Source organism: Hesperophylax consimilis, chromosome 23, assembly GCF_061612785.1.
Source record: "Hesperophylax consimilis isolate HC1 chromosome 23, BYU_Hcon_1.0, whole genome shotgun sequence".
In the NCBI taxonomy this organism is placed as follows: Eukaryota; Metazoa; Arthropoda; class Insecta; order Trichoptera; family Limnephilidae; genus Hesperophylax; species Hesperophylax consimilis.
In genome coordinates, this window is record NC_142858.1 from 10,668,379 (window position 1) to 10,956,736 (window position 288,358).

The 288,358-nt window shown below is 34.3% G+C and overlaps 5 protein-coding genes and 1 long non-coding RNA gene across 9 annotated transcripts; 3 read left to right on the forward strand and 3 right to left on the reverse strand.

Annotated features, from left to right (window-relative positions):
- Positions 1-10,063: 10,063 nt before the first annotated feature.
- Positions 10,064-55,730, forward strand: LOC149412316 (uncharacterized). 3 transcript variants are annotated; one of them, XM_089646048.1, is made up of 10 exons: positions 10,064-10,318; positions 37,781-38,878; positions 39,040-39,222; positions 41,621-42,285; positions 44,549-44,661; positions 48,992-49,086; positions 50,069-50,230; positions 51,615-51,798; positions 52,623-52,775; positions 54,398-55,729. In XM_089646048.1, the coding sequence occupies exons 1-10, from the start codon at positions 10,299-10,301 to the stop codon at positions 54,614-54,616; spliced, it is 2,892 nt and encodes a 963-aa protein (XP_089502174.1). In that variant the 5' UTR covers positions 10,064-10,298; the 3' UTR covers positions 54,617-55,729. The 3 variants fall into 3 exon arrangements, with proteins under 3 accessions (XP_089502174.1, XP_089502175.1, XP_089502176.1); XM_089646049.1 differs by having other exon boundaries at positions 39,070-39,222; XM_089646050.1 differs by lacking the exon at positions 39,040-39,222 and having other exon boundaries at positions 54,398-55,730.
- Positions 55,731-55,866: 136 nt separating this feature from the next.
- On the reverse strand, positions 55,867-61,597 carry LOC149412317 (DNA (cytosine-5)-methyltransferase PliMCI-like). Its single transcript, XM_089646051.1, has 4 exons — positions 59,871-61,597; positions 59,623-59,785; positions 59,303-59,484; positions 55,867-56,016 (listed from the first exon to the last, which is right to left on the reverse strand). Exons 1-4 carry the CDS (start codon positions 61,383-61,385, stop codon positions 55,933-55,935), a joined length of 1,944 nt encoding a protein of 647 aa, XP_089502177.1. The 5' UTR covers positions 61,386-61,597; the 3' UTR covers positions 55,867-55,932.
- Positions 61,598-84,732: 23,135 nt separating this feature from the next.
- On the reverse strand, positions 84,733-107,237 carry Oseg1 (intraflagellar transport protein Oseg1). Its single transcript, XM_089645745.1, has 20 exons — positions 106,886-107,237; positions 106,009-106,239; positions 104,983-105,199; positions 104,134-104,284; positions 99,458-99,612; positions 98,427-98,624; positions 97,746-98,012; positions 97,140-97,304; positions 96,336-96,574; positions 95,860-96,013; positions 93,436-93,591; positions 91,949-92,106; positions 91,590-91,864; positions 91,051-91,207; positions 90,769-90,963; positions 90,459-90,567; positions 89,062-89,221; positions 87,206-87,393; positions 85,855-86,013; positions 84,733-85,053 (listed from the first exon to the last, which is right to left on the reverse strand). Exons 1-20 carry the CDS (start codon positions 106,945-106,947, stop codon positions 84,898-84,900), a joined length of 3,552 nt encoding a protein of 1,183 aa, XP_089501871.1. The 5' UTR covers positions 106,948-107,237; the 3' UTR covers positions 84,733-84,897.
- A 1,990-nt stretch (positions 107,238-109,227) lies between these two features.
- LOC149412319 (galactose mutarotase-like) lies at positions 109,228-113,725 on the forward strand. The gene is made up of 6 exons (XM_089645701.1): positions 109,228-109,899; positions 109,982-110,069; positions 111,296-111,443; positions 111,871-111,976; positions 112,739-112,852; positions 113,470-113,725. The coding sequence occupies exons 1-6, from the start codon at positions 109,228-109,230 to the stop codon at positions 113,560-113,562; spliced, it is 1,221 nt and encodes a 406-aa protein (XP_089501827.1). The 3' UTR covers positions 113,563-113,725.
- Positions 113,726-121,144: 7,419 nt separating this feature from the next.
- On the reverse strand, positions 121,145-218,469 carry LOC149412320 (neural proliferation differentiation and control protein 1). 2 transcript variants are annotated; one of them, XM_089645810.1, is made up of 7 exons: positions 218,188-218,469; positions 150,500-150,874; positions 147,712-147,925; positions 128,952-129,152; positions 125,530-125,691; positions 124,811-124,916; positions 121,145-123,818 (listed from the first exon to the last, which is right to left on the reverse strand). In XM_089645810.1, exons 1-7 carry the CDS (start codon positions 218,270-218,272, stop codon positions 123,738-123,740), a joined length of 1,224 nt encoding a protein of 407 aa, XP_089501936.1. In that variant the 5' UTR covers positions 218,273-218,469; the 3' UTR covers positions 121,145-123,737. The 2 variants fall into 2 exon arrangements, with proteins under 2 accessions (XP_089501936.1, XP_089501935.1); XM_089645809.1 differs by having other exon boundaries at positions 128,946-129,152; positions 218,188-218,468.
- Positions 218,470-226,084: 7,615 nt separating this feature from the next.
- On the forward strand, positions 226,085-228,629 carry LOC149412321 (uncharacterized). Its single transcript, XR_016304573.1, has 4 exons — positions 226,085-226,752; positions 227,252-227,413; positions 227,645-227,743; positions 228,407-228,629. It is a non-coding gene; the product is annotated as an uncharacterized LOC149412321 (long non-coding RNA).
- The last annotated feature ends 59,729 nt before the right edge of the window (positions 228,630-288,358 follow it).

Consider the following 288,358-nt stretch of genomic DNA (forward strand, 5'->3'; position numbering starts at 1 on the left):
CCCGAGGATCTTAACCACACGAATACACACGGTAATCACGACCTTTGAATAATAGAAAATTGAACCCGAGATCTCTGAATTCGTAACCGAGGATCTTAACCACACGAATACACAAGGTAATCACGACCTTTGAATAATAGAAAATTGAACCCGAGATCTCTGAATTCGTAACCGAGGGTCTTAACCACACGAATACACACGGTAATCACGACCTTTGAATAATAGAAAATTGAACCCGAGATCTCTGAATTCGTAACCGAGGATCTTAACCACACGAATACACACGGTAATCACGACCTTTGAATAATAGAAAATTGAACCCGAGATCTCTGAATTCGTAACCGAGGATCTTAACCACACGAATACACAAGGTAATCACGACCTTTGAATAATAGAAAATTGAACCCGAGATCTCTGAATTCGTAACCGAGGATCTTAACCACACGAATACACACGGTAATCACGACCTTTGAATAATAGAAAATTGAACCCGAGATCTCTGAATTCGTAACCGAGGATCTTAACCACACGAATACACACGGTAATCACGACCTTTGAATAATAGAAAATTGAACCCGAGATCTCTAAATTCGTACCCGAGGATCTTAACCACACGAATACACACGGTAATCACAACCTTTGAATAATAGAAAATTCATATGCGTTTATGAGAAACAATAATTTATTGTTAAAAAATAAATAATAAATTATCGAAGAAAGCAAATACTTTGTGGCTTATATTATACAAATGAATAAAAAAACTTTGTTTTAAACCACTTTATTTAAGTTAAATAGGTTGACCGTTTTCGGTCACACTCAACCTTATTGAGGACAATGTAAATATAAACTGGAGTTTATAAAAATTATTAACATTTTTTTATTGTATAAACGGCATAAAAAACTGAGATGACAGTTTTCTCACTAATTGCCTACACAAAAGGAATGTGTTTTATATACACTTAATTCTTTAAAAATTTATGTTTCGAATCAAAATGTAGCTTTAAGTTTTTTCTTAACATTTTCATATTTGGTATTATTTTTTTTTTAAATTAACTTTTATTTCAAATACAAACTTTTCAAAGATAATTTTCTCCATTTTCTAAAATGGTATTTCTTTTTCGATAGCAAAAAATGTCGTTGGGACTTGTTAGTAAAAATATTTTAAAACCTGAAGGGTTAAGAATAAAATACGTCCGACTCACATAAAAAAAACAGTGCCAGTTGAAAAAAAGAACGTAGGATTTTTGAGACGGATGACTAACTTTTGACCTCAGTGGTAACCTCCACAGATTAGATTCTTTTTTGGGTGACCCAAAAAATTAAAACTCTGAAAATTATTTTAACCATTAAAACTTACTATAACAGAAAAAATATACTTGTATTCAAGTTAAAATGTCATTATTCATTAAAAAAATGGACTACAGTTCCTCATTAACTGCCAGTTCAGGCAAGAGATAAAAATGTGTTAATAATGTAAAATTTTAACTCAAGGACGCTTAAATTAAAAAATAGACAGACAGGTACCACAAATGAAAATGTGCCTATGTTCATTGGTACCATAAAAATAGTAGTTGCAATTTTGTTATCTTTTACATTTTTTTGTTACGTTACAATTTCTCACGCTTTGTATAACAATAATTAGTTTAGACTTATCTGATCTGATTCTATTCAATATTTATTACAAAAAGACAATCGACAGTGAAAATAATAAAATCGTATTGCGCAAGAGAATTTTTTTAAATTTTATGGCATCACAGGAAAGCAATAAATTATAACATAAAATAAATTAAATTAAATTAATAAAGAATTTTGAATAGAAAATTTAATTTTAGAAAAAAAAAAGTTTACGAGTTAATACGGTCGTACCCGTGTTTTTTTACGACAAACTATGACCTGATAAATCTTATTTCACGCTCATACCGCGTATCTTCCGGGAATGTCATTATACTCATTATCAATCTATTTTTACAATCAAATAACACTATCATTACCACCATGATTTCCTTGATGGAGTTCCCTCTGATGATATCTGTGTATTCTTATTATTTGTCTGTTTTTATTTTAAAATATGGAATGTATTGCATTACACAACACTCGCATACGTTCTGGAATAAACTTTTTTTTATATTTTCCAACTTTATGTCCGGGTTAAATCTTCCCCATAGGAAAAACTAAACCCTTCCACACACTTTTCCACAAATGATCATCTAGTCCAGGGGTCTCCAAACTACGGCCCGCGGGCCATGTCCGGCCCGCCAGTGTCATCCATCCGGCCCGCGACATCTTATGACCATTTTCATCAATCAGGCCCGCGACAACTAATGGCTAAGACCTTACTCAGAAGGGACGAATTCACCGCGAATTTTTTCGTGCGAATATATATGCTCATTGGCGAGGTACTGGGCACCAATACATTGCGTCCACAAGTATCGCGCGAAAAATACGGGCGCAAATCGTGTGAAGATCGCCAGACTTACGTCCAGTTTACGCGGGAACTGCAGAGCGAGTACACGTATCAAGGGAAATGGAGCGGCAAAATTGTGACAAGGAATGGTTCCAAAGGCGCGTTTAACGCTCCTTCTGGATGCAATATACGCGCGAAACGATACGTGGCAAAATCGCCCCCTGGTCATATTGTTTTAATTGTGATTGTGATAAGGTGGATAAAAAACTCAGAATGATACAATCTAAGATGGATATAGGGTACTACCCCCCCCCCCGTGGACGAAAATATGGGTGTCTAGAAATTAAAACAGTTTTGGCCCTCCGAATTCACTGGAGTAGTCAATGTGGCCCTCCGGCTGAAAAGTTTGGAGACCCCTGATCTAGTCAATCCACATTATGCAAGTACATTTATATAAGCAAAATAAATACAAAACAATACAAGAACAAAACGTCAAATCACCAGAGATCAAATTCAAAAATAATTCACCGACTCCAGATATTTTCATATCACAGGGTTCGGCTCGGTAGAACTCCTAACACGGCATATAAATCCTACTAATCCCTCAAAATAAATATTTAAAAAAAATTATAATATTATTATTTACAATGTTTTTGTAAAAAAATAATTAATACGGATGTATAAGAAAAGATGTGTTTAAATATCTCTAAATGTTTTAATATTGTAAAAGTTAAAATATATAAAAAAATATATTAATTTCATTTTTATAAATAAAATAACGTAGCGTAATATAACATACACGTTAAGTGTTTATACGATTTCAATTATTATATTTAACTAGGTATAATCAAGCTACACACAACCAAATACGATGCACTACAATATCGTTTAAATAATTCTGACTGAGCTCCCGCGCCATTGCAGCGCATTGATTGTGTTTGTCCGAGGTTGCGTCCATAGTTTCATCGTTCTTCTGGCGCTTCCTTTCTTCGTGTATCATTAGTCACGAGTGGAAAAATGAACAATGAATAGTGTTCGCAATCCGATTTTTTTTTCGTTTGTTTACCTAAGCAGCGAAAACCTCAGATGTAGAGAGCTGTAGAGAAATAAAATTAATTATTTTTAATTAAATCAAAAATAAAATTAAAATACAATTTGCAGTGTAAGCATATAATTTTATTATTTTAAATTTTTGACGTTAAATAACCCTGCTTTGTATGATTAATAATTATCGCAAACCCAATAAATACAACACTAGACTTCGTACTCAGTTTAATGCAGTTGCTTCTCGCACTAATTTTATGCACAATTCTTATTCACAGAGATTGTTCAGTGCGGGTGATGAAACTTGCGCCATCAACAATAAAAGGAAGATAAATACTTGGGAATAATAATCGATGACCAACTACGCTGGGAAAGCCATATAAAAGAAACAACAAAAAGACTTCGTAAACTCTCCCACATATTCTGCTCTCTTAGATCCATCTTAGACCTAACGACTCTAAAAAGCGTATATTTTGCCCTTTTTCAATCCATAGCAGCATATGGTATTCTGGGATGGGGTGGCTGTGCAGAATCCGTCACTAATCCAATAATTACAGTACAAAAACTAGTTCTCAGAATTATATTTAAATGTCATCCTACCTATCCCTCCAAAATACTATTTACTAAAATTAGGGTCTTAGATATTCACCAGCTATTCATTAAGACAAGCTTATGCTACATACGAAAAAATGACTTGCTAGTGGCTCCTCAACACCAAGTAAACACCCGCTTTTCATCAAATCTGGAATGCGTGGTCCCAAAAACTAGAACCACATTCGCTCAAAGACAATTCTGGTTCATCGCCCCTAAAATATACAACGCGTTGGACAGGGACATAAAATCAACTAATACTATATCCCTTTTTATTATACGTGTCCAAAACTGGATATTTGAAAGGGGACGAGCCTTTTTTAAAGAATACATGAGTTCCTAACTTTTAAACCATTATAATAAAATTAACCATGTATCTGTATATTTATGTATATATGTGAATACACATTACGTTTGTGTGTGTTCATATATAGATATGTATGAATGTATTTATATATGCATGTATGTATGTCTGTGTATGTATGTATGTATATGTGTATATAAATAGATGGACTTAAATAATCAAATTAAATTTACACAGTTTTTAATGTTTGTAATGTTTAACATAAAGCCAACATTTGAGCTCTTAAATCCACTTCCATGATGAACTACTTAGCATTTAAAAAATAACCATAACAATTTGCAAGCGTTTGAATGGTGATTTTTTCAGAAGAGCGGTGCTCTAAAAAATGAATTTTAAGAGAGCACGCTCGGAGGGTGAAAGAACGGAAAGTACAATGCAATACTAACAACATAAGAGAAAAAAACTCCAAAAAAACTCACGTCAGCATCTCACCAACATATCATAACTAACACTAACTAACTCTCTTTTCACAGAGAGTTTAGTGAAAAGGTCTTATGATAAATCTTAGGATTTAACTCAAAAATTTTATAGATTCGTTTTTTGAGGATTGCGGGTTCCTTCTCCACTTTAGTTATGAAACGATTTTGATTACAACGCGTCGTCCCTGCAGATTTTATGAATTTTTAAGACTCTATACATTGACCACACACAGAAGGCCAAGATGAAAATGATTTCTCTCAGGGTCTATGTCATCTTTGGGGTTGCTGTGTGGATGGTATTTTTAAGTAAAGGAAGAAGAGGAAGTTCTAGGAAGGAAAAAGGTAAGAGGGGTGGCTAAAAATCTAGGGATCAGAATGTACAAGGGTGACGGACGAATGATCTATCCCTCCCACTGAGAGACCAACTCGCCTCAGCCGAATCGGTACGCCACGCAGCTGGTGGGCAGACGCTTCCTGAACACACCTCAACCGACAAACCCGGGCACCCCAGATAAATCACCAAAAGTATCGCATTTTAATAAAGTGACTCGTGGCAGAGATGTTGGTTATCCAATAAATGGGTGAAAACCGCCTTCCAAATTCGACATCGAGAATTAAATATAAATCGTTCGTCCTTACATTCGGAATGTACGAGGCATATCCAGAAAGTAAGTGTACTGAGGCTCTCACGACCGAATGAATTTTAATTTCGATATGTTGGCTACACTTACGTGTAGCCTGACTCTTCCCCTCCGCAACGAGACCTGTTCAAGGTCAGTACGTTGAGAAGTGTCAACGAGACAACACGTTTCGTGAAAAATGTCAATCCAATCTCCCGCCAAATGCGAAATACGCGGCGTCATCCGTTATCTCGTTTGGAAGGAAAAACCTCCGTTTGAGGTTTATAATGAGGTTAAAACTGCATATGGTGATAAAACTATGAATTGTACGAGTGTGTACAAGTGGTATCGCGAGTTTAAAAACGGTTCTCACGTCTTCACCCTCCACCAAAAAGTTCAAAACCACAATTTCAGCCAAGAAAATCGTGGCATCCGTGTTTTGGGACTGTCAAGGCATAATTTTGATTGAATATCTGCCTCAAGTGGAGACCATCAACTCTGCAAGATACTGTGAGACCCTAAAAAAATTGCGGAAGGTGATTCATAACAAGAGGAGAGGCATGCTGACAAAGGGAGTCAGCCTGCTGCACGACAATGCCAGACCACACACGGCCAACGCCACGAAGGAACTGCTTGCTTCGTTTAAATGGGATATCCTGAACCACCCCGCGCATTCCCTTAACCTAGCACCTTCAAATTATTATCTCTTTACCTCCCTGAAGCTGTACATGGGTGGAAAAAGGTTTTTAACCGACGAGGAGGTAAAGGAGGAGGTGGAAAAGTGGACGAAGGTGTTGGCGGGAAACTACTTCGAGGAAGGCATCAAAAAGTTGATCCCCCGCTTCACCACCTGCATTGAGAGGAATGGCGACTATGTCGAAAAATAGCTTATATATGTACTACGGTAACCATGTAATTTTTTTGTTTCAATAAAAAGATTTGTAACCTACAAAAATTCAGTACACTTACTTTCTGGATACGCCTCGTACTTACTTGTTTAACTTTCTCAGATTGACATAAGTTACCATCTCATCAAAATCATAATTTTCATAGAAACTGTAACTTTTGGAGAGTCTTGACCACCTCTTCGAAAAGCTGCCATTCATGACAGTCACCTACTGTCTCCCTAAAGTATTTTATGCCTGAGGTTAAGAAGAACGGCTGCGCGGCCTTTTTCATTTAAAACTTAATTTTGGATTTGAGGCCAAAATACCCTACGAAACTTAATAATACTTTTTAAAAGTAATATTTACAAATTTTCGTTTGAAATCATAAAAAAATATTTTTTGTTGTGTTTGAAATCATTAATAATTTCTTTAATGACCAATATTTTAAAGTTAATGATACGAATAAATGAAAGAGCTCAAATCCGTGCTAGATATTAGCTCTACCTTTTTAATTTTTTTTTTATTTAATCATTGAAGATGAAGATAATAATATTAAATCTAAACAAAACATGCAACAGAACACAAGACACAGAAAATAAAAAGGCAATGGTCAGAAATGAGAATAGAACATTATTTTTTTTTCTGTGTCTCGTTCTGTTTCGTTAATTGGTATTATCTTCTTCTTCAATGATTACTATTACACTGATAACTTAAAAAATGTTTGTAAAAAAAGCATTAAGCCTCACGGGAGGCTTGGCAGATTTGAAACATCGAAATTGATTTTTATTCAAGGAAGAGAAAATGTAAATAAACAAGTCTTTATAATTTTCATACTAAAACAATTATTTTATTATTATTAAAAAATATGCAAAGAAATATATCACAAATTTAAAATATACACATGTATTCAATGCGGTTGAGTTATAGCATCAGGTGTATCGTAAACGAATCTTTTTTTTCAATATTTTTTTCAATTTTTCAATACTCAAGAAAATATTGATGATTTTAGTGAAAATATTGATATTGAAGAAAGTCTTACTGCACACCTCTTATGACCCCCTGGTTTCGCTTAACGCAAGCATCTTAAACTAGTCAAAAAATACGTAAGTATGTTAATACAACTGTGTTACACACTGTGTATTTTTATTGGTTTAATTTTGTTCCATGATGTTGCTTGTGTTAAGCGAAACCGGTGGGTGATAAATTAAATAGAAAATGGTGTTTATATCCAAAGTTATAATTTTTTTATTTCACAAATCCATTTTGTTGTTCAGTTGATCAATTTAATAAAATATTGATTTTAATTTTATCAATGTGTGTAATATAATATTGTCAATTTATGGTATTGCACTATTTTTTGTTGAATAAAATGTATTGTGTTTATTTTTCAAAGAAATGGTTAATCGTGGACTTCAATTTTAGAAGCGTTACATCTCATCTATATGCCTATAAACTCTAGATATAGATTTCACACACATTTTGGTGCATTTAATTAATTTGCATAAGTAGTAGGTATGGACAACTAACGATTAGATAGGTATGCAGATATGACGTGGGTCATTTAATTATTTATTAGCATTCCGTCCTTGGGTTTTGCACGTGATTCACTGATTGTTATTTCTGGTTTGAGTTGTTAAGGTATTGAAAAACTCGAACTAGGAGCTGAGTGTGTGTGTGAGTTTCAAATTACACGGTGAAGACACGTCGAGCAACGAAACTGTTCTGAATTACTGTTACATGGAATGCAACAGTAATTCAGTTATTTAGAATCATGAATAAACAGTCCCTAAATAAGAGTAAACGTATACTAATAAACGACAAATTACTGTTTAGTTAAATCAGTGAATCGGTAATAATAATACTGAAGCCATTTTTGCTAAACATCTCCCTTTTACAAACTCTTTCTAAATAACTTTATACATTATAACCATTTTAGATTTTGATTTAGATTTCACTAAGCGGAATGTTTATATATACTTATCATATATAAATTCATATTTATTTGCAATGGCGCAAGTTTTAAAAAGGTTCTGACTTATAAACTATGTCACAAATTAGCTAAAAATATCTGAAAACCTCCTACTATCCTATTCTCCTATTGCAAAACTAGCCTAACTGAATTTTAGGCACTCTACAGAAAAGCACTTTTTAATTACGTTTAAGGTGAAAATGAATTATTCTTCAGCAATGATTATGCAATGAATATGTTGAAAAAGAAATATCAAAAAGCTATGGACGGATTATTACATTTCTTCAAATTTCAAAGTTAATTTGCAAGTTTTGTGAACGTTCTATTCAAGTTCTGTGAAACAACTGGCGTATAGTGATATAAAAAACAGAACTTGAATAGGGCTTTCACAGAACTTGATGAATTGTTCAAATTATACGAAACAACCCGTCCTTTGTGTTTTACAAAATATTTAATGAAATTAGAATAATTTTACCTTATAATAATTGAGATTAGAACTAACCTATTTGAGTTCAGCTCATTATGCACAACAGTTAGGATAATTTTGCACTACAATAGTTGAAATCAGAAGTTTATATTATCGAACTATAAATATCGAATACCGAACGAGAAATGGGCTGTTAGACTTAATAAGTACCTATCGTAGGAAAATAAATTACCAATATTATATTTTTATTTAACATGTCTGTAAACCGAACATAATATCTGTGATATCTAGTTATTTCAGAGCCCAAACAATGAGTTCTACATTTTATTATGATTTCAGATTGGAAAAAAATTTCTATTTGAAAACCCTTTTCGAAAAAATCTTCCTGAATCGAAACGTCAACGGAACGGAATTGATTTTGCTCTCAAACTTCCTCTATCTTATCTTTGGCCTAGTATTTGAATTCCCCGTTTGCATTTGCCATCGTCCAAATAGCTTAGGATGAATTAATTATTGTAAGATGTTAATAAAATAAGCCGAAAGCCTTTTACCAACCTAATAAATATTCTAACAGTTCCAATAACATTGGTAACACAAAACCTCAATAAGATTATTAAATTGATTTTCCTTAAAACAATTATAAGAAAATTCCTTCAGTGAAGTCTCAACGCTAGAATCATTCAAGAGTACCAACGAAATTGATTTTTTTATTGGGACAACTTTCTGCTATTGAAGAAATCACCATATTTATCTCGACGAGCTACCAATTTTATAATATCCACATAGGAATTTATGAAAAAAACATTCGCTCATACAATTTTATGTACATTACAGGTGATTCAATTTTAAACACACATTTATTATTAATGAAATCTGAATGACGAGCCTGCACATTACCGATACAAGAGAAACATTCGCGATGTCTAATTTATCCGACTTACCCAGCGACGGACATTTGGCAAGCAGCCGCCACTTTGTTTCAAATGTCGAAAACAATGAACAGTTGGAAAATGGTTAGTAAATTTGTATTGTATATAGTCGGGGAGATTGGGGATCCACAAAACACGACGCAATAAAGGTAATAATAATAATATATTTTGAAATAATTGTTGGTAATTAGATGATGTGTGTGGATGAAACAGATTAGAAGTGGAGCCAAGTAGAAGTGAGCAGGGGACCGATGCTCGCGCCCGGGCAGCGGGGAGCTGGCCGGGCCGGGCCGGGCCGGGCCGGGCGAACCACCGCGCCCGCTGGGGGCTGGCAGGCCGAGGCTCGCGCGCTGGAAGGGGCCGGCGCTATATAAAGTGTGGCGGAGAGTGGCCGCCGAGCTACAGTTGCTTTGCTGGGACTCTAGTGTAACTCGCGCAATTCACTGGCCGGCTAACCCCGCATGGTTCTCTCTCTTGCAGTTTCAACACACCGCGGTCTTACTATCTACATTATATGTGCACAAGTACTACTTACTTTAATTTATGTGAGCCAGTGAAGGACATCAAAACAAAAATACACGTCAATTGACTATTAACATATTGGTGATTTTTAAAAGTAAAAGATCAAGGACTCTGCGGACATCATGCTTCTCAGGATAGTGCTGTAAGTTACATATTCATATTTAATTACTAACAAAACATTTTGCTGCTAACTCTATTTTTTTAACTTGCGTAGGTTGTTCAATTTTATGCATATAGTAAAATCACTTTGCGAGTCCATAATACGACACGAAGCCGGTTTACCTTTCAGTCAGCCACGGCTCTAAAGATGTGTTATAAGCTATTCCTCAATATCAAACGAGAGTAATGTTAAAGGTCAGTAGCGAAATAACTTTCGCTTTTTTAAATAGTCCCCATAGCTCCATGGCCGTGCCGCGGTAGTGCAGCACCTTGCTGCGCTCTAATCTCTAATGACGGAGTTCAACTCCGTTTGCATTAGTTATCCAGATATTATTTATGACCTCAATCAATTGTCCTTCTCAACGACAAACTTCCTGAAAAGAAACAACATAACTTGTAATCGTAAATCATTTAGATGAATTTAAAAAGCGACCAACTCGTTTCGGTACTTCTTGTAATGCACGTCACCACCTTGATTTATCTTTCTCATTTTCTTAGAACAAGCGACTTACAAAAACTCCTGGTATACTGAAGCGTGCCTAAAATGATAACCCGCCTGCACTTGGGAACTTTTCCTTCCCAACTTGGTACAGAAAGGAATTTAATTCCTGTTCATTCATTGATGACTTCATCTTTGTCAAATCATGATTGCCCTTTGTACAACTTGCGCAAATTTACAAATAAGCACAATGATAAACTCTCGACGTGATTAGACTACGTATGTACTTAATTGCCGTTTTGAGCCAAAATGCATTGCGAAATTTTTTCACCTTTGAACCGACTGCAGCAAAAGCTACCAGACACACATAAACCTGCTCTACGACATTAGCAGCATGTCTCTTTTACATGATATTAATCATTTCAAATAATATTTGTCGGGTATTACATTAAATAATTACTCCATTGAAGTGTAAGTCCATGATTTTTTGAGATAAAAAATATTTTATTTCTTATTTGGTGCACCTTTGTTAACAAAATCATTAATTTATTATCTGTTGTGTTAAATTTATTATTACGAAGAAAAAGTTTTTTACCTTGTCCGCGCGTTGTTGTCTCTAAGACTAAAGTGTTTGCCGATATGAAAAGAAGTGTGATATCACACAGTAATAAAAAATCTCTCTTCGAGAATGTAGAAATAATTAAATATAGTTATATATAATATCGCGAACACTGTTTAAAGTTTATTTCCAGTACCTTTAATAATTTTTTGAAACTGATATCGTATCAAGGTCATTTAACCGTGGTCAAGTTACGAGTAACTTAACTAAAACAGATAAGATTTATTTTCTATTGGAAAAAAATAGTACAGATTATGTGAAAATCGTCATATTAGCGTTATCGTCATAAAACTGCTGTAAATCAATGTTTCTATCAACCATGTAATGGCGACGGCATGCCCTTGGTAACACACCTTCCTATGTAATCAAAATTGACCATTTGTGATTTCAAAGGTACACATACATTTGGTTATATTATAATACATATCATGGTTTTTAATAGTTATGTGTTATTTAGTCAAGAATAATGCCTTGTCTTGCATGTTCATTAAAATATTTAACTTTTTTAAAGGCTTCACGTTATGCGTTGTACACAGAAAACGAGAATAATAATAATAGTTTATTCCAAAATGTATGCAGGTGTAATGCAATGCAATACATTTCATATTTTGATATAATAAAAAAAGAAATCAGACAAATAATAATAAAAATAAATTAGACAAAATAACAATACACAGTTAGGCACATAAAATAAAAACTGAAGAAGTGAAAAATGTATGCAAGCAGCCGTTTATGGAGGATATTTTACCATTTATCTCTCGTCTCCAGAGAGCCATCAGGAGGAACTTCATTCAGACAACCATGGCAGTGATGATTGTATTATTTGATTAGCGTAGTCTGCGCCATAAGCTTCCCATGTGGTGACGGAGAAATGCTCTGAAAGACTTCACCCGTCCCTCCAGGAACGTTTCCGTAACGCTGTACTATTTCGGTAAGCGAAATAGTTGGTGATAAGCATTTTTGTAAGCAACTTTTAACTTATGCCATTGGGATGCACTGTAATCTAACATGAATAAAACAAACCAACTTCGGCTGCAATTTCTAACTTCAACAAAGTTTCTGTCAACCGTATTTCCAATTAAAACTTCATTTGAAACTACAACGATTCTCAACATACAACATTTATTCGATTCGATCTCAACAATTATCAACTTCAACTAAATGTTAAACGTCACCTTTTTTACTTTTTGCTTTCATTAAATTATTTCAATGAAATACAAATTAAGGCTTTGCAAACCACAATAGTAAAGGAAAGCAAGTTGGTATTTTAATAATATTGAAATCATTTTAATACAGTACAGTGACATTTAAATTCCAGCCTATGAATTTGTTTGTTCATTATCAAGCAATATCAGGAGCGGATTTCAAAAAAATAATATTTGGTTCGAAATCACGGTACTTTCGGTGAAGAAAGTTTTTTAGGGAAAAGTTTTTTGGTTTCATTTGAGGTAAGTAGGTAGAAGGTATTTTTAATGTATATTGTGGTAAATAAACACTGGTATTTTATCTAACAATATTTACGGAGTGTCGTAAATTTATCAGTTTAGAAAAGAGCTGCAATACACATTTTGTTTCTTCATCATTCGTTCGTCGGAGTCGTTCGTTCGATACTTTCATATGATATCTTGGATTTAAAAGTTAATTAACTTTTAAAAGTGTCATCTTCATCAAGATATCTACATACGTTACATAATGTGTCACATATACTAGTTACATACTGTATATATAGAAAGACACAGTAATATGTGTATTGTAAAAACATTATTGTACTACGGATGGTCCCGTGCGACAGGCTTTAACAAATAACGACCTTCACTTCTTTCACATATATGCATCTCCGCAAGTGTTAATGTGGAAAATAGCGCTGGCGCTGACCACGTAAGTCGCGCAGAGCAGGTCTCACAGAGACCTCGCCACGGTAGACTGTAGACTGTACCTACCCCGCCCTAGGGCCACCGACTGCAATGCAAATGCTGCCCGGCCTCTGTGTGTTCACGTATTATTACTTTCCGTGTCTTAAATCCCCCACTGACATTGATAGACTTGTGTACATATTGTAAATTCGATAGTAGATAGGCGTGGACTGGTTCTCTGAGCGAAATACGATATCTGCCATGAGCCACTGAGAAAATGAAACCCACGACTACAGCCAATACCTCCTACATCACAAGGCCGGGACACTCATTCAAAACAGCCTCCTAACTTGTATGAGATTTTGCGAAAAATTTCGTTTTAATTTTTTCTTCAATTTTTTCGTTAAATAAAAAAAATGGGGCCTATACAAGTTAAGAGGCTGATTTGATTCACTGTCCCGGCCTTGTGATCTAGGAGGTTTTAGTACAGCTTGAGACTGTCATACTGGAACTATGGCATCACTGAATCGGGATATTAAAATTGTCAAAAATCAACTATAAAAAAAATAAAATTCGAGTAATTAAGCAGTTAAAAAATTAGAACCGGTACATATGTTTTCTGTTAGAATGATGATATAAAAATGCAATTTCTATAATCCTGCCGCAGAAAGCTAATTTTTTGCATTCTTTCTGTTATAATCGCCGTTTATGAGTGTTTAATATAATTGGATACGACGGTATGTCTATTGCCATATTTTTACATTTTAACGTTCTAATTCCATCAAATATTTCTTTATTATACATTTTATTACCCGCTCTAACGCCAGCTTTTAATAATCATTGAATAAATCAGCGGGTTTATAAAAGTTGTCACTTCGTTTTAAATAATAAGCCGCGTATAGTGGCACTTTGTCACTCTCTTTCGCCGTCGCGGATTATAATTCCCATGGCACACAGTGCGACTTGCGGCTAGTGCTATGTGAGTCTACTTCTAGCGCATCGTTAAACAGCATTCTCATTTCATTTACTGCGAGACTCACAATTGTTGAATTGAAAAACACCAAAACTATCATAAAATAAATCATTTTATTGGGTTTCCAACACTTCCATTCCAAAAAACGTACCTCGTTGTTATGTTGAAAGGTTCCTAGTTTTGACATGACATCTTTTCAATTCACTTCCTTTTTCTCGGGAGCTTTTCCTAGCCGAGGTAAACTATGTATTCGTCAGCACGGTAATGCAATAAATAAAATCTCTAAAGAAGTTCGCATTTTCATATAACATCAGTTTTCCCACACAAAAAGTTGTAAAAAGGAAAAGGGGTCTTTTATGCCTACTTCCACCAACAACATTTAATGAGCATGCACCTTTGAAAAGGAAAATGATTTGAAGCACTCGTTTCTAAACCTGTTAGGTTTCGGCCAATTGTAAATAAATGAATTCTTCACTTCGACAGAACAATTAAAAATTATTTTTTCGTGTTCTGTCGAAGTGACCTTACACTTGATCTCCTCAAACACCTCATTATTTGTGTATCTAGAAAAGCAGTCTGATATTGTTTATCGTGCATATTATAAATTACGTGATTGTACGAACATTTTTCGTCATACCTCAAATGTCAAATTTTAGTAATTTTTGGAGCCAAGGTAAAAATTTCATTCGTATATTCAGTCATTAATTGACGTTTCGTGCCGTGTTGGTACGCGTTGACCTTTATAACCGGTCATTGTGCATCATTCACTTGTACCATTATTTTGTATTGGGAAACAGTATATCCCTCTCCTGCAGGGTGTGCCGCCACATTACTGCTGTTTCCTCGATTAGACAAAACTAAAATATTTTCGGAAAGTACTCTTTCGAAAACATAAACGACATGTCGTGATTGAAAATAAAATTTTACTTAACTTCTCAAGCATCGTTATTTGTAAGTACTTGGAATAATACTTTTTAGGAAAATATTAAAAATTAAATATTAACTAAAAATTAAATATTAACTTTTTCCTTTAAAAAAGAATTACAACTTTTCTACCCGCAACTTTATTTGGTCTGTAGTATGTACATCATTAATACAAATTATTACACAAACAGCAATTAAAAGTATTACGCAATCAATAGTAATTAGGTAATAACTGGATAATTTGTGTATCATGTATGTTAAGCGTTTGAAGGCTATTATTTCGACGAAGTATTAAAAAATAACGGTTAATGATTTAATATGAACCATCTTGATGGTCTGACTCTAACAAAAAAGTTTAAAATTAGATTGTGTTCAATTTGTGATATGCAAATAAGTAACCAGAGATAAGTAGGCCTCGGTTGAAACGAATTATTGGTGTTTAGCACTTATGTTGTTCATTATCTAATGGCTTCATTCATCCATTCTGCAATAAATATGGTATTATGTAACTTTGTAAACCGCGAAAATAGCTGGGTCTATCAACAACTAGGGCAATAGGCTATCCGATTATTTATTTACAGCAGTTTATTAGAAAATTCCGCTTTGCGTACGTAACGGTGGACTTTCTATTTCATTTCACGATTGCCGGCATAATTCTTTACAAATTCCGTTATTATTTATTGATTCCTAGAGTGATATGCGTGCTGGATAACCTTTGCAAGCAATAAACTTGGCATTTGGTTATTTTGGATTTGGGCATATTCCAAACACTTCCAAGGACAGTCATTATTTAACTCATAATGGCATGAAGCAAAATTTTAAAAAACTTGTTTGTAAATATTTAAAAATAATAAGCATTGCCAAAAAACGATTATCGCACAATTTGTAAAAGAATGCCAAACGATGAGATAAATAATCAGGGAAACGAAAATCCATGGAATTTATACGCGTTTATTGTTTTCACTATTGAAATTATAATATAATGGAATTGCCTATCAATTTATTCTAAATTTCCTCGCACTGGTTGTCATGGAGACACAATATCTTGCATTTAGATGCCAACCTCATGACACGGATATTATGTAAAACTATAAAATATTATGTATTCATTAAAGTTGTCCTTACAAAAATTAATAAATATTTGAACTTGCTGCATAGTTTTTTTGGCTCAACAATGATTTTTTAAATGTTTATTTTATCGCCAGATTTTTGTAATCGGCCAGCACTTGTAATACTTATTTCATAATTCCGCCTTTTGAAATAACACCGTTTTATTTCAATATTTGCATATTTGGACGGGAAGTGTAAGAGATAAAAGGTTAACGTGGCAGACGAAGTAATTGCACAAGAGAGAAAGAGACCCTCGCTTTATATCCTTGTTTCATATTATCACGAATGGAAATGTTACATTCCCACAACAGGCCTGTCTCGGAATACTGTGATCGCCGCTCGTACCGTTTAGCTATCAAGAAGGCTGAATATCTCGTGCACCCACCTCTTTAAACTGCAACTAATATCAAACTTCACTGATTCACCTCTTGCGAAATGTCGGTTCCTACAAACTTAGTATTTATTAAAAATTAAGGGCAAGGTAAACCGCAATTCGATGATAGATAATTTTATTTATATACGTACACAATATCTGATCGATAGACATATTATATTACAAACCTTGAGCATTTGTGCAATTGTACTGTGTTTTATTGGAAAATAAATACCAAAGAGCAATTCTTTTTGATGGGAGATTGCATTTTCTCATCATTATGGACCGGATAATTCAGGATTTACGGGAGTTTAGAATTTGGACTATTTTAAGAGCAAAAATAATGAAGGATTGAGGAAGAGCGATTTGATCACAGTATAGTAGTGTACGTGGGTAACAGACACAATAGTGTGATAACATTTCGCTGTACAGAGATTTTCTTCATAGATTCATTAACGCCAACTTACATGCCATTATGAATTAATAAATTGATGGTTTAAAGCTATTGGATGTCCACTTTTAGACAATTAAAATATTAATCTTTGTGTACACTCATATATTCATACTTATTGCAAGTTTAATACTGAAGCTTAATATTCCAGACACACACAACATTGAGTTGAGGTTTTCTCAAAACTTAATATTCTGAACATATAATAAGTGAATAAGTGTGCTTTAAACATCGAAATACTCCTTTTCTACTACGCCATACGTTTTTTACCTTCATTTTTTGGGTTTACCCGAAGCATTATGTAGTTATGCAATTCGTGGGCATTGTAATATTTTTTCTTAAGGATTGAAGGACAAAGGATTCAAGTAACGCTATAAGTTTTCAAGTGAATCGGCTCGTAGTCAAGTACAGAAGTACGTACAGAACATATCAAATATCTGGCTTAAATATCACGTGTAGGCCATAACCAGATCAAGGTTGAGCGGTGCATTTTTACGCACAACAAAATGTTGTAGAAGGTTGTCTCTCAATTTGCGGAAGGTATGAAAAATGTACCCAATTTAATCAATTTTTTATTTGTAGTTTCACTGTTCGAGCTTAATTACCGGTACAATAGACATCGCAGCCAGGGTTCACACGGACACGATGCTCACACAGATGCATTGCTTGCGTACTGTATGTTTCAAAAATTTTAATCAACTTCGGAATATAAAATGGCAATGCAATAAAAAAAATCATTTAAATACCGATTCAATAAAAATACTTAAAAATTACAAATAATAAACACTTTTAGAATATTAAAATACGAACATTTTATACAATTCTTGTCCCTTTTTCGGTAAAAAACTATGCTCTGAAAAGATATTTCTTCAGCAGCTTTATTAACAAGTTACATAATCATTCTTTGAAACTCTCTAACTTCTATGTCTTTCTTTGTGTATTTTTGAAATAACTATGTTTCTATTAACTCATTATTGAACTCCCTTTTAAATTCGCATTCTTTTATAAAAGTAATTTATTTTAGTAAATATGTTTTCTTTACAGAAATGAGTTTTATTTAACTCACTGGGAATAATGTATTATAAATATAATTGTTATTATTTTGTAATATATTATCAATAAAATAAATTAGTTGAAAAATTTAGTAGAATTAAGTCGTAAGCACGGCAAAGGAATCAGTGAAGTTTCGCCGCAATTGAATCTCTGTCAAAAGTGTGCACCGATACACAATCTTTAATGTGTGTTATTTGAGCCAACTATAATTTGTCTCATAGGTGAGACGAGAGTAGAATAAGATAAAATAATATTTTGTATTTTCGTAAAATCTGAGAAATTCCGAGCAAGTGAAATAGTGGCTTATTTCCATCTAACTGAGTAACCTTGAGAAATATTCCATTAGTATGAATAAACAGCCTTTCGATTTTTATTACAAAAACTTCACGGAATTCACCAACGGAACCTTCACAATATTATAACTCGCGTTCGATATTATGAAGTCGTCTAACTGTAAAAACTTGTGCTGAATAAATTTATTAATTGTTTAGGAACTCAAAACATTTCTCGTGATAATAATTATTGGATGTCACCCACTGATCTTACAAACTTTCGTGGGTTTTATTTTAATTTATAAATCCCCGGCCAAGGACAACGGCTATTTTTACGTACGACTGGATATTTACGTAATACTCACATTTTGCTGTCTTTGCTATTGAAATGTCTAGAAAAATATTTCCTTAAATGTAAAAATTATAAAGCTTAGGTTTCTTATTTGGTATGGCGACCTCAGGACATAATAATTCGGGACCACTAGAACTAGTGTTTTTTTAACGGTAAATTCTCCAAATTTTAACAGTAAAGGTAAATGCGATGGAATTTTTTAATTCTCTGTTTGATGTCACCAGATATACTAGTGGGACCCCGCAACACTTCGCTATGGCTAATGTATTTCTCGGGCGTCTGTGACTTCTTCCACCATTCACTACTGTATACCACAGTGTTACTGTAAAAATACCACATTAAATCAACTTTATTTCGACTCCGAATCTCATTCCGGTGCAGATATATTGCGTTAAGTATTCCTCGGGCGTCCCCGCTTTCTTATACCATTCAAACCATTTTCTAAACACTCCTGACATTAATAAGAACAATTTTTGAAATTTTCAGAGATTTAGGACTACTATTTTTCTAGTTTTGCGAGCTCAAATCCCGCTTATGCGGGATGAATTTTTATATATTAATAGATTAAGAAGAAATTGTCTAAATGATTGTGAAAATCTTATCAAAATCCGTTGCGTAGTTAAGAAGAACTAAGCGCACAAACAGACAGACGTGGATAGCAACTTTGTTTCATCCTATTTAGAGATGTTGAAAAATGAAAATATGCAGTTTAAGCGAGATTTTAATGATTATATCACTACAGAAAAATAAGCGAAATAAGTGGAAAAAACAATTGTTAAGTTTGCCTCTTATATGAAGTATATCAAATACAAACTCTAGCGCAATTAAAAGGTACTATCCAACATGGCCACCATATTAACAGGATTGACCGGATATGGAACACACAAACAAATTTAAAGACAGATGAATTGCAAAGCGGTCGAATTAAAACAAAACTTCTCAGTGCTCTGCCGAGAAATAGGTGTAGATTAGATCAATCGCTTTCTCTAAAATGTGTTTGGAGCTCGCTTAAGTGTAATATGTTGGTGTGTAGAATTAGTGCTGTGAAACCTTGACCAATGTTTGATTATCGTTGCAATTTATAATGATGTTTGACAATAGAGAAAAAAACACGCGAATAATTGGTATTTAAATCAATTGTGTGTATATGCAGTTTTTCACCGATCACTTTCTCTGCGAACGGGGAAATGTATTCCGCTTATAAAGTTATTGTGCTACTCGAGGCGGTGACGTAACACGAGGTGAAAATAAGAAAATATATTCAAAATCTCTCTTCGCGAGTCGCCGCCGGGACGCGGTGCACGTGACCTTGAGCCATCACGTGATCGGTGAGAGTGAAGATATGCACGAGTGAGAGGAGGAGGTTTGGGGGGAGGGGGCAGCAGCTGGGCTGGGCAAAGCGCCACATGGAGCCGGAGTGGCTTCCACCAACCGACCTTCCCCGCGGAGGATTGCATACTCCTCCTGCAATGCTTCCTCTTATTCAACGTTTGGTAGATTTCCATATCTCAATGCTCTGCCTGTTATACTGGTATTTTAGCTGTAGGTGCTTCGCATGAACTGCAAGGCGCCCATCAGACACACTACAATAACTTATAACTAAAGAAATGGCAATTTCATTCCGGTGTCGAGTTTGAGAGCCACTTCTGGTCTATTGCCACTGGATACCTGAATAATCCACTGAATTTATGCAAGTACGTGAAATGCGGGTGCTTCCCCTGTATTACTCTGTTCTTCCGGTATTTTTATGAAAGGTGTTTCAAAAGATATATACAGGGTTTTCCAATAAGAGGTGTTATTTTGAATAGCCCGCTATTTTGGTAGATGTTACTTTTGAGCCGTCATTTTTAGACATTTGACAATTAGAAACTACTCCATTAATAAAAATGGAACAACACACGCTTCAACAAAACATTGAAATTATTAAAATTCACTTGAGTGAATCAAATGAGAATCATCTTGAGTGATGAGGCCCATTTCCACCTCGGTGGCTTCGTCAACAAGCAAAATTGTTGCATCTGGGGCTCGGAAAACCCAATAGTTATTGTTGAAAAGCCTCTCTATCTTCAACGTGTGATTGTTTGGTGTGGTTCATGGTCCGGCGGAGTCATTGGACCTTACTTTTTAGAAAATGAGGCTGGAGCAACAGTTACGGTGAATGAATTGCGCTAAAGAGAGATGATTAATGATTTTTATGGCCAGAATTGGATGGTATTGATCTGGACAATGTTTACTTTCAACAAGACGGCGTTACGTGCCACATAAGCAACGAAACCATTGATCTTTTACGATTGAATATCAAAATAACACCTCTTATTGGAAAACCCTGTATATACTAATAATAGTTTATAGCTCATCTCCCCTGTTTCTATTATCTGTAGTTTACGCCAGCACACACTACATCACCTGCTTTCGGTTTTCGGCGTTCCTCACCACTTACCTGTCCAAACTCATTGCAATTCCGCTGGGTTAACATCGGCCCGCCCGCTGGCCTCACGCCAGGAGCTGTGTGCGGTAGTACACGCAGTTTTTTTTCATGCCTTCTCATTACTAAATCAGCCACGGTGTGTTGTTAACGATGTTTATCCAACCATTTCCAAAATGAAAAGGATCACTAATGATCGTAAACGGGACAAAAAACATTCAAAACTCGATTTTTGTCAGTAAAATGCAAATGTATTGTTCTTATACGACCGGTGAATTGGCATCGCGTCGTGAGTTAAATTTCTCTGCTGGCAAGTCTTTTATGAAAACGCAAGCTACATTTTTCACTTACTGTGATGGTACCAGGAGATTTTCAAATATTATCAAGTTATTCGTAACCCGGGAATGTTTGCCTTTCTTAAATAATGTTCAAATAATTGAAAACTTCCTATTTTTGGCGTGATTTAAAGACATTCCATTTGAGTCGTCTCTATTTTCCTTTTACAGTTATCTTCTTGAGATGTTATTATTATCCATTAACCTCTAATTCAATGATTTTCTGGAAATTTATTAATACCAATTATAAAGTGTTTTTTTAATGGACTCCAATGTTGTAGAGAGCAATAAGGAGTTTCAGTTTAATTAAATGTATTATTTATACTGTGCAAAATCAATAAATAGTTATTAAAAATGATTTAATAACCAAAATACCTCAATTCTTTGGATGGGTTCTGACGTCATCGGAGACTAGCGACAACATATTTTCAACTTGAGGATTTAAAAAAAAAATCGCAAGTTGCGCCACAATACGAAGTATGTCAAAAAAATACAAATAAATAGTAGTATATCTGTGTGTAAGGATAGAATGGCCAACCTTATGATTCCAGAGATAGCCTCATTTTTAATGTCAGTGCCATACAATTTTTTTCTTAAAAAAATTATAAATCCTTCATTTGTACCCCAATTGTTTCGTACGAAATTTTATAGCATAGTAATGATCACCAGAATCCATTTCTAGCAAAAAAAACACCCTTGAAAATTCAAGTCTCTATGTCTATGAAAGGCGATTTTCAGCCCACTGTGCGACAGAGAGAATGTGCAAACTTATTTGGACAATTTGAAGTCGTTGGAATACTTATAATGCTATTGGCTATCCCGTCACTTGATCATTTACTGGGATCATTTAATTTTAATTATCAGAAGTGAGTAATCTGTCTGCGTCTACGTTTCTAAATAGTTTTACGCATCCAAATAGACTTATTGTGACATCAACAACAACTGTAGTTTGACATTTGCGACGTGCTGCTTGGGGACCAACACGGCTGCCTTCTCCACATAGGTACCCGCAACTCCGCAGTCAGTTTATCTAAAGGTGATCACGATCACTGTATTAGGCATTCCTCACGCACATACAAGACATGAAAACGCGTCAAGTATAAATGCCAGATCATGCGTCAACTACATAATGAGTGAAGCATCTTTGTTTTGCAAACTCTACAAAAGTAACGGTAGAACACCTGCTTCTTAATAAAACCTTCGATTTCTGTAAATCCCTTCCGATGTGTGGGGTTATATTTAACTCGCCTATTATGGAAAAAAATAAGGCGATGAAATTATTATTATAATGTATTCCGAGACAGTACGTTCAAAAGCTATTCAACACATCATATTCAAGTTTAACAAACTTGTAAAGTGGCACTTAACACACAGCTCTAATACTTGATAAATACAACCGTTGAATATTACTGTCAAATTATAATACAATAAACGAAGGAATGCTTTCCAGGAAAGCTGGCCATTGTGTTTTTATTATAATTATTCCAGTTATCAATAAATGTTAATGTTGGGGGTCATTATATGGATAAATCTGTTCAGTTCGTTAACTTACAACTTTGCGCAACGTGGAGTAGGTACCGTTATCATGATGTCAATCTCATCTTGCCGACTTGCGTATTTCCATTCTACAAAGTTATTGATCACTTCAAAACCAAGGACCACTCGTTCCTTTCATAAAGGGTTCCCTTTAGACCATCTGATAGATTTAAAAAAATATATATCTTCTGATTTATTCAACGGAAGGTCTTCTCAAGATTTTATAATATTATGCATTTAGGGAGTAGTAGGCAATCGTGAGTTTTTAATATTATTTTGGATACAGATTAGTGCTTAAGTTTCCCAAACACGAATAATTTCTAAAACACCTCGTTTATTTGTAAATATACTGCACACTGCCCAGATTAAATATATCAGTAGGGCAATTACACGGTCTCAAACGATGTTTCATTATATTATACGAATCCTACCTGTAATTAATATAATAAACGGATAGTTAAATGTTTATTTATTGGCGTTCTTATCCAACTCGAGCAACCATTTAAAAACAAATTAATAAACATATTCTGGTATCGATTGCCACGAAAAAGAAATCTCTCAAAGTGGACTAACAGCAATAATAAAATAATCTTACTTTTAATTATTTTTTGAGACTCAATGCACTGGTCCAGGGATTCCCAAACTTTGACTTATGAAACGGCCAATCATTTTTTAACAAAATAATTTTTTCCCATCCAATGTTAACACTGTGACAAGAATTTAGTTGTAGCAAATTATAATGTTTACTGTTTTTTTAATAATTTATTCTTTTTTGTAGTACGCATCCGCAAAAAATAAAAATAAATAACTTTATGGTGTTTTTACTAACTCCTCCTCTATTATTTGACTTTATTTTGAAATTATTTTGAATAGGTACGATTAACTGATATTTTTAGATTTTCAGTGCAATTTTCTACTGCATGTCTCTTTAACGAATTCAATGTACCACCAACTCGTAAATGCATTTGAGATTTGTATAAATTTCAAGGCAAATAAGTTAAAACCCACCCATCCATCGTTTGGGCACCTCTGCACTAACCACTAACGGGATAGGTGGCAGTATCTATGACGATCGTTCAAAAAACAATTTTGAGCGAGCGGACTTTCTATCCGGAATATAATCTCGAGTGTGCAACCCGAGTGTGAGTGTGTAGTGGTGTTGGATTATCTGTACAGATTATTTAGATACTCACTTGACGGGAAACACAGCTGTTCGGATGTCGGTTCTCACATCTCGTTCGCCTTCCCGGGAATTCTTGGACGGATGGAGAAATGGGGGAAACGCGATGGCCCACACAAGTTAGCGCAGTATTTTGTTGGTAAACATTATTTTTTAGAACCTTGACAGAAACGGTGGAGCAATGGATAACATTCCGTACTGTCGGTGGCAAACTACTCCAGATAATCTAATCAGAATCGTAACATTAGGTTAATCGAAATGAGTAAATTGACATATTCCATACAAGTTGGTGTGAAACAAAGAATGTATTCAACGCAGTATTCGGGCCAATTTTATTCTGGTAAATATATGTGAGAGTAAATTGATATTAACAGAATTTCTTTAACTATAAAAGTCGGTAACGTTTTATGGCGATATAAAAACGGATTTCTGATGTTTGACCTTACATATCCATATGTGCACATTTGCGTACACTGCCTCCAGGTAGGCACTATGTATGTGCATTACGTAGGTAAATCGGTAGGTACTTATTGAGATATTATGATAGCAAACATTACGAAATGGGTTATGTGGTAATCGTGAACATTATGACTTTATCACAATAATAATAATTATTATGTACATTAACTGCCATAATCGAAGATGTTGTGAAAAATTTACAAACTTTACAAGTTGAGGTATTATTTGTGCTGCTGAGAAACACGAATAACGTTATAACATGCGCAGAGGTAACTCCCATTTTCACTTTTGATCAATTTCCCCATTGACGATTAGAAATACAATAGAGGAAGTTATTAATTAAAGAATTAATAGAGTAATATTACTTACAATTTTCTTTAATTAATACCTTGAAGTCATATTCTTATATTAATATCTTCCCACATAAATGTTTTGGTTAGTATTTCTTATTATAATTTATTCGCAAACTATTGGATTTCACATTTTCATAGTTGTTGTAGTTAGTTACTGAGAATTTGATTATCGGCACTTACTGCTTACTGCCTACTACTTAACAGTACAGGTTAGTAGAAGTAAGCAGTTTGACCAGCGACAAGCAATCATAAGTCTGAAATTAACAATGGATATCAAACCAGAAAACTCTTGTTTTCTATACGCCAAACATCAACTTGTTACTTAAACATCAGACAACTTTTTAATTTGGTGATAATTTATCTCCCATACAAAAGAATGTCTAGGTCAAACCAGAAAATACTTTCAAATCATACACGTATAGGTATGAAAATGAAAGCGGCTCGGTCGTGTAGATGTGTTAACAAGATGACGAAAAGTTGCTTGCCTACACCTGTGCACAGCGCGCGGCCGCGGCCAGTCGAGGCAGCTCAACTTGGAATGCTTTCGTCCGACGCGTCGGGAGTGCTGGACGCGGATGTGCCGCAAAGGTTAAGTTAGGTTGGGAAAGACGAACCGCTACTAAGTATACCTACGCAAAACCACTAGATAATGATTAGGAATGTCTCAGATAGATATTACCAAGACAAAGAATTACTATTCAAAGGAGTTTAAACATCTAGCGAAGGAAACCGTACGCGGATATGCCGCTGAGGTTACGATGGGAAGCAATATAAGTAAGTACAAGAACTTGATCGTTTCCCCGAATGAAGGGATAAAAGTTGCGCCACCAGGATAGAAAATAAATTTACAGAGATGCAGGTACATTTTACATCGGGAATGACAACCCACACATAGAAACCAACATATATTCCCGTTAGATTATTTCCCAGAATTAAGGAACAAATAGTGTTCACTCATTTAAAAGATTAACAACTCTACCAAGGTGTTTTATGTTTGAAATAAAAGAGAATGAAAGAAACAGTTCACCATAAATTTCGTGTTTCAATTCCTGATCGCAAACGACTCCGATCGTGAAAGTGACGATCATGCCCGTACGATATTCAAGTACGTCTACGAAAAGCCACTTAAACTCGAGGGCATTATTCTCGTCTAGCCAGTTTGTTGTTATATCTGCATTGTGGCCGTAAATGGGTCAGCTTCCTAATATTTGAAACATGCTTTGCGTGTTTCGATAGGAATGCCGAAGGAATGTTTTTTGATGCAGTTGTTGGGTTTGTGTTTCAATGCAACTTGTAATGAAATGCGCGTTGAGCAAGACGTTGAGCGCTATGGACTGTACTACGCTATACGTACTAGGGGCTACGGGCTATGGGCACCGCCGAAAAACACTATTCTCACGCCGCGCCGCGATGACGGCTTCAATTCTCAGCACTTTATTACTGAATTAAATTAGCTCTTTCTTCGACTTAACGTATGGTTATTTTTAAGAATTACAATACGGCGTTACTCCAATAACAACGAGATTGCAAGATTGTTGCGACATGCATTGTATTGTTGTAAAAAAGGCGTGGGCCAAATTTTTGTACGTAATTGACAATGGTTACGATATTTACTTGGAGTTAAAATGCTTGATTAGGTACAGCCAGTTATGACATTATCATATTTCAGCCGATATGACTCGTGATCTCAATACATTTTGTAATCATTCTTAAATTTCGAAATAGGTGCTTACCTGCCATCTTTCGGAATTTTCAAAACCATTTTTGATGGGGTTTCTCATTACTTTCATTAGTGCACTAAGCCTTGTATAAAATTGTCAAAACAATGCCCAAGAACAAACAATTCTTGTAACTTCAAATTACAATTTTCACGCCGAACTTCAAGCGACGGATTAGAGATTAGACGGATGGATGTCACGCCACGCGTGTAAAGCAGCTGTGATGATATCCGTTGCTTCAATCAATGCCCATTGTTGTGGTTCAATAAGTATTTTGTTCATTGACTGCCTTTCGAGAAAAGAAAGAGCGACTCAAATCAAAATGTCACGGAAATTGTTATTTTAGGATCTATTAAAATAAATTAAAATCTTCTTAATCGCAAGGTGAATAGTTTTCATTTGGCATTAGGACATTAGGCACTTGTTACGTAAATGGCTTGCCTTGCTAAACTGTTATGCTGGTAACATCGACTCAATATAATTACAAAAAAATGTTATAAGCTATGCATGCCGAATCTGAAGTGTTGGTTACATGCTTTGGCGCGTTTGTTTTGGCTGGTGTACTTACACTTGATGCAGGCCTACCATGACATGGCTACAAATGCTCAAAATTACCTATTTGAGAGATATTAAGGTCGGGTTGTTTAACAAAATTTGAATAATGCATCAAATTTCAAAGTTGTTTCACAAAAACAGAACTTTGAAATTTGATGGTTTGTACATTTTTTGTGAAACAACTCGTCCAAAGAGTAATTACAGTTTTAAATTAAGAATAACTCGTGAATTCAAAGCAATACATCATTGAAGAAGAAGATAATAGTAACAAATCTGAACGAAAGATGAAAATAAAACAAAACACAGAAAAAATAAAAAGATAACAAAAGAAGTAACTGGGAATCGAACCCAGGATCCCTTGCCTCCCCGGGACAGGCGTCTTAAACCACTCGACCATTGGGACCTGTCAAAGCAATACGTTTATTATAAATTCTCTTTACCACATTTGTTAGAAATCACATACACACTCATAGAATTATAAATCTACAGTAAAAAATACACAGATAAAAGCGAGAGGGCACAACATAAATTTCAGAAATTTTTAAATACATATAAATTAGTTATACTCTCCGGAAAGATTGAACATGATAATAATTTTTAAAAAATAAAATTTAAATAAAAAATAATCTAATAGAGGAATATTGTCAAGAAGTATATTATTTCCTGAAGAACTCTTTCTTATCGACTTTTACTCGTCCAAACAGATACTTCAAAGCCTTGGCAACAAATTATATTATACTTTGGTTATTTTAAAAACGGTATTAGATATTGAAGTACAAAGTTGAAATTATTAATGATCTCTGACTATAAACCTATCATTTTACTAGTATTTACTAGTGTATTCCTACGTCATTAAAAAAAAAAAATATTTTACATTGTTCTTTTAATTCAGTTGACAACACCGCAGCCATGTATGTATTCATACAGGAACTTAGGCACATATATTATAATTACCTACTTACATAATAATTACGTATACCTTATTATTTCTTATTGAAAACAGATATTCTCATATGTATACATATATATTTATGATTTCATGTACCATGAAATTTTACGTAAAAGTTTCAAAAGGTGTATAAATAAATATGAATAATTTTTATTTTTATCTCTCCATGCGATTTAAAACTTGTCATATAGACAAGTAAATATAGGTCAAAATGATTTTGTACAGAGATACCAAACTGATACGAGAGAAAGTATTTTATTAAACGCAATAAAAATTATTTGTTTCTATCAGCGGTTAGATCCCTGTCATAATAAGGTCACGTCAAGTATATTGATAAAAGTAGTATAATTACTTTATAGAAAAACTTTTTTCAAATACTAGCGGTTTGTAATAAGTAGGTACGTTATAACTAGCACCGTTTTTCAATGATTTACATACGCGTATAATATTTTCACGTTACAGCAATAGACAAATGTTTCCTCGTAAAAATATAAGTATTCATAAAAACGTTTACATTATTCCCGGTATAATATATGTAAAGCGTCATATGGAAGGTTATTAAAAATGCATAATGTAGTACAATACTTCCTGTTTTTTTTTATATATCAAAACAAAAATATATAATTCATGCATTGCTTTTAATGGTGTAAATATGCATATTGATGGTAATATGCTTACCAGTGGCGTGCTTTGCTCTCTGACTAGGTTAGGATAAGGATTTATCAATAATGTCGATAACTTGTCATCGTTCCTGTCGCTAACGTACAAACAACAGTTCACAACGAATAAATTAAGAACACTTAGTCTTTGTGAACTGTTGTTTATTCGTTGGCGATCTGCAGTCAAGCTCTAGAACGATGAAAAGTTACCGACATTATAGACTGAACTTTTATCGATCGACCATGCTAGATACGCAGGAGTAAATTGTGTAAATACATTTTTATAAATAGTTTGTTACCTATATAAATAACTTCGATGCTTTCAGGTGTAACAGCCATACGTTTGCAAAGAAAAAAACTTTGTTGTTTCAGGTTACGCACAGTTTTTTAGCCTTTATGGAATGCAAGCCAACGTACAGGTAAACTAATGTGTAAATCTTCTAGTATAGTATAAACTATGCTTTAGTTAACGTAGTTCAATATCGTGCGATTGACATTGAAATGAACGCCGCCAGTAGTATGTGGTTATAAATTCTAATTAACTCTGTTTTAAACTACTGTTTTACTTTTTTTGTATGCAATTTGTAAAAAATGTATTCAAATCAGCCACTGTAAATAATTTGACCTCGCAGAGAACGTGTCTCCGTGCTGTGCATCTTTCTCCGCCGCTGGTCACCTTGTGCTTGTAGGAGCTCAAATTATTCAGTACTTATTAGTGGGCATTACGCGTACGCTTTGGAACGAGCGGTCCGCGCGCCGTCGCTTCAGGCTGCCTGAAAAATCCCACAATAGGAAACGCTGTAGCGGCGCGCGGAACGCTCGTTCCGAAGCGTACGTGTAGGAGAGTCTATTCACGTCTTGTGGCGCTGTATCACAATGCCACATTTCACAATCACTCCAGTTAATTGAATTATGTTACGCCGGACTTTGTCAAATATTGTCAACTTTATACTCAATTAAACTAATCAATCGCGTTAATGGATCACATCATAATGACATGGGATTATTCCTTAGATTGGTCTTAACGAATGCCATTAATTTTATTGTTTTGTTTAAATTCGAACTGAAAAGAAAAGAATAATGGAATGTCACACTCCTTTGTTATTGACACACCCTTTTAGCATCGTTCAAAATAATATACAATATACCTATAACTTCTAATATTTGCTCATCTCCTTTTACGACCCTAGATGTGACCTAACTAAAGTATTTGACATTTACGCGATCGTGCCAGCCTGAGACATCTCTAACTCCTGGTAGTTCATCTATGTATTTATGTGTCACTATGAAATATACATAGAAGATATTATATCGTATGTATAAAACTAGTCAAATAAATTTAATTTAATTTGAGAATTAACTTTTCAAAGTAATAAACAACCCATTTTGCACATTTTATAAAGATAAGTGATATTTCGTGGAATACCTAGCTTACCATCAAGGATTATGGTACTTACTTAAATCGGAATTAAAGTTTCGAATCAGTTCTTAGTTTCAAGATAGATTTTCCTTATCTTTTTACGTTGGTAGGTAGGTAGTCACTACTAACATACTTTATCGTCATAAATGGTATCGAAGTACTCACCAATCATTTAATTTGTTCGTTATTTTAGGTTTGAATGCTGCTACGAGAATAATAATACGTTTTATACAGTTTTGGTAGAAGATAATGTACATAATATCTTTTTTCAAATCAGTCCATTATTATTAATACCCATTTCAATGCATCGATACCACTTGTCTATTTTACCGTTGTCTAAAAAAATATATTAGTTTCTCAGTAAAAGAACCATTTTACAATGAATCCATTAAAACGTGGCTCAAGAATATTAATCGTAGCAGAATAATGAATATAAGTACATCGTGTGTATTTCAATATAAACCACTTACCTTTTCCTAGTGCGGCGGTCGACGCAGACTTACGAAGGTGAACGGTGTTACCAATCCGTACCGTACCGCGGCATAATACCGACCGGGCCTAATACCGTTCGGTTCTTGGGAAATGTCTCAGTCAATGAGGTGTGGTCGGCTTTGCTTGCTCAGGATCGACGGCTGGTCTTGACTTTTCTGTTTGCCTTGATTTATTTCCTATCTCTAGAAAAAAAAGGTGCGTCACAGATTATTATTTATCGAGCTTAATGCATGGAGCGGAAAAGTTTGGTATTTTATTTGAATTGTTGTTTGACAATCGGTAATTATTGGGAAAATGTGTGTTTTTTTAGAGGTTCCTTAAAAATCATGACAGCATTCCTTCACGTAGTATACTATAAGGTGCCACATACAAAAAGCAGAATTTTTATTTTTATATTTTATTTATTTAGAAAAAAAATATATTCACAAGAGATAAATATATATTACATTTCATATCAGACATCACTTTTTTTGTTTACCCAATTTGTAGAGAAATATTCCCGGGTCAAACTGGGGAGCTAGTCTATGTGCTTATATATATATATATATATATATATATATAGATAATAATATGTATAGTTACAAAAATGGAAAAAGAAAATTTTAAAAAATACTGTAAAATACTACAAAATATTGTACAATAAGAAAATTACATTTAATTATAGAAACAGAATATCAACAAAAATCAACGAAAAATCAACAAAAATATAAGCAACAATATAAGCAACAGGAATATATATTTATTGTTACTTTTAATTCTTACAAGGTTTCAGTTGTATGTAAGCAAGCTTCAACAGGGCTGTGTACACTGAAATTTATTTATTTTAATACATACGGCATAACATATGCCATTCCAGATAAGTATAGTGCAAAAAAACTAAAGAAGTAAAAGTACAAAAGTATTAAATAATTTTCTATCTTCAACAGACAATCATTATCGTAGGGCTCTCTGCAACTTTGGAGTCTTTAGACTAGGATTAGGTAAATTGTCAACTTCAGATTTGATCGGTTACGATCACACTTATTGCCATTAGCTGTTAAGTGGAAGCTTATAATATTAACAATGATTTAATTTTGCGGTGTTAAAACGAAGTTATTAATATTATTTATTAAATGTATACGTAAAATTCAATCGTCTACAAATACAATATATTAGAACAGTAATAAATGATATTATAATACTTTTCACGAAGATCCTTTAACTGTGTAACGGTTATTACTAATATTTATAACGGTTTTAATGCATTTCAAATAAGTGTGTACCAAGTATAATATCAGAGGGAATGGTGTTCCACTTAGTGGCATATTCTCAAGTGTCAGCACAGAATTGTTCACACGCCGAGCTATTTCATCCTTGGCTATTTTAATTGTAACTTTACACAACAATTTATTATTTTACGCTCATGCAATTCAATGAACTCGTTATCCCCGCAGTTACTTAAATAACTGCCGTGATCTTCAAGGCTTCGGCATGAATAAAATGCAAATAGTATACACAATTTTATTGTGCATTGTGCGACCAAAGAACTCACAGATTTTATCGTATACATTTTTTTTCTTTTGTTTTTTGGAAACTCGTGAATAGTGGCAGAAAAATACGGATGTAGTTTGCATAAGTAAATATATTATAGCTATGCAGTGGTTCACATGGATTTACATATTATAATCGTATGTTATAATGAACCCTTCTATCACACTTCCTTTCCTTTTTCGTTTTCCTCTACTCTTAAAGTGGCCAAGTTACTGATATTATCCAAAAATAATCTTCTACTATGCATTTTGAATCTTTGAAAAAACCTCTATATTTTCATAAATAATTTTTGGTCTATTATGCCTGCTTCTATAGCCAATGTGACGGTGTCCATCATCAGATGTGCGGATTGTGGTGAAGTGTGTGTTTATTACGTAGAAGCGATACCCGTGTTGCGCGCGTTAATCCTCTAAGGGCCGTGATTTCTTTATAATAATGAAATAGATTAATATGGTTTTCGGCGTTTTGTTTTGATGTATCCGTCAAGTACTAACAAATACTATTACCTTAAATAAATGTATTATTTAATGTCAGATTTAATGGATCGACGCTTTTACGACGAAATATATTATGAGATTAATCAGCCGAACAGATTTCCTTGTTTAATGATTGCAGAATTAACTTCCTCTACGCCACCTTTATAAACACGAACACATCTTGTCGAGTTTTCTTGTTTATCGCTCGAACTTCTTTAACATTCGCTCGAATGAAATATATCTAAATGTGATATAAAATAAGCTCCTTTCATTTTGAGAGAACCAAATAAGTGGTTCAGCATCAATAATAAACTGCATGTTTAAGAGAGGTGCTTTCAGAGCGCAAAATAATAATTATAGTATATAGTAGTTGGAATTTTTTAAAGAAAATTTGAAAAAAAAATTGGTCGCTAGGGGGTTAATACCAGCTAATTTATGCATTTTAAATTGCGTCGAAGCGTAGACCCGGTTTTGAAAGTTTTTTTAACCCTATAGTTAAAAGAAACATTGAAAAAAGTTTAAATGTAAAATCGTTTTAATAAAAATTAAAAAGTTTCCCGCCTGTAATATCTTACTTGAACCCAATCGAACAGTGGCATAATTCACATTATGAAATGACTAGTGACCTTCCTCTTCTTACATGCAACAGTTTATGTGATTTTATAGGCATTGCTGAAATTTCATCACGAGTACTGAGATCCATCGCTTCATTGTTGCCATCGGGCTATTCGGGTAAATCTTTAGAAATATAAAATGTTGTAACATTTTACTTTCTGTGGCCTCGAATAAGTTTGCGGATGTTTTTTTGCGGCCAAACATTGAACAAACCTTTATTTGGCGGAGAATACTCGGGTCGTTCAACCAAAGAGCAAAAAGTCTCTGATTTTCACTGTTATTGTCGCTTCGAGAAAATCTGTCACGATTACCCTCGACGCAAAATGCATTATTTAGATTTAAGATGGTTTATCGTTTCCGATTTGCCTGGCAGTGGAATAAATCTAATATTAAGTGTAACTGGCATTAAAGGCTAACACTGCTAACAGCCCACCATGGAGTTCAATGTCCTATGCAGCTGAGAGCTTCTTTGTAGCCTTTCTTGTTGTTACGTGCATAGTTTTTTGTCGTTTAGGAGAAAGAGGGAGGGACAAAGGAGCTGTCATTTTGATATCTTTACCAATTCTGATATGAAATTGAAGTGAATAGTCGGACATGGAACTGTTAAGATAACACGAGAATAAACTGAGCGTCGTTGAAATGAGGATAGATTCGAGATATTAGCGTTACACACAGCACACTTACAGAAAGGTCGCTAAGATGGTTTGGACATCTCCAGTCTAGAGGGATGAACGGAGATAGGAAGGTTATGAGAATATATGAATGAGGGCGTAAACGCAATAAAATAAGCAGTCAATTGTATAAAACATCCTTTGAAGACTCGACACAGTCGAGCAATGATACAAGGAGTGTGTTGTGTGACGAGGCAGAATGGTGAAGCTTTCCACTCTACCAGCCAACATAGTTATGAACTAGTTTCCTAGTTAGTAAATTAATTCACCTCTGCTAGACCTATAAACTATTGCCGGCCTAAAGCTGAGGTTAGAAAACACGGAGCCGTTTTAATGCTTGTTCTATTTAGTAATCTTAAAAAGTGGGGAAATTTAGGTAATATTTCATTTGGAGTAATCTATCATTTTTCTTTTGTTTTAAAACCGCAATCGAAGGCTTTATTTGTAACCAAGTACCTAACCTGACTTAACTATGTACTTTGATGTCGTATTTTGAGAAAATATTTCCAGACAGCAATTTCTTTGTGTAATAAATATTTGAGGCAATAAACAAGCCTCGCCCAATTATTACAATTACTTAATAACCGTCATTTCATTACCCTCGGTCGAATCTGCTCATAAAGTAATCCTCATATTTAAAATTAACGTAACAAAATTAAAAAAACATTTTTTATTAAAAAAAACATTGTAAGTTTATTTATTTTAAATTATTGTGTCACATAGTATCTGCTTAATATGGACAAAAATATATTTATTTGGTAACAGTTTTAGTATTTCACTAAAATAAATAGTTGTTTAAATGAAGTTATCTTCCGTACAATGTTAAATACATGCATCAAGTTAATGTCAAAGGTCTGAATGATTATATGAGACGAGTTATTAATATGTACAAATGGAGATATAGTAAATAACTTTTGAATGTATCCACAATTACATACACATATATGTTATTCTTTCGTTCATAATTAAACTTCGTACGGTAAAATACCTACCGGCTTTGAGTGAATTCAGAGCACGTAACAATTGTTGACATCTTAGAAAATGTGATCAAATGTATACGTTTGTTTTTTAATGTGAAATACCCCCAAGAATTTTAAGTTGAAATTTCTTTCATGACTCACCTACATGGCACGAAATGTACCCCCAACGAGTAATACGAAAGCTGCGTGATGTCTGCTAACACTGCATAATTATGTTCTCGTAGTCTTCTTCGAGAGAATTAAACTAAGGATGTTTAAACAAATTGATTTCCTATGGTGTCCACTCAAATTCAAAGTCGGCTTTCAAAGACAATCTTCACCCTGCAGACTGCGTCCTGGAATGCAAGTTAGAGTAATTTCATTTCTTTTTAAAGTCACCCAAGTTTCAAAGTCATGACGTATGGCATCTTCCTCTACCTTGTCTCCCATCAAAGGAGCTGAAGGTATTTTCTGTCATGATTTGGCGACGATATTGAGGCTACCTAATTTTTGTATTTAGTGCAATTTCGCAATATTTAGACGAAGAGCTTCAAAATCAGACATAATTTTACTGTATAATTAATTACTTGTACATTTTGAAAAACAATAATTCCAATAACATTTAAAATTAATAATATTCATACTAGTTCATTAATAAATTAAATACATTAATTATATCAGTTGCTACGTAGACTCGTGTTAAAAAATTAGCTATTCAAATCTTGAAGTCATTGAGGTTTCACTGAAAAATGTCTATCTCAGAAGAAAGGTGGTTTAATAGCCTAGTTGTTCGCCCAGAGGCTTAATCATTTGTAGGTTGTTCCTGCCTCTTGGAAAAATAAAATGCCTGTACTGCCTAACTCCGGTGAAGTTATCGGGGAGATGACACGCAATACTTTCAGAACATCAGAATTGCAAATTGCACCATTGCAATTGTTCTCCTAACATCGAGACCAGTCATTCCTAAAGTGGTATATATCGACCTCACATGTTTGTTCGATGTTACCAGTAGGTAGGAACCTACATTATTTTACCTACCAATTAATAATAACTAGGAAATTGATACATGTGTATATCGTATCCGTATGTATTCCTCGGAATTCCGATACTCATACGAAACAATTTGCTTTAGATTAGTATATTCATTTTTGAAGATATTTTTTCACTGCACTTTATATACGGAAAATAGCTGTCGGAATGCGGTATTATTTCAAGTTACAAACTACTTCATATTTATCCATGGAAAAATATGAAGTAGTATCAAAAAACAACGAATTCTTATTGGAATTTACAGATCTAGGTTGGTTCAATCTAAATACTATGTTGAATACCACGTACGGGTGATTTACACCGTACGTTAAACAAAACATATTATATTATTATCAGTATCTGTAATACGTTTCCATCACGGTCAAGAAGAATTTTTATTTTCTATTTCAAAATAAGTTGCCCGTGGCCTTTCAATTACTTTTCCGCCGGCCTTGGGTTCTGCCAAATAACTACTGCCTGTATTACATTATGGCCAATTACATTTTGGTCAAATTAATGTTTGTTTTAATAGATTTACTTAAACGTAGTGTGTTCTGTTGAACTTCCGGGTGTCTGCGAAATTCAATAATTAGCTTATCTATAATTATAATTATATTAGCTACCTAATTAAAATTATTGATTTAAATTAATAATATTTTAATCAAAAATTATAAACATGTTTCAGAACCAATGGTTTCTTCATCATGATACATACCAAAAATTAAGACGTGTAAAAATAGATTTTAAAAATAATAAATTATTTACCTTCTCCCCCCGCTTATTGTTATAATTTTGTCTTTGCTTATTGGTCTATTCTTATACGTCTTCATTTTCACTTTGTATCCTGATGAAGGAACCATTGGTTCTGAAACGTGTAAGTAGATAATTTCAATTAAAATAGTGGTTAATTTTTTTAAAATTATTTTCATTTAATTGGAAGAAGCGCCTAATTTTAAATAATATATTTGTTTCATTCAAATAATAAGACGTTAAAGTGTCCATTTCCAAAACGCTTTGATCTCTGTGTCTTTGGTCGCGAAGGTTATGTGATCACACATGTGAGAAAGGACAAGGAAATGCATTTATTCCGAATATGAGCAGGTATATTGTATATAACACAATCTAATCAACTTTTCAGTGTTTCTGAATGCTATGCGTTACCAGTAGTTAGATACTGCTCTGTTTCGTTCGATAACATATTACGTCATTTGAGCCCTAGATATCCAAGTTCTACTAACCTATGATGGCCATATACGATAGTCTGCGTGTCTTCCAAAATTAATATTTATACCGAATAAGGAGTTTTTGTATTATGATCTACTTTATATATGTATTATATTTCAGAAATGGATGATATTTATTTATACTATTTACAATAAATTCTTAATATTTGCTTGTTGTCCAGGAAGGCATCTATTTACAGGCAGTTATTTACCTATCACCATTCTGAAAAGAAAGTTTTAGTCAAACAGTTTATTACGTTTTTATTAAAAATTATTTCGATTTCATAAATAATACTTACCATGTCACCTATACCTATACATGCTTATTTTATTTGTGTATCTGTGAATTATCAGATTGCTTGTAATCTTACAAGATATAGTCTTTTGTTGACGAAAAAATCGGCACAATAATGATTTATAATTGTGTGTATTTTGGTTGCAGGTTCTCTGGAGTGTGTTTGTTGGCGGCTTGCAGGGCCGAGGTAGAACTGATCACCGAGCCCAGAAGTGGCGAAGAGTACGTCTTATTATCAGGCAGACAACCTCACCCAGTGAGACAAGCTAATCCCGTGGAGAGCAGGCAACTCAAATTTGAGACTGCTCACAAAATCCCTGAAAAACTTCCCACTCATTATGTCAGCCGGGATATCGAAGAAAGGACAGACAAATACAGCAAACTCAAGTCCAAACCAGAATACAGCCCTGTGATTGATGCTATGAAGTCTGGGCTCTCATTCTCCAGTTCTAATGTGAAAAGAGAAAGCGGTGAAGGTATTATTGAAATCGAGGAAGACAAGAGGGCTATCAAGAAGGAATTAAAAAAGAAAGCGTCCTCCCTGCCTTTGAAACCAACAGAAATTGAAATAGACCTCCCGCTTTCCAAAATTGAAAACATCAAAATTTCTGAACTATCATCAAACTCGGAAGTGAATGCCCAGATGGACGTAGAATTGGAGCCTATGTCACAATCGGGTAAACTCGTTGAGAAGCTCGAAGTTACCAGTCAGAAACCAGTGTTCACCACTGGAGCTCCATCTACCCCGAGAACGTTCGATGTTCTGCCAGTCAACCTTGGCTCCGACTCAGCTGACTCCATCAACACCGGCCTGCTGGCTGTGTCGGCTGACTCCAATCTTCCACTGGATGTAGCAGGCTCCGAAGCAACCAACTCCAAGATTAAGATCAAGAAGGGACCAAACGGAAAAGACTACGAATACGAATACGTTTACTATTATTCTGATGATGACCAAGAAGATCCCGAGATGGCAAAGGCAGAGGCAAAGTCATCCGAAGTCACCACTAAAGTATCAAACTCTCATGATGGACCTCAAAAAGACGGTGAAAACCAAATCACCTCGTCGAGCAACCGCAATAAAAATCGCTACAACTCAATTGAGCGAGGCTCAGCCACAACCACGACAACAACAACCGCTGCTCCAGAAAACAACGAAGTTCTTCCAGGATCTACCCGCTCTCGTTATCGCGGAAGGAACTTGGCTCCTACCACTACCCTCAACGAGAACGACTCCGGAGATGAAAGGTAACGCTCAACCTATTTACTACTAACTTGATAATCTTTTAATAAATCACATTATGATAAAGCTTTATTTGGATGAACATTAGTAAACATGGTGCCTGTTCGACGAATGGGGCACGTTTCTAGGACGGAGGTATTCACGCCGTATTAACGTAATCTTTCAGACTTCCTGCTAATACACGATTCCCTCCTAGATCCAGAAGTAACACCACTCCAAGCGTGCACGATAAGATTGACGGTGAAATCGCTGATAAGCCCTCGAGACACAAGTCTAGGGGACACTCTTCCGATAACCATGCGGAAGAAAGTATCGGCCAGACCAAAAACAGACCGAGGGCGAATGTCAGGTACCTATCTCATTGACAATTCAAGGAATACAAACAAACCTATCCTACAACTTACCCTAACTCGACTGAGACCTGAGACCTTCCTACACCGCACATTGCACATCCTTACTAACAATACCTAACTCTACAGTATAGAATATTCGCCTATATTAAATATATAATAGGGTAGGTAATGCAATTAGTATTTTATTTTAAAAATTGATGCTGAAACATTGGTATCTTCAAACATCCCGTCGTTTGGAGACAAAATGTCATAATAGCTGACATTTCACTCGCGTATTTCCCCATCATATTACGCTCTTTGACCTCTTAACTCAGTGGAATTTATTTGCATAACTTAATAATATCATCTGGACGAGATGTATTAAATGTGATAAGTACATTTTTTAATATTATTTCTTGGATATTACTAATTTATAAATATTTAATACATGTAAAAATTTAAGTGCAGGTTATATTTGCAAAAATAAAAGAATTGCAAATTACAGGCAGCGAGGAAAGATTCTTTCAATCGTTTCTTCTTTAAATCTTTCCTCACTGACGCAATATATTATAGAAATATATCAGAAGAGATTTGGCTCGGGAGCAATATGATCCTTCCCACAGAGAGAACCATTAGCAGGTTGGTCTTACAGGCAGGAAGATAAAATAATCTATGATGAAACTTTCTAAGATAGTCATCAGGAACAAAGAGAAATAGATGAGTTTTAGATATTATAGACTCGCAGAAGTCTGAATAAGTTGTTGACGGCGTATCCCTCTCTTCTGCAAGAATTGAAGTCCGAGCATACCCAGAAAAAAGTTTGTAACCGCACAGGGAGTGGGGTCACAAACTTTGTAGAGAAATCTCAGAAACTTTTTCTGAACCATAACATTTCTCTAACAGTAGGGATCACCCCACCTCACGAGGATTCCAGATAGCCGAGCCGCTCTTTTAGTCTACTGCGGTCCAAGGAGAGGTATAAAATTCTCCGAGAATCCCGACAAAGATCTTACGGTTCAGAGAACAAACACGAACCCTTTTTAAAGCTGACTGGCACATCCCTTCGATATGAACACGAATGTCAGCTTCATTTCTTACGCAATTGAAAGATCCTTTAAATTTGAAACTCGTTTGAGATTATGTACCTGTGGTAAATGAGACAAAATGCTCTGGTGAAAGTCAGGAAAAATATTTTTTATATTGTAGAAATAATTTGAGTTCGTCAGTGAAAAGGAGTAAGCAAGAAATCGGATGACTTCAGAAATTTTATTAATGAAAACAGAAAATAGAAGAGGTCCCGGGAATGACCCTTGGAGAACTCCAGAAAAGAAACTAATCGAATTTAAAGATTCCGTGTGTGAAAAATTGTTTAAAACCTTAGCACATGAAGGGAGAACCCCATTTGGGCGTGTTTTGTGAGAAAGGTATTTTCGTGATTCACGGTATGAAAAGTCTACTTAGTATCCACTGAATAAGGATCTAGCAACATAGCCAGTGAATAGCAGCAGATTGATTTCCGTGGATCTTCCTCTTCCGAAACCATTTTATTCGCTTCTATTGGGGCATAATGAATTAATAATATATATTTTTTAAATATTTCAACAGGAGCTGAAAGTATGACAACTGGTCTATAATTTTATGTTGACTTTTTGAAGGCGCTCTTAAAAATAGGACATATTTAGGAAACTTTCTATCATTCTGGGAAAGTGGAAATAGGTGCTATAAGTTACGTTAAAAGTAAAATATAGTAGTGTTAACGAATTCGGCGCACCCTTTCAAGTCTGGGCCGATTGAGTGTGTATTATTCATGTTACGTATAACGTCAGATTATAATCATAAATACACGTAAATCGACGTTTAAAGCTTCTCTGGTATTAAATGTGGCTTTCCTGTTCAGCGGGATAACCACATAAAAATAAAATCATCCAAAAGTTGCGCAAAAATCGATTTATATTTATTTCTCTCAAGAACAGGTAAAACGTAAATATACACGAAAGTATGTGGTTCCTACTTGGAAATTCTTTCGAAAATTAGGTCATCTTGACGTGTCACGCAGAGGTGTGCAGGTGATGCTTTATATTAACGTGCATGGCTTTGAAGGGTTCAGATTGTACATTGTATTGAACTGTCGGAAGTTATTAGTTTGAAACATTTTTGACAGAAAATACCTATTCCTCTCTCAACCCAGTTAATTCCTACTATTTCCATATAATTAAAGCTACATAATTATATAGCAAATATTTTTTTCCAAAGATAACTAACATTAACAAAATTTATGTTCCTTTAGCAATCCTAATTATGGATATTCGGTGTCGAGTTTTTCAAATATTTTTTTTATTTTTTGTAAACATATATGTTATTTCGTTGTTTTCGTTATTTTTTTCAAAAATATTAAATCCACTTTTATACTTCCAGGAGACCAAGCTTAGAGTTAGTTGACTCTGCGAGCTTCAACACTCATGCTAGCGACGTTCCAGTCTCCCAATACAAAGAAATTAGATCTAAAGTCAACAGCGTAGAAGACAGTGAGAAGTCCGCGAAGCCAACCGAGGCTGCAAGCTCGAGGATAAGGAACGAGCAAGCCGCAGAGGAGCAAAATATCGCTGAGGAGAGGCAAGCGCCTGAGAAGGGAAAGAGCATTTCCTCCGGTAGCAAGGCACAGAATCTGGCCGATGAGGCCGCCTCAGAAGCCGTCACCGTCAACCTAGACAGGGAGACCACCGAGTTCACCACCATGGCCGCCATGGATAAGGTGGCACTGGAGCTGTACGCCATTCTCGCTGGGGAGAATCTGAAGAACGAGATCACCACCGCTTCGGAGGATGAAGAGTCCAGCACGGAGAGCGACGACGTGAGCACCACCGAGCTGCTGACCACCACAGAGGACGTCACCACCACGACCACCACTACCACGGAGGCCACCACCACCACGACCACCACGACAACCACCACACCCGCACCCACGATCTCCACCAAGGCCCCTCGTTACAAGGTCCGCGGGGGCGCCAAGTCCCGCCTCGGCGCCAGCACTGCCGCCCCCACTACTGAGGCTCCCGCAGCCTCCGGAACTAAGCCCAGAGGTGAGCCTCACTACAAACACCACCTGCTATGTCTTGCAATCAATACAATCATACTAATCATTCCTCCAATCCCAACCCAATATTTGTGTTGCGTTATAAATAAATTATAATTCATTACTAACCCCAATATGCGTTTCTTCAAGAGAGTATAATCTTGTATTGCAGTATTCTTATATTTTGCATTGTCTTGTGTTTCGCTGCAGATATTTGCGTAATGCTAATTAATTTTGTTAATTTTAGGTAATAATTATTGTTTCAACCGTTTTATTGTGTGCATCTTTTACACGGATGGTATCTCGCTCAGAAGTTTAGTAATGGTTATTAAATGAAACAGCATGTTTCTTGTGCGACAACATGATACAATTCGTGATATAAAGTAATTGTAGCACATAAAGCTATGTAAAAGTGAAGAACCATTCAAGCGAGCGACTCGGAGGCGCCTCGGAATTTCACAATTTTTGTTCATTCTCGACTCTCGTGACACTAAGCATACATAATTGTATAATTTACGATCGAGATGAATCAACAACAGATTATGACGCAATCACTTGCACTTTTGGAACGTTTCGCTGCATTATTCTGAGATTGAAGATACCTGTCTTTCTACCACCGATTATGTGAACTCCTCGCACGTTATACAATACGTACCAATCCTATATGATCTACACTTAGAAAAACCACTACAGCAAAAATCAAATTCACAAAACATATTACCTATGTATTATATATGTAAACCTGCCAACCAGTTTAGTTCTGACTTGCCGGATTGATAAACCGGTAAGCCTGGGTACATTCTCTAGTGTGCAAAAAACTTCATAATCTCGAATTATTCAGCCTTCCCTCAGAAAACGATGAAATTATTGTATCTTCATTATCAATTTCACTTCACATTTTTAGTGTTGATTGTAAAAACTGTCCGAATATAAGATACACTTTACACATGCCAACAAGCTTTTAGCTGTGTGTATTGAAGACATCACGGCCCGCGGATAATTGTGAAATTTCACTTTCTGAATGTTAAATAATAACGGTCCACACTCTGCTATGACGTTTGGTGGCTGCATAATAATCCTCTTATGATGAAGTTGAAAATAATATAATATGTTTACACGTGAGATCTTTAGTTTTTCATATCTTCACAAGCAACGCGGAGATGATTAACATTTCTGGGGTCACGTGTAAAAGGTGTTATATTTAGGGAGGATAGAACGGACACTGGTATAAATTGGCATGAATAGGCATAAATTGGCATAGCTGAAACGTCGGTCCGCCCTGTACAGTGTTCACTGAGGCACCTCGAAGAACTTAAAAACGCGGACCCAAAAACTCTGCATTTAGTATTTGATCCATACTTATTTTTTCTGGTGATATTATTAAAACTGTTGCGGGGACGTGGTTGGGGCCAGTATTATTCCACTTTAAGCCCAGAAGTAAAAGAAAGTCGTTTTTATTTGATTTACTGGCAATTGAGCAAAACAAGTTGCTAAATATGTTGCAAGACATTCGATAAGGATGCGCCTAGATACCGAAAGGTCAGCCCTGCTCTAACCACGTGTAGAAATAACGCTTATTATCGATGGGGCATCGCTCCGCGGTACCGCGAGCCAAGAGCCGAGAGGCTTTAGCCTTTTGTCCCGGTGCAGAAGGAGCAGCCTACGACGAGGCTGAACTGGCTGAATGGCGGTTCTCCCAAAGGTTAGGTCCCGGTTTGATCAACGAATATCTGGGCGAGGAGCACTTTCACAACATTGCATTGCTTTCACCGTAGAAAGCATCCGCCGCCGTTGCCTGTGCGCGAGAAGCACACATCTCGAGTGCGGTGATCGCATAAGACGTCGCCAAGAATAAATTTGATGACGTAAAAACACATTACGTTTTCATTAAAATAAGTTTTATTTTTCCAATTATCATTTGATATTTGTGAAAATGTAACGCTTTAAAGCGAATAATATATGCATGCATGACAATATAATGTGCGATTTCGTAACTATGTTGGTAATTTGGTAATTAGCAATTGCAAATTTGTGTACTAATTTGCTACGTGGGCTCCTAGTTTGCGAAATTGATTCCCAATTTAGAAATGCGACTGTGGGACTAAAGATTTATTTCACAATTATTGTTATTTTTCATTCGATACCCACGCCTTCGGGAATCTGTGTATTTCCTACGGCAGGGTTGGGCGTAAAGCGTGAAGCGATGCTAGATCTAAGGTGTCTGCGTGTATTGTTTTGATTATTGATTAATAATGAGTATGTGGTATCAGGACGCTTTGGAAGACCTTCGTTCGGAAGAGGCAAAACATCCAGCACCACCAGCGGCCCAGCTGATGAGGAGAAGATCACCAAAGAAGAAGCAGCCCCGGTACAAAGTTCCAAGGTAAATATTACTTCACTTTAAAATAATATAACCAATCTATACAGTCGGCCAAAAGATGAACTGAAATCATATGTTTCCACTAAGTACTTGTAAGCACAATATCCACATTAGAGAAGCCCCAATTGCATAATATATATGTTTAAAAATCATTCTGCACTATGTGATTATGTGATAGCGACGATTGTATTGACGATGTGTTAAAAGGTCAAAATACTTTAATGATGACTTGGGTAATATAATACATTAACATGTACAAATACATAATAATAACGATTTTAATCGGCCGATTCTGATGAAATATTTGAAAAGAGGATAGATACACTTTTAATATAATCATAACATTTATAATATTGTGAGAAGTTTTCACAAATGGCCCATTCAACGAGGAATCGTGTTAAATGGGCCGTTGCTACGCAAACGCAATAAGCTGAATAATTCAAAAATCTATCCAACTGAAAGCACAATTATTGTGCATGCAGTTGGTTAGATTTTTTGTGTTGTTTAAAAAAGTTCGACGAGTGGGTCATGGGTACAAAGTGCAGAGGCCATGTTGCGAAAAATGCAAATTTAATTAAATGTAATATTCCATTTCATTAGCACAATATTATTCATTAAGTTATGCAGCACATTGAAAGGCAGTTTTATCATAGTCCAACCGCCATTCTAATAAAGTCTATTGATTGGCTATATTAGTTATTAGAGTTGAATTGCAAGATGTCACACTTTTTTAATCACGTCTTCAATTAATTAACATGACTTACAATCAGCAGGGGTAAATGCGACCTATGGGGCAATTATAGCTTATCGAGCTTTTTCTTTCAATCTTTAAAATAAGTAAATAAAATTGTTACATCTTCTGTTGTATGAAAGATAGAACTTTTTACCATTATTTTAAGGATAATGAAGTACCTTGATTGACATAATTCCCCATAGGACGCATTTACCCCAACTTACCTGATTTTTAATTTTTTGTTTTTTATACGAGTTACTCTTTTTTAATGGTACCTATTTCAAATCAGGGAATGAGAGTTCCAACTCCCAACTGATCCCAACTATTTTATTGCTAACAGAAGCTAATGGGAGGGGATGGAGATGGGTGGATGAAGGTTGAGAAGTACCTGGCTATTCAAGCAACCAACGCCAACCGTTCACGATGATGTAATAACAGAATTTGTATATACCTAATCTTTACAAAACTTGAAAAGTAACTTTGAAATTTGATGAATTGTTCAAATTTTATGAAACAACTGGCCCTTAGTTTCTTGCGATTTTTTAATAATGAAATTATTTGTATTTCTGCAATATTTGAGAACCGCAGAATAAGAATGGCGCACATAATTTATTACGTAGAATAAAAACATATATTATTATATTGAACTTTCATAAACCAGTTTTATAATGCAGATGGGTAATGGACGCAATGGAATTCATTTACTCGTATATGGAATTGTTTGTTAGAAATTCACGGCGATGGTGGATAATTGGAGAGAATAAACTCCGCAACATAATATATAATTAGTGTTGACAACAAACCTACACCTATCAATCCTTCACTCAGCAGAAGATAAGTCCGGTCTGGTGTGTATTTTGTAAACACATTTTTAGTTTACCAAAGTGGATATCGATTTCGGTTCAAGAACAAATACTATACGCCGTGTTTCAGTGAGGAATTGTGAAACTTCAGGAGGTGATTATTTGACATATTTCAGAAAAATCCCGAAGAGAGTTTTACAAATCGAGCTATTAATTCCCCTTTCGATTACTTGAAAAGGGTATTTTCAGTATTTTATTATTATGTTGACAGATACATTTTCTACAACGATTTAAAATGTGTCGTTTTCGATTTGCCGCCAAAACGACATGTACGTTTTTATTTGTGAATTCAGCGGCGGCTTTGATATTTGATGTCGTGCGGGCGACGTAAATGAGAGCCGACTAACTAGACATTTGCGTTTTCTATGTCACAATGACGTTGTAGCCAGTTTGAACCGTTCCGGAATGATCGATTTTTAAATCAATAAGTATGAATGAAATTACACATTTTAAGTACAATGATGAATCATAAAAATAAACTTCGCCAAATTTTTAACAGTATTCATTGTTTGTGAAAATAACTTATTGTGTTCGTTGCTAATGTGCAACGAGCCTATTCATTCGGCTAGGTGTGTGCGTATCCAAAGAGTAGTTAAATTACGGTTGGTCAAACAGCCATCTCATTTAGAACAAAACTTGTATTGTATCATAAGAAAACCATCGATATTTCCAACCACGGAACTGTTTGACTCGTTTAGGGTTCTTAGCTTAAACAAAATTTTTAAAAAGAATGCAATGTTACAAATTCATAAAGACCATTTCAATTCAACAATTTCTACAAAAATAAGTAACCGATCTAGATCACGTGGTAACTTAGAAATTCCTAAATGTAATACTAGTGCTGGTCAACACCATTATAATTATCAAGGTATAAAATTGTTTAATGCCCTTCCGGATAAAATTAAAATTGAAAAAAATTACAAAACTTTCAAATCACAAATCAAACAACTTTTAGATAAACCCAACGGTAATCACAAGTTTTAATTTCATTGGATACATTTTTCAAATAATTGTTTATATGAACTCATTTGTAATTTTAATTAATTAAATTTTCCTAAATTCACGTTATGAATTTAGGAAAATTGATTAATGATTAATAAAAAAATATATATATAAACAAAATTTAATATTTAAAAAAAATTATATTAAATTATAAAAAAAAATTAATTATAAGTTATATTATCCGCTTCCTAATATGTGCTAATATGCGTTTATTGTTGTTGCATTTTATTAAGTACCCATTTCATACAAGATTGCCAGCTCGGTCTTTGAACAATTTACTACCAGTACTGTACCTACCTACTATTATTTCGTACCTAATAAGCACATTTTTATTTTTATATCTTATTTTTTCTTAAGTTTATTAACTATTATATTATTTAAGTTATATTTTTTATTTTTTAGTTTGTAATTAAATTTCTTATTTTCTTAATTATATAGTGTTATCAAATTTATCATCTAGTTTTATAGCTATTTGTTAATTTTTAGCTACATCAACAAGTGAAATTTTACAACCTATAAACCATAATGACTCACAACACTCCCCAACTCAAACACGAGAAATAATTTCTCAATTGAGTTGGGCAATTTTTTGTTAAAAATTTCTAATTTTTTCGCCATCAGCCTCGAAATATCTACATTTGTAAATTATTGTTATGTGTTTATATATTCAATAAAAATAAAAAAATCATTGAAGCTGATAATTGCAATTATTTTATTGCAAAGAAAAAAGTTATAACAACTCTCCCCTGAAATATGTTTTGGAGTAAGAACTTTTACTCTTATTTTTTACCAGCCAGTGATGTCATATATTATATAAAAGTCAGATAGCCGCCTATTGTTTATGTTTTTATTTATGACAGAAGCACGAAAATGAAGAAAAAATACTTTAATAATATTAGGTGAATATGTGAAACCTGCTAGAATGATAAAAAATTTATTAACAATGTCATTGGTTGTGTACATATGTACACATAAATGTAACCTTTTACAAGAATTAAAAATGTTCCAATCGCAAATGTATTATCATGTCTAAAGTGAATGATATCTGACATTTTGAGTCATCAAGAGTCTGAATAATGAACGAATATGCATATTAATGTGAATGAAGCAAGGAAAGTGTGCTAAGACAGTTGTATGGCGGTCCATCCTCTATGCCTACCCCTCAAGAGAAACCGCATGATGGTTAGTTAATTATTTTGAGTTACATTTAAATAACATGGTAATACTGTGTATTTTGTTAACTGTGCCTAAAATAAAAGCAATGGTTTTATTCTAAAAAAAGGCTTTCAAAATACTAACCGAAAACCATTGATGGTATCTCTATGCCGAAAACGTTGTTATCTTACATACATAGATGTGTATAATTAGGTGAAACACTGAGCGATAAAAATGGTTCCACTGTCTTATTGTATTATTTTTCTAATCCACCCTATTAGTTGACCTACGACCATCGACCGCGGTTGACGTGCTGTGTATTGCATAGCTGCAAAATGCAATTTTATTGCAATAATGGAACGCACTTCGAAGGGAATTCTTTATAACTTAGCCTCTAATTATTGTAACACCTCTATGTTATCTTATGATATAATTTATTTGGGAAAACTATTGATCTATAATCTTTATTAAAAAACAGTAAACACATAAGAAATGATACAATTTATATTATGCAGTGCATTGATAGTGACAAGTCAAGTGACAGTTTCCCTTTAAATAATATGTTTGCCTCTGTTTGCAGCCATCTGCGTCCCGCAACAGGTTTAGCGGTCGCACCCGCCCCCCATCCACCACCTCAGCCCCATCTGATGAAGCTGCCTCCACCACTGAATCTAGGTAAGAATCTCATCATTTTTGACACCAACAATTGTATCTATAACTTTATATCAAGCTACCTACAAATTTGCTAGACTAGATTAGATTCCTGGATTTCGTCTCTTTGGTTGGACACGGTTCTAAATTCACTTTACCTTGTTCTAAGACATCAGGTGTCAAAGTATCTAAAGACGATTTCTCAAAGTATTTTAGTTGTAAAGAAAATTATTTAAATAGGATGTATACTTAGGACGGGTTGTTTCGGAGAATTTGAACAATTCATCAAATTTAAAAGTTCATTTTCAAGCTCTGTGAAATATTTTTTCAAGTTCTGTTTTTATTTCAGTTTTGTCAAGCAACTAGCCTATAATGATATAATAACAGAACTTGAATAGGACTTTCACAGAACCCGGAAATGAACGTTGAAATTTGATGAATTGTTCAAATTCTCCGAAACAACCCGTCCTTACCATTTAAGAACATTCCTAAATGTGTAATAATTCATTGCATAAGGTTCTAACCACATTTCCCCATTGTCATTCCAAGATAGGGACACATTTCATTCAAATATTTTCCTGTAAAATACTTTACACAAGATTGAGCTTCAAAGTCAGAAATTCTATCCAACAAATGAAGAATTGCACTGCGCTTCGTAACAAGGACCAACTGCCAGATACAAACAAAATGGATATTGCAAAAAGGTCAAAATGAAGTTAGAACTTTGTAAAATAAATGGATTAAAATATTTATTAATTAATGACGTGTGGAAACAGTTGATATCTTGGTAATGATGGACCAGTAACAACCGGTTAGTGACTGAGTTGACAATGCATTGGGTTCTCACCCAAGCGTCGTGGGTTCGATTCCTCTATGGGCTAAATCAGGCTATTCTCAACTCGGGAATATTTAAGTTTCTTTTCAAGAACATGATAAATATTATGTATAATAATTAGTGAATATTTAATGTTTGAGATTTAACAATAATTATTGGTTTCCTTTCCAGAGTGCGCCCAAGACCTACCCTGAGCAAGCTGAGAGGACGCCGTCCCCTACCCGGAGCAGCCAGCACCACGGCTGCCCCCGCCGGAGACAAAGAATCTGACTCTGCCCCTGAAGCCGCTGCCTCCGCTGAACCTTCCTCCACCACTGTGCGATCTCTCTTAGGGTAAGGATATATTATTATGGCTTATTTGCGTAAATGTATCCTTGTTGTCTTTTGATTCAAGAATTCAATTCAGATTTAGGTCACAAAACACAAAACTAAAAGGGAGTGAGGACATGCGGAACTGAAAGATCTAACAATAACTGTTGTATTAATTATTGCATGAGATTAAAAAATTCTTGTAAATTGTTTTATTCATAGATAAAATGGTTAGATTAACCAAAGTTATGTTTGACGCAGGTTTTCAATAGTGCATAAATATGTTATTGACTTGGCATTTATGTATTGGATCTGGTAAATTTTTGTCAAACCTTTGTAAATAATTGTTTGTTTATGAACAAGATTGTAAGGTGTTGGTTTTGCGATCAGTTTGTGCAACTTCTGTGTTTGGATTGAATTACTATTTTCAATTTGTTTATGACTAAGCACATATTCTACATGGCGAATTTAGTCCTGATGTGTTGGAAAGCGAATTAGCTGATTCTAAAATTGATTTGCGCAAATTTATATTGTACTGCAAATAAAGGCATGTTGTGTTAAGTTTTGAAAATACAACAGGATAAGGAGCAACAACATTTTCTCCGACTCTTTCAACAGCTAAACTCTTTGGATTGGATTATATTTACGCAAAGCTTTAGGCAAAGTGTTATTTTCCCGTTACGTTTATTTCAACTCAATCAGCATGGGACTTCTAATATGTATTACTGATGTCTACTTGTGTAAGAAAAAAACTATTACAATAATTGCTTAGGACGGGTTGTTCTGGAAATTTAAACAATTCATCAAATTTCAACGTTCATTTTTGAGTTCTGTGAAAGTCCTATTCAAGTTCTATATCATTATAGGCTAGTTGCTTGACAGAACTGAAATAAAAACAGAACTTGAAAAGATCTTTCACAAAACTTGAAAATGATCGTTGAAATTTGACGAATTGTTCAAATTCTCCGAAACAACCCGTCCTTAGTCTTTTCCCCTCTTGCGTCTTTATATCTCCGTGATGTAATATGATATAAATAAGTTAAAGAATTTTTTAAAAAGGAATTTACTTTTGAAATACCATTCTACATGAAAATAGTGGATAATTTCTGGTTCAAATTTAAGATGTGATGCCGCTCGCTTGACTTCCAACAAATTCAATATCTATGATATCCTAGCGTGTTTCTATTTCAATTTGTAGACATGAGGTGGTCAGCGAAGAGTAGCGTAAACCCAAAGAAATTGATCCGAAATGACAAGTTTTTCCATCATCATGCACACAGCCTTTTCCTTGAAATTATTCATTCATCAAGACCGATGTTTCAGTTGTGGAAAGTTCATTATCTTTAATTTTTTGCTAAGATAAGTTTATTTCTTCAACACAATTATGTTAAACTTGTCCTCTTTGCAGTCGTGGCCGTCTGATTGGTGGAGCCCGTCCCCGTCCAGGGGCACGCCTAGCCATCGGAGGACGTATCGGAGCATCTGCAGCCAGCAGCAGCACCACGGAAGCGGCCAGCGCCCCTGCTGATGCCGCCCCAGAGGCCCCCGAACCCGCGTCCAGCGCAGAACAAGGGGATGTCACCACTCAACAGGTGAATACTACCTACCTTTCATTTTAAGATACTGGAAATCTTTATAGACAGAAGTAAAGTCAGATGTAATTAAAGATTATCACGGTCAATAGAGATGTTGTTTGACTTGCTGTGGTGAGCTACGGCATAAAAAAGGTTGATGAGGTTTAATACAAATAAACAATCCTTTCTCTTAACTCTATACGTCTACCAAGATGATGGACATTGCAAAGCTATCTGAAATGTTGGTTCGTAAAGGTAAAGTTTATGTAAAATAAAGACCAAAGTATGCAAACTGAGCAATGAAAATGCCTGAAATATGCAACTTTATTTTTAAGCAAAATGATAAATCACTAATACCTCTAACGAAGTCGAATTGCTTGCGCTAATTTAAATCATCTCCTTTTCTTAAGTCCTGGCAGAATTAATAAAACTTGAGCATGCATCTCTCAGCTTGTCCCACGGGAACTTTGTTGTAATGCGCCAAGAGACCAGAGAAAATCTCTATTCTGGATTACCAAATAACTTAAGTAAAGCTGCACAGTACATCTAGAGCCAGGCGCATTCTTTAGTTTGCCAAGCTCTACATACAAGGATCCCAAATGTCACCATTATCCTTTGGAGGGCTGGTAGGCCAACTTATGATAGACCAGATTTCCTTGACAGTACCTAGGTTTCTGTTTAAAAAAAATCAACTAGGTTTTCATAGGATATTCGGCTACGTCTCATGGCTTTCAGGTATTTGAGCATTCTTCTCGTCAAGAGATTTGCACTATTGGTGAATTGCAGTTTCTTCACCCTCTTCACGAGATTGATTATGTTATAAAAACATATTGTTTTCATAGCCTGGAGAAAGTACGGCAGCCAACAACCCACTGACAAGGCTGAGGGGACGTCCTCGTCTCCAGGTGGCGGCCGCCAAGCCCAAGGCCACTCCCGCCCCTGCAGTCCGTCGGCCCAGCCCTCTGCTCGCTCGCAGACGTCAGCTGCAACCTGAGGTGAGCCACAACCCTTCTTCACAAACCTATCCTTTATACGAAATTATATATACATGTATGTATTATATATATCATCAACGGCAATCCATCACAGCATATCTAACATCACCGCGTAAGTCATCCTGCAAAGTCATTTGACGGCGGTAATAAACATATGTCTGTTGGATTAATAGAGCATTTAATAATTAAGAGAATAGTCTTACATTGAAAATAGAATCACTGCGCATCTCAATGGTCTTTCGTTTAGGTAAAATCATCACCAGTTTTTTGTCTCTCTCTGAAAAGTGGCTAAATATGATTTACGCGGTGATGGATTGCCGTCGACGATATATAAGATACCTTGAGTCCTCTGACTGTCATAACAGTCAGTTTACCAAGATCAAATATTCTCCTTCTGAAGAGGGAATAGTTGTCTATTTGTGAAAAACTGGTTGCCTATGATAATCCTTTACTTCGATTGTTTTCTCCTACGACCTGGACAAATTAAATAGTTGTGTTAATCAAAATGTATACATAACTTTCATTTAATTTTAAATTAAATTATATCACCTTTTTTTAATTAAAAAAATATTAGCTAATTTTGTATGAGCAAAAGAATCATGAAGCGTAGTAAATTTTCGTAGTGGGTATATATGATTGCGTGATTAATTGTCGAGTTATTTGCTGCATTAGTGTTGTTGGCTTCTACATGAAAAACTGTTGTGTGCCTGTTACACCTCATTGGAACTTTTAAACCAATGACGGAAAGCAATTCGGGACTATATATTATACTATTTAGCAAATTATGTAGAAACAATAGATCTGACAATGTACGTCTTTTTTGTAAAGTTAACATTTTATTTATATTTTTGTTGTAATTGTGGATTCGCGCACCCCAGTGGACTTCTGACTAATGAACAAAATGATATTTTTCGAGTCTTGGCACTTTTCTTATTCTAAGTAGGAAACCAAGCATCTTGTAGGATTTTAATGTAATTTGTTCAATGTGCTTATAAAATATGAATTTGCTGTCTAAGTAAACACCCAGATACACATAGATGTAGATTTGTGAATGGCAGCAGAAGTCGGGGATGCCCGAGGAAGACATGGCACGATCAAGTGGATCAGATACTTAAGTCGGGCCATGTCAAGAGTCAGAATAATAGAGGAGTATGTATGAATGTGAATGAGGCAAGGAGTGTGTGTCAAGACTGAGTTGTTTGGCGGTCCATCCTCTCTGCCTACCCCTGCGGTTAGTTAGTTTAGATTGTAATGGTTGTTTGTTCAATTTGTATGAATAGAAGATTTTATTTTTATTTCTAGTGATCGAGTGACACTTAAATATGGACAATAAGTTGTGACTGCTATGTGGCAGAGAAATCAGTCTTTATCCCTTTGCTACTGGCAACAAATTTCCGAATTGGTATGGGCCATACTAGTAAAGCTCTTAGTTATAATCCCGTATGGTTTGGCGACTCACTGCTTGAAACACGTACGCGTGAAGGTACCCTACAGAAACACCGGTTCCGTTCCCAAAAGCATATTTATTTTCTGTCCGGACTTTTTCAATAACAAACTCACGCTCGTATAAAGCTGGTTGTAAAGGGTTAAATTTAACTAGATTTTGTGATTTTTAATTCCAGGCCGAAGTATCCTCCACCGAGAGCCAGCCTCTGACTGAAGCATCCGATGCTGCGGACACAGAAGCGACCGAAGGTGGAAACGGCTCCAACTCCTCAGAGGAAAACCAAGAGACTGTTGTTGCCAGCGAGGAAACCGCCACCGAGGCTCCAAGAGGACTGTCCTCGCTCCTGGCCGGTAGAAGACGACTGACCGCCAGACGGCCCGGAACCATTTTGTAAATGAGGAATATTTCAACTATTCTCATTCTATAAATGAATATTATCTCAACTGTTCTCATTCTATCAACGAAGACAGTATTAACTGTTAGCTTCCTCTCTGGACACTAATAACACTTTTTATCTTGATAATTTTATTTTTACAAAATATAGTCATGCATGAAAGGTTACCACGTCTTGAAATTTCCTTACGATGTTTATGTGCATCAATCAGATATTTTTTTTTTCAATGTTGTTTGCGATTATCAATTGTGAACAGAAGTTATATCTTATGATTAGATAACTAATTCTCCACATTGATTTGTACCTAATTTTTCCTATCTCCACTTTATGTAAATTATACTTTGTCCATTGATGACATTTTCCATATTGATTTAATAAGATACCATTTATCTGTAGTTAGGCGTGTAGTGTTTTCAGAATTGGAATTCAACAAATTATCTTATGTCTAGGTTTATGTGGTTTTTTTATACACTATAATTTTTTTTTATTTAGAAAAAGAATATTAAGCAAACTTTTTTATTCAATTAAAAAACCAGACTTCTTTCTGAGTAAAATTTTTAATATAGTTATCCTAGTATACCTACATACATAATATTATTACTTCTCTTTCTCAATCCAATATAATATTATTGTATTGGTAAATTGACAACAACTATTATAATTATTTAAGTAAAGTAAGCGTACAAGTTACTGTCACAATTTAAACATGACGTTTCAATAAATTAAAAGGTGAAAATAACACTTTCTTTCTACATAACTTTACATATTGTGACTTATTTATTTGAACTAACAGTTTGTATGACTACACAAACATAAATCTAAATGAACACCTGTGTATGAGAGCTATAGAAATGTGCCAATAAACAAAAATATGTGGTTTAAAATAAACCCTAATTATAAATCGAAATACTTTGTGGATAGGAAAGTTTTTAAGACCCTCGTACTAGGTGTATGATGTTCTCTATAAAATTATTTTTGTGAAATACTCTGGGTATGTAATAATTACTATTTGAGGCAAACATGTTTGTCTTTGTCCCAATTATTGATTTGTAAATACATATTTATCAATAATTTAGTTTAAATAAATAAAACAAAAAATTATTAAACATGATTTATTTTAATCCCTTGTTAACACATACACATAGTAACTCCTCAATCTGAACCTTTCTCTGCGATAGTCGTAATCAGACTTTCTACGATTCCGCCATGTTGATATCTGTGATTTGTTAAATTTCAAGAACATTGAGTAAAAAGGACTGTGCTAAGTGAATAAGCACTCTCTCTCTTTCTCTGCAGCAGCAGCTCTCCTAGCATTGCTATGTCGGTGTGGCCCTCAAGTATGACTTATTTATTTCTTTCCCAATTGCAGCAGCTAGCGGAGGGGGCACAGCGTTTCCAACCTGTAAATAATTATTTATGTCTTTAATAATCTCAAATTCACTTTATGGCGTCTTTTTAATTTAATGAAAGTAAAATATTTTGTGTACACCACTATTTAATCAAAATAATCGTCATGTTTCGAAACCAATGGTTTCTTCGTCAGTATATATCATACATATACGTTAACAGCCTTACTAAGAAACGTAGAGAAAATTTTATTCAATTGATAAACGACCTTGTCGTAAAACCTTACTAATTGAAACTGACGTGAAATAGTTCATGGAAAGATAAATACATTGCTTATCTAGTTTATCTGTTGTATAAACTTGAAATAAAAATAACTTCTCATTGAATTCCGGAATTTTTCCAAGGTGTTGTAAGAACAATTCATGAAATTTCAAAGCTAATTTTCAAGTTCTGTTATTATATCATTATTGGTCAGTTATTTCAAAATCATATTTGAAAATCAATTTTGAATTTTGATGAATTGTTCAAATTCTGTGAAATCACCCGTCCTAAATGTTCTATAAATTTCTTTATTTTGAAGGTGTCGTAAGCACAATTACCATTTTAGAAACTAGATAAAATTACTATTAAGGTAATAAAATACTTAATAGATGAATATAACAATTATTATCATTAATTCTATTTATGCAAGCTTTAATAAGAAATAATTAGCACATTTCGGCCGGGTATTTTTTGCTCTGGCGTTATGCTGAGTCCGAGCGGAAATAAAAGTCCCATGCGAATTTCTTTAATTTGTTTTAAATCGCTGCTATATCTTCGAAAATAATTAAAATATTTTAATAAAAATTTCTACATAGTATCTCAGCGTACCCAAGCTATAAAAGTACTAAACGAATATCGAATATTATTTGAAATGCAACTCAATTATATGTTTATTACGGTCCGCCTATCGGTATTTGCTCACACCTGCTTTCTTTAAATACGCCCGACATCTCTCGCTTGCTTGCACATAGGAGTTGAGTGGGTGCAGAATGGAGAAAGAGATTCGAATCAGGTTTCACGGTCATAAAAAACCTAATTCCAGGAATTGAATTATTTCACTAATAAATAATATATGTACTATCCTTTTGTTGAAATACTGATGTAAACGAAAGGCACGAAAATAAATTTTAAAAAAGACTTGCATTACGATTTGATAATTATGTACATATAGTTGGGACTTTTACAAAGTGATTGGTTTGTAATATTCATTTAAAAACATTGAATAATTCCATCTTTTCTGCCATTGAAATGAGGCCGGTGAACAAGCTAAAAATACCCTTCCTGTCTAAGGACAGTTGTTGCTTAAGAGCAACAATCGACCGAACGGGTAGAAATACCTTTCCCTACCGAAGTGTGTTAATATATTACAGGGTATTTATTATTTATTGTAATTAAATATTTATTATTAATTCAATTTAATTCCCACAATAAAACTAACATGTTAAAATTTTTTGGCATCCTGAAAAATGACTTCAAGAGTTTTTGATGTTTGAATTTATTGCATCCGTAAACTGCACACGCAGAACTTACTAATTTAAAATTTTATAAAATAACTCTTAAGTAATTAAATTTTATAATTTAGTAAGATAATTAAATTTTGGGACATTTTTATATTTTTGACAATATTGATCAAAATATAAATTAGGAACCGCAAAACAACGCCATTGAAAGGAATGTTAACGTCAATACGCTACAATAGCACCTCTAGCAACCTGAATTGTTGATATTGCAAATATTTTGCTGGAGTAGTCCTAACTTATTATTAATATTATAGGGTACTTGCTGACCCGGCAAACGTTGTTCTGCAATATAAATTATTTAGTGAATATTTCGATTGTTAAATAAAAAATAACTAATGTATTGTATGTGGGGATGGGATCTATGGCAGAAAGATGAATGGAGCACTGAAGACGATGACCGCCGATAAAAACAAAAAAACACCAACCGTTCATTTTCTCAATTCAATGTGTTTCATTAATGTAACGGACAGATTCATTGTTCGATCTTTTAAAAATTAAATGAAAAGTGAAAAAAATCAATATATTTTTTATCCTTAAGTTGGAAAATGAAATAAAGAAAATCAATATTGATTTCGAAGAACAATTGAGTATACAATATTTTTTGTCAGTCCGTCGTTAGCTGAAACAAATAAGCTCGATGGTTTACCCACGCGAGAACATGCCAATTATAATTGTCCATGTGAAAAACATGGTGTGCCAATATTTATTAAAAAAAAAAAAAAATTGATTTCGTTCAGCTCGTGCCTCTTGAGATTGAGATTTACGCAATTGCGACATGCTCACACGCACATTCTCGGTATCTTGGTGGATTTGAATGTCTGTTCTTTTTGCTCTACTATTTCGGAGGTTTGTTGCTTTATTCGTTCGACGGCCCAAATGGGCCCCCTTGCGTCTTGCTAGCATTGTTCACTGTAATACACGCACACAAATAGATAAATAATAAATCGTACAAAATTATGCACGCACTACATTGTGATACATAACAAATGCCAAATGAAATGTCAAACTGTCGCGACGCTTCTCGTGAATGACTTGCGCATGTGTGAATGAATATTCAATGAGGCGAACGCAGTGCCATCTGTTATTCAACAACGTAAATAATTTCGTTCTCTTTGAAATATGAACGACGGTTAAATGTTTTCATACATAAATACTGAAATCTCGATTAAAAAATGGTAGGGTGGGGTAGGAGGGTGAAAATTTGAGTTTATAGATATTTTTTGGTACCAAATAATAAAAAAATATTTTTTGTAAAAAAAAACAGAAAAAAAATTCCGGATAGGGACACCCTATTCACCTAACGGTATGAAATATACTTTAAAACCTATTCTCATACCAAACAATTATACATAAAAAAATTCATAAAAATCGGTTGAGTCGTTTCGGAGGAGTGCGACCACAAACACTGTGACATGAGATTTTTTTATTTATATAGATAGATTTGGTAACAGGCACGACAGCAGGTCAGTCTACTCCAAACCTAATAACTTAAGATTTATACCATAGAGGGCAATAGTAGTCACCTTTTAAGCCTAATTGCATTTATCATTGTTGGTTATTTTGATTAAATAGTGGTATACAATGTATTTTATTTTCATTAAATTATTTATGTTTATTATTTCTAATTTCAAATTCTGATTATCTGTGTGCAAGCATTACCTAAAATATATTTTAAAATATGAAATCCAGTCAAATTAGATGTAAATTAGTGATGGAAAGGTAAAATGAAAGGTAGGCTAAACAAAATTGGAGTTGGGAACACGGGAATAGATTGTACCTGCGAGTATTTATTCTGAAGACTTCCAGCAAATCGGAATCGGTCTGGAAAACCTTGACTTCTCGCACACTCCCGTACGGACACCACTCGATTCTGACTGGGATGTAGCACTCTCCCTTGAGTTCCAGAGGGTTCAGGATCTGAAATAGTAGTGCTGAAAACACCATTCCAATCCAAACGACCTGTAAATTAAATGACATAATATTACTTACTTTTCTGTTTTTGGTTGCATTATGTTTACATTACTTTTGTAAATCCAATTGCAGTTAAATGCAAGTTGTTAGCTGACTGATTGAATAAGTCAGTGGAGGTTTGTTTACCATAGGTTCCTGCCCAGTGGTTGTGGCGGTCGGCGGTGTGTACACTTCCCCACTGAATAAGAGTCTTCTTCTGTCTGAAAGTTGCGTCACACGGCCTACCCTCAGCGCACGGACACACACCTCTCTTAAGTCCGCTTGCTAATGTATGTGTGTATTTAAGTTTCTGGAATTAAATCAGTTTGGTATCATTGTAGAGATTACTTTGGTTTTTTATCAAGTACTTAATAAGGGGAATTTAGTATACTTACGGGAATATGCGTGCCATCTGGCAGAGTTATCTCCACATTTGGTAAATTTCTCCAGTCAGATCCACCAATTTGGGGGATTCTAATAATTCTCTCAAATACCAGCGGGGGCATCGTCTTACAATCGTGATCGTACAAGTATTTCACATTGTTTCTTATCTTTCTTTGAAAATCAGTATACTTATGAATTTGTTTTGAAGGAGGGATATCAAAAACATGAGGTGGGCTGAACCGATCATTTCTAATAAAAGGCAAGTCACTCAACGCGTCGTATATTGTGGTGTTTCTTCTAGGAGCTGAATTGTCCCATTCTCTGTGACTAAATCTGACGTTTCCTAAGGTGATGGATAGCGAAGTGGAGTTGAAGACGTGAGTAGGTTTCGGAAAGTCGGGGAGGTCCAATCCAGGAGTTGCCGCCAAAATAAACAGGCGTCGCCGAGTTTGTGGTACTCCGAAATTCCCAGCTTGCAGAATTCCAAATCGACATTGATAGCCCATCTGAAGGAGAGCAAACAAGGTCAGTTTCAAAACCATACCACCTTCATAAGTGGCAAAATTTCTGACATTTTCTAATAGAAAATATTTGGGGCGATAATAGTCACAAAAAGAGAGTGCAGTTGCCACTTGAGAGCTCTTGAACACGGAGAATGATCTCTTGGTGAACCTGTTTAAGGCAGAGAATCCTTGGCAGGGAGGACCAGCACACAGAAGCTCCACCTCTCCTGGCTCTGGTAGAGTGCCTCCTCCATCACCATCTTCCTGGCCGTTAAGAAGCTTGTGCAGTATACTATTACAGTCCTCTTGGAAAACGGAACACTTTCTGTTGTTCAGTTGGAACGCATGGGCTGCTGAGGACACATTCTCTATAGCCCAATTGCAGACAGCAACTTTAGATTGGTGTAGCCCTTCAGAGAGGCCACCACACCCAGAAAAAATATCCATGCTCTTCATCGGTTCTACTACCCTGGTGATTTTGCCTTTGCACTTGTAGCCCTTTGATCCTTCTTCTTCTGCACTGGAGGTGGGATTCTCCAAACCAATTAGCTTGGCATAAGAAGGCATTGATACAAATTCTTTTTCATTTCTGTGAATAAAATAAAATCTGTCCATATTTTGAGATGACCACTCATCTAATGTGATATTTTTTGGAATATTGTGTAAATAGTATAACTCGCATGGCCTAACTATGCACATAATACTAATTTCTTGTTTTTCACACGACCAGTATAGCAAATTAGTATCGAAACTTTGTACCTGAATATTGATACTTTTAATATTTTCTGGCCTGTATAATTTTGTTACCGTTACGTTGATATCATATGGACTTACAAAATGGTCACACGGATCTCCTGTGAAATTAATGTTTTCAATATACCCAACACAATATGGAAGTTGACTGTGTTCACTTGGGCCTTCTATGTCATATTTCTTGCGATATAACTCTGTGCAATCAATATCTGTATCTTCTAATCTAGCTTCCTTACAACTTTTTTGTTGCGATTCAAAAAAATTGAACATTTTAAAAGTGTCAGGCTTTAAAAACACAGCCAAACCTTTCTTATATACAATTCCATTACGTTTGAATTGTGCATCGCCATCCTTGTTGATAAATCTGGGCAAAGAATTATTGTAAATCTTTAATCTGTATTCGCAAGAAGGACATTGCCTCAGGCTTAAGAAATTATTCTTGGATAATAAATATTCTGGAATGTCTTCAAATGTGGCTTCATCCGTACAATACATCTTACTGTAAAACAAGGTATCTTCATTGTTATCATTATTTGCCCGGAAGATTGTTTTTCTTTTTACATTGATAACTCCGACAATAAGTGTTGCACGCACACTCAGAAAACAAGATCTCGTAAGAAAGAGTTCATTGGGATTTCCAATGTCTCCCAAGATTGTATCACAGGATCTATAAAATGTTTGAGCGTGGAAGTAGAATGTTCGTACATCATTGTTACACCAAATACTCTGAACTTTTAGAACCTCTGGATATTTACTGTCTTCTCCTCGAGTTAAAACAAAATCTCCGATTTTTACATCAATTTTCCCAATTAACATATCTGAATAGTAAGTCCGTTTGCCCACTGTTGTCAAAGCAAGCGACACTGAAATGACACGAGCTTTCTTGGATTCAGAAATCTCTGCAACAAGGTTCTTAATAATGTTGAGACAGGTTTTGTGAATGCAATCCTTTGTTTTTCTTATTTTTTCTTTAATTTGGTAGCACAATATACATTTTCCACACTCAGGTAAAATGCAATTTCTGCAAAACCCACATTGAAACATTTTCTTATTTCTTGAATCTTTAGAGACCTGTTTGTGAAAAATCTTTTGAAACGTATTCTGAATAGTTGGTGTGGTAACAACTTTTTGTGAATTTTTCGAATATGTAACAGCGGGGGAAATATTTTTCTTCATTTTGTTATTTGAAAGAGATTTCGATTTTGGATCAACTTTGATACTTTTTTCCGGGAAAACTTCCTGTTTTTGTACATTTTCGTAATTTCTTAGTGTTCGTTTCCTCTGAAAAAAAAATGACAGAATCAATTTTAAGTATTTTGCAATCGGTTATATTTTTGTAGAGTAATATGTGCAACCCATCATTCAACTTCACCTCGCTTCGAAAGCCTAGATATAAGTGCAAGTTCCCTACAATATAAAACTTGTTGTAATTTGTTAATTTTATCGGCCAATAGCATGCCAGGAAGGTATCGCAATACGAGATATATAGATGAACTTAACAACCCAACTAAATGTAAACTCGTTGTTTAAGCTTCTAAAAACATAAGCGAAACCAGCGAAAATCGTTCATGTTGTGACCAAAGGGTTGTTGCAATTTAAGTTATGAAAGAAATGTAAGTAATAAATCACTATTATTTATGTAGCTGATTAAATAATTGTTAATGATAACGTATGCGAGAACCCCTGCCGAAAATTCGTCTTGAAAAATGATTTTCACAACGCTCATGGAACTTGCTGGAAAACGAATTTGCTCCATGTAAAAAGAATTGCTTCATCCGATCTTTCGACTGTCAGATAATGCTATTTCTTTTAGATAAATATTTTCTTGAACTAATATGTTTGGTTTAGGTGTTAATTGGTTCACACACACATAATACTTGGTCGATGGTGCAATCTCAACACTTTTCCGACTACCGAATCTTGGTAACCTATATAACTATTAGGTTCGGAGCCTCTGTGAACCAGCAAAACTGGCACCGTTTGAGTGAGCTCTTTTAAATATGTAGTTGAAAGCCAGAATACTGATGGAGCAGGTTAAATAAAATGTATAATATTATTATTAATAATATCCACTGGACCTTATTGGCCTCATTTTGGCCAATTTGCATACGCCCATGAGCTCATGGGCGATTTGACATTCCATGAACCAAAATAATTGGAATATTTTTTCTTACAAATCATTGATCATGCGTTAACATATTGTTAGAATTAAAATTTATAGCAGTGCCAGACAACATACAGAAAGCATAATATTTAATTAACAACTAAAAAGAAGCTCGAGGACAACCCTCGTAAAATAATCGAAAAGTTAGATGCCACCATGGATGTTTTCTTAAAACACACACGAAACATCGTAATGCAGTACTCCGCTATCAGAGAATTGAAAGATAATCTGACAGACACGGAGGTTCTCATACATGTTGATTTTAGCGAGAACTATTGGTTGAAATACCATGAAGAAATTCAGTCCTTTCATTTTGGTGGCAGCCGAGGACAAGTCTCTCTTCATACAGGAGTACTTTACTATGTAGACAGCCAGACGGGTCTTCCTTCAACCAAATCATTTTGCACAATGAGTCGGTGCCTCAATCATGATGCTTCAGCTATATGGGCACATCTAGTACCTGTTCTGAATATGGCGCAGGATTTGGTTCCATCGCTTGCAACGATTCACTTCTTATCTGATTCGCCATCTAGTCAATATAGGAACCGCTACATTTTCTATATGATAACGAAGTTAATAGATCAAGTTCCTAATATCGAGAGGGTCACATGGAACTACCAAGAGGCGGGACATGGTAAGGGGGCCCCAGATGGCATCGGAGCGGTTGTGAAGAGATCTGCAGACAACTACGTGAAATTTGGCGGAGACATCGGTTCCTTTGAAGAGTTTGCTGAAGTTGTCCGTCAAAATGTTCAAAACGTTGAATTGACTGTCATTGCAGAAGACGAAATATATCGGAATAAATTTCCAGAAAAACTTCCCGGATTTAAAGGAACAATCAAAGTACATCAGGTGATTTGGTCTCCGTCGTTGCCATACAGTGTTGTTTTAAGAAGCCTCAGCTGTTTCAGTTGCCAACACAGCAATCTGTTATGTAAGCACAGCAAACATCTGGGAGTACTGAATGTAGAAAATGACGAAGCCTGTATAGATGTCACAGTTGACATGAATATTGAAAACTTAAGCCTACAAATTGACTCGCCTACTATTTTCAATAATATTGATGACAATATGCTATTGAGCGAATTCGACGGCTCCATGTTTTTGGACGATACTATTGCTTCAACGCCAGAGCCTGCTAAAACTATAGAAAAGAAATGTAAAGTGAAAATACTCTCAAACGTCCCGTTCGACTATCAGCATTATTCCCTTTATAAAAATAGTACGCAAGAATTCAATCCTTTCGATCAATGTGAGTTCGAGAAGTTCATCCGATCCCTAAGAGTAGAATATCCTGATTTCGATGAATCAAAACAGCAGTCCCCCAAAACTGTGGAACTCCCACACATGGACATTGACGAGGAAACCAACAAAGAGGATAAGGAGGCGCCATTCAAATACTACTTAGATGACTGGATAATGGTTCAATATAAAATAACTAACACGACACATCATTTCATTGGGAAAATTATTGGAAAACATGAGTACACACTGGAGTACAAAGTAATTTTTATTAGAAATAGTTTTCCAGCAAAAACTTTCACAAGAATGATCTCAAGTTCCTTAAATATTATGTTCCTATTTAGATGTAAGACCTTTATCTTGTACAATGCAGTCGAAGATTTTATACCTGACTCAAGTGTCAAGTGGTGTTGGGATTTACGGGACCTTTTCAACCGAGGATGTCTGCATGGAGGACAGATAAGCCATATTTTGTTTAAAGTTTTTGTCTTTGTTTTTATTTTCTGTTTTTGTTTATGTATTTTGTTACAGATGACACTCATAAACTTCACTTTGACTTTGGTTCAAGATTTTGCTTATGATAGCCTGCGATAAGCGAGCCCTAAGGGTCTGAGACAGAGGTGTGAAATCGTCGGATCACGACAATAGAAAGAATGTATTGGAGCCAGGAAGGAGTCTGAAAGGGTCGAGAGGATGCACTAGGTGGCATGAAAGGCTGGGAGGTGACTGGAGAGACTAAGGTAAACTAGGATGAGGTGATTTTGCACAGCGGTGCTGCCAAGGTCTGTTATCTATGTGAGGATATTGTGTCGGCGCTCTTTATTGGCAGCAGACACATGTCAGCGCTATATTAGCGGCGGACACATGCCTGAACGGATGACGAGCCTCGTGCTGGCACAGTTGGTGGACGGGGTAGTCTCTCTCCCTGCAGCAGCTGGTACAGTTCCTTCGCTACCTAGGACTCTTGCAGCAGAGTCTCCATCTTCTGTCTTCGTCGAGCGTCACAGCGGTGCTGCCAAGGTTTGTTGTCTATGTGAGGATGTTGTGTCAGCGTTCTTTATTGGCAGCAGACACATGTCAGCGCTATATTGGCGGCAGACACATGCCTGAACGGATGACGAACCTCGTGCTGGCACAGTTGGTCTAAATAACAAATGTAGATCCTAGGAAATAAATTGTACAGCGCCCTTGAGGTGATTTTTCACAAAAACGGCGCTATACAAATTATCCAATTATTATTATTATTATTATTATTATTGCTCCAAGTAGGTACCACAAGCACAAAGGCAATTTTAAAGTAAATAATAAGCAGAATTAATGCTTTATAAATTTAATTAAAAATATGTGTCAATATCTGTATCAAAATTAATATATAGTACTACTGTAGAGTACTAACGCCATCTAGATATGATAATGTAAAACCTTTAGTGTTTGAATAAACATCGTCAGTTGCGAACAGCAAAACGTGTTTCAACAATATGCGATGAACGATCAATTGTAGGTGCATTCAATGGCTCTCTAGCACTATAAGCACTTTATGTCTACATATTAAAATTTGGAGATATATATTTTTGAAAGAGGTAGGGAAATTACCAAACCATGCACTTAAAAATTCGCTAGCGCTCAAGGCTGAAATTGATTAAATATATATATTTTTTTTTTTTTAGGTTATTCAACAGTGATTTATATCAAAGCAAATACAATTACATTTAACATGGTTGATACTATCACTAATTACAGACAAACACAACATTGATGCCCTATTGGATAATATGCTTCACAGTATATTACAACAAGAACACTGTAAGTAAAGAATAATGTACATGAATGCACCTACATGCATACATGTATACACACATACATACACCCTTGTTTGTCCAATCCCGATTTCGAGGACTTCAACTGGCTACCCGAATTCGAGGTCCTGTTATATTATATAAAGTAGACATGTATTCTACACTTATACGTATACTCAAGTTAATCGTGATCATTGCTGTCTATTCGGTTTCATCATACACCCGGTAAGCACTTAGAAAACGGTCCTCAAAAAACCGGAATACACAGCCGGTAACTGAGGACTTCCCATATCCGAGGCCTGTCCACGTATTCAGGATTACACATACGTAAAATACACGGATCTCGGAAGGTCCTCGATTTAGTGGTCTATAGTTTTTTGAGGTCTTGGGTCCTCGAAATAGTGTGGAACGAATTTCTCAAACGTATCTTGGAAGCGTCGCAGCTCGTCCTAACGTTCGCTCGTTCGGTGAACAGGCAACAAAAGTATACGCCTCATCGTATTGCTAAATATTTTATTTAAAATATAAATTTGCAGAAAACTTAAAAAAAGGTTCAAAATAAAATTGAATTGCCTATCTAAATATATGAATTTGGTAAGAGATCATTACGGCTGACACCCGACAGGCAATGCACCCCTCCACCCGCGCGCCCGGTGGCGTATTTCCTTTTCCGTGTTCAATAGGAGGCAGTACCTACTGCCTCGAAACCCGCACGGGTTTGTAACGCCATTCTCCTTCCAAACCCGTGTTCAATACGAGGCACGCGTCCTCCTACTGAATACGGGTTTGTAACGCCATTTCTTTTTCCAAATCCGTGTTCAATACGAGGCATGCGTTGTCCAATCGTTTAAAATTACTATGCGCATTAATTGAGCACTACGGATCCATGTTTGTTTCGAGACTTTTTTTGTATGTGTAAATTGTTATGTATTAAGGATGGGCAATAAAACGCATAATCTAGGAACCTTTTTTATTAGGTATTTATTATTTATTAACGCCCTAGTGGGCTTTTGTAATTGTAAGAAAACAAGACAAATGAATGCAATAAATTTTGTGTAAATTATTAAAATATTAATACGATGATTTGATATATAATACTGCTTTTAGCCTGAAATATTCAAGCCCAGTGGCAAAGAATTACTAATATCTTGGAAAGGAATTCAAATGCTCAACATACAAAAATTCTCACCAAGTTTGGATGTGATTTGTCAAAGCTTAATTTGAATAAACTATCATTTATGCCGGCGTGGTCTAGTGGTATACGCTTTTGACTACAGATCCGAAGGTCGCGGGTTCGAACCCGGCGTGCGCAAATAAATTTTATTTGATTAATTTGTGTTATTTCACAATTAATTAATTTAAATAATATATAGTATATTTGCGGCACGTTCCAGAGTGGAAGATACTCTCAGTATCGCCCTGGTGTAAGACCACCATTCAGAATTGAAACGTTGCTTGAAATGGCTTTAGCCGTGTTTGGTGACCAGATCTGAATAGCCAGGTACTTCCCCACCTTCCTTTTCCCCATCTCCCTCCCCTCCCCAATACCCTCAGCCTCACAACATACTCCAATTGGGGATACCATAGTCTCACTGGCTCCAGACGGGAGCAGTTGGGACTCTTGTGCGGATTACTATAAAAAAAATATATATTATTTATTATTATTATTACACGCCCTAATGGGCTTTTACACACCACAAAGTTTAATAGTAGAGTATCACAGTTATTATAGATTCTACAAAATTAAAACAATAAAGGAAACATAATACAACGAAAAAAGAAAAAAATATTAAATGTTACAACAAAAGCATATAATAAAATAAGATACATTAGTAAAAATGATAAGAAGTCTCACATAAATAGATATTCAAAATAAAAATAAAAATATATATATTGCGGAAATTATAGATGTCTATTTGTGTCTCGATCTATAAAAGAATTGAAATAAACAATATTTATATTGATTATTTTTAAGATGAAATATATCTCCCAGATCAGAGTATTTATTTCCGAGACTGTGAAGTCTTGGAATTGGGGAATTTTGATAAGACAGTGTCCTTGTGTTGTAAAAATAAAAGGGTAGTAAATTTCGGCAAGATCTTTTGGGTATGTGGATGCTGATTAATTGGAGTAACTCAGGACAGTCAATTTTGTAATGAAGTATTTTATGTAGTACTATTAAATCTGTGTTTATTCTTCTTTCAGAAAGTTTTAATAAGGACAATTTATCTAGTAAGTAGTTATAATCAATGTTTTCTACAGGAATATGCAATTTATAGTTTATATACTTCAAGAACTTATGTTGAATCTTTTCAATATTATCGGAATGAATATTGTAAAAGGGAGACCATAATGTAGAGTTATACTCTAGTTGGCATCTAACAAGGGTTTTGTACAACATGATAAATGTGCCTAAATTATTGAAGTCTTTTGAAATTCTCAAAACAAATCCAAGAGTCTTAAGAGCCTTATTGATAATGTTATTAATATGATACACAAAAGTTAGTTTGCTATCGAACAATATACCTAGGTCAATAATTTCACTGACGCAATTTAAGTTTTTATCATTTAATGTATATTGAAAAAATATTGGATTATTTTTTCTGTAAAAATTAATGAACTGACATTTCTTTATGTTCAATGCAAGTTTGTTGATAGAGCACCATTCAGAAAGATTTCTCAAATTAGTTTGTAATATAATGCAATCATTTATGTTTTTAATCTCTTTATAAAGTTTCAAATCATCAGCAAAAAGTAATACTTTTATGTTAGTAAATATATCAACAATGTCATTTATTAATATAATAAACAAAATGGGCCCTAAATGAGAGCCTTGTGGCACTCCACTTGTGGCTATAAATGTGTATGAATTTGTGCCATTTATTTTCACACTAAGACTTCTATTGGACAAATAACTAATAAACCAATTTAATAAACTACCATAAACTCCAAGTGTGGCTAATTTATTAATTAATATTTTGTGACACACCTTATCAAAGGCCTTGCTAAAATCAGTGTATATTGAGTCAACCTGGCATCTGTTTGCTAAAGAATTGGATATGAAGTTTTCGTATATTAGTAAATTAGTTAAAGTAGATTTATTTGAACAAAAGCCATGTTGGTAGGAAGTTATAATTTTTTGTATGTTGGAAGTTATCTTAGAGAGTACAATTTTTTCAAAAAGTTTGGGTATCGCTGATTGGATACATATCGGTCTATAATTTGTAATGTCTGTTTTGTCCCCTTTTTTAAAAATAGGGGTAAGAAAACTGTGTTTCCATGTATCAGGGAAACAACCTGTTTCTAGAGACTGATTAAAAATTAGGAAAAGAGGAACAGTTAGGCCGTTTAAACATTCCTTAATTAACACCGGTGGAATATTATCAGGTCCAGCATTTTTTCTAACATCTAACAAATTTACATGCTTTTTGATATCATTAATTTCTATGCGTATTTCAGATATATCCAGACTAAGATTTGATGAGAATTGGGGAATTTCGTTGCTAGGTATATCCTCTTCATATACAGACTTAAAATAATCGGCGAATAAGTTTACAATGTTTTCATCATTACAACCAATTTTCCCATTGAAGTTCATACAAGGAGGAATACCCAAGTTATTATTTTTTTGAGAATTAGTGTAATTCCAAAAATGTTTTATGTTTACACGAATGTCATTTTCAATTTTATCAATATAATTTTTATAGCACAATTTTGAGATTTTACAACACTCCTTTCTTAACAATTGAAATTTATTGTAATCACTTGACATTCTGGATCGCTTGTAATTTATATGAGCAATTTTCTTTTTATATGTTAATGTGATCAATTCGGGGCTAAACCAGTTTGGAAAATGAGAAATTTTATTATGTCGAATGGGCACAAAATTTGCAATGGCATCATTAAGAATAGAATAAAATGTATTGACATTATTGTTAATATCTGTGTTTTCCAGAAAAGACCAGTCTGTTGAATTTAAGAAATCAGAAATTTTAGGAAAATTTGCTTTATAAAAATTATAATATATAAAAATTATAAAAATATATATATATATATATTGTGGAAAAAAAATAGCCGGCAAAGATCTCGAAAAATTAATGTACAACCTATATCGATCGCTCGCCGCAAAGAAAGGGTCTATCATGCGGCTACAGGAAGGATTCAATCAGGACGACCAGCCAAGTCTTAATTGATCAAGATAAAACGTATTCACAAAATTGCATTAAATATTGATGATAATGAACCTCCTGCCAAAAAATATTGATTTAAAAAAAAAAATATTATTATGTTTTTATTTGTAGGTACCTAGTTATGTAGATTACCTCACATAACGTATACATCTTTGGATGTAGTTTTATTTCTATCCTTGGTTTTTAATAGGTACAACACGTCATATTTTATTTTTTTTAATCTCTATTATAATGTTATATACCTGACGAGTAAATAAAATTATTATTTATTCTGTTTTATTGGTTTATAACGCAGAAATTGTGAGCACACACTTACTTTTTTATGTTATAATTTATTCAAAATTATGATTTTCCAAAATTATGATTTTTAATCCAAAATTATTATTACAACTGATAGCCTTAATTTAACAATACCTGATTAAACATTTCAAACAAATATAATTTTAAAGTTCATAATAATCTCAATACTCAATTATAAACATGCGAATGTATGAATAGATATACTTGATGTTAATAATTTTGATCTATTCTACTTAAAAACAAGTCACCTTTTTTACACATTTTTAATCTCATGTCTCATAGAAATCGTTGTATCTCCCTTACTTTCATGGTTCATGGTTAGGATATGATCTTAACGGTGTTAAAAAGAGAAAAAATCACGCTTTATAAAAAAATCTAAAAATTTAACGCAAAATAATTATGTACTTTGAGCATTTTATATTGATTATTTTTTTATATTGCACGACAAAAACTGAGATGACAATATCGTTTATAATACATTAGTCTATCACAATATGAATGCGTTTTTTTTCATTATCAGTAATTTTAGTTACAAAAATCGTAAGATGAGTCATTTTTAAAACTTCCTTATGCTGGCATGCAAAATACTTATATTTTAAAAATTAAATATTTATTTTGAATTATAAAATTTGAAAGGACATTTCATAACCTTTCCAAAACGGTTATTAGTTTTCGGATATATTTAGAAATATTCTATTATTGGGATTTTATTACAAAACGGCAATATTTTAAACCTCTCACAAAATACTGTCGAGGCCCAAGGAATTACATAAAATATTCTATATTATTATAACATTCTTTACCTTATGAGTACTTCATATTTTTTCTTTTTTTAATAATTGTATCCTGTATTTAAATACTAGATTTTCCATACATACATACTTTGTTTTATATTATGTCTTATATTAATCAATCAAAATAACAAAAGTACATAGTTCTTTTTTATTTTCTTTCAACATTATCTCAGTGTACTTCTAATAACAACTGTATCATTTCAGCGATAATATTTCTAAGTACTCACATTCTTATTTTGTCCTTAATACTTAAAATAATTTTGCCCTTCTGTGTACCACTGCATACTTATAATACAATGTATCACTTATCACTATCACTGATGAAGGATGTTGTAGAGTTTGGTTGCCAGATATATGTGGTTTCTTTGGCCAAAACTTGTCTTGAATTTTGGAACATCTCGTATATCCTTTTTGAGGCTCTTGTGTCATGTATCCGAGTTTCATTGGGAGATTTTCTGTGTTTAAAATGATGTATAAGAATATTCTTGGCATATATTTGTTTTAAATCATTATTATATTGGTTCAATAATTTTAATTATAAACGACTTTGTTGTCTTAATTTTTTTGTCAGACTACCTAAAAAACCATAAATTTTTTTTTAACGATTATGTTTTATTTGATGATAATGTTACTCTGCGTTTGGTAATTTTTTCCGACTCTTCAAGATCCGCATTAATAAAACCCTTCCTACAGCTCCTCCTTAACCCGCTTGATAGCCCTTAGCGCCCTTGAGATGATTTTTCACAAAAACGGCGCTCTACAAATTATCTAATTATTATAATTATTATTATTATTATTATGATAACATCACCCATCCAGGTGGCGATATCCTTCCCTTTTCCTTAATTCAGACAGAGGCGTTTTTGTGAGGTGTAGGTAATAGGGTCATAGAGCGGATTAACGAAGAATGGAGTGAAAGAAGAATATATGACGCGGATTAATCAAATACTTGATCAGGTGTCCTAATTACTTATTAAATATTACAATACCGTACATCGAATTAAACAGTATTACAGAACATAGTTCACAATACGAAATAAACGCAATATTGAATTTTGTTTCAACAGTCAAAAACTGAATTCCTTGTCGGCACAATCTTAATAGTGCAATACTTATTATATACACATGCACGTAGGAATTTCGAACGACGGGTCCTCGGTTTAGGGCGTAGGTGAGATTTCTTGACACTCGAGCTTGCAGCGCCTCCTGGTGTTCACATTCCGGCAATCGGCACCTTTTAACACGAAACCGAGGACTTTGAGAGAGTCCTCGGTTTAGGGTCAGTGTGTGATTTCCAGCATTAGCGGCGCCGCCCTGGTGGTCACACATCCGTACTAATGAAACACTAGCCAAATTAAACACAATATTTTTCGCCACGAAAATGAGGACTCTCTCCGATCGGCCCAAAATTTCGACAGTTGACCAATCAGAACGCATAGATTATAGGTACATATTCAGTTTTTCGCATTTTGAATCCGAGGACGTCCTCGGATTCGTGTGAGTCCTCGGATTCTGGGTCTAAAGGCCTGTGAAGGTCCTCGAATAAAGGTGCATACAAACTCATACACACATACATATACACACTCACATATGCATTACATTCATACATAGACTTACATATACATTTTACGACAGTAACAGTATTAGTTTTTAGAACAAAACGATAGGGATCTTTGAGTCTTGTTAACATTTGATTTGAAGGTGGCCAATGATTACATTGTCAAATCAATGGAATGACTGTTATATGTCTCGTTAAAATTACGGCATATTCTCGGTAAAGTTGAGTCATACCCCAGATTAGTTTGATATATATACATAAGCTCCAGTGGATTACTTACATTCGATATTTGCTCAGTCTTCCTTTTCTTCTTTGCCACTGGGTCTGTAGAAACTTGACCACGTTTGACTGAAAAATATCAAATATTGTATTGTATTGTAAGTTGTAAAATTTCAAAGTACAATGTAGTTTAGGGGAGCATTTTTATGTTATTTATTTCTAAGTAGTTTAATTAGTAGAAAATCTACTGTTTCAGTCATAATTATTATTTGTATTATTATTTATTATTACACGCCCTAATGGGCTTTTACACACTACAAAGTTTAATAGTAGAGTATCACAGTTATTATAAATTCTACAAAATTAAAACAATAAAGGAAACATAATACAACGAAAGAAGAAAAAATATTAAATGTTACAACAAAAGCATATAATAAAATAAGATACATTAGTAAAAATGATAAGAAGTCTCACATAAATAGATATTCAAAATAAAAATAAAAATATATATATTGCGGAAATTATAGATGTCTATTTGTGTCTCGATCTATAAAAGAATTGAAATAAACAATATTTATATTGATTATTTTTAAGATGAAATATATCTCCCAGATCAGAGTATTTATTTCCGAGACTGTGAAGTCTTGGAATTGGGGAATTTTGATAAGACAGTGTCCTGGTGTTGTAAAAATAAAAGGGTAGTAAATTTCAGCAAGATCTTTTGGGTATGTGGATGCTGATTAATTGGAGTAACTCAGGACAGTCAATTTTGTAATGAAGTATTTTAAATAATATTATTAATCTGTGTTTATTCTTCTTTCTGAAAGTTTCAATATGGACAATTTATCTAGTAAGTAGTTATAATCAATGTTTTCTACAGGAATATGCAATTTATAGTTTATATACTTCAGGAACTTATGTTGAATCTTTTCAATGTTATCGGAAAGTATTGATAAGTCGGGGCTTTGTCAAAAAGGTGAGATTTATAAGAAATAAAAGCATTGGGTAAATATTCATCTAAACGCCGCACTTTTAATAGTCCCGGATTATCAATTCGTTTCAACTTAATTACTAGTTGAAAAATCTATTTAGTCGAGAGATATGGTAAAAGATGCGTTAAAATTCCATTTTTATTCAACCAAAGTTCAAAATTTCTCCTATAAAACAATTGAGTTAATATACGCTTAATAGAAATGTAACCTCTTAATTCACCTTAATTACTATAAACGGAAACTGACAGCACTTGGGAAATTATTAATTTTTATTTATGTGTAATGAAAATTCTGGATAAAATAAATAACGTTAATTAAAAAAAATATGTAATTTAATATTCCGGAAAAATAGTGCCTACCTAAAAACATTTTTTTTAAACTTCCGATTTTGTTGTCCGGGTTAAATCTTCCCCAAAGGAAAAACTTAACCCTTCCACACACTTTTCCACAAATGATCATCTAGTCCAGGGGTCTCCAAACATTTCAGCCGGAGGGCCACATTGACTACTCCAGTGAGTTCAGAGGGCCAAAACCGTTTTAATTTCTAGACACCCATATTTTCTGTCCTAGGGAGGGGGGGGGGGGGGGGGGTAGACAATAGAATTTTCAGGGATGAAAATATAGCTTTAGATAACGTAGCTTTGAAGATAATTTTTGATATTCGTTTCTCAGAACTTGTTATCATTGCGAATCAAATAAGATTTTTCAAAAAAATCCTCTCGATATATTCGCGCGATGCTTGTGGACGCAATGTATTGGTGCCAAGTACCTCGCCAACGAGCATATTTATTTATTCCCACGAAAAAATTCGCGGAGTTTCGCCCCTTCTGAGCAAGGTCTTAGCCATTAGCTGTCGCGGGTCCTTGATGACACTGGTCATAAGATGTCGCGGGCCGGATGGAAGACACTGGCGGGCCGGATACGGCCCGCGGGCCGTAGTTTGGAGACCCCTGATCTAGTCAATCAACACTATGTAAGTGCATTATATAAGCAAAATAAATACAAAACAATACAAGAACAACACATCAACTCACCAGAGATCAAATGGGAAAATAATTCACCGACTCCAGATATTTTCATATCAGAGGGGGGTTCGGCTCGGTAGAACTTCTAACAGGGCCTATAAATCCTACTGATCCCTCAACATAAATATTTAAAAAATCTTTTGTTATCCTACATGTATTCAAAATGACCGACTTTTGCATCTTTATATATAAATTTTTTGATAGATCTAATACGCCTAAATTTTTAATGAGAGAGTTAGGTATAATGCCAGTAGCCGAAATAACGAATGGTAATATTTTTATAGTCTGAGAATGCCAAATTCTTTTTATTTCATTTCCTAAATCTGTGTATTTTCTTATTTTTTTAACAGATTTTTGAATATTACAGGAATTTGGAATAAAGTAGAAATTAAAATTAAATTAAATTTAAGTATTATTATTATTATTTGATTTAACCTATCCTAACCTGACCTAACATAACCTAACCTAACATAACATAACATAACATAACATAACATAACATAACATAACATAACATAACATAACATAACATAACATAACATAACCTAACGTAACCTTACCTTTTTTTAAATATTTTATTTTCATAATTTTTATAAAACATGAAACTTAACCTAACTTAACATAACATAAAATAAAATAACATAACATGACTGAACCTTTTTTTAAATAATTTATTTTCATAATTTTTGTAAAACATGAAACTTAACCTAACCTAACCTAACCTAACATAACATAACATAAAATAAAATAACATAACATAACTTAACCTTTTTTTAAATAAGTTATTCTCATAATGTTTGTAAAACATGAAACTTAACCTAACCTCACATAACATAACATAACATAAAATAAAATAACATAACATAACTTAACCTTTTTTTAAATAATTTATTTTCATAATTTTTGTAAAACATGCCTATTTATTTTATTTTCAGAGTTCGGCCAAAATAGTACCTACCTAATTTGCATAGAGTAAATGGTAACTCTAGCTACTCGTGTGGTATCAGGAATACCAACATAAGAATATGTCATCAACTGAAAATATTTTGGCTGTCATCCTGAATATGTCCTGAATTTTCATTACACTTAAATAAAAATGAAAATGCTATAATTAAAATTTTCCCAAATGCAGTATTATAGTCTTAAGGTAAATCGGTTTTAAAATCCTATTAAGCGTGGCCAGCGATCCCGACCAACAATTCTTTTGCCGGCCGTAATCGCTGCACTTTTAATAGAATTATGGATATACTAATTACTACAAAAAAAACATATTTACGTCGGGATGTATGGCGAAATATGCAACCAAATTTCATTTATAAATACATCTATTTAAATTTCACTTTTCTTTTCGTGAATGAATGAATGCATTAATACAAATCTTGAGAGTGGAAATTAACCATCTTCCCGCTATCCGATTGCGCTGAAACTCTACAGATAGACTCGTTGTCGATGACAATGCATGATAGATGAGTTGAAAACTAGTTAGTGTTGGTTCTATTTAGTTTTGATAAATTCAAATAAAGCTCACCTGCATCATTTTTACTATGAAAACTTCATCAAACACATTTTCCGATGGTGGACCAGAAACTACAAATTAGTATTCATAGAAACACCATTATTATATTATTATTAATGTTATTGTATGGAACTCACCCCTTAATCTAGGCGACATCTTGAGAATTAAATCACAAGTTGTAATGTAGGTATATTGCTTTTAACAAAGAAATATTTTTTACAAAAGTATGTTGAATTGTTATGTTTATGTGAAGAACCACAGTGATATTATGAGGGTAAAGTTTGTTTTCCTAAAACTTAATCAATAATAACAGAAGAAAATAATTCAAAGCGTTATTGCTGGTCCTACTGACCCGACATAAATAAACTATCTATCACTGACCCGATCTTTGTAACAACTGGTAACAACTAACAATAATAATAATCGAAGGAGAAAATTCACTGAATCTACGGACCTACTTTTCATGAAGTCGTCAAACTGTGGAGCAAAAAGTATTTAGAGTTCTTAAAGACTTTTATAAGCTGTTTGGAAAGTAACCACCGTTTGGCCATAAATAACGCAAAATCATGTGTTTTTAGTTTGAAAATTTGACCGCTTCCAAATATTATAGAAGCTTTAGTTAAATACTGCAAGTAGAACATATCTTGGCCTTAGCCTTGAAGTCTTTTTATAAACCCTGAAAAAAAAGGTTTAATATCTTGTAAAAACTGCTTTAAAAGTTTTCAAAATCTTCTACACTTACGAACCCCTTTTCTAATATTGTTTTATTGTAAATGTGAAAATTTAAGTTGTTTAGAAAATAATTAAAAAAAACATTTAGGTAGGGACATATTTGTGCATGAACTTCACAAAATAAAATAAAACATGCTTTTTGACGATGTTTTCTTGCTTAAATTAAAACAGGCGGCTAAACGGGAATTTCAACCGTATCGCCATATACAAGGACTGCGTGATTTCGCCTGATTCCGAATGTTCCATGCCGCGGTGCATCCCTCAAGAGGAATATGAAAGACAAAATTATTTTTGTTCTTACCCTTTTCATAATAATATTCAAGCAACTCTTATCATGCAGATTGTTTGTGTCGTCTGCGCGAGGCAAGGGATTGTAAAATAATAGAGTAGCCGTGAACTACCAACCTGTAAAAGGTAGGAAGCGCCCGGCAGGTTCTCCTTGCATTGTTCCTGCCGTACGCATGCTAAAACCCTTTTTAACTGGTGGACGCATACTATCGGAGTTTTTTGTCAACAGCAGTCGTTAAAGCTCTGGCTTTCAACAGCCCATAATTCCCCAACTTTAGGGATTACTGATTAATATAATTACACAGTTTTTTTTAAAGCTGTATTTTTTTATTTTTTGGATATATACTTATGGGCATAATCATTGAAAATAACAAGAGCATTATTAACGCATAATATAAATAATGTATAATAACAGACTTCAAGCACCAGGGTCCAATTCGAGGAAATGGATTTTGTTTTTAAACAGTTATATATTTGAAAACAATACAAATGTTTATGGAGATTTTTCAATTGCACTCAATTTAACAAAATATTATGTGAAAATTAAACCTACTTTTGTAATGCGACTCCATAAACTGTCTAAGTTAAAGTCAGTTATTTGCCATTTAGCGATGTTTTATTTTACTAAGAATTTTTAAATTTTTTTCATATTTGAATAAATAATGATTTGTTTGTTTTGAAATGACGAAAAAAATCTGCATCTCCGGTGCGACAAGTAGAAGGATGTGTTACCCGTTCTACGGGTTTATATACAATTTCGAACAAATAATCTTCCACACAAAAGAACAAAAGACAAGAAGTTGAAGAATTGGTTCACATTATAATGTATCTTTCTTTTGAGTTAGAATTTTTAACCTCACTAGGGCAAGCCTTTGTTGAGGTTAAGAATTTTACAAAATAAAAAAAGCAAAGATTAACAATATTGTTACATTAACGTTTCTACGAATCGTTATTAATCTGATTCCAGCCAAATTCATTACAGTATAATTAATACATTAATATTTAATTACAAAAAATATAATAAACTATTATTTTAAAAAGAAGAGACGAAAGAAAGAGAAAAAATTACATTATAAAAAGGAAAGGATGAAAAAATATACACATACAAAATATTATGCTACAAATTAAAAGGACACAGGCGAAAGAATATGTTGGAAATCCTCGGATTGCATAAATAATTTAATATTATTTTTAAATGTACACAGGGAATTAGACGACTTAATGTAATCTGGAAGGCTATTAAATAGGAGTAAAGCCTGGTACAAATAATGTCTTTGCCCAAAGGAGGAATTAGGGTGTAATTGCCATAAAGTTCAAACCAGAGCCAATTCTTGTAATAAGAATTTGCTGCGTTCTTTTCGCAGAACTAATATTGTTAAAACATCTGCAAAGCGTTTGTGTGATAAACAGTTGTTTTAAATTCATGATATTACATTATTTATAAAGTAACTGTAGGATATAATTTTTTTTCTTGTACATAACTTTGAGAATCAGTTTTTGGACAATATTAAGTGGTTCTATTATAGTCTTCAGGCATGAACCCCAGCACACTATATTATACGAAAGTAGACACTGAATTATAGCAAAATAAAATGTTTTCTAATTTTTCCTTTACTAGTACATGTCTGAGATCTTTAAAAATATAGATAAGTCTCCTAATTTTATTTACCAACATTTCGACATGATCATTCCACCTCAAAAAATTTGCAATTTTTACCCCCAGGTATTTGACGCTGTCTACACTTTCCAAGGGGTTACACGTTTTGTTACACGTTTGCACAATTGTGAATAATCAAATTATGAGACGTAGATGGCTGACTTTTATAAGAAATACCAAATGTGAGTTTTTTTTTGTATTTAAAGTTAGAATATTATTACTCAGATAATTATTAACTACTATTAAACCTTTTTTGTTTTAAAACCACGATATTTATTAATTTAAGAACCGACCGGTTTCGCTTTACTTAAGCATCACTATAAGCATCACTATTATATTTGTATCATGTTGTCTCCCTCTATATTTTGTTATATATATACACACATTATGTACTTCTTGTTTAGTATTAATTTGTACCCTGATGATGCTTAAGTAAAGCGAAACCGGTCGGTTCTTAAATTAATAAATATCGTGGTTTTAAAACAAAAAAGTATTTTATTTTATTAAATATGTCAAACCACAAAGTGATTGCTTTCTACAATAATATACTATTAAACCTGTTTCACATTTTTTTAAAGTTTCACTCCTATATTTTACCCTTAAAAATATTAAGGCAGTGTCATCTGCAAAACTAATAATGTAACCTGGAATTTTTAGACTGCCTAAATCGTTTATATAAATCAGAAATAAGATTTGCCCGAGCACACTACCTTGTGGGACTCCAAATAATATTGATTTATATTTATTTATACTTGCTGTGTTCCATCACTAAGGTAAGATCTATACCAACCCATCGCTCTATTATTAATTCCCAAAGATTATAATTTCTTAAGAAGCAACTCGTGGGAAACCGTATCAAATTCCTTTGATAAGTCCAACAATATCGCTATAGCTTTGTTGCCATAGTCCAGTGCGTTTATAACTTTGGTCAATACCTTTAATACAGTATCACTCGTAACCCTATTCTCACTGAAACCGAATTGGTTGTCGGAGAGTATTTTGTATGTTTTTAAGAATGATACTAAGACTTATCTTGACTTAGCCAGTCTTCCTATTATTTTTGAGAGAGTATTGAGCAAAGATATCGGTCGGCAATTATTAAAATTTTCATGATCTCCACCTTTGAAAAGAAGTATAATCTTGGCATTTTTACAGTGAGAAGGAAATATGTCATTCTTAAACCTAAGATTAACAATATGAGTTATAGGTTAGTTATAATTTGAAATTGGAGGATCGCTATTATAACGAGTGCTTTAATTTAATTGGCGACTAGTGAAAAATAGTGGAAAGCTGTAGTTTAAAGAGGCACGAAATAAAATATTTGCATCTACGCCTTTTTTTTTAAAGCCAAACGGTGACTTCTTTAAGAAATACCATTCGTATTTAAAATAGTACCTAATGCATTTTATAATACATCAATGGCGTTTATCGTTGATTTGTGTTCAAATTCACATTATCATTTGTAGAACTTGTAAGTTCCTGTAGCAGGTTGCCGAAAATCCGCTCTTAATAATAATGTTTTTATTCCTAAAATTTCGCTGACCAACAATATGTGTGATGTTTGTTTATTTAGATTTAATTGTTTTGAAAGAGTTTTGGATGATAACCGTAATTGGGTTTATCGCTACCCATACCCATCCCATACCGCGCGGGCAAATGGTGAAAATGTATGAAACGGAATAAATTATTATTTTTTAAAGTAACACTCTAAACAAGAGATTTTTAGTGGGCGGGTACTAAAAATGAATTTTATTTAATCAAAATTTTTATTTTACTTCCATCAGTTTTAAGGGGCCGACAGCAAAAACATTTAATACCTGCGGAAAGGCTTTCCCCGTAATACCTCTGTACTCTAGTTTCCGTGTAGGTATCCAAATCCACCCAGCGATGTATAATGTCTAGAACCAGACTTATGTTATATGTGGATCTTTCTAACTAGGGCCAGTAATTCCATGAGATCCCCAATACTAGGGAACATTGTTTGACGACTGGTGTAAGGGAGGATAAGAAATGTGGTAAAAGTCTAGCACAGTTACAAACTTTATTTTTTCATTGGTGCATGTATTTACCAACATTGTGATAAAACCACAGTACTTATAGCACAATAAAGTGGCCGGGTGCTTTATTCTTATATTTTCCGTCATCACAGTTGAAGGATCACTGCCCTCGACTGCACGTGCACATCGCAGTTCTTGCCATCCGACGGGGATTAGTAATAATAATTATTGAGTATTATTATTCATTGTTTACTGAAATAATGAACTCGGTTTAATTATGCTCCGCACATGTCGTCACCGCACCGGCAAGTCACCCGAAAATTTGAGCTTGTTATTTTTATAGGAAGCTAGTACCTACTGCCCAGAATCTTCAGGAAAACAAATGCTTGACTTTGATTCCTATGCGAAACTTATGGAATACTTAAATACTGCATCCATTTGGGAATTGGAAATGGGTACCGCCGCCCCGACACCTCTGCCATAGGTCATTCCCAAGTGGTTCGCCACGTTCGGGAACTTGGCAGGAGTGTCCGGGTTCATGGAATGAAGTTTTTTGTAAAGATGCTAATATGTCTTAAAGTGAATATAAAAATAACTTGCAAGTCGGCGAGGTAATAACATACTTTATTTTATGGGATTTATCCATTGACTAAAAGTATAATACATCAATGGTTTTGAACATTAAAAAATGCTCCTAGAATGCTAAAATATCATATTCAAAAATAATATGCCAATACCAACGTTTTTTCTTATTTTACAACAAGGGTTGTCCTAGAAGTACCCGACCTAACGAAGAAAACGCAAAAAATTGGGAAAAACTATCTGCACCTCTTCATTGTTGGCAAATCTTCTACCACCAAGCCATTTTTTCAATCTGGCAAAAGGGTGCGTTAGGAAGCAATTCGAACTTTAACTTATTGATTGAACTTTTTCGCAAAATGCGGCTGTTTTTTCTTGATTTCATCACTTAAACGGTGCAATAAGTTCGCATAATACTCGCCGTTGATTTTTTATTCTTTTTGAAGATAATCAATAAAAATTATCCCAAAAATCTGAGGCATGACCTTGCCAGCAGATGAAGCTGTCTTCGCTTTGTTTGGAGCCGATTCTCCTCTTTCAGTCCATTGTTTTGACTCTTCTTTCGACTCAGGTGAGAAGTAATGGACCCATGTTTCATCCATAGTTATGAATCGACGCAAAAACTCAGCTTTATTGCAGCAAAACGTCGCCAAACAGTCAATTAAAACATCCTCAAGACACTGTTTGTGTTCTATTGTGAGCAAACGCGGCACGCACAGCTTTCTCAAGTTCAAATTTCACTATACGATGTAGAGCACTTTTTGAAATGTCTACCTTCCATGTCTGCTAGCTTGCGCACTTTCAGTCGAAGATCATCCAATACCATTTTGTGGATTTTCTTCAATATTTTTGGTGCGGTCACCTCATTTAGTTGACTACTGCGATGTTCGTCTTGGCAGCCCCTACGGCCTTGTAACTCTGCCACCCAATATTTTATTGTTGTAAATGAAGGAGCAGACTCCCCTAAAGTAGAATCTAGCTCAGCTTTGATATTGGTTGGACTGAGAACTTTCATATGAAAGTATTAAATTATCATTGTATCATATAAGTATCAGTGTATCATATTAGTTTAAATGAATCACAACTGATGAAATCAAAAACACAATTTATTCTCTAAAATCAAATGTATCTTCGCAGGACTTAATCACAATGAATGCTATAAAATATATCTGTACTTATCGTACCTCTATCATACCTAGTCAATCTGTCTATAACTGATCCCCACAGCTCTCAAAAAAGCTATTGTTATACCTACATTTAAACAAGGATGTACAAATGATATAAACAACTATCTACCAATATATATATATTTTTTTAAATGATAAACTATGATATGATATGATATTTCACCATCAAATGTACATATAATCTGTCTCGACGCCATCTAGTGGGAAATTTAGCACTAACAAACCCTTTCCTACAAAAATAAAGTTGGTTGTTTACAGGTGGAAAAAATATAATAAGCAGTAATTGTTGATACTAGTACATGTTGAATTATTTGGCGGGTTGGAAATAAGCCGACGTGGCTCAGTGGTCCTGAGCGTCTGACTGGACATCACGATCGGAGGCATTTATTTTTACTCAGTAGATATGCAGGCGACTAATTATTGCTTATAATAATTTATTATCTACCAATAAGCCTACTCAATACATTTTCAAAAATATTGGAGAGAATACTAAAAAAACAACTCTTATCCTACTTAGAAGATGATAAAATATTATCGAAAATACAGTATGGTTTTAGGGAGAACTTAAGTACTGATGACGCCATAGAAACTATTACAGATATGATCACAAAAAGTTTAAACAGTGGAGAAAAACATTGGCATAGACTTCATAGACTTACATAAGGCTTTTGATCTAATAGATCACAAAATCCTTTTGTAAAACCTTTGAAAAATTGGTATGTCAAATACAACTATAAACTTACTAAAAAGTTACATGATGGAGGGTACACAGAGCGTCCAAATTAATAAGAAAAAAAGCAATCCTAATCTAACCTTCTAATCAATCATGGAATACCGCAAGGAAGTGTACTGTGTACGTGTTATTTCTAATCAAATAATCAATGATATCTGTAACCTAGGAACGAGGTGCAAAATTATTAGTTTTGCTGACTATACAGTAATTTTATTTAAAGAAAGAGATTGAATAAGTACCTACAAAGCATGGACTCTGTCTCTAGTACCCGTAAGTCAATTTGACAGATGAGAAAACAAAAATCTGCAATACAGTATACTGGGCTACAAGCTAAATAATCATTAATTGACATCTGACGTATACAATACTAATAATACTGCATGCTTCACGCTTCAACTTTTCCCTTTACCTTGCAGCACTCGGTTTATGTCGATTCCTTTCCGACGAGTGGGACGACAGCCTTACTCATTCAATTAGTAAGCAAGAGCATAGTGAGAATAGATACAGAAAATAAATTAACGATATTTCTCGATAAGAATATATAATATTTATTTTCTTTACAAACACTAACATATAAACTTTTTAGAAATATCAATAGATGAAAATAATTTTATGTCCACATTGTTTTCAAGTCAAATATATAGGTCTTAATGATTTTCATTTCACAATTGATTTAAATCATTACATGTTAATTATTACAATTATGGAATGCTTAAAATTAATATTTTGTGTATATATTTCGTATAAGTACTGTTTAAAAACCATCACTTTTAATAATTGTATCACTTGAATTCGTGACGAAGTAGTGTCGCCTTATAAAGATAAGGATTGTTCGGCAGATCTCGGCGTGCGTTTTGGAGACAGAATAAGATCGTTGTTGTTCAGTCCCCCCTCTGATATGGCCGAGCGACAAAAGGCACAGAATCCTTTGGTTATGTGCTGCATTTCCATGTCGTCGATGTAAAAGAGCTAAAAACAAAAAGATATTAGAAAACGCAACATTTTGATGTTCAAGCACACCGATTGTATTGATTTTGGTTTGAAAAGATGGAAAGCTAAAGAATATTATCTCGGCTTACACTCCATGATTTATTCAAAATATAAATAATCATATCATCATACTCTTCTACTATTTGGACTAATGAGATGACCAGACATTAGTATTTGATTCACTCCATCGTGCAATGTCCCGACTTCTTCTTCTATTCACTTGTGCAACATACGTTACATTTATTTAGATTAATTTTGAAGGACACTTATTTAGCTTTATGAAAATGTGTAATAAAACCATAAAATGATGGAGAAATAAATAGAGATTCTGCCACGGTAAGAAAAAACACAGTGTCTTCCTTGAGAGTCGGAACCGACTGTCTAGGAAAACACTGAATTTTTGAAAAAAATTTGCATCAATATTATTATGAGTAAATATTTTAACCTGAGCAGTATACGGCCCTCCTCACCGTATAGCTACACCAGCGCTGCAGCAGCGTATTAGGGAATATTTATAAGTAAGACGGATTATCTGGTAAGATGGTTCCTTGATATTTTATCAAAATGAAAATTCAATACACCTTTAAAAAGTAATATAGAGTCATTAAAAGTGATAACAAAAATTAGGTTAAATAGGTTACATATGTAACTATTAAACCTAGTTTTTGTTTGTTTCATCACTTTCCACCACTTTTTGTAGGTGTGTTGAATTGTCATTTCGATGATATACCCGGTCACCATTGTACAGTATTCTCTGTTGTAAATTTTTTAATAGAATACCTTGTAACAATGGGAGCAGGCCTGCACTTGAAGGTCTGGCATCACATTCCTGTAGAGCATGGCAGGGAGCGGCGAGGGTGGCTGTACAACTACTATGCTGGCGGGAGACATGGCTTGCAGCTCTTCACGACTGCACACTACCAGACCACCTACGTCCTCCTGGAAGCGTGACAATAACAGAATCATTTTTAATATTCGGATAAATTTAATGCAGTACAATGTTATGGAATAACTATCTTTACTAACCGGCTTCGCTCGGGATTTTAATACGATAAGTTTGCATTAGATTATTACGCCCATTTCAGAAATTTATCATTTTGTTGGATAGTTGAAAAATATTTAACCCTTCACCTTCCCATACTGTGAAAAAAAATTCTGCATGCTTCAGTGCTGTACACTCAGTGTACATAAGTTTCGTGATATTAAGTCTTATAAACATGAGTTAACAGTTATTATTTATAGTAATCATTGCACGTAACAATATTGGAAATACAAATGTATGTGAATATGCATATAAAATATTGTATATACATATTTACTGAAAAGGAAGAAAAACATCAGTCACGCATAATACAAATAATATGTACACCAGTGTTAGCTGACCGCCTGCAACTGAGCGATGCGTTTCGTGATACAGTCAGATACAGTGAGCAGAAACTCCACACCCCTGTTGTCCACTACTGCACCACTCTGCCAGAAAGAAATGCGTGCACACGTAGGTATATTGGCAAACTTTTGGCTGATTTCTAGACAAAACATTTATTTTTTTACACAAAAGAAATAATTTCCCTCGGAGCTTATTTCATCTTTGAGGATGCTGTGTAGCGAGTCTTTTTAAGGAAAGGAAGGAGAGAGGAAGTTCTGGAAAGGAAAAAGGTATGAGGGGTGGCTAGGAATCTGGTAGGTCAAATGGTTTCTCTCAACCGGTCTCTCCGCCGGTTATATTTACAAAGTATTTTAATAATTATTAGAGACCATATAAATTCAGTTGGCTGCATGGGAAAGGAAAGGTTAACAAATAGTATAGGGTCTTACCTTATTTTTTGATAGTTCATTGTACATTTCAAATCTTTAAAACTGAAAATGACAAATGTGCTAAAAATAGTAGACATAGAATTTCCTGGCTGATAAAGCTTCATCAATTTTATGAGGCCAAAGTTTTTTATGACCGACACTGCAAGACAGTCTGAAATGTTTGTTCAAGAAGGAGGAACAAATTTCTGATATTTCCTATGTAATTTCTGATTTAACCTTTATTAATGCTTAATTATGATTTTATTCTTGGTCGTAAGGAAAATTATTGTTTATATCATACTACTTACATCCCAAGAATTTATATAATTATTCAAACCTCATATGCTTTTTTTGCAAAAGAATCTTCCATGTCGACCATAGAGTTGACTTGAAAAACATCTGCATTTCCTTTCATGTCATCTGTTTCATATGCCAATAGGGATGAAGAATTGGATTCAATCAACTGCAACGCTTCGTCTATCGATATTCCATCTTCCGGCTTGAAGGCGACAAGGGGTAGGGATTCTACAAACAAATATTACATTTTTTAGGCATGCAAAGACACAAGGACGTTTCCGGACTTGACCCTGCTTCCCTCTTCATATTTCATGGCATTGTTCAGTATTTTAGGACGGGTTGTTTCGAAGAATTTGAACAATTCATCAAATTACAAAGTTCATTTACAAGTTCCGTGAAAGATTTTTTTTAGTTCTGTTTTTATTTCAGTTCTGTCACGCAACTAGCATATAATGATATAATAACAGAACTTGAATATGACTTTCAAAGAACCCGAAAATGAACGCTGAAATTTGATGAATTGTTCAAATTCTCCGAAACAACCCGTCCTTAGTGTTGTTGTGCTAGAGGGATGCTTATTCCCAAGCAATTATTTGTTTATTATTTTGTTTAATAATTAAAACAGGAATTATTTACTATTTTCAACAATATTTTCATTGCAAGATCATATATATATTTTTTTATTTGTTTTGATTTCCATGTTATTCTTTGTTGCAATCATAAATATACAATTATTTCAAATATTGCAAACATGTTTGCATACTTTTTCTATGGTTAGATACATCAACTTTATAAGTAATTCTACTTGTGTTATTCTTCCTTTCTTCTACTAGAATTTTTACCGTCATCCGCAAAAACATTCACAAGGTGTTGTGAGCAGAGGCGGCTCTAAGGATCCAGTCGTGGTAGGTCATTTGAAAAAAATGTGTGCCCATATATTATTATCTATATCAATTTGTTATAATATTTCCATTGAAATAAATACACAATCCATGTACCTACTTACGGCAAATTATTTTTAAGATGTTTAGTTTTAATGTAGTTGTGCACAACATTAAAGTAAATAAAATAAGAGTTTGATTCTATTTGACAATGATCTTTTACTTTTTTTTGTTTTGTTTCATTCTACAGCTTCATTCTAAATCGATAATAACATAAATAATTATTCCAAACGTTTCTCGAACTATCCAATTGAAAAACAACCATCGTTCCACACACTACAAGCGTGTAAATGAAAAACCGACATTTGTTTATGTCACCATCTCTGTAAAACATATAATATTCATCGTGTTGTCACCCCCACGGTCATGACCTAAACGTCCCTAAGTTTTCTTCGGTACCTAATTTTTACTTCGACGAAAAATATAGTGCCATCTCGTTTATTCTATGGCGCGCATAGGGACAGAAGATGCCAAAGAGGACATTCTTTAAATTGACCCGGCCAATCGTGTGGACTTGTGAATGAAAGCTTCTATTAGAGACAACAGATGTCACTGGTAGTCACTCGCCGCCGCCGCTGTTTCGCGTTACATTTTAAATAAAATAAGAATTAGACCAGTTGTTTTGATGCACATAATTGATTATTATTGTTGTCTTATAATTTTGGGGGGTCAAACACCAATTGACCTAAGGGAAGAACCGCCACTGGTTGTGAGGCACAAACTCAGGTTGCTGAATGATATGGATGCCACCACCGCATTGATGTATGTTCAAAGAGAATGTAAGAAGAATTTATCAAATAAAAATTAAGAAATGAATTTTAGAATAATTTACAGCCTGGTACCTAGGACACAAACTTGATTTTCAGTCAGAGTTCCAATCTCACTTGCTACTTAGATAATTCATTTTTAAACCATTACAATCGTTAAAGCTATGTTTAAAAAAGAAAATAAATACCGAAGGTGAGGTGTGAATGGAAGGCAGCATGCTGGCAGTGCTGACATCTGGTGGCGAGCAGTGGCAGTCGGTGTGAGCAGCGGTAGCAGAGTGGGGCGAGCGAACCCCCATCAGAGTAGGGACCAGCCCAGGACACTAGTGTTAGCACCTCTACACTCTCCTGGGGAACATAGATAATTATTTACAGACAATTACATATTGACAATTTATTTGAGTCCTCAATTACACTTTGAATTTATCTCGAGATATTATGGGGATATGCACTTGTATGTGCATCTGAGTATATGTCTACCATAAACTTTCGGTCTATATGCTAATGGAAGTCGTGCCATCTATAATCTAATACAGTACTCTGATACGATATCCTCACTATGTTCTTTTTGACATTCTGTGTTAAAAATTAGTTCACGGCCGCCTTCGCAAATGGCGTTGCTCGCAAATGTAACTCTAGCTTCCGTCTACTAACTGTCGAAATCGAGAGAAATCTACACTACAAATAAATACCTTAATTATAACAGGATGTTAGTACAATTTGTCAACTTTATGGAAGAGGGAATAAACTGTTCAATCATAATCTTATTTTCGCAAAAAAAGTTAGTTACATACTTTTAGAATTAAGGTAATGACATGCCTCATTGTACTTCCTCCTTCTTTAGTCAACTTTAATTCTAATAGCATATTTTATTAAGAATAGTTTCAATCGTATTGAATAGTGTTTTCATTCTCCTGTAAGTTAGTCTAAGTTTCTCCCAAGTTGACAAATTTCTCTGAGTACTGTTAGAATTAAGGTAATGACATTTAGATATTTTAAAATTTTCAAATTAATTAATAATATAATTCGCAAAATATCATTTATACATATATACCTTTTGTGTTCTAATGACAATTGGTAAAAGGGCGAATCCCTATAAATGGTCACCAACACTTAAATTGGGCACCAAACCAAAAGCCGCCCACAGGTCCTAGCAGTAAAATTCTTGCTGAGCTAGTTTATAATTATTATATGTACAACAACCTGGGTTGAATCGAACACAGTACTTACACAGATGCATTAGTTGCATACAGCACATTCCAAATTTGTTATTCGACTTCCAAAAACGAAAATTCCACTGAGAATGGAAAATATGTAGGCAATTGTTTCAATAATAAAAAGACAACTTAGGAAAACTTTTTGTATATTATATTTTAGAATGTACTCATTCATAGTCTTTTTCTCGCTAAAACAATACACAATAGCCAAGCATAAACTAGACAAAGAGTGTTTCACAGTGATATTTGGCAAAGAACATCAAGTATCGGAAGTAAATACATGTGCACCAATAGACAATTCAAGTTTGTGATGTTTGGGTCAACTCTACCTGCGTGACCTATACCTAAATAACTTCAAATAGACTCACTTGGAACCTTGGCAAAACTTTTAACACTTGTATTTTATCCAGCATTTGTCGAGCAAGCTTATTAGCTCCAAGACTCCGACCTTGCTTGGCGAGACATAAGTATATGCAGCTATTATTGAGTTAAGGCTAATAATTGAATAATAAGGTTGAGCAATAGAGTATTAGTAAGTTGCGTGCATAAATTTGCAGATACGTACAGAGATTATAAACTTAAAAAAATATATGTAAATTTTATATACAAGTTAAAAACTAAATATGACAATATTAACATCAAATTATTAATGTTTTCTCCAAAATTGTAAAAGGATACAATAATGATATTCCTTTCGGAGTGTCTGTTCCCATTTCCACAAGAGAGAGTGCGATTTTTGCTGCATTGAATAGAGTTTCGGGCTGACAAAGCGAAAAATGTTCATAAACAGATTGGTGGACACAGTCAAAAGCATGATAAATCATGGCTAGACGATCATTCTCATGGTAGTTATTCAGGGCAGCTTTAAACAATCTGAAATCAACAAATTACAAGCAGACTGTTAAAGTATTCATTAGAAATTGAATACATGTAAACAATGGTACATTTTAATACACACACCTCTCATCTTCCGCCGCATTCGCAATTTCCAAGCACTGAGATGCGAGGAGCCAATACAAATAACCAGCATCGCTAAATCGCTCTTCCACAATCGCATTAGCTATTAGAATTTTCAACACTCGTTCAGATGATTCAGTTTCACCACCCAAATAAAATGCTGAAAGTTACAAGGAAAGCATAAAATTAGGTGAATATTTAAAAATTGAAAAGATACAATTTAAGTTTTCACGGTCAATAGTATTGGGTTTTTTGACTTTTAGCGTATTGAATCGGGTTAAATTCCTCCAGCCAAGACATGAACAGCGTTTCTGAGTACCTCATCGGGACAGATCCCCATGTGCGTCTGCCCTGAAGAAGAAGGAAGCTACATACGAATCAATATCCTAAAAGTCAAACAAGTTAACAGAAAGTATAATTTGTTTGTCAAGTAATAGCACAATAGGCCTATGGCCTAAGTGCTCACGGGAACTACATGTAAACCGTATCCGCTCTATAAATATAAAGCAAAAATATATATAGACAATTGTTACCATGCTGACCTTTTTGGGCTTCAATAAAGCGGTTTTCCTTGGCCATCAGTTGGGCGTACGGTATGTACACATGTTTCCTGAATTCAGGCGAAGTTTGTACCAGCTGGAAGGCCCGATCCCAGTTGCCCGACTCTACTGCCATCAGAATAACAGAGTTTTGGTCTCCAAGTCGTTGGTATATTTCTGCAGCCGCCTCAAGTTCACCCAAATTCCTCAAGGCCTCCGTGATGTGTCGTAAGGACTCAGCCGCCCCCTTGTCTGTACTGCGACCTGTCTCAATCAACCTGTAAAAACAAGATGCACATTTATGTAACTACAAACATTTTATTAATTGTGAGTTAATGGTAATATTAAGAACATCGTCATACATATCAACCCATCCATGCTGCGCCATTATCTCAGTAGCCTTCTGAACATCACCGGCGGCCAGGAACATTTCGGCAGCCACTCTCGGTTCATTGATATGGGAAGCCCATTCGGCTTTCTTCCTGACCAAAGCAATACTGTCTCCGGTACCTACAAACTCCTGAAAGTGCACATAGTTCATTAAATAATATCATTTAGTATTCCTCCATACCGTGATATACATGGAAGTAAGAAGCAATGGAATGGCAATCTGTATGGAAAGTGTAGTAAGCAGCTTAAATCATACTTGGGGTCAAAGTCCGAATGATTGAAAAACTTGTACAGACGTCTTTCACCCGCAATTCATCTTCAATTCATTTTTTCCAATTGTGAAATGTCATATATAAATCTCATATTAATTATATACAAGTTTTAAAAAAAAATTAACCTTCTTTCACCTATTTTATCTCTAAATGCTTGGTGAGACTCCATCTTTATCAGTTTTGTAAGTATGATTGTAATTAAGTATCATTTTTGTAAATAAAGTATAGATTCGTTTATATATTTTATTAATATTATTATTTTTATTATAACTATTATAATATTATTTTATAGTTTATATCATAAAATATTATTTAATTTTTTATAACCTACCACTTTTTATGTAAATGCTCTTCCCATAATCACAAGCCATTAACTCAAACTATGGAGAGTAAAATCATATTTAAAAAACAAAGAAATATACATTAACCAGGATAATTATTGTATTATTTTAACAAAATACAATTAAGATACCACTACATATCTTTATGGTTACTAATGAGCGACTTCTCGTATGTCTCGTATATTAAGCCACTTTAACATATTAAAGGTGTGTTTTTAAAAAAAATTAAAATAAGTTAAGTTTATGAATATTTTTAAGAATGAACTTCTGAGCCTGTATAATAAATATTATTTAAATGTATTTGTCAAGAAAAAATTACAATGCAGCCAAAATTCATCTAATACAAATCCCCGAAATCGGCCCGATACCCACTTACTCCATTACCATGACAATAGGTAGTTGAGGGCGGAGCTATCAGTTAAATTAAAAATATGGATCATTTTCTAGAATGGAATATGAATTCTATGGTGACTGGGTATTTCATAAAAATGACAGTTCAACACACCTACAAAAAGTGATATAAAGTCATGAAAAGTGAAACATAATCTAGTTTAAATAGGTTACATAGGTAATTATTTAACCTAGTTTTTGTTTCATCACTTTTAATGACTCACTTTTTAAAGGTATGTTTAATTGTCATTTTGATGAAATATCATGGAACCGAATTCTATTACCGTTCTATAACTTCTTACTTCCACAGTGATACCGGATTATTGTAATCTGCTCTTTGGAAACAGCATTGAGATTTTCAAAGAAAAAAAATAAAAACCATTCTTAGTTTCAAAGTAATGTAGCTTTCATTTAAATTAACATTAGGTTTCAAGGAGTAAAATATACAATATTGACCTGGGCCTTGCTGAAGCTGCGGAGATCCGTGTACAGAGTGAGGGCTTGCCCATGCTGGGATTGGGAGACATATATCCGGGCAGCTTGTTCGTATCTTCCACGGAATGCACATATTTCAGCCAGGGCAAGTGACTCATTACCTAAACTCAACGTTTCCTGAAAATATAAATGATTTGTTAAAGTCAGTGCATTTCAATGATTTTAAAGAATTTTCAATCTTAAAAATAATGTTATAGCAATTATCATTTGCTCCCAGTAAATACAAATAAAAAATATTCATTTAGTCAAAATCTAATTTATCCTCATCCTATAAGAACTAAAATTAGCCCCAATTGATGGAATAGCAGTGTTCGTAAACAGTTAGAACTAACCACCAGTCCAATTTTAAAGTTGTTCCCTTTCTCCCTATCTAACCCCCAACCTTCCCTTACCCCTCTAGCTACCTGTCTCTGACGTCCCCCACCCCTTTTCTAAAATGCTATCTCTTTCATTTTTGTGTTTACATCATAAGATTTCTCTGTACTATATATTTAGTTTATATATTCATTGTCCTGAAAAAGGTTGGGAACAACCGAAACCGGTCGACATATATAATAAAATAAAGTGGTTTAAAACACAAAAAAGTTTTTCATTTTGTATAATGTCAAGCCACAAAGTGTTTGCTTTCTTCGATAATTTAAATTACATATCTTACAAATTGGTTTGTCCCGAACGAAAGTCAATCATCCTATTGCAACTTTAAATTGAATAACAAAGATAGTACAAAATGTACTTGTGTAATCAATTGTGCAAAGTGCAATATCCATAAGAATGAAAACTATTAGGTACATTAATAATACCTATTTATTTATTTGTAAGAAACAAGCAGCTTATTTAATAGGGAGAAGCATTGTATAAGCTCGCTATATATATATAGCGAGCTTATACAATGCTTCTCCCTGATAGCCGATGCTAAATTTTAGCCGTGCACCAGCTGATTTTATTTTCGTAATAACTTATTTTTTTGGATAATTATGTTTTTGTAAATTGTACTGTCTTACAGAGGCGGCTCTAGGGATTCAGTCGTGGTAGGTCATTTGAAAAAAATGTGTGACTAATCTTTATTTGATATTGTGAAAAATGCCCATATATTATTAACTATATCAATTTGTTATAGAGTTTTAGAGTCGCGGACTCTAAATAAATATTATGTTAATATAATAAATTGGAAATAAATACACAATCCATGTACTTACGGCAAATTATTTTTAAGATATTAAGTTTTAATGTAGTTGTCCACAACATTAAAATAAATAAAATCAGTGTTTGATTCTATTTGACAATGATTTTTTACGTTTTTTGTTTTGTTTCATTCTAAATCGATAACAACATAAATAATTATTCTAATCCTTTCCCGAACTATGCAATTGAAAAACAACCATTGTTCCACACACTACAAGCGTGTAAAATGAAAAAACGACATTTGTTTATGTCACCATCTCTGTAAAACATATAATATTCACCGTGTTGTCTCCCCCACGGTCATGACCTAAGCGTCCCTAAACTTTCTTCGGAAGCTAATTTTTACTTCGACGAAAAATATAGTGCCATCTCGTTTATTCTATGGCGCGCGTAGGGACAGAAGATGCCAAATTGGACATTCTTTAAATTGACCCAGCGAATCGTGTGGACTTGTGAATGAAAGCTTCTATTAGAGACAACAGATGTCACTGCTAGTCACTCGCCGCCGCCGCTGTTTCGCGTTACATTTTAAATGTTTTGATGCACATAATTGATTATTATATTTATTATTGTTGTCTTATAATTTTGGGGGGTCAAACACCAATTGACCTAAGGGAAGAACCGCCACTGCTGTCTTACCAGAAAATGTGCTTAGATATTAATTAAAAAAAACAGTACATAATCTACGGTTTTGTTGTAAAAAATAAATCAAACTTAAAAAAATATTTTTAAAACATATATTTTGTCAAAACTAACAATTTCCACTTTCCTTTTTAATAGTACGATGACATACCTGAACTACTAAAAGTAAATGTCAGTATGTATTGCTTCTTAATATTATTACAATAACTAAAAATATTCAAAACTCGTTTCTGCAAATTTGCTTACTTTGAATTTTGTGATTATTACAGCGAACGAGATATTTTGTAATTTCCCCAGAATTATATTGAGAGAAATGATTTTTTTATTTATTTATTATACAAACATTGACATAATTAGAATTTTAAAAATAACAAAAAAAGTAGTCACGCTATGCTGCGACAAGGCAGCTTGTCTGCAGGTTCTACCATTTTTAACATAGAAAATATTTTCTATATACATTACTTTTTGTTCCTGGGGACCTGAAAGAGTTGAATTGAAAAAAGGCGATTTCTACTGTCAGAAATTTGAAGATTTTAAGTGGAATAAAAGCATTTTATAAACCTTTAGGGAATCGATGAGTTGAAGGTACAGGATATTCTCACTTCTCTGAAAAGCCTTTTTAGCCACGTCTAAAGAAAGTTTTTCAAGAGCAGCAAATCCTAATTGTTCCCATTCTGACATTGTGATGCCTAAGCAAGCAATTTCATAAGCCTCTCTAAAACAAGATAAAAAACACATTAAAAATTAATATCACAAGGAAAGTGAAGTCCAATACAGCGGAACAACCATTCTTAAAAATGTTCAGGAGGGACAAAAACTAAGTCAATATTGAAAATGGTTCATTCGCAATATTGACTTTAACAAAGTACAAGCAAGTCTATTAGTCAGTTTCAAAATTTGAATGCAGCTTGGGCTATTCAACTGAAAGCGCCAACAACAAGTACATATTTTAAAATTATTGTTGAACTTACACATACAATATAACTTTAGATGCTTGGTAGGTAAATGACATACATAATTTGTAGAAAGAGACTCACTTAAAGAGATTGTTTCGTATGTATTGATGAATGGAATGGGACAGTGGAATGCAGATAGCTTGCATGGCATTAGATTGAAGACAAAACACTCTTCCTGTGTGGAAGCCGACTACGGAGCCTGCCTGGGATTGCAGGAACTCGGGGAACTCACTGGCTTTAATGGACAAAGTGCCGCCACCAGAGAGCGACAGCAGATTTTCGCATGAAATGTGGTACGACACCGATGACACATTTTCCACCTGAAAAGTAATAGCACACCATTTATTTAAATTTTTTTGTCCAAAATAGTTTTTTTTGACAAAAAAGCTTCTTATACTAAGGTACTAAACTCTACAACAAAATCCCACTCTCATTAAAAAATCACAATATATTATAACATTTAAAACACAAATAAAAAGCTGGATACAAAACACAGGGAGATTAGATATAGAAAACCTACTGACACCAAATAAACCCTCAAACAGAAACCACTCATCCGCACAAAAAAAAAAACACTACACAATATGTTTAAAATTCTTTCAGTAACTTTATATTATTCACATAATAAATCAAATTTCAGGTTGTAAATGAATTATCAGCACAGAATAGCCCAGTGAGGATATCATTATCTCCACTTGTAAAAAAAAAGGAAGATTAATGCATTAAAAAAATTTTGGAGCCGGGCATTTAAAGACATTAAACTGCTAATATTAACCCCCTAGAAAATGATTGAAATTCATACCACAAAATCGACATGATGTAACTAAATATACGTCACTAAAATCAATGGTAATAAATAATAAGTATTTTTTTATTATTACTCACCGAAAATATGTGATGGCCGGTTGAAATGTCATAAACTCCGCAAACTGAATTTTCATCCACGATAGCGATCAATAATTTAGTTGCACTCAGATCAAAGCATCTGACTGCACTGGTTATACTTATGAAGAGTTCCGCAGATGGGATATCTACGAAAACTTTCCAAATCTAAAAGAAAAAATAAATCAATTCATTATTGTTTTATTGATATTCTGCAACAGTTGATGATAACATGAGAAGGTATTTTGCGGGACCGTGGTTTACGAAATAACTCAAATTCATTCTTCCAAATCATTATGGAATGGTGAGGTGAGTTTTGTAACAACTGGCTTATTAGTTACTAGGCAACATGTTAGTCCAGGATTGAGAATGTACCATGGAAAAGAGTGAAATAAGGGTAGTTAACCCCAAAATCATTACAAAAGAGATGCCAACTGTGTAGACTCATGTGGGGGTAACGGTAACAGTGAGTAAGTAAAGGCAGCAAATGGCATTAAAACACTTCGAGAGGTGATAATAATGCGGCACCAAGACACCATCTAGCTCAGAAAGAGAGGTGTAAAAAAATTAATAATAAACATAATAACCAATAAAAAAAATAATAATAACCTGTCCATTAGATAAACCCAGCAATAGGACCTCTTTTTTAGCAATGAATGCCACTTTGACGTATCGAATGGAGGCAGGGACCCGCCAGCTGGTGGGGCTGTTATAGCCAATCATCTGCAGCTTGGTGTCCTGGCACATTAGCAGGGCACTGCTAGTGACCACCAGTAGGGAGCACTCCGCCTTAAGGGGAATCTTTTCCTTGACCTTGTAAAGCATCCCTTCATTTGATCGTTGTTCGTATATTACAATCCTCTCTGGTAACTGGACCTGATTGTTTTTAACAAAAAACATTAAAAGTTTATAAGTAAAGCTGAGAGCTTCGCCGAGTTTCATCACTATTTGTTTGAAATAAAATCACTGTTTTCTTATTGTAGATAAATTTGAAGCAAACAATAAAGCGCCTTTTCTTATTATCTGACAGAAAAATATGGTTGTAGTTAAAGCTCCGTAGTTTATGATGGAACTCGTTTTAGGAACTGATGCGCTGGGGGGAATGGTTCATGGATTTGACTAATCGGCAAAAGATTTCGGCTTTCCAATTCCAAGGAAAACTGTTTAAGTAAATATCATAATTAATTAGAAACCAATTCAAGGATGAATCAATATGAAGAATTATTAATAACAGTGGGTTTCATGGCACCATGCATTAACTACTAGATAGAAAATAAATAAAATGAATACCGCAAGTCTATTCTTGTGAATTGCAATCTTCTGCACCCGGTCATGACACTTAATTCTAACTTTGGCATCTGAAGTTAGGTCCTGAATTATGACATCCGTCATATTTTCTCTATATGCATATTTCTCTCGATAGAGGCCATGAACTGTATTGTAAACAATGGCATAGCAACACAAATTACCATCTTGACTTCCGAGGGACTGAAAAAAATACAGTTTTAAGAACAAAACAATCAAAGCCTTTAAGAATGGTGGATCAGGAATGGTAAAGAAAAACTTTTTAAAGTTCGATCGCAATCAATGATGAGTATGACTAGAGATGGCAAAATTTAGCATTAATTTTCAGATTTTTTAGCATTAACGATTGGAAATTTAGCATTTTAAGGCATAATTTAGCGTTTTGTAGCAAAATAGAAAAAAATGTATTTCCTGAATGTTTTTAGCGCATATTTTAAGTATTTTTGGTAAAATATATGTTTAACCTTCATTTGCAAATATTTCCATGTGAAAGATTATAAATAATTAATTTTAATATTAAATTAATAAGGAAGGAAACTCTAAGTACGGGTCAAACAAAAACACAACAAATGCAGATTGCGATTAACATCAATAGGCGTAATTTATTTCGCACAATTTGTGTAATGTCAAAAAGCAATTTTAGCCTACAGTACAAAAATATTAAATATTCACACATAAAATAGTAATAAAATTATAAAAAATTGTAATGTAAATATCGTTTTTTGGAAATTCTCACATATTATTTTAATACCCGGTATTTTCGGGAAATTCGCACCTATTTCGATAAATAGAATAATTTAGCTGAAATACGGCCAAAATCACGTTTTTCGCGTTAATTCGCGAAATAGAAATCACTGGAAACACTTTCAAATGCCTTGAAACGCAAAGAAAACTTATAAATTCCCTATTTTCGAAACATAAATATTTTTTCGCGTTTTTAGTTAAAACGAAATTTTGCCATCTCTAGGTATGACAAAAATAAAAGTAAGTACTTAATTTAAAAAAAAAATACTTACAATAGAATGATTGGTAGGGTTTCCTTGAATGGACCAAATCCATTTGCTTTGTTCGTTGTAGACAGGCACGCCCTCTGAAGTTAAAATGACCCAGCCACCAGTCCCGGCAACTAAAATATTGTCCCCCAAAGCGCTTATGGTGGTTGGTAGCAAACCTGAAATTACAATAATTTTATGTAATTTTACAATAACATCTGGAGTTTACAGAGCAATATAGGTTCCATGTATTTCATCAAAATGAAAATTCAACACACCCTTAAAAAGTAATATAGAGTCATTTAACGGCCCTCGCTATTAAATGTTTCTAGCTCGAATTCGAATATCGAACTCGCTGCACCAGCAGCTGGCAGGTGCGTTCCATTCAACATCAACACGCACAGAGCAAAACAATTTATTATTAATTAAAGATATTGTGATTATGAAAATTATGTTAAAATATATTTTAGAATGTAATGCAATATAACGATAGCTTGATTCATGGAGGAGGTTCTCAGTAACAACATTTAATATAACTTTTTATTTGGAACTTTTTTGATACATACATAGATGAGATGTATTACTATGTGTAACAGTGTACCCATACAAAGGGACATATAGTAATACATAAAGAGTGACAAAAAGCTTGGCCTTTGTTCCAGCCTGGTTTCGCAGTGCAGCCGGGCACTGTTAATACTAAATTGTCTAGTTTGATTTGAGGTCACGGATTCAAAACAAATTTAATTTAATTTATATGAGTATATCATATTTTAAAATCATTTTTTATATACGTACATATAATGAATCTGTACCTCGTTCCAAAGTGGAAGATACGTTCAGTATCACCCTGGTGAGAGACCATAATTCAGAATTGAAAGTTGCTTGAGAACGGTGTAGATATGTTTAGTGACTAGATCTGAATACTGAATAGCCAGGAACTTTCCAACCCCCTCTTCCCTGTCTCTAAATATGTGGACTACATACATTAGAAATATAAATAAAATTTCTTTTGAAGACACTTCAATGAAATAAAATGTTATTGATTTCTTCTTAACAATTCCTTCTTACATGTTTTGGTTTTAGCTGAAACCAATTTTACTTTACTTCTTTTCGGTATTATGCACTTTTCTAAATACTCAGGGTTTCTAATAGGCATGCAGCGATTATGTCGAGGATCAATTAATTCGGGTAGCATGCAAAAATTGTAAAAGCGTTTCAGCTGTTTAACCATATTAGTCTGCCAAAATTCGTCATCCCGTAAAATTTTTCGATTTTTATTCCGAGTTCAATCCATACAACAAACATACAAATATCTTTTTTGTTCCATGAAATTGGCCCTGAACCTGGTAAAACCAGTCGTGAGATGTATTTACTAGCATTCCTCCATTTTTATTAAGTTTCCAAAAGGTAATTTTTTTAATTATACTGCTTCATATATGAGCATGCTGCGAAAGGATATTTAATTTTAATCACGGTATCTTCAGAAGAAATTCCATCTGGGGTCGCACCCATATACGGATACTCTTCATCTATGAAAAGACCACACTTTTCTATGGTAATGCTTTTTAGTCCTGCAAGCTCCTTCAGGACATTGTATTCATGTTTTTGTCCGTGTCGAATTGAAGGAATATTTGACTAATGGAGCGCAACTGATATTTTGCCGCCGTTTGCACACTTTTCCAAACCACGATGCCGTAATCATATTGCGGCGCATCTCGATCCACTTTCCACTAGATGCTTGAAGTACTGTCGCCCTTTTAATTGCTTGCCTATCTTTGGCTATGGTAAAAAACCTTTTAAAAAAATCATCTTTGATTCTAATTTCTTTATGAGTTTTCCGGGACTATTACCAGTTGCAAATTTATGCAAAGAATAGTGTGGACGATTGGTGTTGAACGCCACTACTGCTGCAGCGCACCTTCCATTGTAGGACCGTTTTAGAAAATAGTTGATACTCTTTCCGCCAACAAATTTAGCCACATCATTATAATAACACTCCACATTTTTGATGTCTACATCATGTATTAAACTTCGAGCATTAGATGCCAAAAGTCGAACGTGCTGCATGATTCTGGACATTTTCAAGCTCGAAGTCATATTGGGTACGTAATTAGTGTCGCCAGTATCCCGTTTGCAAAAATATGCCCGTTCCTTGCATAGTGAGTGGTCTCCAAATACATGTTTTGGACCATTCAATATATCCAAATAAAACTGTTTTATTTTTCCTCTTGACTACAATTCATAGCCTTCCGGTACGTTATTGCACAACGTACAGCCGTTCTCAGGCGTAAAATACGGCTTGACACAATCTTCCTCAGTGCTAAGGGATATTTTGTATCTTCTGACAGTGATCTAAGTTTTTTGCAATAATTTCGAAGTAAGTGATTTCGGCATTCGATCTTTTCGACTGAAACATTTTTAAACGATGTGTTTCTTTTATTTTATTGTAAGTGCTGGAATATTTTATATACTTTTATATTTTAAAAACATCAAATTGTTTATTACTTTATTTATTAGAAACCCGAAAAAAAGTTAACAATAAATTAATTCTTAATAATATCAAATTGTTTATTACCTAGAAACCCGAAAAAATGTTAAAAATATATTAATTCTTAATAATATCAAATTGTTTATTACCTAGAAACCCAAAAAAATGTTAACAATAAATTATTCTTAATAATACTATTTGACACTACACAGCTTCGACGGAAACGCACAGATGAAACATAAAAAAGGCGACACACTATTATAGTCCCTACGCGCAACGCATAGAGTGGAATATTGTTGAAACGTCACATGGAAGTGTAATAATTACGCGGAATTTCGAACTTTGAAAAAAGATTGAAACGACGGACCGTAGGAAGCGTGCATTCACGGCCACCTCATAGAGCCGAATGAGTAGGAGCATAAATGAACCACTCACTAGATTAATATCTTCGGGTTTTTAGTACTGAGCCCACGGGTCCTAATGTTTGCCATAGATAAAAGTCTGTAACTGAAAAATATACGTCACTACTACACATACTCACCATCGACTAGGATAGAAACTATAAAAAAGGCGTAACCATAGACAATATAATTCTCATTCGGAGCCAACCCATTGGCTAGCCTAAAATCGGCCAATGACAGCGGCCTATAAACATGCATGAAGCTCGTGACAGCGGCCTATAAACATGCATGAAGTTCGTACTGGAATGTGGAAAATATACGTCACAAGTCACCCATAGAGATTACCGTGTCTTTTTTTTCTGACCCACTTTTTTCTCGGAGTTATACCCCCCTGAGTAGGAGAATTCTTCGATGTTCATTATATAGTATTTAACGAAAATAAATTGTTAGTAAAAACATATATCTCGACAGAAAAATGTATTTATGATAGCCTAGCGTGGCTACATTATCGATATTTTGACGATTAATAACTTAGATTGTCGTTTGAATCTGACAATTCATGATTCTCCATACAACGATTGAGATCGCTAGTAAGGAAGGCCCTTAAAGTGATGAAACACATGGGCATATTTTGGACATTTTTTGGTGAGCAATTTTATTCATCAACTGATGTAATAAATGTACTGTTATTATTTGTAAATTTTGTAAAATGTAATCGGATTTTTCTGTTGTTCACAATAAACATATAAATAAAAAAATTGTTCCGTGAAGTCGGCAGAGTATATTTCCTTTAGTTGCAGTTTTTGGGGTTGAATTTTTAAAAATATTATGTACATGTTTACCTTCACCTAACTATACCTAAAACAAAAACAAAAAATAATGCTAACTACTACCTACATCAAACAAAAATAATAATGTACAAACACGATCAATTTAATTACTAGACACAAACACAAAACTAAATTCATCTAAACAATAATTTTACTCCGTAGGTACTGCAGCGTACATCACAAAACGAAACAAATCTTTGTTATTAAAGCTAATTGTAAATGATTGGTCCTACTTTGGAAGTGTTGGTTGTTTGAGGCGTGCCTCAAACTAAACAATGCGCTATCACATCAGCTTTTGGTTCCATGTGATTTCCCCACCCCTTTCCTCCCATGTAAAATCAGCGACTCTCGGAGGCGGGCCCTATCTCCGTCGCACTAGCGTATCATTGTACTGACGTTGTGTAGTAGCTGGGCGAGCGGAATTCCATGTGTGGCCGGCCACGTCACACTGGTTTGACGAGTTACATAAAGACAACCAGTCCTCGTGAAATGCAAAAATATTATTGGGTAATATTTAAATTAAAGTAACTTTAAGGCTAAAGTTATATTATATTTTGGATGTTTCGATACAGCGCCCTTGAGGTGATTTCTCACGAAAACGGCACTATATAAATTAGCCAAATATTAAATATTATTACTTGTATCTTTTTCCCCTTTTGTCCTCTACTTTTGTAGAGAGGCACAGCCTCCCCTGCCTCATTGCACGAACTGCCACTGAATCTTTTAGATTACTTTATGTTTAGTTAATGAACATGCATAAAAGAGAGAAATATAAAAAAAAAATTCAGTGTTCAGTGTTCAAATTATCACTAAATAATGTATTACTCAAAGGGTTTTAAAATACATACTACATATTGTTAAAAGAGAAGAGATTAAAATAGTCTAGTTCTGTAAAAATATTCTCCATATAACATAATACAATAAATGAATATGCTATATACCTGTAAGAAAGTGAATACAAGTAACAATCTTCAGGCTTACCAAGAGGTCGCTCTCTCATCACTTGTTGCCCAGAGGCATTGTAAAAGGACAGAGTCTCACTCCAGTCTCCGACCAGAAGGTAATTATCCATCCAGTACACAGCCCAGACGGGATTCCCAATTCTGCTGATGCGAACCTTTTCCTCGCCCAACTAAAAAATTTAAGATTTAAACATGTAACTCATATTATCCTGCTGATTTAATGATCAGTATACTGATAGCGGCCGTCAGTATTTGTATGCCATTCCACGATATCAGTATATTGATGTCAGTATTGTCAGTAATGATGCGAGAATCCCGCACAAGATGCTTTTAATGTAATGGATCTGAAAACAAAAGCCTGTGATGCTATCACTTTGGCACTGGGTGGGTAAACGATAGGTGATGGACTGGCTTGTCAAAAAGGATAAATGCTCACATTTTAATTTAATTGATGTACATAATTTTGCTGACTGATCCACACGACTATAAAAATTATTTTAGGATGACCAATGAGAATTTCAACAAATTGTTAGATATAAAAACAAATTGTTATGCAGCCATGAGAGCTTCTATCACGCCAAGAGAAAAAATAGCTGTAGCTCTAAGTTTTTAAGCGACCGGCGAATTTTCGGTGACTCTGTCTCTAGCAGTAATAAGCCAAGCAATATTGGACACAGTCCGATTTATCTTAAGCGTATTTTTGTAGTCTTTGTGAGTTGTTTTCCACAACATATCATGTGTTTCATACGCCTCTATAAATGTCGCTAGGACGTTTTACTTAAGCGACGGAGTTGTAACATCAATGCCTTGTCATATTTCTATGTTCAATATAGTTGTAACGCATAAATTGTAATACATAATTACAAACCTTGTTTCGTATTGACACAAATCCAGTTGAAGTACCAATCGCCAAGAGTTGTCCATCTGGAGACCAACAGCATGAAGATATTCGCCCTGAGAAACCCAATTTGTGCTTCTGAACTGCCTTCACATCAGATGACCAAAAAGCAAAGTCAGATATGGAGCAAGAGGCGAGCTGATCCGTCACTGGATTGTATGCTAAACACTGTATCGGATCATTATGGCTGTAAACAAATAAAAGGATCTTTTAAAGCAATGCACTACGTAGTAATGCAAAATCATGTGTTTTTGGTTTGAAAATTTGGTCGCCTGGAAATGTTTCAGATGCTTTAATTAAATACTGCGAGTAGAATACACCTTGGCCTTTGAAATAATCGAGTATTTTTTAGATAAAGGTATAAAAATAATGTATAAGGCCTATGAAAACTGTTTTAAAGTTCAAAATCTTCTTCTTACGAACCCATTTTCGGTTATCATTTTATTGTATAATGTGGCAAATTAAGTTATTTATAAAATGATCAGAAAAAAATTAAATATTTATGCCTGAACATCCACAAAATAAAATAAAAGGCACTTTTTGGCCATGTTTTTTTCTTGCATAAATCAAAACAGGCGGATGGTGTTAAGCGGGAATTTAAACCTTATCGCCATCTATGTAAGGGGTGTTATTGATAACGGCTCGATTTAAAATATTACACGAAGTAGTGCATCGCCTTAATAATAATTGTAAAAAAAAACATTAAAAAATAAATAGTTGTTGCAAGTAGCATGGATGACCATTGAATTTCCAATGCCACCAGATAGAGTCCTATCTTGGGAAAGATAAGTAGAGGTTACTCACAGATGAAAGTAAAGAGCCAGCATCAAATGAGTGAGAGGAGCCAAGAATTGGCAAAACTGGAGACATTTAAGGGAGGCCTATATCTAAAAGTGGACTCCTGAAAGCTTACGAAGATAAGAAGTATCTACAGTTGTCCAAAGCAAAAAGTTGGCTTCAGTTACTCAAAATAAATAGATAGCATTATGTACTTACGAGTACTTTAAAATGCCTTCCAGCTCAGAGTTCCAGATGATGACTGTCTTATCTTGACCCCCAGAAGCGAACTTCTTGCCATCTTTGGAATAAGCCACGGAGTAGATCTTATCCTTGTGCCCCCGCAAAAGTTTTATCAGGATGCCATCGTTTGGGTTGTAGACCATTATGTTTTCATCTGCCGCTACTATCAACTGACTTCCATCTGGACTGTAGCACGTGCTATGTAGGCTATTAACATACAAATATATAAAAAATCTATATGCATTAACCAGTGGAATGCAAAATAGCGCATCCACATTATTCCATTGAACGCCAACGCGTCCTTTCTCATGGAATTGCGAGTTTTAATATATTATGGTACTCAATAAAACGTTATTCGACTGGCAAATGAATAAAAAAAAACTGTTCTTCAGTGTCTTTTCGCAAGGATATCACAGTTGAAAATGTATACATGTGCACCAACACACACTAAAAAATACAAAAAACATATGTTGTTAAAGTTAGGGAATAGGTTATTTTAATTTTCTCAGAAAAATAAACTGATAAACTTGTCAAATTCCGCTGCATGCAAACTGCTCTTTAAAAAAATAACAATTGATTTGAAAATATCTTATGGAGACAACTATTTATGTTGGGGGTTTCAGTATACTATATACACAAAATATGTTTTAATTATTTATGTATATATCCTAACCTTCCAACTTAACTTTGAGAAAAAATGGAACTTTAATGCATCTTTTAGAATTCACCAAGAAAACCTGTTGGAAAAAATGACAAAAAAAAAATGTACAAAATATAGTGATAAAAAATAGGATAATGAGAAAATAGGAAACAAAGAGAAAAAAATACATTGAAAAAATATTTTAAGACTTACGAAGAATATTCATCACTCACTGCTTCTTGAATTTTTAGCATCCAATTCCGTATTACGCGCATACTTAACAATTTATTATATATTAGTAATCGATTGTAATGTGAAGTAATCGATTAATTTATTTGGGTATTTATTTGGATTGGTTGTGACAGGGATGGTTGATTTAACAGTGACATTAAGGGTACCAACTACTTGTACATAATTAGGCCGGCGGGTAATAAAATCATATTCGCTCTTAAATATCTTTCAACAATAACTTAAACATTTGCAAACACGGCAAACTTTTACATGTTTTCTGTTACAAATTGAACAATATCAAAATCGCTTGTTTTGACAACTTGTTGTGATGCAGTCGCCATGGAAACGAGAAAACATGGGTTTTTGATTGGACACGAAAAATGCACAATTGTATCTTTTGTAGGCGGTTAACTGAGAAGTAAAGACAGCCATTAACAAGTGAAGTTTAAAAAATGACAAGTGGGGCAAGCTAACAGCCTTCTTCTGTAAAATATTTATTAAATACTTCTCATAAGAATGAATCATCATGATTTTTATTTGTACATACCTTTGGCAGTAAAAGCATATTAATGCTATAATTACCAAATTTTTAATTAATTAAGGTAAAAGGTGTTTTTAAAACCTATGCATAATTTTCTTTCGAATACTTACGACACCCTAAGATACATTTCAGAGAATCATCATTACTTTCACAACCTTAACCTAAAAAAGTGTGCCAACAAATATTTTTATCAGGGCCAGCCATTAACCACTCTCGGGCCGACCCCTTGTCAAAACTAGCAGACGCTTTACTAAAATGATCACTGTAATCCAGAGGTTCCCAAAGTGGTCTGTATGGACCCCCAGGGGTCGATATTGACTTGCTGGGAGTTTATGTCAGCGAGAAAAAAATTTGGTGGTCCACGAGATTCAAATGGGGGTACCTCTAGGCAACAGCCGAAGTGTCCAGTAGATTCTACGACGGCCTAGGTACCGTAGCACCTCAGCCCTTGGTACTGTGTACTAAGTAGTACCCGTCACCATTCGACTCGAGTAGTGGCGTACCACTACAGTACTAACATATTTTGGAAAAATTGATTGATTCCAAAAGTCGACTGTCAGTTACTCTTGGGAAATATTAACATGGACCTAAAAAGCTCTGGACAGAGCATTAGTATGATTTTGTACGAATGGCATTGAAGCCAAATCTAGGGTGAGCGGGAATTGCCTGGCAGCCATCTTTTATGACAATTTTTTTAAACAATTTGTATGCAAAGTGGTACATAAAGAAACATAATTTTATTTTTGTGTTGTTAATGCAGTTATAACGGCCTGCGAATTTATAAATATTTGATTGGGATATATCATTAAAAAAATTAAGCTGTTTTTGAATTTTTTTATACATCTTCTCCCTCTCCAATCAATCAAATTATTCTCGACGTTGCTTTTTAGGTCCATGCCAAACCTCGCAGAGTGATACCAGTACTAAAAAACATAATTTCATAAGGAATAGGTACTATTCTTCCTCGAAGGTGGCCAACCTGTCAACTGTCATCTGTCATAACAAATAATTTTTATTTTGTTATAATTTACTTGATATTAATAATATTAATGTCAACACCTTAATTACTATAAAAACAAACTATTTGCATTTGGGAAAATGGAAAATACTGCATTCTATTTTTCAATTACGTAAAATGAAAATTGGCTTTCGTTGGATTACCATGTATGAATTTACCAACTGGATGAATTTTAAATTTGGTAGTTTTTCAATATATCAACTACTGGAACAATGCGAATACAATGAAGGAAGAAATAAAAATACAAACGAATGAAGGCCTCAGCACGGGCAAGCCACCCAGTGAGGCCTACATTACGAATGAAGGCCTCAGCACGGGCAAGCCACCCAGTGTGGCCTACATTACTGGAAAACTTGAATTGTAAAAAATATTGTACCTAATAAAAATAAAAAATAAAAATATGAAAAAGTCTGGAGCAAAAATCAGAGCTATAAAACAGTAGGTATCAGTTTAAATTTTCCGTTGATACTGGTAACAAATAACCTATAAATTAATAGTGGATGGAATATGGTAGTACTAACTCATTGAGTAAGGAATGATAGTTATTTTCTTTAGTCATTGTACTAACTGCACTCAAGTTTAAAAGATGCAAAGATTTTTTAGACTGGTGTATTGCTATGACAACACCATTCATTTATTATTTAAAATGTCATAATTTTTTTAATCACCATAAAATGTAAAAATATTAAAATTCCCGTAAAAATAAATATATCATAAATTCAAGCATAGGTATATAATTATTTATAAAAGTCAGACAAATTTAAAATGAGTGAAAATATTGATTTGGGAGATGAAAGTGGGGAAGAAGGTGAAGAATCAGTGTCTGAAGTTGTGGAAGTTATCACCCCCCCGCCTCCACCAGACGATGTGCAGCTGATAGAAGATTCTTTTAGTTTTAGTCATGCTTCTCTAACCGAGATAATCCCCACTAAGAGATTCACCTGGATTACCAAAAATAAAATGACCTTGCAATTGATCACGTATGGAGCCACCATCACTTGCGTACAAGTCCCAGATAGGCACGGGGACGTTGTTGATGTCGTGTTAGGATTCGAGAAGATTGACCATTACGTTAATAACGCCAAACATTACTTTGGCTCAACGATTGGCCGTGTGGTAAATGTTATTCAAGACAGTTGCTATTCAGTCGAAAGTGAAATTATCAAGCTGAGTCAGAATAGTGGATCTGGCCACCATAGTAATGGTGGTAATCATGGGTTCGATAAAGTTATTTGGGATTGGAGTGTCGATGGCAAGAAGGTGACCCTTAGTTATTTATCTCCCGATGGAGAAGAGGGTTACCCGGGAAGTTTGTTGACTCAGATAACTTATGAGGTCACAGCAGACAACACTGTTAAAATTAAAATTCGATCCACTACAACGAAACCGACTCCAGTTAACATTTCAAATAGCATATATTTCAATCTGGCAGGTCATGTAAGTTTTAATGCATGCACAACATGGAATTTCTCTTTTGGTTTGATTCTGACTTGTAATGTACTGTTTTCTTTTCTTAAAGCATGCTGGCCCAAGCGCCATGTACAACCACATTTTTACTATCAACGCAGACAAGTATACCCCGGTAACTGATGAAAACATAACAACAGGTAGAAACCATGTACTTTGAAACAACTATTTTTTTCCTAGATTGTTTTTTTGACATTCCTAAGCCATTAGACTAGACTTTGGAGAAAAAATGCAATTACATAATAAAAATAATCTTGTCTCAAACTATCTCTGATCTCTCTCAATCCATCTCTTTGAATTTGGAACTTTTTTTTCTTCGTAGTTTACCTACATAGATATGTATAAAAAATATACTTCTAATAGAATTGCGAATACCACACATTAGTTTCTATTCCTCAATAATTTCGGAGCCTGTAGAACTATGGCATCCCCAACTGAAGTAAGTGACAAGAGCAGAGGGAGTGGAAAATTAATTACAACACTTACAAAGACACGGAATAGCGTTGCAGATGAATTCTTTTCCATGGTATCTATGGTATCATGGAATAATTTAGTATTCTTTAAAACGGAAACCCTTAAAACATATCAGCTTAACCGGTTAGTAGCCGAGTAGACAAATGCGTCGGCTTCCCACTCAGGCGTTGTGAGTTCTGACCACTGCTAACTAAGTTCTTCATCATTACTCAAGCCACATTGGAGTTAATGTTAAAAAATAAAATAAAAATCGGATCCTAGCCGGGGCCCCTAGCCCAAAATTGGAGGAGCCCTAGGCCATAGCCTCTGAGACCTAGGCGAAGGTCAACTATGACTGAGACAATGCATTGCGTTACATTCAAATTAAAAGATTTTTTGATTTTGGCGCCAGTTGTAAATGCCTTTTTCCTAGTTAATTTATTTTGTTTTATCACCAATTTGTCTAGGGAGGGTGGCTGCCCCCCCTGCCCCCCCTCTGCCGGTGCCCATGTATATATATATACAATGGGACATTGGACATAGGACTATACTAAATTGTTTAAAAGTAATATTTAGTACCAATACATCTCATCTATATAAATAAAAATGTAAATGTTCTTTTGTTCAAAATCTTAGTTCTCTGAAAATTCTTCTCCGATTGCTTTGAAATTATGACACAATGTTGTATTCGAATATAGATGTGACCTGTGATATTTTATATAGATGTGACCTGTGTTATTTTATATAGATGTGACCTGTGACAGGTAAAAACAAGCTTTTTTTAAAAAACAGTGTCATCTGTTGGACGTAAAAGCAACTTGTGTTATTGTTTCTCTACCTGCACAAACAGACTGAGCCACAGCAAAGTGTGGAGGGGTACAACTAGTGTATTTATAAAAATGGTGGCCCACAGGTGAAATAATGCCAGTTGGAGGAACCTTGTACGACTTCAGAATACCGAAGCTGCTCTCAGACGTCCTGGCTAAGATTCCTGGGAATGCATATGATTCCAATTTTTGCATCACCAAGGGCTCTGAACAAGGACTCACTTTCACATCACGGTAATAACTATTTAATATGCAGTTATCAAAATAACATTACATTATTTAGCCATTTACACTAGTAGTTGTTAATAGTAAAATATTAACCCTATCCAGGAGTCCCATGGTTTTCTTCGGGACCCATGTCAGCTTTGGGGAAGGTGTGTAGGGCTCTTGCGCACTAGGCGATAGTTGCCGGCTACGATCTCCAGATGCTTACGCACTTGGTCGTCAAGACCAGCGGTTTGCCGCTGGCCAAAAAAATCCGGCGACCAGTCATCCTCGGTGACCAATGATAAACTCTTAATCGAATGGAAACTACACAATACGGGCGACCACGAAGGTGACCACTGTGTGACCGCACATTTGCAACAATGAGTTTTGATAACGAAGTTATACCTAAATATAAATTTATTATACTATGCAGTTGTTTCTTAATGATTCATAGAGTTCTTCACCCTAAGTCTGGAAGGGTGTTAGAAGTATACAGTGACCAACCCGGTTTGCAGTTCAACACGGCTAATCTTCTACCAGATTCTGATTGTATTCGTGAGGTAACTATTAACATCATATTTCGTTTTAGAAGAGTTTTATTTTTTATAATATATATATTTATAATATTATATAAACGACTAATGTAAACAAATAACATAAATAATGGATACAAACTTAACTTCTTAGTAAAACAATAATTTATTTATTTTGACGGAAAGTACAACAGCATATAATACAATAACATATAATACAGGCAGAAAGATAAAATAATCTATGCTGTCTTCAAATTAATCAGGAATGTAGATATTATGAATTCCAAAATATCAGAGGTACAATTCTGAGGTCTTTTGCAGTCTTCCGCTGAACTCGGAATCGTACTTTTGAGGTAGTGGGGAGGGGAAGGAGATGGGAAGAGGAAGGAGGGGAAATGCCTGGCTATTCAGATCTGGTCACCAAACACGGCCAAAGCCATTTCAAGCAACGTTTCATTTCTGAATGTTCGTCTTACACCAGGGCGATACTGAGAGTTTCTTCCACTCTGGAACATGCTGGATATATACTACTTTTTTTTTTTTAAATGAATAAATTGTGAAATAACACAAATTAATCAAATAAAATTTACTTGCGCATGCTTGGATTTGAATCCGCAACCTCTGGCTTGCTAGTCGAGAACCTTACCCCTCGGCCAATGAGGCCGTCAATTAAACGTTGTTTGTCTTATTATATTATTGAAATCATCTTAGCATTGTGGTGAAAACTGTTGTTATGTTCTAAACTTAATGATGAAAATATAACTGATTTAATAATTATACCATTCTTAGGGAGTTGGTCAAACAGAGATTTCACCAGCAATAAAGGGAAAGAATGGGGCCAGATACAAACGGCATGGTGGATTCTGTCTGCAATCACAAGCTTTTCCAAATGCTATGAATGAAGTGAGTAAAAACTTTTAAGTAATAACTTCTCCAGAATATTTATAATTTCCCAGAATTTTGACTTTACATATTCCGCATTTTAGAATTTTCCTGGATATTGAGCTTTTTCTTTTAAAATTTTTTTCTCTCCCCTAGATCTAGGGAAATTTCTCAGTTTCATGGAACTGGTTCCCTTGCTGTCACTGGAACCGTAGACATTATTTCTCCCGAGGAACCTGTTATTTTTGGAACCGGTTCTTTGTGGAGTATTTATTTAAATAATGAAAATATTACAAAATTCCCAACATTCAATTTTTCTCAGAATAACCATAGTCAGTTTTCTTTTTGAAGAATCTGTTCCAAAAGTGAGTGGATAAAGAACCGGTTACTAGATCCACAGTTAGAAACCTATTTCGGGTACCAACCATCTCTAGTTTCAGGACTACGTCACGAGCCCAATGCATTTTTTTTCTTGAAAAGTGCTGTACGGTGAACCTTGTATATCCTAGAAACCTTGAACCGGACAATTTGCAGAAGATTCATTTAAAACATAAATTTTTACAAATCGATAATTGGAATTGACATCAATTTAAGTACTGTAAAATATGTTAATTTTTATTTTTCTTTTTAAATTTCAGAAACGATTCCCTGATATTTTATTGAATCCATCTCAAGAATATTGTCATAACATTGTCATGAAATTTGGATTATTTTTGGGAAAATACTGCTAGCCGAAGAGATGAAAGCAAGGCGAATTGACCGACACAGAGGCTGAAATCACATTGGGTCAACATATTATTGTAAGCATTATTCTGAAAATGATCTTTTTATTTTGTATTTTGTTAACAAGATGCAGGACAAATTATCTTTAAAAAATGAAAACAAACCAAACATAAGGACTAACTTGTAAAAATTGTATTTATTCATAAATAAATTAATCATTATATATCTTTATTTACATATATTTTTTTAAAATTTACTTAATTATGTTTTAGTCTCTTATATAAATAGTTTAAATAATAAAACTTTTATAAAGAAATAAATATTATTTAAAAAAAAAACGCTTTATTATCTCGTTTTAATCACTTTCTTTAAATGAACTATATACATTCATCTTCATATCAATATTTTCATTCTAGTAGATGACTGAATAAAGGAATGAAAGGAATATGACACAAAATGAAATTGGTAGAATTTGGGGATGCCCAAGTAAGACATGGCAACAATCAAGTGAATCAAATAATAGTTTCGGGCCATGACAAGACTAGAATAATACGAGTGTGAACTAGTGCTGCAACGAAATTTTATTTATTAATTTTTAAAAAACATTACATATTACAGTGATCTTTGGCTGTCCAACTAGGACATTAACCTGTTTTAGGACAGTCAGAAATAGGCAGATTTAATAAATGCGATTCTTGTTTTGTCTAGTGTATTGACTTTTACTTTATAAATAATTTGAAAACTTTTCTTGGTTGATACAAGAAGTTGCTAACTATATATTTTAAATAATATAAACGTAGAGAATAGACTAAAAGAATATTCAAAAATGATAATTCAAAAATAGCAATATAGTAAAAAATTATTGACATGTGAGTTTATCAAATTGAAATTTTACTTTTTATTTAGATGAAATTAATAAGCTAGAGAATCAAAAATAGATAAAAGAAAGAAAGGAGATTGAAAGAAAATAGAGAATAAAAATAAGCAAAAAAAACTAAAAATAGGTAATTAAAAAATATGCAAAAAAGAAAAAAAGTATATGTATATATAAATATTAAAAAAATAGAAACATGTAAGCTTTTCAACCATTCCGTGAAATCTTACTTATGATTTGGTGAAATTAATGCGCCAGAGAATCAAAAATATATAAAAAAGAAAAGAAATTGAAAGGAAGTGTAGAAAAGATAGAAGATTAAAAAATAAATTAATATTAAAAACATGTCTGCTTTTTCTCCATTCTTGAAATTTTGTTTTGATTTTGTTGAATTAATGCTCTAGAGAATCAATATATATAAAAAAAAAATTAAAAGAGAGTTGAGAAACTAAATAACTAGTCATTGAAAATAATAACTTTATTCCTTCAACTTCCAACTCTATTGAAAAAAAAATGCATCACCAGTTACAATATAATACCTACATGCGAATATTATTCATATTCAATACAGTAAATACATAATCATTTCTGTATTGAAACCAACTGGCTATGGTTCCATGATAACTCCTCAAAATGACAATTCAACACATCTTGGTTGATAGAAAGGTGATATAAAGTCATTAAAATTAATGAAACAAAAACTGGGTGAAATAGGTTACATATGTAACCTATTTAACCTAGTTTTTGTTTTATCACTTTTCATAACTTTATAACACTTTTTATAGGTGCGTTGAATTGTCATTTTAATGAGTTATCCGGTCACCATATAAAGTAGTTGTTCTAGAACTTTTGCACAAAACAGAGCAGATGCAGTGGCGGTACGTGCAATGAGGCAGGGGAGGTTGTGCCCTAAAAAAGTAGAGGGGATAAGGGGAATAAATGCTTCCATACATCCACACAATATAATATCACTCAAATAATAACTAAACAAATGTATGTATTTTATACCTAAGCCTTAAAGTTACTTAAATTTAAACATTACCCATTAATATTTTCGTATTTCACTAGCACTGGTTGTCTTTATGCAACTCATCATTCCAGTGTGACGTGGCCGGCCACAAGTGGATCTCCGTCCGCTCAGCTACTACACAATGCAGTAAAATAATGCACTAGTGATCCAGAAATAGGGTCCGCCTCCGAGAGCCATTGATTTCATGTAGGGGAACTCACATGGAAGGTTCTATCCAAGTTCTGTTATTATTTCGGTTTTGTGAAGCAACTGGCCAATAATGATGTAATAATAGAACATGAATAAAAACTTTACAGAACTTGAAAAACAACTTTGAAATTTGATGAATTGTTCAAACTCTGTGAAACAACCCGTCCTAAACAAAATAAGTAGATGTATGTATGTATTCAATTAAAGTAACTAAAATATTAAAAAACAAGTAAAGTGACCAACTGCGCAATGTAATAATAGAAACAACAGGCCAAATCCGAAAGATATTACTTGATAAACAAAGGGTCAATATTGGTTTTGTCCGAGCGCACATAGAAGATTGCAATCCCTTAATGCAATGTTACCACTGCCTTGGTTTCGGACATACATCACTAAAATGCCTGAACAAAATGAATAAGCCTAGATGCATACACTGTGCAAAAAACCACAAATTTAGTGAATGCGAAAAAACCAAAGATATAGTCAAATGCTACAACTGCGACAAAAACAACAATTTATTCGGAACAAAAAACAATACTGAACACAGTGCGAATAGCGAAAATGTACTTACCAAAAACGAATGGTTATCATAGCTCAACAGAGAATCGATTATGAATAAGTGATGGATGATTTTCTAGGCGAGGAAATTGACAAATTAACAGATGTTTCACAGCACATTTGCGAAGATTCACAACATTGTAGAGATCTGCTAAAAAAAGTCCCAAGTGCTTTCATTGTTCTGCATCAAAACATCCGAAGTTTAAAAAAAAACCTAGATGAGTTTGTAGTAACACTAAACCTTCTTGAAACATTACCGGACCTCATTGTTTTAACAGAAGCGCACTTAAATATAAATAACGCTGACACACTGTACAGTATTCCAAATTACACATACTTTTCGTCAACTACCTATATTAATAAAACCAGTGGTATAGCAGTGTTCATTCTAAATAAATATAACAATGTCACTGTCACAGAAATTAAAATGCAATTAGCAAACTGTTTACAACTGAGTGTAAAAGTGAACGACATTATGTACCATATTATTGCCATCTACCGGACGCACGGATCGAATCCCACAAATTTCATTATAGAAATCGAAAAATTATTACCGAGTCAAAAAACTACCTTTAATATTATTGTTGGTGACATTAACATTAATATCGGACACTGGGTACAAAACAAAACGAAAGATGATTATATAAATGTAATGACTTCGCTAAACTATAAATCATATATAAATAATGCAACACGAAATATCAGCGGACAAATCCATTCCTGTATCGATCACATATGGTGCAACTCAAATAACACTGAAAAAAACATGTCCATATTATGGAAAACCAGAATAACTGACCACTACACCTGTATATTCGTTAACAACATAGACAAAAAAAGTACCAACCCCAACAAAACTGACAAAAAAAAACAAGAAAAAAATATTTAAATATGAAAACTTTAGAAACAAACCTTAAAATGGAAACCTGGACATCAATAATTGAATCGGAAAATCCAAATACTTGTGCAGAGAATTTCGAAACTGTTTTCCTAAATCACATAAACCTTTCTACACAAATACTTATTTCTAAAACAAAATCTAAACGCTGATTAATAAAACCATGGATAACCCATGGATTAGTGATTTCAATCAGAAATTAGGAAAAATACTATCAACAGTCTAAAAAATTCCCTAACGACGAAAAAATGGCTACTTTCTTCAAGAAATATAGAAAAAAACTTACGCTTTTAATTAGACTGACTAAAGAAAAGTATTTTCGTGATAAATTAAAAAATGCTGGTCAAGACAGCAAAGAGTTCTGGAAAATTATCAAAACAATAACCAACAAAAGCACAAAACAAAAATTTCCAAAAGAAGTTACTCATCAAGGAATCAATACTGACACAGAAAAAAACCCAAAACTTTGTGGTGATATCTTTAACGATTATTTTGTTAATGTCGGCGCTAATCTTGCTAGTAATATTATCCTAGACAAAAAACAAACTCAACAACCAGAGCTAAACCCAACTTTTGAAGAAGGTTTCCACACATTTGCTTCAGTAACTGATAAAGAAGTTGAAAACGCTATAATAAGTCTACGAGGATCAGCGAGCCCTGGCTACGACAACATAACTGTAAAAACATTAAAAACTGTACGTGAGATAATCAGCAAACCAATTGCTCATATAATAAATGTTAGTCTGAAGAAGGGCATATATTCCCGAACAACTATAAGAAGACTATTGTGACCCCTGTTTTTAAAACTGGTGACGAAAAAAACACTTCTAACTACCGTCCCATAGCACTCACATCAAATATAGCAAAAATCTATGAAAAAATTGTTAAAAAACAACTCAACAACTACATAAAAGATAAGAAGATAATGAGCCCAAACCAGTTCGGATTTAGGGACAATCTCAGCACACAGGATGCGATTGCTAAATTGACATCAACAATAATGCAAAAATTAGATAATGGAGAAAAGTGTCTTGGAATCTTCATTGATCTCCGCAAAGCATTTGATAGCATATCATACTCAAAACTCACTGAGAAACTAAAACAAATTGGATTGGACGGAATAGTACTATCATGGTTCCAAAGTTACCTAAAAGAGAGATTCCAATATGTCAAAATCAATAATACCCTTAGTGAACCCAAAACCTCATCTTTTGGCATACCGCAAGGAACTGTCATCGGTCCAATCCTTTTTATTATATATGTAAATCAAATTTTCACTCTTCCCATTGTTGGAGATATCATATCTTACCCATACGACACTGTAGTTATCACAAAAGGAAAATCATGGGAGGAAACAATGAGGATAGCCAATATCAATATAAACATAGTCAAAACATGGTTCGACCTAAATTGTCTCTCACTAAATACGGAGAAAACATATTTCATCCCATTCTCTTTGCAGGAAAAAAAATTTGATAACAATATTACCATTAAAATCCATTCATCACAATGTGAAAATAAAAAATAATGCGGGAATGTAAATTGTTTACCAATAACATGCAAAAATAGTATAAAGTATCTGGGTATCATAGTAGATAGACACTTAAAATGGAACGAACAAGTCCAAAATACGGCAACCAGAGTAAGAAAACTTATTTACTCATTAGATTGAGAAACATCCTTTCATATAATATGATTAAAATTATATATTTTTCTCTTGCCCAATCCATATTACAATATGGTATAATCGGTTGGGGAGGGACTTTCAAAACTAAACTTTCACCTGTAGAAAAGGTTCAGAGGTTAATTTTGAAAGTCATCCTAAGAAAACAATCGATATTTCCAACCACGGAGCTGTTTGACTCGTTTAGGGTTCTTAGCTTAAACAAAATTTTTAAAGAATTCATTCGAAAGAATGCACTATTACAAATTCATAAAGACCATTTCAATTCAACAATTTCTACAAAAATAAGTAACCGATCTAGATCACGTGGTAACTTAGAAATTCCTAAATGTAAAACTAGTGCTGGTCAACACCATTATACTTATCATGGTATAAAATTGTTTAATGCCCTTCCGGATAAAATTAAAACTGAAAAAAATTACAAAACTTTCAAATCACAAATCAAACAACTTTTAGATAAACCCAACGGTAATCACAAGTTTTAATTTCATTGGATACATTTTTCAAATAATTGTTTATATGAACTCATTTGTAATTTTTTTTTATTGATTAAATTTTATTAAATTCACGTTATGAATTTAGGAAAATTGATTAATGATTAATAAAAAAAAAAAAATATATAAATAAACAAAATTTAATATTTAAAAAAAAAATACATATCCTCTAAAGTTATATTATCCGCTTCCTAATATGTGCTAATATGCGTTTATTGTTGTTGCATTTTATTAAGTACCCATTTCATACAAGATTGCCAGCTCGGTCTTTGAACAATTTACTACCAGTACTGTACCTACCTACTATTATTTCGTACCTAATAAGTACATTTTTATTTTTATATCTTATTTTTTCTAAGTTTAATAACTATTATATTATTTAAGTTATATTTTTTTATTTTTTAGTTTGTAATTAAATTTCTTATTTTCTTAATTATATAGTGTTATCAAATTTATCATCTAGTTTTATAGCTATTTGTTAATTTTTAGCTACATCAACTAGTGAAATTTTACAACATATAAACCATAATGTCTCACAACACTCCCCAACTCAAACACGAGAAATAATTTCTCAATTGAGTTGGGCAATTTTTTGTTAAAAATTTCTAATTTTTTCGCAATCAGCCTCGAAATATCTACATTTGTAAATTATTGTAATGTGTTTGTATATTCAATAAAAAATAAAAAAAATGGTTTTTTCTCGGAATTTGAATAATTCATCGAATTTAAAAGTTAATTTTCAAGTTCTGTAAAGGTTCTATTCAAGTTTTATTTGTTATTTCAGTTGTGGGAGACAACTGGCCAAAAACGCTGAAATAACAGAACAAGAAATTTGTTGAATTGTTCAAATTTTGTTAAACAACCCATCCTTACAGTTTTACGGTCAGTGAATAAAAGTTTAAATCACTTACCTGAGTCACCGATAAGCTATGGGTCATCTTTGGGTATTTATTTAGAAAGAGCGGTTTGAGTTTTTGAATAGTAAAAGTATGAATTAAATGAATTCCTCTATTTTATTTTTATGTTTTATAAATATTGATTTCATAGTTATAATTATTTTCAAACTTTTTCTTCTTTTCAAAGCCCACCAAAATGATCGAAGTCTGGCGAGGTACGAGCAACGTCATTAATACCTCGTTTTATCAATTCAGTACGTTCAATCCCACTCGGGTCGGTACGAAATCAATAAATCTCAAATTAAATATTTTATTATAAAAACATTAATTCTTTTGAAATAATTTGTATACTGCAATGGGGGTCTCTGTGCGAGTCTATGCAGCCTAACTTTGCACAAAGTTGTCCTTATTCATAATGAACGCGGTCGACCGACCCGTGAGGTAGCGGTGTAAGTTCTGCCAGAACCTGCCAACTAATTACAGGACATTTAAATCTCTGACGATTTATTAATTATATATATTAACTGATATATTCAGAATCAGTGATAGTTGATCTATATGAATAAATAATTTTTGAACCATAATATTTTTCACTCAAGTTCCTTCTTCCGCAGACCAAAAATCGTTGAGTAGATGTGCCAAAATACTTGTTTTTTAACCGTTTTTAGACTTTTTAGTTTTGAATTCTTTCACATAAACCTACTGGTGAAACCTACCGTGTGTAGGCAAAACCCAATTTCTGCCAGGCCGCTTAACTACTGGACAAACCAATCAACTGTCGCTTTTATTATTTCTAGTAAATACATTTCTATCTCTACAATACGAAGCGGAATGCTAGGTTCAAGTACTGTAAGAAAACTGACAAATTTTATTGATTACATTACTAAATGAAAAAGAATGCTTTTAAAAGGTTAACATTTAGTGCGGGGAGTATGGGAATGAGTAAAACACATAGTTACTACTTTCACTACTTTAATAACATGTTATATTTTTACTACAGCGTATTAAGTACCTACTTTACAGTTATAATGAAATATCCTCTTGCCTCTAGCACAAAGATACGGCAAAAGCACGAGTGCGATAAGTTGGTTTTGGAGGTCAAAAGGATTACTGAATTATTATTATTATATTTATCATGAGACAAGAGAAAAATTGAATTCCACAAGAATAGTATTACATTACTTATTATGTATGATATAATATATATTCCACCAACAACGGTGAAATTAGGAACTACATTATTTTGAAAGAAACTGTTTCTCTTTTAGTGGATATTAAATAAACAGTAGTTCCTTATTTCAGCGCACATAAACTTTCAGTGGCCGGAGTATAAATTATTGTACATCTAAGTTTGACATAATTATAAATATATGAGAAAATATTATTTTTAAATAATCCTTGCTTCTTTGGTCGTTTAACCACTTATATCTCACCACAATCTTAGGCAAACCCCATTATCGATACCGTATGCAAATGCAGTTTCATAATATTCCCTGCATTTGGAACATAAATATATATATTTAGGAATCTACGCTTACGCAAAATTAGTCAATTTCATGTTAACCAAAATATCTCAGCACATTGGAGAATTTATTGATGTCTGAACCAAAGGTGTTTTCACTACGACCCAATTCATTTTGGTGATCTATTCAATATAATAAATATATAAAAATATTTTCTCATTTTATATAAATTTATCTAACTACTCCATTTTTGATCTTTGGTTACCCTCTTAAAATACATTGTTACAAATTATGTAAGAAATTAGTATAGGTTACCGTATACTTAAAGTGGTTTTGGACAAAAAAGCCAAATAGAGAGAAGGGTAATAGGTACATTAATATTTTATTAAAAATAGATACTTTAGGTGATTCCCAGTGATGATTACTGAATGTTGTGCGTTCTGTTGTATGACATATTTAGATGTCTTTATTTTTCTTCACACAGGAAATGAAATATTTTTTCCAATATGGATAAGGACTCTGCGATTTTAATGACTTATGGTCTTAAATGTTGGGAGAAGTAGATAATATTTTGGGAAATACAAAATCAGGGCAGTGGTTTGAATTTGGAATGAAGGAAATAAAATATGTATATATATCATTTTTGCAGTATAATTTGTACAAATTGAAATATGTACATACATTTTAGATGCGCATTCCTTAAGAGTAGTCAATTGGTTGTGTAATTAGTTTTCTTAGTTATAAATACCATACCATTCATACATTTGACTTAGTTTGAAACAATTTGAGTTTCTTCCATAATATTAAGTAGACGGTAGTTTTACTATGCTAAATCATTTCATCGACTAATGGAAAGAAGTGATTCCGCCGAGACATTGCAAATAGTATGGTTAAATATTTAATTTCTTAATTAAAGACATCTAAAGCATCGCTGAAGTGAATTTACTTATAATCTATTGTGTTCAACACTTTTAAAATATGACTAAATGTAAGATTATAATGTGTAATCCTAATTCGCTTGCATCGGAAAACTTAACTTAAAATAAATTAATATAATAAAATATATAAAGAAACTTAATAGTTATAATGTCTGATCGGGCGTGATTCTACATTATATTAACTTTGCAATGTTTTTTACTAGTTAAAAGCAATGGCGGCTCGTGACTTTTGAGTGCGATAGAAATGAAAAATTCGACATTATTGATGTTGTTTAGTCCAAAACGATTTTTTTTTTCTCGAAAATTCGATTTTTTGAATGAAGATTTTAAGGAAATTTCAGTTTGGCTGTGCGCCGCACGGATTTCCTGAAGATCGTCATACAATAAAACAGAATTTTCGAAAAAAGACGTTTTCGTCTACAGTGACATCAATAATACCATTTTTTGTAATATTAGCACTCTAGTACCCCAAAAGTTACGAGTCGCCACTGGTTAAAAGTAAGGTTTAATTCTGCTGTGACATTTATCGGATTTAGCTTTCTTCATTATGTATTTACCTTATATTTTTACAAAGTCTTAATTTACAGACTTTATGTTTAATTGAGTGACAAATATATAATTGTCATATAATTGCCTGGCCCCGGCCCAAAGCCTCTCTGTCTACAGTGTGACTTGACGACGCAGTCATCACTCCGAATAGGCTCGACCCATCACCAGCAGGTCTCCACTCCTCACGCTTTTCCCTTTCTGATTTGTTTTATATGCTACTTAATTAACAGGTTGATAAATAGCATAGATAATTTATGTAACGGAAATAATTCTTCAGATACTATAACGCTAACATGCTGTTTCTTATAATATATGTCTTACGTTCTTGAAGTTATGCAATCATTATTAATTTTACAATTTCATTATAGGAATTCATCATGTTTTTATTACAAAGTATCATAATTTCTTCAACGAACAATAGCTTTATAAACAAAACACAAACAAAAAAAGAAAAGGAATGTTTCAATGCATAGTTATGTTCATTTTCGTGGTATCTTGTTCTGTGGTGCTGACAAATTGACAGCTAAATGCTCGAAGTTGTAGCCATGTCGTCACCATTTCGGTGTTTTTGGGTGGAGTAAAGAAATTTACTGTTGAGCGGACGATTTCTTTACTTGTCGACTTTAGCGGCCGGAGTTGCCGGGGTGGGCTCATCTAGGAAAAGCGGATTCTTCACCTCCAGCTCACCAGTCTGAAAATTAACATAACTCTGTCATGGATGCTGTATTTGAAGTCCAATTACAGAATAAAAAGGTACCTGAAGTGTAGGCAAGCTAGTTCACATATTTAGTTACTGGAACACTAATATATGGATTTAGCTGGATAGTGTTGGTAGAGAGAAATACGGAATTTGGTGACTCCCGTAATATATTTATTAAACATGTTGTGTAATTTGAAGTTTTTATTTTATGTATTCAATAATGTTATTCAATTTACAAAAAAAGTTTATTTATAAACAAGTTCTTCTGTATATTATTACTGAATCATTAAAGAAAATATTAACAACTCACAAACGAAAAATGTGAAACAGAAATATGAGAAAAAGATTTGGTTGTATCTAAGAATCGAAATTAGGACCTCAACCTTGCCGAGGCTTTGCTATAACCACTAAACTAATCCAAACCTATTCTCTTCGATCATATTTAACCGTATCATACTTCGACTAAGAACTACCAATATTACATTTATTTTCTTAATGCATATTGCTGGGCTGCTCTCTTTATAAGTGATTGTAAGATTCTACTCGAATTTATTAAAAATAAAAATTGATATATTTATCCAAGAAACTATATAGATTGCAATCAATTTTGGGTGAAGTAATTAGTTTTTAAAAAAAAACTCTTTTTTTTTTATATGTTTAATAATAACGTCCACAAAAGAAAACTAGAAAATAAAATTGAGTTTTAAAAAGTAAACTAGCTGTCAACAAAAATAAATTGTATAATGCTGTACAAACAAATGAATTTTTAAAAAATACACATTTTTTGTGTGTCTTATAATAACTTAAATATCTATTGTGGAAAAAAATATTACAAACTAACAAAGATATACATATTATGTACATACAGGATTGACTTATCTTCCAGAGTACCATCCGGTGACACCCAATCTTTCTTATTTATAATGGAAGAATAAGTAGAAGTTAACAGAAGTTTTATTATAAAAAGTTATTCTTATACTTACGGTAGCAAACCCAGGACATTCGTAGACAGTGTAGTCTCCTTCTTCATTCTCATCTTCCGATTCTGCATCAGAAACGGATCCATTACGTTCGGTTACTCCAGTTCGGCTACAATACACAAATAAACCATTTAGTCTGGTCAAATGTAATTATTATTTGAGAACAATACAAAATATAAGTGACAACAACAAAAAATATGTAAACAAATATGTATCCAACAAGTATGACGACATTAAAGCACCAATTAAATTGAGATCATTATTGGATTGCAGTGGTCTACGTCACAGGCTTTCCTTGAGCTACAGCTATGAACGAGTGCACTTGTCTCTTCAGAAACATTTTTGTAGAGCTCCAGTATCTCAGCAATTGGAAGAATTGGCATTATTACCAATATATATGTATATATTTGGCTACCACCAATTGGTAGGCATTTTTATAGTTTATGCAATGCGGCATAGTCGACTCACAGGCTGTAAAGATTATTATTATTATTCTTTTAGAACATTATTACATCCTGAGAAGCATTTCGTCACAGCACACTTCGGTAATGGCGACTTTGGATAAAGTGGTTGACAACCTGGTGGGTAGGACACTCGACTAGCAGTAGGATAAATCAGGTTCGATATTCACAGCGAGAAACAGACTAACTCCCTTAATAACCCAAGTTTTGCTTGGTGAATAGGAAAAAATATCTTAATATTAAAATGGTCATGTGCATTACTTTTCCATGGCGATTATCTGCTGTTTCTGATGCTGGTAGTGATAAAGCTGGGCAGAGTGAGCGAGGCGCCGGTCTCCGGATGGACTTCCTTGAGGGTTGGGTCCCGTCACTCCATAGGCAGGATACTCTGCATCAGCTGCGGCCTTCATTTTTTTCTGCATGCTGCCGTGTTCAAACATATGATTAGTCTAGAAATTCAAAAAAAAAAAACACGAGCTGGATTCACCACCAGATGGGTGCAGTCCATAAGGGCTGAAAAGCTGTGCCCACCCTAAGAAAAACAAAACACGAGCTGGGTTCACCACAAGATCGGAGCAGTCCATAAGGGCTGAAAAGCTGTGCCCACACTAGGAAAAACAAAACACTAGATGGGTTTACCACCAGAGGTGTGCAGTCCATAAGGGCTGAAAAGCTGTGCCCACACTAGGAAAAACAAAACACTAGATGGGTTTACCACCAGAGGTGTGCAGTCCATAAGGGCTGAAAAGCTGTGCCCACACTAGGAAAAACAAAACACTAGATGGGTTTACCACCAGAGGGGTGCAGTCCATAAGGGCTGAAAAGCTGTGCCCACACTAGGAAAAACAAAACACTAGATGGGTTTACCACCAGAGGTGTGCAGTCCATAAGGGCTGAAAAGCTGTGCCCACACTAGGAAAAACAAAACACTAGATGGGTTTACCACCAGAGGGGTGCAGTCCATAAGGGCTGAAAAGCTGTGCCCACACTAGGAAAAACAAAACACTAGATGGGTTTACCACCACAGGTGTGCAGTCCATAAGGGCTGAAAAGCTGTGCCCACACTAGGAAAAATAAAACACGAGCTGGGTTCACCACAAGATCGGAGCAGTCCATAAGGGCTGAAAAGCTGTGCCCACACTAGGAAAAACAAAACACTAGATGGGTTTACCACCAGAGGTGTGCAGTCCATAAGGGCTGAAAAGCTGTGCCCACACTAGGAAAAACGAATATTTTTAACAAATTAATAATGAGGAGCCAAATAATATTCTTCGGTGAATTTGGTAAAATAATCAATGCACAATATTCGGTGACCGGATAAATCATCAAAATGATAATTCATCACATCTTTAAAAAGTTATATAAAGTCATGGAAAGTGATGAAACAAAAACTTTATTAACTGGGTTAAGTAGGTTAGGTTAGGTTAAGTTGAAAAAAAAATTTTTTTCATCGTTTTTAATGACTTTATATCACTTTTTAAAAGTGTGTTGAATAGTCACTGTGTGAGTTAGCATGGAACCACAATAGTCATACCCAAAGTTGAAAACTACACAGAGTCTGCATTTGGTCATAGAGCAATGAAAGCTAGTGTTCACCACACATAAACATTAATTTAGAGTGGGTTTTCCTATTGAACTCTTAGGAGGGCTCGCCTTGGCTCTAGAGGGGTAAATTTAATGATATAAAAAGACTCCTTGTAGACACGTGGTGTGAGGGGGAACCCAGAAGAAACCGAACTCATGTTGCGAAAATCATCCACCTCAAAAACGACGAGCACACAAAACAACAGTCACCAAAAAAATCACATCAGCCGAAAGGACGACTTCTCCAGCGAAGTGTTGTCATATTGACTGGGAAAAGGTAGTTGTACACAGTTCTACCGAATTCCCCGCAACATCTAAATACTGCAGCACTAAAGAAGCTGATAAATATGTTGCATTATTAAAAATTATTTAATCCATTTTAAATCGAGATTAATGAAGCTAGGATTGTGTTCCAAGCCAGAGTTTTTCGGGTTTCAACATTACCGTCGTTGATTTAGTATAATCAAAAGCCCCTACCTCTAGATCAGACATACTCAACCTGCGGCCCGCGGGCCGCATGCGGCCCGCCATGCTATTTTGTGCGGCCCTCAATACATTTAATATCAGGAACATGTTTTACAAAATCTGGCATTCTATATCACGTTAATTTGGGATTAATTGCGACTTTGACGTACAGACATTGAAACCGAAGAGGATAGTCGTTGTCGTGTCAACATCAGATCTGGTATAAGAGTGTTGCTACTGAATACGCTACATCTATCTCCAAAAAACAAAGATATGACAGACAAAATAAATATGCGCGCAAATAATTTCGCACGTGGCAACACATACATTTTTGACAGCTCCAAAGTTAAATGCGTCACATTCACAGTATTGCCAAGAAAACGGGGGTGGTGGGTTTCATGATATTTTTTGTCATACCAGTATCAGTGTTGCCAGCGAAAAAATCTAAAAATCGAAAAAATCTAAAATTGAAATGGAATTCCGTAGCTACCCCCCCCCCATGGATATCGAAAAATTGTTGTGGGGAATTACATACGATGTTTTTGGCTGGGTGGATTTTTTTTTCAGAGAAGTTCTGTAACAACCCTCCCCATGGATTTCAAATATTTTGTGGGGAGCACTCATTTTGAATTCTTTTTGTGGGGAATTATGTTTTACAGAAATTCTCTAACTACCCCCCCCCCTCCCATGGATTTCGAATAATAGAAGGGGGAATCAAGCTCACGTAGAATATTTGTGGGGAATATGTTGGCAGAATTACTGCAACTGAAATTCGGCTACATTAGGCTACTTAATGTTTGCGACATTAGGCCAAGATCCATAGGCAACACTGACCAGTATAGTGTTGCGGCCCGCGTAGCTTTACAAACATATGAATGTGGCCCGCAGAAGAAAAAGGTTAAGTATCATTGCTCTAGATCAAGGCTGCCCAACCCCAGGCCCGCGGGCCATAATGTGGCCCGCGAACGAATTATAAGTGGCCCGCGTGAACCATTTTCAAAAAACCCGCCAATCCGCCAATTTGAAAAAGTGTCGCGGGCCTGCTGTAAAACAAACAATGCCGCTTGCGCGCGGTCACCAGTGTTGCCAACGAAGGCGATTTATCGCTATTTGGTCTACTCAGACCGAGAATCAGCGACGAAAAAATCTAACCTGTTGAACTTACTTTTTAAACAAAAATACACCGGTTTTGATATAGCATCTTTTGCGTCCGAAATGGAATCTTGTAGCCATCCCCCCCCCATGGAATTCGAGAAAAATTGTTGTGGGGAATCACATATGATGTTTTTGGGTGCGCGGAATTTTTTCTCAGCGAAGTTCCGTAACAACCCCCCCCCCCCATGGATTTCAAATATTTGGTGGGGAGCACTCATTTTGATTTTTTTTTGTGAGGAATAGAAATTCTCTAACAACCCCCCCCCCCCCATGGAAATAGGAACCGTCAGGTATTCAGTGGCCCGCCAGTGATTCAAAATCGTCAATTTGGCCCAACTGTTAAAAAGGTTGGGCAGCCTTGCTCTAGATGAATGATAATACAGCAATAGGAATACGCAAATAAAGAGTTGTGCTTTACGCGGTTAGTTAGTTAATTTAATCTCAGTAGTCAGTATTCACTTCGTAGAACTTACGTGTACCAGCCAAAAGCGAAGGCGGCGACGGTGACAGTGGCGGCGGCCATGATGCCGGCGATCATGGCGTAGATATAGATGCTCATGGCCTGGTCCAGCGCGGGGTTGCGGTGGATGGATTGCTGCAGAACGAGCTGGTGCCGCGGGGACGTCGGACCCAGGGACGTGGGGATGTCGCGCTCGGACGTGACCTTGAACGGCGCATTCCTGGAATCCATCCATTTGACCAATCAAATATATTTATACAATAAATTATTAAATATGTAGGCATTAGTTAATTAATTAATTTATATTAAAAAAAAAAACAAAGATAAACTTGTCGAAATTCTGCCACACGCAAAGACCCTTTAAAAAAACAACACTTGATTTAAACTTAAATATCTAATGGAGACAACTATTTAAGTAGGGGATTTAAGTAAACAGCACAAAATAGGTTTTAAGGGTTTGGTTTGGGTTATTTTAATAATTTATGGGTATTTTCTAACCTTTCTTCTAGAAATTAAGTTGAAACTAAGTGCAATTTATATATTTTTGCGTACTAAGAGTGCATCAGAATTCGACAAGTTTAATAAAAAAAAACTGCTAGAAATATTTTATCTGCTTTCGAAACTATTAGTTATAGTTTAGTAAATATTATATAGTCCACTGCCCACTTCAAATATTATATCTATAATGGAGCTATTCCCAAGGTACATAAAAATCTATGGATACCTTAATGGTACGCATATATTTGCGAACCGAGCCACAAATTACGGGAAAGGAACGAGCGGCGTTTCGCGCAATTTGCAGTTGCTTCGTTCCTTTCCCGTACAGAACTAGAGACTTTCTTCAAACCATTGCGAATTAGAATCAACCCCTCCAAAAGCGCTGCCTGTGTTTTCTCACGTAGACGCGCTAAACCAACATCCATTTATTCGTTGAAAACATCCCTTGGCAAAAAAGCATTAAATATCTCCGAATAACCCTTGACCTGACTAAATTGTAAAAAGCATATCGAAGAAATCCTAAATGCAGCCAGCAGAACTCTAATAGCCCTTGTGATGAAAGGCTTCAATCAACAGTGAAAACAGATAAACCATATAGAGACATGTACATTTTTTTTTTCAAAAGAAAGTCAAACATTCCCAGGATACGACTAACCTGACAATATTTGAAAATCTCCTACTACCACCACAGTAAGCTGAAAATGTTGCTTGTGTTGTGATGGAGGACTTAGCCAGCCGAGGAATAGAACACACTACGCCTGTGTGGGACCCAAACGCGATGTCAACTCGGCCACCGACCGGTCAAATTATATTAATATAATTTTCTTAATGTTTTGTTTCCATATATAATTTTTTTGTGAATCTTCTAGGTTTAAAGTGAAACAGCTTTTTGATTTGTTTTGTGTTACCTGTAGTTCATTTAGGTATATATGTTTCATATGCATTTCCCCAGATTTCAATCAGGTAGTTTAAATGTGAATTTACGAGCCTATAATATAGACCTTTTTAATTTTATTTAGTAACAAATATGATATCCGGCTAAATACGCTAATTAAGAGGGTGATTTTATCTTTAATATCTTGAATATGCTGTTTAAAACTTAGGTGTTTCTCAATGTTACTTCCGCTGTCAACATTGTTCAATATATCGCTCAAAGAAAAGAGCACACATCAACCCATTCATAAATCTGGAATAAGTGTAAAGCAGATAACTATAGACTTATTTCTAAGGTTTTCATTATTCAGATGTTCGAAAATATAGCCTAGGACTAATTATTCCCTGTATTATAGAATTCGGTTAAAGAATTCTTTGCAGGTCACTCTGATGCTACAAATCTCTAATCGTCGTCATTAATCATTCAACGTATTCTTACGACGAAATCGAGAAACATTTTCGAACCACGAAGCTACTCAACAGGAGGCTGGTCGATAATTAGATGATCCTGTAGAAAATTATTAACTTAAAATTTGACTGCCCGGAATAGGTTAATAAAATAAATTTCCACGCACCGCTTCGATATAGCGGACAGAAAACCCTTTTCCATATTGACAAATGCAACACCAACTCCAATCAAAATGAATTTATGAATAGGATCTAGAACTGTTGTAAATAAATGCAGACATATTCACTGTTACACATTAGTTACTATCGTTACAGAAGTTCATTGCATCACATTCATGATGATTAAATTGATTGTACCTTATGTATTTTATCAGTTATTTTCAATTCACATGTGCGGCAACATCCCCCAATCGTCTCCTCCCTACCCCCCCCCACAACCACAAAACCCGTTTCCCACTCTATCCGGCAGAGTTATAAACACATAATATATTGTTGTAAACAGTTAAATTATATAATTTAATATTTCTGCTTTTTAAATTTTAGTTCACATTTATAATGTAGTTTCATATTATTAAATCAACCTATCTGGGAACACTTATAATTGGACTATTTTTCATCCTCTTCTGTATATTATATTAATATTAAGACTCTTCATGTTCCTTAAATAAATAAAATAAATAAAAACCTTTCCACAGCCGAGCTGTTGAAATCAAGAACGATTCATAGGAACGACCCGTTCTCATGTGACAAATGTCAAATGCCAACGTTAATGGGCCATTTTTTCGTTATAAAAATCATTTTCAAACAGAGAACGCATTTTTTTAAACATCTGAGCGGTGCATTGCTGACGACTGCTGTTCTACTAAAAACCCGCGAAAACTCTTATGGTATTTATAATGTACGTACATAAGTAAATAGTCCAAATTTACGAGTAAATTACTTTATTGTCTAATCTCGTACAATTATGGCAAATATAGTGCAACTTTATGCTTTAACAATAAAGCTACAAAACCCAATCTACAGAAAAGCGCACCGCTTCAACGTTTTGTAGATCGTGGTAACAACTCAGACCTAGAAAAGTTTGGCTGCAAAAAGTAGCGAATTGGTCTTCTGATTGCGGCGCTGGGGGCGGTGGGTTCAACGGGTGGCGTTGAGTTGACACATTTAACCAAAACCACCTCTACCCAGGCCAGGAACCTTAATCAAATCGGCCTCTTATTATAAAAATATCCTATGTGTTATAAGCTATTCTACCTTTTTAAATTTTTAAATGTTTCAATTAAGTTTTCACAATGTGAAAACCGCACAATAGCCCTACATTATAAAGGAGGACCTTATAGAAATTATTTATTAATTTTATTTTAGTAATTTGTACATTTAAGGTTACAAATTACTAATTAATTGTTACATGCATATATGGTATATTTTCTCCTGCTTGATGTGGCTCTACACAACCTCTTGAACCTTCCAATTGGTGCAGACTTTAAGTTTTCTGGCAGCGCATTATAGTATTTCTTCCAATGACTTCATCCCTTTATGCTATTATACTATTCTGAGTACGAGTATTCGCCTTGTCCTTTTTTGGTAGTCTGATTTCATTGCACGTCCTTGTTTTATGTTTGTGTATGTCCTTGTCGTATACAATTTTATTTGAGAAATATTTGGGTAACAGGTTGTTTACGATTTCATGTACAAATATCATCATGTTCAAGTTCAGTACCTGTGTCACCGTTAGCCAATTTAATTCTTTTAATATTTTATTTACTCTGAATATCTATTTCGTCTATGTATTGTTCTCATTGCCCTATTTTAGAGAATTTATTTTGTTCTCGATCGTTACACAGGAAAAGGATGGTCGAGCAGTAGTTTTTCCGGAAAGTTTTTGGCGAATTCTTCCCAAAATAGATATATATTTTTTCCAATTTTCTTTTGGGTATTTTATATCGTATACATTTTCAATAAATACACCATCAATTTTAATTTTGCTTTCACTGGATGTCTTCTTAAATCCAATTACTTTTATTTGTATTTAATTTATTTTTAGCTATCTTGATACATTACCTAGTGCATTATTTAAAATTTGTATTAGTTCTTCAAAGTTATCTCCAATTATATATACGAGTGTATGTGTATCATCGGCAAATAGTCGTACTTTGCATTTTGAAAATATTTTCACCATGTCATTATTATAGAGTATGAACAATAGAGGTCCAATGACTGATCCTGTGGTACTCCTAATTTATTTTCCACTGGTTTTGAAAATGTATTATTAATTTTTGTTACCTGCATTCGGTCTTTCAAATACTCTCTTATTAATTTAATGGCTACAGTTGAGAAACCAATTTCTTTAAGCTTTCTTATCAATATTTCTCGATCTATAGTTTCGAATGCCCTTTGAAAATACAAGAATATTGTAAGATAAATTTATTACTATTCATTCCTTCTTTCCATTCTTCAACGATTACATTTAACGCTGTTTCACAAGAATTATTAGATCTGAATCCCGATTGCTCTTGGTATAAAATATTTCTCAATTTGGTAGGCGGGAATGGGTACCGCCGCCCAGGGAACCATTTATTGGATGACCAACACCTCTGCCACAGGTCACCCCAAGTAGTTCGCTACGTTTGGTGACTTAGCAGGGGTGCCCGGGTTCATGGGTTAAGGTTTGCCCAAGTCTTGGTGGCGGGTGCGTCGGCCCACCTTCTGCGTGGCGGGCCGGTTGGGAGATGCTGGTTGAGGGAGACCCTTTACAACCGGTTACCGCTGTCCGGGCCGCTCGATAGTACAGGGGCCCGATTCTCAGGCTCACGACTAAGGGTGGGCTGCCCCATCAGCGAGTGAAAAAACCCTGCCACTGCTGTTGTGCCGGTTCGTGACCGGAGGGGACCCAGCAGCAGCGTTTGGGGCGCATTGGATGCCCTCTCCAGCCGGACTCTCCCAGCCTATCGCCTAGCACCGCAGAAGGTGGGCTGGAACCAAACGCTCATCACTCCTGGACAGCCTGAACCCCAGATTCCTACCCACCCCTCATACCTTTCCATTCCAGACCTTCCTTTCACCTCATACCCTTAAAAAAATTAAAATTATGAATATACATAAAAACAAACTTAACATCATTAGAGCGGCGAGTAGCAGGCGTCCCCGGTGCGGGCCAAAACTGTTGGTAAATTTTGCCAAAATTTGCGGTCTGCACACTAATTTAAATTCTGTTCATCACCATCTTTTGTCCCAACGTCCCAACCTTCTTTTCCTATCCGAAACTCAGATAGCCGAGCCGCCAGACTCCTCCTATCTGGACTGCCCGGGCTTTACCCTTGCAAGCAAGTTCCGACTCAAAGGAGGAGTCTGCCTCTATAGTCGAGCTGACGTCAACTGTGTACGACTATTGAGTCTGGAAAACTCCAGATTCGACGTAATATGGGTGCGTGTCAATCTTGCCAATACGGCAAGATTCTACGCATGTCTATACCGCTCACCGAACCATAGCGAATCAGACACTTCCGAGCTCTTCAAACATTTGAGAGATACTATTGATGATCTCTTGCCCCGCTACCCTTCGGCCGAGTTTATTGTTCTGGGGGACTTCAATGTTCATAACGAACCATGGTTGAAGTTCTCAGGCCCAACGGACTCGGCTGGCCGACAGGCGGAATCCTTTGCCATTTGCTACGGATTAGAGCAACTGGTTCAGGAGCCTACAAGGGTTCCTGATGTCCAGACTCGTGACGACATCAATCCCCGTTAGCCTCAGACCAACCAATGAGAGGCTGAGGAGAAAAGTGTGGCACTATAGGTCAGCAGATTGGTTCGGTATGCGGGCCCATTTCAACGCCTTTCCGTGGTCAGCTGTTTGTTTTCGGACTTCGGACCCTTCAATATGTGCCCAGGAGATTGGTGAAGTCATCAAATCGGCGATGGATGGCTTCATACAATCGACTACTAAAGAAACTGATGTGGGCTCAAAGCCGTGGTTCAGTCGACAATGCTCCGAAGCAGTTCGACGAAAAAACGCGGCTCACCGAGCCTACAACACATCTCGAACGCCCGAAAGCAGTTCAGCATACAACAAATCGGCAAAGGAATGCAAGAGAATCATTAATAGGTCAAAATTCGAACACGACATGGAGATCAGCAAAAAGCTGGCTGCCTGCCCGCATGGCAGCAGAGCATTCTGGTCCCTTGCGGGCTCAATAGTTCGGAATTTTTGCAAACCCAGTTTGCCACCTCTTACCAGACCTGACGGCTCACTAGCAAACACCGCCACCGAAAAGGCTAACTTATTAGGGAAAACGTTTGCGGAAAACTCGACCCTCGATGACGGAGGTGCTGTTCCGCCGTCGGTTTCTCACTGCGGCTTCTATATGAAAAAGCTGAGGATCCGGCATCGGGATGTACTCCACGTTATACGGGGGCTCGATGTTAACAAAGCTAGTGGACCTGATGGAATACCTACCCTGGTATTGCAGAGGTGTGCTGCGGAAATAGTTCCAGTTTTGACAAAGCTCTTCAAAATGTCCCTGAAGTGTGGCACTGTGCCCTCTGGTTGGAAAAAAGCGGTCATTCACCCTATTCCCAAGAAAGGTGACCGCTCCAACCCGGCCAACTACCGCCCCATAACGATCACATCAGTTCTGTCCAAAGTGATGGAACGTGTGATCAACGACAAACTGCTCACATACCTCGAGAAAAACAAAATTATCAACGACCGTCAATACGGATTCCGGCGGAACCGCTCGTGCGGTGATCTTCTCGCGTATGTGTTGCATGTTTGGGGGCGGTGCCTGGAACGTCACGGTGAGACCCAAACGGTCGCACTAGACATATCCAAGGCCTTTGACCGGGTCTGGCACCGAGTACTTGTCAACAAATTGCCTTCTTACGGACTTCCCGCATCCCTGTGTACGTGGATTGCTGACTTTTTAAGGGATAGGTCGATTCAAGCAGTTGCTGACGGTTTCACCTCATCCTCACACTCTATGAATGCTGGCGTCCTACAGGGATTGGTTCTGTCTCCGACTTTGTTTTTGTTGCACATCAATGACCTTTTGACATGTGCACCGATTCATTGTTACGCGGATGACAGTACAGTTCATGATAGCTTTTTGTTTGACAAGCCCCCAAAGGGCACACAAACTCCAACGGCTCGGAGGGCTTTGAAGCAGAGAATGGACGGTTATCTCGAGAGTATTTTCTCCTGGGGTAAAAATAATCTCGTCGAATTTAATGTTTCAAAGACCCAATCCTGTCTGATTACGTCTAAAAGGGATCTAAATGATAATCTAGTCTCCTTCAACGGAAGCAATTTTCCGAACAGGCCTTCCATTGATATGCTTGGTGTAACTATAAGTGACCAGCTCAGGTATGGGGGCTCCATCGAAGCCAGAGTAAAGCTGGCCTCTCAGAAGCTGGGCGTACTGTACAGGGCCCGCAGATACTTTAATAGTACACAACTGCTGACCCTGTACAAATCGCAAGTGCGCCCTACTGTCGAATTTGGCAGCCATCTCTGGTGCGGAGCCCCTAAGTACCTGAAAAAAACCCTTGACTCTGTGCAAAAACGGGCGGTCCGTTTGATAGATTCCCCAATCTTAACAAACGGACTGCAATCTTTAGAGCACAGGCGTCAGGTAGGTATGCTGTCCTTGTTCTATCGGTATTACAATGGAAGATGCTCTGAGGAAATAGCGTCATTGATCCCTTCGGCACCGGTGCGTAGTCGGGATACACGCCAAACGCGCGCCCAACATTTGTACACGGTTGACATTTGTCACATGAGAACGGGTCGCTTCTACGATTCGTTCTTAAGTTCAACAGCTCGGCTATGGAACGAACTGCCGGCCTGTGTTTCCTCCCTCCTACAATATGAGACTCTTCAAGACCCATGTTAACTCCTTCCTCTCCATAAAAAGACCCTCCACACAGCATCCCCAAAGATGACATAGGCCCTGAGGGAAATTATTTTCTTCAGGGCCTCCTGTGTGGAGTTAATATAAAAAATAAAAAAATTGTGTTCATCTAAGAATTGCAAAATTTGTTCTTTTATTATGCTTTCTCGACGATTTAACAAGTGTAGACCAAAAGCAGAAAGGCAACTTTTTAACACATACTGCATGAGCCTATATAAATCGGAGCTGTGGACCAACTTCAACAAAGCGTCTCTAAAAAGAATGGAAGTACAGTACAACAATTCCTACCGAATACTTTTTGGGCTGTCCTGGTACTGCAGTGCCACTGAGATGTTTGTAGAAGGACGTACTCCCGGATTCCGAGCACTAATGAAAAAACGGATCACCAGCTTTCGAACGCGACTAGCCACGAGCGAAAACGGTCTTGTGATCGCAGCACTGCACTTCTGGCAGGGACCTATTTACAAGCGATGGAGCCAAATCCAGATGTCATAGATAAAAAAATTATATATTCAAATATATTTTTCCTTTTTAAAAAACTTTAGTCTCATTATGTTTTTTGTAATATTATTATTATTGTCTTTTGTTTTCGTTTACTGTGTATGTATCATCTTCATGTATTTTATTATCACTTCACGTATCTGTTTATATTTCGGTAAGGTGTATTGGTCGAAATTCTTCACATTTTCTGGTATTTTTAATCTTTGGGACCGGTATAATAGTAGATAGTTTCCATGACTGTGGAAATTTTCCCTCTTCAATTGTCTGATTAATAATATTTAATAGAGTAGATCCAATTACTGGAAAAGCATATTTTATCAAACTAATAGTTAATCCATCTGAAATATTTTTTGATTTAATTTTTTTTAAATCTTAAATAAATATTCTGCACTTATTTTTCAGAAGACCAAAAATTCTTTGTTTGAGTTGTTATTATCATTTGTGGGGTTGACAACAAGGTTAGGTATTAATTTGTTAATTTGAGTGATGCTTTCTATAAAATATTTACCAAAGCTATTAGTCATGTTTTCTTCGTTTATAGATTTTGGGAAGTTTACTATTTTTATGTCGTCTTTGTTGTCACCATGTACTAATTCTTTTATGCTTTTCCAAAGTTTTTTGGGATCTCCTTCTTCTGAGTTTATTTTATTTTATATGTACTCATTATGTGTTCTTTTTATGTCTTTAGAGTATTTGTTTCTGGCTTTTTAAAGTAATTCCAATACATAGTACTATTAGTAAGGCGTGCTCTTTTGTAAAATGTATCTCTATCGTGCTGCATTAGTGCATTGTGGGTAGTTCTTTTATGTACCGTTTATTATTGTTTCAGTTACGTATCTTCGGTTCTGGAACTACTTCATAAATGGATTTTTTAGTGTTTAATTTCATTCGGTCAGCTTTTTTGTTATATTTTATTTGATTTATTTCATTCCAATTAATAGTTTCTAAGGTCTGAATGAAGAGTTCTTTATTGTATCTTTTGTGATTTTTAAATGTTATTACTTGTGTTTCTTTACCGGAGTTGTAATTTTCTCTGTCATTTGTTAGAATTTTAATCATATAATGGTCGGTAATTTTAGGTTTATCTGATACATTAACATGTAAGTTGAATTTATTTGAGATTAAGTAATTCGTGTGAAATCTTTAACCAATTGTTTCATCCCTGCAGTTTGAATAATAGATTTCAGTTTTTTTTGTGTCTGCACTTGCTTTAACATTTATATTGAAATTTGGAACTATAATGTTAATATTTTCATCTTGTAAATTTTCCATGCACCAAATAAGTGGTCGGTTTGATTCAGTACCCCGGCCTGGGTTTCGGTGGTTTTGATTTAACTCGGGGCAACTTAATTTCCAGCGGAAACTCAGTTCAGTATACTAAATACAGTACCTACTCGTATTAGCCTTAAACGGGCCACAGACAGCTGCGCACGAAGTCCACGGCCACGATTGACATGAAAACTACTTGGCTTTATAAAGTGATGTGGTTACACATTGCTAGCTGAGCTACGCCACGAAAACGCCCAGTGGCATCTCAGCAGTCATGGCGGGAGCGGTGGAGAAACGTGCCTGCCGTAGGTGGCGTGCCTGGACGTCACATACCCACGCAGCCGTGAGTACGGTGCGCGTGGCCCGCTATATGTGTGGATTTGAATGGTAGCTCATAGTGAACGAAGCTAAATCCACGACACGTTTGAAATGTAGCCGTGCGCAGCTGTCTGTGGCCCGCGTTATATTGTTGGGAATGATTTTAATCAATTTATCGCCAATATATTTATAGCATTACTGCTATCATGTTCATCCTAGTATAATTAAAAAAAATGCACTTAGTACAAACATAGTAATGAATAGATAATTCCTAGAAGTGTAATCTATACCAGCGTGGTAGATACCGTCAGTATCGCCATGGTGATGCACCACACGGAGGAAAAATAGTATTGCTGATTTATTAAAATCCTATTGAACTGGGATTGCATGCCATTTCATAATAAACTTTTTGACATTCATGGACGTAATACGTGTTTGTGTACCTGCGTTTTTCCTGATAATATAAAATGACGAAATGCGAAAATATAATCATTTTATATGAGAACGTGTTCCAACATCGCGGTAACACATTTGTGTTATTCTGAAAGTTTATTATGAAACCTATCAACTCATTCGTTATAGGCCTTCAATCAATTTCGAAAAGAGATTCTTAATAGATTAGCAATATTTTATATCAGTAATTTTTCTCGGTGCAGTATTGCATCAGTGGACTTCGTTCAGGAAAAGTAGTATTGCTTGAAATGGCTTCAGCCTTGCTTGGTGACCAGATCTGAATATCCAGGTAGGTACTTCCCAACCTTTCTCTTAACCATCTCCTTCATTTACTTATTACTCTTTTCAGCCTCAATTGAGAATGCCACAGTCCTACTGGATTTGGACAGACGGGAGCATTTGGGACATCTGAAAATATTATTTTTCACCATAACTGAGGAAAATATAAGCTTACTTCGGGGACGCGGACATGCCCAGAATACACTTCTATTGTTTTGTTTCTTCTGTGGTACACACAGTCAGGACCATTACTCAGCATGCAAGAGCTGCATTTGATCTCGGATAGTAACTATTTTGGAACTGTTGAATATGGGCTCATTCATAGACATGAGTAACTACATATATGTCTATAGGTAATATAGGTCCAACGGGAATTCGAGAAAACACTTCGGGTCACTTCGACCCTTTATAGTGTACGTACATAGGGATATTGCACAATCATTTCGCTTATCAATGAACAAAAATTCTATTAAAGCGTGATCTACAGTCATTTGAAATTTCAGTATTTTTTTCCCAGACGAACTAGTGAAATTGATTGACGATTGGCAGCGCTGTTAAATACGCATTAGGTTTACGCTAGTAAATTGAATAAAAATGATTTATATTATGATGTTAATTCAAATTTCAATCTATATAAGGAAAATACAATGTTCGTATATATGTGTCCCAAAGACTCAAAAACTACCGGACCGAATTCAATAATTATTTGTGGTAAAATGAGGCATGACGAACGAAGAAAGGGTCGTAAGGAGAATGTATGACGTATAAGTGAATGTTAGAAGATGTCGGGGACAACCAAGGAAGATACAGTACGAGCGAGTGAAAAATGCTCATAACGGGGATACCATAGTAATAGTAGAGAAAACTGGCTCCGAGCAGTTGGTAAACCACATCAGAAAAGAAAGAATTTCGATTATTTCAAGAAACTTCATCCGAAATTAGACAAAATTCACCGTACAACGAACAGAGACACACCCACTACGATTGAAAGAAAACTGATGTGGCCAATTGGTATTAGAAATTTTAACTACTAGGCCCCAGACTGGCCAATTAAATTGATTGTCTGTTCCAGAAAGAATTTCGGTATTCGAAAATGTTTGATCAATTTCACCCGATGTAAGATAAATTAGACCCTACTTCGGGCACGACAAAATATTTATATCGGATGATCCCTTAAGTGGTGTTTCAAGTCATGTTTCAGAATCTGATATCATATAAATGATTAATGATTTTATTCACTATCTGCTAATTTTACACCTTGTATTGTGATTTTTTTATGTTGTTGAGCATATTTAGATGTTTATTGTCTTTAACATTTGTACTCACTTGACATTTGTCATATGAGAACGGGTCGTTTCTACGACTCGTTCTTGAGTTCAACAGCTTGGCAGTGGAACGATTTGCGGGCCTCTATGATTCCTCCCCCCCTACAGCATGGGTCTCTTCAAGACCAGTGTTTACTGCTTCATCTATTCGAAAATACCCTCCACATAGCTTCCCCAAAGATGATATAGGCCCTGAGGAAAATTATTTTCCTCAAAGCCTCCTGTCCAACAATAGTAGTAAGCACGGTTGCAGATATAGTAAACAGAAAAGTAAAATAGTAAATACAATAAAAACACTAACAGAATAATAAATACTCTTTAGTTCTACGCCCGTAAACGAACACCGTTCATAATCAACTAATATATTGGTTTTAGTCGTATTTGACGACCAGATCTATTTTTTTACATATGTGGGTTCCGTGTGAGAGTCCAACTGCTCCTAACCGTCTGGAACCAATGGGACTATGACCTCCTCGATAAATTGGGAAGCTGAAGGTAGTGGGGAGGGGAAGGAGATGGGAATCGGATGGCGGGGAGGTACCTTACTATCTTAATATCTGGTCACCAAATACGGCTAAAGCATTGGTTACCAGTGGTAACAATTTGTTGCCATTCCTTTGTGACCAGTCAAGTATTATCAGGGCGGTATTGAAAGTCTAACCCACTCTAGACAGGTACTTCAAAATATTCCTCTTCCCTACCTCCTTCCCCTTCTTTCCTTCAGCCTCCCAATTTGACTAATTAGAACTCTTGTGCGGTATTCACACAAAAATCAGAATTTTTAAAAATATTTTTGTAAAATTCATTATTTTTCATAAAATGTTATAAATAATACGGAGTTCTTTAAATTATAAGCAATAAGAGTGGCAGGATAAGAGGCACCTTATAACCGAAACGGAAATAAATATTAATAAATATTTCAATAAACATATTCCGCAATGAATGGCTTTTTTCTGTTTGGTTTTGTGCTACAGAGATACTTACTATTAGGTTTTTTTTTGGTCAATTTTTTTTTTTAATACTTGGATACATATTTTTTAGGTTGCCGCTAAGATCGCTCTCTCTATAGCTGGCCTACTCATTTTGAAATTTCCCTCAGATCTTACTATCCAGAATCGTGCTGATTTTAAAATGACTTTAGATGAGTTTACGCTGATCCTGGCATCAGTTTAGACCATAATTCCAAGCCGATCTATTAATCCAGTCAATCAGTCAATAAAGATCAGTTTGACGTCATTCTATAGATTATGGAATGATGCCAGACTGTGCGTGTAACACCCGTCTTAAATCAAAATTATTTTAATAATCTCACTGTTCACAAACACCATAATACAGTTTCCCCGCAGGGGTAAACAACTCGGTCTTGGCACACACTCCTTGCCTCATTCACATTCATACGTCGTCTCATACATACTCATCTATTATTCTGATTCTTGACACGGCCCGACTCAAGTATTTCATTCACTCCATCGTGCCATTTGTTTCTTGGGCGTCCCATTCTTATTTTACCATTCACATTTGGGTCATATATTATCCTTACACTCCTTTCTTAGTTCATTCTCTCTGTATTGTCCGAAGCATCTGAGCGTTTATTTCTTAATATTACTCATTACGCTTATATCAGCTTTGCATTTTTTGCGGTTCTCCACATTTCTCACACGATCATACATGGTTTTAGCACACATACGCCTTAGGTATCTCATTTTTACAGCATTCAGTTTGTAACTGTATCTGTAACTTCTTTTTAAATTATAATAATAATAAGCCATATTTTCACAAGCCTCCGGTAATTGTTTGGTTTCGGTTTTATTTTTATCTTTCAGAATGTTCTTATTGCTGAATATAATCTGCCTTCTGGTTTATATTGAACTAGCGCAGACCTGAGAACGAGTACGTGATATTATAGTTGTATGATTTATGAAGAGTATTTATAAAATATTTCACTCATGATCATTGAGTTTCAAAAACAAACAAATACACGTAATTAACTTGAAAAAATCAACCAAGAGTCAATCGTAGTCCTGTAAGGAAGATTGATCCATTATTTAAAGTCTCATTGCTATGCGAGGCACGCACCATGCCTTTGCCGCAAAAAGTGAACACTGGGTAAACAAATGCCATATTGGTCACTAGCCTTTTGACTGCTTCTTTAACACTATAAAACATAATGACGTGTATTGAAACATTTACATATTGCGCGCCCACAACTTCACTGCCGTTTCGAGTTTGATTTTGAAGTGTTTGAAATACCCAGCAATAACGTGTTCGAAACACCCAACAATAATGCCACATCTCAAACTGATGTGGTTTTACACTTGCTTGAATAGTTTTTATTTTTTTTATTTTTCGTAAGCCTTCTAGCATTTTCTTTTTACACAGACCTCCTTCGATTTTTGTCCAGATTTTCCGATCTTTGGCCCATGAATACCTGTAGTTCTTTTCAAATCGTCAGCCCATATTATCAGTGGACGACCTCTGATTCTCCACCCCAGTCAGAGATTATTATTTTTAATGATAAACCAATGTTTTCTTTTTTTTTTAAATTTATAGCCCAAAAGATAACAAATTATTATAAGCAATAATTATTTCTCTGAAATATCCATAAAATTAGTGAAAATGCCTCCCGAGCAAAAGTAAATGGCGCCGACGGGAATTAAACCTATTTACGAGTATTTTCACTTAAGACATTTTTTTCAATTTGTATGGGTACTTATAATTATTGCTCATAAAAACCAAAGTCAAAACTCAGTCAAAGATGCCATCCGATTATAACTAGAAGTAATTAATTCTGAGTAGTAGTAGTAGTAGTAGCCGTAGTAGTAGTGGTAATGGTAGTAGTAGTATTAGTAGTAGTAGTATTAGTAGTAGTAGTATTATAGCAATATTTTGCCTAGGAAACACAAAAACCAAACTCGAACGGTGAGTGTTATGAAAGTTGTAATTATAGCCGTTTCTTTATGGAATGCACAGGTCAATCCGACGGTTATCAGCACACGACGCAATTTCCACCATTGGATAGAGCTTTAAAGTATTCATTTAACTATCACAACACAATAACAAGACACCATACTGCTCGTAATTTTTTATTTTATTTACTATTCAATTTTGATAAAATGTACATCGAAAATTGAGTTCCTATTAAAACAAGACGGAGCAACCTCAACCCACTTAATATATAAAACAATAACCGAATTTTTGTACGATAAACAAAATATAACAAAGAGAAGTTAAAACAATAGGCCTTTATTTCCATTGAAGAAAATCAGCATAAATTTTTAAGATATAATAACTGTAAACTCGGTTTATCTATAGAAATTACAAATTACAGTACTTGAATTTTATTTAAAAAATATATCAATGGAATTATAGATAGCCCTGCTTTACAGAGCATAATCAAATTCAACATACTAAATAGAACTAATTGATAGAAAATTCTTTTTAATTGCTACAACAAAATCAGGACTTAATAATTTAGAAAATTGCTTGTACCTAGATTGTGTGCAGTTGGCAATACTTGTGCAGACATTGTAGATGTGTTCAACTGCACGGAATATAGTTACAAGAAGGCTAAAATAAGATACCTCAATAATAATAATTAAGGTTGGTATACTACTTTTCTTCTACAGGGGTTCTTGGCAAATTTTACTTCATGATCACTGTTCCACTAAATTTACCATGTAAGTCACATGTTCGTAAAAGCCCGCATGGGCGTATAATTTAAATAAATAAATAAAATATTATTTTCTAACCTACATTACAATGGGCATAAAAATGTCGTGTTACAAAGTTACTTAACAATAGAGGAAGAAAGAATTGTTGGTGGTATCTTCTTGGTTGATTGAATAAAAAAACCAAATATTTTTTTCTTTCATCTTCATTTGGGAAAATGATTCAGGGAAACGATTTCTGCCTTATAGGCTTTTACCAATGAACCATACTTGCAAATATTAACTGTGCATTAACTGTTCGGTACCTATATGGGTTAATGGAATTGCGGGAACCGACGGGAACAGAATTGCAACTGATCTATATTCATGGCGCGAGCTCGTTACACGTTCGTGCCGGACAAAGGACCAATGTGGCCAGGAATGGTTACATTTCATACTTTATAAATATATATTTAAGGTGTGTATGACATAAATAATAGTGGTAAAATATATTTTTACCACGTAAGGATTAATTAACAAAAACAAACGTCTTTAGATGCTTTCAGGTCCACGAATTCTCTTTTACGGAAATAGCGGCCTTGATTGTAAATAAGTCTTGATTGAGTTAGCGAAACGATCGGTTTTCTTTCGGATCTATGTCCTGAAATAACGTCTACTATAAAGTGAGTAGATTCGGGAAAGTATCTTTGCTAAAAATATACATTTTTCTTACAATTTAAAGACATCACATCATGATACATAAGATCTTCTTTATAAAAAAAAACAATTTGGAAAAATAATTCAATACGCTTTAATGTATTTGTTTCGCTAATGCATATTTACGTAGAGATTTTATAATCATAAAATATCAATGGATTTGTCAATGGGTCACAATAATATTAACGTCCGGTTCGGAGCCACAATATTTAAAAAAAAAATCCTCGACTCTGTGAAGAATCCAGGAACGAAAGGTCCGTTTCATAGATACCCCTTTCTTAACAAACGGATTGCAATCTTTAGAACACAGGCGTCAGGTGGGAATGCTGCCCTTATTCTACCGGCATTTCAATGGAAGATGCTCCGATGAACTAGCATCATTAGTCTTTTCGGCACCGGTGCGTAGTCGGGGAAAACGCAAAACGCGCGCCCTACATCTGTACAATGTAGACATTTTTGTTATTGAGTTCAACATCTCGGCTCTGGACATTCCTTCCTCTTCCCAAAAAGACGCTTCACTCGCAGTTCTATATATACTTCAGTTCTGTGAGCATCGAGATTAGTTCAAGACTTGTTTCTCTTCGAGGGACTTGATTCCGTCCGAGGTACTTGATTCTATTAAATGAAATTGATTCTATTTAAGGGACTTGTTATATTCAAGGAACTAGATTCTATTTAAGGGCTTGAAAATAATAAAATTAACTATATTTATCAGGCAGTAATTTCCTGCGGCGTTCCTCATGATTTTTAATACCTACCTAAAAACTTACGGTTTCAAACTCTAAAAAAGGATCCTCTAGCACAAAATAAGATTCGAGCAGAAGCTAGAAACTAATCAATATTGAAAGAGGTTGAACATAGAGCATCGGATCTAGTTTGTAAAATTACAATATTACTGCTTACCTACATAAAGCCAAATTATCAAAAAATGATATTATTCATTAATTGATTTTCTACCCCATACTATTATTGTCGCGAGCCCATTGTTTCTAATATTATATACTAGCTGACGTGTACCCGGCGTTGGTCGGTGACTTTGATCAACTTTTAGGTTTGTATATATGCATATAGTATAAATATAAACCTTCCGGAAGAAATTTTCAAAATAATAGTGAAAAACCTATCAATCCGAAAATCCGTTCCGTAGTTTAGAAGAACTATGCGCACAAACAGACAGACGCGGATAGCGGCTTTGTTATTTTTTTGAGACTAGCTGAAGTATATCCGACGACAAGTATATCTGGAGACTTATACCATCGGAGACTTTTATGTATGCCTTTTTACATTATTTTGATATATCTCGTAAGGTTAAGCCAGCGTTAGCAATTTTCACGAAATTCAGTCCGTAAGTAATCTCGTCATCAATTGCAAATTGAAAAAAAGCATAGCATTCATAAATAATAATTTTCTTGAATTCTTTCAAGAGAGTTAATTACTTATTAATTTGTAGGGCGGGTCGAAACAATGTCAACTGTGTCAATGCCAAATATTGAAGTAAGAAATTAATGTCTGCTTCTTGACACAAATCAGTAACAGGTAGGTATATTGAATTGCAAATTGAAACAATAGCATAGCATACATTCATTTTTTATAACTCTTTATACCTACTTTCATATGTATATAGTTTAATACTTTTGTACTTATAGTTTTTTTTAGTTATTCCATAATTAATAGTTTTATACCTTTTACCCCTGTATTTATATTAATGGCAGATGCTGTGCCGTCTGTATTAAAATAAATTAATCATTATCGACGCACAAATTCTCACATTATGAGATGACCACTTGTTTGCTACTGTGTCACAAAACTTGTGACATTTTGATAGTTGGGTAATAGAAAGTATGTGATACGGAGTATTGAAACATGTATCATTACGCTTCTTGTCGCGTGTGACATGCCACACCCCACTGCAGGGCCTTTGTCCTTCGCGCAATATGGAAAATTTCACACTTCACATACAGGTATTGACGAGAGTTTTTATATTGGGTCGCAAAGCATAACTTTTACCGAGTCGATTAGACCTTTTGCTCTTTAGAAATTGTGAACTTTAACTTGCGTCATTGATTCCTTAGGCTCGGTGCACAGCCAGGAAACTCGCCAAACGCGCACCTATATATTTGTAGACGATTGATATTCAACACGTGTGAAAGGGTCGCTTCAACGACTTATTCTTGTGTTCGACAATTTGGATGCCGAATGACTTGCCGGTCTCTCTCGATTCCGATTCCTCTCTCCTACAACATAATTTTTACCAAGAACGAGGTTCACTCCCTAATTTTCTCAACAGAAAACTTCACACAGAATCCCTAAAAATGACATAGATTTAGGTTAAATACGTTGTAAACGGATAAAACAGAACAGTGACAAACAAGAGAACAATATAAATATGTAATAATAGGTTAGGTTCTATTGGTTTAAGTAAGGTTAGAATACCTAGGTTTGTCGATTGTTAATTTTAATCTTATTTGTTTGTTTCATCATGGACCCGATGTAAGTAGTTACTGAGAATATTTGTGACTTACCGTTGAGGAATAGGCTCGCCGCTCTCCAGGTTCTCTAACTGATTGTTAAGGTCGTTGGAGTTCATCAGCTTGTTGAGCTTGTTGGCGGCGAGGTTGGGGTTCTGTCGTGGCTGGCGCGGCTCCGAGAAGGAGTCCTCGAAGTCGAAGTCCAGTTCATCCGCCAGCCCCGGCTGCATTCGCGGGCCCAGCTCCAGGCCCGAACCTCGCTTCAGTTCTATAAGCAGCGAGATTAGTTCAAGATTTGTTTCTATTTGAGGGACTTAATTCTATTCAAGGGACTTGATTCCGTCCGAGCAAAATCAAACAAAACACACTGTCTTTCTTTAGAGTCTAAAGGAAAACACTGAGCTTTTACATAACACGGCAGTATTGTTGACATTCTATTCTATTATCTTTTTAAAAAGGCAGACTTTACAATATCTATTAAACGCCAAAAAGGTTGGTAATGCGATGATAGAGGACTAGTCCAGGTTGTTTGACATTTTGTGGCTTATGACGATGTCATAAGTGCTATTTTGAATATTTGGACACTTGAATGTTTCCGTTCAACGCCGAACTTTATCCCATATCGCTTTTTGATCAAATTGTGATGAGAGATAAACATAACAGTCGTGTTGTTATACTTGTCAGCTGATTACAATTTGGGTCAAAGCTTAAATTGGTCGAGAATCAACGTTTATGGGAAACCTTTCAAATGATTTAAAAAAATGTCACTGAGAAATGTGAAATTTGTGGTTACCCCGCAAAAAACGGGGACGGATTAATGTTTCCAAAAAACAATTTGCAAAAAATCCAAGGTAATGTTTATTTTAAAGCACTTTTAATGAACTCCAAACAAATTTAAAATGAGCTAAAAAGGTTGGAACTTTTAGAGGCTAAAAGGTTTAAATTTTTTTGTGATGATAAAATGGTATTTGTTGCGAAAAATTCAGTCAATTCCACAAGATTATTGTACAAGGTAGTCCATTGGATTCTCAGAAATTAGTGTCACAATAAATTACCCAAATGGTTAAATAAAAACAAACGTTTTGAATTATATAAGCATAATTATTTCCTTTACAAGTGAAAAGGTACTATCAAAAAACTAACATAACCTAAAATTATACATAATAATATTCCTACTAATGTTGAGGTTTCAAGTTCTCTAATCTTATCATAAATGTTCTAATTATTTATCACGTATTTACATATGATTAAAATAACAAACAATGAGTATAATACTTTTAATAAAGTAATTTCAAAATAATTATATTAGAACAATCGCTGTTTCCGTAAAAAAATACCATAGCTGCTTTGAACAGCACAAATTAAAATTAAAACAATCGCAGTATAAAATTACTCTTTCATCGCTACACAAGAAACAATCAACAAGTTATTGATGGACGCATTTTTCAATACAGTTTATTTTTTATCGCTTTTATTCGATTTTGTGTTGAGTGAAAAATCCTTTGTGGCTAAAATAAACAAAACTTCAAATTGACTCGCAGTACCTAATTGAGTTCAGGTGCAATCAGTGTATTGTGTGAATTCTATTTCAGTGCCACTGCTGTTAAGAAATTAATTTTATTTTCTAGCCATAACTTGTTGAAGTAAAAATTTCGTTGTAACATTAAGGACGGGTTGTTTCGGAGAATTTGAACAATTCATCAAATTTCAACGTTCATTTTCCAGTTCTGTCAAAGATTCTTTCAAGTTCTGTTTTAATTTCAGTTTTGTCAAGCAATTAGCTTATAATGATATAATAACAGAACTTGAACAGGACTTTCACAGAACCCAGAAATGAACGTTGAAATTTGATGAATTGTTCAAATTCTCCAAAACAACCCGTCCTTAATCATTCGAAGTAATATTAATAACTTTCAATGAAAATATAAAAATAGAATAAATTCCGAAAATACAAAATGAATGGTCGCAATTGAGACTCGAAAAATATTCTATTTTTATAATTTCATTACAAGTTGTCAATATTATTTTAAATGATTAAAGTCAATTTAAAATGAACGCATCGATTTTCAACCATAATTTATTTAATAAAGGTGAGACAAAGTGAGTGTATAATAAGAAAGGTGAGATTGGTTTTGATTGTTGGGTGAGGTTAGGTTATGAAAGGAACTACCAACAGGGTTGAAAATCGACCAATAACTAAATATATTGGTACACTAACAAGTCATTATGTTACAGTTAATAATACCTACTTTTACTTGTCTTTAGGTTAAAATATCGCAGAAACGGTGCAACAAAATCTGAGTCCTATCTTGCAAAATGGACCGGTGTGATCCTAAACTCCAACCAAGAACCGGTCGCCGTCAGATATCGACTGTGTTTTGGTAAAACCCTTCAAGCCACATAGAATAATCTTCAAAGTACAACATGTGAGGGCTATTTTTCCTGTTTATGACATTTTTTTATAAAACTAAAACTAAATTTAGGTGAATTTTTTTGAGGTCATCTTTACAAAACCGTGGATGAAATTACTCAATCCTCAAATCTTTTACCACTTTAATGTAACCTTCAAGATTTTGAATTAATTTTACGGGTTGGAAAATATTAGTTTTTGTCGTCTCCTGAAAAGTTGTCATTTAGCGGCTTGAAGGGTTTTACCAAACCACAGTCGATGATATTTTAAATTCTCACGGCCAACAGTAAAACGCTCGCTGTTTGACTTACTGGGCAAAAAAACAACTTGTCGCCCTTCCTCCTTCAGTGACACCGCAAAGCATTGGTTAAAGAAGCAAGAGGAAGAGCACGAAGACTACCCCGACTGTGTAAAGGATTCAGCCAGACTGACCAGGTTTGAGCTTGCGCGTCCCAGAGCCAGGGCGGTAGTAGTGCTGGTCGGGCGGCGGCAGCGCGAACGGGGACCTCTGCGTCGGGCTCTTCGGGTCCCACTGCTCATTCTCCAGGCGATAGGTGAACTCGGGATCGGAAGGCACATCGTAGGGGCGGATGGGCTCTCCCATGGGCTGGTAGTCATAGTCCTTGTCGGCCTGTCTCTTGTACTCTGTGTAGAGCTTGCGCAGGCTCGGCATGTGGACGGTGGGGTACTGGCGACCTTGAGACTCGAACTTGCGCATCTGCAGCATGATGCGGCGGGCCATGGCGGGGCTGGCGTCCTCGCTGCCGTCTTCCCTTCCGTCCATCTCTTCTTCCATGGCCGGAACGCCTGCGATTCAACAAATGCCACTGTTATCCTTCAATTCAACATTATGCACCATCCAAATACAAACTCATAGCAAACATCTTAATACACAATAATAATAATATTATTTCCACACCGAAATAATTAGCAATCGTAACATAATTCATTTTAGTACACAAACAAATTGGTAAAATTAATTCCTCAGCACAAGCTTGCCTAGGGAGCACTGAGTGCCTTCATACGCATAACGTGATGATGTTCTCCGTGTTTTATCATGTATTAATTGTTATTGTAATTGTAATTAGTAATGTGTTAAGACTTGAGGACTTTAAATTAATGGCAACATTATTATAAATTATCAAGTATCATTTGCAATTTGGGCATGCCACAAGTCACGAAGTCACCGTTGTTATATGTTCTGCCAGTATTTATGTCGCTATAAATAGAAATAAAACAGTGATATTTTTTGTAAAAAAGAAATAACGCCAACTGCATACATAGTTTATACTCTTACTTATAATAGTATATAAAGATTTGTAATTCTGTACCGTTATAAGATATGACGTGCATTAGGTGTGAAATATTGCGGTTTATGCGGTTCCGTAGTCTTCTCAGAACTAAATATAGGAAGATATTAACCCTTCAGTTCTCTGGTTCTGTCAGACAGTCGGGGTATTTGCGCTTTGTAATAAAACAAAATAAATTGAATAATTCTAAACTCATCCAAAAAGTTAAAATTGTTTTTTTTTTTTTAATTTATACATCAGAAATAAACATATATTTTTAAATTATTAATTTTTTTTATGTAAACTTTTAGTTAAAGTTTACATAAACTTTTAGTTAAAGTTTTAAAAATAGCTCTCCTTATGACTAAAATGACAAATATTAAAAAAAATAAAAATAAAATTTGTAATTACAGCTCGTCTATTTTCATTTTATATAAATAATAATTAATAAAGAAATCACGAAGGTACATAAATTTTTCTCAAATTGCCGTCAGTACCTTTGGTTTCATGGAAGGGTACATTTTAATTTTTCTGTAGTTGATTTGAATATAAAGCGTGGTATTTTCTCTTTCTAACACCGTTTAGATCATATTTCTAACCATGAATGGTAACACAACGCTTTCTATTAGACCACGTGAGCTGTTCCAAAAAGCGAACAAATTAGCTTAAGGATTTAAACATTTCTTACAGTGAAAGCTATTGTTAACGTCATCAAAACATTATTCAATATGGGTTTAATTGTTTTTTATTCATCAAACTGAATAGCTCCTCTTTACACTCATATTTTAAAAAGCTATAAAACTTACAAACACTAATAGTCCAGTCAAGTTAAACATGAAAAGGGGGTTGTGCTTGCAAAAGGTCCAGTCATTCTGATTTTTTATATGTTGTTAGGACCTAAACCAGTATTAAAAAAAAATTTGCAACTTCGAAAGTGCTGTGCGAGCGGCGGTGGACCTAAAAAACCAGGAAATTTTCGGATTTTTTTCAGTTTTTGCTCAATATCTCAGTAAAGAAAGGGTCTGACCGGTGTAGTCCGTATACATACTTTTGAAGTAGACTAAATTTTCTATAATTTAATACCAAAGCAAGCTATATAAAGCCATTGGTTTTCAAGATACAGTTCTTAAAAAATAGGCAATTTTTTCCGAAAAGTGAAATTTTTTCGAAATGGTCACTTATTTTGTAAAATAATTTCTAAAATACGCATCCCACGTCAAATATTGTTTGAAATAAAGTTGTTGTAAATTTAATTAGCTTTCATTTGAAACTAAATTAATATCTGTAGACTTAACGGTTCTCTCAAAAATGGCAGATAACCAAAAACAGTCATAAGTGAATTTTGGGTGAAATGCAAATAAACTGTTCTCACGTCTTTTTATGGTTTTATTTATCAAACAGTTAACACATTTTTGATGAAAAAAAGAAAAGATATTACATCTATCGGGAATTACGTCATCTTCAAACATTATTTTATATACCTACATACTAAAATGCTTGTACCAACATCATGGTACCTACTATAAGGACAAATTACATGTACACAAAAAATAAAACTAATATAAATCATGTGGGTATTGTGTCTTGGTTGCCAAATCATGTCTTTCTTTTTATCTTAGCTGGGAGAGGCGCCCAGTCTGAAGTCGGGTCATCTTCATTGTCCGAGCATTTCAGCTCCACATCCGGGACGTTAATGCAAAATTTGCCGCCGCATGACTGACAGAGAACTGAGCAGTGGAGCCCAGCCTTTCTACACGAGTAGCTCCCAGAGTATCCTTTCTTGCATTTACATGAAATTTTTCGCAAAAGGGCAGTAGGTGCGGGATCCATCGTGGTGGGGATGGGGGTGAGTCCTTGAGAAGACAGCTTCCACCCCCATTCAGTGGGATTCAAGTTGACTCCCCGCCACTTCTGCACTTGGAGGTAGCACCTTGCTGCATGGTGGCCTGCAGCATCTTCCGTCGGTGGCAAACGGGCGAGGTTTATGTTTGTTGAAGTGACAAACGTCTTATACCTCAGGAAATCCAAAGTATCCCTCGCGATGTCACCCCCATATAGAGCCACGAAGCCACCGCCGCTCGCACAGCACTTTCGAAGTTGCAAATTTTTTTTTTTAATACTGGTTTAGGTCCTAACAACATAAACAAATTCAGAATGACTGGACCTTTTGCAAGCACGGATGTACATCTTGACTGGACTATAATAATAACTTATCTTTCAACCTACCGCGCTACCAATCAATTAAATATAAAACGTTTTAGTCGAAAGCATTGTAAAGTGTGTATCTATATATTATGTATGTGACATCTATTAATATGACGCATTTGTAAAATGTTAAAAAGGGATGTGACAACACTCTTTCTGGACTTTGAAGAAGCGAACATCTGTGATTTTTTTTTGTTTTGACATAAATAAGGAAGAAAAGTTTTGCGCATTTAAAATAATAAACTAAAATAATAAATAATACTCCTTCCTGCTAATTTATCATATGACTACAAACAAAACTTGTAAGTCTGTTCCTGTAAACCGTAAAGCTTAAGTTTTACTAAGTAGATAAACTACTTTACGTAGGGCTCAAAACCGTTTCAGAATATGATAGAATTAGTAAAAGTAGAGATAGAAAAGCTTTTGATGATAATAAAATAATATAATGAAAAAAAATTTCTTCAATAATGGATATTAATTTTGTTGTGTCCTTTTAAATTAAATGAAAATAACCAATTTTGTTTAAAAACTATATAAAAAATAAAAACATCACAAATGATTCGTTAATCTTCTAACTGCGAAATTATTTATGTTTAATTTAAAAATCGCGTTAGATTAGGTTGGGTTAGGGTAAGGTAAAAACTAATTATATTGGCTATAAAATGACGTCTCGCCCTAGTTATTGACAGTTATGAATATTTCAGTTCTCATAGCCGAAGATGGAAATTTTGTTCCGAGCTGAAAATAGTTAGATTGTCCTATAAATTTTGGGTAGAAAAGGTGCGTTAATTTCAAGACGCCAAGTTAGTAAGTATTGACTTGACGATAGTTTTTTAAATAATTTAGAAACATGGGTTAAAATTATTTCTAAATTATGTCAAAAATATCGTAAAGTTAATACTTAGTAACCCGGTGGAGATTTAATTGGTAAAATATTGTCACTATTCAGTGATATCTTTGCTGATTACTCATACGTGAATAGATAATGTATGACAGGGGTAAGAAAACGTTATAAAAAAATACTTCTCCTTGACTACCCACTGTAATTTAATAACCATTTATTATGCGTAAACTATTTTTGTAATATTTTATACCTTACCACTGACACCACGGCCAGAAATCATAGCAATATATAATTATAAACTTAAATATATATGTTAGTCGTAAATCTCTAGTTTAAGCCGTAGTTGTAAGTGGTATTATACCGGTATTGTGTAAATACCCACTCGGTCATACAAATATGTATAGTTTTAAGTCATTAGTTAAAAGTCTTAGTTGTAAATCACTCGAAATTAATCTTAGTTATAAGCCACTAGTTATGTCACTAGCTATGGAACTTAGTTATAAGCCAATAATAATAAGTTATAAGTCTAAATGATAGGAAAAAAATTAAATGCATAAATTAAGTTGTTAAGCGCCCTTGAGGCGATTTTCTCATGAAAAGGGCGCTATACAAATAATCCAATCATTATTATTATTTTAACTTATTAATGGTTGTTCAATTCAACAGTAAAATTATTTATATTGGTAGATCAGAGCATCTTATCCTAGTACGTAAACTACGATTACAGAATGCCTCAAGTGGGTATGAGTATTCGCCGTTCTTTTGTATAATACCTATTCCCTCTTTCCTTTATCATGGAAGGCCGGAAACAGAAATGACTCGGCTGCGGTGGGACTGCAGGCTACTTCTACTCCAAACTTTCACTAATATACGGTTTTTTTGGTCACATTGTGTCGTACATACGTACCTAATATTAACTTGTAATAATAAAGTAAAGAATTTCATAGTAACATCTTGACAAAGATTACTTTGCAGCCATTATGGGGATGCCAGTGTAAAATACATACCTAGACGAAAGATTTATTATTTAATAATGAATTAGTATTTGAATATTCTATTACACTGTTTAAAAAAATGACGGCGAAAACATTGAAATTTAAAATGTATTATTCGCAATAAACATTTGAATTAATATGCTGTAAATAAATAACCAAAATAAAACATTATTGTTGGGCATATATATTTTCTGATTTCTGTATTTATTACGCGTTTTATTTTCTTTTCTCCTGCTTAAAATTGTAATCTCTTGAAAAAGCTGTATCGTGTGTAAAAGACTTCTGGATGTTACAATACAATATACATTTCAAACATTTCGATATAATAGTAACTAAATTGACTAGCACGCCTTATTCTTGGCACCCATCCCTTGCGTCTTTTGTAAACGGGTATTGTAAAAAAATAAAACAATAAATAAACAAACCACTAAATTGACCAGCACGAATTATTCTCGACACCAATCCCATGCGTGTTTCGCAAATGGGTATTGTAATTCTTACCTAGATGACACAAGCTTTTCTCGAATGTCAGAGAACTATATAATCTTCCGTTCTTGTTTCGAGTTCTGTGACGACAATTGACGTCAGAAGAGAGTGACGATTCATCAAGCAATTGGTATATTCGGAACGTTGTTCCTACATCTAGCATCTACGTTTAGTTAATTACTGAAAAGAAGTTAGTGAAACTAAGCAAGTATATTCCTATGGTCTTTGATAATATTTCCTAATTATATCAACATCTCTATCTCTAAAAGTTGACAAAGGAGAAACATTGCAACCATAATACGTCATTCGATAAAAGATTACGCAAATCGACCCATATTAATAAAAACTAAACAAACCAACAGCGTGATAGAAAATATCTCAAATATCCATAAAGGCGCGAAGAATACAAATTGTATTTTGTTATGGGACATTTTTATCGAGTGCATCAATGGGCTATTGATTATCGATTAGCTATTTCCAACTAGTGAGTGGACTTTTATGACTCCCAAAGTGCAATTACACTTAATCACCTTACTAAATGTTTTATGCGGTAGATTACTATCTTTCTGCTTATTGTTTTTTGGAATGGGTATATTTTCAAAATTTAATAATGACTGAGCGTAGCGAACTTCTGTTTTAACTAGACCGTTTTGCATTTCGCCTGTCTGTAAATTCGTTTGTACGTTCCGTTTCCGTTTTAAGATAGCGGTCGTTTTAATAATTCAGTAAAGATTCTTTTTCAAATATGAAATCGTAGCGTTTATTTATTAGACTTCCTTATTCGCATTTTTTCAATATTTTGGTACCTAATTTTTTTCAAACGTTTTTCAGGACGGTTCCTGAAAAAAGAAATAAAAAATATGGTACATAAAATATTAAAATTTGTATTTACCTACTTACGAATTTTATGATTTCAGGGCAAATTTTGCTTTTGCTTTATTAAATAAGAGAAAATTAGAAACATAATTTTTGGACGCGAGGTCTACTGTTCACAGAACTACTGTCTATTTAATGTTTGTGCAATCCATAATGAGGAATAACCTTGGAATAGCCCCCGTTAGTAACGAAAAATAAAGGAATTGGATTTATTACCTTTATTACATACAGAATTATTCTATATGTGCTTATTTTCACTATTTTCTTTTCAGTAAGTTACTAAACGTAGGTACCAGACCATATGTATGAACAACGTACCGAATATACCAATTGCTTGATGAATCGTCACTCTCTTCTGATGTTAATGATCGCTACAAAACACGAACAAGAATGGAACAGTTCATGCGTATTATGTATAGTTCATGCATATTATGATAGGTAACTAAACCCATCACACTGAAAAATGTCGACTTCATACATTATATGGTGCTCTCTCAGTTGAGGAAAGCTTGTGTCGTGTGGGTGAGAAATACAATATCCGTTTGCAAAGCACGCAAGGAAAAAACACGGCGTCAATTTAGTGATTTATTTATTTATTGTTTTATATTTTTAAAACATCCAGAAATCTTTTTTTACACATGATACAGCTTTTTAGATACATTACAATTTTAACCATGAGAAATAACAAATTCAGAAAATATAAATGGTCAACGAAAATGATTTATTTTTAAATTTATTTACAGCATTTTAATTAATTTGTATATTTATGGTGATTAACACATATTTTTTAAAACAGTAAACTGGAGCATTTTCAAATATGTTGTATTTCCATCCCCTAAATGGCTGCAAAGTAATCTTAATAATCCTGTTAATATGAAATTCTTTACTTAATTATAAGATAAGTAGGATGGTTGGGGAATATGTCAAACGTACTGTCCGTGCTGTAGAGCCGAGGTTTTTTTCCAGATATCTAGATGGGTTCTAGATTTTCGCATTTATTTTCAGGTTCTTTCGTGTCGTACTTAGTCTTTAGCTATTCAAGCAGCATTTTTTTCTTCTAAATGTAGTCTAACAAAACAACAGCAAATGGCGCGAAACGCCGCTTGCGATTCCTCCATTCCTTTCCCATAATTCCGAGGCTCGGCTTGCGTTTCAGCTCTGAAATGTATACGCAGCATAATATAAACACGTTAAATAACAGGTACCCACAATTTTTTTTAAATGAAATTTATAAAAAAATGTTAAACTTTTGACATTCTCATGAAGAGTCTGTATTTTTTAGAATTTTATAAATAAAATAAACTCAATGGAAATGTTAGACCATGGCAAATAATTAATGATAACAATTGAGTAAGTATTTAGTATTTAGGTATATCAAGAACAATTAAAACATAGAATCGTTACAAATGGTATTATTGTTTGTATATATTCCCTAATTAGAATCCTAATTAAACGTACTGCGTAAAGCGTGACCTTTATGATATCAAAAGCCTCGAACTATTTCTACCTAGTAAATGAAATAGTGTTAACAAAAATTTTATACATTTTTATTAATACGAGCATATTACTTAAATTTTTATTTTTTCCTGTATTTTGTTAACTCTGTTGTAATTCAATTGTGCTCATCACAATTTCTCAAAAATATCTACCTGTAATGAAGAAAATCTCTGTTTGCGTTTAAATAATAAAAAAACCGATTGTAAGCTAAGTTCCGAATATTATTTCACAATAGGTATACTTTTCTACTCATAATTAAAATTAATTATAAAAACACCCTAATATTATAGAACTTCCTTCTTCTTCTGCCGCTAGTTAAATTAGATTGTAAATGTTAGTTGTTAGTTTCTACATATGTAAATATATCTGTCATTTAGATATCAGTTATTGGCCTTAGTCGTAAGACAGTATTTATATGCTTCAGTCGTAAGTCACTAGATATAAGTCTTAAATGTAAGTCACTAGTTTTAAGTCAGTAGTTTTACTACTAATTATTTAAGAATATATTTGTACAGCGCCATGAGATGATTTTTCGCGAAAATTATTTGTATTTACTAACTCCATAATTTTATTGTGCTATGCCTAATCCTTCTGAATAACTTACAGCACTCAATCAATTCCTAGCGAAGATAAATATTGTAGCCTAATTACGTATCTAAATTCTCTTTAATCAAGAATTAATGTAAATATCTGCGCTTACCAAATCGTACGCACCCATAGTAGGTAAATAGTTTGAAAGTTTTATTAAATAAAATAATTAAAAAAACGCCGAAAAATCTTAATTTTCAGATACAAAAGTTAATTTACATAAGGTTAGGATTTTTATGTTGGATAAGTAAATTAAGGTCAGTTGTGTTAGACAGATAACAAATATTATGAGAAGTTAGTTGTGATTATCTACCACGCGGTATAAATTTATTTGGATAATAAATTAATTTCTTAAATTTGTATTTCAAACCAAAATAATATAATGTTTCTTTTAAAATATTTCCAATATTAATGTAAACATTTCACGATTACAGAGAACGTTATTACATAAAATGCGTTAATGTTTTGTGTTTTTCATGTTAAAAATTTCCTCTCGCTTCACCATTCGAGCAAGACCTGTAACTGACAACTGGTGTTCGGATAAATATTATTCCTAGAAAAAATTTTCAGGCGCGGTTCGTCCATAAAAGCCGTGGATGTTCCGCATCCCTTGCATTTTAGAGTAAAAAGATTTGGAATTCTAGCCGTAAACAGCAATACTGCAATTTAAATATTTTAATATTTCTTCAGCGACCTTAATGTGATATAATAAATAATACAAATATTATTAATTGATTTATTTATTTCACGCCCATTACGGTTTTTACATACATATACATATATATAAAATATTTACGATTTTATACATGAAAATAGTGCAGGCGACTATTTAAAACAATTGCAGAAAAATAACTATAAAGTCAAAATATCACTGAACTTGATCTACACAGCATGTGGGCACAAAACATAAAAAATCCAAAATATTTTTTTATTTTCAGTTTACAAAATTATTATGTGTTAGTCAAATCAAATTAAATACCTTTATTAAAATATTCCACTACTGATGAAAAAAACTTCAATAGGGTATGCTTATATATTGAAATTGATGTACTAAATATATCAACAACATCGTAGTATTTGTTTCCTAGCTGTTGAATCCGTCGCATAGGAGTGTGATATTGGGACGTTGAAATAGAATTGCTACAATAATATGGTAGGTACTGTCTTGTAACCGACCTGCTTGGAGTATGAAAAGAGATTACATATAATAAATCAGGGGTATCAAACATTGAATTAATAATTTTATACAAACAGGTTAAATCGGAAATAATTCTACGATCTTTTAATCAATTTTATTAAATTTAATGAACAAAGTACGTTATCGTAATTTAGGTTTTCTCTAGGGATGCCCATTTTAAAATTTACATATCTTAAAAATTTATTTTGGATTCTTTCAATCGCATTTGAATGAACCTCATAATTTGGGACCAAACCGTGGAATTGTATTCTACATGACTCCTTACTAGTGACATATATAATGTTTTTACAGTATTTACATTTTTGAAATCACTAGATACCCTTAAAATAAATCACAACATTTTAAAAGCTTTATTGGTTATTATTTCAATATGCTTGATAAAGTTAAGTTTCGTGTCAAACCAAATGCCTAAGTCATTAATTTCCGAGACAGATACTAACGACATATTGTTAATGGAATAATCAAAAAATATTGGATTCTTTATTCGATGAAACCTCATAATTTGGCATTTGCTTATGTTAAGTTGCAAGCGGTTATCACGAAACCATATAATTAATCTTGACAAGTTATTTGATAATATATGGCAATCGTTAATGTTTCTGATTGCTTTGAATAATTTCAGGTCGTCTGCAAACATTAACACATGAACATCATTGAAAATATACAATACATCATTGACAAATAATAAAAACAGGATTGGACCTAAGTGTGACCCCTGGGGAACACCACTCGTAGCAGTGAATTTGGACGAAAATGTACCGTCAATTTTAACAGCCAGTAATCTTTTAGTCAAATTAAAAATGTTTATATATATTATTTGTAGAACCTACAGACAAGCCGTCATGTGTGACAGCTTTGTGGGACTGCATAAAACTTGAATCTTTAAAAATTTATAATAAATAAAAAAAAATAAAAAAATAAAAAAAAAGTAACTTCGGTATAGGAGGTTCACTATATAACCACTTATATAGTGAATCTCCTATACCGAATTTATGGAGTTTATTTACCAATAACTCATGATTGACTTTATCAAACGCCTTGCTAAAATCGGTATAAATAGAGTCAACTTGACATTTACTAGACATGGAATAAGATATATAGTTTTGATAGGTTAACAAGTTAGTAAGTGTAGATTTTCCAGTAGAGAAACCATGTTTTTTAGGTGAAATGACGTGATTTAATCGGAAAATAACTTTTTTAAGAAATTTTTTTCAAAAACTTTAGGAATTGTTGATAAAAGGCCCACCGGTCTGTAATTAATCACCTCGTGTTTATCGCCTTTTTTAAAAATAGGCGTAAGGAAGCTGAATTTCCATTTAGTAGGAAAACATCCTATTCGTAAAGACTGATTAAACAGCAAATATAAAGGATACGCCAGATTGGTAGCACAATTATTCAAAAATACAATAGGTATTTTATCTGGTCCACAATTTTTGTTTTGATCTAGTAATTTTAGTTCAGTCAATATATCATTATATTCTATGTGGATAAAAGATAAATTAAGATTATGATCAGTAGTAAAATTTTATACTGTACTAGCAGAAACTGGTGTCTCACATTCATAAACGCTTTTAAAAAAAATCAGCAAAAAGGTCAGCAATACTTTGAGTGTCTTTGGCCTTTTTACCTGCATATTCCAAGTTGGCTGGTATACCAAAGTTGTTATTTTTCATTGATTTTGCATAGTTCCAAAAATTCTTTACATTATGATTTATTGAAGTTTCAACATTATTAATAAAAGAATTGTAGCACATTTATGATAAGATTTTACAATCTTTTCTAACGTTTTTAAATTCAATATAATTTGATAAAGACCTGTCTTCTTTATATTTCTTATGTAAAACTTTTTTAAGGGCAGTTAATTGAACAAGTTCTTTATTGAACCATCTCGGATATTTAGATTCTTTAAAATGAATGAGTGGGATGATATCTGAAATAATTTTATCCAGCAAATAATAAAATGATTCAATATTTTGATTAATATCGCCTTCTTTAAGAAATGACCAATCTTCCTTGTGGAGACGATTATTTATGTCCCGATAGTTCGCATTTTAAAAGTTATACGTAGGAGTTGAATTATTTTGATTGCCTTCTTTAGTACAAGGGATAAGTATTGCTAGTGGGGGATGGTGGTTGTCTATCGGAAGAATAGACTCTAATGATTCATTTATAATTACGTTGCTCTCATTTGACAAAACTAGATCAAGAACACGATTATTAATATTACGTACATATTGGGTTAAATTAAAAAGTAAAGACATATCTAGAATTACTCGTTCGCAGGCGGTTGCTGGTATTGAATTAAAATAACTGTCTAAAACGTTGAAATTGCAATTAGGTAAATTATAATCACCGCAAATAATTATTTGATGATTTGGTTTTTACTAACTCAACATCTTCACAGTGTTTTTTTATAGATTACTAAGTTGGCATTAGGAGGAGTATAAACAGTTCCAATAATAGTTTTCATGAAATCACCACTTAACAATACGAACAATTGTTCCACATCAGTATTTTTGATTTTGAGTACTTTCGAAGTAATATTTTTGCGGACCGCTATCAGGACACCTCCTCCTCTTGTATTGGAGCTGGTATTCTGACTCCGGTCTGCTCGGTGGACATGGTGACTATGTAGTCCTAGCTCCGCTGAGAAGATTGATGATGTTAGCCATGTTTGAGTGAGTATGATGACATCGTTTGAGAAAGATGTAGCATTTACTCTGAACTCCTTTAGCTTTGTTCTGATGCCCCTCACGTTCTAAATATAAGACATCGTGCATGTTATCGTCCCGTGTCTGTGTAGTACGCACAACTAACGACACGATACAAACAGCGCGCGCCAGTCTAAATACACATAGATCTGTATTGGTTAAGGTACACTATAGGAATAATTTTAAGAAACACTAATACTGAATTACCATTTTTAAGTTTGTTATAGTTAAGCGTACTTGAAGTGAAATGACACTAAACTGCGCTATATAAATGCCATGTTATCTATAATATTATTATCCTAGCATCTGGACGGTCTGGGCCCTCTGATTGGTCGAATTCAATTAGTATGTTTCGGATAAATTCCGCTTACTTGAAAGCTAAGACCCGATTTCATACTGAAATAGGATAGCCTCATAATAATACGAGATTTCTTCAAAAGCATCGTTTCTGCTCACATAATTTTTGGATAATATCAAAGAAAATATGTTTTAGAAAGTTCATAATCCATTGGATTAATTAACATTACAATGAAAATTATCCACAGTTACGTGATTATGTTTGACGTTTATAAGAAATCACGCGTTCCTTCAATATGGCCGATACGCACGGCTATAGATGGTCGACAGAGCGCACCTCTGGCGGTATAAAAACGAACCAAATGACTGGCGCGAATATTAAAATATGCAGCTCACAATACTTGACTACTTGACCATTAACAAGCGTTTAATACGAAGATTTCTTCTGGAAGCTTATCACTTTGTAATGGCATTTTTCATTATTATTTATATTTTTTTTGCTTATTAATTATATCTGATTTTATATTGACATGTTTTCTAATTTCTAAAATTTCAAAGTTATTTATTTGTAATGCTTTATATCATGAGTGAAGTATTTTAAGACCTGAATTTTTATCGAAAGTGTTATCATTATTCAAAAGATGATTTGCAAACTCAGATTCACTATTTCCATTTAGAGCCCTGAGATATTGTTTAGTTCTGACTTCAAAGTTTCTATTGGTTCTACCTTTGTAAAAGAAATTACAATCATCCCAATTGAGTTTTTAAACTCCTGATTTTTTTTTGTTTGATTTTCGCCATCTTTATTATTAAGAATATATTTCTTCATTTTATTATTAGTGTAAAACGCCGGTTGAATAGTACCAGGAATGTTTTATATATAATTTTAGAAGTATCGTTATCCACAAACAGAATTCTACGCCATTGTTTATTTTTATCTTTAGAAATACCGTCTGAAGAGAATATGTTTAATTTTTTTATTTGGTATTTCAACTATCAATTTATTAGAATAACCGTTGTTAAATGCTATTTGTCTTATGAATATACTGTTTTATGGTTATGTGCTATTTGTTTTTTTCAGGTCTTAAAATACTTCACAATATATAATTTTGAAATTTTAGAAATTAGGAAACATGTTAGTATAAAAGCAGATATAATTTACAAGAATTTTTTTATAACTCTCTTTTAAATATTTTTTCACTTAACTGGTCTTTCCCGTCTAACGATATTGTAATTCCTAATTCTTATAAACCCAGCCTACTCTTACCCCTCCCCCCTCCTTCCACTTCTTCTTTCCAATTGCAATCTATATTTAATTTTTGACTTCGGTGTATACACAATAAAATGTAAACATTATATTTATTTATTTATTGGAAAATTTGCATAGCGCCGCTTTTGTGAGATATCACCTCAGGGGCGCTATGTTGTAATAATCTACCTTTATATATAGATTTTTACTCTCCTGATGAAGGTGTATATATAATCTAACTTTAAACTTTATTAGTTACAGTAACAGTTTTAGGTAAAGAATTACCACCAGTTGGAGTAAAATAAACACCTTTTAATTAAACCGACTGCTAATCTCATCGCACAATTACCCTCCTTTTATCCATAAACACGGGTACAATTAATCAATATGTAATAATTTATTTATTTTATTTATTTATTTATTTACGGACAAATAGTCCATTAACAACATATTAATTACACGAATAAGTTTTATAAACAGAGATGACAGTGAAAGGAGAGCATATATAAATGAGGAGCGAAGACAATAACAATGACAATAATAATATAAAAGTAAGAATGGGAGATAATAATAAGTCAAAGCATGAAGATGGTTCAAAGGGCATTAGAAATTAGACATTGCGTATTGACTGTCGAAAGTCATTTAGGCATATACCACAAAATTCAATGCTTTGACTTGACAGTGAGTTGACAAGTCTCGACATTCTGGACAAAGGAGAATGGTATCCATAATTGGTAGAATGTTGATTGACGAACAGCAATTCATTATTTCGGAGTCTACGGGAAGGGATGTTGAATTGGATAAGTTGCAACAAAGCAGGTGAGTCTGTAATACCATTGATAATCTTGAATATGCAAATCAGATCAGTGTCCCTTCTACGTTTCTCCAAAGAAGAAATGTTTAAAGTTTGTTCAACTTAATCATATGAGTACTCTCCTCTTTCAAGACCCAACCTCCAAGCGATTCCTCGTAGGAAGCGATGTTGTACGGATTCTATGTGACAGATGTGGACAGCATAGAAAGGAGACCAAATAACACTAGCGTATTCAAGGTGAGGGCGAACTAACGAGCAGTAAAGAGTTTTAAGGGTACTTATATGTTTAAAGTCAGAGGTTATTCTATGAACGAAGCCAAGTAGTTTAAGTGATTTGTTAACAATGTTGTTAATGTGCTCACGGAAAGAAAGTTTGCAGTCTAGAGTGACCCCAAGATCCTTGATAGATGTTACAGTAGATAAACAAACATTGTTTAATTTATAATCAAACTGAATAGGTTTTTTGGTTCTATAAAAGGACAAAATTTTACATTTATCAACATTAAGTTCCATGCAGTTTATTTTGCACCAATTATTAAACGAGTCAATATCACGTTGAAAATGTAAGCAGTCAAGGTAGGATTTAATTATCTGAAGAATCTTATTATCATCCGCAAAAAGCCAGAAGCGTGTATGAGAAAAAACTTTGGTGATATCGTTAATAAAAAGGTTGAAGAGAAGCGGGGCCAAATGAGCTCCTTGGGGAACGCCGGACGTTACGTCAATGTTAAAGGATTCAAAGTTGTTTATTTTAACCCTTTGTTTTCTATCGCTCAAGTAAGAGCGAAAGAATGATAACAACGGGTTTCTAATGCCTATAGCATAAAGTTTGGCCATGAGAATCGAGTGATTTACTTTATCAAAGGCTTTGGAGAAATCAGTATAGAGTACGTCAACCTGAGTGTTGTCTTCCAAGGCTTTAACAATGGTATTTGTAAAGGACAATAAATTAGTTGTTGTAGATTTCGCCGATCTAAATCCATGCTGTTCATCAATCAGAACATTTTTGAATATAGGAGTGATTTTCTTTGTAATTATCGACTCAAATATTTTTGGAATACAAGATATAATTGATATTGGTCTGTAATTTTCAATGTTTGACTTGTTCCCGGACTTAAACATGGGTCGAATATATGAAATTTTCCATGAATCAGCAAATGTTCCAGATGAGAGTGATAAGTTGTACAACATACAAATTGGGTTAGATAATGAATATTTACATTCTTTTAGCAAGATTTCTGGAATGCCATCAGGTCCGGTACTTTTTTTGTTAGAAAGTTTACTTAAAGAACCTCTACAAGTGAGATTTGGCAATCATTCAAGTCAATGTTGTAGTCATAGTTGAGTGGAGGGATGTTGCATGAGGCACCAGAATATACAGAGGAGAAGTGTTTAGCAAAAAGGTTGGCGATGTCAAGACCGTTAGTAGCATGAGTTTCATTATAGTGCATACTAGAAGGAAGATCATTATCAGTACGCTTTTGCGCAACAAATTGCCAAAATTGTTTAGGGTTTTGCAGTAATTTTGACTCAGTAACTTCTACATAAGATTTATAGCATTTGGCTGATTCGATTTTGGACAGTTCCCTTAAATGAGAAAATTTTCGATACAAGTTTAAGTTGCCAGTGTCTTTAAATAGCTTATGAGTTTTCTTTTTTTCAATTATTAACTGTTTGAGTTTTGAGCTAAACCAATTTGGAAACTTGGGTTGATAGTAACATCCCTTAGGAACAAACAAATCTATAGCGCGTGAGACGCATTCATTAAATTTAAATACAGCGTCATTAATATCAGATTTTAAAAATAGTACTGACCAATTAATCTGGGAAATCTATTATTTCAGTCAACTTTTTTATAACTATCTTTGATTGTTGTGACAAACTATACGATATTGATTCAACTTATAGACATTGACGGTTTAACACATATTTAAGCACTGCAAGTCTCCTATGAGCAAATTATATTAGGTACCATAACAGTTAATATCAGTTGTAGACATGTAGTCAATAATAGTGTTTCATTTGAAATAATCCATCACAAATACATAACATTTCGTAATTGTAAAAAGCATTCACTTTGTGGCTCATCATAATTCAAATTTATGTGTTTTTATTATACATAACATTTCATTTATTCAAACAACTGTCATTCTTATTATGCCTAAATTGAGCATGTTATTATTCATAACTCCTTCCTGTTCCGTGTTTTAACAATATATACTCACCCTCTCTCTGTGAACGACCTAATATCTATCTATTAAATGTAACTGTTGTTAGTATCACCTAAACTGGTCGAAGCCCAACCAAGTTCCGCCCGCAGGGCCTGGTAGCAAAAAACCCGCGGAGCGTGTTTTTAACTGCTAGTTATTATTATTATTATTGATGAGAAAAAGTTTTGTGTCTCAGCCATTTGCGGAAAACAAAACATATTCTGGATACTGGAAATATTGAGTTATGGAGATAATTTTAGACGGTACCTAATTGAATCTTGTTCGTGGGCTAGCGTCTAGATGTGCATATTTGATATCAAGTACGTAGTATGTACAAGTACAAACGACGGCCGGCATAGTCCAGTGGTAACGCATTGGACTGCCATTCCATATAAATTTTATTTGATTAATTAATTAATTAATTAAAATAATATATAGTATATATTTGCGGCACGTTCCAGAGTGAAAGATACTACCAGTATCGCCCTGGTGTAAGACCACCATTCAGAATTGAAACGTTGCTCCAAATGGCTTTAGCCGTGTTTAGTGACTAGATCTGAATAGCCAGGTACTTCATCACCTTCCTCTTTCCCTTCCCCACTTACCTTCAGCCTCACAACATCCCCCAATTGGGGATGCCATAGTCTCACTGGCTCCAGACGGGAGCAGTTGGGACTCTTGTGAGGTATTCACTATAAAAAAAAAAAAAATTAAAAATTTTTGATGTCCAGCATCCCTTCTACAAAAAGTTACCGACCTCCACAGGTGCTTAGTATTTTTGTGCAAATTGTATGGAACAAGAGGTAGCAGATTAAAATTTTGTCCACATGGTTACATACCGTTACAGTGTGTATATAGAAAGCAGATTATTTATTTGACTGAAAAAGCAAAATCTCGAACGGTGAACTCTAACAACTTCGTCTAGAACTTCTAGGAAAATGCATATATTTTCAGTTCGACTTTTTTTCTGTCATGTAACAAAACATTAAATACACATTCAATAATATTTATAATATTTGGCTAATTTATACAGCGCTGTTTTCGTGAAAAATCATCTCAAGGGCGCTTGAGTACAAAAATGTACAAAAAATGTACAAAAATGTACTACAAGTCTACAAACAATATTTAAAACTGCATTCTATGTTACTATCCATATATTGGTTAAAGAACATAAACTGATACTTTTTCGTCGCTGCACGGGTGCGGGCGGTGCTTTTTATAAACGTGAAAAATAAAAGAAAAAGGGTGGAACGATGTGAACAAATACTCGAGATTGGTTTTATAGTTTTGAAGAAATCAGTTTAAATAGTTCTTTCATAAACATGGTAGGTTTGAACCTTACTCAGAAATAAATAAAACTTACAAAATATACTCGGTGCTTTGAAAGGCTTTGCAGTGGTGAAAAACAGAGTGGAGTTTGAAATGTTATTCGAATACCAATAACATTAAAAATGGAGTGTAGCTAAAAGCTTTCACGTCCGTTATTTAACTGTAAAAATACGTAAAAAAATCAAATTAAGTGACTGAGATTAGTGATGTTTCGTTTTAACTGTTTTATTTTTATAAAAAAAACATATATATGAACACTCCACTAAAAAAAAAAATACTAAACCGGGACAATTAGCTAAAATATACTGGTTACTTCCAATCGAATACATCATTCGGCCAGAGAAATATTAAATTTCATGCTACGAAACTATACAAGTATACTCTGCAATCGAACAAAAAAATAACAGAAATTATTATATTTATAACAAAAGTAAAAATATGGCTGAGAAAACAGAGAGATAATCCATTTGAAAACATTATGAAGACAACTAGAAACTAAATAAAAAAAATTTTTAAACTGGAGACAGCACAAACATAAATTTATACTTATTTCATTTTTTATACTTACATCATGTTCGATATTTTCCAAAAATTTAAAATAATAAAAAATAAAATATTTGAAAAACATTACATATTGCATTTCGTCTATCGGTATTTTTTCTGTACATTCCTTTTCCGGTTCAAGATGGTGGCCGTTTTAATAAATCGGTAAAGATTCTATTTTCAGATGTGATATTGTCGTGCTTATTTGAACTTTCTTATTCGATTTTTCCTTGGATAACGTGTGTAATTCCTTATTTTAAATAAATAATGTTACAAACAATACATTGTTTATAATTAAGTAGGTATATATTTTAGTACCTAGTTAGAAATGTTATGATTTCAGAGGAATTGTCGGCTTCGATTTGATAATTAAGATATACATAGAGAAAAAAATTTTGAGCGCGGGATCATCTGTTCACTTGTTATGGATTCGATAAGGATTCCCTGCGTTTATAAAATAGTATATCCAAAGAAAAGTATAAACCAGCTTGTGTCAGACGTAATGTGTGACACACAAGACTGTAAACAGGGCGGTGATCCCAATCCGTGGAGGCGTGAGATGTCTTCCTTCAGTGGCGTGGAGGGGTAGAACGGGGCCGTCTCTGAAGCCGTTGTAGCTGGTCCGATGCTGATTCTGGTCCTTGTCGTAGAGTCCGGGTCTTGTTGTAGAGAGAGAGGTCCGGGGTGAGGCGAGGGTCAGAAGAAGAAGAGAAGGCGAGTAGAGTCAGAAGTCGGAGCGAGGTAGAAGGCTGAGCAGAGAGAAGTGTAGAGCTGGTGGTGGTTGCTGGATATCTAACTTTTCAAGGGACTGTTGCCCGTTTTATAGGACCCCGGCGGCCTTCGCTGGCCGAGCGACGCTCACACGGGCTTGCTTTCTCTTTGATTCCTGGAATCGAGGCCCGTGTTTTGTGACGCGCCCGCGGCCCGCCGCCGGGCTAGCTACCGCCTCTCGGCCGGTAATTTCGGGCCCTGTGGTCGAACGTGACCACGGTCTCTCTTGTTCAGGCACGGTCCTCAGAATCGCTTGTGGAACGTTCGGGCGGCAAACCACCTCGCACGCTATGACGGCGCACGGCCCTTTGCTTCGGGTCGCGGCCGAACGTTCCCTCTCGTATAAGCACGATTCTCATAACCGCGCCCGAATTAAATGCTATTAATCCACCAGCTCTCTCGGTATACTTCTCTGCCCGTGTCTCCTAGCCAAGCTCCGACGTTTCATTTATTGTTTTAACATTACATTCTTACAAACAGAGGGTTACACAATTTATCTTTTCATATATTGACATTTTCATTTTTACATAATTTAGGGTTTATAGTTTAATTTTACATACATTTACTCCAGTTTATTTAATTTAAGGACATGCAAAGTTAAGGCAAATAAAAGATTTTAATATGGGGCGACCGCGCCCGATCACGGAGCAGTACGTCCGTTACACAGCTAATAATTTTAATATAGAAGCGTAATGTCGCCGCTTTAAAATACAATATGTTAGTATATCTACTACATTTATTTTAATGGTCTATGTGGTCTAAAAATTAAAATACTCGATTACGAATGCAGAAGTCGTGAGTTCAACGCAGAGGTCCCAGCTTGTGCAAATAAATGTAATTTTATTATTTTGTCTTATTTCTCAATTAACAGGTCAAAATAATAGGTACCTACATATTATATTTGCGACACGTTCCACGGTGAAAGATGTTCTAAGTATCGCCCCGGTGAAAGACAGACATTCAGAATCTGAATCTGAAATGGCTTTTGACTAGATCTCAATAGCCAGGTACTTCATCACTTTCCTATCCAAACTCCTTTCCAATCACTGAAAATGGGGTTGGCGTTGTCAGAAAAAGTGCGTGAATAGTAAGTAGGTAAAAAGAGCCACTCGTGGCAATCAATAAATTATGTTTAAGGCTACATAAGACTCTAATAACGAGGGTTTGCTCGACGCTCGCATTTCAATTATTTCGTATTCCGAAAATCTCAAATGGTTCTATAGGGATCCCCAGGGATGTAAGTTATTTATATTTAAGACTAATAAAAATAAACCTTACCATTCAAATATTTTAAGTAAAACGGCTTGAAAATTTTATAAAACTTACTATTTAACAGATTTTATTTTTCTAGAAGATGAATTAGTAAGTTCCCAAGGGATCCCTCTAGAAATATTTGCTATTTTAGTAATACGTTCAGCAGAAGAAATTAAAATAAACGCTACGGAAAAATAGATTTTCTAGGCCTGTTAGGGCCTAAGTCGACGGTAGGTCAGTACATTACGCCGAGCGGCGCGTTAAGTATTGTTTTTACACGACATTATCACTTATGTCTTTAAGATTCCCACTTTAATTTAGATATTTGATACGGAAAATTAAACCGCAGGTCTGTCTAATAAACCATAGCCGCGCATCGCATATTTTTGTGCATGGCTGCTTTACTTATTATATATTGTCTCGTCTTAACGTAGCTTTTTTAGTACCTAACACTACAGTGCCATTGTGCCACTGAGGGTAGATACTGATAAAAATGTATGGATTATTAATTTTCGCACTAAAATGATAAAATTTTCACAACAATAATACTAGAATTTCAAACTGACGGTGTGCCGTGCATATTTATGAGAAGCTTTTAAGGTAAATCAATTTATTAACAGCGAAATGTGTTGATACCAAAACTGCATGCAAAATTTATGTGAAATAGAATTGAGGTAAAATTTCACTAAAATTAATGTCGGCATTCATACGAAAAGTGCGTGAATATGAATTATTTTGCAGTTTCAAACATACAATAGCAAATGTATGTAGATACTTTAAACATATCAGTGGCTTGCGGTGACATCCATTCTGGGTCATGATATTTGATAAGTAACATATTATTTAATAAGATGTAATTTCAAGGCAGGTAGGTATATTATGAGTATATTAAAATTACTATTTACAAAAAATAATGTTGATAGTAGTACTTACAAATGCATCGGTATGTGTGTTTAGTATTTAGTTTAGTCAGTCATTAAAACGGATAATATTGTATTGCGTTAAATAAAATATAAAAAATGATTATTATTTGTATATCCTTCGAAATCTACCGCGATGTGAATGTGAAAATTAGTTCTAATCTATGCAGATTGCCTTTTCTAAGAAACAAAATGCTCTAGTTGTGCTTTGTCTATAAATTATTCTGTTATTATTGTTTTTTTCCAAATTCCTTTAAATGTGTGTGCCTATAAAAATTAAGTCATATTAACACATTTTTTATGTGTGTATAAAAATTAAATTATACTAACATTATTTAGGTTAAATTAACATTATTAAATAATTTTAAATACTCCCCTCTACGCCTCTACCGAAATCAATTATCCGTTTGTTTATTATATGATGGGTGAATGACGTTTGGCAGGTTTTAACGTTTATTTCGGGGGGAATTTTAATATATATCTTTTGTTCTAAATAAATATGTATTGTGTTTTAATACTTTGCAGTAAGCTCCTCGGGACCACGAGATCTTTTCTGGTGTTAATTATTGTAACGTTTTTATTAAATATTTTAAAGATTTTTGTGTACCTACGTGTTTTATGAGGTTCTGAAAAACATCTCTCGATTATTTATGAATAATAATAAATACTTATGGATTCCTGGGCCTTTACAAGCCGATCTAAAATATCATTTTTTTCCTACGTTGAAAGGTTGTCGACGTGAAAATCTTTTATTGAAATACCAGTAGAACAATGAAGGCATGTACTCTAAAGATTTCAATTCGTTTGATAAGAAAATCTATCACACGGACCGCCGGTTTATGAAGAGTCAAGGGTTTTTTTTCAAGTATTTTGGGGCTCCAAACCATTGGCAGCCAAATTTAACAGTGGGCGCACTTGGAATTTGTACAGAACAGTAATTGTGTAATGTTAAACTATTTGCGGGCCCTGTATAGTACGCCCAGCTTCTAGGCTAACTTGATTCTCGCTTCGATAGAGTGACATATGTGGCGAAAATGATAATAATCAGAATGGAGGCAGAGCAGGGTAACAAGAGCGTCCTCGATGTAAAGGGTTTGGGCGGGAGGCAACCGTCCGAAACCGCAACGTTTCGAACTAGTGATGTACATAATCGAATAATCAAATGATGTCTCGAATAAATAATTTCGCTATAATTATACTATAATTGTTGTGTTATGAATATTATGACTCTTATGACAGTAATTTTCGTGTTACTACTGTTATGACTGTTATGACCGTTGTCTGTAATGACGCTATGCAGTAGAGTAGAAAAAATACCATTATCGATAATAGACAAAGTTGAAGAATTATATTTTATAATGTAAATAATAAAGAAACGCTTCTGAAGCGTACTAGATGTTTTTTCTATACCCGATAAAAGAAAAAATTCAGTTTGGATGAGTTTTTTTTTGCTCCAAATCCAACATTAACATATGTACGAAAAAAGCGCTCTTAATAGAATTGTATAACATATAACCAGGGTACAAAGTAGCTACCAAATTACTTAATTGCGTAAAACATTTTGTTTGCGAGCAAATTAATTATGTCGCGGAAAATAACATGTATGTAACACACCGCCATTCAACGTATTTCCATTGAAATGTCGTCAACAATACCTCGAGAAATCGGGCTGCGAAAACTCTGTTTTTCAACAACAGTTGAATTGTATCAGTCATTGTTCTGCAGTCAACTGTGGTTCCATTGTTGCAAAAACTCATATTAATTTGAACTAATGTTAATTATCCCCTATACACTTCACATCTACAAAAATATTGTAGGTGTTTTTGAAACAAATACATGTTTAACTTCGTTTATAAAATAACTAGCTGACGTGTAGCCGGCGTTGTTCGACTTTTCTCTATATTCAACAAATATAATATCCATATATTATATATATAAACCTTCCGGAAGAGATTCTCTAAATGTTGGTTAAAACCCTATAACCCCGTTGCCTAGTTTAGAAGAACTAAGTAAAACTAGTGACTTTGTGACTTTGACTCTAACTATAGTGACATTGTTTTATACTATGTAGAGATTAGAGATACCAATATATTGTCACGATTAAGAATTTACTAAAAGTTTATCAGGAAACGGCTTGTACTACTTTTTTAGTTCTTTATGATCTGGGATGTTCCTGGATGTTTCCGAACGTTACAGACTATTAAAGAACATTCCAGAATGTTCCGTGATGTTCTGGGATATTGTGGAATGCACTAGAATGTACAGGACTGTTCTAGATATTTCTAGAGGGTGAAATATAAAGCCCTTATATCTTAAAAACACGCCTTTCAGGTAAAAACGGGAACCTTCTTAATGGATGGGGGATAGAGAGCTACCACACCATATAAATATCTTCATCGTACCGGGACTCGTTTTTGAGTTGAGCGGCACGCACATTGTACAAATATTTTTATAATATATTGATTGCGAAATGATAATAAAAACAGATTAAAAAAAATAAACCTTCAGAAGTGCGCAATCAAATTTAAAATATTAAAAAAACCGAAGGTACCGAAATGCCACACTAGATGTTAAGATACTCACGTACCTATTCACTGCCACAATACTCACCATAGAAATGCTAACAATTTTTGAATTTAAGAATTTTATCAAAAAAATCTCAATCATTCAGCGATAATCTGGTCAATCTTCTGCCTTTCAAATTAACAATTTTGTTTCAATTTTGAATGGTGGCCATTAGAGAGATTGCTGAAGGATTTAAAAAATACTTCAGTAATTAATTGTTTTTTCTTCGAATTTTCATTACTTATGTATGTATGCTTTGTCAATTTGATTTTAAAAGCCACGAAAAAGTAACTATTTTTATAATTTTTGATTGAAGTACGAATTAAGAAGAGGTTACTTTCAACGAGGGAATTTAAATGATTCCCGGAATAGTTCTCAACTTAAAATAATTATAAATTCAAAAAAACCTAAAAATCAACATTTTTATCGATGAAAAATGTATGTAATATTTCATTGAAGAAGAAGATAATACTAATAAATCTGAAATCTAAAAATTATGAAACAAAACAAGTCACAGAAAAAAAGGGTAACAGTCTCAATTGGGAAACGACCCGAGGATCTGTCTTACCGGGACAACGCCTCTAACCATTCGGCAATTGAGACCTAATTATTTTATGTCAAATATGTGTGAATAAATTTTAGTTTATTAAATAGGAATATTCCACATCTCTAGACAACCAATTAGCATTTTTGATTTCATTTCAAATATCAATCTTGAACATAGTTGACCAATCTGCTTTAACTGTCTGTGGCCTCGGAGTTGAAAGGTTTTATGTAAAATGGCAGCATTAGTTTTCTTTCAATAAATGATCACTCTTCAGTACATTAACGTATTCACAATATTAATTATTTTAATTAATATATTCGCAATACATGAACGGACTCTAACATGGAATTCTCAGTTATCCGTAGAGCTAAACATGCTGAGAAAGAAAGACTATGTGTTGAACTTCGAATGAAGGCTTTAAAATGATAATTGTATAATATAGTATCAGTAATATAAGTTTACTTAATCTATACTAGCTAGCAATAAGAAAATAAAGGCGCTAAAAGGAATCGATGCGCTAAGAATAAAACCTAACAGCATTGTTCATGTTTCAATCTCTCTTTCACGAGCTGATATTTGATATTGAACTAGAAATTGCAGCAGAAAGTGCAGCGGTCATACTCCCAAAAAATTGATTGGCCTTTTTTCGGGATCCTGTCTGTACAGTGATCTTACAATGTAAAGGCAGGGGAGCTAGTCACCACACGGTTGGGTAGCATTGTGAGGCGGGTTAAGGTAGGGGTTGTAGGAAAGTATTTATTAAAGCGGATCCGAATTACATGAAGGAAGAAAAACAGAATTTTATGTGTTTTGAATTATCAAATATTTAAACATATTGAAGAATTATTTATATACATTGATATTATCAAATTTTTATTTTTTTTTTTGTAAAATTATTTAGAAATTATATTAGGTATTTTATTACCTTTCTAAACCATCAAAAATAGTTATGGTTAGGGATGGGTACGAACCGGATAAATGATATCCCGGTAGGAACTAAGCATATTATTCTCACCTCAAAACCAAACAGCGACAATTTGATATTTAGTTTACGAATGATCAGACGAAAATTGAACTGTACGAATTTATGATTATGTATTTATTGTATATTTATAGTGTTTCATGACACTCACTCCAATTGTCATGGTGGACATGGAAAAGACTCCCACACTCTTAACGGTTCCGAGCTGCATGAAGAGCCAAAATCACAGAATCTCACTCGGCATTCTTGTACGAAAAATTATTTCCCTCTTGGTAAAATCTATATTGAATTTAAAATATTCATTTTATGACGAGATCCGACATAATCAAGCTGATGTAAACATTATTAACAATGTAAGGAAATGTACCTTCGACGCTTGGATGCGACGCGAGAATGGGAGAAAATGTCAGGGCCAACCCATGAAAATGTAAAATAATCTAGTGAAACAGAGTCGACTGGTGTCAAGAGTTCATACAGCGTCGAGTCAACAGAAAAGTACCCAGGTACGTATTGAATGAATGTAGCAAGAATTGTCAAGAGTTGTGAGTATAATATGTTTTTTCAGCGGCTCAGTTGGCATCGCGTCTAGGTTCTATTCCATCAACACAAAAACAACATTTTCCATTTTATATGGTAGATTTTTTAATTTATCAGGTTATTTGCAACCCGGGAATGTTTGCCTTCAAAAAAATAAATGAATGTGTAATAACTTAGCAAGACACATATTTTATATATACCAGATTAGGGGGTTCACAATTATTTAAGTAAGATAAGTTCTCGAATATCGGTTTACCTGATAATTTTTCAGTATCCTGAAATCTTTTGTTATTTAACAATCGGCAAAGTTTCTATTGAATATCCAAGTTCTTATTTGTTAATTCATCGAAAAAAGCCCTTTTCTTTCGTTCCTCAGCCCAAAGGCTTCGTAAGCTGGATATAACACTCGTGTAATTAACATTTACTTTATGAGAAGTCTTACATTATTTTTGGCATATTATACCAAGTTTGCAATAACGTCTTGAGCGATCGCTTGCTATACTTTTTCAAATTTATAGAACCTAAAAATATGGGATGATGATTGGCTTTAAACCAGTATGTAATGTTCATAAGTTAATATTTTGTGGAATGATGTTAATTAAATATCATGGTACACATCGCTCTTGTGGTTATGGTGTACATAAATAAATGAATAAAACCAAGGACGTTAGATACCGAATTTTGTAGTGTTTATTTGAGTAGGTACCCACATGAAACAGCTTTAAACGTCAGAGTTTGGGAGTCATATTACACGGTAAGATGATAAGTCTGGGAAAATATAAGGCGCTTATTTAAACAATATCTTGCGAAAATTAATTTATGTTATCTTTGATAAATCCTCTTACAAAATATGTTCTCATTATTTTCGACATTTTTTTCTCTTTAGTAATTGTATAAAAAAAACACACGTATACGGACGTGTTCGATAAGGTAAAGTTCCGTTAGATTAGGTTGGGTTAGGTTCGTTAAGTTAAATTAGATTTGGTTAGGTTGGATTAGGTAAGATGTCTCATTTAAATAATAATTTGTTCTCTTTCGTGTAGCTATTTTTCAATATAGGAGAAATGGAAATTTTTACATAACATTTTTTTAAAGTCCTGATAATAAATTATACATTTTGTCCAGAGAAATGTCATCATCACAAAGGCAATTCTTTTTTCAAACCTTCTTCAGGCCCTTAATTTTGATGATTCATATTTGACACGTCGTGGTAGGAAACACAAACATTCGAAACCTGGTGGGCAAAAATGGTAGTATCTAACATGCCACCATCTTGAACCGGAACCGTAACATAGTAAATAAATTTTACAGACGGATGAACTGCCAAATAGTCAAGTTAATACAGGAGAAAATTTCATTACTACTTATATCTTAAATTGGAATCGAGTTCATACAGATGGAATGTTGAATGAAGGGGATTTTTTTTAGAGAGGGACAATTAAAAAATAAATGATTTAAAGATTAATCATCCACAACACATGTGAACTACTAACGTGTAGGACATATTATATACTTTCTCTGGAGAAGAGAATATTTATTTGAGTGAATGTTTTTATTATATTTTTGAATATTTTTTATGTATTTATCACAACATAGGTGAACATCTAGCGTGGAGGACATTAAACATATTAAGTTGAAAATATTCCTACTTTTTGATCAAGTACAGAAAGTACAATTTGGGTTGGGGGTTATATTCATTTAAAAATATTATAAGTAATTTAATTTCCGTGAAGTTGGGTACCTACCGAAGAGCGTTGGTGGCTAGTGACTTTTGGGCGTACTAGAGTGCTAGTATAACAAAAAAGGCATTATTTGTGTTGTCGCAGCTGAAATCGATTTTTTTTCAATAATTTTTGTATGAAGATTTTCAAGAAATTTCAGTTTGGCAATGAGCCGCACAAATTTTCTTAAAATATTCCTAAAAAAATCGAATTTTCAAAAAAAAAATAGGTTTTCAACTACAACAACAGCAATAATGCCATTTTTTGTAATATTGGCACTCTAGTACACCCAAAAGTCACGAGCCGCCACTGCCGGCGAAGAGGTTGTTTTTCCATTGAAGTGGGATTGATAATCTGCATGAAACGGCTGTACTAGCAGGCACTATTCCATATTGTGTATGTAAAAAAAAGTATGAAAAGAAGCGTCATCAATCAAGCTATTAAATTGCATTTTGCTATTAAAGTCATTTTAAATTTTGACTCAAATTTTGAATAATGACGATACGATTCAGTACGGATTGGTACAAAACGCTGACTTTTGAACCATTTGACCGATGTACCGAATGTAAGTCGATTTAATTTTAAGCTTAGTAGTTCCAACGGGTGTTCGGTTGCCCACTGGTTCGGGCTGCCAAAGATTAACTGCAATCAATTGCGGCTGACCACAGGTTAATACCGCTTACCTCATGTTATATTAATTGGATCGAATGATAATAATTACGTTATTCAACTTGTAAATAAAATTAAAGAGTATTTCAATAGTTGTTATTTCATTTCTTTCCGGCAACCCGCTTATATAGGTATATACATGATATCCGATAAGTGGTTGATAACTTTTCAACTATGTATAGAAGACCCTAAGGCAGTTCAAGTAAAAATTGACAGACTTGCTCACTTTTAATTCCTTGGTTGAAATGTATTTTTTCTAACGTTTGGAACACCACTTTAGGTGAAAATTTTATTTTTCCAAATACAGAACACATTAATGTCCACCATAAAACGTCTAAATTAAAGACAAGGATAAAATACATAGAAAATTCAAATATTAAATATTTATACATTTGAGTACTTACTTATTATTACATGCGTATTATAGTTCAACTATGTTGAAGGTGACCTGTTTTAAAGTGGGCCAGAAACTTTTAAAAAACATAACATCGACAGAAAATATATAATTGTCTGAAAGCTTAATAAACAAAAAGTTGAATATTCATGCCTTTGGTACGCATAATTACGGCTTTGAAATATATAATTTTTTTAAATTTACATGTTATGAAAATGTGTTTAGTAAATTATCATGTTTAAAAAGAATATGTATTACGTAATTATCTCAATTTTTCAGACATGCAAACATTATTTTCTTGAAAATTGTAAAATTTATAAATCTCACTAAAATATCTGCCAGTTAAAATCACACGGGAAAAATGGTTACCTCCAGGGCGATTTTTTTTAAATTTATTTACGTGACACCTCGCATAAGCTCCCGTAGCCGTGGTGTTTAAAGCCCAGGAGGCTTTTTCCTCACCTGATTGTGTGACGTTATGAGGGATTTGCTCGCCGGACTTTCCGCTAACCGGACTACGGCTCTAAATCATTAAGCTGTAGAAGCCACAGGTGGATACACTATTTTTTATTATAAAAACAGGTTACCAAAATCAAACCATCTTTCTTAGTGAACATTTACAAATTTAGAATACAACAATATCGTCGACGGCAATCCATCACCGCGTAAATCATATTTGGCCACTTTTCACGAGAGATAAAAATCCGTTTTTTGCGGTAAATCATTTTATTTTGCCTTTTAATTATATATTTATTTAAATGCCTTGATGGGCTTTTACTTGATTCATATTTTAATGCATAATACAGTGCCAACAGAAGGTTTTATTTTATTTTTAAAACAACAACAACAAACTAAACATATTACGTGGTAGATAAAATTTTCCATTTAGATGTACCTACATATTACAAGAAAAGGGTAAAAATAAATAAGCAAGTTTTAAAAGAGCAGATGGCATGAAAATAGTATAAATTAATGGAACAGATTTGTAATACGTAATTTGTAATAAGAAGTATAAATAATAATATAAACTACATAAAAACATCATTCAAATATTTCTTATATAATGATAAACTTATATTAAATATTACGTCCGATTTGGAGTTTTATCAAAAAATTATATACATGTATAATTGTGTGCATGTAATAAAAAATACATTTTGTGGATCAGTTACAAATATTGTAATATATTGTTTTTTTAGTTTTATCATTATGTGGTGGCGGTAAACATCGATTGAACTATATTTATTACCTAGTCTGTATAGCCTCTGAATTTTAGAATTTTATTTTAATTTTAATTTAAATGCATAAATGTTTCCAACCGTAAATAAAATAATAAGTGACTTAAGCGGAGACGTTCAGTAAAAAACGGAAAATGTTTTGACTTACGCCGAGATTTATAGAGGAAAGGAAGCGTATTTGGAATACTGTTGGTAATTCGGAATACCGTCTTATCTTCGGTTCGGGTGGCGGAATCTATCGGTAATAATTATAACTATTGAAAGTCGAAGCTGTGAGCAGGGGGGGTCGACTCCGACCTAAATTTTGGTCCTAGAATGGTGGTGCTTTGGTGACGTCATAGCAATATTTAAAATGCCAATATCCAATAGGAACACTTTGAACGCCATAGAAGAACTGAGTTGTATAAAATGGGATATCTGTGGTAACAAAAGTCAAAACACCACATGTTTATGGTTCTTCGCCGACGTAAATATTTGTGAAAAGTGAAAATAGTTTTTTTGCAAAGTTCGCATTTTGCAAAAAAATTAAAAACGACTTGTGGCTCGTTGAAAAAAGATGCTTTGCCGACCCTTAATCTTCCAGATATCGGAATATATCGGGATTTACCTGGTGCACAAGGGACCCGGGATGTTAACCAAAATGCAGGTGCGAATCTCCCTCTGTTTGTTTAATGTTTCTAATGTAACTTATCATTAACTTTATTTATTATTAGAGAGATAGAATGAAAGAATAGACGTTGATTTGAGTCGTTATTATGATAAAGATATTCATTCAATAGAATTATTATTTCTTCAAACCCAGCAACTGAATTACAGATATAATATTTTATGTTTTGTTTGAGTAATGTGATGATGTGATGTTTATTTATTTCAGAAGCTAATGTCTTCCCTGAACTCAGCAGCGGGCCCATTGCTGCCAAAATGGACGTAGAAGCGTATACCTTCATACGCTTCTATATACAACTGTTTTATTTTTCTCTAAAGGAAATAATATTCTAATATTCTGTTTTGGTGTGTTAACATTTTATTGTCATTTAAAATGTGTTTTGTGTTTACACAAGCTTGTATGTCCCTTTTTGTGTTATCTGTGTTTGAGTAATAAAATAATTCATGCAATTACGAGTTTTTCATTTTTAAATAATATTTTAGGCTAATAAATGGGGACCGTATTTATATTGTCTATGGTAGTACCGTTTTTTTTTTTTACTTTCCTCTATCTTTGGTCGATGGTTTGTGACGTCGTGACAACATATTCTCTTCTCTTTCTTTTTCTCTTAGTTCCAAAAAAATCCGTCGGACGAAATATGTTCAGTACTAAAAGCACGAAGATGACGATCTAGGTGTAGGTTCATTTATGGCTGTGAGCCTTGATTTTGGCCGGTATAATAGTTCTCCTGTGTCTGCGGATGAATGCTGACGTGTTTTGTGAAGTTGCTCCTATCAAAACTTTTTCGGTGAGTTTTTAATCCAATATAATCACCCCATATTCCAAACTATTTTATAACATTACAAATGAAATCACTTCAGAAAGAGTTATATTTTTATAGTATGGCTTTCGTTTTTGCATTTTTTAATACGTTGACATGTGATATAAGAAAGATCTTTTAGGTTATATGTTGCTAATGCGGAATACGGAATGTGATGCAAAATCGGAATAGTATTCCAAATTATATTCATTTTTTAAAGTACTTTTATTTAATTTTACAGAGATGTCGTCACCAAATTTGTACCAGAAAAGGAAGAAGTGGGATTCGAATGATGTGTGTGAAGCCATTAGTGCTGTTCGCAATAAAAAAATGGGATATTTGATGGCAGCTAAACACTTTAAAGTCCCACGTACTACTTTGTTTCGACTCGTATCTGAAAAAGATGCGGACCCTTTGACTTTAACCTCAAAGAAAATTGGCCGAAAACCAGTTTTTAGTGCAGAGTTCGAAAAACAATTGGTAGACTACGCCCTTGTAATGGAAAAAAATTCTATGGTCTAACACAAATGGATATCCGACGATTGTCTTATCAAGTGGCTGTTAAAAATAATCATCCAACTCCTTTTAAATCGTGAATTGCTGGCAGATACTGGTTGAAAGGCTTCCTAAATAGACACAAAAATGTGTTATCTATGAGAAAACCTACAGGAACCTCGTTTGCAAGAGCCATCGGTTTTACCAAAGAAAAATTGGACACATTTTACGACATACTAGAAAATGTGTATTCAGAAAAAAACTACCCCGCCGACCGTATATTCAACGTAGATGAATCAGGACTATCTATCGTTCAAAGTAAAATCCCGAAAATCATTGGACGCCGTGGTAAAAAACAAATCGGTGCACTAACTTCGGCTGAACGAGGGTCTCTTATAACTATTGTGGTTTGTATGAGCGCATCAGGCATATATGTGCCTCCAATGATAATTTTCCCCCGCAAAAATATGAATCTACAGCTCATGAAAGGAGCCCCGGCTGGATCTGTTGGAGTATGTCATCCATCTGGGTGGATACAAACTCACCTATTTACCCAATGGTTTTTACATTTCATGGAGAAAACTAAACCAAGCGAGAGCTCTCCGGTTTTGTTAATCTTGGATGGTCATTATAGCCATACAAAAACTTGGAGATTGTAGATTTGGCTAGAGCGAATCACGTCTCCATAATATCACTCCCTCCTCACTGCACACACAAAATTCAGCCCCTCGACAGGTCATTCATGAGTCCTCTGAAGGCCTATTATAGCGAAGAAATTTGTATGTGGCTACGTAATAACGCACGAGCTTTGTCAGTATATGACATAACGGAGTTATTTGGAAATGCTTATCGCAAATGCCAAACCGGAGAGATTGCAGCAAATGGATTCAAAGTTAGTGGAATCTATCCCTTCAACCGGCATATTTTTAGCGATGCTGACTTTTTTGCTGCAGAAATTGAAGAGTCTGAAGTCCAGCATTGTGCAGAAGCGTCAACAACACCCATGATGGAAGTTGAAGCACGTTCATTAGCTTTAATGGAAAGTTCACCCGAAGAACAAAGTCCTTCCTTGGTCGCGATTGAACCCCAGCCGTCGACTTCGCGTGGAAGACCCAATCGCACTATCATTACCCCATTTGATGTTTCCCCGATTCCGCAAACTTGGAAAAAAACATCCAATAGAGGGCGTAAATCAGCGGTTTCAACCGTTATATCAAGTTCTCCATACAAGAAGCAACTAATAGATGAACAGGAAAAGAGGACTGCCAAGAACAAGCCCAAGGGTACAAAAAATTCCAAAAAGAAAAAAACGACAGATATTGCTACTGACTCGGATTCTTCTGCATCGGAAGTAATTGATGACAGTTCCTCTTCTGATATAGTCATCCCTCCTGGAACTAATAAACCAAACGATGAAGACGCAGTGTGCTTTTTCTGCAATGGTCCTTTCAGTCAGGATGTAAGGGGAGAACTTTGGGTCAAGTGCCTAATGTGCAACCTCTGGGTACACAATGAATGTGCCGGATGCGAAACAAAAGAGTATGTATGTGATTATTGCAAATAATTAACAAGACACTATTATATTCTGAAATATTAAAAGTGAATATAATTTGGAATATACTATTCCGAATTACATGCACTTTTAAAAAAACGCATTTTTTCTCATTCTTTAATTTTTTATTTTTTAAAAGCACTGTAATATATTTTTTTTTAATTTCTGTTCTCGTTTCCTAATAAACTATTAGTTTCTTAACATTTAAATCGACTTTTATTCGTAAAAACATTTTTATCTTATTTTCTGCACCCTAAAATGTAAATGGTATTCCGAATATGCTTCCTTTCCTCTACTTGTAGGTAGATAGGTAGATAATATCATTATAGTATGAAATGACGTGAATTTTGTGGAAAAGGTGGTATTTATTTCAAAAACAAATTAATAATATTTTTTAACAAATTTAAGATTTTACACGTCACATTAAAAGTATGAAGATAAATAAAACAGTAGGTACCTACGTAAGAAATAAAAAAAAATCGACGAAACAGAGAATTTAAAAATTAAATGCATCAATATTTTATTGATATTTAAATAAAATAGAAAGATGTATATAGTAGGGTACCTCTCATTATAATAATGAAGTATAAAATATAACAAAATTAAAGTCATTGATACAGTAAAGAATCGTAATAACTATGAAAATCTTGCGATATTACACATTTTAAGTTCCTGTAAATGTTTTCTTCGATTCCTTAGTCTTTGAGTTTACGAATATTTTATTATAATTCATATTATTTGACAATTTCGGTCGTCGTAACAATTTGGCGAAATCGTCTTCAAGATTGTATCAAAGCGTATAATTTCATCTGGTGTGTATTGTAATACGCCTAAGTTATTAACAGTTTTGCGTGTTCTGATTAAATCGTATAAAAATGTTTTGTTTCTGCAAAATTGAAAAATAATTCGTACTTTAGCTTAAGAACGTCGTATAACTTATTGGGAGGTTTATTATATTAGATTCACCTTCATTAGTAGTAATTCCATCACAAAATCAAAAATAATTAATCAGCGCGCATATCACGTTTTCCAATACAATGGAACGAAACGCAACGAAGTGTATCAACGCGTAAGTCAATAAGATTAATAATAACGTCTACCAAGTGTACAAAACAATGTTTGCAAAATATCATTACTTAATCTATAAATATATATAGTAAATTTTTATATTATGAAACTTCAAAATTTTCAACACAACCGTCGCAATTAGAGAATTAATTTGTTGCCGCAATGACTGTTGACTAAGCGGCAATAACTGAGATGGGCGATGATTTTATCCAAATTTAAGGCAATTGAGATACTATTTACGTTGTAGGACACTAAAAAAGTCCTATTTTAATCAGATCGATGCATGTTTGTCACCGCCGTCGAATGGCATTGCAGGACGACTTACGCGCTGTTGTTACGTACGAGGTGATGGATTGCCGTCAACGATATGCACTCTCGTGTTCTTCATAAAAGTTCAATTTATAAGCTAACCTTGAAACTGATTTTGCGATCTGAGAAAATCCAGAGAAGAAAGCTGCGCGCTTTTCTTGGCAACATTTGTTAAGCTTCCAAGAGTATTAGCCGATTCCAATTTATAGTTAAGATAATAAATTAATGATGAGTAATATATGAATGAATGAATTTACGAATGGTAATTTGAATTGCAAACGCCACAATGGTCATAACAAAATAAAAGTTGCCAAAAGAGCAAGGTTTAGAAGATTTTCCACATTTACAAGAACTCCTGGTGCTTCATTGGATGTTCAATTTTTCCACTCTCAATTAATACCTCCAAATAACGACGCTGCCAATCGAAATATGTTTGAAAACTTCTACCTCTCCAAATTACAGGATTCCTAAAATGGCTAGAATTGGAAATAACGTAACGGACTATATTACCGTTGATATGTCTACAATTTTTTTTGTTTATTTTATATGCTGCCGTCTTAAAAATAATAATAATTGGCTAATTTTTACAGCGCCGTTTTCGTGAAAAATCTTTCGTAGAAATCAGACTTATTTCTAGTGACTAACGACTACGTCTCATAAATTCTAAATTAAAAATAGTGAATTACATCTAAGACTTAAATATAGTGACTTACGACTTACTTACGAATTTCCAATACTTTTAAAATATAATTATGATACCGTGAAATCAGATAATTAATGTTTGGTTTACGTGAAACTTGGAACCAAATTAAACAAAAGACAAAAAAGATATTTTTTCATTGCATGTTGATAAACATTATACAATTTGTTTCATAAAGTATAAAAATATTCGTAGATAGGTACTATAACATGAAATGGTAACAAGAAAATCATTTCAAAACGTATTATCCAATTTCGCCACGGTACAATGCCCATCTTTCAAAGGCCTTTCGAAGGCCATACTTTGTAGAAAAACGTTATATGGGTCATGTCCGATTCTTGTCACCGGACAGCAAAATGACGTGTACATTTTTTCAGTAATCGCTGGGTATGTCCTTATACACCCTGTATAAAAATAACTGTATATAAATGTATTATTATTTTTCAAGAATCCATTACCGAAAAATTCGGATTAAAACTCATAGTAATTTTTTATTGTTTTTGTGTTTAATTCGTAGAACTCCATTTTTTTAAAATTTAATTAAAATCAAATTTAATAGTAAAATTATTAAGTTCTGCAAGTATTTTTGGTTTTTGTTATTGTTACAGTGTTTAACCGGTAATAAATCATTTTAAATTGGGAGGGGGTAAAATATAATCATATAAATAAGTCGTCTAAACGTGGCTAAAACGACAGTTTGAAAATGGTCTTGAAAGTCGAAACAGCTGTAACAATAACAAAAACCAAAATATACTTGCAGAACTTAATAATTATATTATTAAATTTGATCATAATAAAAAACTCAAAAAACTACTAATATGTATTATAAATCTGGTCAAATTAATCGTTTTTCTGTCAAAAATGGGACTACATGCGTTTGATGAATGAATCGACAGAGTTCCTAACAAAGTATAAAGCGAATATTTTGTGAGGACCGCGGAACACGCGTTCTTACAAATATTTGTATTGATATACTGACATTGTCACACTCCGTGATGACATTTATTAGGAAATGAACACGGGTTTTCCATATTTTCTGAATAACTAATATTTTAACGGGAAATTGTCGTGCTATCACTTTTTTAACAGGATCATTTTTCACCTTGTATTATACTCTCAAAATCTTTCTGATTCTCAAAATCTTGTGGCCCCCCGTAATTGATATAATTTACGTGTTATCATTTATTTTCTTACAATACACTGCATACCGAACAATAAATTTTAATACTTGTCGTTATCATATTAAATGCCGGTTTTGCAGAGTTTATATTACGCAAATCTATGTAACATTTAACAATAACTATGTATATGTAGATAATACAAGTAAATAAAATTGTGCACGTACAGTATATAACCATCTTTTTAATTTTTTCAATAAAAAAAGATTGGAGTTGTTCAGTAAGCAATGATGTGAACTATTCCAAGTAAATAGTCAATAATCTCATCTCATAATATCGATTATTCAACATATTTTTTAATGTATGATCAAAAAAATACGGTCATATGATTACGATTGTTTTACACACGATATTCTGAATGCGATCTTTTTGCTTACGATCGTTTGATCAAAACGTCGGTTACCCATCTGTCAGATAATACCGATAACACTAAAACCTATATGATCGATACTTACGATGCCATCTACGTCCATCTGTAACATAAAAAAACTGGGAAATTCGACTGGAGTGTGAAGGATTTTACAAAGTGTTCCTGCAATTGGAAAATAACAAATATCTTCACCTTCAGAACTTCACCTAGTTTTTGATCATGATAAAACATAGTTTGTAACTATTAATATTATAGTACTCCATCGACTCTCTTAAAACATAAATATAAGAATTTGTCGTAGTAATACAATAGACTATTGATTACCGTGATTTAAAAAAGGATTGTGAATTATGTATCGAAGGAAATTCGAATCGAAGTAAAAAAAATTAAAAAATGGTTGTTTTTCTTTTCCATGAAAGAATATTATTTTCTGCATACACAATTTAACTTATGACCCTGAAAGCTGCCTTTCAACGTTGAAATTTCGATAAAAGTAGTTCGTTTGGGCACTTTACCCCCGGACACCCTGTTTATTACTCATAAACCGGTATTAATAACAACAACAAAAAATTAACCTTACTTTTTCTGAAATTTCAAAGGCAGAAGTCGCGAAGCGCAGAACATTTTCATTTGAAAAATTTTTTGTGTCTTCGCGCAAAATTAAGAGCATTAAATTTTCCAAATGATATTTCGAATAGAGCACATGGCAGAAAGTGCACATTTCATCTCAGTTTTATTTCAATTTGTCTTTTTATGGAATTTAATTAAATTGTAAATCGGGGACTCAGCACGGGGGCAAAGTACCCAGTGAAGCCCAAATTATCATATGATGTTTGAAAATACATATTATTAATGTATCAAGAAAATAAACAACATAATAAAATACGTCTTTCGTTTTCAAACTTTCTTCAGACATGATATTAGAAAATAGGAATAAGAAATGTATATCATAAAACTAAAAAATTGGATTAGAAAGTCCGAATTATTATGACGATTTAACATTTGAAAAAAGTAACGCCACAATCTTGAAACGAAGACGGAACGTTAAAAAAAATCACAGACAAATGAAATTCAAAACGGTCGAGTTAAAACGGAACTTAGCTCAGTCAATTAAAGTAGTACTTTAGAATACATTTCCATGATATTTATTTAGTATTTTAAGTGGAAACCATTGTATTGAGATATTTCTATTAGGAATGTGGATCAACTTGTTGACGTTTTTAATTATTAATCTTCAACCTCACAACCTACTGCAAACTGCGGGGCTATTATAACGGCTAAGGCGGACTTATCTACATATCCAGACAAGTGCGAACAAGTATTTATTTTATTTATTTATTTATTCCTTTAGATATACACCCAGTGCAATATAATACAAGATATTATTAAAATATTTTTATTGATTATAGATTATTGTACCTTATCAGGTCGAAATTATTGGTTCCTAACTAGGCAAATTGCCCGTTCCAAGGAACCAAAAATATGTGAAAGTAAGTGTGTGATAATATATCTCATTATGTGGTATTATGACTCATAAAACAAAAATAAAAAAACAATCGATCTATATAATAACAATAATGATAAGTAGAGAGCGAGTACACTATATTGAGTATGTGTTTTCTTTTCGAAAGTAGCCAATTGGGTAAGTAAGAATACAAATTATAAAATAACGGAAAAAAGCATACTATAATACAAACATTAATGTATATTCTTGATAGATTAAAGAAGAATAATTTATATCTCGTGTACAATATCATGGTGGTGTTATGACTCATAAAACAAAAATAAAAAACAGTCGATCTAGATAATAATAATAATATTTTATAATTTGGCATTCTCAGACTATAAAAATATTACCATTCGTTATTTCGGCTATTGGCATTATACCTAGCTCTCTAATTAAAAATTTAGGCGTATTAGATCTATCAAAAAAATTATATATAAAGATGCAAAAGTCGGTCATTTTGAATGCATGTAGGATAACAAAAGATTTTTTAAATATTTATGTCGAGGGATCAGTAGGATTTATAGGCCCTGTTAGAAGTTCTACCGAGCCGAACCCTCTGATATGAAAATATCTGGAGTCGGTGAATTATTTTCCCATTTGATCTCTGGTGAGTTGACGTGTTGTTCTTGTATTGTTTTGTATTTATTTTGCTTATATAATGCACTTACATAATGTTGATTGACTAGATGATCATTTGTGGAAAAGTGAGTGGAAGGGTTAAGTTTTTCCTTTGGGGAAGATTTAACCCGGACAACTAAATCGGAAGTTAAAAAAAAGAGAGAGAGTACATTATTTTGAGTATGTGTTTTCCTGTCGAAAGTAGCCAATAGGGAAAGTAAGCATACATATGTAGTGTCATAAAATAACTGATAAAAGCATATTGTAAAACAAACATTAGTGTACATGCTTGATAGATTATAGGATAGTATCAAGCATAGTTGCACACCAATGAAAATGTCCGAATATAATATTATTTTAGTAGCAAAAGATTTCATACACTTTATTTTCCCTTTTGACGGCTTAGTTATTATTTGCTAGTTGGGGTGTGTGTACCTACTGTACGTTGTTGTAACCTGTCTGGGCGAAGATTTAAATAGAGGTATGAGGTACGCGTGGGTATCCGCGTCCGATGCGTAACGATGCGATCTTTAGAAGGAATAGGGCGTAAAAGGCGGGGAAGGAGGATTGTTCGACGTAATATTTAATACGCCATTTTAATGAAAACTCAACTTCTGGGAACAAAATATAATAAATTTAAAAATTAAATTTAAACATTTGGATTTTTTACACGTATCGTATAATTTCATAAAACATTCGATTTCGAAATATATAATATATAATATATAAACATAAATTAATTAATTGATTTTTAAGATATAGAATGGACAAAAAGAGACATCTCTTGTCAATTTCGGATAGTATTTTCTCTGCAGGTGAATGATAAGCAAATTGCGGCCACCTTTTACATCTGTTCAGTAGATTCATCTGTGATATTTCGTCAAAAGAGGTCTATTTAAGACAAAAATTACTAAAACAGATTTTTTGTCACAATAAGATGTTACAAATATCGGCTGTGTGTTATTAAATCAATGTGCTGATTCATCTTAGACATTAATAATTCTTCTCTCTTGTGAGCTGGTTATAACCTTATCTAGTGCAAATGCAAAGTGATTGCTGATTGCTGCCTGAAACCGAATCTGATGACAAAAATAGAAGACCTAATTGTGAATGCCATTGTTTTGGGTGAGTTTTTCTGTTCATTTGTATTTTGGTGACTGGGTTTGAATTGTTTTTCTCCCTGCAGAGATAATTTATTAATCCACAAATTCATTTTCATAGGGAAATATAATATTCCCTGGATGATCTGTGCTACCTACACGCCAGATCATCAACCATAATTTTGGTCCTTCGAGCCGGATATATTGCTAGCGAAAATTAATTAATATTTAGTGATTTAGATTTGGAAACATGATAAATGGATGTTCTATTCACGTAATTTTTTTGGTGATTTAAGAAGTACCTATCAGTACCAATTTCTAGCATACATAAATAATTTTTCTAGCATTAGAAATTTGCGTATTTTTTTTGGTAAATTTCATTAAAGTCAAATTACTTAATATTATTTAGGTATAGTGAATTTAGTTTCGTTTTTTTACGTATTCTTTGGTAGATTCGAAACATATAATATATTGGAATTGTCGTAATTTTTGGAGAATTCTAATTTACAATACTTACAACATTATTGTATACTTTTTTGGTTAAGAATATTTTGTCATCTCATTAAAAATGCCGAGAATTGCTGAAGAAGTTTCTGGAGATATTCAGGATAGAACGTTGACTCTTTTGACGGCAAAAAAGGAAAATCTTTTTTTGCGGATGAATGAATTGTATAATTTATCAAATAATTTAAATACCTTCGAGTCAAGAAAAAATGAAGATTTCATGACAAGGTCGGATATGATTGAAGACTTGAGAGTTCAGTTTGAAACTGTTATTGATAAACTTAACGACCGTCAGTTGACTTTGGACGACTCATTTAAACCGGATTTCCAACAATTAAATGCATTTGATGATATTTATTTGAAGGTCAAACGAAGTCGATTTAACCTTCAAAACGCGTCACGCAACGATTCGCGGGATCATTGTATTATTAAATTGCCACCTTTGGAATTACCATCATTTGATGGTAAAATGGGAAATTGGCCTACTTTCTACCAAGCTTTCAAATCTAATGTACATAATAATAGACAATTAACCGACGCCCAGCGTGTTCAATATTTAATTGGTAAATTGACACACGGCGCTTTAAAGGTTACTTCAGGCATTGTACCTGGAGGTGACACATACAATATAATCTGGAATGCTTTGGTAAACAAATTTCAAAATAAACGTGCACTAGGCACACATTATTTAAATAATATTCTTGATGCAAAAAATTGTACAAATACATCTGGCAGTCTTGACTTTTTTATTGAAAATTTTTCTGCATCAGTAGCAGCGTTAAAACAATTAGAGATTGAAAATTTAACTGATTTTATATTATTTCATTGTGCATTTAGAAAAATTGATTTTCAAATCGCACAGATTTTCGAGCTGTCAGTCAGAAATAAAGAGATTCCGACATATGACGATTTAGTCTCGTTTGTTCAAGATCAGGTTAAGATTTTAGAACGTTTAGGCAATTCAAATGAAGCCGGTAAAAAACTGTCCACTACGTCGTCATTTCGTTCTAATAAAAATTTTAAATCGTTCCTTGCTAGCAACGAGAATGTACCTCGGTTTACGGCTTCGCGCACCAATTGTTGTCTTGTTTGTAATAAAACTAATCATACAATTAAAGATTGCGTTAAATTTAAAAATATGAGCTCCTCACAGGCGCGTTTTGAATTTATAAAGTCAAAACATGCTTGCGTAAATTGCCTTAGTGGAGGGCATACAATAAACGCGTGTAAATCGGTTTTAACTTGTGAGTTTTGTAAAAAACGTCATCACACTTTGTTGCATTTTGGCAGTGCTGATAACAATGCTAAAACTCCATCAAGTACCCACGCACACACGTCGCGAACATCTACAGGGACATCTGAAAATTGTGATACACAATTAGAAGAACCTCCGCTAAACATAAATAACTCATGTTCCCTTTCTGTGAAAGCGACACATAATACGATTCTATTATCAACCGCGCAAGTATTCGCAAAGAGTAAAAATGGAAATAAAGTTATTGTTCGGTGCTTAATGGATAACGGTTCACAGAACAATTTAATTACTGTTGATTGTTGCAAGATCCTCAACTTACCAATAATTCCTTTAAACAATTCCTTTGTAAAAGGAATCAGTTCAGCATCCAAACCAATTTTGGGTTACGTTTATTTGGACATTGAGTCCCGCGTGTACCCGAATAATAAATATAATATTTATGCGCTTGTCATTGACAGTATTACAGATCAGCTACCTAATCACTATATAACCAAGGGTGATATGAGTTACTTAAAGGGTATACCTCTCGCTGACTTAACGTGGAATATTCCTGGATGCGTGGATATAGTATTAGGTGCACAACTGTTCCCATATATTTATTTAGGGAACAGGGTTGAATCTGGTAACGGCGAACCTCCGGCATTAGCGACTACTTTCGGTTTTGTGTTAATGGGTGACTACCCTAGTAATGTGCTTAATACAAGTACGTCATTTTCGGCACTTGCGCTTAATGACTTAGTACAAAAATTTTGGCTGTTAGAGGAAATACCCAACATGCAATTTCTAAGTCCGGAAGAGACGGAATGTGAGAATTTATTTATATCATCCATTTCTCGCACCGTCGACGGAAGGTATTCTGTTGCTTTACCTTTCTGTAAAGACCCGAAGCAATTGGGTAATTCCCTTGCTACTGCTCAGCGCCGATTTATGGCTTTGGAGCGAAAATTTAAACATTCACCGGCTTTGCGGGAGAATTATAATAAAGTTATTCATGAGTACATTGAAAACGGTTATTTAGCAAAAGTTTCAAGGTCGGATATTACCGATGACGGATATTACATTCCGCATCACGCTGTCACTCGCCCGGATAAACCTATGCCTCGGATTGTACTTGACGCGAGCGCTAAGACACATACAGGATTGTCATTAAATGACGTGATTTATACTGGTCCGAATTTGCAAGCCGATCTGTTTTTGCTTCTGTTAGACTTTCGTCTTTTTCCCATTGCTATTACTGCAGACATAAAGCAGATGTATTTGCAGATTGAGGTTCCAAGCAAGCATCGCAAATATTTGAAAATTCTATTTCGGTTCGCGGACAACGATCCCATACAAACCTTTCAATTCAATCGGGTCCCTTTCGGACTAACAGCTAGTCCATACTTGGCAATGCGCACTGTTCGACAGTTGGCCCAGGATATGAGACAACATTTTCCGGACGCTGCCAATGTGGCAGAGTCTAAGTTGTATATGGACGACCTGGTATATTCTATTGTAGATGAACCCAGTGCCGTACGTCTGTCGCGAGAATTGATCTCGTTGTTTAAGCCCGGTGCCTTTGATTTGGTAAAATGGACTAGTAATTCTTCAGTGGTACTTGAGAATCTTCCAGATTCTCACCGAAGCCCAGTGGACTTTACTGTTGGTTCTAACAATGCCGCTAAGGTGTTAGGCCTTTCGTGGGAACCAGCTGATGACAGCTTCTTCTTTACGTCTTCTTATGTTCAGGAGAAGTGCACGAAGCGGAACATACTCTCCATAGTAGCCCGCTTGTTCGATGTTCTCGGCTTGGTCGCCCCTGTCATTCTGTATGCGAAATTACTTATTAAGGAGCTATGGCTGTGTAACATTGGTTGGGATGATATACCCCCTGAGAGCGTTATTCAAAGGTTTTCGGCTCTCACACAGGAATTTCCTTTAATTTCGACAGTAAAAATCCCCCGCCATGTTGGCGTCTTAAAGGACAGTACAGCGCTCGTTGTCGCCTTCTGCGATGCGAGCATGAATGGTTATGGCTGCGTGATTTATTTGCACACCACTGATCTCTCTGGAAATATTTCAGTGAGGTTATTGTGTGCAAAATCAAAGGTTTCTCCCACGAGAGTGACAACTCTCGCTCGTTTGGAGCTTTGTGCCGCAGTTTTGATGTCAAAGTTGATACGGACGGTTCAAGATAGTTATCGTGCGCGTCTTTCTATTGCAGGAACATACGCGTTTTCAGATTCTACCATTGCGCTCTCCTGGATACATTCCTCACCGCATCGTTGGTCGGTGTTTGTTAGCAATCGTGTAGCTCAGTGCCAGGAAAATTTGTCTCCGGAAAATTTTTACCATGTCGCCGGTATTGAAAACCCGAGCGATTGCCTTTCTCGTGGCATGCTACCCTCTCAACTCGTTTCACATGATTTATGGTGGAACGGCCCATCATGGATTCGCCACCCACCTTTGGAATGGCCAGTAAAACCTTTTCGCCCCACCAATACCGGTGAAATGCCTGAACACAAAGTTAATGTGCTCACTGCAATGGTTCTGGGTGAACAATCGGTTCTGGGTGAACTGGCCCAGCGTATATCCACTTGGGATAAACTACTAAGGAGTGTCGTTTATATTCTCCGATTCATAAAAAAGATATCACCTTCCTCTGGAATTGTCAATAATCTTGTGAATGCTGAAAAGGCTGTACTTCGTTCCGTGCAAAATGCTCATTTTTCAAATGATATTGCTGCACTTCAGAAAGGCAAATTCCACTCCAAAAGGTTTCAGGGTTTGTCTTTATTTCTTGATGAGGACAATTTGTTACGTATCAGGGGACGCCTTTCTAAATCGGACTTACCTTTTGAGGTTAAACATCCGATATTACTACCTAAACATGACTGTGTTGTAAATCTCATCATAGATCACTTTCATGTCATGAACTGTCATACCGGTCCAGGACTTCTTATGTCTATATTACGTCAGCGCTATTGGATATTGGATGCTAGGACGGTTATTAGGGCACGGGTGCGGAAATGCAACTGCTGCTTCCGCTCAAATCCATCACATCCTACCCCAAAGATGGCAGATTTACCTTCATATCGTATTACGGAAGCAAAAGCCTTCGTTCATACCGGTGTTGATTACGCGGGTCCTCTACGTATTACGCTTGCTCGTCGGAGAGGACAACATTCGCAGAAGGCATATATTTGTCTGTTTGTATGTCTTGTGACTAAGGCTATTCATATTGAGTTGGTCTCTGACTTAACTTCAAATGCTTTCCTGGCTGCTTTCAGCCGTTTTATTTCACGGCGTGGCCCTGTGTCGTGCTTGTATTCGGATAATGGTACCAATTTCGTGGGTGCAAAGGCACAATTGGATGACCTTTACAAGTTTTTAGTTGAATCGGAATATGAGCCCGCGTTAAAACGAGAACTCGCCAAGCGTCGTATCGAGTGGAAAATGATTCCACCCCGCGCACCCCATTTCGGAGGTATGTGGGAGTCTAACGTGAAAAGCATGAAAACTCACTTATACCGAGTGATCGGAACTCAGCTTCTCACTTATGAGGAGCTTCAGACTGTGTTGGTGCAAATAGAGTGCATAATGAACTCTCGCCCGCTCACAGCCGTATCTTCCGACCCTGATCCGGAAATCATAACACCTGCGCATTTTTTAATGACTACACCATTACAATACTTACCTGCATCTATCCCGACGGGCAGTAAAATTAATTTCGCTCAGCGCAAACGATTATTGGATAGTATGGTTCAGTCTTTCTGGAAAAAATGGCGTGTGGAGTATCTGCACACTTTGCAAGTCAGGCAGAAGTGGGCTACCCCTGATCATCCGATTGAGATCGGAACTGTCGTTCTAGTGGGACAGGAAGATTCCCCTCCGTTGAACTGGCCTTTGGGTGTAATCACTGAGGTCCATCCCGGATTGGACAAAATTGTTCGCGTTGCGACGGTGAAGACACGATTTGGGTTCTTCAAACGACCGGTTATCAAGTTATATCCCCTTCCGACTCAATAATTTGCTTACTTCTATTTTTTGTTTTTATTTTTTGTTATTTTTTTTGGTAGTTCAAATTATCTCCGACTATGCCATGATATTCCGTTACAGTTAATTGTACTCTTGTCAGTTGAACTTTATTAAGTTTATACTTTTCGTTCTGTTGAAAGCTTTTTTTTTTTGGTGACCTTCCGACGTAATTCTTGGATATTATATGTGAATAGAGTCACTTGAAATGATTTGACGTTTATTTATTTGTGCGTTGTTCTCTTACTTCTTTGCAAGTTCTGAGAACTTCCAAGGCGGGGAGTATGGAGAAGCATTAGATTTAAAACTTAATTTAAAATTATTTTTAATATATAAACATAAATTAATTAATTGATTTTTAAGATATAGAATGGACAAAAAGAGACATCTCTTGTCAATTTCGGATAGTATTTTCTCTGCAGGTGAATGATAAGCAAATTGCGGCCACCTTTTACATCTGTTCAGTAGATTCATCTGTGATATTTCGTCAAAAGAGGTCTATTTAAGACAAAAATTACTAAAACAGATTTTTTGTCACAATAAGATGTTACAAATATCGGCTGTGTGTTATTAAATCAATGTGCTGATTCATCTTAGACATTAATAATTCTTCTCTCTTGTGAGCTGGTTATAACCTTATCTAGTGCAAATGCAAAGTGATTGCTGATTGCTGCCTGAAACCGAATCTGATGACAAAAATAGAAGACCTAATTGTGAATGCCATTGTTTTGGGTGAGTTTTTCTGTTCATTTGTATTTTGGTGACTGGGTTTGAATTGTTTTTCTCCCTGCAGAGATAATTTATTAATCCACAAATTCATTTTCATAGGGAAATATAATATTCCCTGGATGATCTGTGCTACCTACACGCCAGATCATCAACCAACTATGCCTGTATTACCTATGCCAAGTCACGATTTGACCGAACCCCACGGAACAAGACGGGGAATTTTCACTGTTTTTTTTTTATTCACGAAAAAAATTAAGGAAACATTTCGATGGTGAAAGTATTTTTATGTTGACGAATAAATTTTCGATATGCTGCCAAACAACATGTTCAATTTTATTGGTGGATTGACGTCACATCGGTCAACGTTAGTGACAGCCGTTTTACCAGAAATTGAAGGTTTCTATTTCATAATGACGTTGTAGCCAGTTGGAACCGTTTCGAAATACATATGCGGTTTTAGACCGTTTTTGAAATAAATAATTGTTTATGAAAATATTTTAAAAAAAGCTTTAAATCATCAAAATATGTTTAACGGTTTTCACAGTTTGTAAAAATTCTATTCAATTAAGGTAACTGGAATATAACAATAATAATACTAAAAAGTAATATAAAATATTTTATATTTCCTAAAGCACGACTAAAAACAACTGCGTTCATTGTCATTGTGTGCTAACTTCCCGAATTTCGTTGCGATCATGTAAATTTGTCTATTTCTCTTATACTTTCACGCATTCTCCCATTTTGGCATTTAATACATTGATAGCATACCGAGTCTTCAAAATTGTCCTGTTATTATTGATAAATTATTCGTTCACCCTGCCGATGAGAATTCTCGATGTACTTAACTTCTGTCTGTTACATGAATGATTTATGAGAAAGAGGGAGAGGTTGCGAAGAACGTATCATTTATTATAAAATCATACCAGAAGGATTTTGCCGTGATCGGAATTTGAACTTCAAGACGCAAATCAAACCGAACTAATCCTTGACCCTCTGTACATGGCCAATACCTACTGGTACCAGGTAGGTTATGGCCACGTACTGCATATATATATATATATATATATATGTTATCCAAATCAATATCATCCAATTCCGGCTATAAAAAATCATGAATCATCTCTCGATAGCGCAATCCATTCACCGTAACTGTTGCTCCGGCCTCATTTTCGAAAAAGTAAGGTCCAATGACTCCGCCGGACTATAAACTGCACCAAACAGTCACATGTTGAGAATAGAGAGGCTTTTCAACAATAACTCTTGGGTTTTCCGAGCCCCAGATGCGACAATTTGCTTGTTGACGAAGCCACCGAGGTGGAAATGGGCCTCATCACTCAAGATGATTTGCATTTGATTCACTCAAGTGAATTTTAGTAATTTCAATGCGTTGTTGAAGCATGTATCGTTCCATTTTTATTGATGACGTAGTTTCTACTTGTCAAATGTCAAAAATGACAGCTTTAAAAGTAACATCTACCGAAATAGCGGGCTATTCAAAATAACACCTCTTATTGGAAAACCCTGTATTTATTTATTTATTGTTCGAAACATTTACAGAATGTTAACAATTATTAAATTAATGAAATTGTTATCGGGATGTGCATAGATATTAACACTCAGATTAATATGTTCACAGCATGAGTAAATCAAGGTTTAGTTATTTTTACAGCCTTACTAAAAGCAGGGTGAAAAATTTATTCAATTGATAAATGACCGTGTATGTGAAAATTCATAGAAAGATATATATATATATATATATATATATATATATATATATATATATATATATATATATATATATATATATATATATATATATATATATATATATGTATATATATATATTCAGCTCGATTGGATATCGGGTAGTGTGTTAATATCCACTTCCAATATTTCCGAAAATAAAAGTGAAATTCAAATAGATGTATTAAAAAAACTAAGTAACCTCATAACCTCAACACTAACAAAACAAATCCTCCTCCATTTAAGTCAAACACAATTCACATCACAAAAGCATCCAGCATAACAGCTATTTACAAAATTACATGAATAAGCTCGATCACGTTCACATAATAAGAATGAAGGAATTAAATGGCTGTTTGAATAATAATGTCATCGCAGGGGTTGGAATAATGAAATGTCTGGAGGAGGCGACAGCCACTCGTGTCAAGAGCAGCAGCCTACTATGCAACAAGTCGCTTAATGCATTTACGGCGCACTCAGTTATTACCATTATATTATACACCGCAGCTATTACTGGAGCCCTTATTCTAGATTATATTACCCTGAACAGAGACCAGCGACAAAACAGTCGATTAAAGAAAATAACAAACAAATAACTATGTATACTATTTCATTGTTTACTTTACCCTATTTTGTCACTAGTTTGTTTTAGTCGTTTATCAACATTATCATTTAATTTATTCATTCGATTCACAGAGCTCAAACAGTTCCATTGCTTCCTTTGTACTTAATGTTAGACTTCCGAAAAGAATATACCTGTGAAATACATTAGTTTTTAATCATCATCAATCGTCAAAATATTGTTGTGTGTCTGTCTGTAATTTTAGTTTATTGAACCCTAAAAGTCGGGTTGCTATGAATTTAATCGTCATTTTTAAAATTGGACCTGATGTAAAAAATAATAATAAATCGATAAATTACCTACCTATTATGCAATTTTTTTCCAGATTTCTGTTGCATGATTTTTTTTGGTAATTTTCTAGTCCATAAAATCCCTACCTATAATATATATTTTTAACAGAAAATTATACTTATATCTCTTTTTATAAGTATATATTTCAAATATAATTTCTGTAAATTTTATAAATATGCTATTTTTTTTATTACAGACCATCTTTACGAAAGAAAAAAACACTTCATATTCGCTAAACGGTGTTTTTCTTACATAGTGTATAAAGAATGTGAAGGTCAAAACTAGGGTTAGTACCAATAAAAATATCTTCAACTCTGTTTTTTTTTAAATTTAGCAATAATATTTTTTAAGCAATAGATTGAAAAACAAATGACAAGGCGAAGTAGAATTCTAAATCACTATATTCGATTAATACGAGTATGTATAGCATAGGTTTACATTGTGAATACAAAAAAATATGATTTAGATAAATTTAATATTTTCCTATCTTTTACCTTGAGTAGAATACGAATAAAAATTTGAATTACTCAATAAACAATATAAATGTACACTACTAAAAGCATTTTTTTTCTTCAATTTCGTATGAACGAATAAAATTAAAATAAAATATTATAGCTAAAATTATTTTTGATTGTTTCCCTTGGTTTACTTTTTTGATTTCTTATAAAATGGTTTACAAAATAAATAAAAACCACTTTTGTGCTTGAAATCGAACGTTTCTAGACTCCGTTTGTCAAGCAATTTTAATGCATATTACCTATATTCGTGACGATATAAAGCATACTAAGAATATACACGTGTTTGGCGTATAGCTTCCTCTTAATAGCCTATGCTTCTTAGCATTGTTCTGACGACCGCGGCTCAGAACAATAGTTGTATTTAGGTGAGAGATGGTACAAAATATTTATCCAAAAACAATATTAATGTAACCGAAACTTAACTATGAACAGTTGAAAATACAAATTAGCTCTCTGAAATTGGATAACGATATATTGTACCCATTGTACCATTAATACACATTTACTTAATCTATGTATACCATACAGCATTTTTTTTCAAAATTTAACTCTCTAAAATTGTGTATATTGAATCACGTTTGTACTAAATTTGAATATTGAATTATGTTAATTTGAGTATTGCTTATGGAGTAGTAGAATAATTAGGAAAAAAATATTTTGCCAACTGTTATAATTTTGAAATGTTATTTCATTTAGTAATAAATAAATAAAATATGCACCCAAACACTCAAACATACGCACAAACCGATACACTACAAATTTCACCCAATAATACTAGATGCATACCTATATAAGACGTTACAACGAAACTTACGTAGGTACCCACCTTCGAATATTTAATATCTGTAAAATGTTTCATCACTGTAACCGATGAACGGTTTGTTTCTATAATACAAAATTCAAATAATATTTTTTTTCAAAACCGTCAGAAATATCCATATTTAATAAAATAAATAAACGAAATCTACGCAACCCTCTGCCAATAACTGTTAGAATACAGTTGGTGGTGCAAATGACAATATTCTAATTATGACCCAAAACGCCATAATGAAAATTATTCTGTAAATCCCTGACAAAATCTTCAAAATCTCAACATCATGTCAATTAAAAAAACTATATTCTAAAAAATATCTCTTCCTTTACATTCATAAATACAACACACAAGAAATAACAACTTACACGTATATTAGACATACTACATTAAAACACTACTATGGCAAACGGACCAGAGGTTGGTTTCTGTCTATAAAAATTGCTTACTTAATCCAAAATTTTGTGGGCAAATATTTCAAAATTACTGTTGAAGTGAAATGCAACAATGAAAGCGTTCTACAGGTCTATAGGCGATGAAAAGCAGCGTCCAAGATAAAACTAATGAATATTAATGTTGATGAATGATCGTTTAAGTACCTACCACACTACCACATTATGGTACGCTTAACTTGTATTCGTTTTACATAAAATTAATAATTAAAGTGAAGGAAAGAAACCATATTTTTGAGGGATCTGGATCGGACAAAAGACAACACCAATCTTTTATTACAAATATTTAATTTTCAAATATTTTCAATAATTTTCAATCTTCAGAAGGTTGGAAAACTGTTGATATCGGCGGCATGAAAACGAGTTTTTTCGTCATCTTGAAATGGTACACATTTTTTATATTTCAATCAGGGCCTCGTCATGAAATACATTAATAAATCCCCTTATACACCTCTTCCTTAACCCGTCTCTCAACTATGTCCAACCAGTTGGCGATATTTGATACAAGGAAGCGTATAAGTATTAATTTGTAACAATCTTGAACACACAGGAAAAGTGAAAATGGCAGTGATTGACATTGAACGCCGAGTGATCCAACCCACTAAGCTATCGCGGAAAACTTCAGACCCTCTGTGATATTCTAAAATGCATGATTTTCAAATAAAGAATGCAGACTGGCGCAGAAACCAAGCTTTGGTACGTTTACCATATTCATTCAAGAAATATTGATTAAAAAAAACAATATAAAATATATTGTGCCAAGTATGTCGTTGGTGACCTAATTTACTGTAACACAAAATTCCTCTATCAATTGCATTGTCACTTACGCAGAACTTCGATCGACTGTGCCAAGTCAGTAATCTATCGCGGCAACAATCAGACATGCCGTGATCTTCCAACGGTTTGTTTGCCCCATAAATTCTGAAAAATTGATTAAAAATAATCACACGCAAGGAGAAAAGTAGGTCACTTGCTTTTACTTTCTGTACTCGTATAAACTTTTTTCTTATTCGCCGTCAACTGCAATGCCCATCACTTAATGTAGCACTTATGGCTGTACTATTTCAATTGATTGCTGGGTGTTGATTTTTTATTAGTGTCTTATTTCTCTAAAATATTTTCGTCATTTTCTGTGACGAAGAAATCTGCCGTTTAAATCGGGTAAAAATTCGACTTTGTCTTTGTCAAGTGGGATGATGATAGTAAAATATGTATGTCATGATTGAATAAAAAATATATTGCCTAATCCTTTGAGAGGTGATATTATTGTACTACAGGGGAAAAACATAAAAGAGTTCGACAAATAAAAGTTGAAAAAACGCAAGCTCTGCCATCGTGCAATCAAATGAAGACACCAAGATGGTTGAAAGGTTTTTAGAAGAACTGTAGTTTATTGTTGTTTTCGAAAATGAGAGGTGTTTTCGGAAAGATTAATTAAAAAAAAATTTAACAACCTATATATAGATTTAACTATAAAGAAAGTAGAAAATCAATGCAGATATAAATATTTTTTGTTTTTAATGAGTTTTTATTATTCACAATGTACATTTGTTACGTATAATTTTTTTTTTTTATAAAATTAGCTGTACGTTATTAACGTTGTAATTAAATGTACATTGTGAATAATAAAAACTCATTAAAAACAAAAAATGTCTAGTAATTGTTACATAGTGAATGCCAAAGAAATACAAAAAACAGATATAAATAGTTTGAATTAGACATATCTGTCTAACTCAAGCAAAAAGATAAACAACTTTTTTAAATTCCGTTGTTTTTCCATGTAATGTTAATATTATTTTCTCCATACATATTGAATTCAAATTTTGTACCTGAAATCTACGTTAAAGCATTGAAATTTCAAAGAAAGTTTTTATTTTTTTATTTGTACTTTTTATTTTGTACCACAGAATTGCTATAACTTGAAGAATTTTGAGATCCTGATAAAAAATATGGAATATTATGTCTTTGCTCGTATTAACTTTTATAAACTAAGAATTTAAAGCATGTTAATAATTTAATGAGAATTGTACATGACGTGAACATTTTTTTGACACTGTGAAAGCAGCATAGTTAAATTATAGTTTATATAGTTTTAAATAAAGGTCAAAAGTCAAAACAACTATTTGTTAGATGATAAATAAATTAAAAAAACTACGAGGAAGAGACGTGCACTTTAGGCAAAATTAGAAAATAAAATCATATAAAAATATTCCGTTTTATCTGCCAAATGTCAAGCCATCTGTCGGAAGTCAAGCGAAATAACACGTTAGAATGTACCTTCCGTTTTAAAATACGCGTTTTATGTGATTCCGCAGAAATGAAAATTTTATTTTACAAAATTTCAACATTTTATTTTCAAATTGTAAATATTTAAAAAAATGCACCTATAATCCAAATATTGAAAAAAAAATACAATAAAATAATTGCTTCTTCGCAACCGACGTACTTTCATCAGGATTAAATATATAATATCAACTTTAAGTTATTAAAAAATATGGTTAATACATTATGAACTTCGGAAGCGCCGTTCCTTCATCAGGATTAAATATATAATATTACCTTACGTTATTAAAAAAATATGGTTAATCATTATGAACTTCGGAAGCGCCGTTCCTTCACCAGGATTAAGAGATAGACAGGTTTAGATGATGAGAACATTTTATTAAAAACAGGACTTAACGAGGGATTTTTGTGATTATTATTTATTTATTTGTTATACACGGATTTCTTAATGTCTAAGGCTTTCCTTATCTAATCGTTTTTCTTAACCACACTTTTACGTCGCCTCGTCCACACGAAGATATTTAAACACGCCCATTTTTTTTCCTTGTGTGACAAGAAAAACATGGAGTAGATCCTAATTAATAAATCGTTACGTTTATCAAATGAATTTACAATTACATTTTATCTTTCTTATCTGCAGAATGGACTCAATCTGCTCGAATACAATCTACAATATTTAAGATATTTTTACAACTGAAGAGATGAATTGATGATTAGTCAAACGTTCCATTACTCCGGGTAAAATTTACCCCTTTTAATTAAAAAAAGTATATACAAATGGCTATTTTATAATACAATACATTACAATTTTACTACCTATTGCAATTTCTTTTGATTAAAATGGCTCTTGCAATCCAGCTTGAATCTATCAATTGGTGGAGACTTCATGTTTTCTGGCAGCACATTGTAATATAATATTCCTTTGTACATTTGTGTATTTGCTTTGTTTCATGTTTGTGTATGTCCATGTTGCCATATGTTGATGACTTGGCTTGCTGAAAGAAATAGTTTGTGTTAGACAATTATTTCTAATACGAACTACATATAGGTAGTTATATAAATATTTTTTTTTTAAATTATCTTTCCGAAATCACTTATCATTTCCGAAGGCAACAATAAACTACAGTTCTTTTAAAAACCTTTCAACCATCTTGATGTCTTCATTTACATTGATTGCAGCGCTTGCTTTTTTTCAACTTTTATTTGTCGAACTCTTTTATGTTTTTCTCCTGTAGTACAATAATATCACCTCTCAAAGGATTAGGCAATGTATTTTTTTTATTCAATCATGACATAAATATTTTACTATCATCATCCCACTTGAAAAAGACTTGTATTGATAAGAACATTAGCTGTTCATATCCGCGATGGAAATAGAACTGTGTAACCGATCAGCAGCCGTACTAGCAGTTACTACAGCAGTTGCTTGTGTTGACGACCGTCTCGAACCTAAAGTCACGGACACTAACTTGATCTTATGTTTCTTTTTTCAAAAGAATATAATATTTTTAATTGAAGAAGAGAGGAATAAGTCCTGATTTAGAATCGAAATGTTGTTTTAAATTGCTTCAGGTAGTCATAATAGTTACAATAACAGATGAGAATGTATGAGACGATGCTTGGATGTGAACGAAGCAAGGATAGAGTTGTGTTTCGGTATATTCTCTCTGCCGGCCCCTGCGGAGAAAAGGAACTGAGTAAGTTAGATTTTATTTTTAAATAAGCGTATATTTATTCGTTTAAAATAATATATAGTTTACTTACGGCACGTTCCAGAGTCGAAGATACTCTCAATATCACCTTGGTGTAGGACAACCATTCAGAATTGAAAAGTTGCTTAAAATGGCTTTAGCTGTTTTTGGTGACCAGGTCTGAATAGCCAGGTACTCCCCTACCTTCCTCTTCCCCATCTCATCCCTATCCCCTCCTTACCACATTCAACTTCACAATATACCCCAATTTGTCTCACTGGCTCCCGACGGTTGGGAGCAGGTTCTCGTGCGGTAATCATATAAAAAAAACCATATTGAAGATTTATCCACGAGCTTGCATGCACGGTTCGTATGACCATTGTGTTTTATGTGTTTATTTAACAATATATATTTACCTAATAACGTTAATAAAGAAACTTATTTTTTAATTCTTAACAATAATACACCACCTCAAAATTTCACCTAGTTTACTATAATTCACAACGTTAAAACTTCACTCCAAGCCATGCATAACCCCGAGCAAATCCGGGTACACGTCAGCTACTGTTGTAATAAAGGTGGAAATAAAAATATGTATATCGTAATAATATAGATAGGTACTTATGTATACTTACTAAACTAAACCGCAAGTAATTTATTATCGCCAGCTGCAAACGAGTGGCTCTCTAACACTACACTAATTCTGATACGACTCGTACTCATACCGCCGATAGCGTTGGTTGTGCCCTCTCCCTCTTTCTCGTAAACGACGCGTGCAACAGAAGAAGACGATGTAACGGAGCTCTTAGTGGCAGGACCTTAGCCAGGTTACTGACTGTTATCAAAGAATGTAAGTAGGTACCTACCTAGCATTTTCGAACATTGTATTTATGTGCGTTGTCCCTACCCAACTAATTATGTTTATATATTATTATATGGCCTTAGTGGTCTAAAGGCCTAACGATATATTTTTATTTTAAACATGTTTAAGTATCCGGCTTCAACCGTTTTGTTTTTCCCTTTTTATTTTATATCTACGAAACTTTTATATGTGTATTATTATACGCGTGGCAACCTACAAGAGCGGGTCGTAAAATTGATGCGAACTATAATACATACATGAGGTTATTGGCGTACCTGTATACGCGTAGGGCTAAGATATCCTTGCGAAACGTTACTGATAAACAGTTGGTGGTTTTGTTCAGGTAGGCACCTGTTGTTATTAGCGTAGAAATGTAGACAATCACCGAATCTGTTAATTCGAAAAGTTTTTACAGTTATTCGAAAGCTTGAGTATTGTATTATCATCAACATTTGTTGCTTCTATAAGTCACCACCCTGAAGGAAAACATTTTTTTTGTAATAATAATAATAATAACATTTTTTTGTAACAAATAATGATATCCTCTCTGTGATCTCCTGTGCTGAGGATTTCATGTACCTACATATTATAAAAAGTGTTGACTGAAATAATTATAAATATATTACATGGCGTTTATAGTGAGTTGAGTAGTTGCGGTTTCACTATGTATTTGGTGTGAGTATGTTTTGTTTATTTATTTCTGATCTCCCTATGTTTGTTTGTATCCAGCTTTTTATTTGAGATTTAAATGTTATGATATAAATGTTTGTTATTATTGAGCGAGAGTGGAATTTTGCTGTAGATAACATAGTACATGAAGCTTTTTTGCCAAATATTGTATTTGTAGTTGCTTGTTAGATATATTTTTGACCCTGATTTCTCAAGTTTCTAATATACGTGTTAGTTGTAACTTCTTGTGTTTAATATTTATGAATATAAAGGAGTATTGTTTTAGAATAGAGTTTTTGGAAGGCGGGTGAAAGTAGGGCAGTGTATGCGGTTCTCAAGGGAATTTTATTCATCTGCCAGATGGGTGCTTTTTATTTTTGATTATAAAATAAAATCAAAGGTATATATCCAATTTAATGGTTAACAACATCGACATGAAAACCACATGCGTGTTCAGAATTTGTGTTTTTAAGGTTGAAACTGTCAAAGAAGTTTTCAGGTAAAAAGTTGAATTGTTTACATGGAAAATAATATTCTTCTGTGGATCAATATTTTTATATGGGAAAAAACAATTGAGTTTCGAAGTACTAATTTTTCTTTTTTTTTCTTCTAAAACCATCATGTAGAATCACCTCCTGAAGTTTGTGCACTTTACCCCGTGACATACTATGTAAATAAAATAAAACTGGATGATTAAAATAGATATTTTATACAAAAGATAAATTAAAATATTTAAATAGGCAATATTAATAAATCTAGATTTAAATACACGCATAAGTACTAAGTACACACATTAAATAAGGTAAAAGACACACTACAAATTATAATGCACGTTAATCATGGTCACATTGTCACAAATAATTTTTTTTTTCAACTCGGACATCGAAGCTCAAATTGAATTAATTTGGGACCAATTGGAACAAATTGTTATAGAAAAAAGTTCCAAAACCGATTTATAAACCTGGTTTTCAACATCCGAAGAACAACGACGTATAGTTGCAGCGCGCCGCAGCGGTAACCAACAAGGATGCCAACAACATCGGTAACAATCTTGGATCGAGAATCGCCAAGATCATTCGTCAAAGCCCGGAATAATGACTGTCGCACCACTCATGTATCATTCGAGAAGAAACCAGAAGTATCTATCCCGTTTGATGTTTTGTGTTAGTAAATTAAGCTCTGGTAGAGCCTTTTTCAGGATCGGTTGTGGGTTGTTTCTTTTACATGTTTTTTGTAACTTTCCACAATATACATTTTTGTTTGCTGATTGCAAATTTGTTTCAGTAGGTACCATTACCACAAGTTACCTACTCATGGGTACACGACCTGAGGTAAGATTGCTCAAAAGTTATTTAGTTTTCTTTTCTCTCTAAAAAGGATGGCCCCGATTACCCATTAATTTAAAAATCCACTACAGTAACAATTTCTTGCACGGAAGGTAATACTTTAAAATTCGGCTGCATCCGGGGGGGACGCCTGTCGTACTTTTATTAATGACAAAATTTAACACTTCCTATCTCCCTCACCCAATAACTCCTAAATGAAATACGCTGAACTATAAACATCAATCTATTTATATGAATAAGATTATCTGTGAAGGGCAGAAACCGGGCGGACTTCGAGCGGAATTAGGGCGGACTCCGGGGAGAACCCGGGCGGGTGGTGTTTATTTGATTTATATACAAATCTACCGTTTTATTCTGAGACTGATAAAATTCTCCAAAACTTGACGATCAAAACAAGAGTAAGGTCCTTGTCTACGTCAGTGGCGATCGGTGACTTTTTGTAGAAGGGATGCTGGACATCAAATGTTTATACTCGTACTTACTACGTAGGTAGTACTTGACATCAAATATGCACATCTAGACGCTAGCCCACAACCAAGATAACATTAGTTACCGTCTAAAATTATTTTCATACATCCATTAAGCTCCATAACTCAATATTTCCAGTATCCAGAATAAGTTTTTTTTTCCGCAAATGGCCGAGACCCAAGCGCGCATTCAATCGAATGGATTAGTACAGGATTTTGTGCATTATGCGTATGAGCATTAAAGACGGTTTTTTCAGATTGGATGCTATCATTAATATCGTATAAAGTTGACGAAGATATTGGCTTGCGGGTCTCAGTGCGCATGCGCAGAAAGAACGTACGTTCTAGCATTCGTGGATACGCTTTACAGATCGCTTCCACACCACAGTGTGTTTTACGCGTTTCACAGTATTTGAGAATGTATGTGTATTTAGACTGGCCTGCACTGTTTGTATCGTGCCGTTCGTTGTGTGTTTACGGAAACGGGACGATAATATACACGATGTCTTATAATAATAATATTTATAGAAATTTTTAATATTTTAATTACAGTATTTCTGTTTACGGCTAGAAGTCCAAATCTTTTTACTCTAAAATGCAAGGGATGCTGAACATCCATTGCACGTATGGACGGACCACGCCTGGTCTACTATGTTTTAGAAAACTCTGTGTTAAGCCTGGCTGGACTTTAGCTGGATACTTATGTAAATATATTTTACTTTTTAAAATTAGTGTTAAAAATACAATTAGATAACTCTAACCTAAAATACACTATTTTAACGCATAAGAAGAATAAATATATAAATATATTTTATTATTGTAAGCGTCAGTATAAGTCTATTATATTGGAATCATTTTAGTAACTTTAAAAACCATTGATATATTCTTACATTGTAGAAATAGCTGATCAGCTAAACGATGTGTTAATAATTCCATGCACAGAAGCAACCAGTGCTCTCGAAGTTCGACGAATATAACACATAATCTTTATATATACACATACACATAATCTTTAAAGTATAAACCGAAAATTTAATGAATTGATGATAGTTATCACAGAGCCGGACTCAGACCATGACATTCTCCTAAGTGAATGCTGAATCAATGATAACTATGTATATCTTAATACACGAAATAACCAAACACGAAGTTCAATAATTCTATGCCGATATTTATGAAAGTTAACGCTTCAAAGCAAACAAATAATCTAATTTTTGTTGAGGTACCTATGAGTAAATGGGATAAATGAAGGGGCTGTTGCAAAAAAACTGAGATCTAATTTTCCAACAGTTTTAATTACCTCCTTTAGATCGGACAAAACCAATGGTCCTTTTATGTTTCAACATTCAATTTTTAATAGGATTTTTATCGTGAAAGCTTAGTTTTATAATTTTTAAATGAAATTCAAGGATAGGTAATTACGCAAAATATTAGTGTTGGCAGTGTCCATTTTATTCATAGATCTGCCAAGTAAAACATATTTTCTTCTCATTAAACAACCATTCCCAAATGTTCTGAGTTAGCGGGCTTCTATATTTGGGGAATATTGAGAGGCGGATATAAATTCTTTAGCGGTTAAAAATTTTCAGATAATTCGAATTTTAAAATAGTGTCGAAAATAGCTACACACAAAAATATGTGACGCGAGGCCCTAATGTAATGGATAGACCTGCGGTTGAATTTTGCCAAGCAAATATCTAAAATAATGTGGGAATTTTAACGGCGTAAGTGATGAAGTCGTATAAAAATAATATTCTATATAAAAATAAAAATATTATTAGAACGGAGAAATGGACGGATCTTTTGCCCTAGAAGGCCTTAACAATTGATCTTTCCGTGGGGTTTATTTTAATTATTTCTGATAAACGTATTACTCAAATTTTTCTAGAGGAATCCCTAATTATCTACTAATTCATCGTCTAGAAAAATAAAATCCGCTGATTACCGCTAATTTTATAGTTGAAAAACGTTTTATAACACTTTCAAATCGTTTTACTTAAAATTTTTCAATATTAAGATACTATTTTATTAATCTTGAATATAAATAACTTACATTCGTAGGGATCGCTCTAAAAAATATTTATATTATCGTTACGAATTCGTCCGAATGAATTAAAATGCGAGCCGCGAGCAAATCCCCGTTAAAAGAGTATTTTTGTCGCCTCAACGCGCAACGTACCTATTTATAGCAAAACTAAACAATTTAAAATAAAGTTAAGTTTTAAATTCAGTTTTCGGACGCTAGCAAGCGTGTCACCAGAGTGCTACAATTCTCTCGACAATGAGGTTCATAATACATGTGAAAATATAATTAACAAATTGTGGTGGCCGAGTTGTGGAAATAATATTTTGAAATGAGGGAAGTCAAATCCTCCATAATTGTAAATTAACATGAGATTGTAAACATTTTTAGATTATTTTTGATTCTTTTTGACAGTATTCTTATGAAAAAGAATTGACTAATAATCTAAAAATATACATCATTGCTGTAGTTTGATTCAGTATAATAATTTTGTGGTCAAAAGTATATAGTCCGGTTTTTGTGGATTTCATTTAGGTAATGTTTCTCCTCACTCCTGTGCATACAAGTAACATTTTACCCTTGTAAATATGGTTATAGGAGGAAATCAAAAATTACCCGGCATCTGGGAATATTTGTCTTTTTTTTAAAAACAAAGTTTCCTTATTTTAAGAATTCAATTAAATAAAGCCACTATATAATATTTTAAAACCCTCACCAAACACAAGAGGCCTGTGGCTTTATGGTGAGGAAAATCTTATATTATTTTTTCTTTATCTCAGTGTTATAAATTTTATAGTTATTGCACAATATGTGTATAAAATAAAATTTGATGTATGTGGGTATTTTTGCAATGCCCTAATTAAGAACCCACGTAATATTACGTATCTACTAAAGCTGGAGTAAAGAATCATAATGTTGGTTAGTAAAATTTATTAGTAAAAACATCTCTCTTTATTAGCGTATCAGTGTTAATGCCTAAATTCTAGAAACCTTCTCTATCACAGTAAATTCTTCATCTTTAATATTGGTGTAAAAGCAAGCAAACGCCTAAATAAATACAGCCTCCCCATGAAATGCCAACACCCTTGCACGGCGGCGAGACACCTAGTAATTTTGAACGTTAGCATTTCCGTGGAATCGGAACTCGAACAATTGAATGGAATCCAATCAAGATGACGAGCAATCCGAGCGACGTGGTGTTATTGTGGTACGTAGTGCCAAAATATTCCGCAATAAAACGAAGCCCACTCAGCCGTTCCCATCAAATGGCCGCAATTTCCGCCGGCTGAACGGCTTGATAAGAGGAGTAGGTACATGAGGATATGTCGCGGTGCTGCAAGTAAACCCTACAACGCCGCAAAGAGTGCAACAAGTCTACCTTTCTCTTGCCTCGCCCGCAAGAATCTCGCTTTTGTTGCGCTTTCGTGAAAATGCTGAATCGTTGATGTGTTCCTCCTGCCTTTACTTGCGTTCCTCCTACCTTCGGTGACCGACGGGCCAAAGTTTGCAATCTCGGAGAAAAGTGTTTTTTTTAATTTTATTTATAGTATTTACGATAACGCGTTAACATCATAGAATGTTTTTAAATTAAGTATTTTCTTTGTCAATTTCTGAAATTTGTTTTGTCATGTCTTTCCAGTAATATAAGTCAGCAATATTAATTCCACTTTGATGCTTACAATACTCATACTAAAATACTCACTTCCCCTAGAAATTCAACCTTTTGCTGTCACGAGGGATAAAATAAAATGATTGTTTTTCGTTTTTGCACTAATTAATTTAGTTTAATCTTAATATCACGGGTCACCGTATTTTTACATGCTAATCTCCGAATAATCCCGATATTTTATTATTTAGAACCGATAGGTGGCGCTATTGTCGTAATCAAAAATTTGTTTTAATTTTTTCAACTAATTTTGTTTTATTTTCTTCCAGCTTTATCATCCCAAAATACATACAACCACACATTTTAACTTTCCTTAATAGACTGCGGTCTGTGGTAAGACAACGTCTGCCCGGCTCACTAGTTTCAGTTTTTAAAAGCTCAAAACTAGTTGCATTATTTTAAAAATAAAGGAAGGGTTGTTTCACAGATTTTCAAATTTTGTTTCAAGTTCTGTAAAGGTTAATTTCAAGTTCTGTTATTATATCATTACCAGTAGTTTCGTATAATTGAAATAATAACAGAACTTTCACAGAAGTTGAAAACTTATTTTGAAATTTGATGAATTGTATGAAACAACTAAGACTTCAATCGGTTCAGGAGTTTTTGTTGCTATACAAAACAGATTTTTTGCTTTACAGTATAATATATATACTTCATAAATATAGGTTAATCTATCTTTTTACAAATCTAAAAAATAAGGTCTCCATTAAAAATCAACATTTACACAACGACAAGCGTATTATTTGCTATAGAAAATGCTCATGCCCGACCATTTTCATTAATAGTTTTTATTTACGCGACAAATTGCTTCAATAAGTGCAGTGCATTGGTAATAGAATTTTTCTATTCTTTTCCATTCCATAATCATTTCGACGCAAATGTTGGTGGTTGAGATGGAGACTTATTTATTTGTTTGTTTTATTCAAACGAGCCTTTTGAATTTAAAATGAGGTTAAATTATAGGTTTCATCGTTTTAATGAAGTAGAAGATTATGTGAGGATAGTTTTTTTGTAATTTTCCTTAGAATAATGAATATATCTCGCGTTCATCAGCATTCCAGAACCGTTTTGTCAGAGGTTATTCAAGGCCTGTGTATTTGAATTCTGTGTGTTATATTTGTCGAAATTGAATCAGACATCAGAGATTCGCTTTGCTACCCTTATCTGTAGGAGTATTTTTTTAGGATGAATAGAGTGGAGAAGTGAAAGATACATGAAAAAAAGATTAGAAAGTAGGTTGAAGTACCTGGTTATTCAGAACTAGTAAGTACAAAACACAGGTACATAAAATCAGGATAATATCATGATTTCGCAAAAATATTATCAGGGCAAATCGATAAAACTTTCTTAAGTTGATGTTTTATTAAAAAAGGCCGGTTAATTTATAGCGAGGACAAGACTCGGTTTTTCTCCGTCTAGGTTACAAGCACTGGTCTAATTATTTCCATATTATGGACCACAAAATCAACATTAATCATGATCTAATTTGGAAAAAGTCCTTCATACAGAGTGACACAATGTTACAGAAGAAGAGTTTACTAGAGAAAGGAACTAAAAAATCATTGGTTACTATAAGACACAGATAAAAGGCCAATTATAAAATAAAGTTTCACACTACAATAAGGTAGGTAGGGTCCTACTGCGACTTACGGTGTCAAGAAGGTTTTGGATAGTCAAATCTCAAAAAGATTATTTCTATAAATACTTGGAAACAAGTGTTGATTTGAAATAAAATCCGGTTTCAGTGAAGAGATTGGCATTAACTTGCTTTAGCATTTTACATGGAAATGGTCCGCTCGGCTTATTAAAGAGCTTTTGTTAAAATCTTTGTCTTTTCTTGAACGAAGTTAACGACATTATTGAGCTTGTTAGAACAGTAATCACATTATAAATTTACTAAGAGACTGGGAAAATAACTTGTTTAAAAAAAGTTATAATGAAAGTTATTCTGTCAGTTATTTAAACCCACAGAGACTTTGGTACAGAACAAAGGCTGAAATTAATATTTAATATTCTTACAATGTTAATATTGCTTAATTAGAACCGTTTTATATGAAACAAATCCTCCCGATAAATAAATTGACACAGTGCGAAGACGTGCTTTAAAATAATGGGATAAAATGGATAAAGATTTGGTGTTCAAATGTTTTGTATTAAAAATCGTTAGTCGTGAAAATTAAATGGCCTCATAAACCGAATGTATTAATCGATACACATAAATAAAATATAAGTTTTCTTTACCTTAAAATTAGTTGCCGATGGCGTAGTATCAATTTTGTGGACAAAAATCTACGGTTTTAAAAAAGTCCTTGAAAATTCGTATTTTTTTTAAGATATGATGAGAATTACCTTAAAAAATCATTGATACACTAATTGGAGTCACAATTGCGCAAATCTCACAATGCTAGAGGTTCTTTCGGAAGAATTTTCTATTTTTTTGTTGGATTTCTCTGAAAATAAGATTCCTTGTAAAGTATTGAGAAAAAACGTTCCCTTTTATAAGAATAACTTTGAAATTGTGACAACAATTATTATACCTACTCTAAAATTCCCGCCAGTTTCATCAATTTATTGGGCAATGTTTTTTATTGTAAATTTGCGAAACATCTATTTGCGGACATCCAACAAGACTGTTTTGGTTAAAATACAAATATTCTCAAAATAACTGAGGTATTTATATATTATGGTGCCATAATTTTAACTTCAAAATAAACGTGTACATCTTTTTCCGACCAATAAAACGTGTTTCATTAATATTACGAATAAAATAAAATCAAGCTATTGCTTAAAATTTAGCCACGAATACCTAAGAAAATACCAATTCTTTAGATGTTATTTTGGGAAAAAGGGTATTTTCGTTAAAAACTTAGTGGTGGGAGTAATTGTCACATTTTAAATACATCTATTTGAATTTCGAATATGTTTTCTTGAATGAATGAATGACATATTCCTGACATCTGAGCGAACTAACTGGGCAGATAGACTCTCTGTCGATGACAATGCATTATGTTAGCTTTGGGTAGCACTCACGCACACTCTGAAATATAGATTCACATTCATCGGTCTAATACATTGATACTCTTCTGTTATTTTGACTCAAGTCTCAAGTTTATATATATTTAAAAAAAAAAATTTAGTGAACTAGGCGTTTATTATTTTATTTTTAACATTTAATGTACGTTACCACCATTAAACATGTCTATTCTGAGGCTGGTAAAATTTAATATATCATTGTGGTCAGTGGTTGAGTGGGCATAGCGCTTGTGTCTCACCCGAGCGTCGCGTGTTCGATTCCTCGGCTGGCTAAGTCCTCCATCACAACACAAGCAACATTTTCGGCTTTCTGTGGTGGTAGTAGGAGATTTTCAAATATTGTTGGGTTATTCCTAACCTGGGAATGTTTGTCTTTCTTTTAAAAAAAAATATATATATATTACAGAAACGATTTACCAAATACCAAATAATAATATGTGTGCACTCACTTTATTCTTCTGATGTTGTTTTGTGAAAAAAAATCTGTCGTACATGTATAATGGATTATTCTTATCTCACAGAGGTGAATAATATTAATAATAATGATTTATTGTCTTCTTTCTTAATAATATAATAATGATATCCTCACTGGGATCTCCCGTGCTGAGGATGTCATCTACATATAATAATTTAATTATAATAAATTAATATTACAACATAGTAACATATGAATTTAATTATAAACATATATCATATAGTATTTTTTTTTTCTTTTTTAAGTAATTTTAAAATAAGTATATTCGGTTTTAGTCTGTGTTTGATATCAGTATATTTTCTATTTCAGATCTCCCTATATTAAGTATCCAGCTTTTTATTTGAGATTTAAATGTTACAATGTTAAGGTTTTTGAGTGAGAGTGGTGTTTTATTGTAGAGTTTAATACTATGATATAAGAAGCTTTTTTGCCCAAAAGTTGTATTAGTAGTTATTTGTTGGATAAGCTTTTGACCATGAGATCTAGTTTTTCTATTGTACGTGTTTGTTGTTATTTCTTGGGTTTTGTACTTATTTATGTAATCTGTTGTTGTTATTTAGGTACACATTGCGCTAAAATGCTAGATTTGCACAAACGGGTTGTTCAAGTTGCTTAAAACACTATTACAAATAATAATACTAATGTAGGAATTTTTTCAAGTTAATATCATTTTATTTTGTTTTCTTACTATAACTCCACATAGGAGGCTCTGAGGAATATGATTTCCCCAGGGCCTATGTCATATTTGGGGATGCTTGAAGGAGTTTTTTTAGGAGAAGATGGAGTGAACATGAAGAGACCAATGTTGTAGTAGGTAGGAAACACAGAGGTCGAAAATTTGTTCGGAATGCCATAGCCGATCTGTTGAATTAAAGAACGAGTCGTAGAATTGACTCGATCACTTATGACAAATGTCAACCGTATACAAATGTTGGGGGCGCGTTTGAAGTATTTCTCGACTATGTACTTGTGCCGAAAGAACCAACGACGCTATCTAATCTTTGAATGGTACCTATTTGAATTTTATAAGTACATATTTAAATTGGAAGTCACGGATGTTGAAATGGAGTTTTTTGTGTAAATAATTACGTGAGTAGGTACATTATTACTTTTAAATATTGTTCATTTTAGATACATTTAGGTAGAATAATATTCATGATTAATATTTTCGTGGAAAGGACAAAGTGCTGTAATCTATCGGAGGCGCACATGTTGACACTAGTTTTAATAATTTAGCAACCATCGACAGGTGTGTGTCTTACGCCCGTCAAACGTACCTACCGCAATATGCTGCTTGTCAAATTATAAACATTCGCTTTTAGGCACAGTGAATGGATACATCAATATGTAGCCTACAATATATCATAAATATACACACGCCATAAGCATTCTATCAATATATATTTTTAATAAATAGTTTAAAAAATAAATATATTTTAGACATATTTTAGAGATTGTATTTTTCAGGTTCGTTTCTCAACGTGAATTAGTAATATATTTTGTTGTTATATGTTTTTTTGAGTTTACTAATGATTTTATTTCAAAAATATTGTAAGAATAAAAAATATAAATACCTATTTGGTAGCTCTCCAAATCATCAAACAGTGCGATCAGCAAAGCTCCAATAAAAATAAACGACACTCGAATAATACGCGCCATTCTATAAACTGACGTTTCGCTGAAACTAGTAACCGTACAGCAGCGAGAGGCGTCCTGTGGGCAGGTCTGCTCTTAGGCAGCTCTCCGAACCATATGTTGCTGTTGTAGGTGCTGATTCCTAAAGAAGCCGACACGCGCGTCCCCCCCGGGTGACTAATCAATACTGAGCAACCGAGCACCGAGCCATGAGCCACGATCCGCCAGCCGCGAGCCGAGTAGTGTGCAAGCAGCTCTCTGACGTAGGCCTGCCGCTATCCGCTGTCCGCTATCTGCCGTGCCGCAACGACATGCTACGCGCTACGGGTTACGGGCTACGGGCTACGGGCTACAGGCTACGAGCTACGAGCAACGAGCTACATCCATACGATAAGCGCGGCCATTCGCCATGGACTCATTTCTGGCTCACAACAAACATTCACACTTTAAAAATGTATCTAATTCATCCGAAACGATGCGCAAGACCCGCAAATTTTACCGCAAGATTCGTATCTGTACGAAAATCCTGCGCCGCCCGCGGCCTCTGTTTCCGTCCTTCTTTCACCCTAACACTTAAACTTTTTACTAGTACTTAATTCCACGATAGTTATTAAAAAATGTAAAAAAAATTCGAGGATGGCGACCGTTGTATTCGTTTTATCAACGTAACGTTGCCGGATAATACTCGCAGTGGTTATTCTATTCTTGACAAAGAAGGAAGGGGAAAGATGAATGAACTAGAACCCTAAATGAGCAAGAGAGACAAAGGAAGCCGAATATTATTAGACATTGTAATACATGATAAAGTCTCGAAAAGAGTGGGACGGTAAAAGGACGGTACTTACACAACAATGTAATTTTGTGTCGGTACTTAATGTAATAATAATATTACATGTCATATTAAAAAAATAGGTCTTCTAAACAATCGTTATATTTGGGTACTTACTCGTAAAATGTAGATTTTCTAAAAGCTTTCAATCTTTTAATTTTCACATTATTTTACAATGTTTTATTTAGTCATTGCATGGCTTGCAATGATGGTAAACATAGTTTATATTACCTTTATCCCGGTTAGCAGATGACAGACGATCCCAAATGTGGCCAAAACATTATTTCCTCCTATTCATCTCAAAAAAATTTTCGAAGGGTATAATTTAATGTTCAATGCATGTCATATTATTTAAATATTACACGCATTTTTTATGTTCATTCATTCTATATTAAATGAAAGAACACACTTCCACGCCTGTTGCTTAGTTACATCACTTTCTGTCACCAATGAGAGGTCTTCTTCTTTTCTATTTTTATCTCTTTCTCTCACTGTGTTATTTTCTTATGTCTGTATGTCATTATGATTAGTTTATATAAGCCCTGATGAAGCTTATGATAAGTAAAGCCTGGTTTGTCTTTTATTTATAAATATTCAATAAAAGTGATACATTACAAAGTGGTTTTTATTTCTTCATTTAATATGTAATGTCTCACCCCAGAGTATTGAACCCCTTTGGAAAAAAATAATTAAATTTATTTAAAACAATGTTATTATTCTCTTCGAGTGAGTTTTCCAATCTTCGAACGCTTAAATTTTTTCTCTTTCGTAAAATTATATTTTCGAAAATTGCGCAAAGGTTGGCAGTTAAAAATATATCAAATTCATGGAAATTTAGTCATAATTTTGACACCTGTGAGGGTGTTTTGAATTCCATACCATCGTTTTCAACATATACTTATAATTTTTTTTTTCTAAAATACGCAAGTGGGTGTGCGTGTTTGTAGTAAGGTGAAGTAGGTACCCTCGTAATAATTTTCATAATAATTACTTAATTTCTAAAGGACCGTTTATGTGAAAAATCATCTCCTTCACTACTACTAACTTCTACCCACTAACAAAACTCTATTTATTATCCGAAGTTTGAGTGATGATGAATAACATTCAGTAATATCGATAGTGCATGGTGTCCGGAAACTCGTAGTACACTCATAGAAACTGGTGAATCTACGTCTTACAGGGAACTCAAAAATAAAAATCGATCTGAGATTTTGTATTTTTTTTACCTTCTTCCATTGTTTTCGAAAACCAGAAATAAAAAAGTATAGTTGGTTCTAGGCTTTGACACTTTTCAAAATACATTTAACAGTTGATATCAACCCCATAGCCAGTCGATTTACTCGAAAACGAAAAATCAAATTACAAAAATTTTTGCACAAAAACGACTCCAAATGCAATATAAATTTCCTATAATACTTGCAGAACTCTATAATTATATTATTAAATTTCAATTTAAAAAAAAATACATATAAATTTTTTTTTTTAAATATTTCCTAGTAACCCGCATGTATTTTGAGTTACCGAAAACCGTGTATTTATAGACAGTGACGGCCGCAAGACGTAAAAAGTCAACACGAATCCTCATGAAGGATCAGCTCCTTTCGGCCACTTCCGCACATTAGAACAAGTATGTAATATTTTAAATTGACAGAAACATTTTTTGTGATAAAAAAATAAATATCAATATAAAGTCTTCGAAAGCTCTTCACAGATTGCTTTGAAATTTTGACACGGCGTTGCATTCGAATACCTATGTGTTTTTAAATACCTATATTATATAGATGTCACCTGTGAGAAGTAATTTTTGATCTGTTGTTATCACATTATGTACATCTTGTTTAGTATTAATTTGTACCCTGATGATGCTTAAGTAAAGCGAAACCGGTCGGTTCTTAAATTAATAAATATCGTGGTTTTAAAACAAAAAAGTATTTTATTTTATTAAATATGTCAAACCACAAAGTGATTGCTTTCTACAATAATATTATTTATTTATTATAAAAAATATATTAATATTTTGCTTTCTAACTAACTAGATAATTCAAAGCCATCTGTATAGTAAATTAATATTTTTAACAATAATAATTTTACATAATTCAACGATGATACATGATAATAACTTATCCTAAAATTATTCTCCATCGATGGTTTAGTTAAAATATTGTTACTCCGTAAAAGGTAATATTGATAGAATTTAGTTTGTAAAATTGTAATTGTAACTTGTGATTTTTAATTATAATAACAAATTTTTAGTTACATATTACAGTATCTACATTAAGTAAATACAATATTTCGGCATAGACTTTCGTTTAGCATAAAGATAATTGTAATTGATAGGGAGATACAATATCTGTGCACATAAACACATTGCAAGAAGGATTTAGGGAAAGTAGGTTTAGGAGAACATCATGTAATCTGTGGTACATTTCAGTACTTGACTCATTTTCGATAAAAATTGGAGACAGATTTTTTGTGTATTTACTCGATTTTTTTTATTTTAAGGCTATCCGGAAGGAGCTTGTACATGTGTAGGTATACCCTTATGACCAAGTTTTTTTTTCCACTTTCAGTCTTAACTCTACATATATTTAATCTTTTTCTTAAATATCGATATCATATTAAATACCACTTTAACACCCTGTATCGTTTGTCAGAAAATTACGCCATTAAAACTACAAGTAATTTAACGAATGCAATTTAACACTTGAAGTTCTGAATTAAACACTGGCGAATATTCACAACAGAAGTTTATTGTCGCTTAGTGTTTATTTAATTACATTGTTATTTCAATTCTATTCAATGAAGCCTAAAAGTAAACCGACATTTTAAAATGTTCACAATATTATTTCTTATTTTTAAATATATTTATTTGAATTTCACTTTTGTCGTCGTTGGAAACGGAAATTATCCGACTTTCTGGTATACGATCGAGATGAAACCCGAAGGGTAGACAGGTTGTCAATGACAACGCATTCTGTCAACTTTTGATGACAATCATATACACGTTTTACACCAGTTAATACTAAATTAATGGTCCTACCCGATCGGCATTTGGCGAGGTTGGTTAAATTCTCGACTCTAGTTACTGTGAAAGAAGATTCAATTGTCAGTCAAACCAAATTTCAAAATATATTTATTATAGTAAAAAAACATTGTTCTTTAGGGGTTGATTTTTTTCGTAGATCTCACTAAAAAGATAAACTGATGTGTTGGGACATTTCCGTATTCTCAACTTTTTCTTTACTTGTCGAAAAATTTAGCAAAAATTTTCAAATATAAAAAAAAATTAAACAATTTATTTAACTTATCTGGGATCTAGGGTGTGAATCTAGGTCCTCGCACTTCTTGCGATTTTAATTTCAATGGTAGATACTAATAACAATTGTTTTTCAGTTTAATTTTTTTTTTCTGGTAAAACTTAACGTAATAACATAACCTCATAAATATGTAGATTGTAGAGTAGCTGAAATCCTTGCCTCGCCCGAGCTTATTCTCAAGGGGTGAGAATAGGGCATAGAGGTGGTTTTACAACATCTCATGTAGACTGTAATTTTCTTTTTCTGTGCAAAATTTTATCAAGATGCCTCAAAAAATGCTTTAAGGGGTGGAGAAAAATAGTGGGGATGGTGTTTCGAAAACTTGTGTAGACAGTGACCTTTCTTTTTTATTGATGTAGTTTCTTTCTCTTGATTTTATTGAGAACAAGTATTTAAAATTTCATTGATCGCGGAAACTGTTGATTTGTATGAAAAAAAAACACTATTACATAGATACCCTTCCTTGTTTAAATCTATAGATAGATGTAGGTTAAGCGCGTAGGTCAGCGAGCGAGCGCTAATCAGGCGACTTTTACAAGCCTGATCGGATTAGGTTTAGTATGTTCTATTTACAAATAGTAAACATATTTTGAAGGTTAGATTCCTCAACTAAGAATTCAGTGATCGCGAGTTCAGATTAGTTGATACTTATGGTATCATCCTGGTGAAAGACCACCCCTAAGAATCCAAACACCGACAGGAATAGCTTCAGCCGTGTTTGGTGACCACATCTGAATAGCCAGCTTCTTCCCCACCTCATCCTACTCATCTCGTTTCCGTATCCACTATCTTCAGCCTCACAATTGAAGATGCCATAGACACACTGATTCCGGACAGTTGGGGCTCATGTGGGGTTTTCACATAAATAATTAGAATAAAATATTTTCGAAGTATTTGAACAAATTCTCAGTTTCATCCGTGAATTTCAATTAGGTTATGTATAATATACAAATGTGTAATGTAATAGAAGATCTCAATCGATCTATTTGTGCGAGCGCGGCACATCGGGTAATCGACTTAATTGTTTACCCCACACAGACACCCCCACTTTAATGTAATTGATTAGGCGCACGGTGAGTAAATTGTGTACGCTTATTAGGTTTTCTTGCATTGTAATACTATTATTGATAGTAAGTGCTCTTTTGATAGTTTTATGTTATGTTCTTAATCAACCGATAGAGATTTTGAGCTGAACCGTAAATACATGGAAATCTCGTTAGTCACATAAACCTGGGTCGTCCCGGAAAGAGGTGGTATGTGGTATGATCAATTGAATCAAATTCTTAGTTAGGTCGTCGACATATGCATAGTGCATGCTGGTACAGTGTAGTTGCTAGGTCCCACCATCAAACAACATTTACTACTAATAATTATTATAGTAGGAGGAATTAAGACTCAACTAGATTATGAATACGATAATAAGACGATATATTTTTTTTTTAATTTTTATTCCAGATCTCGGGGAGGGCGGTGCAATCCCACGAGCTCCATATTATACATAGAATATATATAAAGTAAATATAAAAAAAATATTGTAAGATAATACATACACAATAAACGAAAACAAAAGACCATAATAATAATACAAAAAAACATAATGAGATTAAAGATTTTTTTTTTTTTTTTAAAGAAAAAATATTATATATATATTTTTTTTATCTATGACATCAGGATTTGGCTCCATCGCTTGTAAATAGGTCCCTGCCAGAAGTGCAGTGCTGCCATCACAAGACCGTTTTCGCTCGCGGCTAGTCGTGTTCGAAAGCTGGTGATCCGTTTTTTCATTAGTGCTCGGAATCCGGGAGCACGCCCTTCTACAAACATCTCAGTCGCACTGCAGTACCAGGAATAATAAGATAAGAATAATAATAATAAGACAATACGACCTAACAAGAGCCTCGTCTCTTTGTGGTGAGGAAAAGCTATTATTATTTACCTTTATAACACTATATAATATGTATAAATTGTATATTTACTGTAAAAAACATACAAATATTAAATAAATAAATAAAAAAACTGGGACACATATTTTCAACTAGATATACATGGGTCTAATTGGACCCGAATTCTATTAAGTAATGTAAAAGTTGTATTGGATATTTTTTATTTGTATTTAAATATATATTCACATTGTCTTTTACAGGTTATTTGCATAATAAAATACAGGTGTAGAAGAATATACACTTTTATTGATATGGACTCGTTGATTAATTCTTTTTTTAGAATAAAATCTTTTAAGCTCAATTTAACTTCTCTTAACCAAAATTAAGCCATGTCGAAACACGAAATCACAAAAGTGTTTTAAGTAGAGAAAAATAACAATCATACATATTAAAAATTACAATTATATTAAAATAACATTTTTTGAACACGAGCCCAAACTCTATTTATTTTATTTGGTACAATATTATTTACATTTTAAGTTTTCCAGTAATGTAGGCCTCACTGGGTGGCTTGCTCGTGCTGAGGCCTTCATTTTATAATATGTAAATATAATCTACATAATACATTTAAAATTAAAAAAACATAATAATATATTTTAAATTAAAAAATAATACATTGAAAATAATCTCGTGTTTTCGTTTTTTGTTTTTGGGGTGTTATGCCGTGTTGCGCTAACTCCTTCTTTAGCCAACGTTTCGGACAGCATTGCAGTGTCCATCATCAGGGCAGATGTGTTATTTGAGGTTGTGTTAAGATGTGAGCTTATGTATGAGGTTGTGATACCGTGTTGCCAGCTCCAACCCTTTTAGCTAACTTAAATCATATTATAATCTCGTGTGTTTGTGAGTGATGTGTGTTTATATTGGTTTTGCGTGTTACGTGTAGGTTTTGTTTTTATTTTATGCTATGACATTTTGGTAATATTGTCTTTTTTGTTCTTTAATCCATTTTGTAATTTTGTGTGTGAAATTATTTTTACTTTCCTCAATTTTAATTTCAAATTTAACACTCTTGAAAGCTTTTATAGCTTGGTATTGGTAGTGTCTTTGTCCAAAGCTTAAATTTACTGTCGGATTTTTTATGTTTTCTTTTTACGCTAGTCTAACTGGTCTGTGAGTGTTATTTTGTGTATGTTGAAATTTATTTTTTTTGTCAAAAATGTAGTTTAGTAGTGTTTTAACGTATAATTGGCGTATATCTAGTACGTCACAGCTGTTGAATATTTGGTCTGTATCAGTCAGTCTATGTTTTTAAAAGTTAAAAACAATTTTTGCATGTTGCAGGCATACTGCAATGAACTTTACATAATATTTTTAATATATATATTTTATTGAAGATAATGTTAGTTTTATTGTCCCTTTTAGAGGGAAAACAATTATATTAAGATATAAATGGGTCAAAAATGATCCAAGAGGATGTAAATCTGAAAAATGACAGTGGAGACAGAACGAGCGTGAACCAACGTGCAGTGTTCTGCGACTGAGGAAAACTGGACACCGGGTGTATGAATATCGAACGACTGTTGAATCATGGTCAATCATGGTCCGGGTCTATTGTTTTTCGTAAATTGGGAATGTTTTTCTTTGACTCCCAATTGAAAGTTGTACAGTATATATATATATATATATATATATATAGGTTTATGATACGGCACTTTGTACATCTTAGCGTCTGCAAATAACCGGAACTATTGGATCATTTCGACTTACTTGATCATTGAGCACTTACTTGATCATCGACAAATTGAGATTTAAATGCCATTTTAATCGTCTCGGCGAGACGAGATCAGTGGCATTTTCAACTCAATTTGATGTGACAAGTGCGATTTTCGTGAGCATTAGATATGCTCCTATATGCGATTTTATCTCAGATATTCAACCTGACTTTGTTAATTATTTCTATCGTATGTTAAACTAACTTCATTGATCTCAAAAAGCGACGTTGCCATCGTTATTTGTGTCAAACGCAGGTGTACAAATAATTTTCTAAAGTAATTAAATGTTTTAACAATTGTATGCAAAAATAGCCTCTAAAGTAATATTATTTAGAGCTTATTATCGTACGACATTGCGTATTGGTCTAAACAATATTCGAAAGGAACTATAAGGCTCAAGAATTGTATGCAAAATTAACCTCTAAAGTTATATTATTTAGAGCCCATTATCGAATGATGTTGTTTGCTAGCACAAGGCTGGTTTGTTTGTATTGGTCCATTTGAAGCTAGCTTCAGGTTAGTTTTCTGAAACACTTAATGACTTGTAACTGGCTAACAGATAATATTAAATATTACCGTTATTCAATGTTCGTATATCACGAATCAGTTGACAGGTTGATTTGTTTTTGCGTTTTATTAGCTTTATTACGAAGGAGATTTAATAAAATCTTTCAGCTTTGCGAAATGGATTTTAAATACGGTAAGCTATTACATATTTCTAAATAGGTAATAACCTAAATTGTAAAATATAGAATTAATATAATAAATATAATATTAACAATTTTAATCTATGCTTATCAAATGAGTACAGAATAATTACCGTATTTTATTATATAGGTCATGATTTTTTTCTTTCTTTTTTGAGAACCCAAGCAGTAAAATTATTTTGAATAATAGATATATATTATGTATTAACAAAATTCAAAAAAGCTAACCTAACAACTTGTGGTAAAAATGTCAAATCAAACTAAAGCCATATTCCTATACTAAAATATGCATTTAAAAGCATGTTTTGTTTTCAAACAGTTGTTTCTTAAAATAATTAAGTTAAAACGAAGTTTTACACGTCGGATAATCACCCATTAATTTGTTCATATTCAAATTAAACAAATTCCTTTGTGGAAATAAAATTTGCAAAAACAGAAAACTGCAGGTACATATATGTATGTTTCAATGTGTTTGTTCTTGATATTTTATAGATGTTCCAAGAACCAGTGATTTACGTACATCAATAAACAGTACTGACGACATGATCTCGTCTTCACCCTTTTCGCTAATTTCCAAAGGACAAAGTTTAATCATCAGCAATATGCAGAGCATACTGGGCGAAGAAATTAACCATGAAACTTCCTCAGATTCAGGTAATATTCACTGATAATAATCTGAAATATTACAGAGCTACCTTAGCTTATAGTAAATTGTTATAGGTAATATCAGAAATGCTGCTAATTAAATATTCCGTTGCAAATGCTTAATTAGTCTGTTGTTTTGTCATTATATTAGGTTAGGTTTCATATTTGTGCACATGACTTACTTACTACATTGAGATATTATTATTGGATAAATATATAATATATTATGCTTTATTTTAGAAACCAAAACTGAAGTAATGTTAGAAAGGAGTCCGCCGACGTCCGAAGATGATGATTCACTATACAAACCGAACAACGTTACTTCTTCGATAGAATCAGGTATCTACAGAAAACATGTTTAATACTCTTGAAACAATCAATACGTAACATATAATTTGATTATTATATGGTCAGAGGTGCGGCCCAGAAAGCCGAAGGTCCGGTGCGAGTCCCAGATGTGACCGTATCTTTTCTGTTTCAGATTTTAGATTGAGTGATGCTAATATTGTCTTCATTTAATTAAATAATTTAATTTAATTATAATTATTTTAAAAGCAATAATTATTCGCCTGAAACACTCATCCACATTGAAAAATCTCCTGATAAAAGATACTTTATTTATTTATTTATTTATTTAAACGCCCATAGGGCTTTTACAGATAATAATGTACATCTTTATTTATTTATATATTTTTTTAATTATACAGATCTTATATCTTATATGATAAATATATGTTATACAAAATAATATAAGAAAATATCCGAGTTAACAAAATATAGGTACAAATAATTGAGATTTACATAACGCCAACGGGACTCGAACCCGTGTCCCCTCGATTTCCGGTCGACAGCTCTGACCACTGAGCTATGGCGGCTTATCGCTTATCCGCGAAATAATTCAATATATACTAGTGTTTCATTCAACAATGACTGCTTTCTTATAATTTGAGGTTTTACTAATTAAGTTTAAAGAAAGCTAAATAATGTATTGTTACTTTTTAGATATGAAAATTTCCAACGCCGATGATGAGCAACATCATTTAGAGAAGCAGGAGGCAATCGAAGTGTCATCGACTACAACTCGAAGCACTATTTCTACTAGTAAATGAGCACGAGTGCATGACCGTAAAAACTCATGTCCATATTGTACTAAACTGGTAACGAACATACCTTCAATTTCAACCTTTGATTTAGCGTTTGACCCTGTGCATTTTGATGTTTTTATTAAAGCCGTACAAATAAATAGTGGTTACGATGAAATTACAGGTTCTGTAAAAAATCCTAGCATGTCTCAACGACTTTGTACAATCTTTTATAGCCGTACAAAGTCGTTGAGACATGCTAGGAATTTTTACAGAACCTGTAATTTCATCGTAACCACTATTTATTTGTACGGCTTTAATAAAAACATCAAAATGCACAGGGTCAAACGCTAAATCAAAGGTTGAAATTGAAGGTTTCTGTTCTTTAATAACTATATACACCTTGGCTAAATCCCTCATCTTCGATGTTATATGTGTATTCAAATGGTGTTCCGTGTGATTACTTAATAATAAAGACCCATATGAACATATTAATGGGTCAGACATTGCTATTTTTGCAATATTTTCATTTTTAAATACATGAAATATTTGAGTTTCTTAGAGATTCTGAAATTTCAGAATTGTCTGGGCATAATAATATAGAAGATGATTTTAGTACTCTAACACGATCATGTGGATTTTTCTCAGGTAACGTACTTTTTGTACATTTTAAAGATAATTACCTCTGTTTCTAAAGGATGAGTTGAATTTGCATTTTCTGGCTGTTCTGAAGGATGAGTTGAATTTGCATTTATTGTAGTGTCTGTAAAAGTTGGTTTTCTAAATATTTCAAAAGTATGTTTATTATTATTCTTTCCAATTGTTAGATCTAAAAAAAATATTTTACCTTTGATCTCATGTTCGACTGTGAAGCAGATTTTATTATTAACAGTGTTGGCCCAATTAATAAAGATATCTAATTGACGGTTGGTGCCTTTCCAACATATTAAGATATCGTCTACATATCTGACATAGTATATTATATATTTAGCTAAGGGAGACTTTAGAATAATATTTTCAATATGATCCATAAATATCTCCGCTAGAAGTGGGCTTAAAGGGGATCCCATGGGAAGTCCGTCCAATTGCTCAAAATATGTATCATTAAAAAGAAAATAATTTGTTTGTATGCAAATTTTATGAGCTGGAATAACTCTTTTCTTATTATTGGGTTGACATTAGATTGTTCTAGGATATTTTCAATTATTTTAAGGCATTCTTTAATGGGGATGTTGTTAAATAAGGATTTTACTAAATAAGGAAAATTAATTAGTTGAAAATGAATGCAATTTTTTTTTAAGTGTGATTTATTTCTCTATTTTGTTAAACTCTGATAATGTCAGTTTGGTATGACGTTTTCCATATTATTTTAAACTGAAATTATGTAAAAATCATTAATTAATTATTTTTTAAGTATGTTTTATTTCAATCGATTTTGCTATTATATATTTTGTTAAACTCTGATAATGGCAGTTTTGTATAACGTATTGTATATTTTTTAAACTGCAATTATGTAAAAATCATTACTTAATTAGTTTTAAAGTTTGTTTTAGTTCTGTTGAATTTCCTAATGAAAGTTTTTAAAAATGTCTGAAAATAAATAAATTAAAATGTGAATTTTTTCAAATTTGTTTTTATTTTACCAAACAATGAATTTGTGCAAAATTTTATTAAAACACAAGACTTGTGCAATATGTGGCTATGGTAGATTATACTACAGCTACTGCCGGGTACATTCCAGAGTGGAAGACGTGACTGGTAACCCCATGGGGAATGGCGACCATTCAGGAAAGTATCTTCTAATCTATTTACAATTTGGTACTGCCACCCCGGGAACCATTTATTGGATAACTACACCTCTGCCATAGGTCACCCCAAGTGGTTTGGTGACTGTGCCCGGGTTCATGGGGTGAGGTTTGCTCGGGTCTTGGCGGTGGATGTGTCCTCCAGCTACGTGGAAGGCCGGAGAGACAGGTTGAGGGAAACCTTTCAGGCAGAACTCTTTGGGAACATCGTCTTGCACCGCAGTGGGAGGGATGGATTCATACGTCCGTCACTCCTGGACCCACAGACCCCACCCACCCACCCCTTATCCTTCCTCTCCTTCCCTTCCTTTAAAATACCCTCCACACAGCATCTTCAAAGATGACATAGGCCTGAGGGAAAATATTTTCCTCAGGGCTTCCTGTGTGGAGCTATTGTTAAACAAACAAAAAAATGGCTCAGTAACATAACTAGTTCGAAGGTCGCGGGTTCGAACCCGGCGTGCGCAAATAAATTTTATTTGATTAATTTGTGTTATTTCACAATTAATTAATTAAAATAATATATAGTATATTTGCGGCACGTTCCAGAGTGGAAGATACTACCAGTATCGCCCTGGTGTAAGACCACCATTCAGAATTGAAACGTTGCTCCAAATGGGTTTAGCCGTGTTTAGTGACTAGATCTGAATAGCCAGGTACTTCCCCACCTTCCTCTTTCCCTTCCCCACTTACCCTCAGCCACACAACATCCCCCAATTGGGGATGCCATATTCTCACTGGCTCTAGACGGGAGCAGTTGGGACTCTTGTGAGGTATTCACTATAAAACAATTCACTATAAAACAGTTCTGAATATTTCAATTAATTGAGGTTAATGAGGGCGTACTGTACAGGGCCCGCAAATACTTGAATAGTACACAACTGCTAACCCTGTACAAATCACAAGGGCGCCCCACGGTTGGATTTGGCAGCCACCTATGGTGTGAAGCCCGAAAATACCTGAAAAAACCCTCGACTCTGTGCAGAAACGGGCGGTCTGTTTGATAGATTCTCCCATCTTAACAAACGGATTGCAATTTTTAGAGCATATGCTTGTTCTACCGGTATTTCTATGGAAGATGCTCCGAGGAACTAGCATCATTAATCCCTTCAGCACCGGAGCATAGTCGGGAAACACGCCAAATGCATGCCCAACATATGTACACGGTTAACATTAGTCGCATGAGAACGGGTCGTTTCTACGACTCGTTTCGGTGTTCAACGGCTCGGCTCTGGATCAAATTTCCGGCCTCTGTGTTTCCTCCCTCATATGACATGGGTCTCTTCAAGACACATGTTCACTCCTTCCTCTCCTCAAAAAGACCCTCCACACAGCATCTTCAAAGATGACATAGGCCCTGAGGGAAATTATTATCCTCAGGGCCTCTTGTGTGGAGTAAATGTAAAAAAAAAATCAAAGATTTATTCCACTAAAAAAAAATAATAATATCTTTATTTAGGAAAGTTTACACATTACAACTATACATACATATTATGGTGTACATTGATTTGTAACTTTTATATTTAAGGTTATAAAATTAACAAAAATGAAGAACTATTAATACAAAATATGTATTAATAGTTATTATTATACACCAGCACAAATATTGTGTACAAAAATCGTTTTCTGAAAATCATATAATAGGTATTTTATAATAAAAGGAAAGAAAACAACTCAAATAAATCAGATTTTATAAAATATACTTCCAATAATACTGTAAACACAATACTAATATTATTGAACTTTGGTATTTTAATTGTAAATCAATCTACATTTTCAAATAATAAATTAATGCTATTAAAAAGATAGAATATCTTATAAAAGCCTGTTCTACAAAACTAATTTTAAAATAATTAATTCAACTGTAAACGTAATATAAATAAGTTTTGATTGTATAACTTTACTTTTAAATAAACCCGCAATTTTAAATATTCGCGCCAAACGTTCCAATGCATTACGTATTTTCGAATATTCAACCAACAAATAAATCTGTTCAAGTCCGTCCAAACAGAAGCTCGACAGAAGGACAAAAGATTTGGCAACATTGCATATCAAGTAAGTGCTTTCATAAAAAAGATCAACATGCGTTCATGATTTAATGATGAAAATTTTGTGAGCATATGCATAAAATAGCTGTATATATAATAGCTGACCACATTTTAAATTTATTTCACAAAAAAACATGTTGCCACGTAATTTATAGCGTTATATATCACATGTGAAAGGATGATCAAGAAAGGTGGTTTACTCAAAGATGTTCCAATAAGTGTTGTCCGATATAAATATATATATATATATATATATATATATATATATATATATATATATATATATATATATATTTATCCCCTCTCGTACTATGTTGATCTCGCGCGACGGTACGCCAGGTATATGTTGATCCGTTTGCATTTGTTGATCCACCTCGGATATGTTGATCCATTACCCAAGCTGGCATACATATGTAAATCCCTATAGATCAACTTGTGTCATCGAGATTTAGTTGTAAGCCACGCCCATTTTTCGGTCGCATATACATTTTACACGATTTATTTTGTTGATCTATATATTTCTGACAAACTTGACGGCTTGCATGCGTTGTAACTTAACCGCCAATTTCGCGCGCGTTGTCGTACTTTTTAGATCCTGTTAGTACATCCATATTCTATGAAAATGACTTTATACTTACAGAGGATAGACTGCCTCACGAGTACTTACATTGAAATGGAACTTTCGCAAACGTCAAATCCATGCTAAAAAAATCTTTTGAACTTGATTAAACAAAAATTGAAAATTTAATACATCATTTACTACGTTTCGTGACTTAGCAGGGGTGCCCGGGTTCATGGGGTGAGGTTTGTCTGGGTCATTTTATAAGAGAAATTTTAAACTTTGATGGAATAAAATTTTATTTTAATGTATCTTTTACCATCTCTCCCGACGTAAGTTTCTTGTAATGATTAAGTTGAAACAAAGCGTAATATCCATAATATGTGTCTATTAAAATTGCGGCGATTAGATTGGTGAGAATTAAATTTTTCAAATTTTAAATTATGATTGCTAAAAATTTATTCTAATTTGTTTATTACTAAACATGACTAAAGTCATTTCAAGCTACGATTCCAACCAACGATGTTTTAGTATATGTTCGTCAATCAACAGGAGCCATAATGTCTGTACATCAGAGCCCTTGAGAATTATTACAATTATGTGTACCGCCGCCCTGGAACCATTTATTAGATAACCAATAACCCTACCATAGGTCACCGCCAACGTTTAGCGAGATTGTTGTTTATCTCTTGTATATTTTTACATCATATACATCACACAGGAGGCCCTGAGGAAAATCGTAACCCTCAGGGCCTATGTCATCTTTGTGAATGCTGTGTTGGGGGAATTTTGAAGGAAAGGAAGGAGAGTGAGTTCTGGGAAGTAAATAAGTTTGATGGGTGGGTAGTAATCTGGGGTTCAGTGTGTTCGAGTGATATACATAAGAATCTAACTCTCCTACTGCGTTGCAAGGCCATTCGTTGGAAGAGGACTAATCGCAATTATTAGGCAGGCGCATCCGCCGCCAAGCTCCCAACACACCTCACCAAACATATCCAACAACTTGGGGTGACCCATGGCAGAAGTGTGGGTTATCCAATAAATGGTTCCCGGGGCGGCGGTACACATACCCTCCTCCCAAATTGTAATAAACGTCTACTTTCAAATGCAAAACATAATTTAAAACGTACCTAAATCTCGGCCTCCGTTATCGAGGGGTAAGGCTCTCGACTAGCAATCCGAAGGTCGCGGGCTCAAATAAATTTTACTAAAATTAATTTGTACTATTTTACAATTAGTGTTTGGTAACCAGATCTGAATAGCCAGGTACTTTCCCACCTTCCTCTACGTCATCTCCTTCGTGGTCCACAATACCTTCAGTCTCACAACAACCCCAATTGGGGATGCCATAGTCTTACTGGCTCCAGACGGGAGCAGTTGGGACTCTGGTGCGGTATTCAAAACTACAAATCTACAGCTAATTTCGAGAAGTTGAATAAAGTGTTTTTAGCACGGCAAAATGGCAAAATTGCAATATTATTGTAACAATAGCAATAATATTATTATTGTAGACTAATATTATTAGACAAATACATCAATGAATAACATTCATTTTACATGACCACCCAATGAGAAGCTGATTTTTTTCACAGTTTGTATAGAAATGAACACGTGCATGTTATACTAATACCAGCTAGAGGAGAGCGTAAAACACTTCAATATTTTATTTATTCAAATATTGATAATTCCTCGATGCTTCATAATAATGTTTCATAAAAAAATACAAATCAAATCACACCAAATCCAGACAAAAAAGCCGATATGTTTTTATACACTAAAAACGTTTATTTGGATATTCTCTGTATGAAAACTAATTGCGTTAAAAAATAATACTCTATTGTGAATTTGATCAGACCTAAACTTCGTTGTTAAGATAATGCAGCTGCGTGGCCGGCCGCGATATATCCCGGCCGGCGTTCTTTTGTTATAAGAACACCCTGATTAGAATACATTTAATTGTTTTGTCTTTGATTTTATAAATATTTTTAATAAATTAAAAAGGCTATGGAATTCCACGTTTTGCCACCGCGTTTCCGGATACTATTGATTACTTAACACGGCTAAATATTTCAAAACGACTTATTAATGATTCCAGAATGTACTTTATTTATTACTGTTTTAAAAATGTATCTGTTTCTTTAGACAATTTTTTTTTTATAAACTGCCTATAAACTACGTTTTATTACTTATCCACTGGAGCGATCTCTGTCATATTTTAGACCGGTCGGTGGCCGAGTTGACATCACGTTTGGGTCCCACCCAGGCGCGGCGTAGTGTGCTCAATTCCTGGGCTGGCTAAGTCCTCCATCACAACACAAGCAACATTTTCAGCTGACTGTGGTGGTAGTAGGAGATTTTCAAATATTGCCAGGTTATTCGAAACCCGGGAATGTATGTCTTTCTTTTAAAAAAGTAGTTTATATTGTTTCCGTTTTAATGTTTTCGGGGGATAATTATACCAGTACAACTCAATTACTGTCAAACTTGTTGTGAAATCAGATATGAGCGCATCAGCAGAATGCTGCCTGCTCATTACATAATAATAATAATAATAATTGACCCCGTACTACAAATAAACCCAAGTTTTTTTTAAGTTTCTGTGAGTACAGCTCCCAAGTCTTGCTCAAGTGCATGTCCGTCCGTAACACTTAGTCAATGTACTTATTTGTTCGTTGTCCTCTTTCCTAATGTGAAGTTTATATTTTGATTTTAATTAATATATTTTCACGTTGTTTGGGGTAAAGTTTTATCTCATTCATAAAAAAAAAACTTTTTCTTCTTCTGTTTTTATCGAGCAAGCAAACTATGATATTAACATATATTTGTTTTTCTTTTTTTATTACATCAAGTAGTTACGGTTCGTGATTAAACAGATTTTCTTGAGGATATATAGTGTATTACGTTAAAAATAATTGAAATTTTGAAGAGTAAGTTTAAACTAATTATAAAAACTGCTTTTCGTCATCGAAGTTATTGAAATTGGACTGGATGAACTATGTGCCTAAATTCTACATTTCAATCAACATTCCGTTAATGCCGCAATGACCCCGGGGTCGGGGTCAATTGGTTTATGAGTATATAGCTTAATTTATATGAGATTGAAAAAAAATCATATACGAATTTGGTGGGCAGTTAAATTGTCTGACGTTGATTATAAGTATTTTTATCGTAAACTTTATATGCAAGACGTAGAAAATGTTAAAGTCAAATTGGTTCAATTGGCTTTGGTCTCCTCTACCGATGAAGCAAGTGATTTCATTGTATAATATTCATTGGGCCTCTGTGAAAAATTCTTCACATAAAATATAATCGAAAAAATTTATTAAATATAATTGCATTTGTAACCACCTTGTGGTGTTTTTTTAGTTTTTGCATTATTTGATTTCACTCAAAGATGCCGACTTCCGGTCATGTTGTTTTAAAATAATAAATGTGAGATAATTCTTTTAAATAAGAAGATTTAATTTTATTTAGAGAACTTTAAAATATAACGATTTCCGGTAAGATGTGACAATAATTTATACAGAATATTAATATTTAAAAAAATAATGTTTATTCGATTTGAATGATTTATGCCAATCATCGGGACTTTCTTTTCAAGAGTTATGCTATTATAAAGTTTACGATTTTTTTAAAATCCTAATAAAAAGTGATAATCGATAAAAATTAGGTGAATTCATTGGTTATAACTTATAATATAGATCATTTTGTATGTCTCCATATTCAAATTCGGAGGTATGACTTTTTTATGTGACACATCTCACTAGAGCGCCCCTGTCTTTACACGTTAAATACAGAGAAACTATGTCGCCACCCAATTGGGCAGCGTTATGGGGCGGGTTAAGGTAGGGTCTGTAGGAATGAATTTATTAATGCGGGTCTTAAAGAGGCCCGGATTATATGGAGGAGGAAAAACAGATGCCGATAGCTCGTTCCACATGCGAGCCGACTTACGATAAAACGAGTTGGAGAAACGACCCGTTCATATATAGATAACATCAACATTACTGTGAACGTGTGTTCCGCTCGTGTCCGTCGAGTATCAAGCACGTGCACGGTGCACCGGGGATCAATGCTGCTAGCTCCTTTTAACAGGCTCTAATAAAATACCCCTAGAATAGACACAGCATACGCACATTTCGTCATACATGATTTTACCGCACATATGCCTCAGGGATCTCATTTTTACAGTATTCAGTGTACTTTCAGCCTTCTTCTGCCAGTTCCATGCCTCACTTCCATATATTAGGGTAGGTACCAGCACTCCATTGTGGACTTGCCGGATCGAAAGAGACTGGTTGAGGGATACCTTTTGGCCATAAAAATCTAAAATGGCGGCAAAAGCAATAATGTTATATGGTATATTTTGAACTTCTTACCACCTCTCCAGATTACGCTTCGTGACTTAGTAGGGGTGGCCGGGTTCTTGATTATAATGGGTAATTATTTAAAATGGGTAATCAATGGATGATTGAACGCGGTTGGAGATAGCAAAAAACTGTCCAAAGAAGCAAAACTCCACAACGGAGTGCTGGTACCTACCCTAATATATGGAAGTGAGGCATGGAACTGGCAGAAGAAGGCTGAAAGTACACTGAATACTGTAAAAATGAGATCCCTGAGGCATATGTGCGGCAAAATCATGTATGACGAAATCTATTCTACAGGTATTTTATTAGAGCCTGTTAAAAGGAGCTAGCAGCATTGATCCCCGGTGCACGTGCGTTATACTCGACGGTCACGAGCGGAACGCACGTTCACAATAAAGTTGATGTTGTCTTTATGAGAACGGGTCGTTTTTCTAACTCGTTTTTGCGTAAGTCCGCTCGTGTGTGTGTTTTTTCCTCCATATAATACCGTGCACCTGCTTGATACTTGGCGGACACGAGCGGAACACAGGTTCACAGTAAAGTTGATGTTATCTATATATGAACGGGTCGTTTCTCCGACCCTTTTTACCGTAAGTCGGCTCGCATGTGGAACGAGCTATCAGCATCTGTTTTTACTCCTCCATATAATTCGCGCCTCTTTCAGATCCGCATTAATAAATTCATCCCTACAGCCCCTACCTTAACCCGCCTTATAACGCTGCCCAACTGGGTGGCGACATAGTTTCTCAGAATTTAGAGTGTAAAGACAGGGGCGCTCTTGTGATAGGTGTCACATAAAAAAATCATATTTGCGAATTTGAATATAAAGACATACAAAATAATCATTGTTGGGCAGCGTTATGAGGCGGGTTAAGGTAGGGGCTGTAGGAATGAATTTATTAATGCTGGTCTTAAAGAGGCGCGAATTATATGGAGGAGGAAAAACAGATGCTGATAGCTCGTTCCACATGCGAGCCGACTTACGGTAAAACGAGACGGAGAAACGACCCATTCATATATAGATAACATCAACTTTACTGTGAACCTGTGTTCCGCTTGTGTCCGTAGGGTATCAATCACGTGCACGGTGCACCAGGGATCAATGCTGCTTCTCCTTTTAACAGGCTCTAATAAAATACCTGTAGAATAGATACAGCATACCCACATTTCTTCATACATGATTTTACCGCACATATGCCTCAGGGATCTCATTTCTACAGTATTCTGTCTACTTTCAGCCTTCTTCTGCCAATTCCATGCCTCATTTCCATATATTAGGGTAGGTACCAGCACTCCATTGTGGACTGCTAGCTTCGCTTCTTTAAACAGTATTTAGTTAGCTCCAACCGCGTCCAATCATCCATTAATTACCCATTATAACCAAGAACCCGGCCTCCCCTACTAAGTCACGAAGCGTAATCAGGAGAGATGGTAAAAGATACAGGTTCAAAATTTCCTACATAACATTATTCCTTTTGCCGCCATTTTGGATTTTTATGGTCGAAAGGTATCCCTCAACCAGTTTATTTCGATCCGGCCCGCCACGCAGTAGATGGGAAAACGCATCCGCCGCCAGGACCTAGACAAACCTCACCCTATGAACCCGTGTACCCCTGCTAAGTTATGATTTTTTTATGGATTTGTTTTTGCGAAATTTTCGTTTCGATCTAAATACGCATACATTTCTTATAAACAATTCAAGCAACACACGTCATTTTGATTTGAAACGGTACCATTTCACAGTCATTTCATGCGATATTCGACTCTAGAGACTGATACTTTGAGTTCAATATCACAAAAGATTACGGAATCACATAAAACCTTGTTATGAACAGTCCACCGATTGCCCCTTGATTGGTTCATTTAGTAAAACCATATATAGGGACACAGATCAACTTTGTCTAATAACTTCTTACCTGGATCAACATACTACGGGAATAGATCAATATATATGAGATCAACATAAGTATGCCAATTTGGGTAGATCAACATAAATTATGCATCCGATTTCCATACAAATTTTGAAAAATTTATTAACAGTATATCAAATGGTTTTTCTGGCAAACTGGCAACATTGATAATTATTGTACCACTGTTGTCAATTCATTCAGATGTATTCCATAATAGCCAAGTTATGTGGTGTTAAAGGTGGATCAACTTAGTCTAACAACTTCTTACTGGATCAACATAATACGGGAAGAGGACAATATATATATATATATATATATATATATATATATATATATATTGTCCTCTTCCCGTATTATGTTGATCCAGTAAGAAGTTGTTAGGCTAAGTTGATCCACCTTAAACACCATATAACTTGGCTATTATGGAATACATCTGAATGAATTGACAACAGTGGTACAATACTTATCAATGTTGCCAGTTTGCCAGAAAAAACATTTGATATACTGTTAGTAAAATTTTCAAAATTTGTATGGAAATCGGATGCATAATTTATGTTGATCTACCCAAATTGGCATACTTATGTTGATCTCATATATATTGATCTATTCCCGTAGTATGTTGATCTACCCAAATTGGCATACTTATGTATGTTGATCTCATATATATTGATCTATTCCCGTAGTATGTTGATCCAGGTAAGAAGTTATTAGACAAAGTTGATCTGTGTCCCTATATATGGTTTTACTAAATGAACCAATCAAGGGGCAATCGGTGGACTGTTCATCACAAGGTTTTATGTGATTCCGTAATCTTTTGTGATATTGAACTCAAAGTATTAGTCTCTAGAGTCGAATATCGCATGAAATGACTGTGAAATGGTACTGTTTCAAATCAAAATGACGTATGTTGCTTGAATTGTTTATAAGAAATGTATGCGTATTTAGATCGAAACGAAAATTTCGCAAAAACAAATCCATAAAAAAATCATAACTTAGCAGGGGTACACGGGTTCATAGGGTGAGGTTTGTCTAGGTCCTGGCGGCGGATGCGTTTGCCCATCTACTGCGTGGCGGGCCGGATCGAAAGAAACTGGTTGAGGGATACCTTTCGACCATAAAAATCCAAAATGGCGGCAAAAGGAATAACGTTATATAGGAAATTTTGAACCTGTATCTTTTACCATCTCTCCTGATTACGCTTCGTGACTTAGTAGGGGAGGCCGGGTTCTTGGTTATAATGGGTAATTAATGGATGATTGGACGCGGTTGGAGCTAACTAAAAACTGTCCAAAGAAGCGAAGCTAGCAGTCCACAATGGAGTGCTGGTACCTACCCTAATATACGGAAGTGAGGAATGGAACTGGCAGAAGAAGGCTGAAAGTAGACTGAATACGGTAGAAATGAGATCCCTGTGGCATATGTACGGTAAAATCATGTATGACAAAATGTGCGTATGCTGTGTCTATTCTACAGATATTTTATTAGAGCCTGTTAAAAGGAGCTAGCAGCATTGATCCCCGGTGCACCGTGCACGTGCTTGATACTCGACGGACCGAGCGGAATACACGTTCACAGTTAAGTTGATGTTATCTATACATATATGAACGGGTCGTTTCTCCGACTCGTTTTATCGTAAGTCGGCTCGCATGTGGAACGAGCTATCAATATAATCCGGGCCTCTTTAAGACCCGCATTAATAAATTCATTCCTACAGCCCCTACCTTAACCCGCCTCATAACGCTGCCCAACCGGTTGGCGACATAGTTTCTATGTATTTAACGTGTAAAGACAGGGGCGCTCTAGTGAGAGGTGTCACATAAAAAAATCATACCGCCGAATTTGAATATGGAGACTTACAAAAACTTCCGTCTGGAGCCAGTGAGACTATGGCATCCTCAAAGGAGACCTCAAAGTAGATGACGAGGAGGAAGGTGGGAGAGTACCTGGCTATTCAGATATAACCAAACACTAATTGTAAAATAGTGCAAATTAATTTTAATAAAATTTATTTGAACCCGCGACCTACGGATTGCTAGTCGAGAGCCACCTCAAGTAGTTTGATATGTTTGGTGACTTAGCAGGAGTGCCCGGGTTTATGGGGTGAGGTTTGTTCGGTTCTTGGCGGCGGATGCGCTTGCCTACCAAATGCGTGGTGGGCCGGATCGATTAATCCTCTTTCAACGCATCGCCTTGCAACGCAGTAGGAGAGTTGGAATCTTATGTTTATCACTCGAACACACTGACCCCTAGAATACTACCCACCCATCCATTCCTATTTCCTTCCCAGAACTCACTGACCTTCCTTTCTTTCAAAATACCCCCAACACAGCATTCACAAAGATGACATAGGCCTTGAGGGTTACGATTTTCCTTAGGGCCTCCTGTGTGGAGACGATGTAAAAAAATACAAAAAATAAACAACTATCTCGCTAAAACGTTGGCGGTGACTAATGGTAGGTGTATTGGTTATCTAATATATTGGCTCCCGGGGCGGCGGTAAACATAATTGTAATAATTCTCGAGGGCTCTGATGTACAGACATTATGGCTCCTGTTGATTGACGAACATATACTAAAACATCGTTGGTTGGAATCGGTGCTTGAAATGACTTTAGCCATGTTTAGTAAAAAACAAATTGGAATAAATTTTTCAGCAATTTCAATTTAAAATTTGAAAAATTAAATTCTCACCAATCTAATCACCGCAATTTTAATAGGCACATATTATGGATATTACGCTTTGTTTCAACTTAATCATTACAAGAAACTTACGTCGGGAGAGATGGTAAAAGATACATTAAAATAAAATTTTATTCAATCAATGTTCAAAATTTCTCTTATAAAATGACTAAGACAAATCTCACCCCATGAACCCGGGCACCCCTGCTAAGTCACGAAACGTTGTAAATGATGCATTAAAGTTACATTTTTGTTTAATTAAGTTCAAAAGATTTTGTTGATCTCATATATATTGATCTATTCCCGTAGTATGTTGATCCAGGTAAGAAGTTATTAGACAAAGTTGATCTGTGTCCCTATATATGGTTTTACTAAATGAACCAATCAAGGGGGCAATCGGTGGACTGTTCATCACAAGGTTTTATGTGATTCCGTAATCTTTTGTGATATTGAACTCAAAGTATTAGTCTCTAGAGTCGAATATCGCATGAAATGACTGTGAGATGGTACCGTTTCAAATCAAAATGACGTGTGTTTCTTGAATTGTTTATAAGAAATGTATGCGTATTTAGATTGAAACGAAAATTTCGCAAAAACAAATCCATAAAAAAATCATAACTTAGCAGGGGTACACGGTTTCATAGGGTGAGGTTTGTCTAAGTCCTGGCGGCGGATGCGTTTGCCCATCTACTGCGTGGCGGGCCGGATCGAAAGAAACTGGTTGAGGGATACCTTTCGACCATAAAAATCCAAAATGGCGGCAAAAGGAATAATGTTATGTAGAAAATTTTGAACTTGTATCTTTTACCATCTCTCCTGATTACGCTTCGTGACTTAGTAGGGGAGGCCGGGTTCTTGGTTATAATGGGTAATTAATGGATGATTGGACGCGGTTGGAGCTAACTAAAAACTGTCCAAAGAAGCGAAGCTAGCAGTCCACAATGGAGTGCTGGTACCTACCCTAATATATAGAAATGAGGCATGGAATTGGCAGAAGAAGGCTGAAAGTAGACAGAATACTGTAGAAATGAGATCCCTGAGGCATATGTGCGATAAAATCATGTATGACGAAATGTGCGTATGCTGTGTCTATTCTACAGATATTTTATTAGAGCCTGTTAAAAGGAGCTAGCAGCATTGATCCCCGGTGCACCGTGCACGTGCTTGATACTCGACGGACCGAGCGGAATACACGTTCACAGTTAAGTTGATGTTATCTATACATATATGAACGGGTCGTTTCTCCGACTCGTTTTATCGTAAGTCGGCTCGCATGTGGGACGAGCTATCAGCATCTGTTTTTCCTCGTCTATATAATTAGCGCCTCTTTAAGACCAGCATTAATAAATTCATTCCTACGGCCCCTACCTTAACCCGCCTCATAAAGCTGCCCAACCGGTTGGCGACATAGTTTCTATGTATTTAACGTGTAAAGACAGGGGCGCTCTAGTGAGAGGTGTCACATAAAAAAATTAAGTACCGCCGAATTTGAATATGGAGACTTACAAAAACTTCCGTCTGGAGCCAGTGAGACTATGGCATCCTCAAAGGTGACCTCAAAGGAGATGACGAGGAGGAAGGTGGGAGAGTACCTGGCTATTCAGATATAACCAAACACTAATTGTAAAATAGTGCAAATTAATTTTAATAAAATTTATTTGAACCCGCGACCTACGGATTGCTAGTCGAGAGCCACCTCAAGTAGTTTGATATGTTTGGTGACTTAGCAGGAGTGCCCGGGTTTATGGGGTGAGGTTTGTTCGGTTCTTGGCGGCGGATGCGCTTGCCTACCAAATGCGTGGTGGGCCGGATCGATTAATCCTCTTTCAACGCATCGCCTTGCAACGCAGTAGGAGAGTTGGAATCTTATGTTTATCACTCGAACACACTGACCTCCAGAATACTACCCACCCATCCATTCCTATTTCCTTCCCAGAACTCACTGACCTTCCTTTCTTTCAAAATACCCCCAACACAGCATTCACAAAGATGACATAGGCCTTGAGGGTTACGATTTTCCTTAGGGCCTCCTGTGTGGAGACGATGTAAAAAAATACAAAAAATAAACAACTATCTCGCTAAAACGTTGGCGGTGACTAATGGTAGGTGTATTGGTTATCTAATATATTGGCTCCCGGGGCGGCGGTACACATAATTGTAATAATTCTCGAGGGCTCTGATGTACAGACATTATGGCTCCTGTTGATTGACGAACATATACTAAAACATCGTTGGTTGGAATCGGTGCTTGAAATGACTTTAGCCATGTTTAGTAAAAAACAAATTGGAATAAATTTTTCAGCAATTTCAATTTAAAATTTGAAAAATTAAATTCTCACCAATCTAATCACCGCAATTTTAATAGGCACATATTATGGATATTACGCTTTGTTTCAACTTAATCATTACAAGAAACTTACGTCGGGAGAGATGGTAAAAGATACATTAAAATAAAATTTTATTCAATCAATGTTCTAATTTCTCTTATAAAATGACTTAGACAAATCTCACCCCATGAACCCGGGCACCCCTGCTAAGTCACGAAACGTAGAAAATGATGCATTAAAATTACATTTTTGTTTAATCAAGTTCAAAAGATTTTTTAAGCATGGATTTGACGTTTTTGAAAGTTCCATTTCAATATAAATACGCGTGAGGCAGTCTATCCTCTTTAAGTACAGAGTCATTTTCATAGAATATGGATGTTCTAACGGAATCTAAAAAGTACCACAACGCGCGCGAAATTGGCGGTTACAAGTTACAACACATGCAAGCGGTCAAGTTTGTCAGAAATATATAGATCAACAAAATAAATCGTGTAAAATGTATATGCGACCGAAAAATGGGCGTGGCTTACAGCAAAATCTCGATGACACAAGTTGATCTGTAGGGATTTACATATGTATGCCAGCTTGGGTAGTGGATCAACATATCCGGGGTGGATCAACAAATGCAAACGGATCAACATATACCTGGCGTACCGTCGCGCGAGATCAACATAGTACGAGAGGGGATAAATATATATATATATATATATATATATATATATATATATATAATGAATTAGTGAGGAGGACTGTGAATATATGTAAAAAGAACTTATATTATTACACAATACTTATAATTGATGTAACACATAAATAAAAAGATAAATGTATCTTAAAAAGTTTATTATTCAATGACCTAATAATACACCCATGGTTCAATTTTGTTTGTCTTTTATTTAGATTGTGATTAAAAATAATAATAACAATAAACAAATATATCAAAGACCCATAGCTCGTAATGCATTCCAAATAGAAAAAATGTGGACTTTTCATCTTGCCAGTGCTAACCGTTAAAGAGTTTTTGTTGATATTTTGTGAGAAAAAAAATTAAACACATACGATTTTTCAATCCTTCCAAAAAGAAAAATAAATAGTTTTTCCTAGGTTTAATCACTTTTTAAATATTAATATTATAATCTTAGCTATTATTGTTTTTTATATGTTTTGGGAAGAGGTTGTGACAGAGGTTGAAAAATTAACAAAGAATTAAGTTATAATAAACTCTTGAATTCTGTGGGCCCCTGATGCACATTTGATTGACCCTGATTTTAATAGTTCTACTTGCAAGGAGCCTAAAAGTTTAGAAAACAATTACTGTCTTCATATTTGGCATTCAGGAGAGAAACTCCCGGCTGGCTAACACCTCAATATTCATTTACATCGGCTCGTATCTACGAAAGATAGATAGTAAAGTTGCCTTATCGGGAAATCGTGAAAATGGTCTCTGAATCAATTTGAATCAGCTTCCAACGTTACAAAACATCCGAGATAATAGCTCTCGAGTGTAGAGACAGATTGCGTAAACTCAGGAAATAAGCTTCGAAATTTTGTGAACGGATTCTAAAATAGATTTTTTTAATATAAATACCGCTCAAGGGTCCCTATTGCAATATTGTATAGACGTTTAAAAATAGACCAGAATAAATTAAAATCACATGAAAAACTCTGCAGTGTTTTCCTAGCATATTGTGTCGATTTGCATTACACCTTTCGACTCCCAGGGCCCAGATAGGCTGACGAAATTTTTTTTTTTTTATGTGTTTATTCAGTTTTTTTATTTGTACAATATTTTATCTTACTTAAATCCTACAAAACTGATCAATCAGTTTAATTGTAAGAAATCTCTCACTTTTCCTATTTATTTGCTTATAATAATATATTTAATCTCAACTTGATATCTTTATGCGTAATACATAATATTATTTTAATATTTGAAACTGTTATTTCGTGGTGGAATTCCATTATAAATATATATAAAGAACACAATTTTAAACTTTTTTCCACTTGTTTTTATTTGACCGTGACCGGTTTCAGCCTGTTAGGGCCATCATTTTGTCTTAAACTAGGGTTTATATACATAGGCAAATTACATTGAGGGGAGGGGTTAACATAGTAGTTTGGTTTGAATTATGAGGGGTTTTTTCGTGAAATATGATATTTCCCAAATAAGTATTGTTATTAATGATTTTAATAACAATACTTACAAATAAAAACAAGTGGAAAAAAGTTTAAAATTGTGTTCTTTATATATATTTATAATACATAATATTTACTTAATACTATATATTATCTAATATAAAAATACTTACTAATTATTATAATGCTAATAATGTACGATAGTAATTGTTTTATTTTTAACAATGGTTAACAGTTCTAGGTATTTTTTACAATATTATTTGTTTTTGATATTATTTGGTTTTCACAGATCTACGTATTTATCCTCAATATTATTGGTTTGACGGAGGTAGAACGATCTAATTTTCGTTTTGATTTTTGAATAAGATGTCTCATTTTTAATATCTTAAGGTAATGCGTTAAATAATTCCGGAATTTTATGTCTTTTTGTTCTATCTCCGTATACATTTTGCGATATTTTAATAATAAACATTTGTGCTTCTCTATGCCTAGTAGGGTAGTTATGGTTTACAGGTTTTTGTATTCTGTGTTCCAGAATTCATCTAGCGTTAGTTGGTAATCTACCCTACTATATATAGAGAGCACATTACACAAAGAGAACATTTTTTATAATCGCCTTCACATAATTGCATTTTTTTTGCCTGATATCAATTTTAGGAAACGGATTTGTAATTGTTATTTTTATTATTTTCAAGAAAGATTTTTTGAAAAATCAAAAAAGTTGCATCTGCATCCAAAGTAAGGGAATTAATAATTGACCTTACTTCGGACATACCAGATAAGCCCACAAGTCCATAGGTTACTCTCTTCAGTAGATTTTACATACACCCGCATAATCGCAAACACTTTAACACTCGCTTTATAGATAAAATAGTTTATTAATTTTGGATAAAATTTTAAATAAATTCCATTTTACCAGCGAAATTTACTTATGATTTGGATTCATATAAAGTAGGCGTGCTCGCATATTGTGCGACTCTTTCCCCACCCGGATTTGCCCGCGCTTTGTGTCTATTTATCGGTGTCCGGATTAAATTACATAGACAGACATTACCCGCAGAGAAAATAACGTATTGTGGACTAATTAATAACATTTTAAGTGTTTGTTTTATGTACCTATTCAATAATATTATTATCTAATTTTTAAAGAAAAGTTTATTAATAAACAAATTTTGCTGTTTAATTATTATCTAACTAACTAACCATCACGCCGTTTCCCCGCACGGGTAGGCAGAGAGGACGGACCACCAAACAACTCGGTCTTGGCACACACTCCTTGCCTCATTCACATTCATACATCGTCTCATACATACTCTTCTATTGTTCTGACTCTTGACATGGCCCGACTCAAGTATCTGATTCACTTGGTCGTGCCATGTCTTCCTCGGGCGTGCCCGACTTCTGCTACCATTCACATTTGCATCGTATATTCTCCTTACACTCCTTTCTTCGCTCATTCGCTCTACATGCCCAAACCATCTAAGCGTCCCTTTCTTGATCTTACTCATTACGCTTACATCAGCCTTGGACTCTTTGCGGATATACACATTCCTCACACGATCATACATGGTTTTACCACACATACGCCTCAGGGATCTCATTTCAACAGCATTCAATCTACTTTCATCCTTTCTTTGCCAGTTCCATGCCTCACTTCCATACATCAGGGTAGGTACCAGCACTCCATTGTGGACTGCTAACTTCGTTTCTTTGGACAAATTTTTGTTAGCGCCAACTGCGTTCAGTCCTCCATTAATGGAGTTACCTGCATTTACTCTTCTTTCAATATCTCTGTCAGCTTTCCCATCTCTCGTAAACATGCTCCCTAAATACACAAATTCATTCACCTGCTCCAAGTATTCCTCATTCACAGCTATATTGCACACTGTTTTCGTACTTTCTCTTTCAAACACCATTACTTTAGACTTACTTACATTCATCATTAACTCATTCTTCACACATACTTCGTTCATCCTAGACACGAGAGACTGCAGATCATCCATACTATTAGCAATCAGCACCGCATCATCAGCATATAACAGGCAACATACTTTCAGATTACTCAAATTCGCGCCCAATCCCACCTCTTTCAATTCTTGCATACAATTATCCATGTATAGATTGAATAACCACGGTGACATTACGCAGCCTTGTTTAACACCTTTTGTGATATCAAACCACCCCGTCAAACCACCGTTCACCCTAACACATGCAACGCTTCCCTCATATAAAGACGCAATTGCCTGAGTCAGATTCGCATTCACTCCATACTTGGACAACTTTTTCCATAGCTTTTTCCTGTCGACTCGGTCGTATGCTTTTTGTAGATCTACAAAGGCACAGAAAAGTTTCTGGTTTTTTGCCAGAATCTTCTCGGTAAGCATACGCAATGAGAATATCTGGTCCATGCACCCCCTTCCACTCATAAAAGCACCTTGCACATCCCATATTTTATCCTTTGTTTCCTTTCTTACCCTTTCAATCAAAATTCTACCATACAGCTTGCCAACTGAACTTAGCAGGCTAATAGCCCTATGATTCCCACATTCCATACGTGACCCTTTACCTTTGTATAATGGCATGATCACTGCCCTTCTCCAATCTAAAGGCGTGTAACCTTCCTTTAAACATTGGTTAAAAAGATTGCACAACCATGTGAGAATTATACGGCTACCTCCTTTAAAATATTCAGCAGCAATATTGTTGAAACCGACAGCCTTACCATTCTTCATACACTTAATAGATATTTCTATCTCATCCATGCTAATTTCGGTAACATTCATATACATGTGTAGTACACATATAACAATATAAACATTAATACATATAGTGATCCTATGATTAACATCAAATCCAAATAATATTGTTAATAAAACAAATCACAATTATTCACGTTTGATACAAACCAGTAAAACAGGAGACAAGCAAATAATTTACCCTTAAGGTAAATAATAATATTATAAGACAGAAGAATTTAAAAAAATAATAATAATATAAGCTCTGCATGCAGAAAGACTAAAATTAATTAGAAAAATTATCTGTTAACAATGGATTGTCAATCAGACGGACTTCCCTCCTTTGCACGGAATCAAGTAGATTTATCAAGTATTTTGGGGCTCCATAATTCAATTGTTAGGCGTACTTGAGATTTGTATAGGGTTGCAGCTGGTTACTATTGAAGAATCTGCTAGCCCTATACAAGACGTCTAGTTTCGTGGAAGCCAGATTTCTCGGGCTTTAGAGCCCCGACACTTTAGCCGATCTGATATACTTACTCCAAGCATTTCAATGGAGTCTTTATTGGGGAGAGTGTTTCCATCAAATTGCATTAGACCATAGACATTCTGTGCATCAGACAGTCATTGATCTCCTTCTTTGCCGAAATCAGACTAGCTTGGGTTTTTGGGACATTGAAACTGAAGAGGTTGGATTTACCCCAGGCATCAACCTTCTCGAGGTGGTAGTAAACTTTTTGTTTCAAAATTTCTTCAAAGAAGGGGGCTTATCATAAAGATAACCCTCGTGAACAGTGCTGTTGTCGGCGTAGCATTGAATTGGTGCACATTCAACGATATCGTTGTTGTGCAACAAAAACAGCGTCGGCGACAGCGTAGATCCTTGTGGCACCATCGCATTGATTTGGTGCGGAGAGGAAGAAGAGCCGTTATCTACGGTTTGAATTGTTCTTCCTTTTGTTCTTCCAACTATGCAAGGTTGGATGAATCCCATACGATATTAACTTTCCAACAAGCGCCCGGTGCTAGACCCTATCAAAGGCTTTCGAGATATACAACCCGCGCGACGGTTTGATTTTATCCAAAACTTTATAAGTACCGCCCCCAAATATGCGTTACATACCCAAGCAGATCCCTACACGATCGGTTTCGACGAAATCCATATTACCGATCGCTTAGGATGTCATTATTCTCGAGGTAACCTGTTATTAACCACCCTTTCCAAAACCTTTGAGAGAATGTCTGTGGCGCGGATTTGGATGGATCGGGGCGGTCCCCTTCTTAGGGATTACATAGTGGACGGACGCCCTTTTCCATAGATCTGATACCTTCCCACGTTTGAGTGAGAATTCAAATAATTTCGAGAGCGCCGTGGTCAATTCTGCAGAACACATCTTAAGAACCAGGGCAGGTATTCCGTCTGACCTGCTGGCTTTATCGATTTTCAACTCGTTCAAGACCCGGAGAATCTCCTTGTTCTGGATCTTTGATTCCTTAATTTGGAAATCGTAGTGCGGAATGTAAGGGGGAGACTTGACTTAATTTTGCCTAATTACTCAGCTCTCTCGCGGGCCGAGATAGCCAGCCAGCTATCGGGCTTGGTCAGAGGGGGAAAAGCGGTTTTGCAGAATTTTCTCCCAATTGAACCAGCGAGCGTCCAGAAAGAACGGCTATCGGTAGGACAGCGTACCAGCTTTTTGGAAATTCTTTGATCGCTCTTAGCTCTATTTAGAGTTCTCTTGAAATCCTTTGCTCGTTTTCGGTATTCCGGAAGTTTATACACGGAACCAATTTTTCGGAATGCATTATAAGCGTTTTTTTTAGTCTGACAGCTTCAGCACAGCGATGGTCAAACCACGGCTTTGTGCCCAAAAACTATAGAAATACCACTTTATATGAATCTTAAATACATATTATTACAAAGACGTATTAGGAAGGTTATTATCACTTCACATTTTTCGTTTCATATAAAACAATAATTTAAAAATTCATAACTATGACAAATCTTATTTATTGTTTTTGTGTTTAATTCGTAGAACTCCATTTAATTTTTTTTTCAAATTTAATCAAAATCAAATTTAATAATATAATTATTAAGTTCTGTAAGTATTTTTTAACAAAAACCAAAAATATTGACAAATCTTGTAAAATTTTACGGTAGATGAATTGTTGGAATATATTACAATTAATTAGAAGTGTATGGTAAGTTTTTAGATGCAAATACAAAGCGTGGTGTTATCTCTTTCTAACACTGCTTAAATAATATTTCTCACCATAATGCAAATCGAAATACAACGATTATATTGTGAGTCCATCTCAGTTTAGTACTGAGTTGACCCTGTTGATACAAACAGTAAACTTTTTGTGACGTCACGAGCGTTTTAGCGGGCACTGAAAAATTAAAACTTTGAATATTACTTTAACTATTAAAACTAACTATAATAACTAATATTCTCTTCTTTAAGTTAGAATACCATTATTAATGAAAATATATTTTAAAAAAACGGATTGGAAATCCTTATTGTACCGATAGTTATGCTCCACTTGCCATATCCCGTTTCTGCACTCTGCGTCGCGCGTTGTTTCAGCTAAAGTGTAAAACCGATCCTTGGGCATTTCCAGGTAAACTTTACTGCAAAGAGCGGGAAGAGATACCTCCCACAGGGTTGATAGTTGTACTGCTATCTAGCCTTTGAAATCTAACCAGTCCCAGAAAATACTTTGAAAATTTGTGATATCCTTCCTACTAGTCATAGTGTAATTATGTTTTCTCATTTGGGAAAAATTTGAAATTTAGTGTGTGATATTTTCCCATTAAAACTTTGACAGGCAAACTCGAACAACTTTAGATGAATTGATGTATTATTTTAAAATCTTTTCAGCATTTTTTATGGATTTGTCCATAGCACTAAACTTATGTCAATATTTTGTCTATCTTTTTTCTTGGTTCCGTCCTTTCTATTTTAACCTTTATTGGCCTCATGCCTCTAGATGTCTTAAATGCTACGGTGAACCCTCTTGGTTCTAATGTAACGCAGGGCTGAATTGTGACTTTTCAATGGTGTATGTTTTAACACCCAAAAATTTATTTGGAATCCTATGAAAAAATTTTCGTAATATTCGAATTATGCCGAAACTTGCTTCCGAGCGTACCAGTTCGGTGACCTTTATTTTCTCTTATGTTATTGTAATTGTCATCTATTCATAAGTAGTTGTATTTTTTTCTTCTCTTGGAAATATTATCTATACCAATCTATAATATCATAAGGTTCTTACACAATTTCAAATGGGGAGAGGAATTGTTGTACGGAGACTGCAAGGATCATATTTATAGGGTATTCCGACAAAAGGCGAAACAGTCTATTATACATATTAAGTATTTTTATCGTTCTATTACCAAAAAATGGGCATAAATATTGTTACTGTTCTTTTTACTAATTCAAACAAGCCTTAAGATAGCGTAGGTACTTTTCAGCACCACACACTCCCGTTTAGTAAGGGGAGGTGTATTTAAAATAAAATTAAAATGGTTACAAATTTCTATAATAAAATCAACCCGTAAAAAACTAAAGATTTTTACCATAATACGTATACAGGGTTTTCCAATAAGAGGTGTTATTTTGAATAGCCCGTTATTTCGGTAGATGTTACTTTTGAAGCTGTTATTTTTTGACATTTGACGAGTAGAAACTACGCAATTAATAAAAATGGAAATTATTCAAATTCACTTGAGTGAATCAAATGCAAATCATCTTGAGTGATGAGGCCCATTTCCACCTGGGTGGCTTCGTCAACAGGCAAAATTGTCGCATCTGGGGCTCGGAAAACCCAAGAGTTATTGTTGAAAAGCCTCTCTATCTTCAACGTGTGACTGTTTGGTGCAGTTTATGGTACGGCGGAGTCAATTTTTTTTTATTATTGTTGATACATTATTTTACAATATTTCATATTCTAATTCAGTAATGTTGGCCTCACTGGGTTGTTTACCCGTGCTGAGGCCCCCATTTTATAATATAAGAATTTATACATTTAAAAAAAAAGAAAAACAACATTAAAATAAAGATAAATTTAAACTAAAAATAAAGATTAAAAATTAAAATATAATTATCACACTAAAAGAAAAATATTAAAAGAGAATGTAAATCGGCATTTATAATGATTTATGTGTTTGTGCGTGTTGCGTGTTTTATATATTTTTTTGTGTTGCGTGTATATGTTTTATTCTTTTATGATATAGAATTTTGGTATTATTGTGTTTTTGTTCTTTAATCCATATTTTTTTATTTTGTGTTTGAATTTATTTTTATTTTCCTCAATTTTTGTTTCAAGTGGAAGACTGTTGAATGCTTTAATAGCGTGGTATTTATGGTGTCTTTGTCCAAAGGTAGTGTTTACCGTCGGAGTTTTTATGTTTTCTTTGTACGCTTGTCTGACCGGTCTATTAGTGATATTTTGTGTTTGTTGGGATTTGTTTTTTGGGTCGAAAATGTAGTTTAGTAGTGTTTTAACATATAATTGGCGTATATCAAGTACGTCACAGGTTTTAAATATTTGGTCTGTGTCGGTTAGTTTATGTTTTTTGAGTATTACCTTTAATATCGTTTTCTGTGCGATTTCTATTTGAGTGATAGCTGCGTTTGTTGCTCCTCCCCAAGCAATTATTCCATATTCTATTATTGATTGGCATAGTGCAAAATATACTGTTTTCAATTGTTTTATTTTATATATGTTTCTTATATTTAGGAAAATGTGTATTGTTCTGAGGAGCCTATTTGTGATTTGTTTGATGTGATGTGTCCATCTAAAATTATGGTCAATTACGATTCCTAGATACTTTATTTGTTCTGTTTTTTCCAGAGGGGGGCAATCGCAGATGTTGGTGTTTATGCATTCGTGTATTTTCATGGTGTTTGTATTGTTTTTTGGCTGTCCTGTGTTAGTTATGCTGTACGTTGTGAATTTTGTTTTCGATATGTTTAGTGTAAGTGTATTTGAGTCAGACCATTTTTTCACCTGCGTGATTCCTAGATTCGCTATGTTATATACCTTATTCCAATCCTTAGATTTAAATAGTAAAACTGTGTCGTCTGCGTAACTAATTATTTCTCCATCTATTTCCATGTTGCAAAGTTCATTTATGTAAATTGTGAAAAGAACGGGCCCTAGTATGCTTCCTTGTGGAACTTCGTGTGTAATCGGCAGTGGTTTGCTAGTATAGTTATTAATTTTGATTTGCTGTGTTCTGTCGCTCATGTAACTTTTCAATAGTTGGAGTTCTTTGTCTTTGATACCCATATTTTTTAATTTTTTAAAAAGTGTTTTGTGGCAGATTGAATCAAAGGCTTTAGCCAAATCTAGATAAATCGCTGTGCATTTAAACCCTTGATCTAAGTTGCTATGTATATAATCTATTGTACTTGTCAAAGCTTCTTTTGTGCTTCTTTTTTCTCTAAATCCATATTGTTTTTACCGAGATTAATTTGTTTTCTTCCAGGTATTTTATTATTTGGTTTTTTAATAGTCTTTCGAAAATCTTTGATAGTGAGTTTAACAAAGTGGTCTATAGTTAGTTATTTCCATTTTATCTCCGGATTTATAAATAGGGATTACCAGTCCTTTTAGATTATTAGGAAAGCAGGCATGTGTTATGCTAAGGTTGATTAGGTGTGTTATAGGTTTTAATATTTCATTTTTTATTATTTTAATGCAATCCGTTGTTATCTCATCTAATCCAGGAGCAATCCGGTTTTTTAATGTATTTATTATTTTGTTAATTTCCATTTCCGAAGTTGTTTTTAATATAAATCTATGTTGTGTTGATTGAGTATCGATGTTTGATCTGTTTTTTTGTGTTAGTGTGTTTGAGCTGTGTTTTTTACGATTCGCTAAAACTTTCCCTATAGTTGCAAAAAAGTTATTGACGTGGTTTGCCATAATTTCTATATTTGTTTTGGCATCTATTTTTTTCGAGTTAATATTTAGATGTTCGATAGTATTTTTTTGTTTGTATTTTTGTGTGTATGTAACTTCCTTTAATATTCTCCATATTTCCTTTGGGTAATTGTTTTTTTTTTAAGTTTTTCTCTGTAGTACAACTCCTTAGCTACTCTAATAATTTTCGTGCATATGTTTCTATATCTTTTATAGTAATTAAGTTGTTCCATGTCATACGGTGTTTGTTTAATTTGTTTGTGAATTTTGTCTCGTTTACGAATACAGTTTAATATTCCTTGTGTTATCCATAGTTAATTTTTTTTGCTTTGTGTGTAAGTTTTACATGTTTTACTGTCGTGTAATCATTTATTTCTTGCATTAACGTATTTGTAAATGTATTCCAGGCTTTCTCGACATTATCTATTTGGTATATTGTATTCCAGTCTATTTTTTGGAGTTTTTCTTTTAACCCTTAAATGCATACTGTTGCAAAACTGCAACATACCGTTCAAACCACCTTTAACTCTTTGGTGTATACTTAATGCATGCCGTTTTAGAATTATCAAGTTCACGGTAATATATTTTATCGAGTGGCATCACCTTTTTTTTCAAAATTTTTTGTCAAATGTCACTTTTTCTTTAACAAAGTGAAGATTCTCGAAAATTGGTTGGAGGTTAGAATTACAGTTTTGTTTTGCTGTTATTATTTTCATTTTCTTAGGTAAGTAGATACAATAATACAATACTTATATGTAATAACTCGTATTTTTCCGGTACACTTATTAGTTTTGAGAAATTTTTTTAGGTTTTTTATTTTTTTTTCATACGTAAATTGTCAATTGTCACTATTGTTCTCTTTGTTTTGTTTTTGCTTCTTATCGAAATGCAGTCTTTATAACTTTAATTTTTAATGAGTTAACTGTGAAATCTAGTAGGCAGTTTTTTGTTTTAATTTCAAAACACTATTATGATACTTCCTGGTGTTACAGTTGAGGATCTAAGATCACGCGATGATAGTGCGCAAAAAACTACACTGTATTTCACAAACTGGAGTGATCCACTTAACTTTTTTACTACACTTTTGATTAAATTAATGTTGGAGCATTCAAATAGTCGTCTGACGTTTATTATTGTGTTGTTGTCAAATTGTGTTGTTGTCAATTGTTGTTGTCGATTGTGTTGTTGTCAAATTGTGTTGTTGTCATTGGACCTTACTTTTTCGAAAATGAGGCTGGAGCAACAGTTACGGTGAATGGATTGCGCTATCGAGAGATGATCAATGATTTTTTTATGGCCAGAATTGGATGGTATTGACCTGGACAACGTTTACTTTCAACAAGACGGCGCTACGTGCCACGCAAGCAACGAAACCATTGATCTTTTACGATTGAATATCAAAATAACACCTCTTATTGGAAAACCCACTATTAGATGTCTTTTTGATGTGTTTTTTTTTTGGTTTTACTGAGTATTGAACCGTCTTATGCAGAAACTTTAGTCGACAACTCTACCAATCTCGCCAAATGCCGGTCGGGTAAGACCGACATTTATTTCGCCTATTTACAGTTGTAATGTCGATCGATTTCAGAGAAATGCGCACATGTACGTACGCGTGTGTTGAAAATCTGAAATAATAAAATGTAATCGACAACGAGTCTATCTACCTAAGCTAGATCGGATGTTGGGAAGTGGGTTAATTACCGCTTCTAAGATTTGCATTAATTCATTCCCGAAAACCAAAGTGAAATTCAAATCGATTTATTTAAAAACCATTGATTTTGTAGCTTTCGACTCTTGCTACACTAAGGGCTAAGTATATTAAATTCCATAGCTTACATTAAAATAAAAACAAACTATTTCACAATCTTCGAACCCAATGATAAAATGATAATGCAATTGAAAGAAACCTTTAAATGGTCTTTTGGCAGCAGCTTGATGATGGTGATGCTCTGTGGTCGAAGAACTGAAGGTAACGGGACGTCACTGCAACTCTCCCAGCTCGGTCGTTGGTCCACTTTTCGATTAAATGCTTCAGCTTTAAAAAAAATCCATCCCTTGTAAAGATCGTCAGCTGAAAAAAAAGGTCACAATAATGGAAAAAAATAGGAGAGTTTAATTGGACCCACGTTCCTATACCATATTCGTATTAATAATGTAGGTACAACCATTTCACTAGTTCTTTTAGAGTAATTAATTTTTTAATCGATTGTTTGTTAATTCTTTTCCATTTTCCCTGAAGAAAATTGTGTAGATATTAATATCTACCATAAAATTGACTCAATATTTCGCAGATAAAAAAACAGTACATTAACATTAAATCATTGGCGGCGCGCTATTGCAGTCAAGTGGCAGGGCTACTTATCTAATTCCCCGCTACTGTACCATCGTACACAGTAACGCTGCACAGTGGACCGTCTAGAACAGTGCTCCGCAACCGGTGTGCCGTGGCACACTGGTGTGCCGTGGCACACTGGTGTGCCGTGAGCCGGACACAGGTGTGCCGCGGTCAAATTCAATGTATTTGACATTTTACAATATTTCATTATGTATTTATATGTATATTTCAATATGTATCTATTTATTCATTCGATTAAGAAATGTTCTCAAGCTAAACAACCTGAAAAAAGTCTATTACGCACTAGTCCAATCATTAATTCAGTATGGAATCATTAGGCGGGGAGGTGCATATGAAAAAATTTTAAGCTCTGTAAAAGTGGTACAAAAACTAATTATTAAAGTAATTTTGAAAAAACAACCAACATTCTCTTCAGCATCATTGTTCAAAATTTTCGAAGTACCAAAAATTGAAGACCTCTATAAAAAAGATGCAATATTACAATATATAAAAAACTGTAATAAAAAAACTTAAATTTAACTCATCCTTAGGGCATAATTTTAACATCCAAATTCCTCTATTTTCAACTCAACAAATGCACAATAATTACATTTACAAAGGCATAAGATATTTATGTTAATTACTGATATAAACATAAATAATTGTGAAATAACTGCTACGCCAAGCTCAAGAGCTAGAACTCGTCATTGGAGTAGAAATTCAAAAACATATGTTTTTCACTATTACCTATTATTACCTAATTTTATGTACAATGTAACAATGTTATAAGTTAAACAATAAAAAAAATAAAAAAATTAATACATAATGACAAAATATTTTTCATAATATTGTCTATTTTTCATTGTCTGCAAATACTGTTAAAAGACGTATTCACAATATATTAGAAACACTGATTAAAAAACTGTTATTGGCTGAAAAATTTGCGCTTCAGATCAACGAAACAACCGATATTAAAAATAAAGCATAGCGACTTTATTTTGCTGATGATTTCCTTATATATTTATCACACAAAAATCTATCGCGCGCTGCGAAGGAATTGAATTTGGCTTTACATAATATTAAAGTTTGGTTGTTGACAAATGGGATGAATTTAGCTACGTCTAAAACCAAAGTAGTAGCTTTTACGCGCAAAAGAAAAATACCCCCCTTTTCTGTCTGCTTTGATAATGTCCCTCTTCAAATCGTTAAGCAAATTAAATTTCTTGGACTACTTTTGGATCATAAACTTTCCTGGCTCCCGCATATTCAGAACATTTCGGCTAAGTGTGAAAAGGGGCTAAATATTATGCGAGCTGTTTCCAGAGTGTGGTGGGGATCTCATCCTACTACTCTTAAATTAATGTATGGTGCTCTAGTGCGAAGCCATTTGGATTATGGAACATTTCTTTTTCATCCTCTTCCTAAATATTTGGACAAAAAACTTGAAAGAATTCAGTCCAAAGCGCTCAGAATAATTATTGGAGCGATGAAATCTTCTCCAATTAATTCTCTCCAGGTAGAATGTGTTGATCCCCCCTTAATTTTAAGGAGACAATTCCTAGCTGATAAATATATTTTTTAATCTTTTTCTATATCGCGTCACCCTTTAGAACAAAGCCTTGATTATTTGTTCAATTACTTAAATAACGAAAAAAGATCGACAGATATAAATCGACTTCCTCTCCTTCTAAAAAGTTTTCTTTCATTCAAATCTCTGTCTTCTTCCCTCCAAAATCTACAAAAAGATCCTATCCTTCCTATTTTCACCATCCCATTTGATTCTATCAATTATATCCCCAACGTTATAACTTCAGACTTCCGAACTGATATTTTAACCTCATCTAATCAAAATGTTGAGGAAAAATTTAAAAACATTACATCTTCTAAGTTTCCAGAATTTTCTCTCATTTACACAGATGGTTCTAAGTCTGATAACAAAGATTGTGGAGCTGCGGTACACATTCCCGAATTCGATTTAGATTTGTCTTATAAATTGCCTAAAGAAATTTCCATATTTACTGCAGAATGCTTCGCAATTGAACAAGCTTTGAGCCAAATCCAGCTTTTCAATATTTGACGAGCCTTACTGTGCACTGACTCACTAAGCGCAGTGTTGAAAATTTCCTCAAATATCCATAAACCAGAAGACTATATTATTTATAATATCAGAAACAACCTTAAATCTTTAAATGAATTAAATTTCGAGACAATATTGGTTTGGGTCCCTGGCCATTTAGGAATTGAGGGTAACGAGAAAACCGATTCTCTAGCTAAACTTGGAACAATTTCTGGCTCTAATCCTTTAGATTTTAGAATTCCTATCTCTGACGTCATCCCAATTCTTAAATCCAACATGATCCGCTCCTGGGAAGAAAATTGAACCAATACGAAAACCCGAACTGGTGCTTTTTATGCTGGAATACAAAATCATATTCCAAGTAAACCTTGGTTCCACGGCATGAAAAAATCCAAAAGATTTATATCCTGTATCTCGAGAATGAGAATTGCACTTAGGCACTAACTTCTGTAACTTGTAGACGGTAGATGTCTGTAAGTGTTTTGATAAAATTTCCTCAAAAAGTCGAGAGCTTTCTAAAATATCACAAGTCTTTAGTACACAAGCCCAAGTTTCCTTACATTTGTTTTTCTATAGGAAGATCTTTATTTAACACTAGTTTAGTATATTTTCTATCTTTTATTTGGTTAGTTTGCGTTATTGCGTTATAATATAATATACATACGTAGTGGTCTGCTATGCTGGTTTTATGAACAATAGACTGAAATCTCATTGAATTATTAATATTTACCCACATGCGGTCAATACAGGAAGGTTTTTGAACATTGCCAACACGAGTAAAATTATTAATACACGATTCAAAATACATCTCAGTTAGCATATTTACTTATTCATCCTTTAGTTGGGATCGATGTGTTTTAGACATAACCAAATTAATATCGCTAAGCAAAACTGTAAACAAGTCCAGAGATTCGCGGAGAATTTCTTTTAATTGACATATGAACTGAGAAAGATCCGACAAGGTCCGCTTTTCTTTAAAATTTTTACTAACGATATCACTAAAGTTCTCTCTCACACACGCTTCCGGCTTTTTTATGATGATAATAACATTCTTAAGATAATTAAATCCTACCTTGACTGTATACTATTTCAACATGATATTGATTAATTTAATGATTGGTGCAAAATAAACTGCATGAAACTTAATGTTGATAAATGCAATTTTATAGAACAAAAAATCTAGAAACGTTCGATTTTAAGCACAAAACTGGTTTTCATTATTTTGTAAATAATTTTATAAGAAAGCAAATTTGTATTCTACTCAAGCGAAACGACAGAAAAACCTTCATATTATCTAAAAAATATTTTTTGGTATTCATAATGTACACCAATTTGTTATAAAGATTAATCAAAATAGTGATTTAGCATTAAGCTTCGCCTTAAGAAGTTTAGTGACGTGGACGCTCCATACTTGGACAACTCCTCCGTTTTTTTTTCTATGAACTCTAATTTTTATATTTCATTCTAATAATAAGGCATTTAAATGTGTACATTGTTAAGTAGGGTTTGACCCAGGGTACAAATAATAATAATTGTATAAACTTTGTTCGGTAGAACGCGCCAATCTAGGTTAGAATTAATCATCTAGAATGTTTATACTCAATAATCTCAGGTGTGAAAGTTCGCAACCAAGGTCGCGTGTCAGCATCATGATAGTTTCTTTTGTTTTAGGATGGTATCTCAATGTACATAAATAAAAGGCGGTGCATGGATAGATATTACATGTATTAGAAACCTTTTGGACATCTTGCTGATGAGCCCTAGCTCAACAGGTTAACATAATTATATAATTTTGACTTACCCCAAAGACCGACCAGTTTTTAGCTATCTGTATCTAAACTATGGGAGAAGCGACGGAACGTCCCGCACACCCATTCGGCGGCGGACGTAACTCCGTAGAAGCGTGATCCGTCTTCTGGAAAGGTGGATATACTCCTCCTGTCCACATCCATGAACTCCAGCTATCTATAAGCGCGTAGCCGTTCCTGGGGATGCTGCAACCCATACATAGGGCTCTTTCTCGGCCCGTCGAACACGTGCGATGTCGGGATTCAAACTCCAGAAATCAAAAAGAACGAAGTTCCCGATTGACAGCCATGCATGGCACAAAATATAAATCGCGTATGATCCAATCCTACACAGGATTGACCGTTACTTTACGGATTCCCGTTCAATCGTATACGGCGGTCGCGTGGTCCGTCCGTAACAACTTTCGTCCAGCGAGATCACTATTACCCACTTCGGGAATGGTTATTTTACGGTCACAAAAACGTTTACCGCCGTGCCCGTAAGCAAGATCGCACTCATCGGCGACAAAAAATAAGGAATTACATTCCGTACAATTAATTATTCAAAAACGAAAAGCACTGCGACCATCGTCTGTACAGTCTACGAACCCACGCGTTCACTGTCCAGCCAAGAAGTCTTTTGTTTTTCTGTTTCCGCCCGGTACAGATTTTAAATTTTAAATTATGATTCGAAATTTTACCAAAACCAATACCAGCGACAATCGCCCAGTTCCTAACTAGGTTAGAGAATCGGCGAGGATAAATGTGATGATGCAGAATAAATTAATGAATAAAATATTAAAACAAAAGGAGTCTAGCCCTGCATCATAACAACATATACGGTTTCCGTATAAAGTGTTTTGGAATTGTCATGGCTGTTCATATAATAATGTATCATCGCCGGGAGCTATTTGTGTTATGAATGTAAGTTAATCCGAAAGTGTTCATCTAATAACTCCTACATACACTATATATTTCTAGAGAGTTATATCTGAACACCACCTCCGGTTCGTTTCGCAAACTTAGGTGGGTAATTAAAACTTAAACCCTATTACTTGAAGGAGGGATTACTTGAATGTACGAGAAAAATATTATTATTATTAAAGTTTTTTCAGAGAAAACGTCATATATTATGAAATTGCTACTCTGTATAATAAAGCATTAAAAAAATATATGTTACTTATCTAGTGATTTTATTTTGTTCATTTTTTTATTTATAAAGAAAGCAAGACAAAAATATATATTACAGTAAATAATAAAATAAAATACAGAAAAAAAAAACAGAAAAGTTCCAATAAACTACTTTTCAGTAGTTTGTCGATGGCGAAACTTATTTTACTTAATGACAACAGTGATAACAATAAAAAATAATAATTTCTTTTAAAAATATAAAAACATATACACAACAGTGATAGTATCTACCAATAGTTTGTATTAGCCTCTTATACAAACTATTTCTTTCAGCGAGCCAATTGTTCAACATAATATTTGTTTTTACATTTGTACATTTTTTTATTTCAGCAGGTAACATATTTAAGCATCAAGGTATTATGTAGTCCAGTGTTCTTTGTCCATATTTGTTTAAATGCTTAGGTACAATTAGTCCTTCATTTATCGTAAAACGAGTATTGTAAGTGTGGTCCAGTCTATTTATGTATATAGGGCTATACCACAGAATTGATCTTACTGAGAAAATTTTAAGATTCTGATAAAGGTATGGAACATTATGCCTTTGTTCGTATAAACTTTTATGAGCTAATAATTTAACTAGTGAATTTTGAACTGATTGAACATGGTTTATATTTGTTTTACATGAAAGTCCCCAAGCTGTGATTCCACACCTTATAATAGATTCAGCTAGTGATAAATAAATTATTCTAAGTGTACGTATAGGAACATAGAATTTTAATTGATATAATCTATCTCAGATCTCAGACGTTCCCAGACTTTATTTATTTGTAAGTGCCATTTCATCACTAAATTATTATATTTTAACATTTACTCCACACTGGGGTCCTGAAAAAAATGATTTCCCTATGATCTTTCGTCTATGATGGGGATGCCTTGTTAAGGATCTATTTGAATATTGGAAGGAGTCTTGGTCAAAAGAAATCCATGTGGCAGAAGGAAGAAACACGTATGATGGAATGTCAGTTTGATAATGTGTGCAGAAGGCGAAACAGCAGTCACGTGAAATAATAATTACACAGCAGAACTTGTTTGTAAAGAAACATGTTTTTATAAATCCTATAATAATATATTATGGAAAACTTATAAATAAAATGGAGTTCTACAATTTAAACACGATAACAAATTTTTTTTTAAAAAAGACGGCAGGTCTTTCCACAATCTACATTCGATCTGTTGAATTCAAGAATATGCAGATATTTTATATTGCGTAAAACTGAAAATTTTCAAAAAAAAATACTCATAATTAGGGGTACGTAAATTTCGTTTTTACGAAATAGATGCTATAAAAGCGAAATCTGCATTTTATTTGCGATAAAAGCGAAATTTGAAAATTAAATACATTCACACCTTTATACGTTATGTGCTTTCAAATGTTGATCAGACGCACTAACAATTATTACAACTCTGTTCAAAACAGACAGAGACGGCAAAAGTTGTTGCGTAGATGAGGAGCGAGCGTATTGCGGGATCGTGTTTTGGTAGGCGCGAGCAATTGCGCCTAAAAATTCGAGTTCTGGTTTGCTTCTTAGCTAAGAAGTAGTGCAGATTGCAGGATCATGTTTTGGTAGGCGCGAGCAATTGCGCCTAAAAATTCGAGTTCTGGTTTGCTTCTTAGCTAAGAAGTAGTGCAGATTGCAGGATCATGTTTTGGTAGGCGCGAGCAATTGCGCCTAAAAATTCGAGTTCTGGTTTGCTTCTTAGCTAAGAAGTAGTGCAGATTGCAGGATCATGTTTTGGTAGGCGCGAGCAATTGCGCCTAAAAATTCGAGTTCTGGTTTGCTTCTTAGCTAAGAAGTAGTGCAGATTGCAGGATCATGTTTTGGTAGGCGCGAGCAATTGCGCCTAAAAATTCGAGTTCTGGTTTGCTTCTTAGCTAAGAAGTAGTGCAGATTGCAGGATCATGTTTTGGTAGGCGCGAGCAATTGCGCCTAAAAATTCGAGTTCTGGTTTGCTTCTTAGCTAAGAAGTAGTGCAGATTGCAGGATCATGTTTTGGTAGGCGCGAGCAATTGCGCCTAAAAATTCGAGTTCTGGTTTGCTTCTTAGCTAAGAAGTAGTGCAGATTGCAGGATCATGTTTTGGTAGGCGCGAGCAATTGCGCCTAAAAATTCGAGTTCTGGTTTGCTTCTTAGCTAAGAAGTAGTGCAGATTGCAGGATCATGTTTAGGTAGGCGCGAGCAATTGCGCCTAAAAATTCGAGTTCTGGTTTGCTTCTTAGCTAAGAAGTAGTGCAGATTGCAGGATCATGTTTTGGTAGGCGCGAGCAATTGCGCCTAAAAATTCGAGTTCTGGTTTGCTTCTTAGCTAAGAAGTAGTGCAGATTGCAGGATCATGTTTTGGTAGGCGCGAGCAATTGCGCCTAAAAATTCGAGTTCTGGTTTGCTTCTTAGCTAAGAAGTAGTGCAGATTGCAGGATCATGTTTTGGTAGGCGCGAGCAATTGCGCCTAAAAATTCGAGTTCTGGTTTGCTTCTTAGCTAAGAAGTAGTGCAGATTGCAGGATCATGTTTTGGTAGGCGCGAGCAATTGCGCCTAAAAATTCGAGTTCTGGTTTGCTTCTTAGCTAAGAAGTAGTGCAGATTGCAGGATCATGTTTTGGTAGGCGCGAGCAATTGCGCCTAAAAATTCGAGTTCTGGTTTGCTTCTTAGCTAAGAAGTAGTGCAGATTGCAGGATCATGTTTTGGTAGGCGCGAGCAATTGCGCCTAAAAATTCGAGTTCTGGTTTGCTTCTTAGCTAAGAAGTAGTGCAGATTGCAGGATCATGTTTTGGTAGGCGCGAGCAATTGCGCCTAAAAATTCGAGTTCTGGTTTGCTTCTTAGCTAAGAAGTAGTGCAGATTGCAGGATCATGTTTTGGTAGGCGCGAGCAATTGCGCCTAAAAATTCGAGTTCTGGTTTGCTTCTTAGCTAAGAAGTAGTGCAGATTGCAGGATCATGTTTAGGTAGGCGCGAGCAATTGCGCCTAAAAATTCGAGTTCTGGTTTGCTTCTTAGCTAAGAAGTAGTGCAGATTGCAGGATCATGTTTTGGTAGGCGCGAGCAATTGCGCCTAAAAATTCGAGTTCAGGTTAGCTGCTTAGCTAAGAAGTAGTGCAGATTGCAGGATCATGTTTTGGTAGGCGCGAGCAATTGCGCCTAAAAATTCGAGTTCTGGTTTGCTTCTTAGCTAAGAAGTAGTGCAGATTGCAGGATCATGTTTTGGTAGGCGCGAGCAATTGCGCCTAAAAATTCGAGTTCTGGTTTGCTTCTTAGCTAAGAAGTAGTGCAGATTGCAGGATCATGTTTTGGTAGGCGCGAGCAATTGCGCCTAAAAATTCGAGTTCTGGTTTGCTTCTTAGCTAAGAAGTAGTGCAGATTGCAGGATCATGTTTTGGTAGGCGCGAGCAATTGCGCCTAAAAATTCGAGTTCTGGTTTGCTTCTTAGCTAAGAAGTAGTGCAGATTGCAGGATCATGTTTAGGTAGGCGCGAGCAATTGCGCCTAAAAATTCGAGTTCTGGTTTGCTTCTTAGCTAAGAAGTAGTGCAGATTGCAGGATCATGTTTTGGTAGGCGCGAGCAATTGCGCCTAAAAATTCGAGTTCAGGTTAGCTGCTTAGCTAAGAAGTAGTGTATGTTGGCGTCCGTCCATCTCTTGTCTTCATCTTTCAATCAGTCACTCGCTCATGCGCGTATCGTATAGTTGTGTTACTAACGTCAATATGGGCCACTTGAATGTAGAATTATCTGAACGAGTAAAAAAGTTCAAAGAGGATGGCTTGTATTTAAGCGGTACTAACATCGTACCGTGCAAATACTGCAACGTGCATTTGGAAGGAGAGAAGTTATATACTTTGAAGAAGCATACGACTTCTGTTATTCATTTAAGAAAGAAATCTGATCCTCATCCTCAACCAGGGTCCTCTGGAATAAAAAGGCAATCCACAATAGTTGGTGCTTTTGAAGTGCAAAAGCGTGCCAAAACGGAAAAAGAGGAATTTGTGCTTGGCACTGTAAAACTGTGTTTGAAAGCAAACATTCCGTTGAATGAACTAGATCATCCAGCTGTTCGCAGTTACATGGAAAAATATGTGCCTGGCTCGGGTAACCTGCCTTCTGGAGATAATTTGAGACGTAAGTACGTACCATAGTGCGGTGTTTCGGAGAAAGATGAAGTGAAACAAAAACTAAAGGATCAGCCTGTAGTTGTGGTGGCCGACGAAACTTCTGACAAACAAGGCAGATGTGTCTTTGCAGTTTTACTTAAAACTGTCTCTTCAGAACCACAGCAGTCTTGTTTTTTAGCAAGTGTAAATTTTTTAGACACTGTCAATGCTTCCACTTGTTCTCAAGCAATAATTGATACTTTGAAAGAATACGAAATTCAATACTCTCAAGTACATGGTTTAGTGTCTGACTCTGCAAGGTACATGGGTGCATGTTTCAACTTGCTAAAAATACTACCGGGTGACCATGCACTGCACTTTCAATGCTGGGCGCACGAAGTGAATCTTGTGGGTGACATTTTTATAAAAGAATTTAAGGAACTGAAATCTATTGTGGCCAGGACAAAGTCAGCCTTTTTGCATTCCAGAAAAATGAAAAGTTCCTATTTAAACTTTCTACGACAGCATGCTCCACAATTAACTCCAAAACTTTACCCTACGCCTGTTGTAACCAGGTGGAATTCTTGGTTTAAATCTGTGATTTATGTGAATGAGTATATGCATCAAATTATCGATTTTCTTAATGAATACGAAAACGACAATTCTAGCACTATTTCCCTTAAAGAATGTTTTGAAAATGACATTCTAACCAGTAAAATTCAAGTTCAACTTACATTCATATTAGAATTCTGTCCGAAAATTATGAAACTAATTGACAATTTAGAAGGTTCAAACTATTCGTTTGCACACATTTTGTGTAGTAAATTAGAAGATTTGAAGTCCTCTCAATGTGAAGGTTCTTTTGGCGAAAAAACAATGAATATTTTTTCAACCGAAAATTCTATCGATCACAGCATGATGTTGAAGACAGCAGCTCAAATGATAAATTGTTGGTACACATGGGGGGCCGAATCCAACAAATGAGTGCTACAAGCACATTGGCAGATTATTTTGTCCATCGGAAGCAGCAAATGTGCCCTCTTCTTCTGTCAATTCCATAGTGGAAAGCTTCGCAAAAATTCCGTTTTTAAAAAGTGTACCACAAGAAGAACTAATTGACGGGTACTCTCATTTTCACAGACAATTACTTCGATTGGTCGGCCAAGAAGCTCCTGTGGATCTAATGCAAGTTTTAGTTACATCAAAATCTTGCTACCCTGGATTTGCAAAAGCAGCTATTCAATTGCCCTGTCAATAGTGTTGATGCCGAGAGGTACTTTAGTATATACAACATTGTCGTAACTGATCGCAGGCAAACAATCAAATTTAGAAATTACAACAATGCTAGCCTTTAATTGAGTTTTTAACACTGTATTTTTTTTGCGAAATAAATGCGAAATTTTCTATTTTGAGTTTTTTTAAATGCGAAATCACGATTTTTTATTTGCGAAATTTACGTACCCCTACTCATAATGCATTGAAATATAAGTAGCAAAATAATATTTACCTAAATAGTATATTTTAATGTAAGTACGATGTAATTTATTATTTTTTTGGTTAACTTAACTTTTATCAATTTTTTGTTTTTGCTATAATTTACTGTCATTTCATCTACAGTGAAATTTCTTTTCCAACGTTGTACATAATATTATATGTACTGTACATACATATGTTAATTATTATATTGAATCGTGACATAAGGAATAGAATTTGTGTTGGAACGTTGGAAGACGCTTAAAATATTTCAATTAAACAACATGAAAAACATTTATTTGAGATTTATGGCTCGCGGTAGCTTTCGCAGCGAATAAATAAATCCCTTAAGCTCGTAAGGATCCAAAGCTTTCGCATGTCGCGGGTCACGGCGAAGGCAGAGAACGAGATGAGAAAACGAAAGAAATAAAGAAAGCAGGAGAAATGGGGCTGATACCAGCTTTAAAGCACATTCCACTCGTAAGCGGATGTGGAGAAAATGATCTCTGATTCTAGACTTTGAGGAAAGGTATTACGAGACAATACGATCATGGGAGGATGACAGACATTTCCTTTACGTATCCTTGCTTATAAGAAAACTGATACAGTGAAAGAGAGATAAAATATATTTTTACTAATAGTTTTGAGAACAATAGACTTCCGCGTAATGTTAATTACTCCGACTTGACAGCTCCTAACAGCCGCAGCGCTCACGCGCTCTGGCGCAATAAAAAGGTACTATCAAACACGGCTACCATCTTGACAATATTGACCGGACACGGACAACAAAAAAATAATTTATAGACATTTGCAATACAAAGTAGTCGAGCCAAAACACCAGGCGGTCGGTGAGGATTTGAATTTTATACAAATCTACTTTTTTATTAAGAGATTAAAGAAATTTTGAACACCTGACCTTCAAAACAAGAGAAAGGTCTCTGTCTACATCTGATTTCTAAAAACTTGCGCAAAGCCCGGGCAATGCCGGGAACTTCAGCAAATATCATAGAAATAGTTTCCTTAATACTTTTGTTATGATCTTTTTGATTGAATGTTCAGAAAATAAAATGGTTTCCTTGATATAGCGATTGTTTTGATCTTTTCGATTGAATATTCAGAAAATAAAATGGCTTCCTTGATATAGCGTTTGTTTTGATCTTTTCGATTGAATGTTCATAAAATAAAATCTAGTCTAAGAAGGATCGAAACAATGACTAAAGAAAAATCTGTTATTCCCTATTCAATTGATCGAAAAGTTCTGAAATAAATAAAAAAGCACTAAATAAGAAATAATTCACTAAGGGTGACCCATCGAAGAGATGAGCTATGTAGATGCATGGAATAACTTTATATACGAAAAATATATTCAGACATTTATTTTTTGTAACTTCCCTGTTGCTATTCTCAAAAGCTACAAAAGAAATATGTAAAAAACATAACAAATATTGCACAACTGTTATTTTTGTCTTTCTGGTCTCCTTATATATTTATTATTCCCGGCCCAAGGGAAGACTCCGGTTGCAATTCAATCTTCTCGCAAGATTTTCTCTGAGAGGTTTCATAACGTTAAGCGGCGACAAATGAACATTTTCCGATTGAGATTATTTCGCTGGTGGTCGTTTAGAACTTGTACCCGTGGGGATTGGGAAATTACCTACTGTCTGACGAACGCATTTTAAGAATTACATTATTTCACCTGGGCGCATTTGTTTGTGTCCGAGCTCTGAAAATATTTGTCAATAATACGCCTTTTGTATAATGGCATTTTATATTAATGAATCACTGTGATATGCCTTTTGTATAATGGCATTTTATATTAATCATTCACTGTGATATGCCTTTTGTAAAATGGCGATGATTCACTGTGATATTGGGTGGTGGAATAGTAGTCAAATTGCTATAATTCAACCAATATAATATTTAGAATGACAGGTTACAACGGAGACACTGGACAACCTTGCATGCTCATTGTTTTTTTCCCTTTCATGATGTCTCTCTCTAATAATACTGCATATGCATTTGCGAACTCAAACGCGAGCCGAGCCTCGAATTATGGGAAAGGAACCATGCAACCGCAAGAAGCGTTCCGCGCCAGATGCTTCGTTCCTTTCCCATAATTCGAGGCACGGCGCGCGTTTCAGTTCGCAAATGTACATGCAGCATTATAAGAGAGAGACATCATGAAAGGGAAAAAAAACAATGAGCGTGCAAGGTTGTCCAGTGTATCCGTACCTTAAGACGTTAGACGCACATTCGTTACATCATCCAAATGTATGATATAAAATAATGTAAAGTTTATTATTATTAATGGACATTTTATATATGCGCCGTTTAATAATGAATATCACCTCGGTGGCATTATATTCTTATAGCTTATTAATATTACCGGTAGGTATGCCAAATTAATAAAATGATTGATTTACCACACCGCTGGCGCTGGCATCTGAATTGCATTATCAATAGTCAACACAATTATAAGCTTATTACACTAATAATCCACAAAACTTTCACGAGGATACATGACGTGCAATGGATGTTGGTCCGGAGTCCGGACGCCCGAGGAAAACATGGTACGAAAAAGTAAATCGAATACATGAATCAAATGGTGTCAGGAATCATAATAACAGAAAAGTATGCAAGACATGACACACTAATGCGAATGAAGCAAGGATTGAGATGCAAGACAGATTTGTAAGGCGGACTATCCTCTTTGCCTGTTCCCCCGGAGAAACGGTGTGGTGATTAGTGATAATTGGGGAGCGTTTTCACAAAGAGAAATATCTACAAAATACTTTTTTCGTGAGAGTGAATATTCATACGGGGTTAATGTTTTATGATAATCTTTAAATGCAAATTCAATTAACTGTGAGACATGATGAATAATTAAAAAAACTCAATTATTTTGTGAATGCAATTTGGTAATGGATGAGATGGCTACTTGGCAGCGTTTGGAGTGTTATGGTACACAGATGCATGGATATGTAGACATAGGAAATACAGTGAAGGGTGGAGATTATCTACCTGAGGCTAACGAAGCTTTTTTCGTGAGAGTTTTGAGTGAGTATTCACACCGGGTTAGTATTTTATGATAATATTTAAATTCAAATTCAATTAACTGTGAGACATGATGAATAGTAAAAAAAGTGGGTGTGTCAAGCCTACGCAAGACAGAAGTGAAACTTCTAGTTTCAGCTGATGCTTGGCGTGGCGCAGTTCGCTGGTGTCTGAGAGAGAGGAAAGAAGAGAAGAGAGAGAACGTTCGTGAGCGGCTCCCCCACCTCAACAAGGTTTCACTTCAAAAATGCCACAGCCGAGAATCGAACCTCGCTTAACTGATTGAAAGCCAACCACGCTGAGCACCAACTGTAAGCAAAGCCGCATAAATTGATTATATTATGTAGGTTCTGAAAATATGAGAGCTTGTTATGTTTTATAATGTTACCTACATCACACCCAAAATATAATATATTTTTAAAAATAATGTACAATGTACAGAAATAGAATCCCACACAAGATCGCGTAGTGCGCTCTAGCGAACGGATATTTTATCAGAGGGAGATAGTTTTAATTTTTTTTTCTGTAAATTATTACATATTATCAAAATAAATAAATTAATTAAATAAATGTAATACAATTATCATAATATACGGATTAGATAATAATTTTAATCCAACACAATAACGCAAAGCGCGCTCTAGCGGAGTAATGTTTTATCACAGTGAGATAAGTGTTTTTATTATTTTGCAATATTATTTTCTTTTAAAAAATGTTCTGACCTACTAAAAAATAAGATATTGAATGAAAAAGGCGTTAAAAACAAAAAAATAATGTGCGATGGCCGAGAATCGAACTCGGATCAACTGCTTGGAAGGCAACTATGCTGACCATTACACCACCAACGCCAGTTGTCGAGATGAGCTAAGAAGCATTTATATGTTACTTCAAAACTTTGACTAGATCAAATGAACTTTAATCGGTGGTGGGGGTACCCGCATTTTCGTTTCGGTCATGAGTCGGTTTTACTCCGGTCCTCGAAATTGCATGACGCGCGTAAAGAAGTTTCACTTCAAAAATTCGATTCTTTTGTGAAAAGCAATCTTATTTAATTTTTGTACGTTCATTTGAAGTTTGACAAAATAGAATGGAAGATGGTAGAAGAAAGGATCAATGACGCTAGTTCCTCAGCGGGGTTTCCGCTAATTTCTACAAACAATACCTCAAACACGAGACGCTTTAGGCAAACATTATGTTGTGTTTTTATTTATTATTTTTTTTTAATGCTTCCGATTTTGTTGTCCGGGTTAAATCTTCCCCATAGGAAAAACTAAACCCTTCCACTCACTTTTCCACAAATGATCAGCTAGTCAATCAACACTATGCAAGTGCATTATATAAGTAAAATAAATACAAAACAATACAAGAACAACAACACGTCAACTCACCAAAGATCAAATGGGAAAAAAAAATTCACCGACTCCAGATATTTTCATATCAGAGGGTTCGGCTCGGTAGAACTTCTAACAGGGCCTATAAATCCTACTGATCCCTCAACATAAATATTTAAAAAATCTTTCGTTATCCTACATGTATTCAAAATGACTGACTTTTGCATCTTTATATATAATTTTTTTGATAGATCTAATACGTCTAAATTTTTAATGAGAGAGTTAGGTATAATGCCAGTAGCCGAAATAACGAACGGTAATATTTTTATAGTCTGAGAATGCCAAATTCTTTTAATCTCATTTTTTTTTTCCAAGTAGTAGGTATTTATTTATTGAGGATACAAATAAATGAATTCAATGTGTTTTTCTGAAAAAGGCCATTAATAATTTCAGTTCTAATAGGTACCGATCGGTTTGCATTAATTTAATAGATTCAAGATCATTATAACTTAGTTATTCATCGTCTTCTTCCGGTTCAAGCCGTCTTCTTGCAGTCCTCGGACGTCTCCTCTGGTTAGGTATGGGGTTATTTAAATGTGCATGTCTTTCTATTCTGTCGGAGGCGGTAGAAACCACTGTGCTATAAACATAGGCGGATTAACTGTTGAGAGCGCCCTAGGCAAGCACCTCATCGGCGCCCCTCTAGCGACCACATATTATAAATTTTAACAAGTACCTAAAGTAGCCGAATTTGTAGTTAGGTGGGTTTTACGTGAAAATAAAAATTTCGTGGGAGGGGGGGGGGGTGGCTAGAGAATTTCAAGAAAATAAAATTTGTCCCGAAAAAAAAAATTCATGGGGGGGGGGGGTGGCTAGAGAATTGTTTAAAATTGATGTTTTTACGTGAAAATTATGTTTTTAACTTGACTCTGAATTAGCCCGACCAGTCGCCTTTTAGATTTTTTCAGCGCCGATTCTCGTTCTGAGTAGCCTAAATGGCGATATATCGCCCTCGTTGGCAACACTGCCAGTTATCTTTTTTTTACATACCAAGTTTCATCACAATCGGTTCAGTAGTTTTTTTGCATGAAGAAGTAACATATACCTATACAAACACACACATATACACTTTCGTAGTTATAATATTAATAGGGATAATTAATAAAACATAAAAAAATTAAATGATCAATTATTTATGTAAAGGAATAAGTACTCACTAATAAGTACCTACCTAGAAATGCCTAGGATCACTTTGTGTTTAAATTACGAATTTTATTTTATGCACTTTTCAAATGTCACTTATGTGTTGTCTTGGTTACACTTAAACAGCATTTATTTATGAACAGCATTGTGTACTCGCTATGTGGCTGACTGAGTGACTAATAAAAATAATGTAATTTTTTAATATAAAAAAGGACGACAAATAAACTTTAAATGTCGTTTCTTTGTACTTCAGAGCAACGCATTGTTTTATTTGTCTTATAAAACGATATTTTTAGTGAAGAAAAATGGAAAAGTTACGATTCACATTTACAGTGTTCGCAGCATTGGGTGGAAAAACCGGTGTGAACTGCATAACTTCAATCGAGTCACCCGATGAACATTTATTTGATATTCCTGATGATTTGAAACTTGCAAGAAAACACACCGCCATAACAACTACGGACGTTTTTACTAAAATTCAGAATTCTCTAAAGAAAAAACATCAAACACGGAAAATATTTATTAACCGGTATTTCAATGGAAGATGCTCCAAGGAACTAGCATCATTGATCCCCTCGGCACCGGTGCATAGTCGGGAAACACACCAAACGCGCGCCCAACATATTATGTACACGGTTGACATTTGTCATGTGACAAATGTCAAACGGGTTGCTTCTACGACTCGTTATTGTGTTCAACAGCTCGGCTGTGGAACGATTTGCCGGGCTCTGTGTTTCCTCCTTCCTACAACATGGGTCTCTTCAAGACCCACGTTCACTCCTTCCTCTCCTCAAAAAGACCCTCCACACAGCATCTTCAAAAATGACAGAGGCCCTGAGGGAAATTATTTTCCTCAGAGCCTCTTGTGTTGGGTTAATGTAAAAAAAATATAGGAATTACTATTCTTTTTCCTTAGCCTTCCTTTTATAAGCTGCACCACTAGGTTTCTTCTTCAATTCACTCATTATTTGGGTAATGAACTAAAACGCAATGTACTAATTAATTCACACAAATACCGCTGCGAGTACGTAATCAAAAGAAGCGCGCGTAACCGGCGACATCCAAGCTGAAAGTGATGAGTGTGACTGTCACCCCGTCATCCGTTCGGAAGTCCGGTGCCGGCCGCTTAGCCCCTGCCCCCGCTGCGCCCTTTGCCCTGCAATCTAGCAACGCCCGCGAACGAATCCACGAGCGAGCGGTCTTCTATTAAAAAATCATGCGATGGAGGCATGGAGGAATAATCAAGAAGGCGAGTATGCTTTGGAAGCTCTGCATCTCTACAGAAGTAAATAATCTTTTATATTGTGTAAGCAGGTGCATACTTACTTACAAAATTAAGTTTATATATATATATTTTTTTTTATTCTAGGGGCGCCCGCCGGCGCCCCTTTGTAACTGGCGCCCCTAGGCACGTGCCTACTTTGCCTTAGGGTTAATCCGCCACTGGCTATAAACCACGAACAGAAGCAATATGGCCACTACAGAAATAATGACTGTCCATGAATTTGTAGCACCATCCGCGGCATCACTATTTTCTTCACTGTGTACATCATTGTACAAGTATTTTAAACAGTCACACTCACCGAACGGCATTTAGGCAGAAGTGTAACAGAAACTTAACTGATTTATACTTTGAATAAATTCCAAACTAGTAATTAATTATAACAATGAAAAATTGTTCAAAAGCAAATAATAAAAATTTAATTGTTGAACTAAAATGCATTGACAATTCGCACCGTGAAAACTATTTTTCAAAAACGAAGTTATTTTTTATTTTTATATTAACTACACACAGGAGGCCCTGAAGAAAATAATTTCCCTCAGGGCCTATGTCATCGGAAGAAAAAAGGTATATTTTCTATAACATATGGCACAGGTAAATACATATATTTTAGAAAATCTGAATTAAGCCCCCGCATACCCAATTTCTACAGATTTATGACAACTTTCTCGTTAACTCTTTTAGTTTTTAACTTCCAAAAAATATATTTATAAAGATAATATCTATACATTTGTTATGCCGAAACTTTAATTATATGAAATTCCCTGTATGGAAAAAAATCGAAAATTATTGAAAATACGTTTTGTTCTGTAATTTAACATGTAATAAGCATGAAAAAAATCACAGTATATATTTAAATTAAACTAAAGCATTTGTCAAGAGATTTTTGTTCTATTTCAAAATAGTTGTGTTTTATTAAATATTTTCACCATTTTGGCTTAATTGTTATGGTTTTTTATTATAAGCGCGCTCCCTCTAACATTCCTATTTACATGTCTCCCTTTCAAACCATATTTGAACGCTTACTACGGGGCCTTAAACACTTAGCCCGTCGTCCCACTGCCTCGGTAATGGTACGAAATTGATAAAAACCGAAGGCCCTGCGCAGAATAATCCCAATAATGTAATTCGTGTATCTTTTTTTACTAATAAAAAAAAAATATATGACAAGATATGCTCGACCGTCGGCGGATCACGGTCAATTGAGCGTGATTTTAATAAAAAAATCGTTAGTTTAATTCAGTTCGTGTTCGTCCTCGTTTTATTCAAAATGCCGCCTTGTTCAGTGCAACTTTGTAAATATGCGACACGCCAAGTGAACTTCAAAACAAATGGAATACCATTTCACCAGTAAGTACAAAATTAGAATACGATATCAATATTTAAATGACTTTTCAAAGTTTTTATCGGCGTAAGACCCCGCCATGACCCCGCACTGCCCCGCACCCATAAATAAACAAATCCTGCACCATATTAGTTGTCCATGTTGCCAACTCGATTTTCTAAATATTGCCAGCTGTCTCCCGAAAAGGAGCTGAAAAAGAGCTATTTTTTTAAATCCATGGGAGGGCGGTGGCTACGAAAATAATCCCTATCAATTAACTAACGTTTTCAGAATTTCCCTAGATGTTTGCGTTTTTCCCTTAAAAAAATATCTGAAAAACGAGCTGAGAAGCTATTCCCCTCATTTGGAGCTGACGGCCTCAATTTAGAGTTAAATCTGGCTCCAAACGAGCTGAGTCGGCAACACTGATCACGGCCGGTGTAGCAATGGGACGCTATTTCGTAATACCGAATATCGATATTTCATCATACAAATTTTTTTTAAATGTATTATTTTTGTTGATTGATTGCTGTGGTCGCTGATAATGGTAGAAAAAAGGGCAATATTTTTATTTTCATAATCCTTTTACAAAACCTGTGATTGTGTTTACCCATAAACTTTGATTGGAGTATCGAATACCCCATTGAGTACCCCATTTAGCCTCACAACATAACCCAATTTATTTATTTAAATACAAACGCAAAATACATATGCCATTACATAAATACAAAATTATAGTTAAAAAGTACAAGGTATAAAGTATACAGCATAAAGTCAAAAGTATAATATACGGTATAAAGTGTAAAGGTTAAATATAAAGTTAAGTATAATGTGTGAAGTATAAAGTATAATTTACGGTATAAAGTGTAAGGTTAAATATACAGTTAAGTTAATTATAAAAAAACAAGTACAAGTAAGAAAAAAGAAAAATATATTGTTAATAATGACTTTTGTCAACTTTGCCAGACATAAATGATTATAAATTATCAAAGTAACGATAGTGTAAACAATAATGTATGCTTCATTACTTATCTTTTGATTCTTGATAAAAAAATATTTTTATTCATCTTTTATATGATAACAGACTTCCTTCATCATCGATATATATATATATATATATATATATATATATATATATATATATATATATATATATATTTATTGAATATACAAACACATTACAATAATTTACAAATGTAGATATTTCGAGGCTGATTACGAAAAAATTAGAAATTTTTAACAAAAACTGCCCAACTCAATTGAGAAATTATTTCTCGTGTTTGAGTTGGGGAGTGTTGTGAGTCATTATGGTTTATAGGTTGTAAAATTTCACTAGTTGATGTAGCTAAAAATTAACAAATAGCTATAAAACTAGATGATAAATTTGATAACACTATATAATTAAAAGAATTGAAAATAAGAAATTTAATTACAAACTAAAAAATATAACTTAAATAATATAATAGTTATTAAACTTAGAAAAAATAAGATATAAAAATAAAAATGTACTTATTAGGTACGAAATAATAGAACAGTACTGGTTGTAAATTGTTCAAAGACCGAGCTGTAGTCCAGTCAGTGGGGAGTTTTACCTTGCAAAAGGTTAGGTAGTAGCGATTTTGATATATGTTGTTAAGATTGGGACTCTAAGGAAAAAAAAAAGTTTTCGACCTTGGGAGGGTCGAGCTCGACCCGCCATCTTGGATTGAAGGTGCCAAAATTTGTTGTTTTCAAAATAATTGTGAAGTGGTCGTTTTTACAACCAAATTGTTGAAGGCAAACTTAAAGACAACTAAATTACCTACATTTTTTGTAGAAAGTTTTTTTTTGTAAGTCTAATAGGTAACGAGTTACAGTGGCGGAAATGTGAATATTTTTCTAAAAAATGATGAAATTCCAAACTTTGTAATTTTTTCGGGTTATTCATTACATATTACAATAATTTTGTTAACTCATTTCCACACCACCATGAGGTAGAGAACATGGCGCATTTTTTATTGTGGTATCCCCAGTAGGTCTACTCACAAATATACCAGCGATGGTAGATTTCGAAATTATGTTACAATACTATGAATTATGTTATGTCACGTAACGAATTGACACGTTCAAAACTCCCGCGAATTCAAATTAGTAGCTGCAGTTGTAACCATTGTTCGCTGTGCGCATGCGTGCACAGCGAGGTTGGTAGCACTGCCCAGCGCTCTACACGCGGGCAGATTCTCCAACGGCCCCCTCTCGCCATCTGACCTCGGCCTTGTCAACACGTGAGCGCGCCTAAATTAACGACTATTTTGCACAAGTACTTTATAAAACCTGTATCTATTTTGTGCCAATTCACGATGGAGAACTGTGCGCGCCATGGCGCGTACAGTACAGCCGATAACCGCCAGTTGTGGTTCAAAGATAACTATCATTTCCCTTTATGTGCCTTTTATGTTGAATCATGCTCACCTACAAAGCTTGCCAGCCAGAACCTAAAATACCAAGAGAGATTGTTCCTACGAAAAGCTAGAAATGTTTAGGATGTTTATGACTCTTTTCAGTTGTGTATCTGTTATGTAAATGTGCTTTGTGAATATACTTTCATATCCCATCTTTGCGTTTCCTTTGACGAATATGGAGTGGTTGTTTGGCCTTTAGTCCCTCGTGTAAAATCCCAATTGGCTGACCTAACCCCTGATGACACGGAACTCAATTTCTACCACCTGAGCTAACGCCGATTTGTTCCAAGGCACCCTTTTTACGATGGACCCCCCGTAGGGAATATTGCGGCCCTTCACACTGTCGCCTAACATGGGGCAATTTTTTTTTTGTCATCCCTTCAAGCCAACAACAGACTACCTCATGTTCGTCAATTGAAATTCTCTTCATGTACTTTATTCTTGTAACAACATGTGATTTCCTTCTCAGCAAATGTCCACAAACCGTTTTTTTTGGCGCGCTCGCAAACTCGCTTTACAAAATGGTGGTCCTTCGTGTTCACACTTTGCCGCGTCACGAAAACACACACGACAACCACAAACGAACACAACAGAGTTGTTTTTGTTTCTCAGCAAGTATAAACATCACGAATTCGTGTTTGTTTATTTTTCTTTTCCAAGCTCACTTCAAAATCGTAATGTCTCTCGCAAAGTGAACATTACCAACAGACAAATCACCTTCCTTCAACGAGTTTAAATAAAAACACGGGTTTGTCTCAACACTAATTACACATTTATTCCTAATAAATTATAGGTACAACTGTTTTTTCCTCTAGTGTGCAAATACAAGTGTTAACCTTCCAACAATAACAACTGTCAAAGTGAGTACACGTATCCCTTAACCTCTTCATAATAATATTATTAAATAGTGTTTATACTGATAATAGTGGCTTAAAACAGTTACCAGTATATGTTAAAGAAAGTGCTATTTAAAATTACGTAAACATACTACCTATTACAGTGTGGAATATCAATTTTATTATTAAAATTACATTCTTGAATATTGCTTAAAGCAAAAGGCGAAATTAATCATAAATGTGCCAATAATACAGTGTGAACTCTGCGGCAGGTACCTATATTAAACCTTACCTGTGCAGTACCTATTCCAATATAAATCAGGGGTGTTGCACTGTGCGGTTCAAAAATATTAACGAAAAGTTTCAGATATCTAAATGAATATGGAATCCATTAATTTCGTCACAATTGCAAAGGAAGCAGTTGACAAATTAACAACTGTCATGATGAACCCTAATAATAAATTTAACAAAGAGCAGATTGCAAAAATAATACCGGAGTCCAACAACATCATGGCTTCAATTTCTCATATGGCGGCTATAATGGCGAAGTTGGAAGGTGAACTCGCCGTTTACAAAAACTTGTCTCAAAATCAACCAACTCAAAAAATTTCAGACCTTTGTGAAACCATAATGGAATTGGAAGAAAGGAAGGAAAAATCGAAAAATGCAATCTTTCTAAACGTACCGGAAAGTGAGTTGTCTCAAGAAGAAAATTTGACAAATGACTCAAAAATAATAATATCCACTATCAAAAAAATTGATGACATACCAACACAAAATCTAAAAATATACAGACTTAGTGCTAAAAAACCTGGAGTCATCAGACCAATTAAAGTGGAATTTGAAGATTCTTTCCAAGTAAAATACATTCTTCGGAATAAATTTAAAATTACCGATGGAATAAAGATAAAACCGGACTTGACAATAACTCAACGAAATCACATGAAGAATCTGATAATAGAATTAGAACAACGGAAAAATAGCGGTGAAACAAATCTCACGATAAAATATGTTCATTCTATTCCGAAAATCGTTCCACAGCATACACCAAAAAACTACACAATAAACTAAATCACTGTTACTTATATTATCAAAACGTCAGAGGAATTCGAACTAAACTGGACACTCTCAGACTAGAAATAACTACTTCAATATTTGATGTGTTGATTTTCGCAGAAACTTGTTTACATCCGGATATTCACACTGCAGAACTAGGAATGTCAAGATACAACGTTTTCCGCCGGGATAGAAATCAATCTACAAACGATGACATTGAAAACAATAAAAGAAGAGGTGGTGGAGTTCTGATTGCAGTAGCGAAAAATATTGTCTCCAGACAGTTAAATACAAAAAACGTTGAAATAGAGCAATTATTTGTTATGATTAATACAGGTAAAAACAGAATTTTATTGGGTAATGTGTACATTCCGCCTAAATCGGATATTAGTATTTATACTAAGCATTTTGAAGATATTGAAATTTTACAATTAAAATATCCAAACTAAAAATAATTATAACTGGCGATTTTAATCTTCCGAACATCATTTGAAATCAAAACTTTATGGAATTGACAGGTATAGAAAACGCTAGCTTGTCAACTTTAAACAAAGAAGTTATAAGCATGTCAAATTTTATAAATATAACACAATTAAATAAAATTGAAAATTGTAATAACAAAATACTGGACTTGGTATTTTCAAGTGATACTTCAGTAACTGTAGTAAAATCAAGTGAAATAATATTACCTGTAGATAACTATCATCCTCCATTAAATATTAGCATATCACTAAATAAAATACCAAATCTACAGTGCAAAAAATCACTTCACAATTTTAATAAAGCTGATTTTAATCATATTAATGAATGCTTAAATGCTACTGATTGGACTTTTTTAAAACAAGAAAATATTAACGAAAATATCAACATATTCTATAAAATAATTCACAATATCATAGAAAAAAATGTGCCTTACATTAAATGTAAAAATAATGTTTTCCCTCAGTGGTTCAATAAAGATTTAATTGACTTGACTCTATTGAAGAAGAAAATACAAAAAAAGTACAAAAGTTCTAAATCAATTAAAGATTATATTCAATTCAATTCAATTAAGACGCCAATGTCACGATCTTTCTAAAAATTGTTACAAAGAATACTTAAATAAAGTGGAAAATTCTATTGCAAATAACGACATCAACACTTTATGGAAGTACTCAAAGTCATTAAAAAGAAATGAAATAGATATACCTGCTAGCATGTATTATAACGGCATAAATGGAAATAATGCAGAAACTATTGTTAATTTATTTGCTTCATTTTTTAAAGATGTATATGACAACACAATTGATAATAGTGAAATTCCTTTTTTTTCATCCAACATCAATTTACAAATTTCTAACATTCACATAGATATAAATGAAATTAAAACCCATATTAACAAATTAGATATTAAAAAAAGTTCGGGTCCTGACAAAATACCACCAATTCTATTGAAACACTGTATACATGCCTTGTCGTATCCCCTCTATTTAATTTTTATTATGTCATTGTCATCGGGATATTTTCCAATTGCATGGAAAAATAGTTACATCACACCCATATTTAAAAAAGGTGACAAATGCGATATACGCAACTATAGACCTGTGTGTATACAGTCAACTATTCCAAAATTATTTGAAAAAATTATTTTGGATAAAATTAGTTTTAAATTAAATGGGATTATAACAAGGTTTCAACACGGTTTCATGAAGAATAGATCAACTCTGACAAATCTACTAATATATGAAAACTTTATAGCAGATGCCTTTGCAGATAAATGTCAAGTAGATTCGATATATACTGACTTCAGCAAGGCGTTCGATAAAGTTTGTCATAAAATATTGATAAATAAATTAAGGAGTATGGGTATAACCGGGAACTTTCTTAAATGGGTAGAGAGTTATTTAACAAATAGGCAACTTTTTGTAAAGTTAAATGACGTAATATCGGATGCCTTTTCTGCCACTAGTGGTGTGCCACAGGGCTCCCATTTAGGACCAATTCTGTTTATTTTATTTATTAATGACATTGTAGACGTTTTTTCCGATGTTGATATCCTGTTATTTGCTGATGATTTAAAATTATATAAAAAAATTAAAAATATTTCTGATTGCATAATTTTACAAAAAAATTTAAACAACTTGTTTAATTGGTATATATGCAATAAACTGGCACTTAACATTAGTAAATGTCAAATAATAAGATTTTATAAAATAAAGAAACCGACAATTTATGAATACAATCTTGACAAAATTATATTAAACTCAGTAGAAACAATAAATGATCTAGGTATTATTTTCAACTCAAAACTTACATTTATTAGCCATATAACTAATATTATTAATAGATCAATGAAGATTTTAGGATTTATTATTAGAATAACCAAACAATTTTGTAACATTGATACTATTCGCATTTTATACATAACGCTAGTGAGAAGCATTTGGAATATAACTCTACGATTTGGGCTCCACATTACAATATCCATATTCAAGCTATTGAAAAAGTCCAGCATAGATACCTTAGGTATATTAATTTTAAATTAGGTATTCCAAGAGAATCCTTGGACTATAATTTGTTATTGAACTGGACTAATCTCGTAAATTTATCAGATCGCAGAAAAATCTGTGATCTATTAATATTATATAAAATAATTCACTCGGTCCTGGATACCCCTGATTTAATAGAACTAATACGATTTCATTGCCCTGGTCGCCCTAACAATAGACTGACTCTACCGTTCTACTATAATAACACACATACATTATCACATTATTACTCACCAATCAGTCGATTACACATTTTGGGAAATGAACATGCCAACATCGGCGACATTTATTTCTTAAAATTAGCGCAATATAAACATGCACTCAAAAATTATTTTTCCATATTGTAATTTTATATACGCAATATGGACATGTTGAAATGAAATGATGATATTTCTCATTGTTCTTTTTTTGTTATTTTTGTTCTGATACACAAAATAATTGTATGTTATTTTTAAGTTTAAAACTACTATAATGTAATAATATTATTTTTCTTACTTTGTACTCTATTATATGTTTATTTATAAAAGGCAGTATAGCCGTTTATGTATTTAAAATAAAAAATAAAAATAAAAAACAGTGCCTTCGACAAGTGTTAACCTTCCAACAGTGCCTTCGACAAGTGTTAACCTTACAGCAAGTGACGTGAAAAAGTGAAATTAAATTCATTCCTTTTCTTCAAAATTCTCAATTTCAAATCAGTAAGTCCTGGCCAATTTTTTTTCTCAACAAGTGAAAGTGACTAGTGAAACTAAAAAACACAGTTTTACAAAGCAAAGTCCTGGCCAATTTTTTCCCTCAACAAGTGAAAGTGACTAGTGAAACTAAAAAACACAGTTTTACAAAGCAAAGTCCTGGCCAAATTTTCAAAAATTCAAAACACTTCAAAAATTCCGGAACACAATCGTCTTCTTTCTTTTCAAACTTCAAGCAAACCTTCAAAATGGATTCACCCACTGCACCTACAGGAATTACATTTGGTGTAATCACCAACATTTTCCAATCAAAAAGAGAAATATTACTCCAAGCTCTTCGTAAAAGGGACCTGTCGCCAACTAACAAATCAAAGAAGTCGCTCATAAATTACGCCTTGTACTTCAACAAGAAATACATCAGGAATTTACGTTTCAATTGCCCCGAACCTTTGGAAGCAAAAATAATTACACCAGTACCACCCGAGTCTAAAAACATACCAGCACCGGTCATTCCACAAAATAAAAGTTACGACCTAACATCCTGGAAAATTAAGTTCAACGGTCGCTCCGATGTGGAAAATTTTATTGACAGAATAGAAGAAACTGCCCAAGTCAGAGGAATTCCCATAGAGATCCTGCATCGCAACTTTATCGATCTCATTGCACCCGAATTACTCTCGTGGCACAAATTACACAAAAAAGGGCAGATTCTTGGCCCAAACTAAAATCAGCCCTCATCAACAATTTTGGAAAAAAGGAAGCACAGCACAAAATAAAACTATCGCTGTTTGCAATCAAGCAACTTTCGAATGAATCAGTTGCCAACTACATACAAAGAGCTGAATTCACAAACGCCAGGCTCTCTTCACCTGTTTCGGACGACGAACTTTTGCCGGTTATAATTGATGGTCTCCTCCATAAATATGAGAACATCATTACATCACAAAAAATCCTCAGCATAAACCAACTTAACGACGTTTGCCTTCTATTGGAAACATACCAAAACAGAAGAAAAGACTCTAACGATGCAAACGAAATCACCAAACCAAGCAGATCCTCTGGTATCAAACCGGAATATAATGAAAGAAAAATCTGCTCATTCTGCAAGAAAACCGGTCATTCTCAAACTACTTGTTTTAAGCAAGCTAATCTCCAAGAACCCCGGGACACCAGAGCACCTAAGAGGCATTCTTCCCAAAACCGCTCTCCACCTCGTGACAATCTACGAGAAATTTTCAAAAAATCAAGACACAATCACGAGAGATTACACGCTCCCAATAAAGTTGTCAAACCTCCTCCAGACTTTTCGAAACCCCCTCCAAATTGGGTAAACAAGAAACAAAAAAACTAATACCCAACCTCTCGGGAATCCATTTCACTCCAAGGCCTAAGGAATGGATAGAGTGGTTGCGACACGTAAAATACTTCAACCAGGCCTTACATCTTTCTACGGTTAGTTGCAAAGAAGCTCAAGACGGAAGACCCTACGCTCAATTCTCCGTCAATAATGTCACCTTTTCGGGACTTATGGATAGTGGCGCATCTATTAGTTGCCTCGGCAATAATGCACACATACCTTTCGTCAATTGCGGATTTAGAATCAAAATGCATTCTACACACGTTACAACCGCAGACAACACAGCACAAACTGTCACAGGTTCTCTAGCACTACCTGTCAGTTGCGGAAACAAAACAATCACGATCAACTTCTTAGTGATTCCTTCGATAACCCAGAACTTCATCCTCGGTGTAGACTTCTGGAAGGCCTTTAATGTCGCCCCCCAGGTATTTAACACTTGCAACAACACCTCTCACTCCACTCAAGTTAGTGAGATTCGTACAGTAATACCTTACGAAAATCTAAGTTCTGCTCAATCACAACAATTAAAAGGAATGATCAGCAAATTCGAATCAATATCTTTCGAAAAATGCGGTTTAGGACTAACTTACCTGGTCAAACACCACATCAAAACCACTGGGCCACCCATCAAACAAAGGTATTATAACCTAGCTCCCCAGAAACTTAAACAATTGGAAAAAGAGTTAGACGAAATGTTGAGTTTAGGCGTGGTAGTTCCTAGCAGAAGCGCCTGGACCAACCCAACTCTACTTGTATCAAAAAAGGACGGCTCTGCACGATTCTGCATCGACAGTAGAAGACTTAATGCTTGCACTGAGGCTGACGCCTATCCACTTCCATTTGTTCACGCCATCCTCGATAAACTACGAAACGCCAAGTTTATATCTTCAATTGATCTAAGCAAAGCTTTTTGGCAAATACCATTAGACGCTACATCTTGTGAAAAAACTGCATTCGTCATACCAGGTAGAGGTATGTTCCACTTTAAAAGGTTACCATTCGGCCTCAAAAACAGCCCTGCCGAACTACAAAGGTTAATGGACAAACTATTCGGCACAGAATCGGATAACAACTTATTTTTTTACCTAGACCAGTGTTCCGCAAAGTGTGCTCCGCGGCACACTGGTGTGCCGTGGCCATTTGTAAGTGTGCCGCGAGTCCCGCGTCACTTCTCACAAAGTGCTCTGTAAATCGGTCTTTACTTTTCTGTGCGGCGCGGCGGCTGGAGGTGGCGTGGGTGGGACTCGATCGCTGCGAAGTGGCCGTGTGCTACGCCGCTACGCTACATTATCACGTGTACTACACTACATAAGTGGGGTGCTATTGCTACATTATTACGTGATTGCGCACGAGCTATCGGGGTGTATGCGCGTGACAACATAACATTACGAATTACGACGGTGACGTTGCGCCCGCTTGTTTAGTAGTCATTCGTTAATGCAAGTGTTTGGTTGTGTCGTCGCGAACTTAATTATTTTTTTTAATTGCAAAAAAATATCCCATATTACGTGTATATAATGGATAAATTCGTTAAACGTACCGCAAGTTTGTCAAGTGAAACTAATGATTCCCAAGAAGAAGCAGAGTCAACAAAGAAAAAACCTAAGCTTTTTGATCGGAAATACGATGAGAGCTATGTGCGTTATGGCTTTATATATTGCGGTGATGAATCGTGCCCAATCCCAAAATGTCTTGGTTGTGGAGAAACTTTGGCTAAAAATTCAATGGTGCCCAGTAAACTTTCACGACATTTAACAACTAAACACCCATCGGTGGCTCACAAAGATAAAGCCTTCTTTCAACGTATGAAAGACCAGTCTAAGAAACAGGTAACTCTCATGAGTTCGTCTTTCAATACATCAAGCAAAGCGCAAAAAGCAAGCTACGTGATCGCTAATATGCTGGTTAAATCAAAGAAACCTCATTCTCTCGCTGAAAATATAATTTTACCTGTCTGCAAAGAAATTGTCAAAATTATGATTAGCCAAGAAGCCGCTAAGGAAATCTAAAAAATACCTGCGTCAGCAGATACGATCTCACGTCGCATTAATGAAATATCCACCGACATTCAATCAACGTTAATTGAAAAATTAAGGCTAAGTGGAGTTTTCGCGCTACAAGTCGACGAGTCTACTGATATCAGTGGTCACGCGCATCTCATCACAAATGTGAGGTACACGGATGGATATGAAATACAAGAGGAGTTTTTATTTTGTCTGCCACTACCTGGTTATACCACCAGAGAAGAAATATTCAGAGTAACAAACCAGTACTTCAGTGAACATAATTTGGAATGGCGCAACTGCTTAAGCATTTTCACAGACGGAGCAGCAGCTATGACAGGAAAAATTAAGGGATTTATAACCAGGGCTTCTGAAAAAAATCCTAATATTAAAAATTTACATTGCTTTTTACACAGAGAGGCACTGATGACGAAGTCTCTGCCTGATAAATCGTTGTCTGTCTTACAAGAAGTCGTCAAAATTGTCAATTACATCAAGTCGCGACCGCTGAACTCTCGTCTGTTTAATGCACTGTGTCAGGAAATGGGAGCAGATCATCAGTCACTTCTGTTTCATACAGAAGTACGATGGCTTTCTCGCGGAAAAGTGCTTTCTCGGATTTACGAGCTGAAAAATTGGAAAATTTTTGAACGTTTGACAAGTAGAAACTACGCCATTGATAAAAATGGAACGATACACGCTTCAACAACGCATTGAATTTATTAAAATTCACTTGAGTGAATCAAATGCAAATCATCTTGAGTGATGGGGCCCATTTCCACCTCGGTGGCTTGGTCAACAAGCAAAATTGTCGCATCTGGGGCTTAAAAAACCCAAGAGTTATTTCTTCATATGAAGCGGTTACTTTGTGATGTGCCATTATAATTTAAAATTAAACAATAACTTTGTTAAGAGTTATTGTTGAAAAGCCTCTTTATCTTCAACGTGTGACTGTTTGGAGCGGTTTATGGTCCGCCGGAGTCATAAGTAATGAGCCTAGCCAATCCTATCCAAAATTTACCTTGTTTTTTTTCTTTGGTGTACCGTTAAAATTTCTTGATTAGTTAGGTGTACCGTGAACATAAAAAGTTTGCGGAACACTGACCTAGACGACCTCATCATCATAACTGACACTTTCGAAAAACACATTGAAATGCTGGAAAAAGTCTTCCAACAACTCAAGCTCGCCGGTCTCACCATCAATTTGAAGAAATCAGAATTCTGCAAGTCCCGCTTGCGTTATTTAGGCTTTATTGTCGACGAAAAAGGTCTGAGAACGGACCCAGCTAAAGTCGAAGCCATGGCAAATTTCCCCAGA

Coding starts and splice junctions, on each gene's coding strand:
- LOC149412316 (XM_089646048.1), top strand. CDS start 10,299: ATGCTTCTCAGGATAGTGCT. Junction 39,223..41,620: donor AGACCGAGGGCGAATGTCAG/GTACCTATCTCA, acceptor TTATACTTCCAG/GAGACCAAGCTTAGAGTTAG. Junction 49,087..50,068: donor GCCTCCACCACTGAATCTAG/GTAAGAATCTCA, acceptor TTTCCTTTCCAG/AGTGCGCCCAAGACCTACCC.
- LOC149412317 (XM_089646051.1), bottom strand. CDS start 61,385: ATGTTCAATTTTTTTGAATCGCAACAAAAAAGTTGTAAGGAAGCTAGA. Junction 59,485..59,622: donor CCACTGGGCAGGAACCTATG/GTAAACAAACCT, acceptor TTTAATTTACAG/GTCGTTTGGATTGGAATGGT. Junction 56,017..59,302: donor TTCAGAATAAATACTCGCAG/GTACAATCTATT, acceptor AATTATTTACAG/GTTGGAAACGCTGTGCCCCC.
- Oseg1 (XM_089645745.1), bottom strand. CDS start 106,947: ATGCGCGTAATACGGAATTGGATGCTAAAAATTCAAGAAGCAGTGAGT. Junction 98,013..98,426: donor TTCACAAGAATAGACTTGCG/GTATTCATTTTA, acceptor AAAAACAATCAG/GTCCAGTTACCAGAGAGGAT. Junction 90,964..91,050: donor AATGCGGCGGAAGATGAGAG/GTGTGTGTATTA, acceptor TGTTGATTTCAG/ATTGTTTAAAGCTGCCCTGA.
- LOC149412319 (XM_089645701.1), top strand. CDS start 109,228: ATGAGTGAAAATATTGATTTGGGAGATGAAAGTGGGGAAGAAGGTGAA. Junction 110,070..111,295: donor TGATGAAAACATAACAACAG/GTAGAAACCATG, acceptor GGTGGCCCACAG/GTGAAATAATGCCAGTTGGA. Junction 111,977..112,738: donor ATTCTGATTGTATTCGTGAG/GTAACTATTAAC, acceptor TACCATTCTTAG/GGAGTTGGTCAAACAGAGAT.
- LOC149412320 (XM_089645809.1), bottom strand. CDS start 218,272: ATGGCGCGTATTATTCGAGTGTCGTTTATTTTTATTGGAGCTTTGCTG. Junction 124,917..125,529: donor CAGATAATCGCCATGGAAAA/GTAATGCACATG, acceptor TGTGTATTGTAG/CCGAACTGGAGTAACCGAAC. Junction 123,819..124,810: donor AATGTCCTGGGTTTGCTACC/GTAAGTATAAGA, acceptor GTTAATTTTCAG/ACTGGTGAGCTGGAGGTGAA.